This window comes from Eubalaena glacialis, chromosome 6 (genome assembly GCF_028564815.1).
Source record: "Eubalaena glacialis isolate mEubGla1 chromosome 6, mEubGla1.1.hap2.+ XY, whole genome shotgun sequence".
In the NCBI taxonomy this organism is placed as follows: domain Eukaryota; kingdom Metazoa; phylum Chordata; class Mammalia; order Artiodactyla; family Balaenidae; genus Eubalaena; species Eubalaena glacialis.
This window is the reverse complement of record NC_083721.1, coordinates 43,318,975-43,607,332: the sequence shown is the minus strand read 5'-3', so window position 1 is coordinate 43,607,332 and position 288,358 is coordinate 43,318,975. Positions and strand designations below refer to the sequence as shown.

Below are 288,358 nucleotides of genomic sequence, written 5' to 3'. Positions count from 1 at the left end.
TTCTCTGCTTGAGGGACAAAGTAGATAATGATGCTTTTGACCAAGGCAGAAAATACAGCTCAAATGTCAATTGTTTCAATAGCCTTCCATGTGATAGCAACAGATCCTCAGCTTCCTCCTCAAAGTTTTTTTTTTTTTTTTTTTTTTTAATGTTCCCAGAGCCAGTAAGTCGGCTAGAGTCATTACAAACCACCAGCCATGTTCTTTCTCTCTTGCTTGGGCTCCCACTCACCCACATCTGCTGCCTGCAAAGTAACTTGGAACAACTTCCCCATCTGCCACGAGAATGTGCCTTGTCAATGACCATATCAAAGATACTGTCTGAATTACTCTAAGGTTTCCATGTTTACAACCTACAGAATGGCAATGAGTTCCATGCCAAGTCTGAACATTGGGCAAAAGTGGGCTCACCCACTAGAATTTCTCCTCCGTTAGAATGTATGCTCTATCATTGAAGAGATTTTTATGTTTTATTTACTGTAGTATCTTCTGTATCTATAATAGTGCCTGGCACATAACAGGTGCTCAATATTTTTTAATTAAATTTTTATTTTAAGATAATTTTAGCCTCACATGCAGTTATAAGAAATAATACAGAGAGATCTTGTGTACCCTTTAGCAATCTCCCCTAATGGTAACATCTTGAAAAACTATAGTGCAATATCACAACCAGTATATGGACATTAAAGCAGTCACAACACAGAACATTTCTGTCACCACCAAGATCCCCCATGTTGCCCTTTCATAGCCATACCCACTTCCCTCCAAAGGGAAGTTGCTCCAAATATTGCTATCAAACGAGACCTATGGAAGCAACTGTAAAAGACTGGAGATAATCTAGAAGAATTCTATTCTCAGGTTGCTTCACAATTAATTTAACTTTTACTTCACTTTAAAGAAACTTAAATGTGACAAATTGAGGCTGTGATTTAAAGGGAAAAAAGACAAAAAGAAATTCTAATCAGTGCAAATAATTAGATACTGGTCCTAAATCAAAAGATTGACAAATCATTTTTGTGTACAGTACATTTATTTAGGTTAAAATAGAAAGCAAGGTGTTTATACTTTTTTAAGATTTTTATTCTGTATTTTAGAAAACTTTTTGATTAAGCCACTACAGGTCCCAACCATCTTGAACAAGATGTATTCTACCTAGGTCCAGCACTCTGGTTATGTCTTATACTCTCAAAATGGGGCTCAAACTCAGTCCAAGGGAAGTGGAGGGGGATAAATGCCCTCTACCCTGTTTCATTTTTCTTCTTTTCAGTCTTTGCTCTCATCCCAAGTTTTTTTTCTCCTCTTCCAATTACAAATAAAAACCTCCATGAATATGACTTAAAATATTGATACGAAATGTTGAGGGGGAGGGAGAAGAAAGGTCACCACCTTTAAGCAGCAGCAAGCCACAAATGCTAGCTAATTTAAAAAGAAAGAAATTAAAGCAAAAGGAAGTTTAAGGGAGCAGACAATCAGAAAATGGGCTAGAGATTGACGATGCTAAGTTTCAAGCCTTGTCCTCCTCCTGTCCATCCTCCACAGCTACAAACTTGGTCATGTGACTCTCCTGCTCAGTTCCCCACTGCCTAAAGACAATGTTCAAAGTTGTTCACATGGCTTACTGAGATCTTCCATTTTCTGATCCCTGGACATTTCTCCACTCTTTCACCTGCTGTTCCCTGCCACGTACCTCCCTCTCCAGAAACACAAACTGACATTTTCCTATACACGCACTAAGCTGTGTCTACATTCAGAAGCTCTGCTGGTGCCATTCCCTACCCTGACTGCCTCCTCACACTCACCTTTGTCCCCTCACTTCCTCTGATTAGAGCCTGATTCTTACTCTTTTAATTCTTACTCACTTCACACATTACTTCTTCCACAAAGCTTTCCTGGAAGCCTTCTCTGTCACCAGTTAGATAACTTGAGTCTATTAATCAGTATTCCTTCTCTCCAAGCCACAGAAACCAAACTCAAAGAGCTTAGAAGAATAAAAACAATCTATGTCACTCCAAAACGAATTATAGGAAGAGCATCCCATGGGAAGAGATGTCCATTTTACCGTGAAAAATCTGCATTGTTACACTTAGCACATGGTTTATATTATTATTATAATCTGTTTATGCGTCTGTCTTCCTCAGTCTATTTGCCTGAAGTTATTCATCTTAGGATTTCCCAATGTCAAAAACAATGCTCAGTGCAGTAGAAGTTAAACATATCCTTTTTGTGTATAGTAAATTATTTTACATTGTGGTTGGAAATTCAGGAAAGTGGATGTCTAGAGAGAATATTCTATATATAGGAGATCTTGTTTATAAAGAACTTGGTGAGTAGAGCTTTAGAATAAAAGAAAAATTGATGAAGATGGTCTTTAAGGACATATAATGATTCTAGGCTTACATCTGAAACTTGGGGAAAAACAGAGATGCCTTCTATTGAGAGAAGAGGGAAGAAGGTAAAATCAGTGATGATGCAAGTGAGATCAGAAGTCAGGAGATGAGCTGAGAGGGCTCATACCTGCTAGTCTGTCTTTTCTCTCTAAAATAATAATCAATGTGTTTAGTTCATCTGCTTAAGAGGGAGAGGACAGTGGTATCTGGAACTGAGGTAGGAGAATTGAAGAAAGTGGTAACTAGCTGAGAAAAATGGGAAGAGTTTCTTTCAAGGGACAAGGAGAAGTGAAGTTGAGGGATTATTTAACACCTGCTTTCCCACAGGCCCCATGCCTCACAATACAGCCAAAACAACACAGCCAGGAAATTCCATGGATGTTGATGCATCATTTTACCCACTGAGTTGGCTCTTCCTAGAAAGCTATTCCTTCTATTTAACTCTGTATTCATGCCTATAATTTTACCTGTCTTTATCTCTTTTCCCTCTCCTATAAATATGCTCAAGTCTTACTCATCCTAAAAAAGAGATGTGTTACTACAGTCCATTTACTCCCTCATCCATTGCTCTCTGGCTTTGGCTCCACTGCTACTGAAATAGCTTTTGCAAAGGTCATTATCACCCAGTTACAAAGAACTATAGCCTTTTTTTCCCCCTCACTCTTCCTTCTTTATGACATTTCTGAAAGCTTTTGAGCCCACTGACAATTCCCTGCTTTTGAAACATTCTCATCCTGTGGCTTTGGACACAGCAATCAGAAAACATACTAAATGAGGAGACTGGAGTCGTACAATGCAAAGATTGCTGCCTGAATCCAGGCCATGCAGTTTCCTCACTGAGTGGTGTTAGAGAAGTTATTTGGCCTTTCCACACCTCTGTTTATGTAGCTGCAGATAGATATAATACCCACTTAGTAGTATTGCCTTCATAACTCAATTCTTTAACATTTAAGAAATACTGAACACATAATGCCAGGTATGATCTTGGGTGATTGGAATCCATTAGTGAGGGGGAAAAAATGGACAAAAATCCCCGCATCACTGAACTGGTAAAGGGATAGGGACAATAAACTATAAATACAATAAATAAGTACATGGTGTAGTATGTTAGAGGGTCACAATGATACAGAAAAATATAAACCAGGGAAGGGGATTAGAAGAGTCACAGTAGTAGAACGGTTTGCAATTTTAAATAGGGAAAGTAGGGTAGATCTTATTGAGAAAATGACATTTGAGGAAAAAAAATGGAGGGGAGGGAATTAATCATGTAGAAATTTGAGTAAAGGGTGTTTCTGGCAGAAGAAAGAGATTGTGTAAAGGTTAGTGTGTCTGCAGCCTTATGAAGGAAGAGGTGGACAGTAGGAGATGAGTTCAAAGAGGTAAGGAAGAGTGATGTGTGCTCTTGTAGGCCATTGTGAGGATTTCCACTTTTGCTTTGAGTGAAATTGAAAGCCTATGGGGGGTTTTGAGCAGAGAAGTAACATAATCTCCAATGTGCCTTAATAGGATCAGTCTGGCTGATGTGTAGAGAATAGACTACCTGGGGTAAGGACAAAAGCGAGAGACCAGGAAGCTACTGCAACAATCCTGGTGAAAGATGATTGTGGCACGTATCAGAAAGGTGGGGGCAAGTTGTGGTGAAAGCGGTGAGAAGTAGTTGGATTGCAGACAGATTTTGAAGGAAGAAATGAAAGTATTTTCTGACTGAGTTGGCTGTAAGAGCGACAGGAAAAAAGTACATCATCCCTATGTTGGGTTGGCCTGAGCAGCTGGAAGGATGAACTTGCCATTTTCTGTGATGCAGAAGACTGGTAGAGGGAATGAACTTCACATCATAAAATTTGTACAGTGAAATATTCCACTGTGTTTTGAATTTGCCTCTTTGATTCTAAGACTGGAAGTAACCATCCCCTTCCTTGTCACATAGCACTGCAGCGTTCTTGAAGTAAATTCATACATAGAATTTCATTTGTTTTGATACTTATAACCATTTTTTAGAAAGAAAAGATGTTATTATTTCCCATGGAACAGATGAGATGACCAGGGCTCAGAAAAGCTATGAGATTAACTTAAAGCCCCAATATGGTTAGAATGGATTGTACACTACAACATTGGGTATTTTGTCTCTTTATCGGGGATACTTTAGACCCTATAATACTTTCCAAGAATCAGGGCAGTGCAAGATAACTTCAAGACCATGCAGTTCAAACCCTTCTACATGTTATCTGAAGAAACTAACTCAGAGAGTCCAAGTAACCTGTTCTGTGTTACTCCCTTTTGGGTTTTGAAATTTTTTTGAAACTCCCAAAAGACTTTAGTTTGAGATCCCATTCTGGTATGTTGAATGACTAATGTATTATATTTTTCAATGAGCAAAATGCCCAGTGAGGTAAGGAGGAAAACCAGAAGAGAGCAATGTGCTGAAAGCCAAATGAAAAAAGTATATGAGGAAGGGAACAATCTACTGCACCAAACGCTGCTATCTGAGTAAAAAGAATAAGTCCTGAGAATTGAATCGGCCATTGGTTTTAGCAACATGACAATCATGGGGGACCTAGACAAGAGCAGTTTCAGAGTAGTGGTCGTGGGGGGAAAGTCTGACTGGAGAGGTTAAATGTGAAGAGACGAGAAAACTTGGAGGCAGCAAGGAGCTTATTACAAACTGGAGCAGAAAAATGGAGTCAAGAGCAAATATTTCTTCTTTTTTAAAATATTTATTTGTTGATTTATGTGGCTATGTTGGGTCTTAGTTGCAGCATGCTGTCTCTTAGTTGCGGCATGCAGGATCTAGTTCCCCAGCCAGGGATCAAAACCGGGCCCCCTGCGTTGGGAGCGCACAGTCTTAACCACTGGATGACCAGGGAAGTCTCAAGAGCAAATATTTCTTTTTCTCCTTCCCTTTTTTTAAGATGTGGGGAAAAGCAGGTTTGCATGAAAGAGAAAAGAATTAGCAATGTAGGAGACACTGGTAATAATCGCAGAGGTAATGCCCTTGAGTGGGCAAGAGGGATGAAATCTAGTGCCCAAGGGGAGGGATTGACGTTAGAATGAGATGTGTGTAGTTCTTCTGTGTAAGAGGTGAGAAAATATAGTATGCAGATACAAAGGCGGCTAGGCAGGTAGATGAGGGGAAGTGTGTGGAAGTTCCCTCTGAGTGCTCCTGAGTGTGCAGTGAGGTAGGAAACAGATCCATATGCAGAAAGAGAAGATGAGGAAGGAGGAGTTGGAACGTAGAGGTGAGAGAAGATGTTGTAAAACAGTCATGTAAAAGATTGAGAGAATAAATGGACTAGACAAAGAGAGTGCGATTGTCAGGGTAAATTTAAAGACATACTGGATGTGCCTGGTCAGGACCATGGGAGCATCCACAGTCCAGGGTGGGTTGCCCAGCTGCACCCAAGGTTCACTGTAGATATTATTATTGTGCTATTTGAAAGCACCCCCTCCCTTAATTGAGGTATTAGAGAACACTGAATTATCTACAGGAAAATTGCTTGACATATTTTAGGCAGAAATTTAAGAATTTCCTCTTTAATGTCCAATTACTTGCCATGTCCATAATCCTTTATATTTGCAAATTGTTCCACAGTCATGCTCATTATGTATGCGTCACCATCCCTGACTTACACATAGAATAAAATCAGGTTAAGTAAATCAGAGGAGGCACAATACTTTGTGCCGTCAGTACTTGGCAGCAGGGAACAGATAAGAATTACCTATCCTGGATTCTACAGTTTACAGCAACATTTCATCAAAGTATATTTGAGGAATATATATTTGTGGACCATTCATCCCAACAGGTGCTCCATGAGTCAAGAGTTCTAAGGTCAAAAAAGAGTGGGAACTGTACATGGTATATCCCACTCTAAAACTGTCACAATATGCATTAGCATCTTTGAGAAGCTTGGTGTTAAAGAGATCTGCTTAACTTATTTAACCTAGCATTTCTGAGGGTTATTTGACTACAGAATTCTTTTTTTAAACACAGCCTATTTTATAGGTGTATGTAGCAGTCATTGATAGGGTCCATTCCCATATCCACTCATCCCTTCTTCCTTGATAGAAATTCCAGTTTTATCTGGGCACACTGCTGCTTAGCCAATAGGTTTATTTCCTAGCTCCCCTTGCTGTGGGTCCTGGCCTTATAACTAAGTTCTGATCAATGAGATGTAAGTGGAAATGTTATGTGTGACAACCTAGAAATAGCCTTAAAGGCAAGAAGCACTCCTTTCTTTGCGCCACACCTCTTCCTCCTTTCAGCAGGCCAGAATGTAGACTGATGGCTACAGCCTTAGCAGTTGAAACAGCAGGAGACTCAGTCAAGACAAGAAAGCTGCAAGACAGCAGGAATCTGGCTTCTTGACCATTGTGGAACCACCACAGTGGCCGCACTCTGCCTTACCTCCCGACTCTGTTAAGTGAGAGAGAAATAATCTTCAATCTCATATACAGCACAGAGATTTTAGGGGTTTTTTTCTATTACTCAACGCTAAATCAAACCCCTAACTAATACACTGTAAATACCTACCATCATCTCATAGAATAGTGTTCTTCAGAGGACACTTTGAAAAGTGCTGGTCTAAATTCAGCCACTGAAACGTCATGCCTCTTCCCCCACCCAGCTATATCTTTGAGTCCAAACACATGGACTCTTCATTGATGTCTGGTATTTACATTTCATTCCAAATATTTTCAAACGAAAGGCATCGGGAAACTGGAAAGAGCAATGGCTTTTGTCAAAAAATAAACATTCATATCCCAACTCTGCTTCTTGACCTTAGACAAGGACTCTAAAATCTCTGCTCCTGTTTCCCCGAAGGCATTGTAGAGATAGTATATTCTGTGCTTCACATAGTTGTTATAATGGTTAATAAAATATACACCTCTCAAAAAATAATCCTAAGAATTATGTAGCATACTACACAAAAGATCTTACTGCTATTGTTATTCCAGCATACCAGAGGGAGTTCTGGTCCCAAACCTACTGACGTGTGGGTGTGTACACGGGAGCTCTCTCACATCATTTCTGTAGGTGTCACTTCTCTGTGGACAGGTAGAATCAGATGGGCTCCTTGGTCCCATTCCGATGTAAACTCTCAGTGCAGATGGCATTCTTAGAATCTTAAGGCTACGATGGGGCCTTTGGGGGACTTGTTAAGTCTATGTCTCTATATTAAGGTGAGATCACACCTAAATTATCCTGGAATTACAAATTTATTAGTTTATAAAGACCTTGAGAGAATAAATTCTAAATCCTCACCTTCAAGAGCATATCTGAGGTTTAACATCCCTCACTATTAGAAAATTGCTCCTCAGAATTAAATTTAAATTCCTTACTCTAATTTAAGTCTCAGGCTCTCTTGTGCATACTTTAACCATCTGCAAAAAGCCGGTACAATTTGTCCAGCATTCACCCTTTATGTATTTGAAGACAGTTCCTAAGATGATCTTCACAGGAATATTGAGTCTAAAACTCACACTTGCCATGGCAACTATTGTTTCTATATTTAAAAAAAAAAAATCATGCAAGATATCCAACTCACTGATGAGGACTTTCATGAACATAACAGAAGTACTTTACTTCTAAAGTTATGGATATTTAGAAATCTATTTATAAAGAAAAGAGACTGGGTAACAAATTTGCAAATCAAGACATGCTCTAAAGTTAAAATTATCATTTCTAAACTAAGTAGCAGAAAAAAATAAGACTATTAGTTAAAATAGGTACATACATTATTCAAATTTTATACCTAACTTTTTAAGCTTAAAAGAAAAACATGTCTAATTGATATTTATTTATTCTTGTCACTATATAACCAGAACAGTACAAACTGGTTTTGTATGGCATCATTCACAGAAATAGTGTTCCAACATCCCTTACAAAATTAAAATAATGTATAATATTAATTTTGTGTGTTTTCAGTTTCTAGGACATGTCTGACATATATTACTGAATATATTCAGTCTCAATTTGCTATTTTTATTGTAAATCCTGATGAAGGGTGTTAGCATTGCACTCAACAAAATCCATCAAATGATTGATTTTCTTAAACCAGTATGAAATTAGCCTAGTAAAATGGAGTTAGCTAAAAACATTAATTAAATGTCTATGTTTGCTTATCAGCCCTGATCCTTATGCACTGTTTAACTGCATAACTCTACAGAACTGATAGTCTCCATTTGTCTCTATTGACAAAATTACCTTTATGAGATCAGAAATGCAAGGAAAGTAGTCAAGTTATAAGTAGGGAATAGGGAGGCAAAAGAAGAGAGTGCCAACAAAAATCAATTTTCATACGTAAGGATATTGTGGAAATGAGAGTGAATTTTATCATTGTTAGAAAAATGAGTTTACAAATAAAGAAAGAAAGAAGTCTAGGATGAAATCTGTGGTGGTGGATTGGAATCAGAGATATACGTATCAGTTTTAACATAGATAGGTAGATATAGAAACAAATACAGAAATGTCTATATGAAGATCATAGTTTAAATATGTATATTTCACAGCTCTGGCCACTTAGAGACCCTAGTAGCAATACTGTTCTAGTAGTAATGAGAACACCTAGTTCCCAGATCTTAGTTTCTAAATACTGTCCTCCATTAAAAGGAACCAGGGTTCCTGGAGGAATGGTGGACTCCAGGGCTGAGGCAGGGAAAATACCAGATAATCCTGGATTATACTGTGGTGGCATAAAGAAAGAAAATGCTGGAAGAAAATGGGAGCAAACTGAAGAACAATTTAGAGAATTTCAATGGCCAAATCTATGTCAACCTGAACAATGAAATAAATGATATATTGGATTATAATCCATAGTCCATAGTGATATAAATAAATAAGTGAATAAATAAATGAGTGAGAAGGGACAGCTTTTGTTACAGTCAAATTCTAATTAATAAATGTGGAAGTAATTATGAAAATAGAAAATCACCATTAGGCAAACACCACAGTAATAATTATACCAGGCAAGAGTCACAGATGGATGCTAAAATTAGTAGATAAAAATATGATAAGAAACAAGATATTTGCATAGTTTCAAAATATCTCCTCACAAGATACTTATTAATTACAAATGAAAATATAACCTTATAGTGGAGAAACCTGGCAGACATCACCTTAACCAAGTGATAAAAGTTAAAACTGCATAATAAGACATCATGAGTTAAGACATGTCAGTGCTGTACCTCCTGATATGATACACTGAGAAGGTTACAACATTACTTCTATGATATTCTTGCTAAAAAATGAATAAATTAAATTTAATCGTGAGGAAATATCAGCTAAACCCAAACTGAGTGACATTCTACAAAATAGCTGGTCCATACTCTCCAAAATGTCAAGGTCATGAAAGACAAACAAAGAGGCATTACAATAGAATTGAGAAGGCTAACAAAATATAACAACTAAAGGCAAAATGGGATTCTGCATTGAACCTTGAACTAGAAAAGCAGCATTAGTGGTACAACTGGCAAAATTCAAAGTTTCTAGATTAATTAATAACATCACCATATAAATGTTCATTACTTGATGTCATTAATTTTATTGTGATTATACAAGGTGTTAACATTACGAGAAGTTGGGTTAATGGCATATAAGAGCTCTCTGCACTATTTCTGCAAATTTCAGTAAGTGTAAGATGATTTCAAATTAAAAGCTAATTTATAATAAATCCATCTTCATCCCTATCTCCATGAGCTTCAGTTGACAATACTTTACTTTTGTGTTATACATTTTGCTGTGGATAAACCATTCCAATCTTAGTGGCATAAAGCAACAATATTTATTATTATGCGTCATGGTTCTGGGGATTTAATTTGAAGTTACCTTTAACTTACAAAAAGTTGCAAAAATAGCAAAGAGAGCTTTTATATTCACTGAACATCTCCTAATGCTGATATCTTACGTAACCATGGTACAATTAATGACCTCAAAAAATAAACATTGATACAGTAATACTATTATTATGCCTCAGGCTTCTGGGGATATTGGACTAGACTAGGTGGTTCTCACACTCAGTCTTTCATGTGGCTAAGATCAAACAGTTACAGGAGCTGGAGTTATCTGAAGGCTTCAATCACCATTCCTCCTACATTTTAGAAAACACTAATCTACCTGAACTTTCTTCAACATGAGCATTCTTGATTATGTCTTTTCTTTGCTATAATCATTGTTCTCTCTCTAACAGTTACACTCTTTTCATGGGTTTTTAAAACATTCTTCACATGGAATATTTGCTTTTTCCTTATTACTAATAATTAAATCAGAAAACTACACCAAAAACATTAAATAAAATTGAATTTAATTCATGATTTTTAAAAGTTATTCATGATTTTTTTTAAAAAAACCTTCACATACTTTAAAAAAAGGCATTTATCTAACAACAACAACAACAAAACCCTGTAACAAACATAATAATTACAAAACTTTTGATACATTAAAGCCAGGTACAATGCAACTTGTTAATTGTCTAAAAATCTTAATCAGTGTAATAAAATTAAATAAAGAAAATAATAACTAAAAGAGAGAGACCATTTTTTTTTCTTGGATACAACATAACTGTCAGCATACAAAAAGGAAATAGCATAAACAGGTATACCCTTAGAAATAATAAGTTCAATCAATTTTCTGGATGTCGGCATAACATACAGAATCAACAGCATTTCATAATTCAGTAATAACAAAATAGATTTTTTAAAATGTTAAACAATCTCATGAAAAACAATAAAGTCTCCAGGACTAAATATAACAAAAGTAGAAAGGATCACCATAAAAATATTATAATATATTGCTATAGGCTTTTTAAAAGACCTAAATAAATGGAAAGATACACCATATTGATGGATAAAGACACTCACTCTTATAATTATGTCAATTATTCTCCAACTGAGCTTTAAATTACATGCAATATTGTTAAAAATCAGCCAATACCTTGAAAAATGCAATCTGCCAAAGCTCAGAAGTAGAAGTAGACAATCAGAATAGGCCTATTACTATTAAAGAAATTTGAGTTGATAAATAATAACCTTTAAATCAGAACGCATCCAGACTATATGGGTTCACTGGTGAATTCTATGAAATATTTAAGGAAGGAATTGGTGTAATTTGTCTACAATCTTTTTCAGAAGATAAAAGCAGAGGGAATACTTCTTAACTCATTCTACGAGGCAAGCATTATCCTAATAGCAAAACTAGACAAAGACTTTACAGGAAAAGAAACTATAAATCAATATCTCTCATGAACACAGGTGTAAAGTCCTCAACAAAATATTAACAAATCAAGTGCAACAATGCATAAAAAGAATTATACATTATACCCAAGCGGGATTTATCTGAGGTATGCAAGGTTGGTTCAACATTTGAAAGTCTATTAATGTATATCATCACATCAACAGGCTAAAGAAGAGAAATCACACAATTATATCAATAGATGCAGAAAAAGCACTTAACAAAATCTAACACCCATTCATGATTTTTTTAAAAAGTCTCAGCAAACTAGGAATAGAGGGGAACTTCCTTGACTTGACAAAAAACATCTACAAAAAAACCTGCAACTAACATCACACTTAACAATGAGAAACTCAAAGTTTTCCAGCTAAGATCAGGAACAAAGCAAGAATGTCCCTTCTCACCACTGCCTTTACCATCATACTGGAAATCCTAGCTAATGTGATAAGGCAGTAAAAGGAAATAAAAGGTATACATATTGAGAATAAAGAAATAAAACTGTCCTTATTCACAGATGACATGATGGTCTACGTAGAAAACCTGAGAGAACTGAACAAAAAATTTCCAGAATAAGTGATTATAGCAAGTTTTCAGGATACAAGGTTAATGTGCAAAAGTCAATCCCTTTCCTATATACTAGCAATGAACAAGTGGAATTTGAAATCAAAAACACATTATCATTTACATTAGCACCCTCCCCCACAAAAAAGAAATACTTAGGTATGAATCTTATAAAAAATGTGTACAAAATCTTTGAGGAAAACTACAAAGCTCTGATGAAAGCTATCAATGGAGAACTAAATAAATGGAGCGATATCCCATGTTTATTGACAGGAAGACTCAATATTGTCAAGATGTCAGTTCTTCCCAGCTTGATCTATAGATTTAACAAATCAAAATCTCAACAAGCTATTTTATGAATATCAACAAAACAATTCTAAAGTTTATATGGAGTAGCAAAAGACCCAGAATAGCCAACTCATTATTGAAAAAAGAGGAACAAAGTTGGAGGATTTACACTACTGGACGTCAACACTTACTATAAAGCTACAGTAATCAAGACAGTGTGGTATAGCTGAAAGCATAAACAAATAGATCAGTGGAAGAGAATAGAGAGCCCAGAAATAGATGAAAATAAATACAGTCAACTGATCTTTGATAAAGGAGCAGAGGAAGTACAATAGAACAAAGATAGTATTTTCAACATATAGTGTTGAAACAACTGGACATTTACATGCCAAAAAAAAAAAAAAAAGAAACTAGGGACAGACCTTACATCCTTCACAAATATTAGCTCAACTAGATATTATACACTTTAATCATGAAAAATGTTATATATTAGGGAGGTCTTCTACATAAGTAGGTAGATTTATTTTTAGTTCCTATGTTTGATAGTCTTTGACCTTAACCTATATAACAGATACATTTTTGCAATGAGAAAATAGAGAACATGGCAGAGAGCAAGTTACTAAGTACTTAATGAGATTATGGGCAGTTAATTTTCCCAACAACCCATTTCTTGAGATTTCTATTACAATCCCAAAACATGCTGGGTGCATCACAAAATTTATGAGAAGTCCTTATATTCAAAACAATGGAGCACTGATAGCATGCTGTCTTATATTGTTGGTTATTTTACAGCTTCCATTGAAAGAGGATAAAAAAAACACTGATGCTTTAAGTACTTGAGTTCTTCCCATTCACAACAACTCTGAGTGATGAACTAAGGAGTTATACTTAGGATCCCCATAACCTCTGCCTAATGCTGCCTTTTGACACAATTACATTCCTTGAGGATAAAGACTATGGTTGTTGCATTTGCTTTCTTTTCTTACACTTAGTGGAGTGCCTGATATATAGTAGGAGCTCAATAAATATTATAGTAACAACGTATCCACATTTCACAGACGTGAAAGCCAAGGTTTCGAGAGGTGGAGGAGGAGCAGGTACAAGAATGCCTGAGTGGTTAAGGTGTTGGACTTAAGATCCAATGAATTACATCCTCTTGGGTTCGAACCCCACTTCTGGTACAAGTCAACCCGCTTTTCCAAATAGAGAGGTGGAGGAGCTTGTGCAAGGTGGAAAGGCAAATCCCAAGCTTGGTGACTTCAGCAGTTCCCTTGCCATCTCCCTTGTTAAGATATGGAGGGCCCCTAAGACCCCATTCTCCTGTTAGGCAGCTTCCTATGAATACTACAGATTTTTCATGCTCCTCAAATGAAGGTGGCTCAAAGAGAGTGAAACCTAATTATTAGGATAATGTGGTAAAATACCATTTACTGATAGTGATAGCATCCTGCTCAAAGAAACTAGTGATGAAATTTCTATTATCTTACTTCTCAAAGCTGCTGAAAAGCGTAATTTTCTGTTCCTTCATGATTAAAATCCCTTGAGATCCATTTTTGTAATCTAAGAACAAAAATAAACATTGCTCCCTACCATGTGTACTTTGAACAATTTGCTCTTCAGGAGGATTATATAACAGACACCTTTCAGATGGTTCTGTGTCAATTAAGAGAAAGCAACCTTAATTGTGATTATGGATGTTTAAACCAGGTGTGATTTCCTGGCTGTGTTTGGCCAAATCTCCTGCAGACCGTTTCCACATAGCACCACTGAGTTCAGTCTGGTCTAGGTAGATTGGCATACATTTCAGCTTACTGTGGCACAGCAAGCTTCCAATAGAATCTTGTCAGTGCAATTTCACGCAGTGGGCGGGCATGTGTGTTCTGCATATTAGGAAAGGCTCTTGTATGCCAATGCAACAGGTCTTTTATTCTGAATTCATTTAAAGCATCAAATGAGGTTACAATGGTAAATATCACAGGAAAAAGTTAACAATGACAGTCACGGTGCCTCAGAATATCTTGGCTTTGTCCACCAAACCATTTAAGGAAGAAACCTGCTATACTGTGCTCTATTTCTGCTGCTTGCTCTCATGATAGCAATTTAGATTAGTAAGGATCTGATTATTTTTATTAATGGGAAAATTTTTAGTGTTTTTTACTGCTTATAAATTAAATATATAGGGGAGGTGGCATTAACTCTCATTTCTTACTTTATATATTTTATAGTTTGAATTTCCAAATAGCATGTGCTACCTTAGTAATTTTATACATTCATGAAAGAATTTTTTAAATAATGAACATCATTTCAATTAAGTAAACACAAGCCACAACTGCTTACTGTTTTTTAAAATTCAGACAATACCAACAGATACAAAATAGAAACAAATTCCACCATCTGGAGATGTCAGTTGAGAACATTAGTATGTACATATTTATTTAAATTGTGAAAATACTTTTAACTTGGCTAATATTGTTTTGTTGTCTATTTCTTTCTTTCAATAATACATAATGATCATCTTTCCATATAACTTTATGAATGTCGCAACATTATTTTTAATGGCCACAAAATATTTCATTATGGACATGCATTAAATATTTTTAACTAATTCCCTAATAATATAGTTAGTTTGCTTCCAATTCCTCAATATTATAAACAATGCTACATGAACATTTATTTACTTCTCTGATTAATTCCTTAGGATAAGGAGTTTGAAGAAGATATAGATTTTAAGTCTCTTACTACATATTGCCAGAGTATCATTCCAAACATTGAACCAGTATGTATTCCTACCCACAATATAGTCAAGTTGCCATTCATTTAAAATGGTTCTCCGGTTTCCCCATAAAAACAAAAGAAAAATTTTTTTAATTTTAATTAAGAAAAATAGAAGCTAGAAAACGCAAGAGTACTGACACCAGCAGCAACCTTGTTCAAATTCTTTCCCTTGGGAGGAAAGAAGGGACTAACTACCATTTGCTGAGTACCTGTAATGGATCAGTCACTATGCAAAGTGCTTAGCCAAAGGCATTTCATTCAATCTGCAATAACAATCTTAGGAAATAGGGATAGTATATCATCTCCACATCACAGAAAAAGCCGTGTGTCATAAAAGTTGAGTACCTTGACCAAGGTTACCTAGATAATAAGTTCTGACCCTGAAATGTGCAGGCCGATTTGTTTGACATCATTTTTTTTCTCATTCAGGTTTGAGGTTCTCCACCAGATTTCCACATGTTAGTGACACATGACCTTGCTAGGTTCCCTATAATGCCAGGTACTCCTAGTCTCAGGTCTGGAAGAAATACCTGGTTCAAAATTTACATCTTTTACAGGGAAACACATGAAGCAATCAGGAAGGAAATGAGGATATTGTTTTGTAACATTTTCACATAATTTTCAACTCAGGGGCCATTCATACTCTGTAAAACTTCTCAAAGTTTCAGACATAAAACTTTTCAAATAGGCTTAGGGAAAAGATATTTTCAGGTACACATTCTGCCTTAAATTAAAAAAAAAAAAGAAAAACAACTTTAACTTACTAATGAGTATGTACCTTGAGAAATAAATGGGAGAGAAAAAAGGCAAAATGAGAGCTTAGAAAGCAATGCTGTACATCGGGGAATATGCACTTAAGAACAATAATGACAATTTCTAACACATAACTCGCATCCCACACGCCCATATGAAAGACAAAATCTTAAGTAATAGACTTAGCTGTCAGTTATAATATCTGTTCTCACACGTAGTGTTAATGAAACTGGAGCAGCAGGAGGAGAATGCACATACTTTTTGTTAGAAATAAATGGATGGCTTCATTTGTTCCAACTTTCTAGATTCCCTTTATTGATCACACTTGCAGATTTTTTCATGTTGGAATTTAATCATAAAGTCATCATTTTTAAAAGAGAATTATTCCCTTATAATACTCAATGCAGTATCATGCTGAAGTGTACAACTATAGTTAAGTTTCCTATAAAAATGGTTACTCTTTAACTTGGCATTTGAATGAAGTAGGCAGAGCAACATAAAAATTTTTCAAGTTTTCCCCAGTCTTTTTCCCCCCACAATAAGGCAGCATTGACAAATTCCAAATCTTAAATCAGCTGATTATGAATCCCCTATCTTTCTTTATTTTAATAATATATTTCCTACTTTTCCTCCAACATCACAACGTGCTCTTAAAATATATGCAGTGCCCTAATTCTTATAGGAAATTCTTGAAATTCACAGAATGCTAGTCGTTTTTATATTTCACAAATTCAACTTACAAAATGGCAAAATTAAAGTCAGAAGAGAAAGAAACTAGAAAAATCCTAGCTGATTTACACTTGGGAGACAGAAAGGTTTTTCTCTTTCTGTTTGCACATATAAGACTAAACAGAAAAATTTAAGATCAGAAGTGATGCTGACATTCTCATCTCATCTGACAGATATTTGAAAAGCAAATCTTCATTCTTATTTATCTATGCTGTGGGAAATCAGTTTTAACCAGGCTCTGACAAAAGGCATCCTCCAGAATCCTGACACTGATGCACACAGGGTGGTTATTTTCAATCTGAGACCAAGTTAAAAGTGTCCCCCTTCCTGTCCCTCCCCACCACACACAGAGGGTACCTTCTGTGCCTTTCTCACAGAAAACCTCTGGAATACCCCATGGCACTCATCCTGTATTATTATCACAGCACTCATCTCAACTGAAGCATTTCCTGTATAAAATCAATTGTTTCAACCCCCTAAAAGAAATCTCCCCAAATAAACAAATACTTGAATAACATGGCACTATTTTTACTGAGGAGCAGGAGTTTTAGATTTAACAATGTGCAGTATGCTGGTTAAAATGAATGACTTCACTACAGATACAAGACACTGGCATTCGTTGTGCACTATTAAAGAAAAAAAAGGTATGATTATACTATATCTGATGAATCCCAATTTAAAAAGCCACAGATAAACTCCGTTTAATGTAATTCGTATTGGTCAGAAAGCACCCTTCAATTCTCTTCGATGTATTGGGAACACAGCCTCACCCAGCTCTCATGTCTGCAAAAGCAGTGTTTCAAAAAGTGAGAATTCTTTAATTAGAAGAACATATAAGAAGGACACCTGTGCTCTCACTGGCAGACAGTGTTCATTAGAACTCTGAGAACTGAGGTCTCTCACCAACTCAATTTAAGCAACTTTTATTTATGTAACACTTAGAAAACCCATAAAGAAAATTCCATAAAGAAAGAATAGGTGGCCTTCAGGCTATTCCTAAATTACCTCAGCAGTAACACAACTCTTCATTTCTGCTGTGTAGGGAATCCACTTATTTTTCCACGGAGGGGTTCTACTTTCCCTCTCACTTTTATTGACAGCAGCATGGGTCTTCTCTTACTGAGATGCGGGCCTGGGGGCATTTTCAATTACAGCAGACAGAAAGTTTTCAACATTCTTTCCAATTCTTGATCCAAATCCCTAAACCCTGGATAGGATAACACACAGATTGGAAGCTGGTACTCATACACAATCTATATGTGCACCTTTGCTGCATTACAAAAATGTACTATTGGAACGTTGAAAATCATGGCGAGGGTACACTTCAAATCATTTGGTTGCCTTCCAGACCATGAACATACTACCTGTGAGCTAGACCTAACATTAACCTTCAGAATCACCATGTTGTACACCTGAAACTAATGCAATATTGTAAGTCAACTATACTTCAAAAAAATGCATTTTCAATCTTGCACGGGGCACAGAAGCAGAGGACAAGGCTCAGGAACTTGCTAATCCTGGAAGGGAAGGAGATCCAAGGTTTACTCCACTGTGAATAGTTGTCACCTCTTATAAGTAAGAACTATTTGAAATATTTAAAGTTTACATTCAATGTTTTATATACTTCAGAAAAGATCATTTCAAAACATCTATACTGTATAAATATATATATACACATACATACGTGTGTGTATATATATATATAAATGAGCAAATATAAAGAGCAAACACATAGGGCTTACATAGTACTAGGCACTGCTCTAAGTGCTTCACATATATGAAACTCCCTTAATCCTCACAACCTTATAAAGTGGGTACTACTGTTATCATACTATTGACAGACTGAACTGAGAGGTTAGGTAACTGACCCAAGGTCACACAGCTAGTAAACGAGTGGTAAAGCTTGGTCCATACCCAGGCATTCTGGATTCAGAGTTCATGCTCTTTTTTTTTTTTTTTTTTTTTTTTTTAAACATCTTTATTGAAGTATAATTGCTTTACAATGGTGTGCTAGCTTCTGCTTTACAACAAAGTGAATCAGTTACACATATACATATGTTGCCATATCTCTTCCCTCTTGCATCTCCCTCCCTCCCACCCTCCCTATCCCACCCCTCTAGGTGGTCACAAAGCACCGAGCTGATCTCCCTGTGCTATGCGGCTGCTTCCCACTAGTTATCTGTTTTACATTTGGTAGTAGAGTTCATGCTCTTAACCACCATATTATACAACCTCTTTCAGTTTTCAGAAAACAATTAAAATTTAATTTTTCTTTTAAATCCACATACAGAGACATTAACTTGATTTATTCTAAGTTACCCAATCCCTCCCTCCCTCCACCTCCAAGTTCCCTGACAAGGTTTATCCTAACGGTACATACATTTAAATTTTTATTTTTTCAGAGCTGATTTTGAATATAGCATAAAGTTCTTTGAAATTCCCCAATAAATGCAAATAAAATTTTGAATCAATATTTGATATACTAGCAAGCTGTGCCAAAGCAATTTTTATCACTACAAAAGGCAAGTTTCAATGGCCCGATGAGTCTTTTATTTGTTCCATTATTTACTTATAACACCTAGAGCATATGATCTTTTGAGTTAATCTTACAGATGAAAAGTCTCATAAAGAGTGGAAAAGCGAACAGACGGCATAATTCCAGTAAAGGCCAGGAATCTTAGTACTTTTCTGCCTGGCAATTTAAAGTAAAATTCACATCGAAACTGAAGCAGGCTATCTGTTGTCTGGGTTAGAGTTTACAGGAAAAAGCATTAAGTATCACCAACAAGCATATCATCTCTGACTCCAGGGATGTTCTCACACCCTCTAATTGGTGCCATTCCGTACTAATCAATACATTACAAGCACCTAATAGGCACTCCTGCAAATTCTAGGGAAACAACTCACTGCAGAAAACACTGTAGCCCTGAATGTTCATACTCAAGTGCAAATGTTAATTCATGCAGTACTTGCATTAAACTGGGCTAATTATCTACTGAAGGAATCTATTAAAGGCATGCTGTCAATCCTACAGATTGAGTTCAGCAAAGTGAAACTGAATTGCTTGCCTTTTCAGCTAATTACAAAACTCTGTCTGACATGCTTTAAGAATGGTCAAAAAAAAGTACACATGGGCGCAGGGGGAAGGGAGGTGGGCAAGATGACACTCGGCGAGCGATTCTCCCCGATACCTCCAGCGACCGCTGAGCCACCGGGGCAGGGGGTGCTGCCCGTCCTGCCACCCTTCCTCCTCTCCCCTGCCCCCGGAGACCCCCCCATTCCCTTCCTCCTACCTCGGGTAGGGGTGGGTGGGAAGGGAAGGGAGGGGAGGCACGCCTAGTTCCTGCGGGCCTGGTTCCTGGGACACCATGTCAGACTCTGAAGAGGAGAGCCAGGACCAGCAACTGAGAATCGTCGTGCTGAGGGGCGGCACCTCAGGGCAGACCTCCTTAGCTATGTGTTTTGCTCAAGAAACTTTTGGGAAACAGTACAAACAAACTATAGGACTGGATTTCTTTTTGAGAAGAATAACGTTGCCAGGAAACTTGAATGTTACTCTTTAAGTTTGGGACGTAGGAGAGCAGACAATGGGAGGCAAGCTGTTGGATAAATTTATGTATGGAGCACAGGGAATCCTCTTGGTATATGATATTACAAATTATCAAAGCTTTGAGAATTTAGAAGATTGGTATTCTGTGGTGAAGAAAGTGAGGGAGGAATCAGAAACTCAGCCAATGGCTGCCTTGGTGGGCAATAAAATTGATTTGGAGCATATGCAAACGGTAAAACCTGAAAAACACTTAAGGTTTTGCCAGGAAAATGGTTTTAGTAGCCACTTTGTCTCAGCAAAGACAGGAGACTCTGTCTTCCTGTGTTTTCAGCAAGTTGCTGCTGAAATCCTTGGAATCAAGTTAAACAAAGCAGAAATACAACAGTCACAGAGGGTGGTGAAGGAAGATATTGTAAACTACAACCAGGAACCTATGTCAAGAACTGTTAACCCTCCTAGAAGCTCTATGTGTGCAGTTCAGTGAGCGCATTTTTCTTCTGTATTGATAGTTCGGGCTGCTCTTCGCCTCTGTGTGGGCCTGAGGACCTCTAGGAATTTGTTTTATCAGTGACCATCTCTGTAGTTCAGTTAACGCTTTCCTCTCAACTCGCTTCATCATTGCATGCTGCCTCAGCCGTAGGCAGCTCCTTGAGCTGAAAAGAATTCAACTTTGGGACAACACACTTTGAATTCAAAATGGAAAGCCCATTCTCTGGAATTAGACTGCTTCAGTGAAAAAGAATAATGTTGGTTCTCTTTACGTCCTCACTTCTTTTTTCCCTGATGTAAGTTTTTTTAAACAAATATGAAAACTATCCAAGTCTTGATCATCAGCCAGGATTTTGCCACAGCACAGTTTCATACTCTTATCTGAACTCATACCTGGCAAAGTATGCTTCATAGTGCAAACATTTAAACGAGTAATATACTTTATCTACAGATACTTAAGAAGGCATTCTTTTGCTGTCTATTGTGAGTGAAAATATATAAAGCTGTATCTAGCTGAAAATGCTTGAAATAAAGCTATAATAGAAATGGTTTTTTTTCATTTTTTAAAAAAGAGCCTAAATTCTTTACATTTTAGCTGTAGCTCACAAAGTAGTAAGTATTTGATATTGTATTTTTCTTATTATATCATGGTCATTATGTATTGTGTAATACTCAGGTTAGATGGCTTTGTGAATTCTGACAAACGTTCAGCTGATGCTCCATGTGGACTTTCTCCTGCAAACTGTGTAAGAGTACTCCCAGAATGAGTTATGACTATTGTTGGATCATTGTGGACTGTACCTGAGGTTCAGATGTTTTTCTCCGGCAAAAAAATTTATTTAAATTACAAAAAAAAAAAAAAAAGTACACATGACCAGCGTACAGCTCCCCAACACACACTGAGTCTCTTCTTGTCAATCAAGAAAATACAGGACATGATGATATAGGAAGAGAAGCACAGCCTGAGGCCATGTGCTCTTTCATTACATCTCTTATGGTCCCATAAAGAATGTGGCATGCCACAAATAACCAGATTTTTTAAAAATCTCAAACCTCATATAATTGGTTTTTCATTGCATAGTTTCAAATAATAAACAATAGCTTTTAAGCACTTAGAGATATTCCTCAATGGTTATGTTTAATATTCTTATACATTTTAACAAAAAAAAATCTGGCTATAGAATTCTTCTTTTCCTTTTGCCTCTTATATTAAGCTAAAAGTCAAGAGGAGAGTAGGATTCTTCCCTCTGTTTTCCCCACTTTCTCTAGCTTCACTGGGTCTCAAGTTTCTAAAAACTCATCACACTCAGATAATGATGCATAGACCTTATAAGGAGGACAGAGGAAGCAGTTTGCAATATAGCACCTAGACAAATTCCAAAATATTTTGTGGGGTGGAACCAACATGCTGTCAAAATCAGACATTCTTTTCTTCTACATGGATATGTTCACTATTGGCAGATTTCCATATCTTTCTGACATACCCACACCTTAAGTTTTATACTATCCACACCTATATAAAAACTCAAGCTCAAAACAATAATCCTGAGCCATCAAATAGGCTGATTTAGCACCAGCACAATATTATAGAAGGCATGTAGCATTTAGGGATTTTACAACTATTACTCTCAATGATGGATAAAGGATTGATGATTAAGTTATTCAAAAATTCACTATATAATGATTCATATCCTATTCCTCTTTCTCTCATGTCACATGCCTGTAAATATCAGCAAATCCCATTGGCTTTACCTTAAAAATCTATTCAGAGTCTATCTACTTGTTACCATCACTACTGCTACAGCCATGTTCAAGGCATGGTCATCTCAAACCTATAGAACTGCAATAGCCTCAAAATTTGTACCTCTGCTTCCACCTCTGCCCCTCTCTTAGTCTATATCCCTTTCACCCAGAAGCCATAACATAAAAATAATGTAATAATTAAGTAAAAATATAAAAATCATCTCAAAGAAATTGAAGATGACACAAATTGAAAGATATACTGTGTTCTTGGATTGGAAGAATCAATATTGTTAAAATGACTATACTACCCAAGGCAATCTACAGATTCAATGCAATCCCTATCAAATTATCAATGGCATTTGTCACAGAACTATAAAAAAAATTTTTTTAATTTCTATGGAAACACAAAAGACCCTGAATACCCTAAACAATCTTGAGAAAGAAGCACAGAGTTGGAGGAATCATGCTCCCTGACTTCAGACTATACTACAAAGCTACAGTAATGAAAACAGTATGGTACTGGCACAAAACAGACATATAGATCAACGGAACAGGATAGAAAGCCCAGAAATAAACCCATGCATTTATGGTCAATTAATCTACAACAAAGGAGGCAAGAATACACAATGGAGAAAAGATAGTCTCTTCAATAAAAGGTGCTGGGAAAACTGGACAGCTACATGTAAAAGAATGAAATTAGAACATCCTCTAACACCATATACAAAAATAAATTCAAAATAAATTAAAGACCTAAATGGGATACCGGATACTATAAAACTCCTAGAGGAAAACATAGGCAGAATACTGTTTTGGATCCATCTCCTAGAGTAATGGAAACAAAAACAAAAATAAACAAATGGAACCTAATTAAATTTCAAAGTTTTTGCACAGCAAAGGAAACCATAAACAAACAAAAAGACAACCTTCAGAATGCGAGAAAATATTTGCAAACGATGTGACCAACAAGGGGTTAATTTCTAAAATATACAAACAGCTCATACAGCTTAACATCAAAAAAAATACAACCCAATCAAAAAATGGGCAGAAGACCTAAATAAACATCTCTCTAAAGAAGACATACAGATGGCCAGCGGGCACATGAAAAGATGCTCAAAATCGCTAATTATTAGAGAAATGCAAATCAAAATTACAATGAGGTATCAATTCACACCAGTCAGAATGGCCATCATTAAAAAGTCTACAAATAATAAATGCTGGAGAAGTTGTGGAGGAAAAGAAACTCTCCTACACTGTTGGTGGTAATGTATATTGGTAGAGTCACTATGGGGAACAGTATGGAGGTTCCTTAAAAAACTAAAAATAGCACTGCCGTATGATCTAGCACTCCAGGGCCTATATCCAGAGAAGATTCTAATTTGAAAAGATACATGCACCCCAATGTTCATAGTGGCACTATTTACAATAGTCAAGACATGGAAGCAACCTAAATGTCCACTGACAAATGAATGGATAGAGAAGACATATACAATGGAATATTCCTCAGCTATAAAAAGAATAAAATAATGCCATTTGCAGCAACATGGATGGACCTAGAGATTATCACATTAAGTGAAGTAGAAAGACAAATACCATATGATATCGCTTATATGTGGAATCTTAAAAAGTGATACAAACGAAGTTATTTATAAAACAGAAATAGACTCACAGACACAGAAAACAAACTTATGGTTACCAAAGGGGATGGGGGGGAGTGGATAAATTAGGAGTTTGGGATTAAGAGATACACAATACTATATATAAAATAAGTAAACAAGGACCTACTGTATAGCGCAGGAAACTATACTCAATATCTTGTTATAACCTACAATGGAAAAGAGTCTGAAAAAGAATATATATATGAGTATAACTGAATCACTTTGCTGTACACTTGAAACTAATACAACATTGTAAATTAACTATACTTTAAAAAGGTAAGAAAAAATACAAAAACATAAAATATATATATGTATATATATAAATCATCTTAAAGTGAAATAAATGTCACAAAATGGCAAATACTCTATAATTCCACTTAGATGAGGTTCTAAAGTAATCAAACTCATAGAAAAAAGAAGTAGAATAGTGGTTTCCAGGGGCTGATAGGAGAGGAAAATGGGGAGTTTTTGTTCATTCCATGGGTATACAATTTCAGTTTTGCAAGAGATGTGTTGCACAACAATGTGAATATAGTTGATACTACTGAAGTTACTAAGTTACAAATTTAGAAGTGGTAAAAAAAAAAAAATTAAAATAAAAAAATCATGGTGGAAATTCCTCTACTCAAAAATTATCCCATGACTTCAAATGTACTCTCTAAAATCCTGAACCTTTCCCATGGCCCAGAGGGCTAAGCATGACTGACCCCCACTACCCTCTACAAGGTCTACACCAACCTCCACACCCACCATCCTACCTCACCTCCCACTCTCCCCTCACTCATTCTCTCCAGCCAAACTGGCATTCTCAACACACCAAGGACATGGCTTTGTGAAGCACACTCTTCCCTCCAGAATATCACATTGTTCACTCCTATATTTCATGCAGGTCTCTGATCAAATATCATCTGTCAGGAATGATAGGACCAAACTATCTAAAATCATACCTGTCATTGTGTGACTCTCTCCTGATTTACTTTCATTTAGCATTTATCAGCATCTGATCAATTTACTATTTCTTTTCTCCCAACTAAAATTATAAATTGCAAGAGATAAAAAAAAATAAAAAAGGTTTTATGTTCACTGTTCCATCCCCAGTGCTTAGAACAGTACTTGGAACATTGTAGCTACTCAATAAATATTTATTGAATAAATAAATGAATGAATGAATGGCATGAGTGAATGTGATTGTGGATAACTGAACTATAAAGGGAAATCCATCTCATTACATGTTTTTTAGATCTTTACTCGAATTCCTGACCCTATTGCCTAAGTATGCTCAGCTTAACAGAATATTATTTTACTAAAGTGGAAAAACTATTTATAGGGATTAGGAAATATGTTAATATGTGAAGTACAAAAGTAGTTTTGTCTAGTTTTCGATGTTGTATATTCTTTTTTCATTCTTCTGAGATAATAATATACCTACAGATATCATATGAGCAGTAGTGCTTAGCAAAGCTGTGTGGCCTCATTACTGGTCTCATTTCTGCCAGGGGATGACACACTGTGAAGTAGTCATAAATTACAGGCTGATTAAAAAATACACACACACACACACACACACTAAAGTCTGTGTGTTGTCTAACACTAAACTTATTAACTTTAGCCTGCATCCCTGAATGCTGATATGAACTGGTGCCAAGAGGCCTGTAAGGATGGAGAAAAAAGAGCAGGAAGGTAAATACAGAGGAGGAACATAGTTAAGAAAACTGGAGCAAAAAGTGGTAACATAATAACACTAAATCTGTAGCAGGGAAGTATATCAGAGCCTCTTTAAATTGTAATGAAAAAATGCAGAAATGCAATATCAGAAGTTAAATAAGGTCATTCATAAGAGAATATCTGTAGCATATTTCCAACCAACTGTGGGAGTAAAAATTCATGAATAATATTAAAGGTATTTACACGATCCACTGTTCTCCTGAATAGTGTTTGCCTAATGTAATAAGATCTGGATTGCTTGAGCAAAATACAAATTTGAAATTTTAAGACCTAAACCTGACTGCCCATGCTATTAAAAAAGGAAGATGAACTTCTTTGAATACAATAGTTTACATCAATATTATCACTTTACTCCATTGATGTTACAGATTATTGTGATTAAATTAATACTCTGTAATAATTATACTATACTACCCATGAAAGAGATTCTAATCTCCTTTTTTAATATACCTAGGTGTTGGTTTCATTTAAAACAAAGTCTTAGGGACTTCCCTGGTGGTGCAGTGGTTAAGAATCCGCCTGCCAATGCAGGAGACCACGGGTTCAAGCCCTGGTCGGGGAAGATCCCACATGCCGCAGAGCAACTAAGCCCATGAGCCACAACTACTGAGACTGCGCTCTAAAGCCCGTGAGCCACAACTACTGAGCCCATGTGCCACAACTATTGAAGCCTGAGCACCTAGAGCCCATGCTCCGCAACAAGGGAAGCCACCTCAGTGAGGAGCCCGTGCACCACAACGAAAAGCAGCCCTCGCTCACCACAACTAGAGAAAGCCCGCATGCAGCAACACAGCCAAAAATAAGTAAATAAATAAATAAATAAGAATTGCTTTAAAAAAAAGTCTTAAAATTCAAATTCAATTTAAACAATCCCAATCTTCCCTTGTAAAGTAATATGAGAAAATATAGGCTATCTTTTAAAAATAGAATATTCTTTAATAAACGAAAATCTAACTAAAAATTATTCATCTCCCCAATTCTTCTAAAGTTACTTTTTTTAAAACATACATATCTATCTCATTTCCTTCCAACTCTTCAAAGTTGACAGTTACATTTACAAATGCAAAAAGCAAATACAGCTAAAAAGCTTTCCTTTTTTTTTTTTTTCCATTTTCTCTCGGTGAATATATTTAAATAAAATATCCTTGGAAAAAATGAGAAAAAAAAACTCCTTTATTAATATCAGAGTTTTCTAGTAATAACATTCCCTCAAATTCTAATTTACCTGTATTTTATCTTTTAATCTGGACCTTATCTCCAGATAGTTAGGGCCTCCTGAGAGTATTTTAGATGCTTTTCCTGAAAGGTTTGTTTCACCTTTATTAACGTCCTTAGCTTAGTTCACCTAACGCAAGTGTTCGATAAATTTTTTTTACCACCCCTTCACTCTTCCCCCAAGCACAGGGTTATATGGGTTAGCTCTACTTAGTTTAACTTGACTGTGGCATAGGACAAGACCTCTGGCCTATCTGCTTCCCTTCCTGGTAGTTTTGGTTTTGTTTTGTTGCTATTCTTTAGCCAGCATTTTAACTATCTGAAGAAATCAATCCTTATTTCTTCTCAGAATCACCAGATTACTGTTAGTGAGTGAAGTTTAATGTATTTCAGCTCTTTTCCCCATCAAATAGGGAAGTATATCAGCTATCCAAATAATATGGGGAAAGCACTTTAAGTTACAATGTTTTCATGTTCCTTTTAAGCCAAGTAGATGCGAAAGGACATCTCAACATCTCAACTCCTCTGTTCTTTATTGCAGATTCATATAAGTGATTCAGTGAATAACTGATTCAGCAAATGTTTTTGATAGTCTGTTCTGTACAATGTGCTGTGCTACGTGCCATGGAGATGAGGAGGCAGATTAGGTATGTTCCTTGTCCTCAAGGAGCTCACAGAAACCTAAAGTTTTATCTTTTAGTTTTATGCACCACAGAAAGTTAGGAAATATATACAGAAATAAGATAATTGTGTAAAATAACTGGCAAGCAAAAACCTCTGTATAAGCATTCATTCTATCAGATGCTGAATCTGCAGAGAAAGAAACAGTGGTAGATTGATTGCCAAAATGTTCCCAATTCCTCACCACCTATTCATGCCTTTTGCAATGTGACCACCTCCTCCCTTCCAATGGTAGAACCAATTTCTCTACCCCTTGAATATGGACTAGCCTTATAATTTGCTTTGGTCAATAGGAAATGCCAAAAGAGTCCATGTGCCAGATCGAATTGTCCAGGTGACTCAGACTCAGACTCATGAGCAATAATACTAGTTTATTCTTTTGTGCCACTAAGCTTGTGACGGTTTATTCACAGTTACAGTGTATTGCTGTGGTGATACATAACTGATATAGGATAGTGGACATAACATTTGCAAATGCATGGGGAACCATGGCTTTCTCTACTAGTATCATGCTACTGCATCTATATAACTTGAGCTGTAGAGAATAAGTGAAATTTCATGAAAAGAAGCGTAATAAAGGAAATGTAAGTTCCACAAGAGTATGAGTTATTGTTTTTTTTTCTATTTTGTTCACTGATGTGGCCCAAGCATCAAGAAGAGTGACTGGCACAGAGTAGATGCTCAAATTTTTTGTTGTTGTTGAAAAAATAAATGTATTTAACCAAACATTTATTTGATTATCTCTGAATCCAGAGTTAAAGTCTCAGAAAAGGCATTTAAATGGATTCCAAGGAAGTGAGTAGAGTCCAGGAGGAAATTAGACCATTGTAGTATTACTCCAGAAATGCTATGACAAGATCTTAAACTGGGGGGATGACAGAAAGAACAGAAGAGGAAGGACAGGCCAATTTGGCCCCATTAAATGGGTTGGGCTTGTCCCCAAAATATGTGTAATTACTCATTCTCTAGAATCCTTTCCATTTATCCATTTCAAAATATCAATGAAAATGTGATAGAGTTTCTAACTTCAAGTATTCAGTCTAATGAGAAAATATTTCAGCCATCTCCTCTCTGTATTACAACCCTATTTGACAGCACTCCAATAAAGGTAGATACAGACAGGGAATGGGGATGCAGCAGGGAAGTTTTTCTGGAAAAAGGTGATTCATTGCTGAAGCCAAAAGAAATACCCAGATAAAAGAACATGTGAAAGACGTGTCAAGGGAGGAGAAGCAGCAAACACCAAGACCTGAGGCAAGAGACAGTATGGCAAGTCCTAAGAATTGTAAATAATTCACTCGGGCTTGAGTAAGGCTTCAAAGAGGAAGTGAGACAAAAGAAGAAGACATAATCAGTCCATAAAGGACATGTAGACCTTGACAAATTTTCAGGTTCATTGTTAAGCTATGAGGAACCTCTGAGAGTTTTAAGCAAAGCAGTGACACAGTGAGGTTTAGAGTTTAGAAAGATCCTCCTAAATGTACTGTGGTGATTAAATGGAGAGGAGCAAGAATGATGTCAAGGAGAACACTCAGGAGACTGCTATAGAGGTCCCAATGAGAAATGGTGGGTGAACAAATGTGGGAGCACTGGAGATGTATGTAAATGGATTTGATATTTTGGAAAGAAAATATGAGGGAGTAAGGAGTAGATAAGTAACATTCTGACTTTGGCAACTTGTGGGTGGAAGTGACAAATGTAAAACTAAAAGATACAGGAGGGGTAGTAGGCTAGAGGTAGGATATTAAGTTCATTCTTTGACATGCTGTGTGTGAGATCATTTGAATCCTGAGATAAAGGTGTGCAAAGAGAAGCCGTCAATTTATTTAGCATTTTGTCTAGTCCTGTGTGGTGCCTGACCCACAGTAAGTGCTCAATAATTCATTCATGAATGAATGAACAAAAGCAGCTCAGAAAAGAGATCTGGGGGCTTCCCTGGTGGCACAGTGGTTAAGAACCCGCCTGCCAATGCAGGGGACATGGGTTCGAGCCCTGGTCCGGGAAGATCCCACATGCCACAGAGCAACTAAGCCTGTGCGTCCCAACTACTGAGCCTGCGCTCTAGAGCCCGCGATCCACAACTACTGAGCCTGCATGCTACAACTACTGAAGCCACGCGCCTAGAGCCTGTGCTCCACAACAAGAGAAGCCCCCGCAATGAGAAGCCCACACACCTCAACGAAGAGTAGCCCCCGCTCACCTCAACTAGAGAAAGCCCGCGCGCAGCAACGAAGACCCAATGCAGCCAAAAATAAATAAATAAAAAAAATTTAAAAAACCACTGTTTACCCAGAATTCCATAACCGGCCAAAAAAAAAAAAGAGATCTGGACTTAGATCTAGAAAAGGGAATTAATACTATATACCCAGGAGAATATAAGCTGTGGGAATACATTAGATCAGTTCTGCTCAGAGTGTGTACTGCACACACTGTGTACTGCTCAAACTGTCACCTGTCCTCAATGGAATAAGTACAGATATTAAAAGTAAGCATTTGGAAAGTTTTATAGCAATGCAACAGTAATTTTACATCTGTTTTTATCAAATATAAAGAAATTGGATTCATTTTATATGCCTTTGTTTTATTTTTTATTTCTTTTTTTTAGTTTTTTGGGTTTTGTTTCGGTTTTTTACTTTTACAAAAGTTTTGGTCTGTAATAGATTGGATGTGTTAAAAGCAAACAAAAAAACAAACAAAAATCCTATGGGTAGCTTAAGCACGAAATTAGACCATTTGGAGACAGTGTTTATGGCAGTTCCTCTTTGCCTCATTCTCACCTCCTACTATTCCTTCTTACCTGTTTTTCTAAACCCAGTTTTATTCCCTTCCTAGGATCGCAACAGTAAACTAAAGCCTCTTTTGTGTATTTCGTATGTTTATCCAATTTGGCTCCAAAATTGCTCCTATAGCATGGATAAAAGATATTTCTTTCCCTCCCCTGAGTGCTATAGAAAGAACAATATGGTAGACTAAATTCTAAGTAGTCCTCTGGTGTTATGCCCTGTGTAATCCCTATTCTTTGCATGTGGGCAGGACCTATGACTTGCCTCTAGCCAAAAGAATATGCTAAGAGTGACTGGATGCTACTTTCTTGATTAAGATAGGTAGATAGATAGATAACAGATCTCCTAGCAAATTCACTTTCACACTGACACTGAAGAACTAAGCCACCATAAATTCTAAAACTACCAAAAAAAACTGAATTATAAAAACAAACTGTGGGACCACAGACGTGGATCATTTCCCAGTTGAGTCTTCAGATGAGACCTCACTCTCAGCCAGTATCTTTACTGTAGACTTATGAGACCTCCAAGCAGAGGACCCAGTTAAGCCAGGCCTGGAGTCCTAACCAAGAGAAGATGTGAAATGATAAATGTATGTTGTTTTAAGCTGCTAAATGTGTGGTAATTTGTTATGAGGCATAGAAAACCAGTGCAATTAGATAGGTGTTTGATAGTTGCTTGCATTCAAATGAAGAGAAACTTGGGTAAATGGGGCACTGGTGGTGCTATTTCTATCACTCAAGACATGAGGAAAATGAAAAATAGTGAAGGAATAAAAATTATTTTTGGATGGAATGAAAAAGTCTTGGAAATGAGGAAAAAACTCATAAAAAAAAGAATTAAGTGGCTTCCCTGGTGGCGCAGTGGTTGAGAATCTGCCTGCCAATGCAGGGGACACGGGTTCGAGCCCTGGTCTGGGAAGATCCCACATGCCGCGGAGCAACTGGGCCCGTGAGCCACAACTACTGAGCCTGCGCGTCTGGAGCCTGTGCTCCGCAACAAGGGAGGCCGCGATAGTGAGAGGCCCGCGCACCGCGATGAAGAGTGGCCCCCACTTGCCGCAACTAGAGAAAGCCCTCGCACAGAAACAAAGACCCAACACAGCCATAAATAAATAAATAAATAAATAAATAAATAAAATTTAAAAAAAAAAGAATTAAAAACCAAGTCAAATGCTTAAGAAATGTCAAAAAGAAGAACTATTAAAGGTCATTATGTCTCATAAGAAAATGGAAAATAGTCACTGGGGCCTTTTGAGAGAGTAGCTTCACTACAATATGGAACTTCAAAATCAATATTGTTAGGAATTGGAGAGGGGATGAATGGTGCAAATTTGGAGATAACAAATACAGATAAATAGAACAATTTTTGGAAGTTAAAGACAGAAGAGATATTTAACGGAAATTGGGTGATGCAGAGTGCAGGGTTAAGGAATGTGTATTTCAACATGGTGGAAGTAAGGATGAAGTAGAGAGAAAAAGACTAATGATGCTCTAGGGATAGGTGCTTAAGGCACGACACCTGGGGCTCAAGTGGAAGCGTCAGTCCTAAAGAAAGGCAATTTTTATTCTCAGACTGTAAAAAAAAGAAAAAAAAATAGGATAAAAGGACATGTAATGTGGAGAGGAGATTTTAAAAAGCTCACATAGGATTGTCTCTTAACTTCTTGATTAAAGAAGGGAAGCTGTCCACTTCAGAATGAGAGGGAAGGATTGGACCCTGCATTGGAAGTGAGTGAAGGTTTGGAATAGCTCTTTTGCAGACTGTGTTAGAGGATCAACAGGAGATTAATGAAAGGATTAAGAAGCAATTAAAGTTAGACAGCGTGAACTGGTAGTAGGCCAAGTCTGTAGAGTTTTGCTTGAAATCTGTCACTGATGCTGGGTAACAGCTAGTAGAGAAGCTGGATTGATGGCAGATCGGTGGCTCATAGAAAGCACAGCATACATCACTAAGGATGAGACCTGCATACACTACTTGATTCGAAAAGGACAGCCAGAAGATGGAGATTTTAACAACAGATGGCAAATGTACTTTCAGCCAGCTATGATATTGCTAATTTTTTAAAATTCGACCACTAGAAAACAGAAAATACCCTAGAGTGTTTTAATCAAAGCCTATTTTAGCACTGTCCTTAATAGTCCAGCTAACTTCCTTAGACCAGTCCTTATTCTCCAGTTCCATGTATATTTTATTTTAAAATATGTATAAGGAATTGTCATTTTCTTAAAATGTTTTAAACAGAAGCAGCATAGTCTACTAGGAATTTTTATGTAGAGCTTAGCATCCTGATTCTGTAACTTAACTAGTTGTGATGGGAAAGTTATTTCATCTCTCTATGCCTTAAGTTCCTTATCATAAGTGGGGATGATAATCTCTAACTCTCAGTGTAGATGTGATAATTAAATGGGATAATTTATGTATTGGTACCATGGCATATATAATGATTTTTAAATAATGTTATTTAAATTTTTTCATAGAAGCAATGTAATTCCATAATTATTTTTGCTTTCTAGAACAAGCCAGTAAAAAATACTGAGAAAAATTGGAAAACACAGAAAAGTAGAAAAATAAAAATGATAAAAAAAAATCCATCATCCAAGCATTAAAACTTTTAATATTTTATTATCAAATATAAAATTTTATAACCAGAGAGACAGTTTTAGGCCATAAAGTTCAAACCTTGCATTTTACAGATGAAAAAACTGAGGCCCAGAGAATAGAGCTGGCTTTTCTAAGGGTACAAAGTTTATTAGCTATAGAGCCAAGGCTAGAAATGAGGTCTTCCAACTCCAGTGACTTTCCACTCACTGTAATGAGAGGGTTAAAAACATTGCACTGTCAACAACCAACATTTATTGGGTCCACATATACTCAGGGTACTCACTGCTCTGGGTGTATAATCATTATTTGATATAATTTCACACCTATTAAGAAACCAATTGAAAGCCTACATGTAGATTGGCAAAAAGACAATCTTTCTAAATAAAATGGAAAAAAACACCTTATACCTGTGCCTGCAGCATAAACTGTACAAAATTCATTTCCTCCAGTATCATAGTGTGCAAACAGTCTATTTTTGCAAGAGAAAACATCCATTTTTCAACTACACTTGATATCAAGGAAACATGATGGCTGTAAGTCATCCACTTTGTAAGCTCTTAAAACTCAGTCCAAAAAGCTCTTGGGCCTTATCAACAGGCCTAAATGATGTAAATTAGTCCACTGAAAGTTCAGAAAAAATATTTTCCCAGATTGTTAAAGACCTCAAGCCTAGCCCACTGACTTGACATTTAGTCTGCAACGTGGTATGGCTCAAATTAGCTTTTTGAGGTGAACAAGGAAAAAGAAACAAGGAAATATGGAGTGACCTCAAAATGATGTTCCCTGGAGGTCCATTGTTGAGTTAATTTGCAGATGATAATTTAACAAAGAAATAACTTCAGCATATCCTCTTATAGTGATTTAGACATTAGTCCCCCAAATTTTGTTTGCACACTTTTAAAAAGGTATTTCTAAAAAGAACACTTCCGTCTGCTTCTTTTTAAACAATAAGAAGTTGAGGATTACTAATTAGATGGTGTAACAAGTATTGCCCAGGCCTCTAGCCTAGAAATATCCTTCCAGCTCAAAGTATGTTTATGGAGTGTGTGTACTGTGTGTATGGTGAATGCAAAGAGTGAACTTTGACAAGTATAAGAGAATTTTCATTTGGTTTAATAAACACTTAATATCTGCCTACCATGTGCCGGTTATTTTAGGCACCTGAGGATACAAAACTAAGCAAGTCCCAGGCCCTGCCATCTAATCTATAATCTTCTGAGGAAAGCAGACACATAAAAAGATAATTTCAATGTGTTAAATTAGAGATATAATGAGGTCTGTATTTGGAGCACAGACGTCAAGGAGGAGTTGGCAGCACTTAGCTTCATCTTTGCTTCAAAATTCCTGCAGAAGAAGATGACTAATGTACTGGAAAGGATGACTAAATTAGCAAGGCAGTAAATCATGAAAAAGCATCCAGGTATGAACATAGACCTAAGGCATTAGCCAGTACGGTGTGTTCTGAGAACCACAAGCTGCTACATATAGCTAAATAGTAAAGTTCAAAGCAGAGAGTAAGAAAAGATAAGGATTAAGAAGTACCTAAGGCCAGATATTGGAGAGACTTATGTACTATGCTGAGTAGCTAAAGCGCTTGGGTTTGATTCTGTAGGTCACAAGGAGCTAATCAAAACAGGAATGTGTGGTAGAACGTTCACTCTGGGTAATGTGGGGGATGAACTGAAAAGGAACTGGACGAGAAGGATGGGACCAGCTAGAAGGGTCCAGATGAAATATGGTGAGGATATGATGCAGGGCAATGGCAGAGTGTATGAAAGGAGTTAATAGGTGAGCCAGTGATTGAAGAGATAAGCTTGGAGGGACCTGTGACATGTCAGACAAGGAGAGGGAAGAGTTCAGGATGATGCCACGGTTTTGGGCATTGCATGCCTTGATATGATTGCCTATGATTATGAAGACAAGAAAGAGCAGGGCAAAGGGGAAGAAAATGAGGTCAGCTGGGGACATGTTGAAAGTAAGGTGCCTATGAAACATCCAAGATAAATGGTTTGGCAGATAGAGGTTATATGAGACTGATGTTCTGGGGTTTCTCCTGACGACCATCTTCCTCCTGTTTTGATAGCTTGTGGCAACTCTTCCTGGCTACCTGCCCCTGGAAGCACTAACCCAGAGAATCCAACAAGAAACATAACCCCTTTGCAGTTGATGGGTTTCCTCCTAGGAAGCCTCTGCCACCTTTGATAGAAAGCTGGGCTCCAGATGGGGGACCAAGAGAGGACAATAGGATTGTGTTGCAGATAAAATGTGGTGCTTCCCAGAACCACACCCAATGACTTCTGTCTCCCTGTTTCTACTGCATGAGGGACAGCTTCAGGTATTGAGTCAATGTGGTGGCCAACCATACTCTCAATCTCAGCACATCTTATGGTCTCTCCTGTTTTCCTGTCTCCCTACCTCATAGCAGAATCCCTTCAAATGGAATTGAAATACTCAAGACCACATTCATGTCGAATCTGCATCTCCGAGAAACCCACCTTTCTTTCTCCCCTCACTTCATGCCATAAACTTCCCTCTCCCAACTCTGCCTGTCCCCCTGCCCCAGATCAGTCAGTTTGTTTGGTCTTGCATTTCACTCACAACATGAAGGATTCTAGATATAGGTTTTATTTAGTAGCAGATTTAATTTTTCTCCTCCTATCTCCCAGAATTTGCAGCCCACTTTATAAACTCAAAGACTTTTTATTTGTGGCAAAGTGACACAGTGGACCTGGATTTGACTGTCAATACTATCACCCAGATGGGCAAGTCACATAAGCTTACTGAATCTTAGTTTCTTTATCTGTAAACTGGAGGTTAAAATACCTTCAAGATTGCTGTGAAAATTAAATGAGGAAGCATGTTAAAGGGCCTGGCATGTGGTAGGTAGACAATAAACATTCTTTCCCTTCCTGCTCTATTTTTTAAAAATTGAAGTATAGATGTACAGCAAAGTGATTCAGTTATATGTATTTTTTCAGATTATTTTCCATTCTAGGTTACTACAAGATATTGAATGCAGTTGCCTGTGCTATACACTAAATCATTGCTGCTTACCTATTTTATGTGTAGTAGCTTGTATCTGTTAATCCCATACTCTAATTTATCCCTCCCCCTCCCTTTCCCATTTGGTAACCGTAAGTTTGTTTTCTATGTCTGTGAGTCTTTATCTGTTTTGTAAATAAGTTCCTTTGTATCATTTTTTAGATTCCACATGTAAGTGAGACCATATGTTGTCTTTTTCTCTCTGATTTTACTTCACTTAGTATGATAATCTCTAGATCCATCCATGTTGCTACAAACGGCAATATTTCATTCTTTTTATGGCTTAGTAATATTCTATTGCGTATATATACCACTTCTTCTAAAGCCAATTGTCTGTTAATGGGCACTTGGATTGTTTCCACGTCTTTGCTATTGTAAACAGTGCTGCTACAGATATTGGGATGCATGTATCTTTTCAGATTAGACTTTTTGTGTTCTCTGGTTACATACCCAGGAGTGGGATTGCTAGATTATATGGTAGCTCTATTTTTTGTTAAGGAACCTTCATACTGTTCTCCATAGTGACTGCACCAACTTATATTCCCATCAACAGTGCAGGAGGGTTCTCTTTTCTCCATACCCTCTCCAGCATTCATTATTTATACTTTTTGATGATAGCCATTCTGACTGTGATTTGCATTTCTCTAATAATTAGCGATATTGAGCATCTTTTCACGTACCTGTCGGCCATCTGTATGTCTTCTTTGGAGAAATGTCTACTTAGGTCTTGTGCCAATTTTTTCACTTTTTTTTTTTAATATTAAGCTGTATGAGCTGTTTGTATATTTTCAAAATTAATCCCTTGTCAGTAGCATTGTTGGCAAATATTGTCTTCCAGTTGGTAGGTTGCCTTTTTGTTTTGTTTATGGTTTCCTTTGCTGTGCAAAAGCTTTTGAGTTTAATGTGGTTCCATTTGTTTATTTTTGTTTTTATTTCCATTACTCCAGGAGACAGATCCAAAAAAATATTGCTGCGATTTATGTCAAAGAGTGTTCCTCTATGTTTTCCTCTAGGAGTTTTATAGTATCCAGTCTTCCATTTAGGTCTTTAATCCATTTTGTGTTTATTTTTGTATATGGTGTTAGAGAATGTTTTAATTTCATTGATTTACATGTAACTGTCCACCTTTCCCAACACCACTCATTGAAGAGAATGTCTTTTCTCCATTGTATTTTCTTGCCTCCTTTGTGGTGGATTAATTGACCATAAGTGTGTAGGTTTATTACTGGGCTTTCTATGTCTGTCCCCCCCCAATACCATGCTGTTTTGATTACTGTAGCTTTGTAGTATAGTCTGAAGTCCAGATGGGTTATGCCTCCAGCTTTTTTCCCCCTCAGGATTGTTTTGGCAATTCTGTGTTTTTTGTTCTTCCATATAAATTTTAGGATTATTTGTTTTAGTTCTGTCAAAAAATGTCATGGGTATTTTGATAGGGATTGCTTTAAATCTATAGACTGCTTTGGGTAGTATGGTCATTTTAATGATATTAATTCTTCCAATCCAAGAGCATGGGATTTCTTTCCATTTCTTTGAATCAGCTTCAATTTCCTTTATCAATGTTTTATAGTTTCTAGATTATAGGTCTTTCACTTCCTTGCTTAAGTTTATTCCTAGTTTTTGTTTTTGGGTTTTTTTTGATGTGATTTTAAATAGGATTTTTACTTTCTATTTCTGATAGTTCATTGTTAGTATAAAGAAATGAAACAGATTTCTGTATGTTAATCTTGTATCCTGCTACCTTGCTGAATTCATTTATTAGTTCTAATAGTATCTGTGTGGCAACTTTAGGGTTCTCTATATTGTATCATGTCATCTGCAGATAGTGACACTTTCACCTCTTCCCTTCAAATTTGGATACATTTTATTTCTTTTTATTGTCTGATTGCTGTGGCTAGGACTCCCAATACTCTGCTGAATTTAAGTGGTGAGAGTGGGCATCCTTGTCTTGTTCCTGAATTTAGCAGGAAGGCTTTCAGCTTTTTACTGTTGAGTATTATGTTGGCAGTGGGTTTCTTGTAAATGGCTTCTATTATGTTGAGATATGTTCCCTCTATACCCACTTTGGTGAGAGTTTTTATTATGAATGGATGTTGAATTTTGTCAAATGCTTTTTTTCTGCCACTACTGAGATGATCATGCAGTGTATCACATTGGTTGATTTATGTATGTTGAACCATCCTTGCCACCCTGGAATGAATTTAACATGATCATGGTGTATGATCATTTTTATGTATTGCTGGATTCATTTTGCTAATACTTTGTTGAGGATTTTTGCATGTATATTCATCAAAGATATTGGCCTGTAATTTTCTTTTTTTGTAGTGTCACTGTCTGGTTTTGATATCAGGATGATATTGGATTCATAGAATGCCTTTGGGAGTGTTCACTCCTCTTCAATGTTTTGGAATAGTTGATAAAGATAGTATAAGTTCTTTGCATATTTGGTAGAATTCCCCAGTGAAGCCATCTGCAGGAACTTTTGTTTGCAGAGAGTTTTAATTATTATTATTACAGATTCTTTTCACTTCTAGAGATCAGTCTGTTCAAATTATCTGTTTCCTCTTGACTCAGTTTTGGCAGCCTGTATGTCTCTAGAAACTTCACCATTTCTTCTACGTTGTCCAATTTGTTGGCATATAACTGTTAACAGTATTCTGTTATGCTTTTGTGTATTTCTGTGGTATTGGTCATTATTTCTCCTCTTTCATTTCTTACTTTGGGTCCTCTCTTCTTGGTGAGCCAGGCTCACCAAGATTTTGTTCATCTTTTCAAAAAATCAGCTCTTGGTTTTACTGATCTTTTCTATTTTTTTTTATTTCTATTTTATTTATTTCCTCTCAGATCTTTATTATTTCCTTCCCCTGCTTACTATGGGTTTTATTCTTCTTTTTCTAATTCTTTTAGGTGATAGGCTAGGTTGTTTATTTGAGATTTTTCTTCTTTCTTGAGGAAGGTCTTTATCACTAAGAGCTTCCCTCTTATAACTGCTTTTGCTGCATTCCATAGATTTTGTAAGGTTGTGTTTTCATTTTCATTTGTCTTGAGATATTTTGATTTATGCTTTGATTTCATTGTTGACCCACTGGCTTTTTAGTACATGCTGTTTAGAATCTATGTGTTCATTCTTTTCCTGTTTTTCTTTCTGTTATTTCTAGTTTCATGCCAAGTTTGTGGTCAGAACAGAGGCTTGAAATAATTTCCATCCTCTTAAATTTGTTGAGGTTTGTTTTGTGACCTAGTATGTGGTCTATCCTACAGAATATTCCATGTGCACTTGAAAAGAATGTGTATTGTACATTTTTTGGATGTAGTGTCAATTAGGTCCAACTGGTTTATTGTGTCATTTAGGACCTCTATTGCCTTATTGATTTTCTGTCTGGATGGTCTGTCCATTGATGTCAGTGTGGTGTTAAAGTCTCCTACTATTATTGTATTCCTGTCAGTTTCTCCTTTTATGTCTGTTAGTATTTGTTTTATATATTTAGGTGCTCTTGTATTCTGTTAAAGAGTGTAATATCCTCTTCTTGTACTGATCCCTTTATCATTATATAATGTCCTTTTTTTTCTTTTTGGCCTTTGTTTTAAAGTCTATTTTGTCTGATATGAGTAGTGCTACTCCCACTTTTTTGTCATTGACATTTGCATGACATATCATTTTCTATCCCCTCACTTTCAGTCTGTGTGTTTCTTTCACCCTGAAATGAGTCTCTTGTAGGCAGCATATTGTAGGTTCATGGTTTTTTTTATTCAATTTGCCACTCTACGTCCTTTGATTGGAGTATTTAGTCCCTTGACATTTAATGTAATTGTTGATAGGTATGTATATTGCCATTTTAAACCTTGTTTTCCAGTTGTTTTTGTAGTTCTTCTTTCTTCATATCTTATTTTGTTTGTCCTTTTGTAGTTTAATGATTTTCTTTTATAGTACACTGGAGTTCCTTTCTTTTTGATTTTTGTGAATCTATTGTATGTTTTTGATTTGTGGTTACCATGGGGTTCAAGTATGTTGACCCATAACTATACCTACTTGCTATAAACTGATAGTAATATAAGTTCAAACACATTCTAAAAGATCTATATTTTTATACTCCCCTTCCCCACATTTTGTGATTTTGATGTCCTATTTTACATCTTCATGTTTATTCTTTTGCTGTTAATTGTAGCTGTAACCCCTTTTACAAAATTTTTTTCATTGTTTTGTAATCTGTGTATTGGCTTACTTAAGTGATGTTCAATCCTTTTATATATTTGCCTTTCCTTTTATGATTTTCTCTTTCCTATAGATTCTTGCTTCTTTTCTATTAAGAAAAGACCTTTCAATATTCCTTTTTGGGTAGGTTTAGTATTGCTAAATTCTTTTAGTTTTTCCTTGTCTAAGAAGTTCTTTATCTCTCCTATTCAAAATGATAATCTTGCTGTGTAGTATCCTAAGTTGCGGGGTTTTCCCTTTCAGGACTTTGAATATATCATGCCACTCTCTTCTGGCCTGCAAATTTTCTGCAGAGAAATCAGCTGATAGCCTTATAGGGGTTCCCTTGTAACTGACTCTTTGTTTTTCTCTTGCTGCCTTTAGAATCTACTCTTTAACTTTTGCCATTTTAATTATGATATGTATTGCTGTGGGTGTGTTTGGGTTCATCTGGTATGGGACCCTCTGTGCTTTCTGTACCTGAATATCTGTTTTCTTTTTTAGGTTTGGGAAGTTTTCAGCTATAATTTCTTCAAATACATTTTTGATCCCCTTTTCTCCCTCTTCTGCTTCTGGAACACCTATTATATATAGGTTGGCATGCTTTATATTATCCCATAGATCTCTTATGTTGCTTTCTTTTTTATTTTTTTTTCATTTGTCTTTCTGTCTGCTATTCTGATTGGGTGATTTCCATTATTCTATCTTATTTGTTCTTTTGTGTCATTTAGTCAGCTATTTATTGGTTTTTTCCTCAGTAACTGAGTTGTCTAATTTTGATTGGTTCATCTCTATGGTTTCTAGTTTCTTGTACAGTGATCTGCATTTCTATCAACAATCTTTCCTAATTCCTTTAGCATTTTTATAACCTCCTTTTTAAACTCGAGGTCTAGCAGAGGTCTGTTTTATTATTTGTTCTTTCAGGGCATTTCTTTTGTTCTTTTAATCGGGATTAGTTCCTCTCCTTTTTCATTTTACTTAACTTTCTCTGTCTCTATGAATTTAGGAGAAATAGTTATCTACTGTAGTCTTAAAGGGGTGTTTTTATGTGGGAGTGTCCCGGTGCAGATTATGTGTGTCCAATATCTTTGGTGCAAGGGCTGTTTTTAGTATGGATGCCAGCTACATCTTTCTTCAGAGTGTGTTGGCCATTACCCCCTGGATAGGGGGTGTAATTGGCATTGTGGTGTCCAGAGCCTGTGCTGGATGTGAGGCAGGGCCTCCTCTTTGCTCTGTGGCTATCAATGAACTGTTGGAGGCAGGGTCTTCTTCCCAGTTGTTGGAGTAGAAGCCCTGAGGATCAGGTTGATCAGGTTCCACTGCCCTTGAGTACATGTCCTGCCCCAAGGGTGGTGATTGTTGAAGCAAGTGAGGCCTGTGAAGTCACAGCAAACCTATGAGCCACCTGTGTATGCATTTATGGTTCTCCTCAGAAGCAATCCAAGGTCATGTCCCTTTCTCTTGTGTTTGTCCCAGATCTAGTGCAAAGCTGTGGTGTGGAGTAGGCTGGAGCTCAGGGCATTGTGGCTGCAGGAATCTAGGTGGCTGTGCTGCTGCCTGGGCCCTGGACTGCCTCTGTGGAAGATTTCTCCCAGGACTTGTCTGCCCCAGATCTGATGCTAAGCTTAAGTGTGGAGTGGGCAGAGCTAGGGCACTTCTGCAGGGAAACAAATCACTGCCCACTCCTGCCCAGGACCTAACTGCCAAGACTCAGCATCTAGCTGCTGCGTGTTCCTGTGGCACCACCTGGTGCACAGGCTATGTCTGCCACAGTAAGACCTGCAGCCACAGTGCCCACACTGACAATGGGCTCCACAGCTCTCCCTGGATCATATTCCAGGCACTCAGCTGCCCGGTCTTTTTAATTCTCTCTCATCTCTCCTTCATAATGCATTCTATTTTTGTTCTTCTGCTTTCATAGTTTCTAGAGTTGTATTTTCCTTATCCAGTTCTCTAGCTTCCCTGCTCTCCCTTTAGTAACTCCTCCCTGATTTCATACTCCCAATGCAGAGATCTGGTCTTCTTATATCTCTGATTTCTTTTAAAAATAAACTCTCCATGAGCAAAACATGTCTCTTCTTGACTTATTTCTATAGCAAAGTGGCCATCAAGTGAGTACTTAGTAAGCTTTTCTAAATCATTGCTGATGTGTATCTCAGCAGATTAAATATAAGTGAGGCTCGTTTTTCTCCACCAATTTTCTATGTTGCTCCTCTTGTGCCCATATATAGAACAGAGGTACTCTGCTTATTAGTACCTGTGTTTCTCACCCCAGTGTCCTGAGATACCATCTCTATAACAAAAGATTGCAGGTTCCTTTCTGCATTTATTAATATCAAGCCTGTGGCTATGCAGCTCACCTCACAAATTAAATTACATAGATTCATAAGATCTCAGATCTCGTAAGTTGTTTGCTGTCTCTTTAACCATGCTTGAAATGAAAGGAGATATTCTGTATGCTGTTTAAGTAAAGCATTAAAGCAGTGGCAGTCTCCCCCACAGGAAAAACTCTCTTTCTGCAAATTCACAGTATTCGGTTGCATCAAATATACTTTCAGCTTCAATTAACAGAAACTTGACTAAAAGTGGCTTAAAACTTTATCTCATATTTTCGAAGTCCAGAGGTATAGCTCACTTGTGGTTAATAATTCAACAGGTCAGCCTTGCCATTAAGGACTCAGGTGCTTGACATTGCTCTGATCTGCCATCTCTAGCATGTCCACAACCTACTCCTCCCGGTTGCAAATGGTTGTAGCAGGGCTAGGCATCATTTACCAACAAGACTGTGTTTAGCAAAGAACAGAGGCTTTCCTCCTGTGTATTCCTTTTGATTAGGGAGGGTACCTTTCCTGCAGTACACCAGCATAATTCCTCCAGGTCCCACTCTCCAGGATTAGATCACATGCTCATGGGAACCAATCACTGGCAAGAGGCATGGGCAGCATGTTTGCCTTAGACTTACCCTGCCTCAGAAAGATAATGACTCACTCTGTAAGGAGGGCAGGGACCCATTTGTGAACACAGAGCTCTGTGGAGGCAACTGAACAGAACTCGGTGTGTATCAGCATGACCAAAAGGAAAGAAATGGCTGTTCGCGTTGCAACCAACAGCATCTTGCCACAGTCATAGCAAATATCAGTAAGTACTATGGTCTGCATAATGCTGCAAACAAGGGCTGAAATCAGGGTGCCTGGGGCACACATTTTTTTCTTAACATCTTTATTGGAGTATAATTGCTTTACATTGTTGTGTTAGTTGCTGCTGTATGTGAATCAACTATACGTATACATATATCCCCATATCCCCTCACTCTTTCTTCTCCCTCTCACCCTCCCTATCCCACCCCTCTAGGTGGTCACAAAGCACCGAGCTGATCTCCCTGTACTATGCGGCTGCCTCCCACTAGCTATCTATTTTATATTTGGTAGTGTATATATGTCCATGCCATTCTTTCACTTTGTCCCAGCTTACCCTTCCCCCGCCCCACGTCCTCAAGTCCATTCTCTACGTCTGCGTCTTTTTTCCTGTCCTGCCCCTAGGTTCTTCAGAACCATTTTTCTTTTTAGATTCCATATATGTGTGTTAGCATACGGTACTTGTTTTTCTTTTTCTGACTTATTTCACTCTGTATGACAGACTCTAGGTCCATCCACCTCACTACAGATAACTCAATTTTGTTTCTTTTTATGGCTGAGTAATAGTCCATTGTATATAGGTGTGGGGCACAAAATTTAAGATGGCTTTCACTCTCTGTACTGGCATGGCCCTGAGAGTAGATGCCTTCTTAAATTTTGTGTCCTAGGAACTTTGCTGGTTTCACCCTGGCCTGGCACTGGCTGTGGACATGGTATAAGCTCAACAAATACATTTATTTAATTGTAAGGTGTGTTAGGAAACCCATTTTGCCCATAAATATCTCAACTGATTCCTGAAATTCTATCACTAGCAGTTTATTTCTTCGTGTAAAGCCTTGCCTTCCTCTGTGGTATACTTTTCTGTATTCAAATGCCCCTAAAGAGGGAGTTTATTATACTATCACATTCCTTCCTCATAACAGAAGAGATGAGATTTGGAATCAAATCAGCATGTTATTTGCACTCAAGATCTGTGTTAGACTTGGGATGCTTGAGGCAACTTCTCTACATCTCAGTGAGAGAATGTAATACTGAGAGATGCTGGGCAAAGGTTGGGAAGAAATGTTGTACTTCAGCAGAGTGCCTTCAGAGCACCATGGTAATCTCCACACATTTTGAGGACAATATCAAAGGGATGAAGTAGGAAAGTAAAGGGAATGGTATTGTAACCAATTAGTTTTGCTGCAGAACTAACCATTGTACAACACAGAGGCTTAAAACAATAAACATTTATCATTACTCTGGAATCTATGCATCAGTGGGGGAGGTTCTGCTGATTTGGGACAGATTCAATGGATATCCTCTTGGTTCATTCATGTGTGGCTTAGACAGGGGCTGCATAGTCTAGAATGGCCTTACCATCATGGGCCATGTGTCTTTCATCATCTAACAGGTGAGCCCTGACTTTCTCATGAGGGTTTTTCCAGGTTTCTAGAAGAACATGGGAGCAAACTCCCAAGTGCAAGAGCTTTTCAAGGCCCTTCTTGTGTCATTTTGCTCATGTCCCATTGGTCAAAGCAATCACACTGTCAAGCTGAGAACCGGTGTTGGGGGAGGTGGGGGACACTAATAGGGCATAACTAGAAGGGTGAGTGCATGGATATTTATGGCCATCTTTGCAGTACAACACAGAAAGCGTTCTTGTTTGGAAGCATCTGTAAGGTACCTACTGAAGGATTCCAGGAATTGTTGGGAAGCTTGCTATAGATGTAGATGAACCAGAGGAAAATGCAAGTGTGCTATTAAGAGTAGTTGCTTCAAAAGGAAACAGAAAAAAAAAAAAAAAAAAGGAAACAGAAAAGCTGCCATCTTGGCAAATGCCAGCAGTATCCATTTAAGTACTGCCCAGAGGAGGGGTCACCAAGAAAATCCAAGCAGACTCTCTTGTTGCCACATATCTCCACCTGTGGAGGTGGAGGTATCAGGTTATTTGAATCATAACTATCTTTGCTCAACTTTCCTGCTCATAAAGCAAACTCCCTGCACTTTAACTTCTTATGTATTTGGCCCATAGAGAGAATGATACAGTAAAGACAATATGAAGACTTGGTCTGCTGAATACTTATATTCCTCTTTGAAAATTACTACATTAGCATTCTGGCTTATATACTTCAGTATCCTGTGAGACTTTATCAGTATCTAAGGCTGGCTTTGTTTCCAAAACCAATCACACATCTTTTCATATCACATTGTGACATGAAGTATTGTTTACAATATAGCATTTATGTTCATCACTACTTCACTAGACCTTGTTATTTATTGAGTTAACAAAACTCAATATATTGTAACATATTTTTTCATTATAGACAATCACTGGAAAGTGTATTTTATTTTATGCCTTTAAACAATTATTCTGAAAAGAGATCCTTAGGCTTCATAAGATTGCAAAGGTAAAAAAGGGCTTTAAAAATGGTAATATCCTGAGTTAACATGGGCCAGCTTCATCTAGTCTAATAAAATCAAAAGCACTGATAAGTGTTATTAGACTTGCAAAGCCTAGAAGCAGATCCTAAGCCAAGTGAAATCACCAAGGATATACCACTCTTTGTACTGTACTATTACATATATGTCCTACCATACTTAATAGTAAAATAGAAATGCTAGGGATGATTGTTAAAGTGAGAATGCCGGACTGGACAATCTCTAAAGGCCATTTCAATCTAGCATTCTACAATTTTATAACTCTCTGTCCTACCTCAAACCCTGGACACAATCATCCCATAACTAAATAGAGAAACTTACATTCAGCGTTCTAGAGGTGGATCACAAACTACCATCCGTGGGTCCACTGACTGTTTTTGTCCTACCTGTGAGCTAAGAATGTTTTCTACATTTTTAGTGGTTGCAAAAGCCAAAAAAGAATAATATTTTGCTGTACTTCAGAATTATATGAAATTCAAAATTTAATGTCAATATATTATGCTCTAGTGTAGTACAACCACGTCCATTCATTTACTTGATGTCTATGGCTGCTTTTGGTGCCACACCAGCAGAGCTGAGTAGGTGCAACAGAGACCATATGGCTTGCAGAGCCTAAAATATTTACTACTTGGCTCTTTACCAAAAAATACTGCCAATCTCTGTTCTGGAGGAAGAAAACTGAGTATCTGATCCTCTGTTTCTCCATTCCCATTAATGTCTCATCCTTTTCCTAAATGTTCCTTCCCAGATTAACCAGACCTAAAAAAAACTTGCTCTCCTCCCTACCTCTACTGCTGTGTGGAGAGGCTTTAGTGTGTGTTCCGCTTCACAAGCAGCATGTCAGGCAAATCATGCATATAATTCACATTTTAAATGAGTTAATTATTTAAGTGCTCAATCTTTTAGTCCGTCTATCTGCCAGCATTAGAAGGAGGAAATGAATAAATATGAGGGTATTTCATACTCCTCCCCCCATCATTCATTAAAAACATTTCGGAGACTCATTAGTCTGGAGCTTAAGCAGCCTTTATAGTAGGCTGATAAGATACCAGACATTACTCTCCAAACTACATGAGTATCACCTAAATGGAGGGAGTAAAATTCCTATCAGCTCAGTAGAAATTAACTGTGACTCAGCCTCTCACTGCTTTTCTCTAGCTCTTCAGGAAAATCTAATTCCATCTCTGTGATTTATTTAAATTGCTGGAAAAAATGGTTAAGTGAATAAAGCACTTGGATGCATAAAATGATGTGTCACTTGCATACCATGGAGTGCTTTCTGTTCTATAGTCAGGAAATGAAAAAGAGTAAGAAAAAATGGGCAGCCTTTAAAAGGATTTTAAATCAGAACACTGCATGCCCCAACTCTCTCATGACTCTTAAAAGCCTGTGGTGTACTTTCTCCCTTTTACGGTGTTAAGATGGCAAAAGTATTCTTGTGCTTTAAATTCACTTTCCAAAACATGTTGTCACTTTCAAACAGCCACACTGGCAGTGCCTCTTGAGTAACTTGGACTGAAAGGCACACAATTATCTGCGTCTTATTCTCATCTGACTGTGGGTTCTCCCACTCATCACACAATGCACATATTGTAGCAGTATCGTGGGCAGTGACCTTAAGAAAAGTCCCTTAGGTCCACAAGTTTTTGGTGGCACTTTATGATAATTGGTTTTTATGACCTCTTGCAGTTTTTCTGGTCACATCTGGTTGTTGTGTTCATTTGGGGGCTTATTAAAAAGAACACTGTATTTCAATAAAGGAGCAATTACTTGAGAGGGGTAACAAGGAAGGGGGTTGTGCTTCCGTTTTTTTTTTAACAAAATGCCATGGTCTGGTGAATTAAATAAAATGAGTGCCTTTTGAATGCTTGTAGTTTTCACACTTACTCTTAATGTTGCAAATCCCCTGAGTTCAGCCTGCGTGCCCAGTGCCAGTGTGGCATCTGTTAGCAAAAGCAGAACAGATTAATTTTTAGACTCCTGATAGCTGCTTCAGGTTCCAAGGGTTGAAAATGTATGCCTGGTGGGGATAAATGTTTATTTTGGCAGGGAGGGGAAAGGACAGAGGACTGGGGCCAACATGAACAGAAAAGCATAATGGAGCCTTGTGCTGCCACTTAAATTGAAGTCTGCCTACCTCCTACAAAACGGTAGCATTTGGCAGTGAAGTACTTCCAATGAAAAATAATGAGCTCTCTCATTAAAAAGTAATAGTTTGTAAAGCAAAATTTCAAAGCATAGTTAATGAGCTTGTGAAGAGTGCCAGGAAAACAGGAGCCTAAATGTCAGTGTTGAGAGTTATACAAGTTTATATGTGGCAAGAGATATTGGCTGGCAAGGTTTGAAGGCTTACCCAAAACTTCAAGCTATTTTTTCTTTTATGAAAGTATTTTGCTATATTCTTTTTTTTTTAAGATTTACTATTTATTTATTTACATTATTTATTTATTTTTGGCTGCACCAGGTCTTAGTTGCCACATGTGGGATCTTCGTTGAGGCACGCAGGATCTTTTGTTGCAGAGCAGGGGCTCTTCACTGTGGCACACGGGCTTCTCTCTAGTTGTGGCATGCAGGCTCCAGGGCGCCTGAGCTCTGTAGTTGTGGCACACAGGTTCCAGAGCACATGGGCTCTGTAGTTTGTGGCATGCAGGCTCTCTAGCTGAGGCATGCGAGCTCAGTAGTTGTGGTGTGCGGGCTTAGCTGCCCCATGGCATGTGGGATCTTAGTTCCCTGACCAGGGATCAAACCCTCATCCCCTTCATTGAAAGGCAGATTCTTTACCACTGCACCACCAGGGAAGTCCCTTTGCTATATTCTTTACCACCTATCATTGATCATGTTCCCCTTGAATTTATATTCTAGCACATTTTAATTAAAGCTTTTTAAAAAACACCTAGATTGTCATGTTAGAGCTATCAAAATGTTCTTTTCTGAGAGCCAATCACCATATGCCTTAGAGTAGAATGATATAATTTTCCAATCCAAAACTTTGAACATAGGGTTACTCCATGAGATAGAATATTTGAAATCAGGATTGTTCCAGAAAATCCAGGATGTTTGGTTGCCATAATGAAAAGTTAAATATAATACTGCAAGTTCCTTTATTCTTAGATAGTGTAGTAAACCATGGTAGCCACCATATTTGTCTGCTTAATATGCAAGCATCCTTTCCTTCCTCTTTTTCTATTGATAAATATTGCCTCATCTCTCATTCCCTAACCAAAAGAATGGCCAAGGATCTGTCATGGGAGCACACCATACCATTTGGCCTCTGTGATTCATTCACTGGTGGGTAAGTGACTAAGCAAATCCCAACAGAGTCCATTCCTGGGATTGCAATGTGGAAACTGGGGGGAAAGGGTTCGCTCTCTTTTCTTTGAGGATGCTAAGCTGGTATCCTACAGAACTGGGGGTGCCAGCAGAAGAAAACTGGAAAGCAAAAGGAGAGATTGAGGCTCACAGAGAGAGAGAGAGGAAGAGCTGAGTAGTAGAGAGAGAGAGAGATCTGAAGATATCATTTGCGTCCTGGATCTGGTCATACCTGGCGCCAGGTATGACCAGATCCAGGACGCAAATGATATCTTCCTTTTTATTTTTCTACCAGGTGGTGAATCAGTAATGTCCACTGTTCTGCTTGGGCTGGTTTGAGTTGGTTTCTGTCTCTTAAGATCAATAGGTAAGATATTCTCTCACAAAGAGTGCAAGGTCTAGCTATAATGAGAAAGTTATTGAAATTGTATTTAATCAATTCCACAGCAACTGTATACCAGGGAATGGTATAATGTGTCCTTTCCTAGTTAAAATAAAAAGGATATTGAGCAGGAAGAAATGGAAGATTAATGATAGCTATCTTCAGAATAGAAGCACCATAGAATAATGTTAGATGTACGGACCACCTTACGAGTCTACAGAATTCATAGAAGATGAGTTTGAAACTATAAAACAGACAATAACTGGTATAATAATTTTGCTGGATTTTCAGAATTTGGGGCTTTTATAACTTTCCAGTGTTTACCGTTTCAGTTCCTAATAGATATTTCTCCATATTGATTAAGAGGAAAATCCTTTAGAAGGTCCCTGTTAATATAGGATATATAAAAACAGAGGCTATATACATAAAAGCAAAGCAATATCTAGGGCTGAGTAGCCAAAACTTAGAGAAAGAAAACTTTTAAAATAATGGTTTTAAGGTTGTGCAATCTTAAAATTTGTTATATATACATGTCGACAGCACACGCACTTCCTCAGCAGCATAAACCATAACTGAGCCTAGTTAGCAAGACAAATTAGTCAAAAAAAGGAAGCTGCCAGATGGCACACATCGTTAATAACGCCCATCTGTGAATTACAAAGCTGATTTGCGGTGTATTTGGTGCTTCATTTCTTGGGCAGCAAAGTTGATAGTAGCAACTTTGTAGAGGTGCCTGGGTGCTCTAGTGGCTTCATAGGTAACTTTAGTTTATTCTCAGCCTGGAATTTTTTTTAAAAAAAGCAGCTTCTTCTAGACCAACAGGATCTTATGCTGCACTAAAGGAGCAAACAGTGTCATTGATACTTGGGGGTTATTGTGACTTTTTCCCTTCTTAAAACCAGGAAATTAGTAAAATGAAAAGTCTTTAGAGTGTTAACTGTTAACCCGGATGAGGATACAGATATGCAAAGACACTCAAATGAGCCAATGCTCTAGAGAAAGGAATTTGGGTCCAGTCGGGGAGCAAAGAGAAAGGAAAGGCACAGGGCTTTCAATCTTGACAGAACCTAACTTTGGCAACATGCAATAAAAGGGAGCCTTCAACACTTCAACATTTCGGGGAGTCCTAGTCCCACTGGTGAGGGTGGAGGTGGCATATGGAGGTTATAAGCAACAGATTTTGAATCTCCAGGTAGGTACAGAGATAATTCAGGCTATCTTATTCTGATATCATTAGACAGCTTGATTTTTCTGATACCTCTTATTCTGATTCCATACTCAACAAGCAAATTTCTGACTCCAAAGCTGGTCAGGCAATAAGGTAGAATTTTCTAATTATCTGAACCTCAAGTACTGATATTTCTACGCATGTGATAGTAATTTCAAAATTAATCAGTAAAGCAGTTACTGATTATTATTGTCTTTCCATGTATTTAACATTACAAATGTGCTAATATTTGACTATTTTTCGATCTATAAAACAATACTTTCATAGCTTGGCTACATTAAGAAAATGAATTAATAACAGATTTCGAGGATTTTTATCAACATGTCACTTACTTTGCAAGCTAATAAACTGGTACTCCAGTGTCTACCTCAGAATCAATTGCCTTTTAGTTAGGGTAAGACAATAAAACTGCCATAGAATCATGGAAAGTCAGAAATGGAAGGGACCAGATATCAGTTAATCCAATTCTTTAATTTTACAAAAAAGAAAACCAAAACCCAAACTGGCTAAGGGACTCATTTGAAGGTGCAGAGCCTGTTAGTATCAGAAGTAGGACCTGAGCCTGGCTTCCACTAGAGATGTCTTTCTATCATACTATGCTGAATACACTATATACCAGAAACACAGCTAAGGAAAAAAAAAAACACTGACCTAAAATAAGGGAGACAAAAGTCTTGTTCTAGCTCTTCCTTCAAGCTTTAACTATTTATGCTTTTTTTATTATAGTAAAAGACACTGTACTACTTACAAATACATAATATTAAAGTTATAATTTTAAATATGTCTTTATTATAGGAAATTTGGAGAATACACAAATGTACTCAGAATAATATGATCTGTTTCTACCCACAGAGAAAAATCAACATTCATATCTGACATATGTCTTACCAGGACTTTTTACTAGGCATCCACTTATGCGTTCCTCTCCCTCCTCAGTGCCCAATCAGGGCCTAGCAAAGAAGAGGCAGAACCCACACAATTAAGAACACAGAGTCAGAGCAAAACCATGCCATGCTCGTACTCACCAGTGGCCTTAGGTAATTAATTAGCATCTTTCCCAGTCATGAGATCAAAACAGCTCCTACTTCACAACAAAGTTACAAAGATTCGATGACATTAATATTTGGGAATGATTAGAATAGTGCCTGGAATATAATACATGCTATATAAATATTTATAAAATAAATAAGTGCTCAATATATATTTACGGAATAAATATATATGTGTGAACATAATTTAAAACTGTAATACTGAATATACAATTTATACCCTGCTTGTTTCATTGAATATTATAGTTAGCATTTCCTATGTTAGCAAAAGAAAGCTTATTTCATCGAATTTTCACTTTCTACTGAATCATTCTTCCCAGTTAACATACTGCTATTTCCCTCCAGATATCTGCAAGGCTGACACCATCATCAGTAAGTCTTTAGTCATATTGCCTTCTCAGTGAGATCCACCCTGGCCACTCGGCAGCTACCAACCCCAACCCTCATTACTTGGCTCTACACTGTGTTCCTCCACAGCCCTTGTTCCCTTCTACCATACTGTATTATATAAATGTTTATTTATTATATTTATATTTACTTTTGTCTTCCCTATTGGACCATAAACTCCTTGAGAGTAGGGAAATTATTTTGCTCACTGATATATCCCAAGCACCTAGAAGAATACCTGTTACAGAGCAGGTATTTAGTAAATATTTGCTAAATTGTAAGGGTTCCCTGCCCCCCTTTTTAAACTATTACCAATAATGTTGTGATGAGCATTTCTATATGTAAAGTTTTCTCACAAGATCTGTTTATATCCTCCATATTCCAGAAGTGAAATTGTTAGATCAAACGACATAATCATCTTTAAAGTTCCTATTTATTGCCAAATAGTTTTCCAGAAACTTTTCTAGTTCTCTCCCAGGGAAGATAAATTTGCCAGCATTATAATGTGTGTGTATGGGGTGGGGGGGGGGGTGTAGAATAATAGGAACCAGCCCTCCTCCATGCTTCTGCTGCTCTGCCCACCACTGAGCCAATCCCCTGCCCAGGTATTGAGGATTTGCTAATCTGATTGATTCAAGTCCTGGACACTGGGCAAAACAGTAGTGAATGAGGTAGCTATAGATTAAAAGATGATGCATCTGCGTGCATTCTCTCTCAAGCAGTTTTCTATATTTGAGAACCTTCAGTAATTGCAAATGCACACATCATAAAGCTGCTAATTACCTTCTTGTTCTTTGGATTCAGCCTATTTTCTTCTATGCATAGGTTCTAGGTCCATATTTTGAAAACTTAACTGGAAATACAAACTTTGCATCCACAGAGCTCATTAAATATTTGAATACACTTCTCATACGACATAAATTTTAAATACTCCAACATGCTGAATTTTCTTATCTGAATACTAGCTTCACTTGCTTCTATTCCTTTAACAATTCGCTATTCAAAATATAATGTAATATCCCAACAACTATCTGAGCAGAGCACGGCTATTACCTTCCTCGCTCCAGATAGCATTTTTCTGTTAATGCCCATTAGCTTTATTGGCTGCCACAACACCCTGTTGGTTCATTAAGTTTCCTGCTGAATACTTCTCCCATCCCATTTGGTTATTTGTGCTGACACCCAGCCTCCTCTTCTCTACACTTATGTCCTTGTATTTTTGGAGTTAGGTTCAAGGTCTTATATAGTGTTAGTGCCCATAGAAAACAGTCTATCATATACCCCATTACAACCATTTGTTTATTTCTAGATAGTTTTCCCAACTCTACTGTAATTTCATGTTTCTAAGAGGCACTGTTCAAAAGGAAAATGAGATATGGTATATTTTATGTAGGGTATGTTCCATACCCAATCAGCAAGGGATTTTCAGCATTTTCTGTAGCAAAATTCTAAGCCAATTTTAAAGGATGCTGACTGTGGAAAACTGACAGAGGAAATAAGTCAGCAAAAGAATTTAAAACACAAAGGACAATGGGAGTACTGAGCACAAAAATGGCAATATGAGGTGGTTCATATATTTGGGGAAATTAGACTGTCATTTTTAAGCATTCATCAGTTAGATTTTAAGCTTGCACCTGTTTCACAGCCATAAGTTTTGTGTCTAAATCTCATGTAAACATTTTAAACAATTACAATATGTACCTAGATTACTTGGTGCAGTACTGCTGAGAGAATTGCTTTAATTACATTTAATCCCATTTTGAATTGATAGAGAAACACTGTAATACAATAGGGTACGGCATGTGGAGAAAGTTCAGGTCAGGGATTTTTTTATGTTCTCCCCTCCACTACTGGATATGACCATTTTTTTTAATTAACCATTTTTGTTTGTTTGTTTGGCCATGCTGCACGGCTTGCAGGATCTTAGTTCCCCAACCAGGGATTGAACCCAAGCACTCGGCAGTGAAAGCGCAGAGTCGTAACTACTGGACCGCCAGGGAATTCCAGGATATAACCATTTTTAAGATGAAATACTAGAGTAGCAAACCCAGGAAAACAGGGGAAGTTATTGGACACTTACTTTTGAAGAAGTGTACCTTTCTTTGAAGGGCAGACTTGGTGGAGAATTTGTGAAATGACAGACTATTTATCACATTTTAAAATCATGACTTCAGTGTATCTCTCTCTTCTCTGAGCGTCATTAGCCCTGATCTACTTCTACCATCCAAACTTCCCTCCCTTGTGTTCTATTCCATTGGGAACCAGCTAGCTGAATAGCTAGTTAATTTAAAACTTAGCATGAGATAAGGATTGTTATTACAGAGAATCTACGCATTTATCTTAGGGGCTCTGGGAAGCTTTAGATAATCCCCGAAACTCAAAGTACCTAGGTGCTTTCAACTTGTGCCTTAAAAGGAACATTATTGAAAGTAGTCTGTGGTTGCCAAGTTTCACAGGTACCATGTTCAGACACTGCCAGCAATAGCTTTATACTCTAAAGATTATACTACTCAAAACAGCACTGTGGTTAAAAATAAAAGCCTGTGTTCAAATTCTAGCTCTTTCACTCACTAGATGTGTGACATAACCTCTCTGGGCCTCCATCTTCTCATCTGTATGAGAGTATGGCTACCAACTCAGAGGGTTAATACAAGAAATAAATCATAGACTTGCTTGTACATGGAAGGCATTCAAGAATTGCAGTGATGATTATATTAGCTATCCACTGCTGTGTAACAAATTACTTCAAAACGTAATAGCATAAAACCACAAAAATCTTCTTTATCTCACAGTTCCTATGGGTCAGGAGTTTGGGAGACGCTTAACTAGATGGTTCTGGCTCAGGGTCTCTCATGAAAGTGTAGACAAAATGTTGGCCAGGGCTGCAGTCATCAAAAGGCTTGACTGGGTCTGGAGCATACACTTCCAAGGTGGTTTATTCACAGAGATGTTGGCAGAAGGCCTCATTTCCTTGCCATGTAGACTTGTCCTCATAACATGATACCTGGCTTCCCCCAAAGCAAATGATCCGAGAGAGAAAGGCTGAAGCTGCTGTGTCTTTTATGACCTAGCCTCAGAAATTACACATAATTATTTCCACAATATCCTACAGGTTGTCTATGTCATCCCTATTCAACATGGAAGAGGACTACAGAAGAGTGTGAATCCTAGGACACAAGGATCAGTAACAGCCATCTTGGAGACTAGCTACCATGCTGATGATGATATAGTGATGATGATGATGATAATGATGATGATGGCGCAGATCCCAAGAGATCAAGAGCTCACAGAGAACCCAGAAGAGGTGAGCAACACTCCGTTTGTCTCAGGGCATGGAAGAAAGAAGTTGGATATTCAGCGTGAAAGTCTGATAATTTTAAGAAGACCCAAGAAAGTCCGGAGTGAACTTTTCTCTGGAAGAGCTATATAACTTACTAGTTCTCATGTTCCTAAAATATAGTATATTCTAAACTCTTTCAACAAATATTTACTAAGTGCTAGGAACTGTCCTATTTGCTCGATAAACAACAGTGAACAAAACAAAGATCCCTGCCTTGGTGGAGTTTCTAGTATGAGGAAGCGAGAAGCAATAAAAATTAGTAAATTATGTGGTACGCTAATGATAAGTGAAAATAAGAAAAGGTGCACAGGGTGGCGGGGGGGGGGCGGGTTGTAATGTTGGTGTGGAGTAGGGGGCTAGCTGCAAGGCTAACTATTTATTAAATGAATGAATGAAAAAGTTATAGGTCTAATTCTGGAACCTCTGGTAAGGAGAACTTCAAGTTACACATACTGAGGGAAAATAACTTAAAACACTAATGAAAGCAGCAGCTTATAGGACCTGGGCTTCAGAACATGAATGAGAGTAGCTATAGACTGGACACATTAGCAACAGCACACAAATGCCAAGGTGCCAGACACTGCGTGTGTGTAGCCACCAGCAATTATCCAGGGCAGCCAGACCACTGTGAATGACGTCCAGCCAAGAGAAAGGGTGATGGACTGGGAAGAGTAAGACAGCATTACTATCTCCATTTCATAGAAGATGAAACCAGCATTCAGAAGCCAAATGGCTTTACTAAGCATCTGACTCATTTTAAAGACTGTTCTTCCCATAAGGCATATCTCTTCTCCAAGAATTTCTTGGACCTGTGATGGGAGAATAACAGCATTAGGAAAGGACCTGAATGTACAAAGACATCATCTGTGATTCTAAATGTGGAACTCAAAAAGGGACCACAAACTCAAAACTTATGAGTACAATATGGCAGCGTCTGTGATCTCCCCTTAACTTCTCAAACGAGATTTCTTAAGGCTCATGAGGCAAAATGCTAAACATGACTCAGAACTGTTGTTTTCTCCTGAAAGGTCTGTAAATATAATAGAAATGACAAGCAACAGAACACAGAGATTGATCTGCACACATGGAACGTCAAGACTTCCCTTCATGTATTAGTGGGAAAGTGAGGACCACACTCCCCAGAACAACCTGAACTCAACATGGCATAAGGAGCTGGCATAAAGGAGGAAAAACTTTTCCTCAGCCCTCTTAGGGTCCCCAGATGGCCCTGAAAATTAAAGTGACAAAAACAGATTAACAGGAGAAAAGCATACAAATGTATTTAATATAAGTTTTACACGACATGGAAGCCTCCATAAAAAAAGTGAAGACCTGAAGAAATTATTAACCTTGCACATTTTTATATTAGCTTTGATGAAGAGCAGGAAATGATGGGAAAATATGGTAGGACAAAAGGACAGGAGCTAAGAGTAGTAAACTGGGGGAAACAGTAAGCTTATTCATCAAATTCTTCTTCAAGCTCCCCAGAAGATAAGAATTTTTCCTTAGAGTATAGGGAGGGGACCCTCTCACATGAGGGTATGGGGGAGAAGAGGGAGGTCAGAGAGTCTTTCCTGCACCTGCTGTTTGTCAAATTCCTTCAGCTTAAAATATTCAATATGCCAAGGTGCCATATTTTGGGGTATCATGTTCTGAACCCCATTACTATGAATTTGGATCAAATGGTTCTCTTAGCTCTTTTGACAAGTAAGCAGAATAAAACTAACCCTTAATACTCCATTGGAAAATTTCATATGCTGTCATACTCATGATTATCACTTAAAGATAGACCATGTGATTCAGAATTCTTATTTTTGATAGACAAATAGCATACCATAATGGGGAAAGAGATAGGGAGAACCTGAATATATATTTCCAAGTAATTTCTAAAGGTTGGTGATCCTTATATCAATTTTTCCATTTGTCAGAGGTAAAGACCACTCTTTGCAGCATTAACAGACAAGAGGGAGAGACAGAGATGACAGCTAAAGAAATCATGTCCCTAGGAACAAAATGGATTGCCCAGAATATCCATAACAACATAAAGGGACAGCTCTCATCCCAGGGAGTCCTTGGAGACCTTCTGCAATGGTCCAGTGGATGAGCATCTGCCCTAGTTTTGAACATGAACACCCACGTCCTTGCTGCATGGTATTAAATACATGACATACAAAATGTATGCCAATGGGGACTTCCCTGGTGGCACAGTGGTTAAGAATCCGCCTGCCAATGAAGGGGACATGGGTTGAAGCCCTGGTACAGGAAGATCCCACATGCCGCAGAGCAACTAAGCCCGTGTGCCACAACTACTGAGCCTGTGCTCTAGAACCCGCACGCCACAACTACCGAGCCCGCACACCACAACTACTGAAGCCCGCACACCTACAGCCCGTGTTCCACAACAAGAGAATCCACCACAATGGGAAGACCGCGCACCACAACGAAGAGTAGCCCCCGCTCGTGGCAACTAGAGAAAGCCCGCGCGCAGCAACAAAGACCCAACACAGCCAAAAAAAAAAAAAAAAAAGTATGCCAATGGTTTAAAAGTAAAAGAAGTCGACATTAGTTTGCCAAATAAATAACAATTTCAACCTCATCTTGCTTTTTGTCAAAAAATTATATATTCCTACACATAAATCACAAGCCCACTAAAGCACAGCCTCATAATTTGACACCAATCTTTCCTCTTGAGAGTCATTACTCAGGTTTTCATCTTTGAAAGAGAATGGTGACATTTTTCCTTTAAAAAGAACTCATTTTAACTTTAATTTCTACCCACGGTGCCTTTCAAATCAGGATAGTGAGCTGAGGAATGTCTGCCTCTGCCCCTGTCAGGCCCAAGGAAGCCAGTCCAGGGGGTGGAAAGGGGAAGAAGGGAAGCAGCTGTCAAGCACATGAGAGTCCGAGGGTGCACAGAGGAGGCACAGAGGCCGCACTGATCAGCACAGGCTTTTGACAGATGTCGCATCCCTGTTGTCATCCTCCCTTTGCCAACTTCAGCTCTTACCGTATTCAAGAATTAAATTCTCAGTTTCGAGGGTGGGGGAAGGCAGTGAGGGGAAGAACAGAGACGATGTTTATTCCCCACACTCTTAGCTCTGGTTTGCCAAGCTGATTCCTGAACGTGTAAATACTTCGCACATGGAGACGCAAAAGACTGTGTTCTGGGTCTTGTTAAAGATAGGAATTAAGTCAGAATGTTCTCAGGGTAGGCTGGCAGAGAAGCCAGGGAGGTAGATTTCCACCAGTGTAGCTGTTTAAGCTAATTTACCTAGAAATCCTGACAAAATAGCTAGGTACTGTGTGATTGCTGTTTTAGAAGTACAGGTTTACGTAGTTAGGAGGTGAGGTGGGGAGCAAATAAAGGGTTTTAAGGAGAAAAAGAGTGCTCCACTGTTGCCATGGCTTTTCTTCCAAGATAACCCACCGGTGAGGCAACCTGCCAGCATAATGCATGGTTCCCTGAGCAAAGCATGGGGCTTCACTTAGCAATATCGGGCTTTTGGTGCGACACTTGGGAGTCATTAGGCCTCTGAGGTATTTTAATCTCGCTGTGCTAGAAATATGTGACATTAGATGCTATGAGTTGAGAGCATGTCACACTCAGGAAAGAAAAAAAATTCTTCTAGCACAGGGTGAAATGTATGATTAGTACTTCGCACATTTCTTGAAATAAGGTATATTTGTGCACTACATTTGGAAAAGTGGTCAGTATTGGTAAGCCATTTTCGACAGGGACTTTCCAAATAAGACTGGACTTTCTGGTATATCCTTCTGCCCTGCAGACTGCATTTCAGAAGAAATGAAAAAGCTCAAAAGGAGACAAATATATAACAGAGTAGCAAAGAACTTTATAACAGAATGTTAGAGGCCACGATCAATGCATTCCACCAACACCCCCATGACCTCCTTCACAACTCCCAGATCTTTATTCGCGGTTACTGACGACCAAAGGAGTAAAATCTGTTAAGGATAGTTCTGAGGGAGAATTCAAATTTATTCCTTTGGTTGAGGGCTATCACTGGATTTAGAAATATGTTGAGTGCTATTTCTATCGGAGTTGAGTCAGAAAAACCGGCACAAGCTAGGTCAGGAGGTTGAGCCAAATACAAATATCTTTTCTCACCCCTGTTCCCGTATAAGGTTTACTGAACATTGCATCTATTCATTCCTTTACTCATTTACTCACCTGTTCATTCGTTCATTCAACAAGCATTTATCGAATACACGCTGTCGCGGGCCAAGCCCACTGACAGTTTCCGGGAAATAAAAATAGAATCTGGGTAATGAAATAAATCTAACCTTTTTTTCCTTTGTGCTTCATCTTGTTTCACTTGCTCATAGAATGCCGCTGCAGAGGCCTCACGCCAGGCCCTCCAGACCAGCGTTCCTCGGGCGAAAGGGCCGCGCCAACACCTCAGCTCAGACCGTGCGCAGAAGCGCCACCAAGGCGCTCAATTCAAGATGGCGGCGGCGGGCCGTGCGCAGACGCTGCATCCGACCCCGCGATCTGGAGCCGGAACAGCACAGCTGTGCCCGCCAGGCGAGAACTCCGTGCCCCGCCCCCGACCCCAAGATCCCTATAAAACAGCCCCGCCCACGGCCTGTCAGGAGAGCTTGTGCTGCGCGAGCTCCACAGCAGGAGCTCCCAGCCCTCCATTCTCTGATCAGAGAATAGAGCGTTCCTTTGCTTCTGAACCCAGCTCCGTCTCCTATTGGCGCAAGTAACATGGTGCGGAAGGACCCTTGTTGGGGACGGGCTAGGGAGTGTCAGTAACAAAACTCTGTTCCAGACATTGTTCTAGTGTGTCAGAAATAAAAGATAAGTAAGATAAAGTCCCTGCCTTTGAGGAGCTTACTATCCTGTGGTGTTCCTCTTGAGCGCTGGAATTCTGCAAGTTATAGACATTAAGCCTAAGAAAAATGTAACTACTGAAAGTTTAAGCACCGAGTGACTGATCTTCTGTAATGGATATTGATACAAAGAAACAGTTCATTGGGTTCACTGAAAGTTATAATATATGAATGTGTAAGATTTTCAATTTCTCATAAAATACCAATTGTGTGAGAGGCAAATTAGTGTAAAGAAAAATGCTTTATAATAAAAGCCACCATATATATATGAACATATATGTAGGAGATAATGCTTTTTTATACTTGAGCTGGTTGGTGGAGGAGTATCTTGCTTCTGTACTAAGGGGTTTACAGGAATATCTAAAGGTGTCATTCGAACAGCACCCTTAGGTGCTGCTTGATCATGCTTGGACACCTAAGGCACAGCAGAAACAGAACTAAACTGGGGGTCTCAGTACTCATGTTCTAGTCTTAACTCTACCACTAACTCACCATTATCAGAATCTAACCACTTTCAGCGTATCGGCATCCTTAACTGCAAAGCAGGAGGGATAGAATATATGACCAGATTTAGCTATGAAGTTCTATAATTATTTGGATCACGTGTTCCTAGATCAACTAGGAATGAGTATAATCAAGAAGTAATAAAATCCAGAGATGCCACTGCCATTCCGCCCTTAAATCCTCGAGGTTTCTGTTCTCTCCTCTCTGCTGGCAGCTCAGTTTACACAGTCATCATCTTTGAACTTACCAAATTACCAAATCCAATGTTTGTTGTTCTGTTCTTTTCTCTGACCTCTCTGTAGCCCATGACTCTGGTGATCAATTGCTCTTTCTTAAAATTAGTTCTTTCCTTGGCAACTCTGGAACTATCCTGCTTCTCTTCCATCTCAAACTATTCCTACTGATGCCTTCAACCCTGACTGAGCATCTGCATTGTGATAGCTCGGCTGGGGCTTTTCATCACGTGCATTGTGTGCATATCCCAAGTGTCAATAATCACTTCACTGCTTTTTCCCATCCTCCCCAAAGTCTTTCTAGGAGATCCCATCCTTCTTATGGCTTAAAATTTCACTTATATATGGCTCTCACTTATTTGGCTGAAATTCCAATCAGGTATCTCCAATTTCCTGGAAAACAGTTTCACTTAGATGAGAAAAAACCACCTTAAACCCAACACACCTAAAATCAATTCTTTGTCCCCTCAAAGTAGCTTTCTCTATTTTTCTGTTTCTATCAACAGTAGTACAGATTCACTATCCTATACCGCAAATCCTTAAGCTGGATGTAATTTGAAATTAGATATTTTCAGTTATTAGAACAGTAATATGTTACATGTACCATATATTTTTTAATGCTCTCAGGAGTATCTCAGTCAGTAGCCACATTAGTTCCTTTGATTGAGCTAGATAACAATATGAAGGCTACTGTCATAGTCACAGATATGCTGAGAAGTTGAGTCAGGGAAACAGGCAAAGCTACATCATAAGGTTGAACCAAGTATCTTTTCTCACCATAAATATATGAATATTTAGGGAGCAAAATACATGGTTATTTTACATAGTAAATAAAGATACAAATAATTTCTCAGTCAGTTCAGGTAGGGTTTGATTCTAAAAGACTTCAGGTCAGATTACTGAACAAATTATGAAAAATATGGTTTTTTTCAGAGCTTTTTGAATATGGGGGTTGTGAATTAAAAAATATTAATAACAATATTTAAATACCAACTATTTATTGAAAACCAACAATCATTCAAGCACTGTGTTAGGCATTTATGTACCTAACAATAATAATAGAAATAAGAGTATTTGAGGTATATACTCCTATTTGCCTCATTTTACATATAGGAAAACTGTAAAGTGCTATCATCATTTTTAAAATATCCAGGCTGGAAATCTAGAGTCATTTTAAATTCCCCTCTCTCTTTCTTCCCCCATATCTAATTAGTCTTGAAATCCTATTAATTCTTCCATTCTATCTATCCCTCCCTTTGAAGTCCCATTGTTATGATATAATCTAACCCCAGTCCTATGACTGGATAGGCCATGTCTCAGATCCTTAGTATTTTACAGACTAGACCAATATTATTTTTCCTCCAATTTAAACTTCTTCAAACTATTGCTCTCCTTAATATATATTTTATGTATTCATTCATTTTTTTCTACAGATACTTATTCAATACTTACTCTGTGCAGCATTCCTCTTCTGAAAAATGTTTAATGGATTGCCATTGCCTCTTAAGTCCAAACTCCTTGGATTCATATTTGAGGTTTCAAATAATACCTATATTTTCAACTTTATCTCTTCCAATATACTCTGTTGAACTCTGGAACCCAGCCAGACTTCCATTCCATGAATACATTTGTTTGTGTGTGCATCTGCCTTTCTGTTCATGCTATGCCACCCTCCTAGAATATCCTCTTCCATTCTCTCCATCTGGTGACATTCTGCCCATCTCTGTATGTTTAGTTGTGGTCCCCTACTTCCGTTAGCCATCCTTGACATCCCCAGCTTATAATTATGCCTCCATCATTTAACACTCACTATTTATTTTGCTTATAATTATACACTGCCTTCTACTGTGACTGAACTCTTCATATTTATGTCTTACCTTTGCAACTAGATTGAAAATTTATTCATGATAAATATAATTTCATATTTCTTTGTACTCCATTCACATTGACTATAACGCATACAAGTGAAATTTATAACAAATTTTCTGTTTAAATCACTTGGTACAGGAGGGATAAGAAAGAGAACCAATATCTTCCTAATTATATACCCTTTCAATCACTTTTCTCTCATCGGTTATCTCAAGGTGTCCCAGATGATATTAACAATAAGAACAGTACAGCACATAATCGAAATTATCTTAGAAAATCTCTTAGGAAAGTGCTATATATTTGTCCCTCAGTATCTGTGAGGGATTGATTCCAGGACCCTTCCCACTACCACAGATACCAAAATCCATGGATGCTCAAATCCCTTATTAAAAAATGGCGTAGTTGGAGAAACTAAGCCCGCGTACCACCACAAAACTACTGAAGCCCACGCGCCTAGAGCCCGTGCTCCGCAACAAGAGAAGCCACTGCAATGAGAAGCCTGCACACCACAACAAAGAGTAGTCCCTGCTCACCACAACTAGAGAAAGCCCGCACGCAGCAATGAAGACGCAACACAGCCAAAAATAAACTAATAAATTAATAAATTAAAATTTAAGAAAGTGGTATAGTATTTGCATATAACGTACACACATGTTCCCATATACTTTGAATCATCTCTAGATTACTTATAATACCTAATACAATGTAAATGCTATGTAAATAGTTAGTGTAGCAAATTCAAGTTTTGATTTTTGGAACTGTCTGAAATTTTTTGGGGGGAATATTTTCAATCCGTGGTTTGTTGAATCCCTATATGTGGAACCCACAGATATGGAGGGCTGACGGTATTGGAGAACACTGGCTGTCAACAAATTTAACACAGCCAGATTTTCCTCTAATCTCAAAAAAAATTACTGTTTCTTCAATTTAGCACCTGATAAAAGAGTTAAAGGTCATGTTATATGATTAATATGTATATATAAGTAGTAGAATCATACTCAGAGTGGGAAGATGCTCACAGTTACAAAGGCACACAGTGAGGGAACATCAGCCACAGGTCTCTCATGTTATACTCACTACTGTGAACATACTCACTGAATGTGGAATGAAATGTGATTCCCTCTTTAGTCACTTGTTTCCCAAAACTTAAATGCTTGTTCAGAGGGCATCTGAAATTACCTCTTGTGTTAGGCAGAATTTCTAAGATGGCCCCTAAGAATCCCACCCAGTGACCCAAACCGTTGTATAATGCCCTCCTCGGAAGTGTAAGCCAGGCCTCTGAATATAATGGAATATCACCCTCATGATTGGACCATTATTGATTATTATTGATCAGTTCACTTTGAGTTCATCAAAAGGGAGATGACACTAGGTGGGCCTGATCTGATAAAGTGAACAGTTACAGGGACTGGAGACTTTCCTAAAGGAAGAAATGAAGAGATTCACAGAGTGAGAGGGTCTACAGAGGGAGCCGTGAAAAAGGACATGCCAGTGCCTTCTCGTTGCTGAGGAGTAATCTTATGAAATAAGATACAGAAACACATTTATATACTCACTTCAGATAAGACAGTATTTATGGGAGTTTCCTGGTTCCCTAAGATTGAGAAATATGAAATTATATTTATCGTCAACAACCTGAGAGCTTGGAAACACACCTGTCCCTAGTCAAATCTCTAGATGAGGGCATACCTGGCTTACACCTTAATTTTAGCCTTTGAAACTATAAACAGAGGGCCCAATTAAAATGTGCTGGACTCTTGATTCATGAAAACTGTGAGATAATAAATTGTACTCTTTTTTTTTTAATTAATTTATTTTTATTTATTATTTATTTTTGGCTGTGTTGGGTCTTCGTTTCTGTGCGAGGGCTTTCTCTACTTGTGGCAAGTGGGGGCCACTCTTCATCGCAGTGCGCGGGGCTCTCACTATCTCGGCCTCTCTTGTTGCGGAGCACAGGCTCCAGACACGCAGGCTCAGTAGTTGTGGCTCATGGGCCTAGTTGCTCCGCGGCATGTGGGATCTTCCCAGACCAGGGCTCGAACCCATGTCCCCTGCATTGGCAGGCAGATTCTCAACCAGTGCACCACCAGGGAAGCCCCTGTACTCTTTTAAGCTGTTAAATTTGTGGTAATTTGTGATACAGCAAAAGAAAACCTGATGCATCTGCTTTTTATATATCAGACACTTGCTAAGTACTTTAAATTCACGATCTTTCAATTATCCTATTGTAGAGCTGAGGGATCTGAAGTTTAAAGAGATTACATAACTTGCCCAAGTTATGTAGGAAGTGACTGAAACAGGATTTTATAACAAGATTTACTAACAAAGCCCATGTTCTTAACCACCACTGATAGGAAAGTTGGGCATTCTACTTTGGCCTCACTGTCTCATCTAATGTTCTGAATATCAAACTCTCTGTGCTTTCATCAAACTCTGGATTTTTACCCCTTTCTACTGAGAACTTTCTTACTTTATTGACATTGAAAAGTCCTGTTTATTTCATTAAACATTTATGAAACACCTACTGTAGAAAAGCATTGAACGAAGTGCTGGGGGAATTCAAAGATTGATAAGACAGCCCCTGACCCTCAAGTTTCTTGCATACTAGTGAGAAAACAAACTCATACATAATATCACAAAGGAGTAACCTTATGGAATAAGATGCAGAAACACATTTATATACTCACTTCAGATGAGACTATATTTATGGGAGTTTCCTGGTTCCCTAAGATTGAGAAATAAGGGAATCCTTAACTAATTAATTGTGTATTTGCTTCTAAAATTTCACTTACTGTCCTCTTAGTATAGGTTAAGCATTGCTCTAAGTACTTAAAAGTATTATTTTATTTAGCTCACACAAAAACCTATAACTACAGATATTATTATTGTTATTATTATTATAATTTTACTGATGAGGAAACTAAGACACAAAGAGGTTAAGTAATTTGCCTAACATCACAAACTCTGTAGTTTGACTCTGGTACATATACTCTTAACCAGTACATCTTCTACAACATGACCATTTTATTTATAAAGGAGGATAAAGGGAGAATAAAAGCCATGTAGAGAATGGGGTAGGTGAAGGGAGATAAACAGAGAGATTTGCTACAATTGAACATAGAATTTAAATATGTTTCTCCACACCCAAGGCAAAATGGGAAATAACTCGATTTACATAGCCTTCCTAATCTGAAAATATTCACTAAAATCTAAGAGCAATTCATAATTAGGGCCTTACATGCGGAGGACTTTGAATGACACAATACACAATGTCTTATATGATATTTATTTAAATGTTCTAAAATTGACTCTTACTTAAACCAAGAACAAAATAGTAAATTGAAGTTCTGTGAAGGCATGTGAAAATGAATTTACATAGTACAGCTATGTACCCATTTACTTGACAAAGAAGGGAATGACTGGTTAGCATTGTTTTCAAACTGTAGATCACAAACCATTAGTGGGTCATGAAATCAACTAAATCACAACCAATTTTTAAAAAATTATATGCGTGGGGGGGTGGCACACATCAAGTTTAAAGATACTGTGTAATAAAAAATTTTGTATGTCTACGGGTTTATATATGTGTGTCATCTTATAAATGAGATTCACATTTTTTTACAAAATTTGAAAGCCACTGCCTTAGCTTAGACTCTTCATCTTGAATGTTAGTTATCTCAGCTGGGATCTTGTCAAAGCTCCATAAAAAATAATATCATATTGAAGTCACTAGAGAGTGTTTGGAGTGTACCTTGAGTTGTTGATTAAAAGGAGATCCTCATGCTTTAGATTTCAGGCAAGAAAGTGGACGAAGTTATTTTGTAACTGAAGTTTTTATTTGTGCTCAGATGGAGGAGCATGTCAGTTCTGCAGAGAGTGGGGACTGAAGGAAAGGGTATAGAAGGGACAAGAAGTATTTTTCATGAAGCATGAGATCTATCTGATCTATTCAAATGCATGAGTGCCCACCCTCACCCTGCCCCATGCACAGTTAGGGTGACCATGTGACTGGTATGTCCGTGATAGTCCTAGTTACATCAGTTTTCCTCGTGTAATTATTAATAGCTTACCCTTCCACTCTCAAAGATGTCCTGGTTGGATGATAAATTACATGACCACCCTTTCCGTAATCAAAAAAAAAAAAAAAAAGTCCCTGGTCTGCAAAGAAATATTTGTAGGGAAGGGCTGTGTACCAAAGACGTTCTATCCTTTTATTTAAATTATGATTTCCATGTGCTTCTCCTTCTCCTGGCAAACTCTCTGAGCCATATTTGTCATTGGAAGCTCCACATTTTCCCACTCAAGTATGTTAATAAAGACTAGAGAAGTGTTTCTCAGACCAAAGCTCATGATTCTCAGTTAACTGAGCACCTATGAGAATTTGGGTGATTTTATATTTCATTTGAAGCTATTCTAAATTTTAAAAAACACATATAGGCATACCCTGCATCATCTGGATGATCACAATAATACTCCAGTGCTTAAGGTGTTTCTGTTATCATTAAGTGAAAACTAAGCAATACTATTTTAAATATTTGTGAAAAAATAACCTAAAAACCCCCAAAATGTTCTTAATAAACAAATTCTGTATTCATGGAAAGTTGGAGACAAAATGGCATCATAGAACACCACAAAAATTAAGGTTTTTCTGAAGTCCAAATAGAGAAAATTGGTGGAAAAATGGAGAAATTATGGGATGTGTGATAGCCAAGCCATTGAACTCCAAAGCCCTATACCGTAATAATAGGTACCATGGCCAGATTTCAAGTGGCAATGTAGTTTCAACAGAACAGCATCATCTGAAACGTTAAATGACTACTACTTATTTCAACTTTATTTTTCAACTTGTAAAATTTTTATAGGGTTTTGTGGATTTTAAAATTGTATGAAACTATAAGTATACAGAATTTTACACATAGTTCTGTTTGTTTATAGCTAAATAAACAGTGGGGCCCCAGAGAATTTTTTGCTCTTTAAAGGGGTACTTATATTACCAAAGTTTGAGATACGTAAGAGTGAAAAATATCATGCTTGGAAATAAAGACTGGTTTTCTGCAAAAAAGCAACAGAAACAATCAGGCTGTCCAGCACATCAGCTTAACAGACGTGTTAGCAAAAAGAATATAATTGCAAAGAATGTGAACTAACATGGGCAGTTGTACTCTTCAACTGGACTCTACTGCCTGCTTCTCCCTGGTCAGTTCCACTGCCTACTCAGATCTTCCTCTTTTATTTATCAGCTCCTCTTAGACTTATTTTGGTTCTTCACTACCGTCTTTCTATTTTCTTCCTTCACTTTTGTACCCAGTATTAGCCCTTTACTTCAATCTCAATTATAGGTCAGAGAAATTTTTTTAAAAAGAAGATATTGAAAAAAAAAAAAAAAGATATTGGATTAAATAAAATAATCATTATACAAATACTTAGAACAATGTCTGTGATATAGTAATGGCTCAAAACATATTCACTTCCCTTAGAGATAATCTATTTTACTTTAAAAATTAGGCAACTAAGGCTTAGAAAGTTTGAGACCTATTTACCGTCACAGATTAAGCTAAAGGCAGAAGTAGTTCCAAACAACATTAACTTTCACTTTTCAAAAAAATTCTGGAGTAATTGATAAGTTTATAGGGAATAAGATTTTTCTATCATTCTGCAAGTGCTTCTTTAAAAATTTATTTTTTGACTGTCCTTGATGTGCTGAAGCACAATTTTTTTTTCTATTTTAAGACATTCTCATCTGCTGTTCTGCCCTTGGATATTCCTTATAGGTTTGAAGTATCCTCCAGAAGACAATTATGGATTTATCCATTGGCATTCCAACCTCATTACTGAGCCTATTTCATTTGAAGTTTTCCCACACTGTATGCATGCCTAAGCATGCCCATAATACCATGGATTCTCTATATAATTTACATCTTTCAGTCCAATGCACAAGCTTTTGAAAATGGTTTGACTATTCTTTCCATTCACTGTAAAAAAACAAAAAACAACTAAGTATGGCAGCCCAAAATATACCTATATAGTTTACAGATAGTACTATAAGAACAAAAATACTATACTTTAAAATGTCTAGATCACTTTGCAAAAAATAACATCAGGTCTTCTAGTAGAACTCTAGCTAATTATAGAGTGGGAAATGCAGCAGGTTACTTAAAGGGTATCCCAACCAATAAGCTGGGACACTTTATACACTGTGGTAACAGGCTTCCTCAGTAGGATTATTCATATTTTTATGAAGTTAAAGAGGATGTAATTGTGTGTGTGTGTATCTGTTTGACAGATCTCAAAGCAAGAGAACCTAGTATGAAATACTAAAAGGGCTTGAATTTCATCCTGAAGGGAATGGGGAGTCATTGAAAAATTTTAAACAGGGTAATGACACAATGAGGTTTTGTTGTAGGAAGAGCACTTTAGTAGCCATAGAGGATACGGGTAGTGAGGTGTGAGGCAGCAGGTAGGAAGATGAACCGTGAAGAAAAGTCAATAGCTCAGGTGACCTTAACTAAGGCAATGCCAATGATACAAAGAGAGAACAATAAAAAAAGGTAAAACTTGGTTATTATCTAGAGGTGAGAGTGAAGAAGAGGAAAGAGAAAAGTTGAACCTAACTCCCAGGTTTCTAACTTGGGAGGCCGGATGAATGGTGGTGTGTCTAAATAAAATGAGGGGGAGTATGCACTAGGAAAGATTGAGGACATTCACTCTGATGGCCACAATTTTCCTCAAGGAACTAAGAGGCAGGAGCATCTTCTGAGAGAAAAAAGCAGAGAGTTTATACAGAAGAGTTGTAGAGAATAGTGGAAGTTGGGAAAAGTCACTAATGAGAATGGAAAAGGAAGCTGGCTAAGGAGTAGTCAAAGTTATTAAGCAATGTAAAAGTCTTAGGAGAGGCAAGTGAGCATGAATTTGTAGTGAACTCAATCTGCACAGGTGTGTGAATTTATAACATCAATCTGCACTCCTATATAATTTTCTTTTTTTCCAAACAATGATCAGCCATCTCCATACATTAGTAGAAGCATGGACTACTGGATTTATCTAGAGTTGCAGGTTTAAATATCAGATGTAGTAGAATGCAAAAGCATGAGGAGGTGAAACCACTGTGAGAACAAAGTTTTAGGTTTTCAACCATAGGGTCCAGGATGGGTAAGGAAAGGAGACCAGGAGAGAAAGGACAGAAAGGGTTTAGAAACTTGGGTGTCAAGGAAACTGGACTGCAGTTTTAATAAGAATGAGAGAGTAAGAAAGCTGGAAGAACAGGAGGTACTGAGATTAAATTTTCCTAAATAGAAAATTTTTAGATGTGTTGTCCAATAAGGTAGCCACTAGCCACAGTGACTATTTACATTTACATTCATTAAAATTAAAAATTATGTTCCTCAGTCACACTGGCCACATTTCAAGTGCTCAATAGCTATGCATGGCCACCATATTGTCCATATTGGACAGGGCAGATAAGACATCCCCATCATATAGAAAGGTCCACTGGAGAGTGTGGCTTTAGATAATGCCAAATTCTAGGAAATTTCCAGGAGTGTGAGTTGAAGACAAATAGAGACAAAAGGCATTGGAGGAGAGGTAGTAAAGGAATCAGGAAGGTGGGATATTTGATGGGTTTCCCACAGAGGTGTTGAATTCAGTCTGTGGCAGGAGTGGCAGGAGTTCCAATGGAGAAGATATGAGCTAGATGCTAAAGTCCTCGTTGAATGTAGTGGGTGTGACCAGATAGATGAATGTGTAAACTTTGTTGGGAGTTGTAATGTGCTTCCTAGGAGTATATCCGAAACCCTTCAGGCCTATCACAGTGTCCTTTGCTTTTGAAACATGCTTGACTCAATCTAGACCCAAGCCCAGAGTGATGTTCCAGATCCCACCTAAACCTCTCCTGAACCATTCCCCTGGTTCAAAAATCACCTCTGTTGAAACTATGTCAAGTTGCTTCAGCCAACTCAATACTATGGGGTGAAAAAGGAACCTGCTGAGTTAACTCTATACAGTTGGGTTAACTAAACAGCTGAAAATAATGCTTATCTATGGGCATAGCTATAGCTTCAATGCAAGACTTAACAAAGACTATCTGTACGAGGATATATGACAAAAGTAATCATTTTGAAGAACATGGGTAGTTTGTGTATGTCTGTTGTGTTTATTAAATACATTTGTTATAATCTAGGACTTACACTTAAGATTTTTTATGATCAAGGGGGATGGCTATCAATGAAGCTAGTTATATTGGCTTTTCATGGCTAAAAATATCACACAAAACAATTTCCAGTGTCATCAGAGCTAGGTGCAACCAGCCTTCCCTTTCTTAAGAGTTGACAGCTATGAGCTACAAACCCACAGTAATCCTGCCCTACTAACATCAATTCACGAGTCAGCACAAGTTCTCTGGTCCTCTCATTCCTCTGTCCCTCACCCCAGAGATTACTGTAATACCAGAATGGGGGTAAGGTCTACCATTTTTCGAAGGTCATTAACACCTTGTTTGGATGAGTAAATGAACAATCCTCTCTATTACTTAGTAATTATAAGCTAAAATAAGCCCAGTCCCTCTTTTCTCCTGTCACCATTGCTAATTCCTCTTAACTTTTCCCATTCTTATTAATATCTGCAATTTTACTCTCACTTGTTTTTAAGAACTAGGAAGAAACTGGGTGCTACTGTCCTGTTTCTTATTTTTCAATAGGCTATACATTTTTAGTCTGTTGATTCTGCTAGGTTATATAGTTATTTGTATGTAATGGGCTCTTCCACAGCAATATGCAACAGAAAATTCCTTTTGACAAGCCATAGCAAGCTTAACTGAGTCATGATGTATGCCGTCAAATAGCTTCCAATGAGGCAAACAGTACTTTTCCTAAGGTAGCATATGTTTCACCCAGTTTCAACATGACTATAGGGCCTCACATGACCAAATAAATTACTTTCTTCATTTGTGAAAAGTTACAGAAGGGTATGGAGTTAATATTTGATTGAGCTAATTAAATTTTAAAGAGGTATATGTTCTACCAGGCTTTCTTCCTCCTTAGATCTAGTGAAACCTACTTTTTAAAAATCTTAGCATTGAATTAACAGGTCAATTTTTTGTTTGTTTTTTCATTCTATAGTTTAATTATTCCCTAATGAGAATCCCAAATCGATTCTTTTTAAATTTTCATTTTATTTTAAATGTCATATAATAAGTAATATTAATAGAAATGACTCTGTCAAGATAGTATTTGATTCTCTCCCATTGACTTTGCAGCCTGAAGCCATTCCAAATTCTGACATTACTTTTAATGTTTTCAGGACAGATGCTGTTAGGGCTTTCAGCACAAGTAGTAGATAATCAGCAGACATTTAGTTAACTTGTGAAGCTTCATCTGAATATCCTTCAGTTACCCAGGGGATCTGGGTGATATTATAGCTCCAATGTCAGCCTGAAGAGTAACATCAGTAATGGGCATCATACCTACTTCCCTCCCCAATGCAGCAATAAGGCAAGGCAAAGACCTGAACTGACCTGAACTATATAAATGGCTGAACATAAAACTGTGCTGTTATATTCATCCCCAAAGCAAAATTTACCTAACATATAATACAAGTAGTCCCATTCAATTGCATCAAAGGACTTCTTGGCATCTAATAAAATTGTTGCTATTGGTTCCAGTTTTCTCTTTGTACTCCAGATGAGTTGCATTAGCCTATGCAGATCATCTGATACTTATCTCCAGACATAAAGTCTTCTTGGATAAGGGCCTATTAGATTTGTGATTACTTTAGTCATGTAGCAAGTGTTCTGGTGTCTATTATTTCATGTCTAATATCCTTTTATCCTTGTATAAAAGAATATTTTTCATAATACTGTTAAGGGGGTAACATGCCATCTTCAGTATAAAGCCATATGGATATGCAATAGGATAAAGAACTGTAGGCTGCCTTGATTCTAAGCCACAGACAATGTTTGATGCTTTAAAAATTCAGTACAAACCATTTAAATGCATTACCTTTATTCATAGTCTATTTCTGAAACTAGGGGCTGTTCAGGGTGCTGATGGCAGAGAGAAGTTAATGTGTTGGTAAGCAACCTAAATTTTATAAAGCTATTTTGAAAGTAACTCAATGCCACAGAAAGTAGTATCAATTACTCCTTGCTTTTCAAATGACATTGCAAGGCTGCTCCAAATTCCTATTCTTCAGTTCAGCATCTGCAAAGAAAAGGAAGGCACAGAATACCTCTATGGGAGATTTCTGGGTATTGCAATCACAAGAGGTACTTCTTTAAAACACAGCCTGAAATATTTCAAAATTGGATTTTTTCCCCAAGTATTAATTAACCCTTTCATGCCCTGAGAATAGAGAATTGCATACAAGGGGAAAGCTGAGCAATGGAGAATAAGGGTAAAGCCAGTTGATAATCTTGAGGGTTCCTATAACCTATATCTTGTGAGACAGCATAGAGTAGTGAGAAGGACCTGGCCTTTGGAACCAGTTTTAATCTTGGTTCCATTCTTTACTTACCAGAGTAGCTTGGCAAGCTAGGAGCAGCACTAAACTTGGGTTTTCTCAGTCACAAAATGTGGTCATGATACTCAGTCCTGGAGTTGTTTTAAAGTTCAGAAAAGATAACACATTTATATAAAGAACTTAATCAAATAGTTAACGCTCAATAAATGTCAGATGTTTCATTATAGTTATTGATAATAATAAAATGAGCTATATGTATATCTATATTTGCATTTTTCAGTAATCATAGAAAGGTCTAATCCAACAGCACATTGAGTGTTCAGATTAGGCTTCATGGCATTATGCTGGGAAAATAATGACATTCAACAAAGTGCACTGTGAAAATTTACTTTGTGATTAATCTACACAGAATAAATGCACTTTTTAAACCTATAGTATCTGAAGACAGGATTTCAAACTGAAAAAACAAACTAATAAGCACACACTAAAAACACACACACACATAATAAAAGTCCTTTCCATTATTATTAATCTTTTGTATTAACTCGGTATATTTGATTGAGTCCAAGAGATCCAGCTTTTCTTCAAATATATTGGTTAGATATAAAGGAAACAAAATGGCTAATGCAATGAAGGTACAGAAATAACATTCTTCCTAGGACTTCTCAGTTAAAGGAGCCCAGTTTTATGCGCTTGCAAAAAAAAAAAAAAAAAAAGTAAATGAGCCAAGAGTCTCTAGTTTAAAAGTATAGAATGTAATAATTCAAAAGGGTTCAGCTTCAGCAGAATTTTTATTTCTATAGTCAGAGTTTTTTTTTAAAAACTAATTTCTAAATAGAATCTTTTGAAATATGCTACATAATTTTTCTTAATAGTTGGAAAAATATGTTTGGCCTCTGAGTAAAGCAATTTCTAGAGAAAACCATGATCAAAACCTGAGGCTAAAACCCTAAGTACATATACAGAAATGTACACAATATTCCCAGAATATGTATAAACAAGGAGAGCCACTTAGTAAATGGTATTAGGTTTTGGTAATAGTATAATCCACTCTCATTAGGCATCTCCCTTTTGTGCATTAATATGTGACATCATAGTCTCAGATAACATTTCATAACGCAGTGAAATAAAAAGTCCCTCCAGATTGCAACTGTTAGATAATCAGATTCTGTAGTGTTCATTATGACTGCAATTATGTAGCAAAACTCTCCAAATATAGTTCAGTTATTGCAGTTATTAATCATTCTGGTTTTGTTTCACATACTTGCTTTATAGCCTGCTGGATAGACTCCATTATTCTACAAGCTGAATGTAGAAAGTTAAACACGTGCATGTGAATCTGCTGTTCTAACGGCCTTTCAACATAATTTACCCTTTCAATTTGTATTTGTGAATACAAAAAAAAAGTGGAGAAATAAAGCTGGTGTCAATAGAGTCACTGACCTTTGCAGTAAACAGAAGATAGTTCTTAACGAAAAACAACTTGGCAAATAAGAAATCTATTTTGCTAGAACTAGAAATAGTGCTGCTTAAGAAGTTAAGTCTCAGAATAGCAATCAGTTCTTATAGAAAAGGGGGAAAAAACCCCTCAAAGAATCTATACATTTGATAAGGAAAAAAACGATAAGAGGGCCAGAAGATGTGCATTTTTAGAGGTTCAAGGCACCAACATTACAGATAGAAGGTATTTCTAAACATTTTATGCACAAAACCATATATTCTGATTAATTTAACTACAAAATGCCAAGTAAAAGACAGATTTATTATAGAGAACAAACACCATCTGCACCATCTTAAATTATTACTGTAGATGTATTTCTAGGAAAAAAATACACCTGAAAAGTTCTGAGATGCTAAAGTATTAACTAAATAGGATTCCAACAGACCCAGGGAAAGTGACTCCATTTTATTTAAATGTTAACACGTAGAGAGCCTACATGTTAAATAAATATAATAACACATTGACATGTTATCGATTTAATGGTTCACAAAATGCACATCACCAATTTCAAGTAGCCCATGATTTTTTCAATTTGGCTACATACATTGGGCCCCAGGCTTTGCCCTCATCTGGAATCACCAATAGCCCACATTCTTGGCCAGTGGGAGCAAATGTGAAGTCTTGGGAGCAAGTCCTTGCCATTTCCTTAATGTCCACAGGCATGATGTTACTGTAGGAGTTTAAAACTTCACTGATCACATCTTGATTTTCTGCCTTGGAAAGTGTGCACGTAGAGTACACAAGCAGCCCTCCAGGACGTAAGGCCTTAATTGCAGACCTGCATGTAATCAGGAAAATGCAAAAGATTGGTTATGTACATTAAAAAGGAACTATGGGGGCTGAGGGCAAGAAAGCTTACATACTTGAAATTAAGCCTATTCTGACTCTGACTGTAATAACTTTGGGTGTTTTCTAGCCTTACAACTATTTCTTTCTAATGTATCTCTGGACTGGGAAAATGATAATGAGACCAATCAACATGGGAAAGACGGAGAGTATGTTTGACTGGTTCATTGTTTTGTTCTTCTAAGGACCGGAGGATGGAGGCAGAGCATGGAATAATGGGTCTGTCTTTGAATATACTGAGTGGTACTAATGGGTAGGTGGGAAGGAGCATCTGAACTTCAGGAAAGGGGTTAGGGCTCAGTGACAGATGAAGTCATGCGAATAAACAGGATTTCCCAGGAAAAGAACAAGGAAAAAAAGTGGACTAAAGACAGAGAATGCCTATATGTGAAGAGAGCAGAACTTAGAAAAAATTTAGAAGGCTTCTCCAGATAAAAGTATAGCTTTAGGGAAAAGATGGGAAGATTTTTTTTCCCCCAAGGGGAAGACTTGAACATATTTGTAGATGCAGATCCAGGAGAACAGTCCCAGGACTTCAGGCTGCAAATGGAGGAGTTAGCTTCAGAAAAGATGGGATTCCAGCTCTTCATCTGAAACAACAAGGGAGCACGAACAGGGAACTGAGACGTTCTAAGGTAAATGAAAGTTCACGATAGACAGCCTTGATAATAAGTGTGGAGGGGGAAGCAAGGTCATCTACTGAGAGAGAAAACTAGAAAAGTTTTAGCCCTGCTGCTGTGGTGATAACCCCAGAGCAATTACTAATCAAGAACTTTTTTTTTTTTTAAGAAATCATGTTCCAGAACCTCTACTGGATTTAAAAGTACAGTCAGCCCCGTCTCAACCTATATTTAAACAACTAGAGCACCTCCCAATAACTAAGGTTTATAATGAAGATCCACATCATCAAAGCAAGTTCAAATTCTGTCTTCTATGTTCGATTATTAAAGGACTGAAAAATTCTAACTCAAGACAAGCAAACTGATGACGGTTTTTTTCTCCTCTTTCTGTAGACATCCTTAAATATAATGCGTAATAAAAAATGTACTAACTCAAAACAATAAAGTAAAAAGGATAGAGAGAACCATTAACTAACAGTGAATTTCAACACATTTCTGAAAGATGATATGCAGATAGACGAGTAATAGTGAATGAAGAGAGTAGAGACAGCACTACAGCCACAGAGGGCATAATTTGACCTGCAGAACTACAGAGGGGCTTGGGACCTGGAAAAGCCAGACAAAATGTGACAGGAGTAAAAAGTGAAAACAAAGATATTAATTCAAAGCATAGATAAGAAACCACAGATTTCAGACTCCCATATATTGCAAGTCAGGCAGCCAGGTAAAAAGTTGGAAGGTTTTTTTTAACTGAAGTATAGCTGATTTACAATGTTGTGTTAATTTCTGCTGTAGAGCAAAGCAATTCAGTTATACAGTCTTTTCCATATTCTTTACCATTATGGTTTATCACAGGATATTAAATATTGTTCTTGTGCTATACAGTAGGACCTTGTTTATCCATTCTATGTATAATAGTTTGCACCTGCTACTCCCAAACTCCCAATCCATCCCTCCCTCACCTCACCTCCCCCTTGGCAACCACAAGTCCGTTCTCTATGTCTGTGAGTCTGTTTCTGTTTCATAGATAAGTTCATTTGTGTCATATTTTAGGTTCCACATATAAGTGATATCATATGGTATTTGTCTTTCTCTTTCTGACTTACTTCACTTAGTATGATAATCTCTAGGTCCATCCATGTTGCTGAAAATGGATTATTTCATTCCTTTTTTTGGCTGAGTAGTATTCCATTATATATATGTACCACATCTTCTTTATCCATTCATCTGTCGATGGACATTTAGGTTGTTTCCATGTCTTGGCTACTGTAAATAGTGCTATGAACATAGGGGTGCATGTATCTTTTTGAATTATAGTTTTCCCTGGATATATGCCCAGGAGTGGGATTGCTGGATCGTATGGCAACTCTACTTAATAGCTTTTTGAAGAACCTCCATACTGTTTTCCATAATGGTTGTACCAACTTACTTTCCCACCAACAGTGTAGGAGGGTTCCCTTTTCTCCACACCCTCTCCAACATTTCTTATTTGTAGACTTTTTAATGATGGCCATTCTGACTGATGTGAGGTGCTACCTCGTTGCAGTTTTGATTTGCATTTCTCTAATAATTAGTGATGTTGAGCAACTTATCATGTTCCTGTTGGCCATCTGTATGTCTTCTCTGGAGAAAAGTCTATTTAGGTCTTCTGCCCATTTTTTGATTGGGTTGTTTGTTTTTTTGTTGTTGAGTTCTATGAACTGTTTGTATACTTTGGACATTAAGCCCTTGTCAGTCGCATTGTTTGCAAATATTTTCTCCCATTCTGTAGGTTGTCTTTTAGTTTTGTTTATGGTTTCCTTTGCTGTGCAAAAGCTTGTAAGTTTGATTAGATCCCATTTGTTTATTTTTGCTTTTATTTCTATTGCCTTTGGAGACTGACCTAAGAAAACATCGGTACGATTTATGTCAAAGAACATTTTGCCTATGTTCTCTTCTAGGAGTTTTATGGTATCATTCTTACATTTAAGTCTTTAAGCCATTTTGAGTTTATTTTTGTTTAGGTGTGAGGGAGTGTTCTAACTTCATTGATTTACGTGCAGCTGTCCAACTTTCCCAACACCACTTGCTGAAGAGACTTTCTTCCAGTTGTATATTCTTGCCTCCTTTGTCAAAGATTAATTGACCATAGGTGTGTGGGTTTATTTCTGGGCTCTCTATTCTGTTCCCTTGATCCACATGTCTGTTTTTGTGCCAGTACCATGCTGTTTTGATTACTATCGCTTTATAGTATGGTCTGAAGTCTTGGAGGGTTATGCCTCCTGCTTTGTTTTTGTTCCTCAGGATAGCTTTAGCAATTCTGGGTCTTTTATGCTTCCATATAAATTTTTGGATTACTTGTTCTAGTTCTGTGAAAAATGTCATGGGTAATTTGATAGGGATTGGATTTAAACTGTAGATTGCTATGGGTAGTATGGCCAATTTAACAATATTAATTCTTATAATCCAAGAGCATGGGATATCTTTCCATTTCTTTGAATCATCTTCAATTTCCTTTATAGTTTTATAGTTCTCAGCATATAAGTGTTTTACCTCCTTGGTCAGGTTTATTCCTAAGTATTTTTGGGGGGGGGGTTGTGATATTAAAAGGTATTGTTTTTTTACATTCCCTTTCTGATATTTCATTGTTACTATAAAGAAATGCAACCGATTTATGTATGTTAATCTTGTATCCTGCTACCTTGCTGATTTATCAATTCTAGGAGTTTCTGTGCAGAATCTTTAGGGTTTTCTATATATAGTATCATGTTATCTGATATAATGACAATTTTACCTCTTCCCTAAAAGTCGGAAGCTTTTTAATCTAAGAAAGTTGAATAAACTATTTAGGGAGACCTAAGGCACCCTCCCCCAAACCAAAGACCTCTGCATTCAGCAAATCATAAAGTGACGTCACCAGGCAAAAATTATCACCCCTAAAATAAACCTCCTAGTACTTTACTGTCCCACTATTAAATAAAAATGTACAACGAAGGATAATTAAGGGTGAGAAATGCTTACGCAATATGTGAGATCAAAAGTAAAAGAAACAAACAAAAAATGGCCTACGAAGAAACAGAAAATTCAGGGAACAAAAGAGACATAACAAGACCTTATAAATGCAGAAAGATCAGCAAAAATACAGGACCCACAAAACAATAAGAGAATGCCATGAAACAGGACCAAGAAGAGGGCTCTTCAAAATGAAATACATGTTTATCAAAATAATATTTTATAGAAGTGTTTGGAAGTTAAGGTTGAAAAATCTTCCAAAAAAGCAGAACAACAGATTGACTGAAAATGACACAGGGAAGATTAATCAAGCAGGTCCAAATTTCAGTTAACAGGAGTACTGGAAAGATAGTACAGAGAATTGGGGAAGGGGGACTTGAATTAGTGAAATAAGAATTCTCTAGAGATGAAAAGAAGTGTTCAGATTAAAATAGCTCATCAAAAGGCTAGAATATCCATTATTATTTATTCAGCATCTATTATGGGCATTGTTCTAGATGTTGGGTATACCCTGAAATAGAACAACAATAAAAAAAAAAACCCCTCACTTTCATGAAGCTTACATTCTAGCTGGGGGAGAAAGACTACAAAAATAAGTAAGTATGTCATGGACTGAATTGTGTCCCTTCAAAATTCATATGTTGAAGCCCTAACCCCCAATACCTCAGAATGTGACTGTATTTGGAGATAACATCTTTAAAGAGGTAACTGAGTTAAAATGAGGTCATTAGGGTGGGCCCTAATCCAATATGTCTGGTGTCCTTATAAGAAGAGGAAATTTGGACACAGAATTACAGAGGGAAGATCAAGTGAAGACACAGGGCAAAGACAGCTATCCAAGCAGAGAGGCCTCAGAAGAAACCAACCCTGCGGACACCTTGATCTCAGACTTCTAGCTTTCAGAACTGTGAGAAATATCTGTTGTTTAAGCCATTCAGTCTGTGGTACTGTGTTATGGTAGTCCTAGCAAACTAATACAAAGTATTTACACATATATGCACATACATATATAAACACATACACACACATAATAATATATACACATACACACACATATATATGTATGCATGTGTGTATGTTTGCACGTGTGTTTTCCCCCACCAAGCAATTCTCCAATTCTCTGCAAACACTGACTGCATGTCCCACAATTTATTTCAATTCTGACACTATCCACCTGGTCCCACAAGACTGCCCTTCGAATGCCAACTGCAAGTCCAAGTCTTTGGCACTTCTGACACACTGGTTATAAAATGGGGTTCCCACAAACCCCTCCTTGGGTTAAATAATTTTCTAGAATGGCTCTCTTACTTACTATGTTACTGATTTATTATTACAAGATACAATGCAGGAACAGCCAGATGGAAGAGATGCACAGGGTAAAGTATGCCCTCTCCAGGCACACCACCCTCCCAACACCTCCTCTCCACCCTGAAAGCCCTGCAAATCTCTTCAGTGACGGTTTTTTAGAGGCTTCATTAAATAGGTGTAATTGATTAAATCATTGGCCACTGGTGATTGAACTCCATCTCCAGCCCCTCTCCCATCCCTAAAGAGGGGGAGGGGTGGAGCTGAAAGTTCCAACCCTCTAATTATACAGTCAGTTCCCCTGGCAACCAGTCCCCCATCCTTAGAGGCTACCCCAAAGTCACCTTATTAACATAAACTCAGGTATGGTTGAAAGGGCTTGTTATGAATAATAAAAGTTGCTCCTTTCACCCTTACCAAAGCCAGATATTATAACCAAAGACGTTCCTATCACTCTTATCACTTAGGAAATTACAAGGGTTTTAGGAGCTCTGGCCTGGAACCAGGAACAAAGATGAAATATATATTCACAATATCACAGTTTGCTTATTTTTTAATTTAGTGATAGGTTCTATAAAGAAAATTAAATCAAGGTAAGAGGATTAGGAGTGCCTGGATGGTAACAGGGATTGCAGTTTTAAGTAGGATAATTAGAATAGGATGACACTTCAAGAAGTGACTTCTGAACAAAGACCTGAGAAGAGTAGGTAAGTAAGTGGGCCATGTAGATATTTGAGGGAAGAGCATTCTGCACAAAAGGAGTAGCCAGTGCAAAGACCGTCAGACATGTCTGAGGAAGGAGGAGGCCAGTGTTGCTGTAGCACAGGGAAGTGGTGGTAGGATAAGATGAGCTCAGGGAGCTAAGAGTAGAGGGTGCAGAGGGTCTGACACAACACTGTCAAAACTCCAACCTTATAGTGAATGAAAAACATCCACATTTAGATGCATTATTGTTAAACTTTTAGAACTTTGAGAACAAAGGAAAAATGCTAAATGCCTCCAGAGAGAAGAACTGGTTGCCTCTAAGGGTCCAGGAATCAGACTGGCATCTGTGGAGTAGTATACTCCAAATCCTGGGAAAAAGGCAATTTAAAGTGGATGCTATTTACTGCCACACTGTCAAATAAATATATAGGAGGGAGACAGAAACTTTCATATATCTGATGACTCAGAAATTTTACCTCTAGCAGAATGAGGAGGTAAATCAAGAAAGAAGAGAAATGTGACACAGAAAACAGTGAATGCCACAGAGGAGAACAATGAAGGGAGTGAAGCCCCAGAATGATAACTGCATGGGAGCCCTTAGAGGGTAACTACTCCAGATTAGAAGGAGAGGGAGACTCCAGGGAGAAGTGAGAAGGGAGAGAAGAGATGAAATGACTGAAAACTGAGAAAACCTTGAAGACTTGATACATGCACCTGGGGTGGGTGTGTAGGGGGAAGAAGAAGAGAGAGAGAGTCTGTTCCATCTAATCTGATTATGAGAAAATTTTCCTCTCAGCGTCATTCTGATCACAACACTGAACCAATAGAGAAGGAAATTTAATTCTAATGTATTAGTCCATTCTGCAGTGAACAATAAAACAACATATATTGATTATTGGTCCTCAATGTTCAGAATCATTCCATAAACTTATCTTAGTAATGTTTCAGAACAGATTATAAAATCTCAGAAAGAATACTGTCAACCTTGACAACATAAACATGAAGGTGCAGGTATAAGACACTGTGAAGTAGAGGGGAGAAATGTAAGATGGGGCGGGGATGTAAATATTGTTATATTACAAAAAGAGAAACCAAGAGCTATTGCTCTAATTATTTCAAAAAGGAAAAAAAAGAATAAAGCTTGAAGTGTGTTTAGAGAGACTTTCTACCACTAACAGAACAAGAAATGTAGATCTAAGTGTGAAGTACTAAGTTTCCCAGCTGACTGAGGGAGAAACTGTAACAGGGTGAGAACACAGATTGTAGAGTGCTGTGAAGCGGTAAGGGAGGTATAAGTGAGATAAGCCCAAGCAAAAAGTCAGGGCAGGCACACCTCGGAGATATGGCAGGTTTGGTTCCAGATCACAATAAAGCAAATAAAGTGAATCGCAATAAAGTGAGTCACAAATTTTTTGGTTTCCCAGTGCATAAAAAAGTTATGTTTACACTACACTGTAGTCTATTAAGTGTGCAATAACATTATGTCTAAAAAAAATGTACATACCTTAACTAAAAAACACTTTATTGGGGGCTTCCCTGGTGGCGCAGTGTTTGAGAATCTGCCTGCCAATGCAGGGGACACGGGTTCGAGCCCTGGTCTGGGAAGATCCCACATGCCGCAGAGCAACTAGACCCGTGAGCCACAACTACTGAGCCTGCGCGTCTGGAGCCTGTGCTCCGCAATAAGAGAGGCCGCGACAGTGAGAGGCCCGCGCACCGTGATGAAGAGTGGTCCCCACTCGCCGCAACTAGAGAAAGCCCTTGCACAGAAACGAAGACCCAACACAGCCAAAAATAATAAATAAATAAAAATTAAAAAAAAAAAAAAAAAAAGCACTGGGCTATAAAGCATTGCCTTCCAGGGAACACTTTCTCTAAAAAACAAAAAACAAAAAAAACAAAAAAAAAAACACTATTGCTGAGAAATGCTAACCATCTGAGCCTTCAGCAAGTTGTAATATTTTTGCAACAGTAACATCAAAGATCACTGATCACAGATCACCGTAACAAATACAATAATAATGAAAAGTTTGAAATATTGTTAAAATTACCTAAAAGTGACACAGAGACACAAAGTGAACAAAGGGTGTTGGAAAAATGGTGCCAACAGACTTGCTGGACGCATGGTTGTCACAAACCTTCAATTTGTAAAAACATAGTATCTGAGAAACACAATAAAACAAGGTGTGCCTGTAGTCAATGTCTAAAGTTGATAAATGAAGTAATAAAGGATAAACATATTATTTAGAGGTTTAGGAGTGACCTGAAGAATAAATAAAGTATAAATAATTTTAAGTACTTGCTTCTGAGGAGTAAGGCTAGGGGAAGATGGGGGAGTGGTAGGGGTAAATTACTTTTAACTAAAAGCTCATTTATATTTTTAATTTTTTACCCATGTCATGTATTTCTATGATAATACAAATTAAAGGGTAGCTATGACAGTAGTATAAATATTAGAAATTTTCCCATAGAGGTCAGTTGTTTTTTTGTTCTTTTAATTTTGGCTATTAAGGGATTAACTCTCTGGAAAACTCATTCCCTGAGGTCCAGATAACTAAAATTGTATGGTATCCAGTATTTCTGGTCTTCTCATATATCCACTTACTGATAAAAAAAAAAATTGGGACGTGACTACCAATTTACAGTAGCTTACCACTGTAAGCCTACTTAACCTTCAGTGTTTGCTGTTAATTTCTAAAAAAAGTTTTTTAATCTGTCTTCTTACTTGTCACTGTCTCCTAAATATTCTCCTCAGAAACTTTTTAAAAAGACTCAGATCTAGACACCAGAGATGCGAACTGTTAATGGGATAACAGCCTATGGGAGGAAGAATGATGGCCCACAAAGATGTCCATATCCTAATCCCCAGAACGTTTAAACATGTCACATTACATGGCAAAAGGGTATTTGCAGATGTGATGGAATTAAGGTTCTTAAAATGGGAAGATTACACTGGATTATCTGAGTGGGCCCAACATAATTACAAAGATCCTTATAAATAGAAAAGGGAAGCAGGAGAGTCAGAGTGAGAGAGGTGATGACTGAAGCTAAGGCTGGAGTGACAGGAATGCCAGCCAAAGGCCGCAAGCCAAGGAATGTGGGCTGCGTCTAGAGCTGGAAAAGGTAAGGAAATCATTCTCCCTGTCTTAGTCTGTTTGGGTTGCTATAACAAAAATGCCATAGACTAGGTGGTTTAAACAATAAACATTTATTTCTCATAGTTCAGGAAGCTGGGAAGTCCAAGATTAAGGCACCAGCAGGTTCAGCATCTGCTGAGGATACCTGCCTCCTGGTTCATAGATGGCCACTGTGTCCTCACATGGCAGAAGGAGCTTGGGAGCACTCTGAGGGCTCTGTTATAAGGGCACTAATCCCATCATGAGTGCTCCACCCTCATAACCTAGTCACCTCCCAAAGGCCTAACACAATCATCTTTGGGATTAGGATTTCAACATATGAATTTTCGGTCTATAGCACTCCCCTAGAGCCTCCAGAAGAAATCGCAGTTCTGCAAACACCTTGATTTTGAACCTATGACCTCCAGAAGTGTAAGATAATAAATCTGTGTTATTTTAAGCCACTAAATTTATGGTAATTTGCTATTAATAGCAGCAATAGGAAACTAACACACACCTGGTGATGGCTTTCCAATTTTTTTTTACAGTGACATACTGAGGCATCGGTAGATTTTGCTAAAATTGTGTAAGTTACAACTACACTCATTTTGGATCATTTTCTACTGACTATAGCAATGAGTATAAGATTTTCTTTAAAAAAAAGTTAGATTATTGTGCAAGGGATATATACAATTTGAATGAAGGTATCTTTAAATTCCCATTAAAAAGATTTATTTTGATCCTAGTTCCACAGTTAGCAAAACCAATGCCTAATCAAGTAAGTATGATTCTTTCTCATTACAGTTGTACAAAAGTACATAGAAGCCTCATCATTTACAAACAGTATGTTCCTGGCTTGATGCAAATTTAAATTAATTTCTATAATGTCGCCAATGTTGGCTGATTCTTCTGCTCTGTTTTCATCCCAACACTCATAATTTATCTTTCTAAAATTAGGTTGGTATAACTTAACTGGCCACATTAATTTCTTAACAAGGAAACTGTGTGTGGCAACACAAAGGCTTTTTTACAAATTGGGTTAATCTCAACGTCCTAGGGCAAAATGTTAAGAGATTCCTATCAAATGGTTGTTGCTGTTTTGCTGCTGATGATTGCTGTTTAAATACCATTTTTGCCCTTTTGCTTGTAGTAGTTATAGATTTCAAAAATACCATAATTTTGTATTCAAAGATCAAGGAAAACAGGTAATACGGAAAAAAAAACCCTCACTCCCAGAGTTCATATAGCCAAAACTTTTCTATACTGAGAATTATTTTATTCCATAGTGTCTAGGATAAATCATTTGCTTCCATAACCAGCTACATATATTTTGAAATAGCCCATAAGAACCAAGTAATTATTATATTAATTAATTAATTTGGATAGGTTTCATCCAAGTCATGAAAAGAAGCATTTTTAAAAGGCTTTTTAAAAATTGTCCTTTTTTTAAGGACAGTAGACAGTAGGGTGTGAGAAAGGTTGTGTTGCTTCAGGAGAGAGATTATGACAATCAGAACAGAAGAAAGATACTGTTTAGTAGGTCTTAACAAGCCAAGTAAGAAATTTTAAATTCTGGAGGGGGAAAAACATTTAAAAGTTAGACTTGAATAATACTAATAAACTGGCAAAGTTGTGGTAATGACCATATAAAAACATAAGTCAGGATTAGAGAAGGAAAACAAAAAGTGTTGGATCTGGGATCTGGTAGAAGGCAAAAGGTTGCTCTATGCTTGTGTAAATTTCTGTGCCATGTATTTTTTTTTTTTTTTTAAGAGGAGGTAAAACTAAACAACTAACTAAGCAATATCCATTTTGGCATAATGGTATCTTCTGCTAACCTTTTCCAAATGAGCTGTGTACCTTGGCTTCTCAAGGACTACATGTTTCACAGCTTAACAAGATCCTGAATAATGGGATATTTTTCACTTGTGCTATAACACTAACTATATTGCATGAAATTACAAGTTGAATTAAGATGGGCATTCTTTACTACTGAATTATAACTGATGGCAGAGAGATGGTCAGCAGCGATTTCTAATCATACTTATCAGTAGAAGGCAGAAAAAGATGTTATGACTAACTACAGTAGATGAAGAAAAGTATTATTTTGATCAGATTAGGTGGAAGGCTAACCTAATACTTTAAACTGAAATGGGAACTAGTAGACATTATCTTGAGTTTTATATATTATTCAACACACAATGTCCAGCTATAATGCAGAGCTGGGGGAAGTACTTCTAAAGGAAGCAGAGTTGCCACGTAATACAATCCCCCTAACATTTCCCCGAAACACATATATTCCCCTCAGAAGCCTCCCACCTAAGAGCTGATCAGGCTTAACCCTACTTGAAGTATGAAATAAGATTCTATCTCACAATAGCACTGCAGGAAATAAAGCTGATCTTGATTAACAGTATAGGATAAAATAAGAGTGGGAAATGCTTTTACCACAGCACCCCTAACAGGAAAAGAATGATGGCCTTCTTGCCACAGAATGTACACCAGATACCCTGTTGCTTTACGGCAGATACTAGCTGTACAAATTTTTCCAAATCTTTGTCTTTCAGTGTATTATGGAATAGGCTGAAATGCATTTTGCACTTAAACCACCTAGTTAATGAAGCAGCTCAAAACAAAACATATTCTAAAAAGAAACCATTAAACAGAATATAACGTTAAATTAAATTTTCCCCATTTACAAATAGAAAACCTTAATTGATTTTTGGCGGTTCACAGAGTAGACCTGAATGGCGCTTAAGATGTACTATCTCTTACACGCCACTGTGAAATCCAAAAAGCTCTGCAAACTACAGCTTTTTTCTTAAGTTTGTGCCAGATTCATCTGGCCTCAACATTTGACCTAAATTGATGTAAGGCTATTTACGGTCAAGACTGAGCCCACGTGGTAAAACTACTCGAACGTTTTGCTGAAAACATATTTAAGTTTGATTACAGGGTGCTGCCCCAGATCCTACTGAGGGAAGTGGGTGATGTGATATAACAAATACATACTATATCACCTTTAAAAAAAAGCAGAATTCTGAGCAGAATCCATCAGTATTTTCTTATTCTAATATAAAGTAAGAAAAACAGCTGGATTGTTTTGTGTTCTTTCAACACACTAAGGGTTGTTCCCCATTACCCCCTCCCAAAAGTGTTTTGATTTGTATGTTTGTATTTTTTAAAGAACACTTTACACAATCAATAATGAAACCTTCTTTTTTTTCAGAAGTTCATTTTGTCATTTTTTTCAGTGCTTTTCATTGAATTTCTCTATCCTTGAAAGATCTTAGAGAAAAACAGAGAATCAAGCCCCAAGAGCCATTTATAATACTGGCTTAGAAACAAGGTGAGAACATGTTGCTTTCCCAGCAAAAAAAGGGAAAGCACCTTTACATTTCCAGACTAGTTCACACAGTCTTCCAACTACCAACAAATAAAGTATAATGACCAAGGAAAAAAAAGAAAAACAATTACCTGATTTTAACACCTTGAAGAAAAAAAAGTATTGCCTTAATGAAAACAGAAGTTCAATGACCTTTAAAAACTAAAAACAAACAAACAAAAAAAAACCCTCGAAAACATCTTGGAACCCTGACAGTCATCAAAGTTCCAAAGGGAGGGTATTTCAAACCTAACCAAAATTGAAAACATGATGCAGGGTGTCCTCTTTTCCTCCAGCAAATCTGAGTCTTAGAGAATGTTATTTTTACAAATAGCTACTAAAGCAACCCTAATATATTTTAAAAAGATAAATTCCATTTTCTGGTCTATTCTTCTGGTCTTCGATTAGAAATTTGGCATTCTGTTGTAAGGGTCATTGTTAATTAGATCACTAAATTTAAGTGTTTTTTGCATTAAAAAAAAAACTGAGCCCAAACTGCAGAAGAAAACAATCAGCACAGCAATACTGCCATCTTTTGACCAAAGCAAGAAAAGTGATTTTCTCCCCTTACATGAATTCCTTACGACTTAACCATTAAGGGACAAGCATCGTCTTTTTATGTCTTCCGGTGACATGTTTGAAGTTACAGGCACAGCCTCTCCCACAACTTCTGGTGCAGAAGTAAAAACAATCACAGATGTCTGTATTCTTGAAAGATTCAGATTACAGGTAAACACTACTGTGATTAATATACTTATTCCTCATCTTTCTTCATGTCCCTTCTGTGTCACCATTAAAGCATCAAGGCAACATCTACCATCCTTTCAGATGTAAATATGGGGAAGTAATCAACTGAAATAGACTTAAAAATCCCTTCACTGACACAATATTAGCAAGCTTGTACCCTTCATCTTAGAAACTCTAGCATTAAACATTTTTTTAAACCAAGTAAGAATATAGTAATTTTTAAAACTTAAAATGAGCATAGGAGCATCAATCCTGCAACTGGTCCCTTGTAGCCATTTAATATTCAAGTGATGTTTCAGAAATTCTCTAAAAGGCTACTTTATAAGGTTACTTGCAACTTACATAAAAAAGTTATCTAACTAATAATGTGAAGAATATATGAAAACTACTTGTGGTCTTTGTATCTTACTGCCCGAATGACAAAAACTAAATCCAAAACTGAAAAAGGTGAAATGCTTCCAGAGGACATTGCGCACACATATTCCTCCATGAGGAAATTCTTTAGGATAGAATATTCCTGAATTAATGGGAATGTGGATTTGGTCCAAAAATCATATGAGATGCTGATTCCTATGTTAACCAAGTGAGGAACAAGTCATCAGCCTAATTAATAACGTTACCTTATGTTTATTTGTGCTTAACTTAAAGAGCACTTCACAGATGGAGTCTCAATAAAACCATATGAGGTATACAAGGTAAATATAGTCTGACTCAATTTATCAAATGGAGGGTCACAAAGACTCAGTGACTTGCCTGAAGTTACACAGCTAATTAATGCACCTTCATCTAATACCAGGAAAAGGACTGCAAGCTTTACCACTGCTGTATACCCTGAAGCAAATTATTATGATTGCTAAAATAAGTATGGAATCTGGGGCAATAAGAAAGAGGATGCTACATGCATACATTTTATCATCCCAACTGTCCCAAATACTCATTGAAGGTAAAGAATAACTGTAGACCTTTAGGCACTTTTAATAAAAAGGAACTAAGAATTAGTAGGTCTGAAGCTATGACCTGAGAATCTTGGCTACCTGCTCATTTTATAGAGCATGCAACCTTTACCTATTTAAGTGCTATTGCACTGAATTTATGATGAGGTAAATGAAAGCAAATACCTCATGCTGAGACATAATTTGAAACTCTTCATCTCAGATTGACATCAAAATCATAGTTTTAAAGAATTTTAACAAATTAGACTCAATGGTTAGAAACTCAAAGGCAGTTACTCCTTCATTAAAATTTCAAATAATTTGGAATAATTTGTAGTTATTCCAAATTCCAAACAATCTGGTAAATTCCTTTAACCAAATTTTGTTTCCACAACTCTAAATGATATATTAAAATATCTGTCTTCCTCAGAAGCTTACTGATAAAATGGGTACAAAGCTAGCCTAAGTTAAGAGGTTTATTTTTGCATTCATCTCACCATACTATTTAATTCTGTCATTCATCCTCAACTTCGAGAAACCTTCTCTCACTTTGTCCTCCTGGACACTACTCTTTCTTTGTTCATCTCCTACTTCTCTGAGGTTCCTTCTAGCCTCCTTATCTACCTTTCCTCTTCTTCCTATCCCTTAAATATCAGTCTTCCCTATAATTTTATCCTTGGTTTATCTTTTTTCCTAAAGTTAGATGTTTTACATATGTTATCTCATTCAATCTTTCAATTAAGTTATTATTCTCACTTTGCAGATGAGGTAACTAAGGCAAGAGGGTTAAGCAACTTGTATGAGGCCACTCGGTAAGTGTCCAAACCAGGATTCAAATCCGTGCAGTAGAGTTCTACAGTTTTCCTTGACACCTTCCTTTTCTTCCAACTCCAGAGCCAATCAACCACCAAATCCTATTAATTCTTCATTGAAAATATCTTGCAAATCTGACCACATATCTGTATTTCCCTCCCATTCACTCAGTTAAGGCCTTTGTCATCTACTTCTTGATTACTGTGAAATCTTTCAAACTGGTTCTCTTGCTAAAGGATTTTCTTTGCATACTCCAGTGTTATCTGATCAAGGGATTTCCAGCTTGTGACAGATACTTCTAATTGTTCAATATCTGTTCTCACTTCCTTCTATAGTAATGGAATTTTTAACTGGGTACAGCTAAGGCTAATTTCCTAAACTGCCTTTCACTAAAGGTAGTCATATGTCTAAGTCTGACCCATAAGATGTGAGTGGAAGTAATGTGAGGTGTGCTCTTTTGCTCTTTCCTACTACTTGCAATGCAGATTAAACAGTAAGAGTTGGAATTGTCACTCTGGACCATAAGGTAGAAGATAGACAGGGCCTGGATCCCCGATGATTCTCTGTCGCATCTCTCTAGATGCTTAGCAAGTTCTAATGCTTACATAAATTATTTTTCAGTTTCCTTTTGACCAGGAGAAAGGAAACTTTCTTATTCATCTTTCCAGACCCACTTCAAAGCTTACTTAGTCTCTGAAACCTTCACTGATTCCCCATGGAATTCCTCCCTCTTCTGTTTTTCCCAAGCAGTAAATTTCCAGCTCCTTGAAAACAGGGTCTATGCTATATTCATTTTGTATTTTTTATATATAGCGCAACTGGAAAGTATCTTCTCAAAATATATTTTTTTAAAATAAGTGAATGAATGAATGTTACCTTAATCAAGAGGTGGGTCAACAAGAGAACTTTTCAGTGCAAAACAAAGGAATATATTGAATTGCAACTAACACTCAAAAATTTCTGAGTAGGGAACAGCTCAAGCAACCTACAACTCTTACAATATAGAACAGATAGAAATAATAGAGGCCAGAGGCTTCATTTAGGAAAAATAATAACAATAAAGCTTTTGCCAACAAGTAATTTTTAAAAATGAGAAAAAAAGATTTTTCCTCTTGCCAACAATAAACTCCTACAGAAAGTAATCTGTTAACGAAGGTTACTGCTTAGCAATTGTGCTCTCATTTCTCATTGAGTGGAAAAGTTTGGTAACTTTTAGTAAGTGAACTTGACTCTCTAGAAACCATGGTCACTATTTTAAAATTGAGATATGTGGTACCAAAAATGCAGTTAAGACATATTTAAAAACAAATATTATCCCTGACACTGCCTTTCTAGTAACATAAGGGAAATTAACAAAGGAGGTGGCGGGGGTGTGGGGGGGAGGACAGGCAGTCTGATTTAAAAGGAAGAAAATAAATCTACTCTTTAAAAAATATATTAGCCTAATTTGATGTACCAACAGAAATATTTTGATTACTACAAAATTTAACAAATGGTAAAACTATAACTTTAACCAACTGTTATGAGCTCCATAAAGATTTTATCTCTAAGTTGTTCCCTTTTTGTCTGCCCCCAACCCTAAAAGTTTAATTCCACAACATTTCATATCTTTTCTTCCTTTAACCATTTTGGGGAGTTCTGTTTCATTTACTTTTTCTCACCATTTCATGTATTTTTTCCCATGTTTCATTGTTGGCTTCTAGCATTCCTTTCCAATTTTCTATTTTTGTTCCTTTTCAGCAATTCCCATTTCTTTCATTTTCCCACTGCCTGTTTCTCATCATATCACTCTTGTTTGTATCAGTTTACTACTTCTGCTGGCAAACAGCAGCCTGGGCAAGAATTCAAATAAAAAAATCCCTACCACTATTATGTTCTACAACCAAAGAAAACATTAAGGTGAAAAGTTGAAGTGCATGTACAATTTATCAAATAAATGCAGATGCAAAATTAAGTTTCAGGTACTTTAAGCATCTAAAACACATATATTTCTAGGTGGATAGTTACCCAGTGCTATCATCAGTTTTAAAAGTATTATTTTACAACCCTTGAGGGTAATCTTCACTATGTTCACAGTAAGTAATCAAATTTCTAGATATCAAACTGTTTATTATCAAAGAAGTTCTGTAAATTCAAGATAAAGAAACATGACCAAGCTTGCTATTTTCAGAGACACTATATCCAGTAGCTATTCCTTTGTCAGCCTAAGAAACAAAACTATGCTGATAATTATCTTCTCCCTACTGGCAGCAAGTTTTTACCTTGAAGAAGAGATATTTTTTATGTAATACTGGTAGAGCAGAGTAATGACACTAGACACTCCTGAAATAGATTATAAATGACAAGTTTTAACATATTTATGATCAGTTTCTACTTGTACAAGATGTACAAGTTTAGCACATCTTCCCAACAGTAAATTACCTCATTTAGATGCTGTGGGAGGGTGGGTTAGGAATTAAAAGCTCTCTGCTAAGACTGAACATGAGGAATCCAGTTTTGTGTTGCTTAAATTAGAGAAGAGTGACAACAGACGACTTTAGGCCTGCCAAACTTTAAGATAGGGTCTTTGATCTACTATCAGATATAGTCTCTTCACTCATACAAAGAAAAAGAATTAAAAAGTTTTCAACAAAACCACCAGAACTGACTTGATTTTGGCCCGTGGCAGATGTGTTTATGAATGAATAGAGATTGTTTATCACTGGTTTAAAAGAGTTTTTCAGACTTTTAGCAATTTTTCTCTAGTAACAAGAAACTTCTTCAAATAAAATCCTATAGGTTTAACCAGACGGAAGTATCATGGCTCTACTTGGATTTGCTGTGGTGAACTAAGCGGCTCTCCTGGTCATGGCTCCCTCTTCCCTCAGGATGGCTCCAGAAACAATGCTACAGAACCCCTATATATTTACAGACTAGAGTTTGAAAACCACTGTCCTCTAAATGATTCTTTGCAGGAAAACAACAGCTATCTCCTACTAAAGAATAAAATCATTTGACTCCTGCAGTGGCCAGGTTATAAAAGAATTAAAAGCCCATAAAGTTTACTAAAGGCATTTTAGTGACTCCATTTAGGTCAATAGCATGGCAAGTTCAGATACCTGTAGCAACTGTCAGAATGAGGCCAAGTGACAGGAAAACCCTTCTGATGGGAGAAAAAAAGAGTCACAGGGACGCCTGATGAACAGACTGGTTTAATCTTGCTTTTTCAGCCTTAGGTCAAATCCTTTGGATCATAAAAATTATTGTTCCCAGGAGAAAGAAGATTCAGAAGACTCAGGGGAGGCAAAAATAACGTAGATCACCAAGTGACAATTAGGAATACTCAAATGACAAAGAAGCACTTCCTCCTGAGTCAAAAATAGCCAGGTCATCCTCTGCCATACTTGCCAGTCACTATTTAGAAATCTTGAAAAAAAAGTTCAACATTTTTAAAATAGAAAAATTTATGTGCTCCCATTTTTCAAATACTTATTATATATACTTATATTATATATAATTATTATATACTTATTATTAAACTTATCTGCTCAGTTTCATTTTGTTTGATATCCATTAGAGGCTTTTCAAGTTATCAAGAAAAAATAATTTAAATTCTTGTTAACAATGATATTTTACAAACTGAATCAACTGTGATAAGTTAATGAAATGCTTAAGTATCACTTTATTTTGAACACCTTTGTGCCCTAACATTTACCCACTGATAATCATTACTCACCTTGAAAATTTCAACAACTTCCTAATTAGCTTTCCTTTCTCTGTTTGCACCCTTGTATCCATCCTCTATATGGAATTAACAAATCTTTCTAATATAAATGTAATCATGTCACTCCCTTATTAAAAATACTTAAGCAGCTCCCCACTATATACTTAACAGTTATGTTAAGTTAAAGAATAAGCTATTCAACTTAAACATTATTCAAAAGCACAGACAATTAAAACCAATAGAAGCAGTACTGTCTAGCTCAAGACTAAGTAGGGAGAATAGAGCCCCATTTTTTAATAGCCAAAATAGGGTGGCCCCTAAGAGTTCTAAAGTTAGTAGGAAAACCACGAACAAAACAAAATTTGTATTCTACTAATAACATGGCCTTCAAATATATAAAATGAAACTCGACAGAACTACAAGGAGAAAAGTACAAATCCAAATCATATACACCTCATTCAATAATTAACTGAAGAACCAGGTTTTTTTAAGTAATACCATAGAGGATTTGAATAACAAATGACCTGAATGAACGTTTATAGAACACTGTACTAATAAAGAAATATAAAATTCACATTCTTCTCAAAGCAACATAAAATATTTACAAACACTGACCTAATATGTGGCTATAAAGCAAGTCAAAATAAATTTCAGAGGGTTGATATAGCATATGTTTCCTGATCATAATAAAAATAAGAACATAATAAGAAAGATAACCAGAAAATCCCCATATGTTTAGAAATAGAAAACAAACTTACAATAAAAAAGATGAACAATGTTTTGAATACCGTATCTTGATAAAAATTTGACAAACCTCAGGAAAGACTGATTAACAAAAATAAAAAGAAGACATTATAAATCCTACAAATATTAAAAAGATAACAAGGAGATACTTTGCACAACTCTATGGCAACAAGTTTGTAGACTTTGATGAAAGGGGAAAATTACTAAAAACACAAATAAACAAACAAAATCCCTCCAAACTCATGGAACTAATTCAAGAAGAAAGAGAAAACTTAAGAGTCTTGTAACCATTAAAGAAACCATATCAATGGTCAAAATTCATCCCACAAAGAAAACTCCAGGACTACATGGCTTCAACTGCAGTTCTGTCAAACATATAAGAAAAAAAAAAAATAACTGCAATGTTACATAAACTATTCCAGAGTATATAAAGGAGAGCCCACTCCTCAATTCATTTTATGAGGCTAGTATAACCCTGATTCTAAACTCTAATAATATTTGAAGAATGAAAAATGATAGGCCAGTCTTACTTACGAACACAAATGGAAAAATCCTAAGCAAAATATTATCATACAGATTCTAGAAAAATTACATATATCTATTTCAATATATTACATAATTATGAAAGTTTTGTTGAAAATCCAAAAGAATCTATAGACAAATTTTTAGACTTAATAAATTTACCAATATCATGAAATCATGGAAAATGTCTAAACTCTCCAAATTGATAGGCTTAATGTAATTCCAATCAAAATTTCAACAAGTTTTTCAGGAAACTTGACAAGCTGATTCTAAAATATATATGGAATCTGTATAGAAACACAAAAGACCCCGAATAGCCAAAGCAATCTTGAGAAAGAAGAATGGAGCTGGAGGAATCAGGCTCCCTGACTTCTCAGACTATACTACAAAGCTACAGTAATCAAAACAGTAATGGTACTGGTACAAAAACAGAAATATAGATCAATTGAACAGGATAGAAAGCCCAGAGATAAACCCACGCACCTATGGTCACCTAATCTATGACAAAGAAGGCAAGAATATACAATGGAGAAAAGACAGTCTCTTCAATAAGTCGTGCTGGGAAAACTGGACAGCTACATGTAAAAGAATGAAATGAGAACACTCCCTAACACAATACACAAAAATAAACTCAAAATGGATTAAAGACCTAAATGTAAGGCCAGACACTATAAAACTCTTAGAGGAAAACATAGGCAGAACACTCTTTGACATAAATCACAGCAAGATCTTTTTTGATCCACCTCCTAAAGTAATGAAAATAAAAACAAAAGTAAAAAAATAGGATCTAATTAAACTTAAAAGATTCTGCAGGGCAAATGAAACCATAAAACAAAAAGACAACCCTCAGAATGGGAGAAAATATTTGCAAATGAAGCAACCAAAACGGGATTAATCTCCAAAATATACAAACAGCTCATGCACCTCAATGTCAAAAAAACAAATAACCCAATCAAAAAATGGGCAGAAGATCTAAATAGACATTTCTCCAAAGAAGACATACAGATGGGCAAAAGCACATGAAAAGATGCTCAACATCACTAATTATTAGAGAAATGCAAATCAAAACTACAATGAGGCATCACCTCACACCAGTCAGAATGGCCATATCATCAAAAAATCTACAAACAATAAATGCTGGAGAGGGTGTGGAGAAAAGGGAACCCTCCTACACTGTTGGTGGGAATGTATTGGCACAGACACTATGGAGAACAGTATGGAGGTTCCTTAAAAAACTAAAAATAGAACTACCATATGACCCAGCAATCCCACTCCTGGGCATATACCCAGAGAAAACCATAATTCGAAAAGATACATGCACCCCAATGTTCATTGCAGCACCATTTACAATAGCCAGTACATGGAAGCAATGTAAATATCCATCATCAGAGGAATGGATAAAGAAGATGTCATACATATATACAATGGAATATTACTCAGTCATAAAAAGAATGAAATAATGCCATTTTCAGCAACATGTATGGACCTAGAGGTTGTCATACTGAACGAAGTAAGTCAGACACAGAAAGACAAATATATGATATCGCTTATATGTGGAATCTAAAAAAAAAAAAGGGTACAAATGAACTTATTTACAAAACAGAAATAGAGCCACGGATATAGAAAACAAATTTATGGTTACCAGGGGATAAGGTGGGGAGGGATAAATTGGGAGATTGGGATTGACATATACACACTACTATATATAAAATAGATAACTAACAAGAACCTGCTGTATAGCACAGGGAATACTCTATAATGGCCTATATGGGAAAAGAATCTTAAAAAAAAATGGATATATGTAAATAAATAAATAAAATATATATAGAAATGCAAAGGGGTCAAAAATAGGCAAGATACTGTTAACAAAACAAAATGAAACAAAAAAAACAAGGGGAGATTTGTACCTATTTATTATGATGCTAATATTGGGTTGGCCAAAAAGTTCCTTCGGTTTTCAAGTAAAAATAAAAGACATATCTTTCATTTTCACCAAGAACTTTATTGAACAACGTATTCACCGTTTTGTTCCACTACCTTCTGCCATTTTTCAGGCAACTTCATAATTCCATCTTCCCAAACTTTTTACCTTTTTGGGCAAAGAACTGTTCCAGGTGCCTTTTACAGTCTTCCAGGGAATTGAAATTTTTTCCATTAAGAGAATTTTGTAAAGACCTAAATAAATGGAGATCCGAAGGTGCAGTGTCTGGTGAATACGGCAGACGAGTCAGAACTTCCCAGTCAACCTGTAACAGTTTTTGCCTGGTCATCAAAGAAACATGCAGTCTTGCGATATCCTGATGGAAGATTATGCATTTTCTGTTGACTAATTCCAGATGCTTTTCATCAAGCACTGCTTTCAGTTGGCCTAACTGGGAGCAGCACTTGTTGGAATTAATCGTCTGGTTTTCCAGAAGGAGCTCATAATAGAGGACTCCCTTCCAATCCCACCATATACACAACATCACCTTCTTTGGATGAAGACCGGCCTTTGGTGTGGTTGGTGGTGGTTCATTTCGCTTGCCCCACGATCTCTTCCGTTCCACATTATTGTACAGTATCCACTTTTCATCACCCGTCACAATTTGTTTTAAAAACGGAATGTTTTCGTTACGTTTCAGTAGTAGAGAATCACATGAGGAAATACGGTCAAGGTTCTTTTCTCTTAACTTACGTGGAACCCAAACCTCAAAGCGATTAACATAACGAAGCTGGTATAAATGATTTTCAACGTTTGATTTGGATATTTTGAGTATGTTGGCTGTCTCCCACATGGTATAACGTTGATTGTTCTCAATGTCTCGATTTGATCGCTATCTACTTCAACTGGTCTACCAGATCATGGAGCATCATCCAACGAGAAATCTCCAGCACGAAACTTTACAAACCACTTTTGACACATTCGATCAGTCACAGCACCTTCTCCATACACTGCACAAATCTTTTTTTTTGCATTTCAGTTGCGTTATTACCTTTATTATTCTTGAAATAATAAAGCATAATATGCTGAAAATGTTGCTTCTTTTCTTCTTCAATATTAAAATGGCTACACAAAAAATTCACCAATTTGTATAAGTTATTTTTAAATGCACGCTGATATGACAGCTGTCACAATACAATCTAACAAAATTGTTTCAAATGAACTTAAAGACAACTAAGCGCTACTAGAGCCTTCTTATGGAAAAAACCAAACAAACTCTTTGCCCAGCCCAATACTATGGTATTTAAGTTAATGTAGCACTGGCTCAAGGATCAATAAAGCAATTAAGTAGAATGAAGTCAGACCCATGCTAATGAGGACATTTGATTTATGACAGAGGTCACAGTCAGAGTACTAGAAAAAGGACAGACTTCTTAAATAGGACACAAAGACAGCATTAATCATAAAGAAAAATATAGGTATTATAACTTACATAAAAAGTAATAACCTATCTTTGTGAAAAACAAACACAAACAAACAAAAACCACCAAAAAGAGTAAAAGGGCAAGCCACAATATGGGAGAAGATATTTGTATTATAATGTCAGAAACTGTGAAGGGGCTGATATTTCATCTTGCTTGCAAGCTTTTTAGTTAGCCCACCAGTTTCATGGATGTTGATAGAAGACATGAGACTCCTGAATCAGAAATGATGGACAGTTAAGTACTCACAACAATAACTGTAGCCAAGTCAAACAAGGTTTGAATTTGCCCTGTTTACCACTGGTGCCTGGTGGTACTCAATAAATACTTACAGAAAGAATAAATGGTTAAAGGAAAACAATCACCATCCTTGCCTCAAGTTTCTATAAAGGAGGAGATTCCTCCTACCCTACCCACAAGGTAGCGGGTAGGCAGTTTGCTGTAGTGAACAATTCAAGAGTCTCTCTACCTATGTACTTGAGACTCTTCAAACAAGGAGAGAAGAAGTAGCTAATGCAGTCAATGAATGGCATTTATTATTATTATTTTTACTAGTGGATAGAGCCAAAATGGAAAAAAGTCACTATTCATGAGCATCACAACCTCTCTTGTTCTCTTGGACCTGCCTGAGCTCTGTCACATTGGATCCTATCCCTTCATCTTGTTTTGTTTTTTTTTTTTAAGATTATAGCCAAGAATTTTTATTCTATTTATACAGGATTTTCCCACATTAAGAAATTCTTAATACTTTCCCTTCATCCTCTTAATCATGTTTCCATGCAGAGTCTAAAAGGGGAAGAGCTATTACTTTCTAACAGTTGGCTGGATGAGTTGATTGAGTTCCAAGACTTAGATGTGGGACTGGAATAAGAGCCTTGCACTTGGGACTCAGGTCCAAATCATGTTCCTCAATTTAGTTTCATCAGAGATGGCTGGCTGGGGTTTAGGGATAAGCCTGCACAAAGGACTGTCAAATCAGATTCTCATGAACCAGAGATCTTACCTACTATCTAGCTTTACTAAAATAATTTCAAGTATATAAGCAATCAACTGGCACAAAAGAAGCAGGAACATCCAATGTGGCTTCCGAAGTCTTGCTTCTAGCTCAGAATGTTTTCTAGCTCAGAATAACAGATGATTTCTATAAGCAAAGTTGACAGGTCACCTCACACAATGGGGAACATTTAGGTTATATCACATCTCTAATATACCTTAGGGAGCTGAGGTATATTGGAAGACATTCTCCATTCTCCAGGAAGACATGTCTCATAAATCTACAGATTCTAGGCTGTGTTTACCACAGGCGATCCTAACCAGGGGCATTCTGCTGAAAGTATGCCATGAGTAAGAGTTCTCCTCTTAGCAAAATTCATTGTCTATTTACCAATAGGAGGTCAGTTGTCAACATGTTTAACTGGGTCACCTGCCTTCTTTCTTTCTGTGGGAGTGTCTCCCTGGAAATCAAAAGAGAAATGGATCACAGGCCAGCTGCTAACTCCTTCCCCAGTTACCAAGTTCTTGCCTGGATCATTAAAAAAGCTGATGTTTTAATCCCCATTAGGATATGTTTTTGTAACTATTTCTTGCATTAATGAGATTCCATCATTAGAAAGAGCAGTCTTTGATTCTCTTAACTACCTGAATAAATGAATGAATGAATAAGTCACTTAATATGATGTAGCCATTTGAAAAGTATGTTTTCAAAGACTATTTAATAATTAAAATGTTCCTAATAAATTAAATGGAAAAATATATCAAATTATTTATCACTATGATTTCCATTATTGTAAATACTATATTCAGTCAAAGGAAATAAGTCCAAATAATAATAGCTTCTTTCAATGGATGACTTATTTTCTTCTTTATATTTTTTTGTATATTCCAAATGCTTTATGAGACTAGATTACTTTCATGATTAGGAAAAATTATTAGAAAAATATCTTCAGTTTAAATATTTATCTATTGCTTATTTTGTAAAATATATCTTCTTATTCCCACACCCCATCTTTAACCTGAGCAAAGTTAGGTGTCCCTCCTTTTGCACCTCTGCACCCTAACTATTCCTTCTATTACCAAATTCTTACCATATTTTATGATAATTGCCCTGAGGATCTTGAGAATAAGAATCATTTCATATATATTTTAGTATCTTCAGTGCCTAGCAAAGTTCCTGACACAAAGTAGATATTTAACAAATGTTGATAAAAGCTTATTTTCAACACTGTATTTTACACTGTCAATCTACCCTTGAAACATATTTCTATGATTTAAAGTATAATGGCTATAAACTATAGCTATGGATGTCTTCTCAACCCTTTACAATTTCATTTAATGTGGAATATTTTGATCTATCAACTCTTATAAAAAAGAAACATGTACTTTGCCCAAACAAATTACAGCTTTTTAATCTCAGCACCTCTGACTCCTGCCACCTAACTTAAAGAAAAAAGAAGAAGGAAGAGGAGGAGGAGGAGGAAAAGGTGGAGGAAGAGGGGAAGGTGAAAGAGAATTAGTAGTAGTAGCGATAGTAGTAGTAGTATTAATAGTTTGTTTTCTGGATTCCAAACATATGACTAAGCATATGAGGGATGGTATGCAAAGTTAACTGAATTAGTTAAACTTTAAAAAGAAAATACATACATTGCTGAAAGAGTGGTGGAAATCTTCCATTCTGATAGAACATTATGTCCAAAGATTACTTTTCCAATATGTACATATAAACTTTTTGGTCACTGTGTTGATGAATGATGAAGACCATGCTCCAAAGGCACGAAGTATCCCATACCTCAGCTCAAGAGCATGACAGAAGAGATCTTGTTGATTTTTTAATATTTCTTTTAAAACATAGCTCTTGTTGTAAGAGTAACACTTTTTAAGGACTCTTATCTGGATGATTTTTACAAATTTTCAAAACATTATCAAATAATCTGAGCTTCCTTTTTCAATGAGTTCACAAATTGGATTTTCCTTGTCAAGTAGTGAGAAAAGAAAATCAGAGGGGGTCAGTATTTTAAATGTGATTGATTTCCTCCAAGGAAATGGGTGACATGATACACTACTGCAATAAGATACTTATATTTTTGTTATACATCATACTCTTCAGTTCATGCTTTCTCACCTAAAAATCATGTAAACTTCTCTTGCACAAACTTGGCCACTTTCTAAAAAGACTATGTATATATCATTTTTAGCATATTATCCCACTTTGTTTTTCCTAATATATTTAAATAAAAATGAGGCAAGAGCATCTGACTATGTAGTGTGCACATACATAGTATGTAACAGAAATGACTGGTCTCAGAAATTATTTTGAGAAAAGATAATAAAGGTATACTTTCAAATGGCACTTGATTAATAGAACTGGCTTACTCAATTATTCCTTATATCCTTGTCCCACTTTCTCATCTTCTGAAGCATGTGAGAGTTGTATATAGCTTATATGTTCATGTTGTATAAATTTAATAGAAGATTCTAATTTTTCCATCTCTGTATGGATAAACTGAAGAGTCCCCAATAAGTGTACAATGAACTCATATGGTTTGGGATTTCCTGTCATCATTGTGCCTTCCAATAAGCTTTTCATGCCAAAATAAAATCTGATTACTATTTTCACGATTATATATAATTATATACATGCATTAACTTTTTTAAAGAATTTCTAAAAAACTATTACATATCTACATTACTCCTTTTAAAAAGTTTAACGACAAGAAACTTCTATTAAAGTGCTGATTTTCATTGATGTATCACATTCATAAAAACATGTGTAAGATTAATGTTTGGCTGTAGAATATTTGGTAATAGAATATTGGTTTTTCAGAAGCTAAAATTCTGAATACTATTCAGGTTGCTTATTTAATGTAAATATGAATGATTTCTGGTAAAGTGAATGAATAATAACCATGGAAGCTATAAAATATCTTTGAGCACCATATCTATCAGCAGACATGCAGAAACATACAAATTCAGTTTTCGACAAAATAGTACAAACAAAAAGCTTTCCTTATTTGCCACTCAACTATCCTTTTCACTTCTTTTCTCCCTTCTGAGTGCCATCTTCTGTCTATAATATCAAGCTAGGCAATATTCGCTTGCTTGCTTTCTAATTGTTCTTTGCAAATGCAAATAAGGATCTGCTATCAATCCTTTATACTTTTGACTAAAACTCATACACATCAATGTATTTATTCTCTTGCATATGCTTGCATTTAAAACCTTCTATTTCTTACTGTGGAATAAAAGGATTGCCTTTTATTAAAGGATGACAAGGCAATAACTATATGAGGAAGATTTGGAAGAAAATAAGATAAATTTCTTTGTATGTGACATAGTAAAAGAGCTATTCCTGATGAGAAAATTACTATAGTCTCTATAGTCTTTTTTTTTTTTTTTCATTTTTTGGAGTCAGGGGCAGGAGATAAAAGAGAGATTGTGGCTGGCATTATCATTTTTTCCTTTACCTTTTTAACCCCCAAATTTGTAGACATTAGGGAATTAGAACCATTATCTGTGACTATAGCTTGTGTATCACACACTCTTTCCCCTTTACCATCATAATCACACAGCCAAGGGGCTCAGAGTTTCAGCTGCCTCAAGTGGCTCCTAAACCTCTCACACAGACCAGGCATCAGAGGCAGGGAATGCAGAGTAGTTGCTCAAGGAAAAGAACAGGAGGGGGCTGGTGTGATGGTCTTTCCCAATCACATATAATTACATGAAAACCTACACCCATTGTGATTGAGATGTCAATTTTGCACCCTGTTAATATGCTACTAAAGTGATGTGATGCTAAAGCCATTTCTTTTGGGGAGTAAGATGATGGGAGAGAGGGGTGGACAGTAAAGAAGAGCCTCACTTGTTAGGGCACAAGACGGTGCGGATGTGAGGTTTACTCAGATGCATGATTTTTGTGATGATGATCAAAATGCTATACGATGTAAAGGGATATGTATTAAATGGGGGAAAAAAACTAAACTGAAACTAAAACCATGCTTTGGTTATGTAAATGCAATACTAATCAAAATAAATTATGTGAATTGCTTTACATTTATGCCTAATTACCATGCAGTACAATAATGATTATGTCATAATTTTTGTCAGATTAACTTTGCTATAAATTTAATTACATGTGTAAATTCTAAATATTCAGCCCTTGTAATTTAGTGTTTTTAAACAATTATTTACTGAACCCCCTTCTACATGCCAGACACCAAATTGCATATTGGGAATAAAAACAATAAGACAATCCCTTCTTCCATGGGGCTTACAGTCTTGTTGAAGAAAGAGACAAGTACTAGGTAGATGTCCAGCAGAGGAACTGACAAACAATATATTTTTAAATGAAGGTAAGGACATGAGGGGAATACCAATCCCAGTCCTAGGGAGTTAGGTACGGCTTCAATAAGGAGACCTCAGAGCTGATTCCCAAAGAACCAGTAGAGATAGCCAAGAGAACGGGGAGAATGAGTTAGAAGAAGAACTCTTAAGCATAAGAAACAGGAAATGCACTGGCCTCAGAATAAGGAACCATATTCAAAGAGGATGTGAGTATCATACTAAGGAATTTGAAGTCTTAACAGTAACGGGGAACCACTGCAGACTTCAAACAGGAGAACGACATGATCAGATTTACATTTCAGATCAGATTTGGCTTTACTGTGGAGAGTGAAGAGAACAAAGTAGGTTTACAAGGAAAAGACTTCAAGAAATATTAAGAACAAAAAGGAGCCAGTTTCAGAGCAATGTTTACACAATAACAGCAGTTTTTTTTTTTTTAACGTATTTCTCTCTCTATATATATATAGTTTTCATGAGAGGGAAGAAAAGTGATATCCTCAGGAAACCTGGTTGCTTACAGCTTAAAAAAAAATTAGAGGTGACAATGCTAATAAGCCACCATAAGATTTAGTGTCTGTTGGTGTAAGGCATCACAATGGCAAAGCCCGAAGTAACAGGAATAATTAACTAAAGAGCCAGATCAAGAAAGTTTAGGTGAGAAAAAAAGACTTAGAGCTGGATCAATGGGACACCCCAAGAGGTAGAAGGGAAAGGTGGCATAGAATTCTCAAACTATCTCAGGGTTACAGTAAATGAAAGGCTGACCTTGGAAGAATACAAACAAATAGTCTAACTGCCAGATGAAAAATGTTTAAGAACCCGCTGGTTGGCGCTACCTGGAATCACCAGAATGAGCTGAGACATAATCTGGTACAAAAACAAGACCATGTATTAGTACTGGTTGTAATACTTTGGTAATGGCATATGTTCACTGTTGTGAGTCAATCAGAAGTTGGAAGTAAAGCACGTTGTCAGCAGTGCATATAAACTGTCACTCATTCTCATTCCACATGTAAGATCATTCCACATGTAAGAAGTAATGAGTGATAAGTTATCACTTTACTATATTTTAAATAGTCCAAAGAATTTTTGTACCACATTAAACAGTAGGAATTACTTGGAACTAGGGTATAAGTATAAATTTCTTTTGAAACCAGGACAGGATGTCCCAAAATGGCTCTGTTCTGAAGAAACCAAGTATCTCTCGGTGGTCATGCCCTCCTGGAAAATTCTTAGAGGAGAGATAAGTGCTAACAACAAACTACAACTTCCTACTCACCCAGAACAATGTGTTCATTACGAAAAAAAAATGTGTCCTGGTCCAAAGCTACTCTTACGGGGGCTGCTCATATTCTGGTGAAAGAATACGGTGATGAATCCTACGCTCAGGATGGTCCTGATAAGCAAACAGCTTTAAACCATAGTAAAATCATTTGTGTCCTTTAAAAGACAATGCACAGCAACACTAGATTTCATTGAGGGGCTGGGGGGATAGAGGGGGCATAGGTGACATTATAATACAAGAGCTGAAAGGGAAGAGGTTGAGAATTTTCTGGGTGCAGACTTCGGAGGATTAATTATTGACACCTACACAGGAAACCCTCCATTTGGGAGCTGCCCTGTGTCATGTTTTGTCATGCCTACATAAATTATATTAGAAACCGAAGTGAGCTTTTATATTAATAGCCCTCACCTTAAGAGTTCTATCTGTAGAAGAGGCAAATTCCTCCTTTGGCTTATCCTACAGGCTGCATTCTGAGAATCAGAAGAGAACAACCAACTTCGATCATTTGAACACGGAGCATCAACTAACACCTACAGAAAAAAAAGGACACGTAATGCAATTATGAACTGAAAATATATCCTCAGACACAAAGTACATAGGGAAGCTAAGTAAATCATGACAAAAAGTAGCAAATAAATAAATAAGTTTATTTTAAAACCGAAAATACAACTTGGTAAGTTCTTTATGACATTTCTTCACTAATACTTGACAGAAAAATTTCCTGTGCACTTTCAGTGTTTGGGTTTTTTAGGGGGGAGGGGGAATGAGAGGACTAACAGTCTACTAGTATCTACCAATATTTCATATTTTGATGACAGCAAAAACTTTTACAAAAGTTACTCATTTTAAACAGATGTTACTATACTTCTGAATTCTCAGCATTTATTTTTAAGAACTAATAATTCAACTTCAGTTTACTGAAATGCTTTCTTTTCCTTCAACTGTCATACTCTGATATGAAATGTTACCAAATTAAAGCAATACTGTGCACATGTTTGAGTACTGACCCAAATAATATCTGATCTCTTCCTGAGTATCTTTGAGGTACTTGGAAATAAAAAGCATTCTATAATCCCTAATCTCAATGTTTCCGCTTCCTTTGAACATGCTGACCATCAAATGAAAACTGCTTCCATGTTCATTTTATCAAAATTTCCCAGGGTACTGAGTAATTGTATGAGGCTATGTCTGGAAGCAGATGGAAAACAACAACAACAAAGCAACATAACAGTGGTATCACTGGGAGTCTATCAGTCTGTCACAATGTAATAAAAGTACCTTGTCAAACGTTTCAGGCTGGGCATCTCCCATTTCTCTGCCATCCAATTCAGACACTTTAATTACATTTACCAAAGGCTGTGGGACGAAAGATTCTAACGTCTGCCTCAGCCACCTCAATCTCAGACTATCGTATTCATTACAATGAAGATAACCTAAATGTAAAGGATTAAAAAGTTTTAAAATGAACACAACGGAATTGTTAAATTTCCACTTTTGATCAAATAAATTTCAGAAAGAAATTGGTTCATCATAATTACGCAGAAATAGGGCTCAGAGGTAAACATTATGATTCTTTTATGTTTAAAAACAGAAATACACTCACGAACACTTCATAAAACATTTACCATAGTCATGCCTACAGAGCCTCTCAGAAGCTCTCACCATTTACTCATTCAAATTTCATTTTGAAGATGAAAACCTTTAGAGAATTATGGATTCCTAAAGATATGCTATACAACCAACATCTCAGACACAGTTCTCTCCTAAAACTCTTAAGAGTAAATGATATATTCGTAAGAGTAAATGATATATAAAGTTCCTTCTAGGACAGAACACCTTCATTTTAAATAAACGAAATGTGGTATGTGGAAAAAAGCATGTAAACTGTAATTGGCTTTATGATAAGAAAGACATGGGCTCAAATTATGAGCTGTGAGACTTTGGGGAACTTACTTAGCTCTCCTCAAGAGTCTCAGTTTCCTTATCTGGAAAATGGGGACTGCCCCTAGTGAAGGGGTTCAGAACACACCACTTCAAAATATGCTGCTTTGACATATTGATTAGAGTTAAAGGCACTTGAATAACAGCTGACGCACGAAGGGCATTTTGACCTTTCTTTTTCTTCCTGAAAGCAGGAGGTGTACTCCCATGTGAAAGACACCCTCCCTATACCAGGAGGAAAGAAACATTCTTATCACCAGAAACACAGAGTCAAGGCCAAGAGAAAAAAATCTGTATGCTTGACTCCTGTTACTCTGTCTTATGTTGGTCACAGCCAGAAGCCCTAAGACGACACAGGAGAAATTTTACCACCTCTACCTTACAAAGTGGTTGTTAAGATTAAATGCTACACCCTAAACTTATACAGTACTGTATGTCAATTACATCTCAATGAAACTGGAATAAAAAAGTAATTGTGATATTTTAGTAACATATCTTACATAGGACTGCAAAAGTAGTAACAACGAATGTTTATAATAATTACTAACAATTCTTGAGTCCCTATTAAAGACTAAGCATTTTTCTAAGACTTTACATGTAGTAACACATTTAATCCTCACAAATCTATGAGATAATTTTATTATGGTTTCTGTTTTACTGATAAGGAAACTGAGGCCAAGAGAGGTTAAGTAATTTGCCCAGGTTCACAGAGCAGGAAACCAAGACACTTGGTTCCAGAGCCCTACTTACTTTTAAGCACCATGCCATGCTGCTTCTCAGTAATAGAAGGCATTTAGCAAATGGTTCTCTCCCTAATAAAATAGTTGTTTTGTTCTTCCTTTATTTAAATATATATTTATAAATATTTATATATATTTATGTAGTGACATAAATTTCATATAATATATATTTAAAGACAAGCATATTTTTAAATGCATAAAAATATAAAGAAAGAACATCAAAAATTACCTAAAACCCATTGTCTTCAGATAAGCACCATCTAACATTTTGATAAATAATCATACCATATTTCTTTATGCCTATATGCACATACAAAACATATAAATAGAATTATATATTTTTGTAGTGTCTTTTTTTCACCTTACTCTTCATCTACCCCCTCCACCAACTGCCCAACTACCCCATATACCTATGCTTATATAATTGTCTACATACCCAGGATTATATTTACATACTTCTCTGTCCCATTACTCTCCATATATGCCAATATTTCAAAGGCAATACCACCAAGTCAATCAGTAGATATATAAACCATTTTTAAAGGCTGCTAAATAGTACATGGAAAAAAATGTGTCCTCCTTTATTCAACCATTGCTAATTGTTGGGCATTCACACTATTGTCACTAATAATAACATTCAATAAGCATCTTTATAAAAGTGTACTTTCATAATGTGCTTTTATTATTAACGGGATATTACCAGAGGAATAGATAGGTTTCGGTAGGGGAATTTTTAGTTTTAGTAAATACTACCCTGTCCCACCATCAAACTCTCACAGAAGTAAGTTTTATTATTAGTCTGATATGGCTTGTTATGCTGTAGTATAATCCTTGCTGTCTAACACAATTCTTTTCATTTGTCTATTCATCATTTGGTTTTGCTTTTCTGTCAACTGCCTATTCTTATCATTTGACCGTTTTTTTTTTTCTCATTGCACTATTTATATTTTTCTTACTAACAGGTAAGATGTATTTTCATATTTTGAATATTAACCCTTTATCTGCCATCTGATTTGCAAATGTTTCCTAAATTGTCTTCTGAATTTATTTGTAGTATCTTTTTAAGTACATAAGTTTCACAATTTTTTTAATAGTCAATCATATCACTTTCATAATTTCTAGGTTTTTTTATCTTATTTAAGGTGGTATTTTCAACCATTAGATTTTCAGGTCTATTTCAACTAAACATTCACACAGGCCACATTTGGCATCATCCTACACAGGACAGAAACTATGTCTTTTGCCAAGAGGGCAGGTGAGACATTGCTTTTTCTTGGAAGGCCTTGTGGTGGTCCACACAGATGGTAATTCAGGTGCAAGAAGATGAGCCTCACGTTGGGCAGGTGCAGGAGCTGTCCTGGTTTAAAAGCCTCATGTCCCACAGAAGCCTATACCTCTTCTAACAACTCCACAGGCACAGCTTCCAGGGTCCCCACAAGGGACATGCCCAATTACAAGAGTCACTGCACTCAGGCCCAAAGCATGGCATCCCCATCAGGTCTTTAGGGTTTATTTACTCTTTCTCCCAGTGCACATTCATTTTACCAGTCAGGGTCATTTTTATCAAAAGCCTAGAAACAAAGTGACAATTTCTGTCAGGTTACCAGGGAAACAAATCACGAGAACTAACTGAAGGTGAAATTCTAATGCAGAGTAGGAAAACTTTCTGTAAACTCTTTGCTCAAAAATATCTGTGTATATGTGTGTGTGTGTGTGTGTGTATACACACACACACACACACACACATTGTTGTTTTTCTGGTTGTCACTCCACTGTTAAAAACTTGTAATGGCTTCCCATCATCCACTAAATAAAGTTCAAACACCTAGCTTTAATTAAATGTCTGTAATAGTGAGACCTCAAGAGAATTGTTCACTTTTAACCACTACCTCAATTATTTCACCAAAATACCCTGTGCTCCACCAAACTTGACTGACTCATCTATTTCTCAAACATACTATGTACCTCTCCTATAGTACTTAACATATTTTATGTCATAGGAGAGTCCATGTGCATTGCTTACCTTTGCCACTACCAGGGCTCCAAATTTCTATATGGAAGGAGCTCAAGAGATGACATCAATTTTGTTAGTGGGGAAAGGAGTAGAAAATCACCTTAAAGCTGCATTTGTACAGGTAGTACATTCTTTTTTATTTAGTTTACACTGGTTTTTTGGTGTGGTTTTTCAGAGGATTCACTAATGCAGCTTATGAATAGGTGTTTGAAAGCTCTGTCTCAGCCTGAAATCGCTAGAAAACAGTCTAAGACGAAAGTTTACATTATAGAAGGGGTACAGTCCCAGGGACACAAGAGTGAGAGAAAAAAGGAAGTAAATCATGCACGGAGGGAGCACAAATATAAGAGGGTTTGTAATAAAGCTAGCTACAGCTTCGCTCAGTCTCTCAGGATATGTCCATAGTCAGAAATTACTGACCCTTGTCAGAAACTGGCGTTTAGTGAAGTAGAGACGAAGAACAAATAATCTACTGGCTTCTTCCTGTATCCAGCCTCTCACTGGTTAAAGTCCATTCCAAGAGTTCATAACTCCCACACACTTCAGGTTTGTGTTATCTGGCCCCTCCAGGCAAGTACTAAGGAAGCCAGAGAGTCCCTAGCCCAGGTGCAGCAAGCACTCAGGTGTGGTGACCTCTACTTGTCAGTTGGCACCCATCCAAAGGCATCCCCAATCTGTGGCAGTAGTAGCAATAGCAGCAGAAAACTGCAGGATGGCCTGAGCCTTTGCTAGGGTTTCTCCAGTGTGGAAACAATTCAAGCGGCTCAAGCCTTAAGGTGAAGGGGAGTAGGAAAGGTGAAGCCAAACATATCTGTGATGGTGTGTAAACCAGGGTCATGACAACCCCCAAAGTCATACCTTGTCTCCACCCTGTCTAACAATACTAAGGAGCCTCAAAGGAAAGAATCACATCTTAATTTCATTCCATTTCTCTCTTTTTCTGATTTAGATATTTTACATTCTACTTCTATTCTTTTAGTGGTAACCCTAAAGATTTTAACATGCATATGTAGAAGAAAAATCTAAATTAAGGCAATCGCCACTATTTTTCCTAAAAGATATAAGAATCTTATAACACTTCCTCCTAAATAAGATGCTACTGACATTGTGTATTTGGGATTTATTTCGGCTTACATTTTTTAAGTGCATAAAATGTTATTATCATTGTCTTCCATAGTCAACGACTGTTAGATTTTCCCCATATATTTCCCACCTTCTTTGTTCTTCATTTCTTTTTGTATCTTCTATTTTCTATCTAGTATGGCTTTCTCTCTTCCTCTAGAATTGTTGGTGACAAACCTTATACTCTTGCTCTCACTTGGTCTAACAAAATGTCCATTTCACTTTTGCTCTTCAAGGATATTTTGGTGAACACATTTCTGAATTGACAGTCATCTTTTCTTAGCACATTGAAAACATCATTCCTCCGAAAGCTGGCTTCCATTATTATGCTCAGAGGTCAATCTTCAGTCTAACTGTTGTCCTTTGAAGGTAAAAAGTTTGTCCTCTCTGGCTGCTATTAAGATGGTTTTTTATTTCCAACGTTCTGCAACTTCACTGTAATGGTCTATACTGGCTTAGCTGTGGTTACAAAATTTCAGAGGGTATGTCCACTCCTCCCCCACCACCAAAGTTGAAGACAGGCTTTCCTTTCAGTCCCTTGGAAAGGACAATTTCTTCCTAGTTTACCTTATTGGAGGGAATAGCATTTTGGAGTCTCAGCTTTACGTAAGTTAGTCTCCTAGTAGATGCTCTCTTTGAGCAGGCTCTGGCTTCTTTTTTATTCCCACATGTTCATGAAGCACTAGAAATCAACGTGCAAGTTTTCGGGGGAAGCAAATGCTCTCAAGTGAAAAGCCAGCTTCAATGCTCGATTTACCTCCTAGGTTCCCAATCTCTTAATTTTTGGCCACTGAGTATTTGCAGATCATTGACACATTTAAAAAGATTGTTTTTCTTTAATATTATATCCCATATTTTTAAGTTATTTTCAGCAGGAGAGTTGGCTAAAATACATAGTTTGTCATACCACAGGAAACAGAAGTCTTAGTTATCTCTATATCCTTCAGAGCTCTACACCTACCATCCAATGCCTCGCACACTGTATGTGCTCACTAAATGTGGCTGACTTGATGTGAAACATGACAGTATAATAAAGAATATTCAAATTGCTAAACCTGAAAATCAGGGAAGCTTTTCATTAAATTGTAGCTTTAGTCAAGATTCTCAATTCAGCATTTTAAAATAACTCTCAGATGAAATATAACTTTATACTATATTATTGTTTGGTCTAGACATAGATTTTATTTGAAATAGGCTTAGATTGGTTAAACTTTTTAAAATATATAATGTAAGGCATCACAATCCAAGATTCATATATATACTAAGACTCACTATATTGAGACAGAATTTCATGCTTAAATTGTCAAAAATAAACCAAATCTTTTTTTTTTCAGCTAAGTAGAAAAGGGGCTGAATTTAAAAAATTCTTGAAGAAGTCATTGTGGTTTTTCAGGAATAGCATTTTGGAGTCTTGGCTTTATGTTTTATTTTTTTACTACATGTTCCAAAATGGTCATTGCTAGTATTATTTCCAAAAAGAAGGTGCACCTAATGCAGGGAGTTCTAGGAGATGAGGGAGCAGGAAGGAGGGCAAAAGCAATTTCAGTAAAGAAAGGAGTCTTTCTAATCTTCTCTACCACCAAAGGCCAACTAGATGTAAAAAGAGTATTACTGACAGCAAAGAGAATTTCATGCCAGCCCTCAGCAAGAAAGTTGATGAAGCCACTCCATCAAGCTGGGTCATTCTTAATATGCTAATGCTTTCCTACTTAGAATCATAATTGTTTTCTCTTTTTCTATCAACACCAGGACATTATGAAGGCTACGCTGACAAAAGCAGAACAACAAAAAACAGTGGACAATCCCTCACTGTGCTAACAGGTGGGAGCAGCTGGACCAGAGAGAAGTACACTGATTTTTTTAATCATCCTAAAATACGAGCTTTTTAATCATTCAAAGCTGTGAGCCTCCTGGCCCAGAATAAAGGCCAGTACTGATCTAAAGAAATTCAGTGGATAAATGCACACTTAGTGCAGCCATCATTTTAAGCTTTGCTTATAAAAGCTTTTTTTAGATGGCTTCTGCATTCCAAATTCAAGCACTGTAGCTAACCTAATTTAGGCTTTGAGCATCAGCATGAAGACATCTGTACTTCTTAGTAAACCATTATCATTAGCCCTTCTTAGATGAAAAGCTACTTTACTTGGAACACTGTCTGTAATTCATTGCCCTTGACGTAAGAACAGGACGATTCTTCTGCACTTCAAACTCCTAGAATATATCTGTTTGCCTTTGGATTCCTAATCTGGAATTTCCTTACCATAAACATGTAAAACATTTATAGCCTACTAATGAGGATAATCTAGGATTAAAATGTCTTCTTTTCAAAGTGGTACCCAAATTTGGCATTTCTCTTCCATCTTTCATAATACTAAAAATTCTATATTCAAAATTGATGCAACGAACAAAATAAGAGTACTGTCAAAGAACACACAGTGACAGTAATAACAAATACTCCTTATAACACGATTCCATAAAATTTCACTTTCAGCTAAAATTATAAAAATAATAAAATAACCTTACAAAACAATCTCTTTCGTTGTGATTTCTTACAAAACAATACAGCAAGCTTCAATAATAGAGTTTTAACCACAATTTGAAAACACACAGTGTGGTTTCGCCTAAATATACAGTTAACTGATATATCTGTACCAATGCCTGGTACAACTGGATTCACAGTTCTCATAAAAATGTTTGTAATCTATTTCAATAGGAATGCTATCAAAGGAAGATATAAAGTAGCAGTCCTCAAACTAGCATATGCATGCCCTGGGGATACACAACAACTTTTTAAGGGATAAGCAGGCTTAGATAGTTTCAAAAGAATTAATTTTCAGATCATCAACTTCTTAAAAAAGGAGAACACCTCTGGTCAGGGCTTCTCCTAGGATAACGGCCCTTCACTAACTTTACAAATGAGGAGCAAGCTCCCCACCCATCCAGTATCTTATTACAAGTTGTTCCAGGGCATAGAAACCTCCACAGCCCTCCAAACAAAGGCAGTTCAACACACTGGTGCTTTGGCTGAGAAAGTGAATGAGTCTCCTAATTAGGCAACACAGCCTTTTTAAATTGAGATGGTTTCTAATCCTTTGCCTTCTTCAAAATCAAAAACAGACCTAAAGAGTGTTCACATAGTAAATGATTAAAATAATGCTTGGTGAAAGAGACCTATGTGATTTAGGGTTATAATTCAGGAGTTTTAAAGAACTAGTGAGATTACTATAACACAATTCCCACCATCTTTTTATCTATGTGAACAGCATTTGCACTTATAAAAACAAAACCACCAAACAAACAAAAACCAGACAGAATTGATTCTGAGCCCTGTCTTATCTAACCGTAAGTAATTTTCATTCAGGGAAACCTAAAGTAATAGTTTAAATGTCCCATCGTCTCATTAAGAAAATATAATGAATGCATTACTTTTAACAAATATATATATAAAAATGTATATTACATACATTTCATCATTTTTGTACTACTAATAATAGTAATGATAAGTCATTTCAGAAGAACTTTTAAAATCTTTAGAATTGCACTGTCCAATACTACATCCACTTGCCACATGAGGCTAGGAGCACTTGAAACGTGGCTAGTCCAAACTGAAATGTGCTGTAAGTGTAAAATGCACACCAATTTCGAAGACTTTGTAAGAAAATGAGAATGCAAAATATCTCATTAATAATTTTTATTTTGATTACATGTTCAAATAATATTGTGGACTTAATTGGGTTACAATGTATTATTAAAATTAATTTCACTTGTTTCTATTTTTAATGAGATTGCTCAAAAATGTTCAATTATATATGTACTTCATGTTATATTTCTATTGGACAGAACTCTCTTAGAACCTTATGGTCCAATGATACAAAAATTGATTTTAAATGTATATGTTTTTAAATGTATACTGTTTTAAATGTATATGTTTTTGTTGCACAGAAGTATGACAAGGACATCAATACAAGACTCTCAAATGTAAAAGTAACAATAAAATTTTAAAAATCTTTGTCATTAGCTTATCAGCTAATGACATTATCTGATAGATTTGTGTTCACAAAATGTTGTAGTTTTGTTCCCAATTACCTGCCAATTAAGTAGCTGGGAAAAAAATGTTATTTACACTATTTCCTCAGCTAATATTTCCATTCTTTTCCACACTATCCTGGATTTTAGACTTTCAAAGTCTGCAAACTCAATCTTACATTTCTCCCTGCATACTTTAAAAGTATTTTGTAACATGTGGATATTTAAAAGTTGTCAGTTATGAAAAGTACATTACCTGGATAAGCACACTGTAGCAGAGCTATCGATTTGCCTCCAGGGCCAGCACACAGATCCAGAACCTTTTCCCCATCCCTCAATTCCAGAGCCAGTACTGGGAGAAGAGAGGCAGCATTCAGGAGATAGTATTTTTTTAGGTTTCCAATTTGGTGTCTTTCTGAAGGCATTCTGTGTGGAGTTCTGCTAAGGTAACATTTCATTGATTTAGGATAGTAGGGTAAAGATCCTTGAAAGAGTGAGTGATAGCCCTTCAAATGTAAATCCTTTTCCAGTTCAAAAGGATAATTGAATCGGTTAAGAAGCACAGCATATTGCCAACATGATGGAGATGTTAGTATATCCCTAGAGAGAAAAAGAAAAACAGAGGGATGTTAATATTATACACAGCAATACAATCTTATATTACTAACTGAGGGAATGTGGTCCTAGTTTTACACTTTACTTACCTGTGATTTTCAGAGCCAGGAGTAGTATTACAGACTTTTTCTTTTGCCTCAGGCTCCCATATTGCTCAACCCAGTACTGTTATGTTCCTGTCTATATTTAAAACTTTGATATTTTGTTCATCGTGGGTTTTTTTCTTTTCTATCAGTTTTGGTCATTAAAATCGTATTTACCTTGGTTACCAAGTTTTAGGGGCTCTGCACTAAAGAGGAATGCCTCACTTGCCTCAGTCTAGTCCCTCCCTGCAGATTATCTTGCCAAAAAAACATGGCCTGTCTTTAACATACCTCGAAATCCATCAAAATAGATTTTAGTCTATCACTCTTTGTGCAAGGAAGCGTTTTTCTTAGAGACAAAATTTAAAACCTGAGTCTATGAATACTGAAGGGAAAAGTACTATCATTAAAGGGTGTTTAAAGGAATGAGTGTTCAAGTTTTCCTCTGATGAAGATAAAAGTATGGAAAGCTAACTACAGTGAACACTACAGTAACAGAGTTAATGAGGCAATCAGTGGCTCAGATGATACAAAACCAAGGATGGTTTAAAAAATCACTCATGAAAAAAAAAAAAAAATCACTCATGGATTGATGGTGTAGGCTTTCCCTGCCCCCACCTCTCCAACAGATTTACCTTCCTAATTTTTTACTTGGTCCAACAGTTAGATCTGTTGACAATCACAAGCTCACATCAACTGACAAATGATACAGCAGGAAATATTTATTTACGAGCTGACCTTTCTAGCTGAGTTATTTGGGAGCCTCATTAACCACGGTCAACTAAGTAAATTCCAGCTGCTACTCACCCTGGTGTGGCCTATGTGAGGAATGGCTGGATTGAAATGTAACACCTGCGACTCTGGACGTGTGCCATGTGAATTTCAGTTGAGGCTAACATGTGAAATTGCTTTCTCTTTTCACTGCCTCTTATTATGATGGTGCATCACAGAAGCCCAGTGTTTCAGCCATACCGGAGGATGAAAATCTCTTTAAAAACATGCTTCACAAACTTTAGCGTGCATCAAGTGCCTGTAAGAGACTGCTAGGCCCCACCCGGGGTTTTCTGTAGGTCTGAGGTAGAGTCTGAGAATTTGCATTTCTAGCAAGTTCTCGGGCGATACTGATGCGCTGATCCCCAGGACCACACTTTGGGAACCAATGCATTACACTGGACCCTAAAAGGAAATCTATGAACGCCACGGTTGTAAACCTTATGTCAGTCCATCCTAATCTTACCCTCCAAACTAGATGAATATCTATCCAGAGTTTTAAGTCATGTAGTAACAGGGAAATAATGCTCAGAAACATAATTTTATTAATACAGACTAAAGTGGCTTGGCTTTAAATCATGTGTCCATCCCTTAGCTAACAAAGGGCTAGACACTTTCAATTGGCTTTATACACTTTCAATTGGTTAATATCTGGCAGGGCAAATCTCCATCCTTTTTTCTTTTTTTCTTCACAATTTCCAAAGCTATCTTAGAATGTTTATTGTTTCAGATGAACATGAGAATCAATTGGTCAATTAAAAATATTTTATAAAATATTTGTATAGATAGATAGATAATAACTTTGACTAGGATTATATTAAATGCACTAAATTTGGGGAGAATTAACATTTTATTGTATTCACTCTTTCCAACTTTCACCACAGTATGTTTCTGCATTTATTCACATTTTCTTTCAGATCCCTTAGTAAAGATTATTAATCTTGCATATTTCACTTAACCTTACTGTATAAAAGGATTGTTAGTTTAGGAACACTACTGATTCTTGTACATTATCCAATATGTTAAATCTTGAAGGATGAGGAGGAATTAGCCACAGGATGAAATGAAAATACAAATTCCAGGGCAAAGGCCATAGCGGCCATAGCACGCGTACAGGCACAAAGGTATGACGGACAGTGCATTTGGGGAATTAAAAGTAGTCTAATGTGGCAGAAGATTATATGGGTCAAGTATAAGATGATAAAGTTTTAAAATATTACCTTATAAATTTAAAATTCTTATAAATGAGAAGTCATTGAAAGACTCTAGGGGGGAGAGCCTCATTAGATTTAAAAACATGTACTTATGGCAGAGTGAGGCAGGAATCTTCAGAAATTATTCTATCTCATTCTTCAACAACTAGATAAAATAAGCCCTTGCTCAGAACAAATAAATTGTCTGATCCCTCTTAACCTACACCCAGCCTACTGAACTACCTGAATTTCCTGGAGCAAGTTTTCTTTAGCCTTTAACAGTCTCAGCATAAACTGCTCCCTCTGCCTGGAATGACCTTTCCTCTCTCACCCCCTTCAGCCTGACTTACCTCTCCTACTTGCTATTCACGGGGCAGTTTAGGCTTTATCTCCCCAGGGAAGCCTCTCTACCTACCACCCAATCCACCCACTCCATCTCACCCTGATAATATCAATAACAATAAAAATTACTGATCAGATGCTTACTATGTGCTTTTTGCGTGCTTACCTCATTTCACCATCACAACAACCGTGAGGGGCAGCTATTATGCTCATTTTAGAGGTCAAGCTAACTGAGGCTTTCAGAGATTTGGCAACTTACCCAAGGTCACATCACTGTTAAAACAGAAGTCCCTGATTCAAAATCCGCTGGCTTTAAAGCCTAACAGGAGTGTGAGGCCCTGGTACTGTAGCACAAGTGGTATATGACAGGAAGGAGAAGAGAATTTCTACTCCAACCCTCACCTAGTGCCAGTGGCCCCGTTCTCCCGGAAGCTTGACATACGCAGCCCTTGGGAACCAGCTGCAACAGGATCCATTCAATGAAGTGACTGCTAAGGCTGCTCGGGCTGGTACTTCCCAGCCCTGAGAAAGCAAAGCTGTGTATTAATGTGGGTCTCAGCACCCACCTGCCAGTAACCTCGTCTCCCCCCCACCCCCGCCACACACACACCCTCCAGCGCTTGCATTGGTGGGATGATGCCCTGATGCTGGTGGCTACTCACTTCAAAAGCTCTGATGGATGGGCAAGTAGCCCAGCAGACAGTGGAGGGAGCACATATTAGAAGACTCAAGAAGACAATGGCCAGGCGCCACACTCCAGGTCTCCTCTCAAGGTTCATGAGGAGGAGTCTGAAGCTGCGTCACTTAATAAACTCCAAGGCCAGAAGTGCAAGCACACCAGCAGTCAGCAGAACGGGGACCTAGAAGATCAGTGACCTGCAAATATTTTGCTAGTATTTCCACTGATACCATTTTGAAAAAAACTATGTACCCTCTGGAACATTTTAAGTTGACATCAAAATCTTCACCATATGTTTAAGGATGTAATTTCCAGCATACTGTAAAAACTGACATTTTAAAATACAAATTATACTACTTTTTAAAATCTATCCAGTGGAACCTAAATACCAGAGTGATTTTGAAACCCAGCATTGTCCATGTAAAAATTCATGGACTGACTCTTCTTGAACAGGTGGAAATTTTACACTGTTCCTTTCCCTTTTATTTACATTTTATTTCCCCATATAACTTTATCCTAATACATTTTTGTGCTTTTAATCTTTATTACCCTATCGTATTTCTCTCTCTCTCTCTCTCACACACACACACACGTGTATATACTAAATTTGTTTTCACTGTAGCCTTAAAGCTCTAAGTGTTTTATGGTAACTTCTGGATTAGTCATCAATAAAATTACTAGTACAAAATTGATCAAAATAACTTATAGATTTGATAATCTATAAATAATTTGATAATTATTTAAACATAAAAAGGAAAAATTCATAGGAAATGAATCTCTTGATGAAATGAGCTTTTTCTCCCTCATACATCCAGCAATGAATATTACCTAGTGCTATAACGATCAGGGTTCAACATCAATTCCTATTTTGAGTTTTTAGAAGGGGTGAGAAAAACCTTCACTTAAATAAGTAGGTGAGAATTAAATATATTTTGTTAAAACAATGTCTCCGTTTTGTTAAAATTCTTTGAGTTATGATCTCAAAATCACTAAATGACATATCTTCAAAAATATTTTAAATAATCTGTTGGCTGACAACTCAATTGGAGGTCCTTTACTTACGCGGAAAACAAAACTTGGAGACCATCTGACCTGTCAAAGAATTTGGTAGTCCTTAGTCATTTACAATTACAGTCCAATAGTCTCTGGAAGGGGGAGTTTTGACACCCTGGAGGAATGCAGTGTGGAAGAGTCAGGATGGTGAAAGTGTGACCCTTCTTGTAAAGTGGGACAAAGACAATGTAGAAGGGCAGGTTGGGAAAGGGGAATAAGTAACCCCCTTAGGCAACAGGGGAGCGGAGTAATCTCCTGAAAAAGCATACATGAAAGCTGAGGATCTGGAAGTTGATTGCTATAACTTGCCTGTGCTCACATATCCCTTGAAAACTGCATAATATATTATTTGGGCAATGTTTGTTATATAACATGATTTTCAACTTCTCTGTGATCTTTTCTCTTACTATTCTATTCTCCATTCTACCTTCCTATCTAATGATGAGGATAAAATATTATCTTATCTACACATCACTAAGCACAACTGCTTAGTTCTGTATAAATGCATAGATTACAGAACCCACTAAACATTCATGGTTAAAATACAGAAATCCCTTTTGTTTTATTGCTATTATTACCCACTAGAGGGCGCTCATTCACTCATTTTAAAAGCCTGGTTTAGAAATCAAGAATAAATCAACTCATGGAAGTGCATCAAGGTATGTTTTCGTGCCATTTTATTTCTATTCTTCAGAGAGTCTAATAATGAGCTGATTGCCTCCTACTCTTTCTTGACATTGCTTCCTCCTTGTTTCTCACGGAAGGGCAATCTATGTCCATACTTCTTAGCCACAGTACCTCAGATTGGGAGTCCTGAGTGAAGGTTTGTGTTTGGTGGAGACAACAAAAGGCTGAAAATATTGCACACAAGGAGTCCCTTATGTCCCTTATATCAGGAGACATGTGCATACACTCCCAAGACTGGGACTCCAGACCCTTCACAGCAGCACACTTGGTAGAGGAAAAGGCACAGACTTTCAAGTCACAGGCTTGGACTGGCCATAAACTGAGACACCTGGAAATTTTTCTAATCTCTGACTCTTAAAGGGGCTAAAAGTTACTACTACACAGGGTGTGCACAGATCAAGGTTGAAAATGTGTGTAAAGCCAAATAAGGGTCAAAATAGAAATCTAGATACTAGTTCATTTCTGTTTTCCTCAACCAGCCCACTCCACCTCCACCCTCCCTTCACAGATTCTGGTAATGCAATCTGGTTATATGATATTTTTTACTGCTATATGTGAACTATGTGACCTCTGGGTTAATGAGGAGAATATTAAAAAAAAATATATATATATATATATATTTACAGACAGGCCAGACTTAACTATGGCTTTTTTTTTTTTTTTTGCCTTCCACAAAGTACACACAATATTTCCAAAGTTCATAAAGATTTCCAATTAATCCTCCCCTCATATATATTTGAGGGCAGACTATATATAATCCATCTTTGTATTCCCAATGCTTAGCACAATGCCTGGTATATAAACACTGCCTAAGTTGTGAATACATACGTAGACCACTTGCACAAGTCTTAAGATACTGGTTCTTCAAGGCCCTCCCTTGTCAGGGAAGAGACAAGTCAGTAAATTATGACAATACAACCTTGAAAGAATTACAACAGCTGTATCATCAAAATGCAATGGAAACACAAAGGGCAGAACTAATTTTGCCAAGCGCATATGGGACAGCTTGATGAAGAATAACAGTAATAGTAATAAAAATAATTCTCACATGTACTGAGGGCTTACTATACGTCAAACAATATTCTAAACACTTTGTTTTTATATGTAAATTCATTTTCTCTTTCCAAATAATTACATGAAATAGATACTATTTTTCCCACTTTACAGACAAGGGTAGTGAGGCACAGACATGTTAAAGAACTCTCCTAGGTCACTAGCTACAAGATGCACAGGCGGGATCTGAACCCCCACTTTAACCACCGTACAGAGGGGAAAAGGAGGGCGTCATTCCTGGCAGAGGGAACAGCATACTCAGTCCCGAAAAGATGATGGAGCCTGTCTAGTCATGATAAGACATTTAGTCCAAACGTAATGCTGCAGACAGTGGGGGAGCAGAGGAGGCTAGTATCCCAGGAGTGACACGTTGGAATACGGCAGCATTGAGAAGCAGCATGACAGCGTGGGTAAGACAAACTCCCAGGGCTTTTCCAAATGTGAGCTGTGTATCACTGGGCAAGTTACTTAACCTCTGCATGCCTCAGCTTTCCTATCTATAAAATGGAAATAATAATAACTACCTCGAAGGGTTGTACAGGATTATGTTATCATCTGTAAAGTGATTAGAACGTTGTCTGGCATATAGTGCCATAAAAGTGGATGCTAAACTAAGCAAACAAACAAATACTAAAGGGGAGAGACTATGGAAAAGGGCTGTTGCAATATGTCAGGTAAGGAAACAATGAAGGCCTAACTAAATAGTAACAGTGATGATAAAAAGGAGATCCAAATTAAGAAACTTCTCAGGTAAAAGCAAAAGCACTTGGGGGGCATTTAGATTTTGATGGGGGCAGGGCAGTGGTGTGTGGTGGTAGTACAGAGTTAGGGAGACCCCAAGACCACCCTTACTATTACACTGACTATTAAGTTCGGGTTCCCCAAGACCACTCTCAGGTTGATTATTAGCTAAAAGCTATTTTATTAGCTATATTATAAGCTATAACTCACTGTTACACTCATGGTTATGGTTACAGCTTATTACAGTTAAAATCAGGCAAGGTAAGAGATGCAGGATGCAGAGTGTAGGACAGTTCAAAGCATGAAGCTTCCAGCTGTCCTCTTCAGTGGAATCATGGACAAGGATAACCTTTCCCCGTAACGATGTGTGACAATATGCACAGGAGTACTGCCAACCAGGGAGTCTTGGCGTCTAGATTTTACTGGGGCTCAGTCACACAAACATGACTGACTATCCACTCAGCTGACCTTCAGTCTCCAGCCCCTCCGGAGGTTGGAGGCAGGAGCCCTAGCTGATACGGTGGCCCAGAGCCCCCACCTCACATCACGTTGTTACACTTCCCCACATTGCCCAAGCCCCCAGGTAAACAAAGACTTCTAGGCAGAGCATTCCAAGGGCTTAGAGATCACCTCCAAGGAGCTGAGGGCAAATGTCAGACCTATCTCTGAATAAGGTTCATTCTTCACTAAAAGGCAGTAAAAGTGCGGAGGAGGAAAAAGGAAACTGAATTGATAGTGATGCCTTCAAGTGAGACAGAATATGCAAGCAGCAAATGGCAACATAGGTTTGGTAAGGGAAAATAATAATATGCTTTTGAGTTTGCCTGGTACGAAACTAAGTAAAGTTATCAGAAAACACTTAAGCTTGGCAAGGGCTGCATCACTTGAGATGACAGCACACTGAGGGAAGTTTAGAGTCATGCCATGAATGGGCTCACCTTAAGTAGAACAGGTAGGTAACAAGTAGGGCAAAAATTGAATCCGGGTAAACTCTCAACTTCAAAGGGCTGCTAAGAGTGTGATGGCAAGAAGGGTTTTTACAAAACGATAAAATTAAAATAAACACTAAACCTACCCCACTACTACAGAAAACTAAAAATACTGAGTAAATTATTAGCTTTCTAGATAGCACAAAAATGCACTCACCTTTCCCTGGAAGTACATAGACTCTGCAAGCACAATATTACGACTTGCAAATAAATAGTTAAAAAACAAAAGTATTTCTGTTCTTATTTCTCCATGCCATCCTCCATGCTCAGACTACTTTCTAAGCTGAGAAAGCCTTTATTTTGCCTATGGCAAATTTAGCACACGTTTATGCAAAACTTAAATTACCATGAAAACCCAACAAAAAGGTAGATGAAGCAGAAGGCATGGCTAATTAAATGGACTGCTCATTTTGGTTAGGGTCAAATAATAATTTATAAATTTGTCTGTGCACAGTAAATAGAAAAATAACTCATTACAGGGTCTGAGCAGCCAGATAAAGTCTGAAGACAATACACCTCTTGAAATTTTTTTTTTTTTTTAAATCATCCATTTACGCCTAATTACATCCCAGGTATGAAAGGCATATAGAATAGGGGTTAGCCGTGGGAGTTCATGAACCAGAGAGCCTGGGCACAAATCCCAGTTCTGCCACTTACTAGCTGAGTGAACTTGGGCAAATTACTTAAAGTCTGTGCAGTTCCCTCAGGTGAAAAGTGGGAAACAAACTTCAGAGGTTTGTTCTAAGGGTCAAAAAAAGTCAGTATTACCCGGCACATAATAAGCATGCCATAGGTGTTTGGTTATTTGGCTATTCTATTTGAGTAACTGTGCATACTGAAAACCTCATGAATTAATTACATGCTTCACTATTCATTCCTCTTTCTTCTCTGTGATAGAAGACACCCATTTAAAAATCTAGTTTTGAAATAAAACTACAACTATAAACTACATTTTCACATTACAGTATTTACAAGTTTCTAAAACAGTTTAATTTGTCTAAAATTATTTCAGAACCACTTCATACTTTATTAAATCACCAAGACCTGGCTTCTCCTCAGGTCACTGCTGGCACCATCAGGTTTTGTTAGATAAGACTAGGTACTCCTGCCTATTTCTATTGGGATATTTATGGAATTAGCAGTTTATATAGTTTTAATCATGCGTCTCCTCCTCCATGAACAGACTGTCTGAAAACTGGTCCTGGGGACTGTCTTGCTCTTTGTATTTCACAGTGTATGGTATACTGTATCAGGCACTCAATGTAAAGAACCCACAGAGCAACATACTGACCAAACACAAAACTCACTAAACATACAAATCGAACTTCTCTCACATCTAGGCATTAAATATTTCTCATTTCTGTTTTCTATAATACATTTAAGTAATTTGTGTGTCTGTGTGTGGGCACAGGCATGTGTGTTCAAAACACAGCCAGCTATAGATACGGGGAAGAAACATGATTACCAAATAAAGTGACTTCAGCTAAGATAAAGCAGTGTTGGCTTTAAAGACTTGTTGCATTATCTCCTGAATTTCAGAAACTAGTCAAATACCGGCAAAATTTTTCTTTCAGATTTTTCTGTTACAGTATAATTAATTTTGTCAAACTGGTGGACAGTCCTGTTTCAAAGATCAAAGCAATTTCTTAAGGCAAGGGCATAACAATTTTTGCTTATAACAAAATTACCACTACAAAGTTTTCTTTCTACCCTTTCCATTTTCCTATGAGCCAATCTATTTCCTCCTCCTTCTCCCTTCTGAAGCCTCAGCAGGAAATGGAAACCAGGTTTAGATTCCTTTATCTTTTATCTTCACAGCACCCCTCCCCCAGATGGGTTTATTTCTTGTTCTATCATAAAGCATCAAGAGATGAATTATACTAACCTTACTGTATGCCAGGCATCTCCAAGTTCTCTGGAATATTCCTTTTCAAAATGATCCAATACAACTTTGCAAATCTGTTTTGCAACCTTCCTCTCTGATTTTGCTTTCAGCTATGATGATAAGAAAAGGATGCTGACACACTCTGATGTTACCAATTTACTGAACTTCAACATTATCAGTAGTCTTTTTTCTTAAGATAACAACACTTTTTTTTCCCTGATAATTACTAGTTCTTACAACAGGAGCTGTACCTCACACATAACAAAATTGTATTGATTATCTACTTATGAAAAAAAGGTTTCTCCAAATGATTATTGCTCAAGTGTAAAGCAAAGGGTAAAGCAGAATTGCGGTGTTAACACAGGAATGTGTGTCAAAGGAACAAAATTGATTTAAATAAGCCACTCTAGATGTTAACATTAGGGGAACTGGGTGAAATGGGCACAGGAAGTCTTTATTATCTTTGCAATTTTTTTGGAAATGTAAAATTATTCCAAAATAAAATGTATTTAGAAGAAAAGTCACTCTAGTTTCCTGTGGAAACGTCCTTGCAGTTCTATTTCATTTACTAATCCAAGAAAAGTTTACCTATGTAACAGATATCCTTTAAGCTCCCAGGACAGTACAGTGACAAAGAGAGTCTCAGCCCTCCAAGAGCTTGCATTGTGCTCAAAGCTGAAAGGAGTGGATATTAAAGTCTGCAGGCGGGACTGCAGACAGGTTATTTGAGGCGGATGTGAGTCTTGGGAGAAAACGACAGAGAACGCTCAAGAACAAGCCTCAAAACACTCGGCATTATTCTAGAGCTTTGGACTGAAGCCAGAGAAACCCAGAGATCACCAAGTTCCCACATCCCAGCCCCCTCCCTCGCCACGTCGTCGGTCGATAAAGTTTCTGGTTCAGTCACAGGCACCCGGCTGGATCCCAGCCCTCACCCGGGTCAACATCATTCCGTCAGGAGAGGTCAAACAAGAAGTCAGGACCACCGAGCATCTCAAGCTTGCCGGGAACCAAAAGCTCAACCCGTCTTCCGAGTTTCGCCGGAATTCTCTCCCATCCCTCACTTTTCCGGTTCAACTTCTCGCGAGATTCTGCTTTGCCTGAGTTATCGAAATCTCGCCAAAAACCCTAGGTCCCGCGAGAGGCAAGCGCAAAGCTAACTTCTGCCGATGGCTGAAGGAGGCGGTGCCTACCTACTCCGGGGGCGTGGCTGGGGCCCGTGGGCGGAGCCTTGGGCAGCCTGTCCTCAGAAAGTCGCGCCTCACGCTGAACAGTCTCTCACTGCTGTGTGCTTGAGGCTCAGTGAAAGGATGGAAGTGTTTGTCACTATTAGGTACGTTGTATGATCGTTGTTTTAAGATGTTCTCAGAGGCGAAGCTAGTTACTGTTAATCTACCAAATCCGAAGACACCCGTTATCCCAGATATTCAGGACTCAAGATAAAAGAACGGATATGATGAAAAAGAAATTGTCACGCATTTCCTAGAGATGGCCCATTGGGATATAATCTCTCTTTTAATGGGGAGGGTTAAAGGATTAAATTGATTGAAATACACAGGTAAAGCGTCTAGCATAGAGACTAGGGAATAGTAAATGCCCAAATGTTAGCTGCTACTGTGTATTATTTTCACTATCTTGATCTTCGTGATTATCATCAAGTTCTGATACCAAATGCCTGACGACCAACATGACCTTACACCCTACACCCTAAAAAATGACCCTCCTCACCCACCTTTACTAGGGGAAGTGTTACTGGTTCTCAGGAAAGTAGTCCCTAATATTTAATGACCATCATCATTTTGAGACCCTTGATGCTCCAAATATCAGTATAGTGTATAATATAGGTGCAAATCTTAGGACCATGTAAAAAGATAAATTTCATTACCCCAAATGTGATTTGAAGCTTAATATATTTATTTATTTAAACAGGTTACCCAATAATCTAAAAATGAATTTATATTTGGTGCAAAAGAAAATATAGTACTAAGGAGTGAGATGATTAAATGCACTACTTTGTTGAAAGTTTAAGGAAAAGTCATTAGTCTACCTTTTAGCCTCAGAGATTTTATATACTTTATTTTTTCTGTACTCATTAGATTGCTGCATTTAGTGAATCAATGTGGTAGTATATTTGCAATGTAGACATATAAAAAACTTTAAAGGAGGTAGTAGAAATCATATTTACTATTTTTCTATTAGGGAAAGGGGATATGTTAGGCTTGGAAAGCGGTCATATTTGTTCTATTATATTGTTTTGTGACTTCTTTAGCGCATTTCTGTTTTCTGAATTTTAAATAAACTAATGCTCATTGAAGAAAAAATAATTTTTAAGCCTATGAGAATGAAAATCATGCATAATGCCACTAGAGATAATCACTATTAACATTTTGGTGTGTTTCTCTAATTTTATGCATTTTCAAGTTTGATAAGACTATGTATAATGTATCCTCTTTGTTTTTATAAGCAATTTCTTTTATTAAAAATTCTTCATACACAGTACATAATTTCTAGAAGTTGCATAGTATTTGAAGGTATGGAGGTTAACATACTTACTAGCTATCTTATTATTGATAGACATTTTTGCTCATGAATCTTTGCATGTCTGATAATCTTATAATTTTTAATTATGTCCTTAGTCTGGGTAGGTTTTCAAATCTTATTAGTTATTTTATTTCTGTTGTAAATTACCTGCTCATATCCACTTACCTAGAGCTGTCTTAGTGCTATTTATATTTATATTTATATTATTTGAGATGTTAACCATATCACATTTTCAACTACTTTGCCAATTTTTCTTACAATCATTTGATTTTAAATGTGAAAATAGGACTTCCCTGGTGGCGCACTGGTTAAGAATCCGCCTGCCAATGCAGGGGACATGGGTTCGAGCCCTGGTCCGGGAAGATCCCACATGCTGCAGAGCAACTAAGCCCATGCACCACAACTACTGAGCCTGCACTCTAGAGCCCGCGAGCCACAACTGCTGAAGCCTGAGTGCCATAATTACTGAAGCACGCGCGCCTGGAGCCTGTGCTCCGCAACGAGAAGCCACCGTAATGAGAAGCCCGCGCACCTCAACGAAGAGTAGCCGCCGCTCGCTGCAACTAGAGAAAGCCCACGCACAGCAACAAAGACCCAACGCAGCCAAAAATAAATAAATTAAATAAATAAAATTTTTTTAAATGTGAAAATATTTTAAATTTTTATGCGATCAATTGTTTGAGTTTGTAAGTGATTCCATTGCTTGGAAATTTCTTCCCACAGAGGGGAGCAACTTCTGTTTCTTTCTCCCTTTTTTCTTTAGTTTGATCTTTCTCATTTCACCTAATCTATCTAAAATCAATATCAGTGTATCATGAGAATATTAATGGATTTCCCCTAACCGACACCAAATAGCTACTGAAGAATAAAGTTCCACACTGAGTTTTAAGAAACTGCTTTACAAGCAGCTCATATAGCTCAATATCAAAAAAACAAACAACCCAATCAAAAAATGGGCAGAAGACCTAAATAGACAATTCTCCAAAGAAGACATACAGATGGCCAAAAGGCACATGAAAAGCTGCTCAACATCACTAATTATTAGAGAAATGCAAATCAAAGCTACAGTGAGGTATCACCTCACACCGGTCAGAATGGCCATCATCAAAAAATCTACAAACAAATGCTGGAGAGGGTGTGGAGAAAAGGGAACCCTCCTACACTGTTGGTGGGAACGTAAATTGATACAGCCACTATGGAGAACAGTATGGAGGTTCCTTAAAAAACTAAAAGTAGAATTACCATATGACCCAGTAACCTCACTACTGGTCATATACCCAGAGAAAACCATAATTCAAAAAACCACATGCACCCCAATGTTCATAGCAGCACTATTTACAATAGCCAGGACATGGAAGCAACCTAAATATCCATCAACAGAGGAATGGCTATAGAAGATGTGGTACATATATACAATGGAATATTACTCAGCCATAAAAAGAATGAAATAATGTCATTTGTAGACACGTGGATGGACCTAGAGAGTGTCATTCAGAGTGAAGTAAGTCAGAAAGAGAAAAGCAAATATCGTATAATAACGCATATATGTGGAATCTAGAAAAATGGTATAGATCAGGGGTCCCCAACCCCCGGGCCATGGACGGATACTGGTCCTCAGCCTGTTAGGAATTGGACCACACAGCAGGAGGTGAGCGGTGGGCAAGCCATGGAAAAATTGTCTTCCATGAAACCGGTCCCTGGTGCCAAAAAGTTTGGGGGACCACTGGTATAGATGATCTTATTTGCAAAGCAAAAATAGAGACATAGACGTAGAGAACAAATGTATGGATACCAAGGGGGAAAGGAGTGGGGAGGGAGGAACTGGGAGATTGGGATTGACACATATAATTTATTGACACTATGTATAAAATAGACAACTGATGGGAACATACTTTATAGCACAGGGAACTCTACCTAATGCACTGTGGTAACCCAAATGGGAGAGAAGTCCAAAAGGGAGGGGATATCTGTATGTGTACGGCTGACTCATTTTGCTGTGCAGTGGAAGCTAACACAACATTGTAAAGCAACCATACTCCAAAAAAAATTAACAAAAATAAATAAATACTATGTAATATTAAAAGAAAAAGAATAGAAATGGCTAGAGGCAGACTTGTTTTTGCAGACATGAGATAAGAAATTAAGCTGACACAAATACCAGAAATTGTACTAGGGTTTTTAAATTATTATTATTATTTTTTTTTTTAAAGACTGAGGCAGCTTAAGAATATAAGGACTTACTGCTATGCAGGAAAATAATTTTTACATACCTAAGCAATTTTATTGTGAAGTCATTTGATATAAGAAGTGTTTCAGAATAAACTTTATGAATTTTCATATTTATATAAAACATCTCTCAAAGCCCTTCATGTTCAGGTTTATGCATCAAGAAGGTAAAGACAGGCTTCGTAGTAAAACAATCTGACATCAAGAGAGCGTAAGCTCCTTAAATTGAATAGCAGAAAAACACACTAGAGAAACCTACCATCAAAGCAAGAGAACAAAGCATAGTTATAGGCAATCTTGAACTTCACTTTAGGTGAGTAGCTGGTTAGCTGAGGCTCTCATTTTTTTAATCATAGTCCTCCAAAGTGGTATGTACAAACTCCAGCAGACAATCCACTGGGACTGGGAAGTGAATATAATGACTTGTATTTTTATATAATTTTTTCTAATCTTTACAAAAAATTTAGGGGAGTATATGCAAAATACAGGAGAACATGTATATAATTGTTAAGGGCTGAAACTTTTCCCCTTAAAATTCATGTTGAAGCCCTAACTCCCCCCTCCCCCGCCCACTCTCCCATCCCAGTACCTCAGAATGTGACTGCATGTGGAAAAAGGGCCTTTTCAGAGGTGACTAAGTTAAAAGGAGCCCTTTAGGGTGGGTCCTAATCCAATCTGACTGGTGTCCTTATAAAGAGGAAATTTGGGCACACTGAGACACTAGCAGCAGCCATCTGTAAGCCAAGGAGAGAGGTTTCAGACAAGGTTGCCAACACCTTAATCTTGGACTCAGGCTTCAGAACTATGAGAAAATAAATTTCTGTTGTTTAAGCCACCCAGTCTGTGGTACTTTTTTGTTATGACAACCCTAGCAAACTAATACAGTAACTTTATATTTAATGTATACTAAAAATGCTTACTGAAGAGGATGTATAAAATTTGGAGACCACTGGTTCGTTTACCCAGAACATAAATTGTTTCCTCATCAGCACACAAAAGGAATTTACAACTCATGCTCTAAACTGGCAAATGATTTTCTTCATATTTTCCCTTTAATATAAACTGATCCCCTTCACTAAAGGAAATTCATTTCTGATTTACTATTTTTTCTCAAAAAAATATACTTCTATTATTGTTTCCACAAAGACAATGGATTATTGTTATTTTGATAATTTACACCATTCTTTAATGTAAGGTTTGAAATATATGAATTTATTTTTTGGATCCACTAGAATGTATTTCTTGATAAATTAGAATGTCAGTATTAGCAGAATCTCAATTGCAAAGCATACTTCAGTTAGAGAAAAACTTAAATAGTAAAGCCAAGGATAACAAAATGTATAACCTACAGCTTTATTTGTATAAGCAGTTTCACTTTTGATAAGTTTTGCCATCTGGAAGCATAGTATTTCTTTAGTGTGGAATGGGAGAACCTAACATAAAAAGCGTAGCATATAGAACCAAGTTTCAAATAAAATAAAATATTGTCATAGTAAAAGAACACTTAGTAAGAGATCAGCCTCAAATATAATGGCATATTCAATTGTTGAATGTCTCTCGACTATTCACAGAAAGTTTTACAAATTAGGTGAATTCTATTCCATCATTTGACACTTAAAAGAGCATTTCATTTTAAACTTGCAGAAAACATGGCACTTAATTTTTACAAAATTATGAATTTGCTTCCTCCATTATAAAAGTAGACAAATTACAAAAAACTAGTTTGAAAAATTGAGGAAAACACACAACCAATAACTAAAAAATTCACTATTAGCATTTTGCAACATTTCTTTCTAGTGTTGCTTCTAAAAATAGTTTTCTACTTAAATCAACTACATACAAAATTGTATATATGTTATATATGCATTTTACACATAAAATTATAGAGAATTATCTTTCAAAAAAGTGAAACTATCTTTTGGTTAGTAGCTTTACCTTAACAAGAGACAGACATCAAGTCATCTAGAAACATAAGGTGATACGATGTATGTTTAACTGCCTTTAAAATGACAATGTTCTTTCCCACATGTATAAAAAGGCATGCAGAGAAAAAAGTTTTTCATGTAAAGTAACAAAAAATTTATCATTTTAATCTATCGATTTAAAATGTCAACAATCATATTTTTAAAAATTCTTTATTTTGTTACCAAAAAGAAATCATTTAAGTTTCTCAAATGAAAAGCAAAACAGCATACTGATGAAATTATTTTTATTGTGTGAAAATGTCATAATTCATAATGATTAAGAATAAAAATGCAGCATATAAAAAAATAGGCATTTACTTGTTCAAAGCCACCTGGATTTACAAAACTTTAAAAATATTTTTAGAATGCTTTAAGAATACAAATTAATTTTTGAGAGAGATATAAAACATTTATTCCATTTTATCATATATTTAATTTCAAAATCTTGAAAATGATTTTTATTTATTTTTATTAAATGGACTCAGTAATTATTGTACACTACAGTAATCACTGGTAGGAAACAAAAATTTTAAAGATTTATATCTATTCCCAAACTAGATGAATATTAAAAATGGCAAAAGTGTTAGTTTAGGTTTTAGAAAATGAATAAATGTAAATTTTACAAAAAGGAACCAAAAAAGATATACAAACAAGTTTTTTCTCTAAAATCCAATTCAAAATTTACATTCTGTCTTCTTGTGTTGCTTTTCCTTACACTTCAGTCACGTATCAAATTTAGGTTGTTATGAATTTTGTATCTGAAATAGCATGCTTTTTCTACTCAGTGTGCTAAGTAGTTCCCATGTACAAAACTCCAAAAAACTGCATATGATGCTGACTACAGTAGTAAGTGACCTGATTAATAAACGCGTTCAATGAGTTAAAAAATGTGAATAAAATGTGATGCTCTAAAGGAAAATTTTAAAAGTAAATAATCGTATCAAACTGTCTTAGACATACCTAATCATGTTATTGTCAGATACCAGTATAAGTCTGTTATCAGTACAAGTTGCCAAACTGACCAATTTTAACAAGGTGATTACTGTTTAGGGCAGGGGTCCCCAACCCCCGGGCTGCAGACCGGTACCAGTCCTTGGCCTGTTAGGAACCGGGCCACAGAGCAGGAGGTGAGGGGCGGGCGAGCAAGCGAAGCTCCATCTGCCGCTCCCCATTGCTCCCCATCACTCACATTCCCTCCTGAACCATCCCCCCACCACCGCCCGTGGAATAATTGTCTTCCACGAAACCGGTCCCTGGTGCCAAAAAGGTTGGGGAATGCTGGGTTAGAGTATTTTCACCTTGATGTAAATGGATGCTTTTAATTAAACATTTGAATCTATTATTCAAAATATATATCTAAAAGTTTGTCTAAATGCCAGATGAGGAAAGAATTCTATAGATGCCGTTCTTCAGTGCAAGAGAAGTACTATTATTTTAAATTAAGTAATTATTTTGGAATTATTTCTTTATAAATGTAATTTAAACCAACATTTCATTCTTATTTCTTCAGTACCCAAGTATTTCCCGGTTATAAAATAAAGTCTCTGGACTACAGTAGCTTTTCCGGTCTTTCTGCCTTTAATTTCAAGGCAAAAAAGAATTAGAATAACCTAAAAGAGTCACTGAAGCTTCTGATAGAACAAGGGAGTGAGAAGGAGCACCCTGATCTCTGAAAAGATCTAGTCTTTGAAAGAGGTGTTTATTGGGACTTGTAATAATATCTCAGAAAACATTTTTATTAATTTAAAAAGCATTTAAGTCAAAAGGTATTGCAAGTGTCTCTCATTTATTGGGAACATCACCAAAGAAAACAAACAACAACAAAAATTCAATTAATTAATTAGTGCTTTCAAATAACATAATTTGGTAAAATAAAAATATGAGAATAGATTTTAAAAAGATATCTTAAAATAAGGTAAAATTAGGATGTATATTTCAAGAACAGTACTATTATAAAACATACCTCAAACCATATAAATATATCCTGTTTGTATAGCTCATGTCTGTCAAGTAAATCAACTCCATTTTCCAGACACAATTTAAACAAAGCATCTATAGAAAAGTGCACAGTCAATATCTTAGTAATTAAAATTCTTAAACCAAAGTTTTAGAAAAATATAAAAAGTTAAAAATTTAGGTTATAAATTCCTAAGAATTCCCTTTCCATGCACATATATCTTACAAATGTTTAAGATACAGAAATAAAGACTATTAAACAAATAGTAAAGAAAGTGTACAGAGTCCATTGGCTCTTTTTCTGAACAGCTTTTCCTTCAGGAATATGCCCATGAGTGGGGATGTATAAATCAGAGTCAACAGTAATTTTTGCTAACTTGGTCCAAATGCTTGTCCCATTTGCTGGTCATTTTGCTTCTTTTTTTTCTTTGAACCATGAAGACCATGGGTAAGTAATTATCAAAACAGTCAGGTCTTTGGCTCACTGATACTGCTACAGTTGTCTTGCCCCAGTCATCGATGTTCAGGGTTTTTCTCCTTTGAGAAAGAAGGTCCTCCAGCTCATCTTGCCGACCTTAACAGAGCGCATCCACATGAGCTGGTTATGATATGACGTCGTGAGAATCACTGTTAGGTCTCTGTCGCACAGCCAGGGGAGGCAGTGGCTTCCCGTAGAAGTCTGTGCAAAGAAGGGGTACCAAAAATATACAAGTGTTATGGTAAATCAAGATTTCTGACACAATTAATTAATTTCCCCCTTTAAAAGAGTAAGACACTCTGACTTTACAGGTGAAGCAATGGTTGGGGAGGACAGGGGAAAGAAAAGGCAGAATCCAAAAAAACTTGAATAAATTCAAAACACAACCACTAGGGTAAATTCATAACTCTAGGTTATAAATTATTCTCTACTTGATTTAATAAAAAGCTGCACTTAATGTATATATTATTATTGTTTCCAATTAAGTGTTCACATTAGAACAAAACAAACAACAAACATCTAAAATTTATGGAACCTATTGCCAAAGCCCTGATAAAATCAGTATTTGTACAATCCATGTCCTTCTCCAATGGCTATTACTTCTAGGAATTTGCAGAGAAAATTTCATTAATTATCTTAGTGTTCTGGTACATAGGAATCTTTTACAATGATGCTTCAATATAGTTCATTGATTTAGGGCATATTTGATACAGAAACAGTCTTAATTTGTACTTCATAATAAGTTCCTAGCCCTTAATTATCATAAATTTAGGTTTATAAATTTAATAGCATATGGAAACCTTCAGTAAGTAAGTATTTTCTGGCCTATTACATTAAAAATTATTCTAGAAGCACAGGTGTTCAAGATTACTTGAAATAAATATATTAAAAATATATTTAGGGGCCCATTTCCAGTTCTGCATGTGCTGGAGTTTAGCTAAGCTACTCCATGGTATTGCTACCTCAGCATCTATTTTGTCTGGCCAAGTGGCCTGTGGGGGCGTTAAATAGATACTAGCACCTCATGCAAGAACATGCTCTAGAAAACAGCCTGCAGAATCACAAGTAAATGCTAAGTTCCTGATATGACTTCCCCAATGGCCTTCGTGATCAACTGTCTCCCTCGCCTTCCCTTAGATAATACCCCAGAGGAACTTACCAAAACTCCGCTGTTTTGGTTTGAACTGACCCATCTGGCCTTAGCCTGGGAACCCCAAAGCACTCCACCCACAGGCCCTAATACAGGCATGTTGCCCAGGTGCTGCAGTTCTCTCTGCCTACACCTTGCCTTGACCTCCCACATCCCACTGTGGAACCCTTGAAGCATGTCATGTACTTCCTCCAGGACCTGTGAGTAATTTCTCTATTTCAATTTCTCTTCTGGTCTTTTTGAACTGAGGCCAGGGGCTCTACTTAACAAACATTAATTTAGCAAAGTCCTAACAGCATTTAAGAGGCTTGGAAGTCACTCCATACTAACGAGAAGTAAACAGCTGAAAGACTAAAAAATCACCAGTTCTTCTGGGATCCATAAGAGAGGGGAGGTCACAAAACAAACCACTGCCCTCAATATTGGAGAGACAGGCAAACACAGGAAGTCTCAGTTTACCAGGCCAGACATTCATGAATGGAAAGTGCTGAGGGAACCAGTGCCCAGGTAGGAAAACCTGAAATGTGATTGACGAAATGCTAGATGCTCAGTGTGGACAAGCCTGAGAGTTAAAAACTCCAGGGAAATTAAGTCATAAGGGGGACCCGCCCCCCGATATTGTGAGATTCAGCTCCAGGAGCCTGAACAAATTCCCACAGTAAATACTGGAGAAAAACCCCCTCCTGCTCACAGCAGAGCAGGGGAAAAGGAACCATTATGAAATACCTTGGAGTATTTTGTTCTTAACAAGGCCTGCACTCAGAGGAAACTAGTTAACCAGAGCCTAACCCGCTGGGGTATTATCAGAACCTAACCCACCTGGGGAAGAGCAATAACCAATTCCAGCTGGCCCTAGCCATTCTGTGCCACTTAATGGGGGAGAAAAAAAATTTGAGAAACTCTTATGAAGTTAGCAGTCCAGAGGCACAGGCTCACTAAAAGACTTGAGACCTAATCACAGGAATATAGAATGCTTCCCCTGCCACCACACAGCACCATGGCATTACTAAAGGCCTATTTACAGTAGTTCCTCTTACCAAGTACATCATGCTGGACTATCAAGAAAGAAGTCCAGAAGGCAAAAACACAATTTGAAGAGACAGAGCAAGCATCAAAACAAGATATGGCACTGATACTGGAATTATCAGGCCAGGTATTTAAAACAACTATGACTAATCAGCTAAGGGCTTTAATGGATGAAGTAGACAGCATGCAAGAACAGATGGGAAGTGTAAGCAGAGAGATGGAAGTCCTAAGAACCAAAAAGAAATGCTTTTGGAAAAAGAGAAAAAAAACACTGTAACAGAAATGAAGAATGCGTTTGATGGGTTTATTAGTAAACTGGACATGGCTGGGAAAAGAGATATATATCAATAGAATCCTTGAAAACCAAAAAGCAAAAAGAACTGAAAAGAAAAAAAAGAGAACATCCGAGAACTGTTCAAGCCCCAAAGGTCTAACATACATGTAATGGGAATACCAGAAGGAGAAGAGAGAAAGGAGCAGAAGCAACATCTGAAGCAATAACGACTGAGAATTTCCTCAAATTAATGTCAAACACCAAACACCAGATTCAAGAAACTTAGAGAACACTGTGCAGGATAAATGCCCCCAAAACTACATCTAGGTGTATCATTTTCAAATTACAGAAAATCAAGGAAAAAAAAAAATCCTGAAAGAAGCCAGGGGGGAAAAACCACTTTTCCAGTAGGCGGACAAAGGTAAGAATTATATCCAACTTCTCCCCAGTAACCATGCAAGCAAGAAGAAAGTAGAGTGAAATTTTTTAAGTATTTAGAGAAAAAAAACTGCCACCAACCTAGAATTCTATACCCTGCAAAATTATTCCTCAAAAGTAAAAGAGAAATAAAAACTTTCTCAGAAAAACAAAAACTGAAGGAATCTGTTCCCATTAGACCTGCCTTGCAAGAGATGTTAAAAGTTCTTCAGACAGAAGGAAAATAATATACATCAGAAACTCAGATTTACATAAAGAAAGAAAAAGTATCAAAGAAGAAATATGTAAAGGTAAAATGAAAACTTATTTTTCATATTCTTAATTGATCTAACAAATAACAGTTTGTTCAAAATACTAATAGCAACAATGTATTTGATTATATACACTTATATGCATATCTCATGTACATATATGCTTATATATAAATGCTTATGTATGCTTATGTATGCTTATATATAAATGAAATGGACGATAGCAATGAAACAAGGGACAGGAGGAAAGAATTAGGATTCTTTGGTTATTGTAGGCATTCACACTACCCGTTAAGTTGTATAGTATTATTTGGAAGTGGACTTGGATTCGTTGTGAATGTATATAGCAAACTCTAGGGCTGCCACTAAAAAAAAGTCCATGACAAAGGAGGCAAGAATATACAATGGAGAAAAGACAGCCTCTTCAATATATGGTACTGGGAAAACTGGAGAGTTACATGCAAAATAAACTGGATTACCTTCTCACACCATATACAAAAATAAATTTTAAATGACTAAAGACTTAAATGTAAAATGTGAAACCATAAAAATCCTAGAAGAAAACATAGGCAGTACACTCTATGACATCAGTCTTAATGATATTTTTTGGATATGTCTCCTCAGTCAAGGGAAACAAAAGCAAAAGTAAACAAATGGGACTACATCAAACTAAAAAGCTTTTACATAGCAAGGAAACTATGAACAAAACAAAAGCCTACTGAATGGGAGAAGATATTTGCAAATGATATATCCAATAAGGGGTTAATATCCGAATATACAAAGAATTCATACAACTCAACATCAAAAAAACAAACAACCCAATTAAAAAATGGGCTAGAGGACCTAAATAGACATTATTCCAAAGAAAACAGACAGATGGCCAACAGACAAGTGAATAGTTGCTCAACATCACTATCATCAGGGAAATGCAAATCAAAACCACAATGAGATATCACCTCACACTTGTCAGAATGGCTATCATCAAAAACAACACAAATAACAAATGTTGGTGAAGATGTGGAGAAAAGGGAACCCTCATGCACTGTTGGTGGGAATGTAAACAGCACAGCAGCCACTATGAAAAACAGTATGGAAGTTCCTCAAAAAATTAAAAATAGAACTACCATACAATCCAGCAATTCCACTTCTGGGTATTTTTCCAAAAAAAACAAAAACACTAATTCAAAAAGACATATGCACCCCCATATTCATTACAGCATTATTCACAATAGCCAAGATACGAAACAACCTTAAGTGCCCATCAATAGACGAATGGATAAAGAAGATGTGATACACATACAAACACACACACACACACACACACACACACTGGAATATCACTCAGCCAGAAAAAAAAAAAAAGGATACCTTACCATTTTGACAACATGGATAGACCTAGAGAGTATTATGCTAAATGAAACAAGTCAGACAAATACTGTATGATATCACTAGCATGTGGAATCTAAAAAAAAACCAAATGAACAAACATAAAACAGAAACAGTCATAGATACAGAGAACAAACAGATAGCTGCTGGACAGGGGACATGGGTAGCAAGGGCAGTAGGGTGGGGTGTGGGGGGATGAGTGAAATAGGTGAGGGAAATTAAGAGGTACAAATTTCCAGTTACAAAATAAGTGAGTCACAGGGATGAAATGTACAGAGTGGGGAATATAGTCAATAATAACGTAGTATCTTTGTATGGTGACGAAGGTGGTCAAAAGGTACAAACTTCCAGTTATAAAATAAGTAAGTACTAGGAACGTAATGTAAAGCATGATTAATTAATTAACACTGTTGTATGTTATATATGAAAGTTGTTAAGAGAATAAATCCTAACAGTTCTCCTCACAAGGAAAGTTTCTTTTTCTTTTGTCTTTATCTGTATGAGATGGTGGATGTTCACTAAGTTTATTGTGATAATCATTTCATGATGTATGTAAGTCAAGTCATTATGCTGTATACTTTAAACTTATACAGTGCTTTAAATCAATTATATCTCAATAAAACTGGAAGGAAAAAATAAAAAATAAATAAAATAATGAATCTGAATAAATTTCAATGTAAGAACGAGAAATAGAAAATTACCATTAGGCAAATACCACAGTAATAATTATTGCAGACACAATCCAATGATGGAGGCTAAAACTAGTAGGCTAAAGTTTGTGGAGAACAGAATATTTGCATAATCTCAAAGAATCACTTCTAAAATATTTACTAATTACAAAGAGGGAAAACAGTAACATTTTACAATGTGGCAAATACCACCTTATCCAAATGATCAAGGTTAACACCACCAGTAATGAGACATACCAACATCATGTACCCCCTATTTCAAACATTTTGAACATCAGTTTGGTTAAACAGTCAGATTTGCTCTTGTGTCATCAGTCTGCAGCCTCTACCAGAGTGTACCATAGACAATACTTGATTTGCCACAGCTATATCATTACTTAACAAAAAAATTTTTTAAATAATAAACTGTATATTCTTGCCTCTTTAAAAAAAATTAGGAGAAAATGATTGTTCAAGCAACTATAAATTTAAAGCAACTACTAAGCTGCAATGATGCTCTAACAAATCTTAATGTAATAGTATAATATAATGAATTCAAAGTATGGATTTCAAAGCTGGACAGACCTAAGTTCAAATCCTGATTTTGCCACTTATAGCTATGTGACCTTGGGGTATAGGTTCCTCACACAAAAAATTGCCCGTCTTACAAGGCTATTAGAAGAACTAAAATGAGATAATGTACCTAAAGTGCTTAGCAATATGCCAGTCACATAGTATATACAGTTATTACTATTGCTATAATTAAAATTATAACAGAGACAATTATTTTGATAAATTTAAAGTATGCCTTTTCTAACTTCTTGATTTCAAAATTAATGAGAATTATAACACATAACAGAACTCAAGATTAAACCAGAATGAATACCGTTTCTATTATGTTTTACTTCTGGAATTTAAAAGTACCCTACTAAAAAGATAAATCACATACACATGGCAAGAAGTATCTTTTTCCCTCCCAAGAAATTATATTTTTTTTGCAGTTGATGCTGTATTATTTCATTGACAGAATTAAATCATTCTACACAAAATAGGTTTCTTATTGCCTTAAATGTAGGGGATATAAGTTGATCATAGTGCCCAACTGATAGGACCAAATTAATTGACACCCATTTTTATAAAGGGCTTCAAACTTTTTAACATACAAAATTTAATCTTCATTCATGTTTTAAGATTTGAAAATATTCTTTAGTTTTGCACTTGGTAGTTTTGGCTAACAGAATCTTGGATTTATTTCTCATAATGTGTAACACATAACATGTTGATGAAGTACAGATTGAGAGTATTTACGAAGTGAAGAATGCATCTGTCTTACCTGTTACACAGAGTGAGGTTTACAGAAAGTAAAAGAAATTAGAAAAGTAATAAAATTAAATTGCCATCAAGGTAAATGTCTCTAATCAAAGAACAAATAAGAATCTGCCTTAATTCCTAATTTGACTACAACAAATTGTTTTCATCTCAGTAAACTTTAAGTGCCAAACCCAAATGTAGTTAAATTTTAATTATTTACCCTTGTTTGTCATGTATCTGTTGTCTACTTGCCATCAACCACATTCAAATAAATGTGTACAAAGTTAGGGAAGAGAAGAGGATGAGATTATAAAATTGGCAACTATCAGCATCTCAGATGAAAATCTCATGATACACACTAAAAACTAATTTAAGGTTTTTAATTAAAATTTTAAATTTATTATACCTACTTTCTTCTCCGTTAATGAAAGCAGAGTTGATTGTACATTTTTTTTTTACCTAGATAAGGTATACTTTGCCTTAAAATTTATGAGAAAAAATAATAAAGATATTTTAAAACTTGTGAAGTTAGGATGTCTAATTCTTTGCTCTGAGTAGTTAAATTTATTGATACATACTTAAAATTAACTGATATATTAGAACAATGGTGGTCTTAAACTTAACGAATTGATTATAATTCTTTCCCAGGAGTTCTAATTTAAAAATAAATACAGGAAAGCAAAGAAAAACAAAACAAAAACAAACAACAAAAAACAACCTCTTTTTTACTTGCTTCTAACTATAATGTTCCCCCTAGATGCTACCATTAGTTCTTTTCTCCTTATTCTACATACTTTCCCTCAGAAACAGGAAACTATCATTCTTTCAACTGCATTCATTCAGTAAACAATTACAGAACATGTATTACAGTACAAAGCATTCCTATTGTGTGATGACAACAGGAAAAAAAAAAAAAAAACTACCTACATACCCTCCCACCCACCTGTGTCCCTTTTCTCCAGAGCTCCAGAATCTTATTTGTACTGGCTTATAGAAATTTCCAAATAGATAAGCCTACAGACACCTCCAGAGCAGGTTTCCTTCCTCCTCATGTATTTTCAGTCTTAGAAATAGCACCAACCTTCTAGCACCTTGAGCCAAATAATTTCCTGTTCCTCTCTCCTTTTAGCCCATACATCCATTCATCATATAGTACTTATAACTGTTCAAATATTCCTTGCATACATTTTTATTCTCCATTCCAATTCCTATTCCTCACTTTTCACTCTGACTACTGCAACAGCTTCTAACTGGGATCCTTACCTCAGGTGTGACCACAATCTAGTCTATACTTTACATTGTGACAAAAATTATTATCCTAAACAATAAATCTTGTAATACTATTTCTCTGCTAAAAATGTATAGTGTCTCCTGTAAAATTATAGCAAGTCCAGACATCTTACCATACATGTGAGGCCCTAAACAATCTGGCTATAAGCCATAATTCGAGGATAAGCACTCTCTGTAACTTTAAATTTCCTCTTTCTTACCCATTCTACCCACATGAACCTAAGCTCTAGTCACAAGTAACTTCATACTATTTTCCAAATAAGCAATGTCTTTTCCCACCTCTCCACCTCCGAATAGTCTGTTTCTTCTACTTACTGACTCTTCTCATTCTTCAAAGACCCAGTTCTAATACCACTTTCACTGTCTAGGCGGTTTGTGCACAGTACTCCAATTGTACACCATAGAACCTTTTACCATACATTGTGAATTGTCACATATACTATAGTAAGCTGGAGTGTTATCTTTTATGTTAGACTAGGATCCCCAGAAAAGTAGAATTTACGTCTTATTCATCTTGGCATCACCAATGTTTTAGGTGGTGTCAGATACAAAACAGTTGTTTGTTGGATGCCTAATTCAGTAAGAAAAAATAGTACCTGTTATATGAGAAATTAATATTTTTCTCTATATACATGTATTTATATATATTCAATGTGTTGTTAGAAACAATTAGGTAATGCTAATATATCTGTGTATAAATACATGCACACATGTATATGTATTTATACACACATATATTAGCATTATCTAATTGTTTCTAACAACACAGTGAATATTTAAACTGATAATGTAGTCTAGCATACACAATTTCAGAGTGTAATAAAACAGGAATTAACCTATTATAGTCAATAAAAACATCATGATGTAAAGTCAGCAACCAAAAAGACATGTGATTTCATTGTAATTTTGATATAGTCTAAGAACAAACTGTCTTTAGAATTGAAAAAAATCTTTTAATTTTCACTAATGATTATGAAGAAATATTTCATTATTGACACAGTATTCAGAAAAAGAAAGCAACCAGCACATTTAAATTTATATACTTTTTGAATAAAATATTTTATACAGTTCAATATAATTTCAAATTATATATAATGCTTTTCTAAAGATTAAACTTCTGAATTTTTTTTCCCCTAGTAAATGGGTCTTCTTAGGAAACCAAGTTCTAGATTAGGTAAACAGAGCTATCAGAAAGGAGATGAAATGTTCTTGATAAAGAAGTTTATTGAGTTACTATATATATATAAAATTATCCTTCTGCATTTTAGAAATATTTTATTAAAAGAATCTGGGCTGATGGTCTGAAATCAGAACTTCTGCCTGTTGTATAAGGCAGTTCTCTACTCCTAACTGTCCTTTCTCTAGTTTTCCAGGTAAAGTTCTTATGCCCTATACTGGCTGTACTAAACCTTGTGTTAATTTCATCCAAAAAAAAGTGTTTTCTTTAGTCAATGAAGCCTTTAGTAACTTTCTATTTAGCTGAACTTTATTTGGCTTACTGATTTGGTCTCTGATCTTACAAACTGTGTTACTCTTTACTTCACTGTAATATACAGCAGCTGAGTATCATTAGAAGCAGAGAAAGAACAATTATGTGGCATTATCATTGAGTATATTGAGCATATATAGGACAATGGAGTTTTTAACACTATAATTGTACTGTCTCATATTTAATTTAAGTTATTTAAAAATCTTTCCCTTTTACAACTATTTACATTAATATATAATGGATAAACACAAGCTCTGACGGTCTTTACCTCTGTATTCTAAGGTAAAGGTCAAATCAAATTATATAGAGGCAAAGGGCACTTAGGAATAAAAAAATAAATAAATGAAAAAAAGTGAAGTATAATGAAAAAGGATGGTTGTGGATTTGAAAGGCTTCCAAAAGTAAAAGTTTGTTGAAGTAATGAGGTAAAGAAAAGTGAATGTGATACGTAGAGCTTTGAAAACTGATCCTTTTGCATTACCATTATGACGTGTTTCACCAAGAGGCTCAAGTTTTGGAAGTCTAGTGACTTTGGGGGTTCCCCAGCCAACTAAAGAAAAAGAAAAACATTTAAAAACACTGTTAAACAATATCTCTTTAGGTCTGTTGAGAGGATCCCTTTCTTGACAGAAATGTATGTAACTTCAATATCAATTCATATATACTGAATGATGCAGTACTGAATAACCATAAACCCATTTTAAATGGCTTCTATTTAAAAATGTAATTATAGGTTGGTAATATCTGCTTAAAGTTTTTATTTACCTTTCGTTAAAAATATAAGCATCCTCACTACCATCATAAATAACCTTAGGCTACTATTCTAACCCCCAACAGAGACTAAAAGAAATGTACACTTACTAAATGGAATACTAGAAATGAGTCTTAAAATAATTCTCAAAGGAAAATGTTACCATCTAAAGCCTTCTAGCAGGGCTAAAAGGAAACTATAAACATATACGTTTGATATTTATTGAGTATGTGAGGTACTATGCCCAGTGCTAAAAAATTACAATTATTGTGCAGTTAGTATGTCCCAGTGCTTTATATGCAGTATTCCACTTAATCCTCATAACAGCTTAGAAGGTCGGGATGAATGTTGGAAATATAATGGAAACACTCACACATCTTGGTTTCAAATGTTAACTTTCAGGATGAAAGATCCAATTTTTTAAAAGCTCATGTTAGCCATCCATTCCTTAAACTTAAATTCCTTTTAGCAATCTGGGTACTGATATTTCAAATAGGACTTGAATCCATTATAAGAAGTGCTTAGGTAAAGTTTTCTTATTAATTTTTACTTATTTTTTTACTTTCATAAAACATTTTTTCTGAGTAAAAAAGCAATAGATATTTATGTTGATAAATTCTGAACAAAGTAGATGGAGCAAAGAATTCTACCTTTTTCACAATTCACAAGATGATAAATATACTGAATAAAAACTGCATAATTTCTTTCTTTTTCTTCAATGTTTAAAGCAGTATTTCTAAATTCAGTATCAACATCAGTTTACTCACCAGGAGGAGGAGGTGGGGGTGGTGTTGGACTCTTAGGAGCAGAGTCATCTGTATTAACAGGTTCTACACGGTGGCTCCTTTTCATTCTTAGTTTCTTAGTTTTCTTTTTACTGTTATCTGTAAGAATATAAACATGAAACTTTATGCCTCTGTGAAGAAGTTACTTCTATAATAAAAACTAATGAACAGAATTAGAATATTGATATTATTATTACCATAGGAATATATCTTCAATTCAACTTAAAAATTGTTACCAATAATGAACTGTGAACTTGCCTTCACTAAGAATAAATTTTTAAATGATTGTTTATTGGACGAATGATTGATGAATATGACACAGATGGCAAAAAGCCATATTTTAAGTTCTATGAGAGGTGATTTGGAATACAAAAAAAGTCCAGATTTCCAAAAGTAACATTTTTTCCCCCAAATATCATACTAAGTAAATGGAATTATCCAACTGCAGGGATTTCCATGAAACTCAGAATGACCTGGGGAAAAAGGAGAGGTATTGGTTTGTCTCAGCAGGATATACAGAATGATTCTAGGTATAAGTCCAAAAATAATCCTTTGAAATGTGAAAAAACACCCCAATCAAATCTAATCACAATCAAATCTAATCACCCCAATTACATTATCCATGAAAATAACCCCCAAATAAGGTATGCCCAATATAAATATATGTAACCAAAACTCACATTATTAGACCTTACAGAATTGAATTTGTAATCTTTCTAAAAATAACTATTTACAGATTCTCACTTAAGCACATATGAACATTTTAAGTGCATCTGTGTTGTTAACATGTAAACTTTAACAACGTGAACCAGGATGGCATAGTAGTTAAATAACCAAACATCAAAGTCACTGAAATATTTTCACTGACAATCCCAAATTGCTAAATTTATATATATAATACATTTTCTAAAATGGAAATTATCTGTTATACAACAAGCAGCCAACATCTATGAAACCTATAAAGCAATGAGAAATACAAATATATTTAGAAACATTATTTTTCTAAATAAATTAGTATCACTTGAGATATTTTACTCTAGATAGAAACAGAGACATCTTTTTACAATTAAAGCTGTAAGCTTTACAGCTGGGAGAAAGGAAAGAGAGCCTCCAGAACCATATGGTACTTTAGGATGGGCAGTAGAACAGGGTCATGGACAAGCATAGGATACGAAGCAGAGGACCTGAAGTTGAGGGAAGCGTGTCTCAGTACAGCCACAGATGAGACGTATGATCTTAAATTACTCAACCTCTCCAAGGCCCTGGTTTCCTATTCTGTATAATGAGAGTAATATACCCGAGGATTGCTATGGTAAATAACATAGTGCTGTGTTAAATAATATTTTCAAATCATCTACCAAATCATTTTGTTCTTTAACAACATATTAGTGTTTGAAAGAGTTCTTCCAATATATTGAGAGGCCACTTTAAGTCTACTTTTTGTTTTACCCTGTTGATAGAGCGATATGGGTACAAATGTGGCTACCCTAACTTCCCAAATTACAAAACTATAACTTTCAAATCTAATTATTTCTATATAGCAAAATATCCATGTTAGCTAATCTGCAGCTCAGACCCTGAGATCTTATTTTCATAAACTCTTTGATACTGTACAAAAATTCTTATATACCATGGAACCATATTGCTAACTAGGAATGGCAAGGAAGCAATGATTATTGAGTATTTCCGATGTGTCAGGCCGTGTGCTAGGAACACTATAGGGTTACTTTTATTATAAGTAAACCTAAAAGCCTGGTGAAAAAAAAGATGACAACCCCATTTTAGAGAGGAAACGAGGACTGAAGAACACTATATAACGTAACATATATCTAGTAGATGAGAAAGTCTGGATGCTACCCCAGGTTGTCTTGAGTCCAAAGGCAGAGGCTCTCTCTATGATACCAAAAGATGTGAACTTCCTGTTAAATTACATAACCACTTAGAAAAAGTAAAGTAATTATGAATTGAAGATGTTGTATAATATTAAAATAAGAGTAATATGGCTATTTGATAAAGCTTTCAAAATGTTCAACTGATTATGTCTGCATCCTATAGAAATAACAAGTAAATAAAGGAAATGATGCTGATCATAACATTATGAGGATTAAGAAAAACGAAACAAACCTCCAAAAGCTTTAAAGGTTTTAAATACATTCCAAGGATTCCTGGGGCTATGCAATATTCCAAATTTTTGAAAATGAATTTTCAGCTGAAATTCTTTTAAGTTACAAAGGACTAGATTTTAAGGCATCATGAATAAAAACATAAATTAGCAAACTGACTAATGATTACCTAAAATTCAAGAGAAAACCATGATAAATAACGCATTTGGAGATGAAAAATCTTGCGATACATTTTTTATGAAAATAATCATGACAAGTGAAAGAGGTATTTTTAAGTTTTATATATATTATTTATGTTATATGTAATATATAAAGCTTAAAAATAAAATAAATATAAAAATAAATAAGTATATATATTTTTAATAACTAGATTTATCACCTGATTCTGATGACTGCTGGTCTGTCTCATCTTCATTTTCCAACTGCTGTGTTAATGCCTCCTTATAATTTTCTACTATTCCGAACTCATTGTTTTTTTGGCTACTGTCACTGATCTGGCTCTGTGTCTCTATTTGCTCACGCTCCATTTTATGTTTCAGGGGACAGCCATCACTGTCTTCCTCCACATTTTGCCTCTTTTTCTCTCTTTCAAGTTTTTTTTCATTCTGACAAAAATGAAATATATCATTTTTAATATAATGGTCACATCTAAGATAGTTTTAAGGGAGAAATCAAATAATCCAAGAGCATTCTGTAACTTCCAGGCAATGTGATATTTCTATTAAAAAATTATTTGTTGAATATATCATTAAAGCATGCTAATTGTCAAACATTCAGAAAACAGAGATAGTATAAAGAAAGAAAACAAATATTACCAGTAATTCCACAATCTAGAGATGACCACTGTTTGATATATAGTCACTAAGAGGTGCTTCTCTTTGCCTACCTCACACATGTACAGACATACACCATCCACAAACATACATAAATGTGATTGATTGTCTATATATACATATTTATGTATATTTTTAAACAAAAAAGAATTGAAATTTTAATTTAAAAATATACATTTCTTTCTTTGTCAATGAACCTATAAAGTGCTTAGAATATTGCATGACATGTACATAGTAAAGTGTTAGCTATGAAAATATTATATAATGCTATATGTGTAAGCCATTACTACTTTCATCAATTATACAATCGTTTTGAATGGTTCTATCATCTTATTTTACCAATACCCAATCAATGGACAAAGAAGTGATTTTCAACCTTTCACTATTATAAGAAATATAATTATTGAATTACTTCTTTAGAATAAATTCCTAACAGTCAAGCTGTTGGATCAATGAGTAAGCACATTTTAAAATGTGCCATACTACAAACTTTCCTTCAGAAAAACTAAAGTAAAATTACACCACAGGCAAAGGGTTGAGAGAGTATATTTTCCCATATCTTTTTTTTTGTTTTGGCCTTGCCACTCGGCACGTGGGATTTTAATTCCCCAACCAGGGATCGAACCCACACCCCATACAGTGGAAGCACAGAGTTTTAACCACTGGACTGACAGGGAAGTCCTCCCCATGACATCTTTTTTAATGCTTTTTTAATCATTATCAATCTTTTATATCTCTGCCAAACTAATAAATATTTTTTACCTCAGTGTTGATTTGATTTATCATTGAATATTTTTATTATCAATACAACTGAAGATAAGTTATTAAATATGCCTATTGCCATTTTAATTTTTTCTTTAAGGAACTACCCATGATAACCCAATGCCCGTTTTTCTACTAGAGTCTCATTATTTACACAGTAATTTTTTAAGGGTTCTTTTTTTGTTGTTCCCTGGGTCTCAAATATTTTTCATTAGGATTAGCTTGGATTTTTTTTCTGTCTTTAACTTTGTAGAACATCTCTTTAAATACTGAATATAATACGATCTACCTATTTTTCACTTTATGATTTGTGGCCTCATTGTCCTACTCTGAAAGTTTCAACGTCCTCCAAGTATATACAAATGTCTAACTTTATTATGTGAGTATTTTCAAGACTTCTTTTTTTATACATTTAAGTCTTTTGAAATTTAATTTGGTATACAGTGTTCAATAATTTTACTTTTTTCCAAATGAGTGTTCATTTGTCCCAATATCCTTTTCTCCCAGATTTGAAATGCCACATTTATCTTACACTAAATGCTTACATATAATTTGGTTTGTTACTATTGTTTCATTGATCTGTTTGTCTATTCTGGAACCAATACCTCACCATTTTTATTGTCTGTGATAAAATCAAAGGAATGAATGTAAGGTAATATTTTAAAGGAGAAGTTTCATGGGGAAGAAAAGAAAATTTGCCTGGTAAAAAAGAGAGACTATGGATAATTTATTTCCATTTATTTCATTCCTTTACTGATGATCTTCTTAAAACTACTGTATTTTAAAAGCATAATAATTGTACTTTCCCCATGCCACTAATTAATTCAGGGACTTAAATATAAGATATTTTGTGCTGTATACCAGTATTGTTCATATCTTTATATTGTGAAAAATACAACGTTGGTAGAAGTGCTAAGGCCTTCTAAGTAATTTACAACCATGGTACTATAAAATAACTGGTCATTATTTATAAGGTGAGCTTTATTACACATACAGAGTAAATCAATGTTTCAAAGTGAAAAACCAAACTTGATTTTCTTTTCCTCTACCAATATTTTTAAAAGAATATAAAACTTGACAAACACAATATTTAATACTATGGACACAAAACAATAGCTCAAGTTATTAAGATTGCTTTACTATACTTAGAAAAGCACACGCTTAAGGTAAATGCAATGGGGTTAATAAAAAGATTAAATACAGCTGACCTTCTAGTATTTAACTAACTTCAGACCAAATATCTCATATTACCAATTATTTTGCAAACACAAAGCAACACCAAAAACTCTACACTCATCTTCTTACCTGCGGAGCTGCCTCCCTCCTCAGCAGCAGCCCCAAGGAAGAAATAATCAGCCACCTTTCCGGATGAGTACCTGTGTGGAAGGAGGCAGTGACAGGGAAGAGGAATAGAGAACATACAGGCGGGTCCAGCAAGCCACCTGCCACATTAAGCTCTGAGGGAACGGAGAGGAGATTTACGAAGCTCTGCCACTGAGGAGGCATAGCTGCTGAAGATGATTAAAGCAGGGCCAATGCAAACTCCGAACACCAGTAGAAGATGAAAACAAAGACACAGATACACAGAGAGACAGACACAGACACACACACACACACACACATATAAAACCCTATAACTTCTTCATGATTAAAATCTACACATTAATTTTGGTAAAACTTCTGATATTTAAAATTAAAATAAATAATATTCAGATATAAGAGAATTTATTATAGTTTCAAACATTAAGTATCCTAGGAAAATAACTAGAAAATCATTTATGTACTATAATGCACCATAAGCATTTAAATATTACTGTAAAGGGATAGTAATAGCAATACAGGGATAAAGATAATGTAAATAAGAGTAAACATACTATTATCATATGAAATAAGTGACAAAAAAAATTTATCAGAACAGTAACTGTGATAGTTGCTACATTCAATCTTTATTTTCATTCTCAGTTAATTCTGAAGTCATCTTCCCTTTTTATACTAGATCAGAAGGTAAATTTGAAGAGGAAGAAAAAGCAGCAAACCTTTAACCCATCTCCCCCATTTAATTTCTTTTACAAATAATCTCTGGTGAAATACTTCTATCTCCCTGCCTCCTTTCTGAACTTCCAACTTTATAACTTAAGACATAAAAATTACATTTGCCACCATCCATACCTCAATGATTACAGATGCTATCGGCTGGAAAGGATTAACAATAATTGGTTCTGGGTCCAACTCAGCCAGACCACTGGTTCCATCGAGTTCAGCCTGCTCTCGCTCTCTTTGTTCTCTATTGTTTGAGGGAAAAAAATTGGAATTCCTTATGAGAAAATGCTGAACCATGTTTAAGAACATTTCCAATAGGTTTAAGGCTACTGAGTTCAGTAATTTAAACATCTGGACATGGCTTTGAATTACTGAGAGATTTTCAGATATCTTTATGCAGGTAACAGGCCACTATCCCCATGTTAAGATTAATCATTTGAATTTTAAAAGAAAGAAACGCTGACAGGACTTCCCTGGTGGCACTGTGGTTAATAATCTTCCTGCCAAGGCAGGGGACATGGGTTCGATCCCTGGTCCGGGAAGATCCCACATGCCGCGGAGCAACTAAGCCCGTGCGCCACAACTACTGAGACTGCGCTCTAGAGCCCGCGAGCCACAACTACTGAGCCTGTGTGCCACAACTACTGAAGCCTGCATGCCTAGAGCCTGTGCTCCACAACAAAGAGAAGCCATTGCAATGAGAAGCCCGCGCACCACAACGAAGAGTAGACCCCCCTGGCTGCAACTAGAGAAAGCCCACGCACAACAATGAAGACCCAACGCAGCCAAAAAGAAAGAAAGAGAGAGAGAGAGAGAAAGAGAGAAAGAAATTAAAAAAAGAAAGAAATGCTGACAAAAATGACATTCCCTATGACTGAGTTCTTAATCTCAGTGATGCATATTAATTATTTTTCTGTGTAACAAGGGTTTATATTTATCAGTTTATTAATAACCCTCCCAAACAAATGCTGTCCTCTTCACTGATGTTAACCAGATAAATAAGTCTTGTTGTTAACCTTCATCTTAAGAGCTGTGTCTAGTTATATATCATAAATGAACTAGATAACAACTGTTGCTTTGCATAAGTAGAAGAGGCTATAGAAATAAGTTGCCCTATATCACTTAGATTAAATAAGTATTTCTATATTAGTTACTACTGAGACTTTTATTACTCTGTGATTTAAAGTTAATGTTGCCCCATAGATGAAGGTAATAAGTTACTAAAAGAAGCAGCTGAAGATAGAAACATAACTATTGTAGATCTGCAACTAGACTGTATAACAATAGTATATAGTATAACAATGTCAATGTTCATTACTATGGCACTTATTAATTAAGTTCTATGATGGAAAGATATATCCTTTCATTCTGAACCTAGGAAGCCAAAATTTAGAGATCTGCAATTTACTACTTCTATGACCTTGGATATCTATCTGGATACCTGAGCCTCTGCCTTCCCATAAATGTGGATAAAATACATACTTCATAGGGTTATTTCAGGTAAAGTAATATATGTGAAAGCACTCTGTATATAAACATACTTACAGGACAGTCATTATTTTTTTTTAATTTTTTTTTTTTTTTTTTTTTTTTAATTTTTGGCTGCATTGGGTCTTTGTTGCTGTGCGTGGGCTTTCTCTGGTTGCGGTGAGCGGCGGCTACTCTTCATTGCAGTGTGCGGGCTTCTCATCGCAGTGGCCTCTCTTTTTGCCGAGCACGTGCTCTAGGCGTGCAGGCTTCAGTAGTTGTGGCAAACGGGCTCAGCAGTTGTGGCTGCGGGCTCTAGAGCGCAGGCTCAGTAGTTGTGGTGCACGGGCTTAGTTGCTCTGCGGCATGTGGGATCTTCGCAGGCCAGGGCTCGAACCCGTGTTCCCTGCATTGGCAGGCGGACTCTCAACCACTGCGCCACCAGGGAAGTCCCAACAGTCATTAATGTTACTCATTTATTAGTAAGCAATTTCAGGTATCTGGTATTAATATACTATTTTCAGATACCAATAATAGCTTGTTTCACTGTTTTTTCAAAAATACCCAAACCAACAAAAAAATCCAAACCTATTAGATTGTATTTAACAATAAAAAGTTTTTTTTTAAATTACTCCTGTCTAAATTTAATTATGCAGTCTCTGTTCAACAGAAGAGGACTCAGACCACAAGTGGCATGGCTAGGAGAAAGGAGGAAAGGGGAATGGGGTACCAGAAAAGCCTGCCATAACATGACCTGGAATATCTTTATGGAAAAAGTAAAAACTTGAAAAAAAATACTAATTAGATTTCTTTTACCCACCTCAATTTTTTTGTTCTTTTTGTTTTTCTAAGTGGAGGAAAAGCAAAGAAGCCTTTAGAAAAGTATGGCCATATATTTTATTTTTATAAATACACGGAAGGTATATTTGTATGAATGACTGGTTGTACTGAGCTTTATATCATGAAAATATACACTAGAATAGAAAATAAAGATTCTCATAGAAAAAAAAAAAAAGATTCTCATAAGAACTAAAACCTCTTATTGTTATCAAGAGAGACCGAGATGACTGACCTGCTCACGTTATTGAGCCCTTGAGGACAGAAGAGTTATCTCTCCAAATATTTTCCTTTAAGTCCTATCTCTGAATTAAATGAAAGATACCAGTAATCAGAGGATTTCCCTGACAGCATAAAGGAGCATCTCACCAAGGGCAGTTAGTGGGTTCTTGCCTACCAGGCTGCAACTGTTAAAGCAAATGGAAGGCCAATATTACTTAGGTAGATGGAAGACCACTTTGGATCTCACAGGAGCTCACTTAGAAATCTTTTTGTTTCTTCCCTCCCCTGCCATGTAAGTGGAGAAAGAAAGAGAAATCTTGGGATTAAGAACTAAATTCAACTTCTAATCAAATCTGAGTACTTTCTTCCAGCATTAACATTATTATAACTGATTCTGTGGTAGAATTTACGTAAACATTTTTTTTTAATTTAGAGTTTGCTAAACTTATTTTAAAAATTTCCCTTTAGGCAACATATTTTTAAAATAATTTTAAACACATGTTTTAAAACCTGAGATAGTGCAATTTAGTCCACTTTCAGACAAAACTAGTGTTGAAGATCAGATTTTGCTTCAGCTGGCTGATCCACTAACTGCTTACCTTCTATCTTTGCTGAGACTAATGAAGGATTTCTCAGTCTACTGACATAGTCTTTGTTATGGGAAACTGTCCTGTGCATCACAGAATGTTTAGCAGCATCCCTGGCCTCTTCCCACTAGATGCCAATTGTGCTATCAACCAAACTTAGAACCCTATCAACCAAACTTGTGCAGGTCTACAGAAATAAAAAATTTACCTAGTATCTTCCTTCATACAAAAAGAGGAACCTAAACAGACAAAACTAAAAAAATTATTAATAAAAGTGTGGTGTTTTTGAGTTTTCATATGCACTGTGCTACAAAATTAATCTACCTACCTTTCTTCTCGTAATTTTCGTACTCTTTCAGCCCGCTCTCGGTTCTCTTGTTCCTCAAGAGCACGTTGTTCTGTTGTGTCTTTTTGGATGCGCTCATTTAAGGCATCAAAGTCTCTTGCAATGATATGAAGCAGCCAATAAAGGCCTTTTTTAATGGACTTGTCAATTTTCTTTCCATATCCCAAGACTGCTGAACAAGGTTCCTTAAAAACAGCAATTTATTTGACTTAAAGATTAAAACTAAAAGATCTCTACAAAAATTTATTCATAAACCATTAAGATACAATTACTGGCGAATCAAAATTAATTAACCCATTAAATTAATGATATGGAGCACCTGCTTCTTTAACTTACAAAACACACCTTTGCAATGATCACTACATTAGTATGTACGTAGGAGTGGAAATATTTTATGGATTATATCTGTAAGCTTTGAGAGCGATTATGACACAAGAAGTTGACAGTTAAATTTTAAACAAACTCACTGACAGACAAAATTAAACTTACAGGAGAAAAATACCCTTATTAAAAATAGCAGAAAGTTTTAATTCGTTATACCAGGGAATTTATAGCAGTACGCATCTTTTTTTTTTTTTTTTTTTCTGCACCGCACAGCTTGTGGGATCATAGTTCCCCAACCAGAGATCGAACCTGCACCCTTGGCAATGAAAGTGCGGAATCTTAATCACTGGACCGCCAGGGAGTTCCCAGTAACCATCTTTTAAGATTGACAGCCTAACAATCATTTTCTGAAACCAGAATAAATGATTAAATCCTCAGTCCATCTTCTCAAGACTGTATGATAACTCTACTGATATAATTTTTCAAAATTCATTATAAACTTCTCCTAAGTATAAATTTTGTATTTATACTTTTACCATTTTACAAAATTTATAGCATGACATGTTTGTATAACTTACAGGTCCTGTCAGCAATGTCTTAAACAAAGAGCAAACCTAAAGCCTTTGAAATCATGAAAGATAGTTTATAGAAGTCAGTAACAACTAAATAGAAAACAAATACCACTGTAATAAGTAATATCAAATGAACAGTGAGAACTGTTAAAAAACAGTGAGAACAGTTAAAAAAATTTTTTTAAAACACTAATAAATTATTTTGTTAGCTACCTACCGCCTAATTGCTTATCACCTTTACAAAAACTCAGTTATACCGAACATAATTCATAGGGCAGAAGAACCCCCAAAACTTACTATTTGACATAAGCACTTGTGCTCATTGACCAGTTTTTCCAGAGACAGGCATTCAATCACATCAGCTTCTCCTAAAGCCCCTTCCTTATCTTGTTTATTTGCCAACCTAGAGAGACATAAGTAGTTTTATAGCAAATATATAATCAGACAGCCACTTAAAAGACATTTTGACCATGTTCTTATTCCAAAGTTTTAACCCTACTGATTACAGAACATACTGGTTTTAGAGAGTAGTGTACAATTTATTTCTTCATTTTTCCTTTTTATTGCCACTAAAGTAAGTTTGTAAGAACTGGCCTATAAGAGGGAAATCAGGTAAAGAGAAATGTCAAGAAAACAAGCAATAGGTCAACAGGCCAACAAAAAAAGTACAAATAGAAAAAGAAGTGAACTAGTTTCCACAGCACTCAGCCATCAATTCCAACTTTCACATTAATTATATCCTTCTCTTCTTAAAATACACTGCATCATGATGTAAAGGCTCTTATCCCATGTCCTTTTCTTCTTAAATACAATCTGTATCATGTTTTAAATACCCAAATATTCATTCAGAGCTTGTATTATTTGAGCTTACCTGTATTTCCACTGTGTGAATGTGTCCACATAAATGTGCAATTTACTGGAGAAGTGAGGCCACTTTTATCTAATTTACATAGCATAGCACTGTGCATAGAAAACCTTATACTCAATTAGGAACAAATTGAGGAACAACAAATAAAAAAAACAAAATAAGTTTAAAAAAAATAGGAATTACCACAAAATACCACTATTTGCCTATCAGATGGCAGAGGTCAAAAGTTGAATAAAACACTGTCTTGGTCAGGGTTTGATATATGTTTCAGGCAAATATATATTATTTAATAAGTACATAGAAAAATAAATCTAATGAACCCTATCACCTATCTTTAAAAATTATGTTTTGTACCATTCTTGCTCATCTACGTATCTTCCACTTCCCCCCATCAGTCATATCACGTCACCCCATAATTTAAAAATTAAAAAATATTACAATATCACTATCACACCTAAGTTCTTAAAAAAAATTAATATTCCTCAATATCTTTTTACAAGTGCTATGTCCAAATCCAGATCCAAACCAGATACACATTACTACAATTTATTCTTTTAAGTGTTTTTGAATCAGTATCACCCCCGACACCAACACCTCCCATTCCTGCAACACTATGACCAATACTTCTTTTCCTCCCATGACATCTATCTGTAAAACAAGTCATTTTTCTACAGAATCTCCCATGTTTAGGATTTGGCTGATATCTTCCTTATGAAGTCATTTAACATACACACCCTGTATTTCCTGTATCTAGTAGTTAAATATACAGGCTGGATGGCTTTCAAGTTGAAATCTTTTGGCAAGCATATTTCATAGACGCTGCGAGTACTTAGGAGGCATTTAATATCTGAGTGCACCACTTTCAGTGATGGTTAAATGGATCCATGGATTCAGGCTGCAGTCAGCCTGATTGGTCCAAAATAAAGTTTTCCATTAACCTTTCATCTAATGGTTTTAGCAACCATTAATGACCTGTGTTCAATACCATTATCATATAAGTGGCTATAAAATCATGACTTTTTTAGTTCTGTATTCCATCTGCATTAACTAGCTGGATTTTTGCTAAAAAGTAAGTTTTCATTAACTACTTGGTGACTCAAGTACAATTCAGAGAAAAAAGATAAATATTTGATCCTTTGCCTTCATCTCCTAATTTTCATAATAATGAACTGATGTCCTATTAACCTCCAAAGGTGATCAAGTTGCTTTCTTTGGTTTGTGGGAGCTATCATTATGGACTCATGGATTTTTAAAATATATTTGATGTTTCAACTTATTATAGTTACTGTTCTTTCTGAGGCTCAAAGTTACCCATTTTTGGTTAGTGGGAGTCCCTTTTGTGTTGGCTCCTGTTTTCTTTTGGTACAACTCCAAGAGTCTTTGATAGCTTCTTTGCTTTTTTGTAAGACACAATGGCCCGGACCTGAACTCATACAATTCCCTAAAGAGCCCTGGTTCCTTTTAGTACGAACTGGTATTTTAAAGACCACAATCTGGGCACTTCTGAACATTTATCGTTATTGACTTGCCATTGCTTCTAGACCATTTCAGTGGACAAAGCTAGGAAAAATATAGTTTTTAAGAAAGAAAAAATTAAGTCATGAGGTCATACTGATTTTTCCATTTTAAATCAAATATTACCAAGTTTTTACTTAGTTTCTTAATTTGTATCTCTTTTTCCTTATGCTGAAAACTACAGTTCCTAATAACTCCATCGTTAACTATTTGCTCTCTCCTATGAGTTTCAACATAGTAATACCAACATTATTACTAAAAATAACACTACTAAATGCACATTAAGATCCCTTTGTGGTTATTCTTGTCTATAAGATATATCCCACAAGAGATGCAGTCAAAATACTGATTTTAAAATTACTTGAAGTAATCCTTCTCTGTGCGGTTATGCCACCATCTAGATATATAACTAGGTTCATTTGTTTCAGGCTGCTTTTGTTTTTTAAAGATAGTTTTATTCTATATGTTAAGATTTAATTTTTAAAACACTTATAAGGTTCCAAATTCAAACTATAAAAACAAAATGAAATCAGAAAAAACTATCTTCCCTATCTCTTTTCCACAATTCTTCCTAGTCTCCTATAGGTAACCATTTTCATTAGTTTATTTTTCTTTATTGATTTTTATTATACTATTTTTTAATTGTAGGTGATTTACAATGTTTCAGGTGTACAGCAGTGATTCAGTTATACATATATATGTGTACATATATATACTTTTTCAGATTCTTTTCCATTATAGTTTATTACAAGATATTGAATATACTCCCCTGTGCTATACAGTAGGTCCTTGTTTTTTTATCTATTTTATATATAGTAGTATGTATCTATTAATCCCAAATTCCCAATTTATCCCTCTCCTCCTTCCCCTTGGCAACCATAAGTTTGTTTTCTATGTCTGTGAGTCTATTTCTGTTTTGTAAATAAGTTCATATGTTTTTTTTAAGATTCCACATATAAGTGATATATTTGTTTTTCTCTGACTTACTTCACTTAGTATGATGATCTCTAGGTCCATGGTCCATCCATGTTGCTGCAAATGGCATTTCATTTTTTTTTATGGCCTAATAACATTCTATTATTTATTTTTATATATACATATATGTATATATATATATATACATACCACATCTTCTTTATCCATTCATCTGTCGATGGACATTTAGGTTGCTTCCATGTCATGGCTATTGTAAATAGTACTGCTATGAACATTGGGGGTGCATATATCTTTTTGAATTAGAGTTTTTGGTCTTTTCTGGATATACGCCCAAAAGTGGGATTGCTGGACCAAATGGTAACTCTATTTTTAGTTTTTTGAGGAACCTCCATATTGTTCTCCATAGTGGCTGCACCAATTCACATCCACCAACAGTATAAGCAGTTTCATTAGTTTTTAATTCATCCTCCCACTGCTTTTGTTTTTTTTTAATAATATAAACATGTACAGGGGGGAAATGGTATTTTAAAGACCACAATTTGGGCACTATGGTTATTCACTGCTATTGGCTGGTTAAGGGGTGTTTATGTGCGTGTATCTCTACCCTCCTGTTCTTCCTCGAAAGTTAGATGCACTTTTGTGCATCACCATGTTTTTTTTAAAACAGTAAATCCTAAAATTACTCTGAAGTAGTATAAAGAAATCTTATTTATTACTATACTCTTTATTAATGAACAAAATGTTCATTATATAGATGTTTCATCATGGGTTGTTCCCAATGTCTTGATTTTACAAAGAGGGCTGTGAGGAATAAAGTGTGTGAAGATGTTATTTCTTATTTTGGGAACAGACTCCAGGAAGTGGGACTACTAAACCAAAGAATAAATACAGATGTTATTCTGGTAGATATTATAGCAATGTCCCTCCTCTCACCCTCAAATCATAACAACTCAGGCAGAGAAAAAGGGAATGTAAGAAAATTTAGTTGTGTGAGAGAAATTTTATTTCTGATTTTTCCTACAAATATTTCACTCTGGTAAAAATTAATTTTGAATTGTTATATTGATATAATAAATAGCATAACATATAGTGCTGCACAATTTTAGTTTTTGATATTGAAAACTATGAAAGAAACTTAAAAATAGCAGGCATACTAAAAAGAAAGGTAAGGTGGCAGGTTTAAAGACATGAACTCTTTTCTGACTGCTGTAGTTCTGAAATTTGGTAATTTTCTGAGTTAAGTTCTTGGAATTCCCTAAAATAAGATGGAATTCAATCATTTTAAAGTAAACTGAACAAAAAGCCTTTACCCAAGGTTCTTTCCATTCCTATTTATTCCAAATTCCATACATTTAGCAAGTTTTCATACCTAAAGAAAACAAAGTAATCTTTGCTTAATTATGAACCCCCTCTTTTGTGAGTAATGTACTTTATATGTAATATAGGACTGGAACTACAGAGCCTGTGCCAAGTATTCCATCGTAGGCAGTTTAACAAGGACTTCCTGTTACCAACTAGCTCCACTGAAAACAATCTTCCTTTAATCTAAAGAACACGCAGCTAACAGGCAGAACTGGATTCTCCAGAGGTGAGGTAAGAAATTTGTTCTTCTCATTTGATATTAACAACAAAACGATAACTTTAACTTATTTGACTTCATTATGTGGCTTTCAATTAACTAAATGAAAACCATACAGAAATTATCCTGTGAACTATAAGACAGAGACAAATAAAATTTGAATAAAACATTACAGATGGTACTCAGTTTTTCTCTCACAGGCAGGACTCCAACTGCGCAGGTGGAAAAGCAACAAAAGGAACAAGACAAAGGTAAACATACCACTCTTTTTTGTACTTTTTAATGTGAGACATCCAGAGACTGAAATCTGTGACATATAAAAAGAGCCCAACAGATAATTAAAGTTACCTGTTTTGCTCAGATTTGGACCAGGCTACAGGCAGCTGATGTGCTCATATATACTACTGATATGCTGAATGAGATTTGGGTTTAGAGTTCCTAGAAATAGACCACCATAAACAAAATCAACTTTTTATTTTATGTCCTTTAAAAAAATATCTTTTCATTTTGGAAACACTAGAAAGTCAGACCCTATAAAAACAAACTTAAAATTCTTTCTTCTATAAGCAGACTATAAATTAGTCATAAAATGCTTGCTTTAGAGAACACTTTTCCATTTAATTCTGAAAAGAAGTTTATGCAATATGACACATATGTATAATGTTTAAAAATTTAAGATAATTTTCTACAAGGCCTTAATTAATTTCTTCATTGTAGTTTCCCAGAATCTTTAAAATTAATTTGAGGAAATTAAAAAATAATCTTGCTGTAAAAGGACTACTGTAAAATACCAAAATAGTCAATTTTTTTTAGAATACTCAATTTTGAAATGTTTCAGCTAGTGTACTGAAAGTACTTAAATTATAAAATTTAATATCAGTATTATATTTGATTTGATCATTTAAAAAATTTAAGTCAACATTATTTAAATGCAACATACATAGGTAGGTCTGATACTTTCAAAATTAAACAGTGTATAGAAGCTTAACCAAAACATGTTTTTTGATATTTTTTCAAAGTTATTTTACAATTGTTATGTTAGATTTTAATATATAACCCATTTCAAATCAAAATAATGATTATTATTAATAAATGTTTTAAGGGTAAACTTGAAAGTTGGCTATGTAATACCTAGAACACATTATATTTGTGGCTATGTAGTTTTAAATTTAATATAAAAATAATTTTACATAAGTACAGCTTACTTTAATCAGATAAGTGAGAGTTCAAAATTACATGAGTCTTAATATTTAAACAAAAATGGTCTTGTTACATTAAATGAGTTAATTTAACAATTAACTTATTTACACTAAACAAAAAATAGAATTTAAAAAGCACTGAAAGGCTGCATTACAAAAAAAGTCTGATAATTTAAACTTAGATAGAATTTACACAATTTGTAATAATTTTTTTTTTTAAGTTTGTTTTCTTCATTTAAGTAGCCAAAGAGGTGAATATTCCAGTAACAGCTACTTTCACCTTGAACTAGGGAAATGTTGCAACATGTCTTCACACACAAAAGCAAAAGAATATTCCATTTTACGTTAAATAAAAACTGGTTACATTTCTTAAAATATTTAATCATTATAGTAACTATAAAAAGAAATGTCTTAGTTAAAAAAATCTATAAATTTATAAAGTATCTATCCCAGGGCATAGTTCTTAAAGCACTAGATAATTTTTATTCATATTTCTGTTCCTGGAAATGTTCCCTGTCTATAATAGAGTGGAGAAACTTTTATTTGAGTCATACAAGTTTACTTTCGTATTTCCCAAAACAAATTGTCAAACTTGATTACTATATTTATAAATTAGTGTTCTAACTTTCTTTTTGCAAATATCACATTTAAGCTCAAAGATACAGTTATTAACAGTAGAATTCAAAACTGTACAGCAAAGCAGTAAGTTAAACATGCTGAAAGATGGCTCACATTTGGATAGAACTCTTCGGATATTAAGAAAATAAATTTAAGGTAGAGAAAAGATTGCATAAAATGGTAGTATCATCAATTTCACTTACCTAAGCAATTAAATGATTTCACAACTATGCGCTTAATATTTTATGCCTTCTTGAACTCTGTCTCTTCCAACTTTTAAATTCTAATATGCTTAGATATCTCACTTTGCTTATAATTTATGAAGATATAAGATTAAACAGTTAAATTGGAAATAGTTATACATGTAGCTGTGAGTATGCAACTACTGGAAAATGCAATTTATGTATAGCATGTAAGTGTACCTGAATACCTACATTAGGTCAGTTTCTGCACAGATGAATATAAGGATTTAGGGAACACTCTGAATTATGTTAACTCTGTAAAGATAATCACCTATGACTTTCAGTGAAGATGCACAGATACAGAAACTCCTCCTCTCGCTAGAAACGTAGAGAAGTGTTTGATATAATCTTAAGGGGGAAAAAAAGACAAATTTCTAAACTGCATCATTACATGTGAAGTAAGAAAGGGAAATTTCCAGGTGCCAGAAATGAAGAGGGAACACATTCATAGCCAAGGTGGAGAGTAGGAATTAAAGCTATGGGCTACAAGAAGAAAACACTTTTATCTTAGAGGCTCGGGTTTAGAGTTTGTTCATAATAGGGAACTAAAATTGAGTTTCCTATATGGAATAGTGGACCAGAAAAAGAACAGCCTGTATACAGACACAGGAAAATCTCTGTTGGCTTGTCCAGGAGTACAGCAGGGAGTGAGGTATTCACTCAGGCTACAAAATCACTACAGAAAAATCAGGCCCATATTTATACTACCTGGGCTATAGAAATCACTAGAGAAAGATCAGGTCCATACAGTCAGCCCTCTGTACCTGCAGGTTCCACATGCATGGATTCAACCAACCTCAGATGGAAAATACTCAGGAAAAAACCCAGAAGGTTCCAAAAAGCAAAACTTGAAATTTCTACGTACCAGCCACTATTTAGATAGCATTTACATTTTATTTACAACCATTTATATACCATGTACATTGTACTAGGTATTATAAGTAATCTAGAGATGATTTAAAGTATACTTTTAAAGTATGTAAAAATATACAGGAGGATGTACATAAGTTATATGCAAATACTGCACCATTTTATATGAGACCTAAGCATCCGTGGATTTTGGTCTCTGTGGGGGTCCTAGAACCAATTCCCCACAGATATAGAGGGAAACTGTATTTATACTACCTGGGCTATGATGGGCAAACTCCACTGGGCCCTAGTAGTGACAACCACAAAAATGCGGTTAAGAATGTATCCATAATGCAGGGCACTCAGGGCATTCTTGTATAATATAATTCCCCACTGAAGATAATCTGCTGACAAAGTTTACTAAATATACTTGCCCATCACCAAGAAAAACAATTGGTGGCCACAATAAACAAAGGAATTATTTCTAAGAAACCAGAAATAACCTAATAATGTAAAAGGATCTTGAACATAAATATATTTTTAATGTTCAAAAGAAATAAATGAAGACATACACCAAGATGAACACAGTATAAACTTTACAGCTGATTTTATATAAACATCATTTACTATAATATGCATGCTATGATATACAGCACTGAAAGGAAATCTGACTGTTTTTCCTTTAATATCAGTAACATATAGAGATCTATAGAAAAAAAAAGATTCAGAATATTTACTTTCTTTTTGCTACTAAATTTATTAGGTTTAATGAATATAAAATACATATAAATATATTTTAAAGTGTTCTTTAAAGTATCTTTTATTCAAATAAGAAAGTGTGGTATTCCTTCAGGAAACTGTTTTCCCAAGAACACAGAAACCCAGGATAAGACCACCTTTGTAAGGGAGAGTCAAATATCTTCATTTCCAAAATCAGTGACAGTAAAATTTACCTTCTCAAAAGCACTTTGCAAAAGTATACTGTGCTACAATATCAATTTGAAATATTCTATTTCTTAAAAAAATGTTAAACTATGATGCTTCAGAAAAAGGCTTTTGATGACATTGTTCATTTATGTGTAATTAAAATGAAAAAAAGACCTAACTAGCCATAAGTATATTAGAGGGGGTTGTTTCAGGATTTGTTCCAAGCCATGCAACCAAAGAGAAAGTTAGAGACACTGTAGTTCTTGAGAACTGTGAAATTTAAAAATTGTCAGGCTACTTAGCATTAGATAAGACTTAATTCTCATGAATAAAAAAATCAAAATCTGTTTGGTTTTGATCCCTCCCTCATTTCTCATCTGAGCCTCCAATACTATCACTCTTTTCTTTTCCCATATTACGAGGAACACAAGTCAATTAAAAAAAAATAGTACAACAAACATCATATCTGCTATATACATTATAGTTGTAAGAATTCATAGTAACAGGTTAGTATATGAATAGGAAACAGAAACCTGTGTACATAAATAGGAATGCAGTGTACCTCACTTCTTGTCTTATCTCATTCTATGACTATGAGGTACATCAGAAGAAAATACAAGAATCCCAATCTCTACATGGTGCCAAGGATAGGATTCAAAATTTTTTAGATTTTCCGTGACACAGGTGTGTGGGATCAGAACCAATCATTTTTCTTTTTTTTCGGGGGGGGGTGCGCGCCACACAGCCTGCGGGATCTTAGTTCCCTGACCAGGGATTGAACCCATGCCTCCTGCAGTGGAAGTGCCAGGGAAGTCCCTGAACTAATACTTCTTCTTTTTCTAAATTGTACAGTGCTTAATTTGGTCTGATTGTATGAAAAATCCTAATACAGCTGCTAACATAATTATTTTAGATCTAATATGTTATATTACCTGCTGCAAGAACTTTTTTCTTTTAAACATAGCATTTATATTAACAACATAATACAATATTTGATACAGATCAACTTCATTTGTAGCATGTTTCACTAGGATAATCTATATCTATTCACTATGAAATAAAGAAAAATAACAGATCTGCAGGCAAGTAGATGTACATCTGAATGTAGGCTCTGCTACTTTTTAGTTGTGTGACCTCAGGCAAGTCACTACTTTTCAGATACTAAGAAAATCAGAGGAATAGTTAATAAAGTCAACATCCAAATCAGGGCAATTTCAAAGAAAACAATACAAAGAAAATGGAGAAGATGAAGTTCTTTTAAAAGTTAGGATCCCCTCCAAAAGAAACCATTAAGTACATGAATTTCCAAATTGGAAAGAAGCACTAAACATCTAGCAAATACATGCAAAAAGACGTTCCTAGGTCATGTTATTGCAAAATTTCAAAACATGAGGAATAAAGAGAAAAGGCAAAGAATTTCATGGAAGGAAATTAAAAAAAAACAAACTAAAAAACCTACATCTTATACAAAATATCAGGAATCAGATGGCAGATTTCTCAAGGGTAACAGAAACTTAAAAGAAAACACAGCAAAATTTTCAAAATTCTAAGGGAATACAATTTCCAAGTAAGAATTACATCTGCAGAAAATATATCATTCAGGTGTAAGGACAGAATAAAAACATTTTCAGAAATGCAAGTTATCACCACACCTATGTTTTAAAAGGAAGCTATGGTATGCCCTCAAATCAAGGGGATAAACCAAAAATAGAGATGAGGAACAAGGAATGAGGAGAAAATACACAGAAGGAGAGAAAAATTCCAACACAACAGCTGTGTGGTAATCAGGGTTCCAAGAAAGAAGCCTCAAAAGATAAAACAATAAAATGAGATAGAAAAGAATACCTGCTATATATACATTAAGAGAATATTTTCAGTTCAAATGAAGAGTTTTAGAATGAATTAGTGATGCATATGTACAAAATGAGGCAACTGAAAAACTTAGGTAATTAATAATTTCAAGAAAAATTTAAAAGTTACAAGGTGCTTGATCTGTGTAGTGGTTACATGGGTCCGTTCGCTTAGTGAAAAATCATAAAATTATACATTTATGTTTTGGGCACTTTCTGTATATGCGTAAATACTTCAGTGAAAAGCTTTCTTAAAATAAAAATATACATCTCCTAGCTCTATCCACTGAAAAAGCCTAGATACAGTGAAAAAAATTATTCTGAGAAAGGAAATATAACCCTAGTGATTCTGGTATATATAATATGATTCTGGTGTGATTCTGGTATATATAATATGTGATTCTGGAAAATATAGTATTTGGGAAGTCCTAATAACATAAACACATAATATTGACTATAACAAAAACTGTGATATAATTACATTGAGAGGGAAAATTTGAGGGAAGGATGGGGGCGTAAGAAAAAGCCAAATCCGAGAATTCCCTGGTGGTCCAGTGGTTAGGACTCCACACTTTCACTGCCAAGGTGCGGGTTCAACCCCTGGTCAGGGAACTGTCCTGCAAGCTGTGTGATGCAGCCAAAAAAAAAAAAGTTAAATTCATATCTTTCATAGCAAAGATTATTCAAAACTGAAAAAAGTGTAAACATCTACATAAGCAAACTATCAAGAAATAGGGAGTTTAAAAGCAACATATAGCTAAGGAGTTGAAAATGACTGCCTTTGGGAATGAGGAACTGGAAATAGAATGTGGTGGGGCAGGCAGGGGTCAGCTGTATATCTTCATAAGCCTTGAAGTGGTCTGACTTCTTAAACTGTGTATCTGTATTAATGATGAAAATAATCACATTAAAAACACTTTTAAAAGAAAAGGCTTTGTTCAAATCATGTAGGGGGGGAGGAGGGAAGGAGGGAAGGAGGGAAGGAGGGAAGGAGGGAGGAAGGAAGGAAGGAAGGAAGGAAAGAAAAGAAAAAAACTTATGGCTATATCAAAAGCAACATGACATCCGTTTTAAACACTTTTGGAGGAATTTATTTTCAGCATTAATATGGGAATACCAGAGGGAGCATACAGATAAGGAAGTGATAAACACTAAACCAAACAAAGAACAGTATGGAGCTATTCAAGATAAATCATTAGGCTAACTGACTTTAGTAATTACCTCCCTCTATACTAGAAAGATTAGTCTTTATCAGAGGCATATAATAAATCATGGGTGGTAATTCTGCTTTCTCAAAGTTATCACATGAAAAAAGAGTTTCTACAATCACTTCCCAATGTTTGTAGGTGTTTTTAAAAATCTGTTCCAGCATAATCATCAAATATTTATAAAATACTGAATACAAAAGAGCATATAGATGATCCCAGCATTACATAACATATACATTCTAGGAAATTTATATTATACATCTTATAATGAAAAAAGCACTGGTCTAGCAGCCAGGAAGTTTGCATTACTATACCAGTACTACTACTAGCAAGCTCTGGGTAAAACACTTAACTTTTCTGATTTTCAATTTCCCCATAAGAAAAATGAGAAATTGATTAGTTAACCTCTTAAGAATTATTTTTGGAATCAAATTATAATATTCAATAGATGTGGAAGAAACCAGGTCCACCTCTCCTTTGGAGAACAGGTGAGGACTACATATCACTACCATCCTCCTTCAGTTGGTCGAGGAGTCGCAAAGGAAAGTGACAGGCATCATTTCAGGCTACAGCATTTTAATGTCTATGAGAGACTCTCCAGTACTGCCAACTGCCCTACCAGCCTACCACATTCAGAAAGGTGGAGCTTAGGTCTCTGAGAAACCAAGATGGGAACCAGAGCCCCTGCTAACCCAACATGGACATGAAATGTGAATGAAAAATACATCTTTGTGGTTGTAATCCATCAAGATTTGGTGACTGGACATTACTGTGGCATAACCAAGCATATCTTGACTGATAAAAATGGGACCAAGCGGAATTTTTCATAAGCTGAATATTTAAAACTCACAAGAAATCCCAACCTAAATTAGTTTATAAAGCTAAAAATCTTTACAATTTATCTCTTAAAATCTGTATTTTTATATTAAGGATTATATTAGGTTAATTACAATTAACTAATTAATTATAAATAACTTAATTACATGAAATTATATATACATATAAATTAATCTGTTTATTATAATTTAAAAGGTGGGAAAAATATAAAAAATGATAATATCAAACTTTCTGCACGCTTAATTGGTTGCTCTAGTACTGAAATCTTTCTCAAATAAAATCACTTTGTTTTCACTTTAATAAAGGACTTAAAAAATAGTATGCTAGGACTTCCCTGGTGGCGCAGTGGTTAAGAATCCGCCTGCCAACGCAGGGGACACAGGTTCGAGCCCTGGTCCAGAAAGATCCCACATGCCGCAGAGCAACTAAGCTCGCGTGCCACAACTACTGAGCCTGCGCCCTAGAGCCTGAGCTCCGCAACAAGAGAAGCCACCGCAACGAGAAGCCCGTGCACCGCAGCGAAGAGTAGCCCCCACTCGCCGCAACTAGAGAAAACCCGCGCGCAGCAACGAAGACCCAACACAACCAAAACTAAAAATTAATAAATAAAATAAATTTATTTAAAAATATAGTATGCTCACATGGTATTATATATATTTTCTCTAGTTTGATTATTTCCTACTTGAAAGGACAAAGGCCAGTAAATATCAATACCTTCCTAGAAGGTATGCCTAACACATGGATCAATATATTAGTGTTTTATATTGATCTAATTTCCTAACACCCAAAGTTTGCAATCTATATTGCCACCTTCTCATAGTCCTCCTTGACTAATCTTCTTTTCACAAATTTTCCAGGTTTAATATTATAGCTTATTATTTTTTCCCACAGATCTTAGTAAACCACTGGATCTGGTCAGTTTTGTTCCTAAGGTAAAGAAATTATTCTTTGCAAGTAAGGTAGAATACAGACAATGGAAAGGTGGGGAGACAGAGGGAATGAAATCCTTTCCCTACTTAGAAGTCTCTTATTTGCATAAATTGTACAGACTGAAGGTTTTTTTTTTTACTTTTAATATAGCAAATCAGTGGTAAAATAAAAGACTGCAAGCTATTTGAATTACATATTTAGATAATTTAAAATAACTAGCAGAAAACTGTAAGTGCATTACAGGCAACAAAAACTTGCTGTTAAATGTTTCCAACCAATACTTAAAATGCTCAGCAATACAGGTACACAGCAAATGTCTCTGAGTAAACTGTTAATATCTATAAAAGACTTTTTCCATCAAAAACAGATTTCAAGGTCTTAGTATCCCTTGTGATCTGGCTTCTTTCTCAACCACTTCACTCACCTAATTGCCTCTTCTCAGAACTTATCTGAACTGGTCTCTATAGAGCATCTGATACCATTGAAGAAGGCTTTATAGCACAGTAAAGAGTGAGTCCTTCAAACTAGACTGCCTGAATTTGAATCCCAACTCTACCACGAGCTGATATCTTGGTTAAGTTACTTAAGATCAGGTCTTAATGTCATCATCTGTAAAATGGAGACCATGGTAATACTTAATTCAGAGTTCTTAAAAGAACATACAACACACTCAGAACAGTGCCTGTCACATATTAAGAACTCAGGAAAATATGAACTATAAAGAGCTCAATATCAGAACTTGAATAAATGAGACTTCTGAAGGTGCTGGGAATACCAGAATGAATAAAGATCCTTGCCCTCATGGAGCTTATATTTGGGGAAGAGAGCAGACAATAAAGTAAGATAAATAAGTAAAATATAGTGAGAAGTGCTAGGAAAAAAACTAAAGCTGGGAAGGGTGGTTTCAGTTCTAGATAGGGTGACCAAGGACAGCCTTACTGAGAGGGTGTCATCTGAGTAAGATTTAAAGAAGTTGGAGGAATAAGACAGCACTACATGGGGAAGAGCATTCCAAACAGAGAAGACAGCAAGTGCCGAAGCCCTAAGGCAGGATCCTGCCAGGTTTGTGTGAAGAATAACCAGGAGCACAGTGTGACTGAGGCAGAGGGAGGGGGAGGTGTAGGAGGCATGGTCAGAGGGGCAAAAGGAGAGGTGGAAAGTCATATTGGACCTTGTAGGCTCTGGCTTTTCCTCTGAGAGATCACACTAAAGGAGGGCTTTAGGCACAGCAATGACATGATCTGACTTACATTTTAACTCTTGTTTCTGTGTTAAGAAAAGACCAAAGGAGACGGGGATACAAAGGAAGAAACAAGGAGACCATGTAGGAGACTACGGCAATAATCCAGGTGAGAAAGGATGGTGACTTGAACCAGGGAGGTGGTTCCTGATGTAGCCTGAAAAAGGGATTGACAAGATTCCCTGCTTCTACCTCCAAAATATATCCCAGATGGTTCCCATTTATTCCATCTAGTTTCCATCCAGATCTCTCCTGGAGGTCATCAGGATATATTCTCTATACAGTGATCTTTTAAAAACGTAAATCTTATGTCAATACCCTATTTATCCTTTCACTGTCCACCACTGCATCTAGAATAAAATCTAAATTCCTTACTTTGACCCACAAGGACCTTTGTGATCTGATCCCTACCTACCGTCCTGACTTCACTCCTCCCGTGTTACTGCCCATATTAATTTCTATCTATATAAGCATTAATTTTGTTCTTAAAACATACCAGTCCTAGTCACTGCCCTGGCACCCCATCTCCAATACTCAGGATGCACTTTCTTGGCTCTTCATCTTCTCAACATTTAGATCTACACTCAAATAGCTCCTTAGAGAGGCCTTGCCTAATTGATCTATCAAGATCTAAAATTATCTCATTTATCTGTTTAACTGTGTATTGTCCATCTCCCCTCAGATACTAATTACTCAAGGACAGGTATTACTGAATACACACTATAGCATTTAAAACTTTGCATATAGTAAGCTTCAAAAATTATTTGACAGAATGTCAGTTCTTTAAAACCAAAGGAATATTATCAGGATATTAGTTTAACTTTTTATGTAAAACAGGTATCATTTCTACAGTATCCTCGACTGGGTCATCATTCAAGAACATCTTGAACATCTCTAGTGATGGCAAGGTTTTTATCTCATGAAACAGTTCATTCCATCTTCAGACAGCTCTACTTGTGTGAAAAGTCTTCTTTATACTAAACCGAACCTCATTCCATGTAATTTCCACCCACACTGCCCTTTGGAGTTACTCCAGGTAAGTCTAATCCCTCATATATACAGATCTACACATTTTAGAAAACAGTTGTAGATATTCCCTCGATCTTCTCTTTTTCAGAACAAATATTTCCATTTCTTTCAACAACTCTCCATATACAATGGTCTTCCAATCTCATCCTTTCCATGACAGTTTGGAAATTCCCAACCTGTGGATTTTCATCTCATACTTAACACAGTCCCTCTCCCATTTGCTTTCACTAGCATAGAGTCAGTGGAACAAATATCTTTCTTAGTCAATCTAGACATCACATTATTATTCATGAAAGCATAATAACTATTCTGAGAGTTCTGATTAAAAGCTCAAAATTAACTAAAATCTCCAGTGATTTTCATAAGCACTGCTATGAACTCAAGGGTCTTCCAGTTTATAGATGTAAAGGTGTTTTCTAAACAACTAGGTGCAATACTTTACATCTATCCAGTTAAACATGTTTTTGTTATTTTGGTATAGTGTTCTGTTCTATTTTAATTTTCAAATCCCAATTCTGTACTTCAACATACTAAAGAACTCTCCAAATTTTGTGCCATCAACATGTTTGATAAGTATGCCTTCTACGACACCCAAATAGCTGATAAAAATATTTGCATAAACATATCAAGCACTGAATCCCATAGCATAACAGCGTCACATTAGAGACCTTTTTCTTTAGTTGATACTATGTGTGGTTCAATGAGCTACTTGTAACTCCCTAACAGCTTCCTCTTATCCACAAAAATATCATGAAAGGCATTTTAAATGCCTTTCTAAAGTCAAGATGTGCTGTGAAAAGAAAGTATTTTATTAACAAGGATTTCTTTTTATTCACTTCATGTATATCACTATATAATTATGTACATCAAATTGATTCCATGAATAACTACCAACACCGCATACAGTGTCAATATTATAAGTGTCCCCCAAATAAGATTTTATGTATTCTCATGTTTGTAAAAATATCACTTATTATGAATTGACAAAAATTTTTTTCTACGACAGTCTGGATATCTTTGCAAAGGAATGCTAATAATGAGAAATCAGCATGATCAAACCAAGAATATGTTTCTATATATATGCAATAGATAAGAAAACAAAGCTATGTCAAATAATGTGTTAGTCAATCCAGAAGCCTGAGAAATTCTGAGATAAATTCAACATTACCTATATTGCTTAAAGCTCTCATATGGAATCTGCCCTGTCACTATGCTGGTTTTAGCTGAACTACACATATTTAGCAAAATGAGTATGTTTTTTAACATTACATAGACCAAATGAACTGGGAACCGTATCTTTAGTAATAAGGACACATTCAGAGTGACCTTTTAATCCTAAAAAGATATGGTCAAATCTTCCATTCTAAGATATAGCTTCCTAAATCAAGAAAAATCTATTCTGTGGCAGTATCGTGACACTGAGAACTTATTTGGGGGCAATTATTTCTCTATCACTGCTTACTCAGCTACTTTACTCAACTGTATGGGACTCACAGAAGCCCTGCATTATAAGAAGTGATTTACAAAATATTTTACATTACTTTTCCTATTTCAGTGATCTTTATGAGGCAATTCTTATTGATTTTTCTAATTTTTAGTCATCTTTTCAGAAAACTAGGAGGATTTTTCCTGAGAGATAGACATAGCTATGTAAAGCCAACTGCTACTGGGGGGAAATACCAAATTTTTCTTTGTTCAACACAATCATTTTTGCTTTTAGGAGGAAAGGGAAGATGAAAGACCGACTTCAAGAACTAAAGCAAAGAACAAAGGAAATTGAGCTCTCTAGAGACAAGGATGTGTCGACTACAGAAGCAGAGGAACAAGGGGTGTTTCTGCAGCAAGCTGTTATTTATGAAAGAGAGCCTGTAGCTGAGAGACACCTACATGAGATACAAAAACTACAGGAGAGTATTAACAACTTGACAGATGATGTTCAAAAATTTGGGCAGCAACAGAAAAGTCTGCTGGCTTCTATGAGAAGGCTTAGTCTACTTAAGAGAGAGTCTAGCATTACAAAAGAGATAAAAGTCCAAGCAGAACACATTAATAGAGGTTTGGATGATTTAGTGAAAGAAGTTAAAAAGTCAGAGGATGAAAACGGTCCATCATCAGTGGTCACAAGGATACTTAAATCTCAGCATGCTGCGATGTTCCGCCATTTTCAGCAAACTATGTTTATATACAATGACACAATAGCAGCAAAGCAAGAGAAGTGCAGGACATTTATTTTCCGTCAGCTTGAAGTTGCTGGAAAAGAAGTGCCGGAAGAAGAGGTAAATGATATGCTTCATCAAGGAAAATGGGAAGTTTTTAATGAAAGCTTACTTCGAGAAATCAGTATCACTAAAGCACAACTCTCAGAGATGGAACAGAGACACAAAGAACTTGTTAATTTGGAGAACCAAATAAAGGATTTAAGGGACCTTTTCTTTCAGATATCTCTTTTAGTAGAGGAACAGGGAGAAAGCATCAACAATATTGAAATGATAGTGAATGTCACAAAAGAGTATGTTACCACTACTAAAGAAAAATTTGGACTAGCTGTAAAATACAAAAAAAGAAATCCTTGCAGGGTATTGTGTTGCTGGTGTTGTCCATGTTGTGGCTCAAAATAAAGAAGCTATTTTTGAAATTTCTCCAGCTTTAGAATGAAGGATGTCCCATAATTTAGTGTCTTGTATCATTTTTCTTCATTTCATAGAGCCATTCACATACTTTCATCACTATTAAGTTATAATTTTCCCCTTTCGCCCTTACCCACTACAGTTACAGAAATTTCTAAAGCAAGTGACATAAAACAAGTCTTCATTTATTAAACTAAAAATAGCATATTAGCTTTAAACTCATGGGTTAACTATTGAAAATGAGGTAAATGATCTTAAGTTTCTAGACAGGTATCAAGCTCTATTACATATTTTTGTAACTTCCAATGCCTTAACAAGATGAATGTCAGTAAGTGACAACTACTTAAACAATGCTTTAGGTTCATTTAAGAGCATTTTGGTAGTTAAGAATTGTATAAAACAAGACTTCAAGTGGCGCTCTATTAAAGCCAAATCAAACTAAAAGCTGCATCAAATCTTTTATGTTCAGATAGGTCAGTTAACTCAGTGGTCAACAAATCCTAGGAAAACCCAACTGTGTACTTAATGAAGAGTCTAGTTGGTAACTAGGAGCTGATTCTAGCTTAAGGCCTAAAAAGCTAAGTTAAGGCACTGTTTTCCTGAACTTGGGTCCATTCAGGACACTGTATTACAGATTAAGAGGGTTGGCAAATAAAGTAAAAAATAAAAGGCAATTGTATGCTTGGAAGTTTCTCCATCACTTTATTGTGAAGCCAGGCACTAGACTATGGGCTAGGGACACAGTCTGAACTCACATGGGGATAGAGTTTTGGAACTAACATTCTAGTGGAGAAAGCATATAACAAATATTAGACAATGTTAAGTTCTTGGCAGAGATTTAAAATAAGGATGATAAGATATTGTCAGAGTGGCTTCTTTCGGCTGGGTGGTAAATATAGGCCTCTCTAAAAGGTAATATAAGTGAAGATCTGAGTGATGAGGACAAGGGAAGCACATATTCCAGGCATATGAAACAAATAGTACAAAGACCCTGAGGAGGGTATAACTTACTCCATTCAAAGAAGAATGAGCAGTACAGTTGTATCATAGTGGGAAAAGAGCAGTGAGGTAAGAGATGAGGTTAAGAAAGGTCAGCAGGGGCTAGATGTAAAGCTCTGTAAGTCTGAAGTTTACAGCAAGTGTAATAAAGGCAAAGCTGTTTTTTGGCCTGGGAGTAATGTTATGTAATTTATATTTGGGAAAAAATCATCCTGTCTACTGTACGGAGAATGGGTCAGAACGGATTTGGGGCAGGTGAGTAGAGGACAAGCATATAGGTATAGAAAACAATTAGAAGGCTAATGCAATAGTCCCAGTTAAGAGATGATGGAGGCTTAAGCTAGGATGGGAGTGGAGGTGGTGATGGTGGTAGCAGCAGTACTAACACTCAAGACTAATAAAAAAACATACTTGCTATGTCCCAGCATTGTTCTAATAATTTTACAATTTTACCAAGAAGAACACTGAAGTACAGCTAGGTTAAGTAACCTGACTCAGGTCACAGAAACTGTACACAGAGAACTGGGATTTGAACCTAGGCAATCTTATTCCAGAACCAGTTCTTAACTACTATATACCAAGTTGTAGTGATGGAAAAAAAAATTAGACTAAAATGTGATAGATTTAACAGGTAGAATCTACAGGATACTGATTAGATTATGATCGCTTTTACTGAGATGGGAAAAGACAGATATGAAGGTTTCAACACTAGGGGTGAGAAGGAAATCAAGAAATTCTGTTTTGGCCAATAGAATCTGAGATGACCATAAAATGTCAAAGTGGAGGTTTCTAAGATATTAGCTATATCAGTAGGAACTCTTGGGAGATGTCAAAGCTATAGATTTGGGTCGTCTGAGTAAATAAACAGTATTTAAGGTCTCAAAAATATCTAGATGCAAAAAAGCTGGAAGCCCAGAAAAGAGCCTGGGATATTCTAAAATTTAGACTTAAAGCAGAAGAGGAGTTAACAAAAAAGACTAAGAAGGAACCATCGATGAAGTAGGAGGAAAATCAAGAAAAGTATGCTGTAATGCAAAAGTGCTAAAAGGAAAACAAAGTTGAGGAAATAGTCAATTTTAGGTAAAATAAGAACAGCAAAGTGACAATGGATTTGGCAACATGGAGATAATTTGTTGACTCCAACAAGAGCAGTTTCAAGGAACTGTAGGAATGAAAGCACAAATGGAGCATGTTGAGAAAAGAATGTGATATAAATAAGTACAGAATCCACTACAGACAATTCTTTCCAGAATTTTGAATAGAATACTATAAAAAGGAGTCAACATGTGGAGAGAGATGTAGAGCCAAAGGATTCCACAATACTTAAAGAAACACAAGAGCACATTCTGCTGATGGGAATGATCCAGAGAGAGAAACTCGATATAAGAAACGGGAGGAATAATATATTGGGTTGGCCAAAAAGTTCCTTCCGTTTTAAAGTAAAAATCAAAGACACACTTTTCATTTTTACCAAGAAATTTATTGAACAACATAGTCACCATTTTGTTCCACTACCTTCTGCCATGTTTCAGGCAACTTCATAATTCCATCTTCCCAAAACTTTTTATCATTTTGAGCAAAGAACTGTTCCAGGTACCTTTTACAGTCTTCCAGGGAATTGAAATTTTTTCCATTGAAAGAATTTTGTAAAGACCTAAATAAATGGAAATCCGAAGTGCAATGTCTGGTGAATATGGCGGATGAATCAGAACTTCTCAGCCAAGCTGTAACAGTTTTTGCCTGGTCATCAAAGAAATATGTGGTCTTGCATTATCCTGATGGAAGATTATGCATTTTCTGTTGACTAATTCTGGACACTTTTGGTCGAGTGCTGCTTTCAGTTGGTCTAATTGGGAGCATCCCTTGTTGGAATTAATCATTTGGTTTTCCAGAAGGAGGTCATAATAGAAGACTCCCTTCCAATTCCACCATGTACACAACATCACCTTCTTTGGATGAAGACTGGCCTTTGGTTTGGTTGGTGGTGGTTCATTTCGTTTGCCCCACGATCTCTTCCATTCCACATTATTGTACAGTATCCACTTTCCATCACCTGTCACAATTTATTTTAAAAACGGAACGTTTTCATTACGTTTAAGTAGAGAATCACACGCGGAAATATGGTCAAGAAAGTTTTTTTCGCTAAACTTACGTGGAACCCAAACATCAAAGCGATTAACATAACCAAGCTGGTACAAATGATTTCAACGCTTTATTTGGATATTTTGAGTATGTTGGCTGTCTCCCGAGTGGTATAATGTTGGTTGTTCTCAATTAATGTCTCAATTTGATCACTATCAACTTCAACTGGTCTACCCGACAGCGGAGCATCGTCCAGCAAGAAATCTCCAGCACCAAACTTCGCAAACCACTTTTGACACGTTTGATCAGTCACAGCACCTTCTCCATACACTGCACAAATCTTTTTTTGCGTTTTTACCTTTCTCGAAATAACAAAGCATAATACGCTGAAAATGTTGCTTTTTTCCTTCCGTCTTCAATATTAAAATGGCTACACAAAAATTCACCAATTTTGATAAGTTTTTTTTCTTAATGCACGCTGATATGACAGCTGTCGCACACAATCTAACAAAATTGTTTCGAATGAAGTTAAAGACAACTAAGCGCTACTAGAGCCATCTTACGTAAAAAACCGAAAGAACCTTTTGGCCAACCCAGTACAATAATAGAAAGGGATGGGATCTTGGACAGGAGCAGAAACACTTCTTCCATATTACAGGAGGGAAGACAAACGAATAAAAGCAGATAACTGAGCAAATTTAGTGGTGGGAAAATGAGAGAATTCTTATGTAAACAGGAATATGACTATATATGTGTATATATATGTCTCCTAACACTATTAAATAATTTTTAACTTATAAAATATAAAGAAATTGAAGAGTTTTCTACTGTGTCAGTTACAAGCATTACCGGAGAAAAAGATGTTTCCCATCGGTCAGCTTCAAATGTTTAAGGAACATTATAAAAAAAGATAAATTTAAAACGAGTGATAAACTCCCCAGCTAAATCAGATGGTGAGAGATATTTCTTCTGTTCCTTCTAAACTTGTGCTATATCCTTTAATGTAGTGCCTTACTGATACTCGTTTATAATTGTTCCTAAATTATTTATCATGAAAACTGAAAATATTGAGTACTATTTAATATTCATTAGCATAATTATATCCAGATGGGTTCAGAAAATAGTAATTTTCTAGTAGCAGTTATATCTAAACATACCGCTTTTAAAGCAAGACTTAATCACAGAAAGATTCATAGCAGAGCAATATATCACATACAATTTTCATTGTTATATTTCGAAAGCACCCTAACCTAAGCAACATAAACATATTTAACTAATTAGCTGCTGAACATTTTGTTTATTCACACACAATAGGCACTAAAAGTAGCCATTTTTTCCTTAAAATTACTACCTTAAAAGAAAAAAATTCTTAAGCATTGGAGGTACATTATTAGGAATCTATTGGTTCAGAAAGTATGCAATAATTATTTTGAGCACTTGGGCTCCTATTCTTACCCACTAAGCCATGTCATTTTCTGTAATCAAAAGCTTCATGTAGCTTGAATTCACATATGACACTTTAAAACTGGCTCTCCTTGGGGCTTCCCTGGTGGCGCAGTGGTTGAGAATCTGCCTGCCAATGCAGGGGACACGGGTTCGAGCCCTGGTCTGGGAAGATCCCACATGCCGTGGAGCGGCTGGGCCCATGAGCCACAATTACTGAGCCTGCGCGTCTGGAGCCTGTGCTCCGCAACAAGAGAGGCCGCGACAGTGAGACGCCCGCGCACCGCGATGAAGAGTGGCCCCCGCTTGCCGCAAATAGAGAAAAGCCCTCGCACAGAAACAAAGACCCAACACAGCCATAAATAAATAAATAAATAATTTTAAAAAAACCAAAAAAACTGGCTCTCCTAATTCATCTCTACCTAGACACAGCAGATCATCAATAGTAACTATTCATATCCACCATCACATGCACAGAAAACTAGTAAAGCACTGCACTAGGTGCTTTAAATACATTATTTTAGAATTCACATGACAACACAAGTATTAAAATCCTTATTTACAAGTGGAGACATAGAAGTTCGGGAAGATTAAGTAACCTACTCAAGGCCTGGCTGACTCCAAAGCCCATGGTTTCTCCTGCACCAGTAGATCTCAATTTTTGCTGTGCAGCAGAGAGATCTGGAGAACCTGTGAAAAAGCCAGAGGCATCCTTGGCCCCACCCTAAAATATACAGCAGGTCTGGCCTGATGCTGATACAGGTGATCCCTGGATAACATCTTGCCGCCTAACGACACTATCGACAGATTTTTCTTCGTTTTTTTGTTTTACAATAGAGCGTGTTGGGACAGGGGAGGGAAAGGATGGGAACCTCTACAGGCTCTTTGTGCATAAATTACCTAGGAAGTCAACCAGCTGAGAAGCTTTACTGTAAACTACAGCTGCTATTAGAGAAGCTGGATGCCATTACAGACAAAAGGAAGCCCTCAGTAAGGAAATGTAGAGGTGAGTCAACAGTATAACTAAATAAAGTTGATGAAGATGAAAGCTTGGTAAGTTTCCGCTGAAAGAAAAGAAATCTTAAGCCAATGGGCCCTATAAATAAAGTGAGTAGGGGTTTCAGATAGTAAAAATAGTAAATTAAGGGACCCACCACTACAACTAAGGATCAAGTGATTAAGTGACATAGGTTGTCCATACTTCCATACTTATGGGTTTCCAGAATTCTAAAAAGGACCCAGGTTCTTCTATTTCTTATTGAAAGGTCTGACTTAGTGAAAGTACATTTGACTCAAATTCTAAGAACAGTATTAGGATAACCCATAACCTAATTAACTTCTCTTGGGCACTTATAAGAAAGAATATGACTCAAAGAAACTTGCAAACTAACAGTTTCCTGTAATACTGTCTAGAAGAAAGGTGAGTCAAATAGGCATATAGAGGTTGGAGATAAAAGTCTGATAGCAATAAAAAAATTATCAATAATAAAACCCTGCTTATTATTTCTCCTAATATAAAAACTCACTGCCATGTTTTTTTTAACCTCTTTGGTCATGAAATCCTTTAGGAATTTGATGAGAGCTAGAATCTGCTCCCAAGAAAAATGCACATGCACTCAGAATTGTGTATGTGATTTCAGAGGGTCTTGGGAAGCCACCCATGGTGCAAAGACCTCCAGGTCAAACTTTTTTTTACTGAAATGTTCATAACACCTAGCCAGATCATATATGAGATATTATGTTTTCTTCCCTGAGTGAAACTCCTATACATTTTTGTTGTGAAGCATCTAATTTGTGAGGTCTGACCAAAAGTTAAGTTAGGTCATATAACTCCACAGAAAAGCAGACAGTATATAATGAGAAAGTGGCACCACTCCAAGAGTTCAAGTATGCTAACACAAGTAGAATTGTTATTATCCTGGTAGGAAATTTTAGCCTGTGGATCTCCAGAGTTATTTCAGTTATAAGTATTAGGAGATTCAACCACAAAAAATGAAGGGTAATTTACAATCGCTCTGAGGCCGACTTTCAAGACTGTACTATAAAGAAGAGATGCAGAAAGAACATGTGCCTTCTTATATAACATTGGTGTAACCTTGGGCTGCTGAAAATTTCAATAGGTTAGGAGATGTTTAAAATACCTCCTAGCTCAGCCCTTTCCACAAGGAATCAACAAATAGTACCTTGTATTATTAATGGAAAATTTCTACGGTGGATGTTGAGCTTAAATTTTGAAATTACTACTGATTTCAGTGCTACTTATACCACTGCAAAGTTGTTTACTTTTTCTCTTGGAAAGGTCTTCTTTATCTGTCAAGACTATCTAGTATTACAGCTTTTAATAAATAATTAAATTATAAATGGTTAAAGCAAGAGTATGTATGTGGTGGTGGGAATGTGAGGGTAGGTAATATAATTCATACCTTAATTAATCAGAGTAGAGGTTCAAGTTAATCTATAGTAGACATGAGAGAAGAAAGACTTTCTATTCTAGGTAAATAAACAACTCAGCATGATAACAGAGCCAAATATTTGCATGGCATCCATTTTTACTTTCTTTAGAAGGAATACAAATCACTTTTACCTTTTTACCAAAATGGATTCTTGGCATAGACTATACCAAGGTCCACATTATAATACACAGCTGAATACAATCACAGAATTACTATATTTTACAGTTACTTTTATTAAAGAAGAGTCATTTAACCACTAAGTCCAAAGAAGTAAAGTGACTTGTCAGGGTCATAAACAAATACACAATAACTTTTAGAATCCAGGTTTCAGATTCTCTGTCTTCTCTCTAAACCCATGTTTTTTCACCTTTTCACCACTTATTTCAGAGATTTTGACTGGAATATTATGCTGATTAAGCAGTAAATACTATAGAACTGCCAAACAGAAATTCTGAGCTAATAAAACACCGAAGCCTAGTGATCTACGACTCTGACCTTTCAAGAGAACCCTCACGTCTGTGACATAAAGTGAAATGTGACTGAGGCTTCATTTGCAATGACACATGCTGTCAGACTGCTGTGCAGAATCAGGTCAGGCAGAGCTAGAGTGTCCAGGACCTGCTATCGTGGTCATCTACTCTGCTTCCCATAGCATGAATGAATCCTGCTCTACCAATTTGTAATTTCATGATTACAGACAAGATAATAATTCTTCAGGTTTCTTTCCTTCTGTTGAATGACTGAATCTTCTCAGAGGTCTGTTGTTGTTCTCTGTTTGCTCATTATTAGAGGGTGGGAAGAGAAAATTATCAAGGGGTTGAAGTGAGTTCTGAGAGGCTTTGTAGGTCCTAAATCAACTAGTTTAGGCTCAGACAGACAAGTGGTGATCAGAAGAAATTAGATGCCATTATAGGATTTTGCAGATGAGAGGTCCAGATGTCCGTGGGCAGGAAGAAGCAGTTATGTGCAACAAGGAGCACTGTAGCCAGCCTCCTAATTCAGGTAGCCTCCCCTACATCTCCACACCCACTAGTCCCTAGCACTCAGCTTACTAGGGCTCTACTGGACGCCCCTCCCACTTACTATCCAATGGACTTTTCAATGCCATACCTATTATGTGCTAGGGTTACAGCAGTTAAAACACAGACTTTCCTATCTGTGTGGAGCTATGGAGGCAACCTGAAGGACTTTGAGCAGAGGAAAAGTAAAATGATAAAATTTGCATTTAAAACAGACCTCTCAAGTACTTTATCTATTCTTGCATTGTTTCACTTATTAAAGCATGTACCAATTTTGTAATTTGAAAAATATCAAGTAAAGAAAAGGGCTCCTGCTAGCAATGTAGAGGAGAGCTTAGAGACTAGGCAAGACTGCTACCAGGGAGACTGGTTAGGAGAGTAATCAGTAACACAAGGGAGAAGTGAAGAAAGGCTGAAAGGAGGTAACATTAAAGGGAATAGAGAGGAGTAAAGAGACTCAAATGATATTAAGATAGTAACATCAATAAGACAAATTAATTGTAGGTCAGAGAGAAAAAGGTAAACAGGAGAACTTCCAAATATGGGACTTGGGTGGATATTCAAGACGGATTTATAAACAGAAAAAAGGGTGGGATAGAAAATTTTATGTATTATATGAACACTGCATACATTACATGTTTTACAAAAATATGCACAGGAAACTCATCAAAATGATAGCAGTGGTTGGCTCTGCATGATAGGTCAATCATTTTTTTTTTTTAACCTCATTCTTTCCTACATCTTCTAAATTTATTAAGAATATGTACTTTTCGGGACTTCCCTGGCAGTCCAGTGCTTGGGACCCTGCGCTCCCAATGCAGGGGGCGTGAGTTCGATCTCTGGTTGGGAAGCTAGGATCCTACATGCCGTGCAGTGTGGCCAAAAAAAAAAAAAAAAAGAGAATATTTACTTTTTAGTAAATTTTGTATATTTTTGAAGCACACACATCTCAAAAAGTTTACTATTAATAAAAATTCTATGGTTGTAAAACTCCTTTGAGAAAAACTCATCAAATGGCAAACCATTCCGTATTTCATAAACATATTACTGATCCATAATTAATTCTCATGTCTTTGTGAGATTGCACTGACTATGAAATTATAAGGGTGAGCAGTCATCCTAGTTGTCAGTTGTTTTTTTTTTTTCCAATTCTGGAAATTCATTAGCTGAGAGAGGTGACAGAACTGAAAGCAGGTATCTTGCTGACATTGGATTATTCAGTAAATACTGCAGACACAAACTGCATGCCTCTGCCTCAGGGCTTTGCCACATACATCTATCTGCATGACTGACTCTCTCACCTCCAGTGTCATGTTCTCAATATGACCTAGTATGATTATCCTAATTTTAAGAGTAACATGCCCCTGTCACCACCACCACCATAGGATTCCTGATCTTCTTTTATCTGCTTTATTTTCAATATACTTATCACCTAATATACAATTTATTTATTACATTTATTGTGTGTCTCACCCCCTAGAATGTAAGCTCCTGAGATCATACATGGAGTTTTATTGTTTTTGTTCCCAAAGGTATCCCTATCACCAGAACAATGTCTAGCACATAGTGGATGTTCAATAAATATTTGTTGAATTAGTACATGTATGAATGAATAAATGCATGAGAGAATACATGAATAAAAGAATAAAATAAATAACTATTGGGTTAAAAAAAGCACACTCAATTATTTTACAAATGAACATCAGTCATTAATACTTTTTACTTTAGAAGTCACTGGTTCTCTGCTTAAACATTTGTAGAGACTAATTTAGTCTATGGGTTCAACAAACTTTACTCTTTGTATACATATCTATTAAAGTCTATTTCATATTCAATAAAGGTGAGAATTAATTATAAATATATCAAATAACTTCTTTAGTTAAATGTATAAAAATTAAACAGTATAAGCTTAACAATAAATGATAAAATAAAGTTTTACTTTTTGTAATCAGAGCTTCCAAACTGCCTCATTTAAAAATGTTCATTTATTACTGAGGACCACTGAGGAACTCTGTCTTACAATTTCTCAGTTAACCATGTGATAGGTTGCTTCGGAGTTTTTTTAATCGTTAGTAATGAAACACAAGAACGAGGGAAAAGGGACAAGAAGGCAAAACACACATTCCGCTTACTCCAATTTTAAGAGCAATTTAAACTACTTTCACTTTACTATGTCTCAAAGTTATAGCACCATCTGGTGTTTACTATGCAGAAATGCTATGAGGGCGGGTAGTGCAAAAGTCCTTTGTCACTTAATTTTTAAAAAATGTTTAGGCAGCTGGACAAAATGATGCTAAGCATACAACTAAGTTGATAATGGCACAGATCACATGTTCAGTTCGGAAATATAGTAGTAAAAACTGAGAAATCAACATGGCATTAGAAGAATAAACCATCTAAATAACTTTCAAACAAGAATACTCTTCAAGAAAAAAAGGACAGAGGCAAAACATAAATAAGTTATTAAAAGAGGAAAATAAATTGAAAAACATTTTAGAACCTTGTTAATAGACCATTTGCAAAATCTGACAAAAGTAAATGATCAAATAAAACAAAGAGTTTACATTTGAAAACCCAGGAGATCTAATTATAAGATTTCTTCATTACATAGCCTCTGCCCTTAACCTCTACAGATAGCATTATAATAAGGCCTTGGTATATTAACAACTCCCAGTAAATTACATACATTTTATCATACGAGGGTGTGACAATTTAGCTTATTCAGTATTTTGTAACTTAGGTAAATTTCTTTAATGACTTAATGCTGCTGTCTCTACGTTTACAATAACACCAACATTACTTACACCAATATAGGCTTTCCCGATATCCTAGGATGTCTTATCACTTCTGACATTGTCTGTTTTGTCTCTTCCATTCTCTCTTCATCACTCGAATCCACAACAAATATTACCCCAAAAGATTCAGCATAGTAATTCTTCCAGATTCCCCGAATTCTTTTTCCACCTCCCAGGTCAAAGATGGTGACTTCAAACTTTCCTTGTCTAAGGTCAATTTTGGAAAATCCAACGGTAGGTGCTACATCTTCAGGATACTCTGTTTCAAATGATATAAAAGAAAGAATCTTGAGACTTTAAATTAATAACACTAATTTAACTTCACAACTTAAATGACATAAATGTGTTATTCATCATACTTTAGTACTAAATAGAATGTTTATTATTTGCTTACACAATAAGCATTACATCTAAGCACATTGGTTTGGGGGAAAGGTAGATACTATAAAATATCCAACTAGAATTTACACTCCTTGCAGATAGGAATTTCTGTCTGTTTTTTTGTTTGCTTGTTTGTTTTTATTGATATAACCCCAGTTCCTAAACTAATGCCCACCATATAACGGGTACTTAATAAGGATGTGTAGAATAAATAAACCAATGAACTCTTGCCTTTAAGGCCACTGACTCCCCAAGTTACAAACAATAAAAATTTCAACCTTCAACACCACAGCCATCCCCAAGGACCATTACAACCTCTGTGGAGTTATAGAGAAAAACTAAACATTTAGAGAATAGTTTAGAACAACCAAATAATGGGAGAAGCTATGAAGAGTATAGAACCTTTCTTTTTTAATTAACTGAATTAAAGCTATAATTGGAATAAAAAGACTTTTAAGGACAGCTTGCAAATACAAAGAGTAGATTTTATTTTCTTCTACAAGAATAGAATACAGGATATTCTCATAAATTTATAATTGAATTTCTTTGGACTTCTGCATATGACAGCACAAAGAAGAAGGTACAGGATGTATACAATTATAACTGCCAAAGAGCGGTAATGACAGTAAGAGATTAAAAAGATCACTAAGGTTCAAGACTTGAACTAGGAGCTGGGACCTAGGCCTTAAAGCTAGGTAGGATTTAGACAGTCAGATGAGTGACCTAAGTAATAGAAATGGTAAAGGCAAGATGCACGAACAAGTTGAACATTGTAGTTGGAGCAAACCCTTAAGCCTGAACGCACACTGAAGAGGGTTCTGAAGATAGAGAATTGGGAGCCACGGAAGGTATTTTAGCAGACCAATAACATAATTAAGGTGACTAAAGTAGTCTTCCTTGAGATTCATCTTTGCAAAAGTCTCTAGAACGGACTGAAAATGAGAGTGATAGCCACTTTTTGGAGAGGTATGGAAATAAAAATAGAAGAATGGCAAGAGAGAACTCATGAAAGACTAACAGAACCAAGTGACTCAGTGGTTACAGAGAAGAGTTCAAACTTCATGTCTGTCTCTTTCATTCTCTCTTCATCGCTGGAATTCACAACAAATATTACTCCACTGAACTTTGTTTACAGCTGCACGGTCAATACAGTGGCCACCAAACTACATGAGGCTTTTAAAACTTAAATCAATTAAACTTAAATAAAATAAAAAATTCAGCTCCTCAGTTGTTCAAGCTGTATTTCAAGTGCTCAAAAGTCACATGTGGCTGGTGGTCCACCCTACTGGACAGAGCCGATATAGAACATGTACATCATTGCAAATAGCTCTACTGAACAACACTGGTTTAGAGGGTCTTATCATTCCCACATTCAGCAAAACATCTGCTATTACAAAGATAAATTTGAGAGGCATTTGCTGTTAGGCTTAGGTGTGACTGAGAAACAGACTTGCAATGTACCATTCCCTTTCAGCAAGCATCTTAATGCAGTTTACACAGCTCCCTAGAAAGTTAATAGACATCACAAGTCACATTTTTAAAAGACCTGCCTTATCTAGAAGGAGAAAAAGACAAGTTTAGAAGCAATATAAGCAGCTATGTATTCCAAAAACAGAATTAAACTAGACATTTAAAAATGTGGATCTAGTCCAGGCCAGAACTGGCTTCACAGTTAAAATAGGCAGCTGTCTTTGAGTATGATTTGAAAGGTACCCCCAGGAAATTATCAGTGAAAATAAATCAACTATCCTGAGGAAGGGATAAGGGAAATAACACATACAGAATACCTACTCAGTACCAGGACTTTGTTAGGCATTAGAATGCAAAGATGAATAAAAAAGGGTTGCTGTCCTCAAAGAATATCCAGTACAATTCAGAGAGAACTGTGTTATTCCCATTAATGGGAATAACACAAGAACCTATATATTCTACAAACAAGTCTGGAGAGCACAGTGTGAAGGTATTATGAACTGCACTTTTATGTCCCTGCCAAAACTCATCTGTTGAAATCCTAATCCCCAAAGTGATGGTATTTGAAGGTAGGGCCTTTGGGAGGTAATTAGGTTTAGGTGAGGTCACAAGGATGGAGCCCCCATGATGGAATTAGTGCCCTTATAAGAAGAGACATAAGAGAGCTTCTTTCCTCTCTCTCTTTCCACCACATGAGGATACAAGTGAGAAGATGGCTGTCTGTAAACCAAGAAGAGGGCCCTCACTAAGTACCCGACCATACTGGCACCCTGACTGCAGTCTTCTAGCCTCCAGAACTGTGAGAAATACCTGTTGTTTAAGCCACTAAGTCTATGGTATTCTGCTATAGCAGCCCAAACTAAGATGGAGGGCATTCAAGAGAAAAAGGGTAAAGAGGAGCTAGAGGTGAGTCATGGCCTAGAAAGGCTTCAGAGAGGAAATGAAATAGGAGTAAAGTCTTAAAAGACAAAAAAATTATAACAAAGAAGGGAGAATAAAATTCCAAGCAGGGGAACAATGTAAGCACAGATAAAATGATGGCACTATTCCCAGGAAACCAATTCATATTAAGTAATTTTTTCAAGGTTACATGGTAGACAGAGCCAGGACTCAAATTCAGGTATTCAGGACTTTAAAAGCCTGTTTCTTTTGATACATGGAACACCCTCCCCAATTTCTCTATTCTTTCCTCTGGTTCCTACTCATGATTCTGTGTTTCAAGACTCAAGACTAAGTGTTCAGGTTACAACCTTTTCTGTAAATCCTTCTCTGATGATTCCTTCCTACTTTCAGTATCACCTACACCATCTATTGTAATATTCTGTGTTCTTACTGGTCTCCACAATAGCCTATACCTTCCCAATAGCTGGGAACTATCTTTGTATCCTTAGCACTCAGTACAAAGCATATAATTGCTCAATACTACAACACCAGACTGCTAGGACAGCTGAAGCTGCTGTCGTTATGTCCATTCTTCCATATATTTATCCATCCATCCATGCTTGTAATCATTTATTGAGGGCCTGTTATAAATCAGGCATCATACAAGAACCAGGGGTACAAAGACATATGGTCCCTAATCCTGAGGATTTCAGTAAACCATATGTGTTAAGACAATGCCTAGAAAGTTCAAGATAAAATGAAAATATATAATCAATAACTATTTATTGAGCTTATGTTATATGCTAAGTACTATGCAAGGTCCTAGATATACAAAGATTAATAAAATTTATTAATATTTTCTGATCTTATAGAGCACTTATATAGAGGGAAAAAGAGAAAATATATACATAAACAAATAACTACAGTATAATAAGATGTGTTAATGTCAACAATGCTAGGGACCAATTTTACACAAAGAATTTTCCCACCCGAAATAACAACAGTTCCTTAGAACTATTAGGAAATAATACTGGAAAGTCAGAGAATCCTGGATTTTTTAGCTGAGCACATGGCTGTTCAGGATAAAGAATGAAATCCCCAGTCTCTATGGCAGCTAGGGGTGGCCCTGAGAACAGGTTCTAGATAATGTGCTTGTGGTATACTGTTAAATGTTTACCTGGCTTTGGAGGCTGTGGAACTCTGATAGGTAGTGTTTGCCAATTGTCATGGTGTAAATACTCCCGCTATGGACTATTTCAAACTACCAATATGAGGCACCTGAACATAGAGTTTGGAGGAGAGGTGCCTAACTGGCTCTCGTTGACTAATATGAGCCAATAAGAGCAAGTAGCAACCAGCTCTGGAACACCATGGGTTCTAGCTAATGGCCTGTGAACAGCAGTGATGTGGTGGCTTCTGGTTCACATACTTTAAAAAAGGAGAAGGACAGCCTCCCTTTGTCCTTTACTTCTTCCTTCCAGCTGAAATGCACATGTAGTAGTGAGACACCTTGGACCAGGTAGGCAAGGGAGAACACTAGGAATGGCAAAGCAAGTAGGAAAAGGAACTTGAGTCTCTAATACCATAGAGCTGCTATGCCAGCCCTAGACTACTTTTCCCTGTGCTGTAATATGAGAGAGAAATAAACTTCTATTTTATTAAACCACTGTTATTTTAGGCTTATTTGTTAGCACAATTGAACCTATATCCTATTAATGCAATCACTTCGACAGCCATGAAGAAGAGAAGCTGATTGAAGGAAGTGAACCTCAAGATAGGGAAAGTACTCTTAGATTAGGAAGCTATAATAAAATTATAGATGAAACACTAAACCCAGGGTTTGGACGCTGACAACGGCAATACAGTAGGAGAGGAAGATTATCTCAAAAGAAAGGAAGAAATATACAATAAAAAATTTTAAAAAAAATTTTAATAAAAAACAAAACAAAGCAGAAAAGAGCCAGAAATAAGCTAAGAGAAGCCATGGGAGAAATGTTTTAGGAAGACTGCCTACTAAGACATGGCTTGAACTGGGACACCAAAATAAGTAAAACTGCCCTTGGGGAATTTATAGTCTGGAGAGGTAGAGTAATACATAAAAAGAGGGGCAATTAAGTAGCTATAGAAGTAGATACAGATAAGAGTAGACAAAAACAGAGGATGTAGTCAATTGTACTGATGGTGGTGGTAAGGGGTGAGGGCAGCAGGAGATCAGAAGAGACTTCATGAAGGAGGAGACTATAGGACAAACAAGCATCTTTAGAGATAAGTAGATAATCTGTCTTTAAGGATAAGTTGATATTCTCTTTAATAAGGCAAGTGGGAACAGCATAAACAAAATCACAAAGGTATCAAAAGGCTCAATTTGAAAAACTTCAAGTCGTTCTGTATAACTGGAATCTTTAAAAAAGAAAAATGGTAAGAAATCAGTCACTGGAGTAGGCTGAAGAGTAAATACGAAATGAAAAACAAAAACAGAGCCAGAGGGGAGCTCAAAGTTGAAGGCAGCTTTGACTTTTTGTTCATGATGTGACACCTTGAACATTTTCTAAACTCAGAAAAAGAAACTAAAGGAGGTGGGATTCAGAAGGAAAAGGCCTGATGGAAAGAGGATGTTCTAAGTACACGCAAATAATTAGACGGTCTGATTAGCACATTCCTGGATCCTGCTCCCTTGAACATAAGGCTTTGAAGGAATGAAAGAGAAAACGTTTAGATAAGGTTTCATGGCCTGCAGGCCAAATCTGGCTAGCCACCTGTTTTTACATGGCCCTCAAGCTAAGAATGTGTTTTACATTTTAAAATAATTTCCAAAAAAAACCCAAGGATAATGTTTCATAACACATCAAATTTTAGGGTCTATAAATAAAGTTTCATTGGAACATGGCCACGCTCATTTGTTTACATATTTTCTATGGCTACTTCTGCACTACTATGTCAGAGCTGTGTAGCTGGGAAAGGGACCATATGACTCTCAAAGTCTAAAATATTTACTACATGGATCTTTACAGAAGTTTGCAAACCCTTGGTTTAGATGGTTACAGTGAGTGTTCTGCAAGGATATAACCTAGGTGACAGCATGAGGGCTACAAAAAGGCTTTAGAAGACTCCTCAGACAATAATATATAGTTTGCATCTAATTGGGGGGTGACAAAATGTTTTTCTCCAACAGCAAGTTTTGCAAGGTGCCAATTTTCTTTCATGAATTTCCATAAATAAAAGCTCCCTATCTGTCACGCATGATATCTAGTTGCAAAATCCATTTTCAGGAACAAATACATGTTAGGTTTTCTCCCAATTCATACCCTCAAGATGTCTGGCTCGTGCTACATCTTCTGGGTACACAACAAACTCACTAGTATAGTACCTCTATATTGTAGTTACAAAGCATTAAATTAAGACTAAATAAATACACCCAATGAGATGTAATATAAATGACATAAAACCCTTTAATGTATCTTTAATGTAACTGTAAAAATTACACATCATGTTGAAAAAAAAATCAAGAGATGCAAAGAGAACTGTGCTGGCTAACTGTATTTCTACCTCCCTTTCATTTAGCTGTAGCCCTGTGACTAAATTCTGGCCAAGAAAATGTAAGTAGAAGATAGGGATCCTTAAAAGCAGGGGCATGTCCTTTTTTTACTTTTTCCTTCCTACTGGCTAGAAGACAGCTGCGATCCCTCTTAGCTGATCAAAAACCTCGAGGAGCCTCTGCATTCATTCAAATCTGAAACATAACAGGCTGGTACTATTAAGCCAGAGTCTATTCACCACATTAGCCTCAAGTATACTAAGAATATAAAGTAATAGAGTGCACAGTATATGTACCCAATGAATATGTAATAAAGCAATTTAAATAAATAAATCAGAGTAATTTAATAATAAATTTTTCCAGCTTACCTCCTTGGATTCCCTTTGCTGTTGCCGTTTTACCAGCATTATCAAGTCCCACCATCACAAGAGTCACTTTTCTTAAAACAATAAAAATTTAAAAATCACTTTGAGTCAATTAAGTATTGGGGTAAAAATAAAAGCAAATTCATTCATCCAAGCAACACTTAAGGAGCATCTATATGTACAAGACAATCTGCTGGATGCTAAGGGGTACAATGATAAATAAAATATATATTCAAAAAGCAAAATTATTGAAAAATACCTGTAAAGTGTCATCCTTTTGTTCTCTAAGCAAAAAAAAAAAAAAAAAAGGGGGGAAACTGTACAGTAGATAACTTGAAGGATAGAGACGAAATAAGGGAAAGAAGAGAGAAAGCAAGGCAGGGAGATGGATCCTAGCACGAGTTATTTATCATGTCTAAAGACTCAATTTTCTAGTTAACTGAAGTCTAAGGATTAGCACAAATTTGTTTTTTCTTGTGAAATTACATAAGAAAAGAATGATTGTTAGGTTTTTGACACTACTAGTATGCTCAACTGTTTTTATATATGCAGCACCTTACCAAGTATAAGTCTTAAACATAGTATAGTAACATGATTATTAACCTAAGCGCTAACATATTTTGAAAGAGGGTTCCTAAATTATAAAGCTTAAAATGTTTCTGATGATATAGCTAAACTTCACAGAGTTAGAAAAAAAATACAATCCAGTTCAATTTTACAATTGAAGAAACATAAGTCCAGAGTCATAAGATAAGACAATGAATTGGCTACAGTCAGAACCAGAACCTAATTCACCTAATTCCAAGGGACTTCTCAAACCTGGGGCAGGTTATAAAGGAACAAACCTACTATACTGGTCCTATTATCTCAGCGATTCACTCCACCACTAAAGCTCATTTCTGTTCCAGGCTTAACTACTGCTTAGTATAAATGGTGAGACCATCTATTAACACCATTTTGGGAATATAGAGAGAAAGCCACAGCATAACTGGGCCACATTCCTATGGGGTAGAGTCAGGGTTTCTGCCAAGTACATTCATTCTTCACTGGCAATCATTCCAAAAAGGGTTAAAAAACAGAACTTAGATGGCAAGAAAGGCTGTTTTTTCATCTGTCTAGGCCTGGCTCTCTTGGATCTGGACTTCTTTATTAAACAAATAGTTACTGACCACCTTCTGTATACCATACACCAGTGTTGTAGGTACCTGAGATACACCTGTTTATTTAAATAACCACAACAACAATGAAAAACAAAAACTGATAGAGAAACCCTTCCCTTATTAAACTTACATTTTAGTTACAGGAGACAAACAATATAATAAATATAGGAAATAAGTAAATTATAGGTTATGTCATACGTTAGAGGTGATCAGGTACTACAGAAAAAAGAATAAAGTAGAGCAGGATATGGATTGTAGTTTTACATAAGGTGATCAGGGCAGGCCTCACTGAGAAAGAAGGTAAAGTCTGAGCAAGGCCTTGAAATAGGGAGTTACTTATGCAAATATCTGGGGCAAGAGAGTACAGCTGGGGCAAAGGCCAGGAAGCCAGTGTGGTAAAACCCAGTGAGATAGGAGCAGGGAAGAAGGACAGGAAGTCAGAAACGCATCAGAGGCCAGATAAAGTAGGGCCTTGTAGGCCATGGTGAGGACTTTGGTTTTTGTAAGTGAAATTAATTTACTCTTCATGTTAATTTCCTTTGTTATCCAGGAGCCTTAGTCTTTTGTAAATGCTTCAACCATCCCTGTATACACCATGAAGAATAAACGAAAGTACGTCTATGCTTGAGTCAGTGGTAAGTCACAATTAGCAGCATCCCCACACCCCATTCCCAGTCAGTCAGTGGTGGGGTCAGTGGAAATGCCAAAGAGGCACACAGCAGATTATGAATTTACGGATCTGAGGTAGTATGTGAGGTCTGGGTACTTCTATCCACGGGCAAGTTTTACCTGTATTATCAACTTTGAAAAATATGTTTACTTCTTAAGGAAGCTTTGAGATATGTAGAGTATAACTCTACTATTTTGTTTGAAGAATTCATAACTTCCAAATATCAAAGAACAAAATTTAAGTACAAAATAAGTTATTAAATAAAATATAATAAATGACTATCCAAAAAAGATGGATTGTATAGCATTTAAACAATATTTTGGATAACTGAAGTTACTAGATATATAATGAATTAGACTATAATAGTAAAGCTAATTCAATTGCTCTTTAATAATTTATTTCAAGATCTACAGTGCTTCAAATGTCACCATGACCAAAACAATTACTTTTGGGGAACAAATCCCCATTTTCTGCTTGTTTGCATCATTTATTCTGTAACTATTGATTAGGCACCGATCACACAGTAGCAAACAAACATCCACAATCCCTAGCCATCATAAACCTTAGAGCCTAGCAAGAAAAGAGGCATTAGAGATTTATGTGTGATGACTGTTGTAAAGGGAAGCACAGGCAGGCACAGGAAGAGAGAGCAGCTGACCATGCCTATTCTAGAAGTCACAGAAGACCATACTGCAAACATATATCGACTGGGTCAGCAGTTCCTAGGAACATCATGGATCCTTTTCCCATCCCTTATGAGCCAGAGTAAAAAATCTCAAATATACCTTTTTAAGGAAAATGGCCCTTCATTCTCTACTACAAAGGTAGCATTTTATGTTTCCCCCCCTCCATTCTTGTCAAGATTTCAGTTTAAAAAAAAAAATCACTGTCCAAATAATTACTTTTACACATTTTGAAACACTACTCTTAAAGCAGCTATCAAGGAAAAATGTTAGATTTTACCTTAAAAGCTTTCCTTTTTTAAACAGAATATTAGGTTCAAACAAAAAAACGTTCTTCAAACATGAAAATCACTTTGGAAAATTATAATCATGCTGAGACTGGCACAAAATAAGTCTCTCTGGATTTCTATTTTTATTTTGACTACACTTGCAAGTACACAGTTAATCTTTAAGATCATTATGCCATATACTTGAAAACACAGCTTTAATTAAATATTTGAGGTAATTAAAGCCTTAATGAAAAAACATAACATTAGGAGTACAAATGAAAATCACAGCATGAATTACTGCAATGCCTGATAACAAAGCATTAAATTTATACTTTCAGAATAGAATGGGTTTAAAAGGCTAAAAATCACCTAACACTGAAAATTCTATGGAACTCTTTAAACACTGAATATATTCAATCTAACACATTTTAAAATGTACATGTCATTATAGCTTTTTAAAATAAGATAGATTATCACTGATTGGGAACAGTTTGGCTGTGATGCTATGTAACAACAGAGAAATAAAAAACTATGTTTTTTAGTCTTATGATTATTGATCAAATACACTAGTCCTTCAATTGAAAAAATAATAAACAGTGTTCTTAGGTTTATAGTGTCTAGAAAGTTGACACTAGCAATAAAAGCAATCATTTAGTCATTTGGTCAGGCAGTAATTCAATACAAGTACATAAGGCATTTGAGTACTATGGACACAAAAATGCCTGAGACATGATTTCTATCCCAGAGTGCTCATCATCTAATGAGAATGACTAAAATGTAAACAAATATTTGTACATTATGACACTATGACAGTTTAAAATGCTTATTGATATATACAAGATGCTAAAGGAATACAGAGCAAGAAGACTTTATTCAGCCTAGAGATACAGGAGAAGGTCTGGGAAGCTTCTTACACAAGGTGATGATGCCTCAGCTAAGTTCTTAAAATGTAGAAGTTTGCCGAGCAAGGGGAAGGTGAAAATAGGAGGAAGGATGAAGAGGTTCCAGACTAAGAACACTGCCTGAGAAGACACCACACCAAGGAGGTAAGAACTGGCAGGGTGCTGAGTTGCTAAACCCAGGCATTAAGAGCACATCTCAGGAAAGCAGCCTTAAGCAAAAGGAGAACATGCTTGTTACATTCATACACAATCACAACTCAATACAACTGTGTATTGAGTCTAAAAGGAACCTGACATACCTCTACTTAAGGAACCAGTATCATAATATAGGTAATAATGTGGCCTTCCCAGAAGTTGAAAGTGATCACTTAGCTCTTATTACAGTTATCCCTGAGTCTTGAATTATATACCAAACTAGAAAGGCTGACATGGAAAAGACTCTGTTGTAAGATGTACAGTATGTTTCTACTAGTAACAAGTAACATATAGGGATTGTTGGTACTCTGATACATAGCCACAAACTTGGTGTTAGAGCAGCCTGTGTTCAAATCCCAAAACTGCCATTTCCAAGCTATATGACCTGGGACACATTATTTAACTTCTCAGAATTTCATCAGTAAAATGGGCTAATAAAAATATCCATCCCATAGGGATGCGGTGAAATTACATAAGACATGCAAGTAAGGTGCACAATGCTTGTGGCACACAGTAAGTGCTCAACCTATAGCTGTTCTTATTACAGAATAAAATTCAAGACAGGGAGTCTACAAATGAGACCAGCGAGATGGGCAGGGACCAGATTATAGAGGAGGATTAATGGGTTCAGTTTTGCACATGTTGACAGTAGTGCTTGTCTCACACTGAAGTCTGACGCTGGAGGAGAGACCTGGACTGGGATTATGAGACATATACGTGGTAGTTAAAACCATAAGAACAGATGAAAGAGCACAGAAGGAAGAAGAGCCAGGGGACAGGGGACACAGAACCCCAAGAACCTTTGAAGAAACCCTTAAAATTGTAGCCAGAAAGAAATGACACCGAAGAAATGGCAGCGATGGGAACAGTTTCCAGAAGGGTTAAGAGATGAACAATATCAAATACTACAAAGTTTTGTAAAATAAAAGTATCTTTTTGGTAATTGCCACAAATTAAGTACCTCAGAAATAAATGCTCTCAGCTTTTCCCAAACCCTGCAATACCAACGCTTTGAATTTATATGGCGTGTCTTGATAGTTCAAAGCTATTTTACCCTATCATTTATCTTCATGCTGTCCCTGCAAGTAGAGCAGATACAAGTTACCCAAGGTTACAGTGCTAATAAAAATTAGTTAACAGCAGTTTCCATGGGAAGTTTAAAGACAATGGTTTGTAAAAATAATTATTATTATTTTAAAGGGCAACTTGAACCATCTCGTTTATCCTAAAATTTACTCACATTTACACACACACACACACACACACAGATACAAACCAGACAGCCAGGTAGTCTGGCTCATTTTCATCAAAATATTTTGGAATTTTTTCCCCACATTTCAGTCTATCACAATCATAACCTACTTCCTAGAGCTAAGAGAAGGTAGATTACCTAGTAATAGGTAGATTACTAAGGTTATGAATTGCATGTTGTTAATAAAACCTAACCATGATGTTAATGAAAATCTAATAATGGCATTTTTCTATTTAAAATCCTTAAACAGAATCAAATCCAAACTCTGCAGCCTCTTCTTCTGCCACTCCCCAGCAAGCCTTTAAGGCTGGGGTTTCTCCCAGTCCTTCTTGATCATGCATGTTAACACAGCAAATAAACCTTAACTTTTTCATGCAACTTTTCATACAGTCTTCTCAACTAGAACCTGTCTTAACTCTGCAGCCCCAGGATCAAATGTGCTGAGCATACAGCATGCATCTTTACTGAATGAAACAACATAAACATACTTTCTGATCCCCCATTTACTAAGTAAACACTAAGTAAAATTAAAATATATAACTTTAAGTTGAGAACATACTATAATGGATTTAATTTATATAAATCTTCACATCAAAGTAACAGTTCAATATTAGAGAATGTAATTAAAATTACCTATTTTTTTACATCAAACTGACTGAAGTTTTCTGAATAAATTTACATGCTTATGGTTTCAAGGTAATAATTAACAGTGAGAAATATTTTTAAAACTAAAATAATTCTGAGTTAAAAAAAAAAGTAGGGATTAAGAGAGCCAAAGACTGTTTTACATATTTTATCTCAGGGTCCCTTTTTATACAACAGATATAGAAATTAATATGTCTAAAATATAAGCCACATAATATTAGCGTTTTGAACTTAGACTCAGAAAACATTTGAATTCTGAATCTTTTCTGAAAGACATTATTACAATCTTTTGAACATTTACAACTCTAAACTTCCTCATCTGTCAACTAAGGAAGACAATACTTCAAATGACATAATTACATAAAAGCTATTTCTAACTTCAAAAATGTTATGCAAGTTAAAACACTTCACTGAAACACTATGAAGCAAAATTTAACACATCAAAATTAATATTTATTACTTAAAATATTTAAGATTACATGGAGCAATTTAACAAATAACAAATACATATGAAAAGGGACTTGGGAATACTGTTTTATGATATATGTGTGAGAAAACAAAAAACTTACCACAAAAAAAATTAATACAATGAAAAAATTTTACCAAAAACATTTATGTTGTGATTTTATTATACAAATGCACTATTTTCTGACATTTTAATTCAGATTGTAGAGTCCAGGATAATACTGCATCAAAATAACTCTCTAAATTTATGAAGCACTAAAAAGAGGGCAAAACTTGGGGTTATATGCTAGCTTTGAAGTCCTGATCAAGTGAAATTCTTAGTATCAGTTTGTTCATTTCTAAAATACAAAGGGATAATGTAAACTATGGACTTTAGCTAATGATATATCACTATGTTCATCAATTGTAACAAATATACCCCACTAATGAAAGATGTTAATAATAGTGGAAACTAGGAGGAGGGAGGGTATATGGGAGCTCTCTGTACTTTCTGCTGTTTTTCTGTAAACCTAAAATTGATCTAAAAATAAAGACTATTTTTTTAATTGAAAAATAAAAAATAAAAATAAAATAAAATATAAAGGGGTAGAATCAAAATATCTCTAGATCCCTTCCCTAAAATTCTGAGATTCTTACTATGAATAAACAAGAAGCTGTAGGGGGATAAAAAGAAGTGTAAGATATTCCAGTTCTGCCCATGGCACATCAGATAATCCTTGTTAATCTGTATGTACAGCTTAATTAAGAAATTAAGAACCAGCAATTTCTATAAATAGTCTAGGATTTACAGTTATATTTACTTAGACCAAGAAAGATGGCTAATAGGGTGCTGTTTCCCCACTGAAAAAATTCCTAGCAGAGATAACATACCACATCATGGCATGTTTTACCAGATACCATACTGATACACAGAAAGCACCAATCCACATTGCTTACTGTGACATGTGAGTCTCTTCTTTTAGACTTGGCCACAGTGAATAACAATCTACTAATAAACTTGAATTAAAGCTTCAAGTAGGCTGAATTGTGACAAGGAAAAACACAGATGGGTAAGAAACTAGTTTTAGCTAGTGGTTACCTCAGGGAAGGGATGGTATGAGACAAATAAGGTGCAGGGAGCTTCAAGGATTTATCCATTTCTTCAGAAAAAAACTGAAATGTGATGACCAAAGGTTAATATTTGTAAAACCTAGGTAGTGAGCACATGAGTACTTACTATATTTTTCTTGTTCTTTAAATACTGGTAAAAATATGTTTTTACTATTTTAAATTATACTACATAATTCTTGCTGCCAAAATTACTTCCTTTAACTTGATGTTAATTTTCTGCCTCTCTAGGTGGGCTATTCCTGAAATCATGCTCATGGAAAGCATAGGAAGCACAAATTTCTTCAAGACCCAGGTAAAATTACACCCTTTCCAAAATTCTGCTTCCAACCCTTGCTAGAATCTTGGAAAGCATCTTTAAACTCATATATTCTATCATATGTTATATTACCATTTCATCAACTAGATGCTACTTGGTATAAATAATCGGAGTTCTGAGTATGTAAATGATAATATGTAAGGGTGAGGACCTGCTGACGGGGTCCAGATATTTACTGAGAACCATGACTTGACAGACCTTGTGTTCTGTGCCCTGGATGAAGGCTGCTCCCTATACACAAAATAAATTTCAACAGAGATTCAAATGTTAAAAATTAAAACATAAAAGTACTAGAAAAAAAAAGTATAGGTGAATATAATCTTGGAGTGGTGATGAACTTCCTAAATATTATACTGAAAGAATGATACATTTGAATTAAAACAATAATGTTTATGCTTCAAAAACCATCAAAAAAATTAAAAACATAACAAAAGAAAGAAAAATATCTGCAACATATACTAGAGTGAAAGGGTTACTAGTATAAACACTTAAAAACTCTTTTGGAAAAATCAATAAGAAAATGGACCTGTGCCAATAGAAAAACAGCAAAGGGAATCACTGGGAAATTCTCAGAAGAAGAAATACAAATGTCTAAGGGAAGAAACTTTTAACCTTACCAGTAATCAAGAAAATAGAAACTAAAAGCAGATAACATTTCCCCCATAACCTGGAAAAAATGAAAAAGTGATGGCTCCTATTTTTTGAGGAAAAAAGTACTCTCTTACCCTGCTGGTAGGAGTAGAAATTGGTTTAAAAAAACAAGAAGACTTTCTGAAGAGCAATTTGGCAATATATATCACACACCTTAAACTTTTTCATATCATTTGATCTAGAATTCCATTTCCAAAGACATTTATATAAGGATGCTCACCAAGGCATTGTTGATAACAGTAAAAAAAATTTAAACATTCTAAATATTTAATAACAGGAATAATTAAAAACACTTTGGTGAATCTATTCAACACATTACTCTGCTGCTATTAAAAAGATGTTGAGGGCTTCCCTGGTGGCGCAGTGGTTGAGAATCTGCCTGCCAATGCAGGGGACACGGGTTCGAGCCCTGGTCCGGGAAGATCCCACATGCCATGGAGCAACTAGGCCCGTGAACCACAACTACTGAGCCTGCGTGTCTGGAGCCTGTGCTCCACAACAAGAGAGGCCGTGACAGTGAGAGGCCCGCGCACAGCGATGAAGAGTGGCCCCCGCTCGCCACAACTAGAGAAAGCCCTCACACAGAAACGAAGACCCAACACAGCCAAAAATAAATAAATTAATTTATAAAAAAAAAGAAATGTAAAAAAAAAAAAGATGTTGAACAAAAATATGTAATGATGTAAAATGATGTTAATTATACATTAAGGCAAAAATAAATTAAAAGCTATGAAATATCACTTTATTATCTCATTACTGTTTAAAAAAATTTACATGTATGTATGAGATTCTACACCAAAATACAAAAAATGGTAATCTCTGGTGGGTGAGATTGTGAGTTAACTTAAATTTGCCCCTTTCTGCTTAACTGTGCTTTCAATGTTCTACAATAAACATGCATTACCTTTAAATAACAATAAATATACATTACTTTTAAATGTTTTTATTTTTTTTGAATTTTATTTTTTTTATACAGCATGCTCTTATTAGTTATCTATTTTATTAAATGTTTTTAAATAACAGCAGCTCCTGTCCACAAGACATCCTGTATGACTAGGCAAACTGAATAAACATTACAATACATGGTAAGTAGAGACCAATACAAGGGGCTCATAAGCAAACACAATGCAAGGTAAAGAATCTAGCTGGATTTCAAAGAGTTTCCTGAAGGAGAGAATCTCCCAAGTGAGATTTAAGTATGATTAGGAACAGTCAAAAAAGAGAAGGGCATTCAGGGAGGAATGGAGAGACTAGAGAACTTAAATACCCCAAATCTGGAATGACAGGAAGAAAAAGAATGGCTTATGATGAGTCCATATAGCCAGGCTCAGGTCAAATTGCAAATATTCTGTAAGTAATAAGTTTGGATGTTATCCTGAAGGCAATTAGGAAAGACTTAAGGTTTAAAATCAGCTGCATACAAAAAAGATCATTGACAGTATGGAGCATTAATCAGAGGGCAACAGTGGAAAGTCTGTCAAAGAGATCTGGGAGAGAAATAATGGAAACCTTATCTAAAACAGAGCAGTGGGTATGAAAAGGCTGAAAGAGTGCAAGACACACAAATTGTATTAAGTAGGTATAAACCAAAGGATTTGATGATTTGAGATAACAAAGCACAAAGAGGTGTGCAGGATTACTCTTGGTTTCTGATGTGGGTAAAAGGAAGGCAGAAGCAATTCGGCATGAGAGAAGACGTAAGTTCAGTTTTGGATGTGTTGGGATTGAAGATTCTGTGGTAACTGGTATGTAAGTCTTAAGTGGTGGGTGAGTCTTTGTGCTGGAAATATGGACTTGAGAGTCAATGTTGAGGTGGCAGCTGAAGTCTCTCTATATGGTGCGACTGATCATAAAGGGAGAATATGTAGAAGAAGAAAAGAGAGTTGAAGACAGAACCTGAAGCAAACTTGGGAGTCGGACGAAGAAAGGCTAACTGGCAAAAAGAGATAGAAAAGGAAATAGGCAGAAAGGTGAAAAAATTTTAAATTCAGGAAAAAGAAATAAGAGAATTCCAAGAAGAGAGTGATCTTAAGTGTCAACTGATGCCAAAAGATTGAAAAGCATCCATTGGATTTAATAACCAGGCAGCATCTGGTGTAGCAAGAAAAACTGAAGGGTCTGGGTGAAAGCCTTCTACTGCAGGAAGTTAAGGAATGCTTGAGAGGGGAGGAAGCTGAGAAGGTACCACTCATACATTGCCAATTGTTAAGTGTGGAGTAAAGGGAAGGAGGAAGGGTAGTGGCTGCAGGGACAGGGTTGTTTAGGATGGTAGACACAGAATAACAACCTCCCAAAGATGTCCACATCCTAATTCCCAAATTCCCTAATTGGCAAAAGGAACTTTGTAGATGTGATTAAGCTAAAGGATCTTGGATGGGGAGCTTATCTTGGAATATCCAGGTAGGCCCAATGTAATTACAAGAGTCCTTCCTTATAAAAAGGAAGCAGGAGAGCACAGAAGAGAGAAGACATTATGATAAGACATTATGATGTTGGCTTTGAAGATGGAGGAAGGGGGTCACAAGCGAAGAATGCAGGCAGCCTCTTTCTTTGCTGGAAAAGGCAAAGAAAAACAGATTCTCCCCTAGACCCTCCAGAAAGTATGCAAGCAATCCTGCTGACCCATTTTAGACTTCTGATCTCAGAACTGTAGGATAATAAACTTGTTTAAGTCACTAAGTTGATAGCAATTTGTTACAGCAGCATTAAGAAACATTTCATTTGGTTTATTTTTTAGGTAAGAGAGGCTTGAGCATGTTTACGTACTAAAGGAAGAACAGAAGCGAAGCTCTGAAGACAGAAGAGAAAGAGATTTTGTATTTTTGAGGATAAAATTGGACAATAAATTTTTGGATAGAAGTGTAGGTTTATTCTTGTATCCCAGAAGTTCTTTCTGTGATCTCTGACTGAATGCTGAACCCCTAAAGTTCCCAGGAAATGGGAAGAAATGGAATTAAGCGCACAGGTGTAAGAATTAGACTTGGAAAGAAAAAGGAACCCTTCTTCCACTAACAGAAAGAGAGGAAAGGAAGTTTATCTATACTGATAAGTATAAAATGAATTGAGGACGGTAACCTACTAATCAGCACTTATCTCCTAAGATCAGAGGTATTTTTTACTGAGTAACTACTATGTGCAAAGCATCAAGTACTTGCATACATTTTCTTTCTCAAAATGTTGTAAAACAAAAATTATCCACACTTGACTGGGGGGAAAGTGCCAAAACTCCTAAGATTCAGATGCAAATCTGTTTGACTCAAAACACTATATTGAGAAATCTGGCAGACACCACAATAACCAAGTGACCAAGGTTAACAGCAGCAGTAATAAGACATATCAAAATCATGTACCCCTTGATATGATGTACTGAAAAGGACATTTCACCTCCATGGTATTTCCTTTACCCATTTATGAAGCAACATCTTTGTAAGGGGTATTCTACAAAACAATTGACAGGTACTCTTCAAAGTCTCAAGGTTATGAAAGACAAGGAAAAACTGCATAACTATTATAGATTGAGGGAGAACAGAGACACAACAAAGCAATGTGGAATCCTTGATTAGATCCTGGACAGGGGAAAAAAAGCATTAGATGTTAAAACGAGTGACTTCAGAATAAAATCTATAATTTAGTTAATAGTACAGTACCAAAGTTAATCCCTTAGCTTTGATCACTGTATTATGATCTCAAAATAAAAAGTTAAAAAAAAAAAACCACTATAGTGCACTGCTTCTACAGGAGCAAGCCACTTACCTATCTGTGAGTATAGCTTTTAGTCTATTCAAGGTTAATTTTACATAGCTGCGGAGCCTACGTTAGGTTCTGTCTGATGGTTAACAATAGCAGATACAGTGTTCCTGAATTCTCTAGCATCCTGGTCTGACTCCTGACCTAGACTGGTACTTTTAACTCTTGACCTCTGACTCCTGCCTTGTCCCTATCACACGTTCTGAACATGCCATCTAATCCCTGATCCCAGTCTCTAGAATAATATGCTCGTTGGGAGAGAATCTAAGTGAGAACAGGTGGGTAAATCCAAAGGGTGTAGTATACAGTAGTTAAGTCAGCAAAGTAATCTCAGAACATAGTGTATTAATAATGATCATCTTCTCCCTTACACACACTCACTTCTCACACTTACAAACATATCTTCATAAAATATAAACGTGGGGGACTTCCCTGGTAGCGCAGTGGTTAAGAATCCACCTGCCAATGCAGGGGACACGGGTTCAATCCCTGGTCAGGGAAGATTCCACATGTCACGGAGCAACTAAGCCCATGAACCACAACTACTGAGCCTGTGCTCTAGAGCCCGTGAGTCACAACTAATGAAGCCCACGCACCCTAAGGCCCACGTGCTGCAACTACTGGGCCCACGTGCTGCAACTACCGGGCCCACGTGCTGCAACTACTGCAGCCCACGTGCCTAGAGCGTGTGCTCCGCCACAAGAGAAGCCACAGCAATGAGAAGCCCACGCACTGCAACGAAGAGTAGCCCCTGCTCGCCGCAACTAGAGAAAGCCCGCACACAACAAAGATCCAATACAGCCAAAAAATATATATACATATGTATGTATAAAAACATGAAGAGGAATCTCAATAAGGAACAGCACAGCCTAAAACTTAAAAAATACAGAACAATATACCTAAGCGCACAAAATTTGATATATTTTTAAAATCAGCTTGCTCACCTCTCATTTATTCCAGTAAATGGACTACTTCCTTAATATTTACTTAAGGATTTGCTAAGGAGTAATCAAACTACATAAAATACTATGCAAATATTATTCAGCCACTATTATGAACCAGGCATTGAACAAAGGTACTTAAAAGATAGGTGTAACCCAATTTGTTTTTAAGTCCTTTAACAGTTAGCTCTATCCAACATTGAGAGATTTTACCCATGTCCTTCATATTATGCCATGATCTAGATCAGTGAGGTCCAATAAAAATACACTGCAAGCCACACATATAAGTTTAAATTTTCCAGTTTAAATTTTCTAGTAACTGCCTTTTAAAAAATGAAAATAAAAGGTGAAAATAAAGTACATATTATATTTTATTTAATCCAGTATATGCAAAAGTTATCATTTCAACATGTAATCAAACTGAAAAAAAGACTGATAATTTACCTTTTTCCCTTCTGCATATTAAATCTTCAAAATCCACTTTGTATTATACACTTACTGCATCTCAATTCTGACTAGCCAGATTTCAAATGCTCAACAGCCACATGCAACTAGTCACTACCCTATTGGACAGCTCAGATCTTGATGCTACTACTTATTAAAGAAGAAAATAAACTGAGTTATAGGGTTAAATGTCAATTCTGCTTTATTAATCAAATCCAATTATCTGTTCTACTTGGAAATCAATACATCCTCTGTTCTCTGAACTCTGTCTTTTCTTTAATCATCCCAGAGACTATTATACTATAGCTACTGGGAGAAGCAAACACAAAGAATGATAAATTAAATTGAAAATCCCTTTGGAGTGCAAAGTTTTTGAGTGTTTTTAGTTAAAAGGACACATGCTACTACTGTGCTCTCTTACAAAAATAAAATATATTTTTTAAAAACCAGACATAGAGAAAAACATAAAGGGCCATCTATTATGAATAACCCTCCCATCTTAGTAGAGACTGGGCAATCAGACCAGAACATGATTAAAACAAATTAAATCAGAGTCTACACACCCAAACACATCTTTGACTCTTAAAAGTTGATCACATCACTTATATTTAAAAGATTCACATCCATTTAAGAGTTAATAATGGGAGAAGAATTCAAAAGTTTCATTTAAAGCAAATTTCCAAATATAGGAATATAGTTTTCCTTGTAAGTGTAGCTTTTCAGAGCCATTCTTTAAAGGATAGTTCATCCTTATGGCAAATACTTATTTGAAATGCTAATGATTGAGAAACCCAAAACTTTTGCTATAATTTACCCTTGGCCTAATTCTAAAGTAGAATTATAAAAAATCAACATTATTTATAAAGACCAACGAACTTAAGGTTTCTTTATTGGTTGAGCAGCTCAATTTTAAAAGCATCATTTTCACTGACTTCTTCCTAGCAGAGTGCCTGGCACATGGTATTTTCTCAGCAAATAAATGAATACCAAGTAGCAGGCTCTAAATATTAATACATCTAGCATTCAAAATGAAACATCAAGAAGTGGACTCTTTCAACTAAAGGGCTTAATCTCATATAAAAATTGAAGCTACACTACAGTTAAGAACACTTTCCATCAGTTATTCTCATTTAATACAAAACTCCTAAAGCATAAATACTATCATTCTCATTCAATATGAGGAGGATGGGGCCGAAAGTGGTTAAGTCATATAATTATTAAGTAGTGGAGCCAGATTTCAAGCCCAAGTTCTCAAACAAAATGTGTGTGTTGGGAAGGGGTTTGTGGATGTTATGAAAACTATATTCCATTCTTCCCTATTAAAAAAAAAAATTCCCATTACAAAAGTTTCAGAGGAAAAATACACAATTCCACACACACACACACACACACACACATAAAATCCACAACTTTTTAAGAAATTAGGACCCATTTAAATTATAACAATAATAAGCATTACGAATGAGAACTTAACTGCAACTAAACATTAAGTCTACGTTCTCCTATCGCTCCCTCAGGGGATATATCAAACTGGGAGGGAAAGCATCCCCTGCGGCCTGGGAGACTCGTCCAGGCGCAGAGAAGACAAGCGGCGCCCCGTCCGACCCTTGGGGCGTAGCTGTCCCCCTCCCCTAGGAAGGCACCCGGCCAACCGGCTCCAGCCTACCTGACGGGCTCCCGCCACCGCTTGAACCAGCTGCAGCAGTTGGCCATCAGACTGAACATCCCAGGCCACTCCTCCCGCCACCTCCCATCCGAGCCCGGAGCGGAGGTGGGCCGCTGGTTGTCCTGGGCCGAGTCTGGGGGGCCGCCGCCGCCGCCGCGAGGCGCCCCTGACGAGGATGGGCCCGGAGGAGAGGCCGGGAGGGAGGTGAGGGCGGTCAGTCCGAGAACCAAGGCCAATAACCGCGCCGACCAGCGAGCGGAATACTGCGCTCCTCGCCCAGGCACAGCGAGGCCAAAGGCACAATTTCACAGACCCGGGAAGGGTTTGCGGGGCCGACCAGAGAAAACCCCCGCGTCAACGTCCTGACGTTCCTCCCAGGCGCGGAAGGCCCTCCCCAAGCACCGCCCATGCACTTCTCCAATCACCGTTCGACGGCCCGCCGCAGAGGGCTCTGAGTGGCTAAAGCGGCCCGGCTCCCCGCCCCCGCCCGGGAGGTGGGAGGGAGAAGGGGGAGTGGTCTTGAAGAGGGAGGGGGAGGGGGAGCTGAAGGTGGTTCTCGTAGCTAGGCAACGGAAGCGTCTAGAGATGAGTTGAGGGATTTCCGACAGATCTTAGGCTAAGACCGATCTGCATACCCATCCAAACTGTGTGAGGGTGCTGCTCCTCGTCTGTCTCCAACCCCAACTGAGATCCAGAGATCTCAGGTCTTGTGCATGTTTTGTTTTGTTTTGTTTCATGAAGCAAGGATGAGGATCCTGTGGAATTCCAGACAACTCTGGCTGCACAACTACAGAAACAATACACTGGGGCAATTAAGTTAAGAACGAGGGGAAAACTCATTTGCTAACTATCCAATAGTTCAGATGAGAGTGAATTTTAATCTGTATAACGTTTATTGCTGTTTGTTACATAAAATGTGAAATGGAATTTTATGATATTTGTTGTGTGAGGGGTTACGTTTACAAAAGAAATAATATGCTCATTGTAGGAAGTGTGAAAAAGACTGAAAAAGGAACAAGATGAAGAAAATAAGATCTCACACTCACCACCCAAAGATAACCAGTGTTAATATTTTGATGTATATTCTTTCCAGGATTTTTAGATACATAGATTGCTAGCTATTTGGTTTCTGCAAGATGGAGAGCATGATCTACTGGCTGTTTTGTAACATGCTTTATTTTATTTAAAGAGATATGTAATATCTGCTTTTCCTTTATATTCTTAGGAAATAAGTAAATGACAAGTACATTCCTATAGAAAAAAAATGAATACATTATATGTAGGGACCCATGTGTCCATTTAGTCTCCACTTAAATATATATTTTCAAATCCTGGTAAAAGGAGAGAGGGCCCTGGGAAGCCCAGTGTATCCAAGAGAAAATAATGGTTTGGGATTAAGGTAGATCTAGTTTTAAAATTATTTTCTGTCTTTTACTAATTCATGTAACCCTAATTCAAACACATATACATCTCTTACAGCTTACTGGCTCTGAACTCAAGTACCCTATCTGTAAAATGACAGTGAAAATACCTACTTTGCAGGGTTGATAAGGTGATGAAATGAGAGAAATAAAGCTCAGGTGCAATTTCTAACAAATAATAGATAGCAGATTTTTGAAGTTGGTGTCACCTGTCCCATAAATATTTATGGTATATATCCCCCTACCTCTGTCTCCAAACTGCTAGTGATCTTGTTTACTATTCTCATTGTCCTGCCTTGATAACTTCAATTTTCTTTCCAGTTGCTCAAGGCTGTATGACCTCAACTGGTTTTCCTAACTGAACCGGCCCTTCCTCATCAATGCTAGACTGTCTCTGCCCAGACTGTCCTGTCCAGGCACTATAATACCTCTGTAACTACATATAATGTAGTTAACTCTTCTAAAATTCTTTCCTCCCTTGGCTTTTCACAATTATATACTTTTATGGTTATCTTCTGATCTCACTGGTTATTCCTCTTTCAGCTTCCTATATGTATTCTCTAAGATCTGACTTTATCCCTCTGCTTTCCCTTTTAAAAAACATGTTCTCTTGGAGAGTCTAATAACTATTTCTGTGCCTGAAGAGCCCTACTATACTTACTATCCTTGAGCATTTCTGGAACTATACTCAACCCCTGCTCTACTTCATGTCTTCCTTAATTCTGTTAGTGATACATTACCAAACATTTCTGGTACCAACATACAGTTGGTCAGTTAGTTAACTAGCTGACTATTAGTTTTTCAATATATTAGGTGGTTTGGTAGACATATGTGCTGCTCACTATTTCCAGTTCTCTTTTTCTTTTACAAGCACATGAAATAGTTATTCCCACCTTCTTGATGTCATGGGACCTGCTTTGTTCAGTGAAATGTGAGTGTAGTGGTTATATCACTTCTTGGTGAAAGCATTTAAGAGCTGGTCAACAATTCTCCATGTTCTATCATCCATTACAATGGTAACTGTGGAAGCCTACTTTAACTCTGAAGTACTACAATATAAAAACAGCATGGAATGCTGAGCCAACACGTGGAAGACAGCTGCCTAGAAAGTCCTGTAGTAGACTTCCTATGAGCAAGAAATAAACACTTATTTTAAGCTGCTATAATTTTATGGCTGTTTGACTGCAGTACAACCTAGTTTGTTCTGAATGAAAAAAACAATCTTGCTGTCATCATCCTAATTAAGACGCTTGTTTCATCTCCCAGAGATTGTTGAATTTGCATCCTAAATGTCACATGGTTACTTTTTTTTCCTCCAGTTTTATTGAGGTAAAATTGACAAATAAAATTGTAATATATTTGAAGTGTACAATATTATGCTTTGACATATGTGAAAATGTATGTATACATGTATACGTATATGTATACATTGTGAAATGATTTCCACAATCAAATTAATTAACACATCCACCACCTCACATAGTTACCTTTCCTTCTTTCTTTTTTTTTTGTGAGAATTTGCTACTCTCTTAGCAAATTTCAAGTATGCAATACAGTATAATTAACTATAGTCACCATGCTATAGGTTAGATCCTCAAAATTTATTTGTCGGGAACCAGCTGCAAGCTGACACAGTCCTTGCAGCTTAAAGCATGGCAAAGTACTGCTTAATTCTTGACAGGACCCGAAAGAGTTATTAGAGAAGATATGAGTCTTGGCCCGTGAGGTTGCTTGCGGTTTCTCTAACTATAGTTTGTCCTTGGCATGTTTCGGTAATCACAGTCTGTTCTCACGCATGTTTATATTCTGGTTCGCAGAATGTTTTGTACTATAACTTCAACATTAAGGAAATACTGTCTGATGATTCTGTCTCTGTCTGTGATTTTAACAAAAACATGTATTGCCTACTGCAATCTATAAAAAGAGTTTTGATGGGAAATAGTGTGTGTGCTTGTACACCACCTTCCTGACCCCGTCTCTTCTTAATCCCCTCACCTGCTCTCAGGACTTGTTCCTCAGTCTTACAGCGACTGACACTTATTCATCTTATAACTGAAAGTTTGTACCCTTTTATCAGCCTCTCCCCATTTCCCCACCCCTCAGCTCGTGAATCCACCATTCTACTCTCCGTTTCTATGAATTTGACTTTTTAAAAACTCTGCATGTAAGTGATCACATGCAGAATTTGTCTTTCTCTGTCTGGTTTATTTCACTTAGCATAATGCCCTACTGCCATACATAAATGTGCAACATAGATAGATAGATTTCACATGTTCCTCATCCATTCACCTGTTGATGGACACTTCGGTTGTTTTTTCCATATGTTGGCTCTTGTAAGTAATGCTGTAATAAATTTGGGAGTACAGATGTCTCTTCAAGAGAGTGATTTCATTTCCTTTGGATATATAACCAGAAGTGAAATTGTCAGATCTGCTGACTGGGAAATAACCTCACAACATAACAGCTGTGAGTTGAGTTTTATTCAGGACTTACTGAGGACTGTAGCCCAGGAGACAGCCTCTCAGATAGCTCTGAGGAACTGCTCTGAAGAGGTTCATATATATATGAATTTTTTGGCTGGAAAATACATGTAGTCAAGCATACATCTTGGTAAAAGATTACTGCTGATCACATAAACATATATCTCCAGTTAAGGATTTTAGTGCTTGTCTGTGTATAGGAAGATGCAAGAATCTGGGGTCATTGAAATTCTTCCTTAGATACACTTCTTAACTATCTAGGGGCCCATAGATCCAAAACACAGAACACTTTATCCTGAATTCCTTTCAGCATGTATTTGTAAGTCAGTGAGTATAGTGGCTAATGACTTGATCCTTGTAGAGCTGGAATCGTGGACAACACTCTATGTTTACAGATCATATGGTAGTTCTATTTTTAATTTCTTGAGAAACTCCTGTACTGTTTTCTATAATGGTTGTACTGATGTGTACATTCCCACCAACAGTGAACAAGGGTTCCCTTTTCTCCACATCCTCACCAACACTTGTTATCTCTTGTATAAATGTTACTTGGTTTCTAATCTGATCCATTTTGTAAGCATTTAACAAATAACATTCTTAAAGTACAACCATAAAAATCACTCTATCTAAAACAAACAAACAAATAAAACAAGACAGGTCCTTAATGCCTGTGGTTTAACTACTTTAGTATTTATTTGTTTTTACAAAGCAAATATTACAAGATTGTTGTAGAAAAGTAAAATACATAAATCAGCAAAAAGAAAATGATCCATAACCCCACCACTGAAAATGATCATTGTTGATATTTGGGCATAAATATTCCCAGATATATATATATACATATACATATATATATATATATATATATATATATATATATGTATATGTATATATATATATGTATATATTTATATACATATATATGTATATATATGTATATATGTATAAATATGTATATATTTTGGCTGTGTTGGGTCTTGGTTGCTGCACGTGGGCTTTCTCTAGTTGCAGCCAGCGGGGGCTACTCTTCGCTGCAGTGCACGGGCTTCTCATTGCGGTGGCTTCTCTTGTTGCAGAGCACGGGCTCTAGGTGCACGGGCTTCAGTAGTTGTGGCACACGGGCTCAGTAGTTGTGTCTCACGGGCTCTAGAGCGCAGGCTCAGTAGTTGTGGAGCACGGGCTTAGTTGCTCCGCAGCATGTGGGATCTTCACTTCCCGGGCTCGAAGCAGTGTCCCCTGCATTGGCAGGCGGTTTCTTAACCACTGCGCCACCAGGGAAATCCCCTCCCAGACTTATATTGTTAAACTGAACTTTGTTGAATGTTTATGTACCAGTCACTGTTCTAGGCACCAGGAATATAGTTGTGAACAAAACATTAAAAAATTCCTGCCCTCATGGATTTACATTCTAGTGGTTGTTGACTGAAAAAAAATGCACAGTGTGAGAGTTGCAACTTAGGTTTTATTGGGGGCAAAATGAGTACTATAGCCTGGGAAAGAGCATCTCAGATAACTCTGAGGCACTGCTCCAAAGAGGCAGGGGGAAGGTCAGTATTATATAGGACTTTAGTGAAGGGGGGTACATGCAGTCAAGCACACATTTTGGCAGAGGCTTGCTGCTAGTGACGAGGAGCAGATATCACTGTTAATGATTTTACTGCTTTTCTAGATATGAGGAGATGCAAGAATTTGGGCTCATAAAATCTTCTGAAATTATCTAACTATCTGAAGGCCTGTTCTGTCAGTTTTTCCCAGAGCACAGAGTGCCTCATTCCTGATTAACCGGAACTCCTTTCAGGGTGTGTTGAAGGTCAGCGGCTGCAGTGGCTAGTGACTTAATCTTTGTAGAGGCAGATGGCAAGTGCCAATTTTTAGCAGGCATGGTGGAGAGAGATGAGGATGCAGGTAATAGACATAACTAATAAGTAAATGGGACAATATGCCAGTAGAAGATTATATGGAGAAATGTAAAACTGGGTGAGGGAATGGGATTAGAATTAGGACTAGGAAAAGGGATTAGATTAGCAGTTAAATTTTGAATAAGATTTAATTGCATATTTAAAAGTATACTGAAAACAAATTTTGGTCAAGTGAAATTGACCAAATGTTAATCAATATTGAGCTAAAGGCAAAATCATCTTCACATAGTGAACTTATGCAATAAATTAAAAACTTGAAAATTTTATCCAAAGAGGTATTATTAAATTTCGTTTTAAACATTTCAGGGTATTATTTTTCAAAGTTCCACATTACAGTGTAGGTAGGACACATTGACAACTATTGTTAGCACTGTGATGTACATTTGTGGTCTTAAAATGACTTAAAACTTCACATTCAATTCTCCAACATTTCTTTCTTCATACTCTTTATATTTTTTAATGTCTCTATGGGAGATGATTTGTTATGAATGCTGTTGATTCATGATTTTGGAAGTTTTCCCTCGTGAAATTTTGAGAACTCAAAATTGATATTCTACTTGTAATTCTTCCTAACAAATGAGGAAAGACTCATGGCCTAAATGCATTTAAATATTCAATAATTAAATATAGTATTTAAAGGTCATTTTGTTTTATGCTCTGATTGCTAGCCCACCAAACAATTCTACCGAGATTAGAATTATATTTATAATTTAATCACTTCGGGTGGGAATAAAGTGGTGAATAGATTGACATGTAGATTCAGACATAGCAAGAAGGAAGAGAATTTAAAAAAGGGAAGAATATGGATATATTCAACAGTTCCTTTGCAAATTTTCTTAGAAAAAGTGACTCTAATATCAACTTTCATCCACCTGGATCATAAAACCACAGAAACCTAGAGCTGGAATGCACCCTTGAAAGATCATCAGCCTATTGACTTTCACTCACACACATAGGAAATCAATTGATATTGTTCACTGGGCAGAAATACTGGAATGATAGTAGTAAGTGTGCCTTAACTATGTGCTACTCTTTAACACACTAATTGCTTCACGTGTGTTATCTCTTTAAATTCTTCTGTTAACACTGAAAACCTACTACTATCTCCATTTTACAGATGATACAACTAGTAAGCTGCAGAGCATTGCCATTTGAATCCAGGCGGTTTAGCTCCAAAGGCAGCCTTAAACATTAAGTAACATATTTCAAATATGCTTGCCTAAGCACAAAAAAGCAGAGGTAACATGCAAAAACCAAAAACAAGCTGTTTGAAGGTGACAGAATTTGATACATTCTCTTTTTTCCCCAAACATTTTTTTTTTTGCTATAGTTTTTTTACGCTATAAATTCAAGAACAAAACAAAAATGTAGACAATCAAAACTATCACATTTGATTCCATTATCTCTGTTCTCTGTAGCCTTCCTAGAGTTCTCATTTCGCTTCTAGGTTTTGGTTAACATCTTCATTCCCAATGTCAGTCTCTCAAGATGCTTTCCTTCTAAACCAGGACACCCCGACCTCTGAGTCCTCAAAGTATTCCTGGCCACTCCGCCTTCCACTCCGGCTCGCTGGAGGTTGTGTTTTGCGCGTGTGTGTGTGTGTGTGTTTGTGTGTGTGTTTTACTGCGTTTGCTTCCCCTTTTCCTTGGCAAACTTCACATTCCGGAGACCGGAACGAAACGCTGGAGTTGGGGAAAGGGCGAGGAGGATGTCTCGACAGTGTTTACTAGGCCTTCAGCACTCTCCCTTAGCCCTGCCCCCAGCTCCGAAAAGAAAAGCTTCCAGGAAATGTCCTTGTTATCACTGCCCCGTCGGGCTGGGGGCTGGGAGCGGGCCGTCCCCTCCGCCCCCGGCTCGGCTGCTCCGCGGGCGCGCTCGCTCGCAGGCGCCTCCGCGCCGCAGTTCTCAGACAGCGGCGCTCCAGTCGCAGCCCCGCGGCACGCCGAGCGCAAGGGTCCCCGCCGCGACGCGCCACCGTCCCCGCCCGCGCCTCCGCGCGCTTCGCCATGAGGGTCCTGGGTGGGCGCTCTGGGGCGCTGCTGGCGTGCCTCGCCCTAGTGCTTCCCGTCTTGGAGGCGAACTGTGAGTAATCAATAGCGTCTTGTCTTCTTCTCTCAGCATTGCCAACTACTCCGAGCCCTGCTGGGAGGATTTTCTTTTCTAGGGCTGCAGCCTCCTAGAAAGTTTCCAGCAAGTGCTTCTTCCATCAGCCGTGGATCTAGCGGGCAGTGTAATGGTGGAGGCAGGGTCAATATTCACCCTGCTCTGGGAATCAAGTGTTGACTACAGGACAGATTCTAGAACAAGAGTGATACTAAATATCAGTGAAGGAATTAGAACACGTACCCATTTGCCCCAAACAGTTGAAGTTCCCAGTCAGAGGACAAGGATGAGCACATTACAGTATAAAAGTAGAGAGGAAAAGTCAGCCCACTCTGTCTTCCCTTTGTACTAGCGCCTGTCCCCAACCAGCAACCCCTGCTGCAACCTACCTCCGCTCTGCAATGCCTGGACTTTGAGCTGGGTTTCCTTATCTCAACATTGACACACGAATTATTTGGGGATGAGTGCGGGTTTGCGTAGCAGTACGGAGATGTCAGTTTTTTAACCTTGAAACCAAAAGAACTGTTAAAGATTGTAGTTCTCAGATAATTTCGTACTGAGGATTTTTGACGGGGTGCCACTGATCTGAGGTCGTCGCATGAGTTCTTTGTACTTTATCTTTGTGTTTCCTGTTCTTTATGTTCCCATGCCTGGATTCAAGGCAGGATATTGAGTTTTCTCTAAATATATATATATAGGGATATCAAGGCATTTAGTACATCTTAGTTGTCAGTTTGTTCTTTAAAGGTTAAGCATGCTCACTGGTCAAAAATGCGTACTTGTGCTATGTTTTATTCTCAGGAAATGGCATGGGAGAGATAAACTCTGAATTACACCATAGCTTTTAGATTGGTTAAAGCTCCAATGTAAACTTTTCAAAGATGATAATGTCAGGAGAATTAAGTAGGAATTTACTAACATTCTACTAGTTTTTTTTTTTTTTTTATTAGTTACAGATCAGGATGAATGAGGTGTTTTAAAATTCTAATTTAAAGGCTAAAACAACATTTGTTGATTTTATATTAAAGACACACAATAGCAGAACTTCAGCATACAAACCTCTATCATTAAGCCTATATATGGACCACATACAGTAACTCATTATCTATATAGTTCGGTAGGACAATCAAGTATTTGTCTGATAACCAGTGTTTTTATTTTTTTTAATATTTAGTTATTTATTACACACCTGCACTTCTGACCTAGTATACTATGAACATTATATTACGTATATTTAAATGAGTTTTTAAAGGATAAAGTCAAAATAAATCTGAACAGTAGCACTGGTGTTTTCTTTCTGTACCTTAATGAATTATCTTCACACTCTCCTGGAATGCAATCATTCCATTTTGGAAGTCACTAACATATTCTACCAGAATGAAATGAAAGTTCATGAAAGTGAAAACCAACAAAAAAACACTGAAGAGAGAAAAGAACATTTGGAAATGGAGAGAAAAAATAATTACAGAGGGGATAATTAAAACATGAAAAACTACTGGGTCTAAATAACTGGTAAATTGTAATCAATATGGAAAGACTAACATAGGAAATAATGTGAACATCGCAAGGCAAGATGTTGGGAATAACGCTTAAACATATGGAGTATGCTGTCATCACAGAAAAGTTTTTATTGACCCCTGCACAGACTGAGACAGCTTCCCTATTGGGAAATATGATTTTAGAGTGTATAAGTGAAGCCAACAAAATACAGAGAATGCATCCTCCAGAGCCAACCATGATCTTCCCATCCATGGGAGCCTAGAGTACATTTCCAGTGATAATCATTTATGGACTGGACTGCCATGCATTGTCCTCTCAGGGGTCTGCTTGTTGAACTCTGTACCAGAGAACAAGGTTGTTAATTGTGCTTACAAAGAAATATATGGGTAAATACATAAAACATGATAACCAGTGTTTTAGAGAGAAGAAAAAGGCAAAAATGGCTTGCCCCACGTACTGCTTGTCACCACAGGAATTTGCTAAACCCTTTCTTTTTGTAGAGATTGTTACATGTTCATGGAATCTAGGCAGAGTTAAAAAATGATGTGTGCGTCTATGTGTATTATACAGAGATAATCAAACCATACGTATGGAGAAATCTTGTTATATATAGACACTGATAACGTATATAAATTAGTTCTTTAATTCTAGTTCAATTGGATTAAAAATCATTTCTGGTTTACTGGTGAGAAAACTGAGATACAGATGGAATGTGTTTACTCCCTAAGATTGTAAATTTGAGATAGAATTAGAATTCCAAATATTTGATTTATTGTTTAGTCCACAGAAATACAGTCGCTATTTAAAGAAAAAGTTTAAAAATCACAGCTTTAGGTTTGAGAGAGTTGAGAAATCATCCAGTTCAACTTTTTTGAAATTGTTCAGAGATGTGAACTGACTTTTCACACATGATTGTATCTATATGTATATGTGTATCTATCTATCTATAGATTTAAAACTTATGCTGTCTATATATTGTATACCACACTAAAGGCTGTGTGAAGAAAAATAGAAGAAAGGGGATATCCCCTTTGGCTGTGCTAATTTGGCCCTTTCCAGACTTCCACTTCTGCTTAGGTGCAGTCTACCCTTGACATTACTGACTCATATTTTCCTTCTCTTTTTTGCTTTCCTCTTTCTTTCTCTGACCATTTCTTTTACTGTTTATCTATCTTTGTCTTTTCTTAAATTTCCTTTATTTCAGAGTCCAAAAAGTTGCACTGATGGAGAGATTTTATCAAGCTTAGGTTAGAGTTGGGGTTGGTGCTGGAAGAGTTAGAGACAATATCTGGTGTACTGCATCATCATCATCAACAACAACAACAACACCCTATGCCATATTCTCTTGCCATTAATCCTATCTAGGATATATAGTCATGCTTTTCATAATAGACCTTTTCTGTCCACCAAGTTCAATATCCTCTTTAATAGCTAAATGATCTATATGCATATTTAAACTTTCAAAATACTGTGAGAAAAAATATGAGAAGCCTGATAATACATATATTAATTAATCTTTAGCTACAAGCAGCAGTAAGGACTCTTGGTAATGAACGAAAGAAAGAAAGAGAGAGAGAGAGAAAGAAAGAAAGAAAGGAAGGAAGGAAGGAAGGAAAGAAGGAAGAGAAAGAAAGAAAAGAAAGAGAAAGAAAGAAAGAAAAAGAAAGGAAGGGAGAAAGAAAGGAAGGAAGGGAGAAAGAAAGGAAGGAAGAAAGAAAAATGGAGGAAAAAAAAAGCTGAGTGGATTTATTGGAAGACCTACTTAATGGCATGTTGAATAACCAGGCCTAGGGAAGCCAGGGACTTGGGCATTTAGGTGATCTATATAGTGGGAACTCATGTGCTCACTATGTGAGGAGCTGCCATCAGATGACTTAGTTCTAATTGCCTTCTAGTTCTGTGTATACCTGTTCATGATTGAATTTCTTAGAAAAGAGAGCCTGATTATTTTGGCTTAGCTTGTTTCTGGAGTCCTGTGGTTGACAGCTCAGTAGAATCAGGTAGAGTGCCAGAAGGACAGCTCCCACAAAGGAATGGATCCTGGGAAGGAAGCAGAAACAAGAGAAGTCTACACATTCCAATTATTGGCTGTACAACATACACACATGCCCTTCTTTCCATGAACACCATTTGAAAAACATTTCAAATATAATGCAGATATTTCTAATATAATGCAAATAACTAATGTACAGCAGAAAGGACCTCCTCTTCAAGAGATTCCAGTCACCACACTCAGAGAGGAAGGCTCAAGGCTACCACTTCCTAGTTTAGTATCATCAGGTGATGTCCTTGCCTCCTCTAGTTCTGTCACAATTCTGTGTCAATGTGCTGTGCTTTATGGATGAAATGATACATTGTAGTATACCAACACATCCTATATTCCAGAAAATAATTTTAAAAAGACAAGCAAGGGAATACAGTTACTGGTTTTAGGGCTTGCCTGTCTCTCTTGGTTTTAAGCTAGAGCTGGTATTTATGACTTCTTCCTTCACTACCCAGTTCATATGTCTCCTGCTTTTAGGCAGTTCCTCATGTTTGATTTTTTTGTCTACTCAGTAAGATGTACCACACCCTTATTCAGGAAGAACCTGAGCCCTGTTGTTCCCACCTATGGATGATTGTATCCATCTCTTCTTTACAATTTCTATTGTGTATAGTAGTCATCCTGGAGAGGCAACACTTCTAACCCTGACTTGTATATGGCAACTACACTATTTTGCCTTGATTATTGTCATTCCAGCATGATTCTCTCTTTTTTTCCAACAGGAGTAAAGAACTTGAAATGGCTACATAGCAGTCACAGCTTCTAATTCAGTGGAAAATATGTTAGGTTTCCTAGTGAATGCATTCCTTCTTGGTTTCCCAATTTCTAGATGAACGGAACCTACTTGTAAAGAAGGAAACCAAAAAATTTGAGAACAGGTCAGTCAATTACAGTAAGTCCCCTACACACGAACGAGTTCTGTTCTGAGAGCAAGTTCGTAAGTCCAATTTGTTCGTAAGTCCAACAAAGTTGGCCTAGGTATCCAAGTAACACAATGGTACTGTACTGTAATAGGTTTATAATACTTTTCACACAAATAGTACATAAAAAACAAACACAAAAAATAAACATTTTTAATCTTACAGTACAGTACCTTGTAAAGTACAGTAGTACAGTACATCAGCTGGCATCAAGTGAAGAAGCAAGAAGAGTTACTGACTGGAGGAGGGAGAGGAGGTGGAAGATGGTAGAGCTGAAGGATCGTCAGCAATAGGAGACGGAGGGCAAGCTGCAATTTCACTCACACCTGACACTGATGGCACAGGTTCTGGTTCCTTGCTGGCTTCAATTCTGTCTCCCCTCTTGAAAAAATGATCCAGCAATGTCTGGGGAGCAGCTCTTTTTTTCTTGTCATAGATGACACGGTAGCACTGGATTGCTTTCTGAACGGTTGCTGCAACCTTCGTGTACAGTTCTACGTTTGGTTCCTGTGCCTCAAAAACTAACAGTGCCTCCTCAAATAAAGAAAATCCCCTTGCCATTTCCTGCATCATGAACCTCTTCTTAGGTGTACCAGCTACATCACCGCTGCTTTTACTCTTGCTTCCGGACATCCTGGGCTTGAAATAAAGTTACTGTACTACTGTACTCTATACAGTAAAGTACACAAAAGCACAACCACTTGTAGAGGATGCATGCACGTGACAGTGTACGCCAGACACCTGAACTAACTTATGTGATTGGACACTCGAATGCATGTTTGCATCTTTGAAAGCTCGCAACTTGAAGGTTCGTATGTAGGGGACTTACTGTAGTTTCTTAGGGCTGCCATAACAAAGTACCACAACCTGGGTGGCTTAAACAACGAAATTTATTATCTCACAGTTCTGGAGACTAGAAGTCTGGGATCAAGGTGTCAGCAGAAATGGTTCCTTCTGAGGGCTGTTCCATGCCTCTGTCCTAGCTTCTAGTAGCCTCAGACATTCCTTGGCTTGTAGATGGCATTCTCCCTCTATCTTCACATCATCTTTCCTCTATACATGTCTGTCTCTGTTCCAAATTTCCCCTTTGGATGAGGACATGAGTCGTTGGATTAAGGCCTGCTCTTATTACTTCTTCTTAACTTGATCATCTGCAAAGCTCCTATTTCCAAGTAAAGTCATATTCATAGGTACTGGGGGATTAGGACCTCACCATTTTTGTAAAGGACACAATTCAACTCAGTCACTAACCATCAAATCATGACAAGTACTTCTTCCCTTTCTACCTTCACTCCTAACCTGTGTATTTTGGCTTTAGGAAAAAGAGCACCAAATATTAATGATTGCTGGTTCAGAGAATGTACCACTTTTTAAAAAAACCCACATTTTGGAAGGTAGTACTGTGTCTCAAAAGGCAATAACTGAGCCCTCAATAATTGATCAGTCCATAATTCCATAAGGCTAGCTCTTTCCAGGTCTTAGAGTATACAATAAGACCAATGAAAACCATAATAATCATCCCATTGACTTATTTCTTTAATTGTGGAGCTAATTCTAAAGTTGTGTGGCTTAACATAAAGCATTGAACAAGTCATCCAGTAGTGGTGCTGATGGAAAAATTAAATCCAAATAAAGAATAAATGTCTCTACCTCTGAGTCCAAATTGCTGCTCCTTCATAAAAAAAGTTCCCTAACTAGTCAGCCATTCATCAGGTAACTGGTTGGCTTTTGTAATCTGTCCGATTTACAACAGCTGAATGAATAGCAATTCTGCTAACAGCAAGAGTCTGTGACCGTTCGTGAGGGAAAGTCTGTGTAACTGAGTCTACATGTAGTCTCCATCCTTGCCACCATGGCTGCCTTTTTATGAATATTGAACAAGCACTAAACCTAGTGACACAAAGCAACAGCCTGAAGGCCATATGTACCCACAGAGTTGTGTGTTGGTCCTCATAGCAATTTAAAAATCAGAAAATTTCATCCAAAAATTTGTTTTTATAACTTCTTTTGAAAAACAAAGGAAGATCTGGCAATTTTGGGCCCACATTCCAACACAGCAAGATTCAGCTAGAGCTGGGACTTTCCTGGTGGTCCAGTGGTTAAGACTTTGACTTCCAATGCAGGGGGTGCAGGTTCGATCCCTGGTCAGGGAGCTAAGATCCCATGTGCCCTGTGGCCAAAAAAACCCCCAAACATAAAACAGAAGCAATATTGTAACAAACTCAATAAATACTTTAAAAATGTCCACATCAAAAAAAATCTTAAAAGTAAAAGATTCAGCTAGAGCTAATTCAGAGCTACCTTCTTTAGACAGATTATAACCTCTCCAGTTTGCCATAATTCCAAGCATTCCTCATTGTTTGTCACCAAATTCTCTTCCCTTGTTTATGGTACCTATCAGACACTTGTTGATTTCTGAGTTTATGAGCCTTGCACTAGATTACCTTGAGAAGAACCACAACTGACAATCATTAAGTGGGCCATTCTGCCCCCTTTTATAATTAAGAACCTCCCTGGTATGGGGCTATCCACTTGGAACACAAATATTCTCAGCTCTGGGGCAATTCTTGACCAAACTTCCTTGTTTCTAGGCCTAAGATCTAACTCTTTACAGGTCTCTGAACAACTGGACAGACCATTTGTAACTATTGAGAAAGTAGCAAAGATTCTGATCTCTGATAATTTCTCATTCTAAGCAAAGTGGACAATGAGAAATAACTGCTTATCTGTCCGCCCCTTGTGAAGGTTTTATTTCTCCTGTGCTCTTCAGGATCACCCTTGAGAGAGGCTGTAGTTCATTTCTGGATGTAGCTTTGTAGCAGGTCTACCTCTGGCTCATGTTGGTACATCACACTGAGGCATCTTTTCCTTTTCATTCTTGGTTGTAGGCCTTTCCTCATGAGTCCATAAAGGGAGGTGGAGGGAGGGAAAGAAGTCAGGAGAATGAGAAACTGGCCCAGGCCACTTAGTGGTGCTTTAGGCTCATCCCATTCATACCATTTGAACATTTCACAGTTGAACTGCTGTCATAACTAAATTTATGGCTAGATGAAAAACATAGCATCTAGTTCATGATGAGATATTCAAATCACATTGTTCTGTGATCAGATCTTCACCTCACAAAAGTCCAAAAGGACACCAGGAATAGATTCTCAAAGGGAAAATAATTGCTGAAACAAACATGACTTGCTCCCAACTCAAAGGGATCACTCCTGAAATTCTTCTTCTGGGACTTGCTAGGGTGTCTCAAGAGTACCCTGCCGTCCTATGGACCATTTAAGCCCAGTTAGATCTGATGAGTCACTGGCTCGGCTACATGACAGACTGCTTGAAATGAACTTTGAACTAGCTAGAGAGCATTCTCTTATTTTGGTTTCCACCTACACTTGGCAGCTTTTGGACTCATAGTACAAAGCTCAGAGTAGAACATCTAAAAGTGGAATATGCCTCAAAAATAAGAGGTCCATCAAAATCTATTCTTCCATCTTAGTGATGGACAGCCAGGTATATAACAACTTGTTTCTCACTTGAGCGGGAATATTCCAACATGACCAGATTTTTGCTGAAAATAGTTCAGTGCTCTTAGGCCTGGGGAAGGAATCAGAAGGAATCACAGTTTGAAGATTGAGTCTGATTGGGCCTATAGTTTCAGGACAGAATTCCCTTTAGCAACTGAGCCTCATAATCCTCAATTCTGAACAGCATACCTTAGATCTTAGGTGTTTTGATCTTAGATCTTAGGCATCTAATAATGAATAAAGTTTTGAGAGTCTTTTTCCTTAGTGCAGTTACCCGGTACATTTATTTTGCTTTGGAGAAAACTAGGAGAAAAGTTTACAGATGCTTCCTCAAGGACGTCTTTCTTCTCCTTCATTCAAGAGGTTCTGTATTCATCCACTGATTCGACTGGTAATTAAGGCGAGGTGGTGATTTCTTTGTATTGTGACTATACGGCCTCTATTTGCTAACCTAGAGAGTTTGGGGTGAAAAACTCAGTGAAGAATTTTGTGGGTTGTCTTTCCATCTAATTTTGGGAAAGCTTTGCCTGTTAATCCTTTCTCCAAGATTTGATCACTGACTTTGAGTCAGGTCAGTACAGGCTGCTACCTAAGCTCAGCCACCCAGGTTCCTCCCATCCCACCTGAGATCAGGGAGCCCATTTTCATTGTAGCCCCTCCCAGCAAGATTTCCTACCTAGGGAGAACAGCCAGTACAATGCTTTTTAAAAATTCCAGTGATTTCCTCAATAATCTATGATAGTCATGAAAATATATTCTTTTCTTCTGTTAGGGAGTGGGGTGGATAAGTGAGGAGTTGAACAGGTAGGAGCCACATGAACAATTCAAGCCAGAACATCTGACTCCTATTCCTTCTTTGATATTATGTCAAGGAATGTCTGGCATTTCAGTGTTGTTCAGTGTATGCCAAGATTTTGTCTGCGATAGCATTAGCTAACCAAACCAGCTGTTAGCACTGAAGCTGGGGCTCTAGCTAGCACATGGAACAAAATTAGCAATATTAATGCATTCAGCCTAATTCAAAATTATATATGCCTTGAGTATTAGTTTTCTATTGTTGCGTAACAAGTTACCACAAAATTAGCATCTTAAAACAACACAATTTATTATCTCATAGGTTCATAGGTCAGAAGTCCAGACACAAGTTCAGGGAGCTGCTCCAGGTTCTCACATGGATAAAATCAAGGGGTCCACCAGAGCCGAGATCTCATTTGAAGCTTGGAATCTTCTTCCAAACTCACGGATTATTGGCAGAATTCTGTTTCTGGCAGCTGTAGGACTCAGGCCCTCAGCTGCTGAAGACACCCACCATCCCCACCATGTGATGATGGTTTGCTTCTAAAAAATCAGTAGGAGGCATCTGCGGCTGCTTTTTGTCTCTGCTGTTTCTGAAGTCTGAACCTGGTGTACAAGGCTCATGATCTGGAGGCTTCCAAATCTTTTCCTCCAAATGAGCTTTCCCTGCCCCTCTTCTGAAAACTGGTCCTTCTCTGTCCTCTCTCCCTTGTGGTCTTTTCACATGCCAGTCCTCCTTTTTGAAAGACTCTTTCTCTTTATTGCCCTCCCCAACCATAGCAGGTGATCTGTCCTTAGCCTTCTCAGACTTCAGGATACTTTATAAGATCTTGTTCCTTTTTTTTTTTTTGGATCATGGATTGATGGGTGATAAAGGTTTCTAAGGTCTTTATTTTCCCATTTATATTATAGGGTAATTTAGAAAATTGATATTTTCTTGGTGCTATTCTCTAATATTTAAATATATTTAGGGCTTTTTTTCCCTTCTTTTGCTTTATTGTTTATTTTATTCAAGGAATAAGCTGAAGTACTCTGTCTTATCTATGTGTTTTATGCTTTCACTAGAACTCTCTTATTTTTAGAATTAATGAAGGAGCAAATTAGCACATTATTGAATATAGGCATTAGTTTAAATTTTCCATAATCTTATGTTAATTAGGGTAAGATATGCTATGGTGTGATAACACTTTAATCCACAAATCTTCAAATTAGTCTTCAAATCACCGAATCTCAGTGACTTAGTAAAATAAGAGTTTATTTTTTAGTCGTGTAAAGTTCAATGTGGCTTGTGTAAATCTCTTACATCTCTAGTTGTACCATCTGGAACACATGGCATCCAATGTCCCCACAAGAAAGGAAAGCAATGGAGGAGGCGTATTTGTTCTTTTTTTTTTTTTTAACGTCTTTATTGGAGTATAATTGCTTTACAATGGTGTGTTAGTTTCTGCTTTGTAACAAAGTGAATCAGCTATACATATACATATATCCCCATATCTCCTCCCTCTTGCATCTCCCTCCCACCCTCCCTATCCCACCCCTCTAGGTGGTCACAAAGCACTGAGCTGATCTCCCTGTGCTATGTGGCTGCTTCCCACTAGCTATCTATTTTACATTTGGTAGTGTATATATGTCCATGCCACTCTCTCACTTCGTCCCAGCTTACCCTTCCCCCCTCCCAGTGTCCCCAAGTCCACGTCTGCGTCTTTATTCCTGTCCTGCCCCTAGGTTCTTGAGAACCATTTTTTTTTTTTTTTTTAGATTCCATATATATGTGTTAGCATATGGTATTTGTTTTTCTCCTTCTGGCTTACTTCATTCTGTATGACATACTCTAGGTCCATCCACCTCTGTACAAGTAACTCAGTTTCGTACTTGTTCTTAACCGTCTTAGTGTGGAAGTAACAAAACTCACATCTGCTTCCAATGCAAGGAAGCACATGGAATATTTGGTCAGCATTGTCTCTGTTACAAACATTTTTCCTCCAAGGTTAAGATTACTGTTTCTTCCTCTAAGAGAAGCACAAGTACTTGTTGCCCATTTAAACCTTTGGTGATGTATATTACACAGGGTAAGGTTGCTTTAACTATCTGAATAAAATTTGTGATAGAGAGAGAGCATAATTAACACGCCTACGAACAGACCAGCTGATGACTTAGTATAATGACATTAAGTTGGCTATTAATGTGGCAGCTTGAAAAAAATATTGTAGCAGTTGATATTGAAATTATTCCTATGGTGAGAACTGTTATTATTTTAGAAATTGCCTTGAAAGTAGCTTTAGATTTAGAAAGTAAAGTCCCCAAAACATGGTCTATAGCTTTACTATTCACGTGTAGTCCATAGACCAGCAGCAGCATTACCCGGGAGTTTATTAGGAATGAAGTATCTCTGACCCCACTTCAGACCTGCTGACTCAGAGTACACATTTTAACAAGACCCTCAGGTAATCGCTACACTTAGAGTTTGAATCATTCTGGTCTGTAAGGCCATAGCAGAGAAGATAGATAAATGATTCTGCATAAGAAGTTTGCAGGGGTGGCAGTAGACAGTGGCCAGGGAAAGAGAACAGAAATTTGCAGGCGTGGCAGTAGACAGTGGCCAGGGAAAGAGAAGGGGAGAGGATGTCAGAGAAGGGAGAAAAGAAGCTGAGCCCCATGGCAGGAGAACGCAGCTGTATGGAAGGTCTTCAGTAAAAAATTATTAGATGTGAGGGTAACAGAGGACCTTTAGGAACTGGGGTTTCTAAGGCTAACTTTCAAGTGCAAACGTTGCTTTAATTTTTTAAAGTTGCAGTTTTGTTTTTTCTAAACGTAATAAATTAAGTGTTATTAGGTCTAGTATGGGGAAAACCCCTTCATTTATATTACATTGTTCCAAATATAGAAATTGAAATCTCCAGGCTTGAGGGAAAATAAAATAAGGATAATTTATCCACATAGATTCTGAGTCTTTCTACGGAGGAGTGGTAATAGGAACCGGCTCTTACTGGTTCTAGGCCATTAGCATAATTCTTCTTAGTCCTCTGGTCCGTTTTTTGGAATGGACTTTAAAAGGACACATTCAAGAACACTGGCTTTTAAATCTCCATAAAAATGGTAAAATTGTAACTTCCTGCAATTATATGATATTTTCCATCTTTCAAAATAGCATATTTGGCATTTTCTCATTGAGTTTCACAGCTATTCCGTGATGTACCTTCCCGACTTTAGGAAAACGCTACGTTTTCTCTGCCTCTGTTTAAAGTTATTACCCACTCTTTCTCTTCCTATTCTCATTTGATCTTCTTGAAGAAATAGTTTATTCTGGAGGTTTCCTCTCTTCTCACCCTCCCACTGTATTGGGGACTGAGAATGTTAATGGTGATCCTATTGTTAAACTAACTGTATACATTTTAGCTCTCATCCTAAATAATAGTAATTATTATTAATAACTTCTTTGCAACATTTGACACTGTTGAAACTTATCCTTTTGAAATTGACCTCCTTTTATGTCTATAAGCATTATCTTCAAATTTTCTTTCTCTCTCTGCATATGTATGTGTTACTAATTCTATTTCTGTCGTTTTGATGATCTCTCCTTTTCCGTAAATGTTAGAGTTTCCTGGGGTTCCATTTTGACCTTCTGTCCTTATTGGACATCATTCCTCAACTTAAACTACCAGCTATATCCTACTATCTCCTTACACTTTTAAACAATTCAAGTAATCCACGCTTAATATAATATGCTAAAAAAATGCATCTGTAGTTTCACTAGCAAGAGACCTATGTAACATTTTGCTTTATATTCTTCTAAGCCCCTTTGTCTGTATATATACGTTCTTAGAAATTAAAATATATAAGCAAAAGAATGGAATTTTGCTCTACATATTATTTGTAACTTGATATTTCATCTAAAAATGATAATTGTTTTTATATCAATAAATTAAAATCTATGTCACACTTTAAAGTAGATTTATAATTTTCCTTTATATATGTTCATCATAATATATTTACTAAAATCATATTTTTGGACATTTAAATTATTTCCAATGTTTTGCTTGTATCAACAATATTGTGATGAACATATTCATGTATATTTTTTTACATATGTCCATGTTCATTTCCTCAGTTTAATGTCCTAGCAATGGAATTGTTAGCTGAATATCTAAAGAGTGCGCCTATTTTTTTTTTTTTAAACTGGTGGAAAATCTTACTCTCAAATGTAATGAAAAATTCTAAAAATATCTACCCAGGGGAAAAACACAATAGCAATAACAAAATACAGGGAACATCCAAAGGGAAAAATCATTTTGGCCTGTGGTAGACAGCCTCCAAGGTGGCCCCCAATTACTGTTTTTTTTTTTTTTAATTGTATTGACGTACAGTTGATTTACAATGTTGTGTTAGTTTCTGGTTTACAGCAAAGTGATTCAGCTATACATACATATATATACATTTTCTCCCATATTCTTTTCCATTTTGGTTTATTACAGGATATTGAATACAGTTCCCTGTGCTATACAGTAGGACCTCGTTTTTTATCCATCCTATATATAACAGTTTAAGAGTGCGCCTATTTTGAAGGTTTTAGACACATATTGTTAGATTTCCCTTGGAAATCTGATTTTAAAAGTAGATTTTAAGTGTCTAATTCCTCTCATCTTTGCCAACATTGGATATTAACTTTTAAAATCTTTGTCAGTGTGATAGGAATGAAAAAGGGCTGACTTTTTGGGGGGTGGGGAGTCGTCCATTCTATTTTTCAGTTTATCCATTAACTTTTTTATTTTGAAATCATATTTTAGTTCTCTACTTCTTTTTCATAGCATACTTTTGTTTTATGGATGCCAGGTTCTCTCAATTTATTTAGGATATTAGTTATAGATTTTTTAAAGTTATCTTCTGTGTCTTCAGTTACCTCTATTTCCTTTGGAGTCTGTATGTTCCTCTTGACCTTCTCTTTCATGTTATTAATTTTATGCAAATATCTAGTGATTTTTAGCTGTTATTTCATATTTTTTGAAGACAGTCCTAAGTTGATTAGATTGACTAGGTAGCTGGCTTAGAGTTCTACTGTGGTTGTTGAGATCTGTTTTTCTAACAGGACATTGCTTTTGGGAAACTTGTTATCAGTCCTAGGTAACTGGGCAGGCTTCTCTTTAGGAGACTTTGTGGGAATCGGTCGAGGGCAATTGTCAAGGTAAGGAGGACACGACTCTTTGAAAATAACTCTTTCTAGTTGCGCTACTAACTTTCTCCCACATGGTATATGTTAAATGCACCTTTCCTTATTACTTGTTTTATTTTCCTTCTTTTCCTCGACTCCTTATCCCAACGTTTTCTCTCCTTTCCTAAGTTATCATTTTACTCCATTGTTATTTAGACTGTGTCTTATGGCCTTTTAGAAACTCAACAGGGAGTTCTGAAAGGCTGGTAGAAATTATATTGAATTATAAACACCTACTTGATGCTTTACCAATATTCCAAATAATCTCATTTCCACATCAGCACTTAAAAAATAGTAATATCCTAAGAGTCAAAAGGGAAGCCATTAAGATCTAGAGTCTTTCTAAGCCTCTAAGCGCGCTTCAGACTTGCTTATTGGGGAGATCTGGGAGACGTTGCAGGAAGTGGGGTATTGCAGAATTAGGCCAGCTCTCTTATTGTTGCCTTTTGCTTTTCCAAACGTAAATACAGACACAGGCCAGTGAACTAATTATATTAATTGATGCCACCCTAACAAAATAGGTCAAATAGTACAAAAACAAGACGTTTACTGTGCTGTAACCTCTTGCTACGTGACATCGAATCAGATGGTGTTTTGGTGTCCTAATGTGTAGGAGATAAAAAAGACAAAGCAAGCTGACTACATGAATATCTTGCTGCACATTCTAAAAAGAGACCTCCCATTGTAGCCTCAGAAAGTGTAGGCAGTGTGCAGTGTAGTGGTCTAGAGAAGAAAAGACAGGGCTCTAGAAATTTCCTCTTCAGACCTTGCCAAAATTTGAACTCTAAGTTCCTTCAAAAGAAGTACCTTAATTTATCACTTACCAAGAACAAACACATGACATAACAGAAATGGACAATGTAGTTTTTTTCTGGGTAATAAGCTGCCTGTTCCGTCTTTTGGGTAGACGTATTTGTTGTTTTGGAAGGAATAACTATTGAATAAAATGTACTGCTTTCTCTGTCTATGGCTAAAGCAAAGGTTTAATCTTGGGGAGAATTGGTTAGAGTGTCTGATTTACTCTTTTTTTTACCCCTAGACTAGGGGCTGTAAATTAGTTACAATTAAATCTTCAAGTAAGGAGAGGTCCGTTTCACTTCTGCTGTGGCTGAACAGTTCAAGCATTGTTTCCCTACCCATTCATTGATCTGTTCCAGAATGGGGGTCAATGGTCACATTTTTTTAATGACACTGGCTTTCCTACTTCTAAATAAATGCCAACCCTCATCCTTTCTAATCCAAATGTTATAGAACTCACCTTTATATGTGCAACATATAATTCACAGATTATATCCTCTTTTTGTTTCCCAGATTTAAACCTATCCAGACCTACCTCTTATGATATTTGATTCTCTTAAATTATTTCTCATCAGCCTATTTATTGCTTAGTCCTCTTGAAGGACAGAGGCATGGTTCACGTTTACAGAATACTTTTTCTAAAGTTTTTCTAACCCTTAATATAATAATATGAGAAGAAACAGTTGCTCAGCAGCATTGTCCTCAATACTAAACAAAATGTGAAATGTAGAGAAGCATTAGGTAGTATATTAGTTCTCTTTTAAAAAAATAAACATCACTTTTAAAAAATTGAAGTATAACATACATACAGACATAGCATTTATTTCTGAAGGTTAACACAAGCTTTTCTTAAAGTTGGTAATAATTATGTAGGCTGATGAATGCCTAATTAAAAATCTATTTTGATTTTTTCTTAGTCCTTGCAAACTTCACATTTTTTAATATCCCTCCTCAATTATAAATCTTCTGTGGTATAAATCTTTATGATAAAAATGAAAGATTTTATATTTAATTAATATGTGATTATTTAAAATAAAATTGTAAAATAAAATTTCCCATCATTATTAACTAATGGTTTTCCTATATCATGCAATTCTATTTTTATCAGTCTTTTTGTAAGCAAAACATGCCATTTCAACAGTTGAGACATAGGAGGCACAATTATATCTCAAAGTATTATCTAACTGTTCTATTTGTACATTGAATGCAATTTTCCCTGACCCCGTCCCACAGTGAAGAAGAAACAAAGATTCAAACACTCTGCCAAACCAAATGCTAGCCTAAAATTCCCTTCTCAGACACATTCTTTTAGGGACAGTTTTTCATTCTTGGGATGCCAAATAACAAGGGCCAAAAGAGAGTCAGAAAGCAGAATTTAAAAAGAGAAGAGCTCTTGGAGGGAGGAATGTGAGAACCATCTTTGCAAAGACAAGAGAGCAGAATGGACGCGATTGAGAGGATGAACTATCCTAAAGCTTAGAACTCCTCCTCTTAGACCCACATCTGACTGATCAGTTTTGGACAACCTGCAGCTCTGTGGTCCTGATGCCTCTGAACAGAGGGTGGCAAGCTTGGACAACTAAGTGGGAAAGGGGCTTTTAACATTTTTCGTTAATCCTTGACCAAGGTCAAACTGAATTGAACTGTGAGGGAATTTTCCTGTGAGTAGAGGCAATGCTAACCCCACTATCCTTATTACAGATGCTTAAGTGAAGTACCAACAACAATAAATTACTTTCTGTTATACAGTCAAATTTATGTTGAAAAAAAAATTGGTCCCCACAGAAAATATTGAAGGGAACATATGAAGGCTGTGAAGACAATTTCAAAAAAGAATTCTAGTTAATGTTTGCATAATGGTTTATGTTATTGACATAATTGTTCAACTTCTATGGTCACTGTTCAGATTAAGTTAAAAAAATCAAGCAGATTCAGTCATATTTCTAATCTTGAAAGACTCATAACTAAACATTATAACCTAAAAATTTGAATCTGAATGTAACACTTTTCAAGCACATAGTTGTGTTTTCACAAGGACTTTCTTGAAAAACTTCTTGATCTAAAGAAGTGAAACAAATAATTAGAGACAATGTGGTAATGCAGAAAGAGAATGGGTTTTGGAGGCAGGCTTCATTGACTGTTCTCAGTTGTGTGAACTTGGTAAGATTAAACTCAACTTCTCTGAGTTTCAGTTAGTTCATGTGTATAACAGTTGTGATAGGATTAATAGGAGATAATGCAAAAAGAGCATTTATATGCTTATGGTGCCATAGTTATTATTATGATAAATAATGGAACTTTTTAGACATTCCTGCATGCCAGCAGGGTAGATATTTTTGGGCAGATAGACTTTGAGCCAGCCGATAAAAACACTTTGGAACATATATTTGTCTCATCCTACAGTTCTGTAGTTCTTAGTTTGGATCTGTGATATCATGTTTCTATCTTTTTGACAGGGAATAGTAGACTCCTTTGAAAGCACACTCTGTTAGATGGATGGATCTTTTTTATAAAGGACAGTAAATGTCTTATTTAAGATACCAAACATGTCCACTACACAACCACATAATTTAGTTTTTTAAATCAAGTACATTGTGGGCATTTAAGTGGCAGAATACATAGAAGAAAGAACATTGGACTAGGAGGATGGGTACATTTAAATTCCTGTCCCAATAGCACAACTTTGTAGCTCTATGACCTTGAAAAAATCATGTAACCTCTTTTAGCTCCAATTTCTTCAGTAGGAAAATGGGGATGATAATTCTGTCCTGTAATATATTTCATTATTTATGTGAGGATCAAATGAAATCATTAATATACACTTTGAAAAATTTTAAGTATCATGCCAATTGGAAGTATTATTGAGGTGAACCCAGATGAACTAAAACATAAACTTTCAAATTTAGGCAAAATTTATTTAGGCAAAATTATTTTTTAAATTATTAGCTTCATTATCCTTTAGGTCAGAGGTGTAACAATTTTCATTTTTAATATTCCTCTTATCATCTGAGACAGTGAAACTTCTCCCTCTTTTTTGAAAAACAGCAGCAAATAGTAATGGATGGTTGCAGGTCTGAACATTGCGATGCCTGTGATCTAAGTTGTACTTTTGCTATTTATTAGCTTTATAACTTAGAGCAAATATCTTGTATGCTCCTGATTTGCATCATCTCTGAAATAATGGAGGTTACTTTGTTTCCTTCTAGTTTTATAAATGTATGTGAGCATTCCTTTAAACCACACCTTGGTTCTCCCTGGACAATTGAGAACTTCCCCAAACATGAATATAGGATGTGTTATTACAGCTGGTCTGTGTCCTGCAGTGGGGGCACTTATAGGGAAAGAGATATTCCTAAATATCAGTGTTAACCTCTGCATTCCAAAACTTAATATTCGGTAAGGAAGAAATGCCAAGGAGTGATGTTTATGTTTTGTTTTCCAACTGCATTTGACCTTGATTGTTTTATTATTGTATCAAAACATTTATCTTTAATACAAAGTGTTATTGTTTTTTCAGAAAGACTCACATATTTGCTTTGAAGTTCAGAAGGGCCAAGTTTTTGCTATATTTATTATCAAGTAGCATGCTTAAAACTATTTCAAATAAATGAGATAATTGCAATGTCAGACCCTTTCATTGTTGATTGGGCTGCCATTTATCAGTTAGCAATACACTTGGCGGGTGGCATGCTCACAGAATAACATCTTTTAGATGCACACAGCCTTGACTTGATCTTGAGCAGTGATAAAGATGGTGAGAGATAGGGTTAAAAATATAACTCAAACACTTTTGTTAGTTAATCATCACATTTAAACTTCTGTTTTGGTAAGTGAGAAAACCCATATAAAATTAAAATAGATAAATACATAAATAAATGTAATTCTCTCTCTTTTTTTTTATAAATTTATTTATTTATTTATTTGGCTGTGTTGGGTCTTCATTTCTGTGCGAGGGCTTTCTCTAGTTGCGGCGAGCAGGGGCCACTCTTCATCGCGGTGCGTGGGCCCCTCACTGTCGCGGCCTCTCTTGTTGCGGAGCACAAGCCCCAGACACGCAGGCTCAGTAGTTGTGGCTCACGGGCCCATTTGCTCCGTGGCATGTGGGATCTTCCCAGACCAGGGCTCGAACCCGTGTCCCCTGCATTGGCAGGAAGACTCTCAACCACTGCGCCACCAGGGAAGCCCTGTAATTCTCTCTTGAAAGATGTTCAGTTATTCAACTAATAATTATGGTGAGTGTTGATTAGTCCTTTTGCTTTTCTTTTTCTTCATTCTATTGTCAACTTTTGATTAATTCTTATTTACAGAGTTATAAGAGAAATAAGAGAAAAATAAATTTAGCTATTTATATTATTTGCTTATCTTCCTAGTCAAAGAACCATTTGTGGTTAAAAATCAGGATTAAAAAAAGTTATTTGTAGATTTTACTTATGATTTAAAATGTTTTCATTAAAAAACAATGTTCTATTCACATTCTAAAATGATAAGGCCCAAACTTCATACTCTCCATTCTTTTCTTCAAATATAATTGCAGATTGTAGCTTGAGTGTCTTTTCTCTGTATTTGTCCACATGATGTTTACATATCTACAAGTATGGCTGGTATATATAGGATTATGCTATAGATGTAGCATCTACAATTTGCACTTTTTAATTTAATAGTATATCTTGGAGATCTTCAGTGCAAAAGTATCTTCCTTCTTTTGAATAGCCACATATTCTACTGTACAAATGTATTATATAGTTTATTTTTTCATTCCCTTCTTGATAGGTATTTAGGTCATTTCTAATTTTTTTTTTTTTTTTTTGGCTGCGTTGGGTCTTCGTTGCTGTGTGCGGGCTTTCTCTAGTTGGGATGAGCGGGGTCTACTCTTCGTTGCAGTGCGCGGGCTTCTCATCGTGGTGGCTTCTCTTGCTGTGGAACGTGGACTCTAGGTGTGCGGGCTTCAGTAGTTGTGGCTCGCGGACTCTAGAGCGGAGGCTCAGTAGTTGTGGGGCACGGGCTTAGTTGCTCCGTGGCATGTGGGATCTTCCTGGACCAGGGCTTGAACCCATGTCCCCTGCATTGGCAGGCGGATTCTTAACCACAGTGCCACCAGGGAAGTCCTCTAATTTTTGGATAACACAAACAATCTTCTTTTTTTTTTTTCTGGTTGCTTTGGGTCTTCGTTGCTGGGCGTGGGCTTTCTCTAGCTGTGGTGAGCAGGGGGCTACTTTTCATTGCTGTCCATGGGCTTCTCATTGCAGTGGCTTCTCTCGTTGCCGAGCACGGGCTCTAGGCGCGCGGGCTTCAGTAGCTGCGGAGCAGGCTCAGTAGTTGTGGTGCACGGGGTTAGTTGCTCTGCGGCATGTGGGATCTTCCCGTACCAGGGATCAAACCCGTGTCCCCTGCATTGGCAGGCGGATTCTTAACCACTGTGCCACCAGGGAAGTCTCCAAACAATCTTTCAATAAACATTCTATACATACCTTTTTTAGCAACACTTGCATATCTGTAGGACCTACTTAGAAGCAGAATTGTTGAATTGAAGAGTATATGTACTTTTAATTTTCAGATACTACCAAATTACCTTCAAATAATACCTATCAGTTTATATTCCTACCACCATTGTACAAGAATACTTGTTTCCTCTTACACTCACCATACTTGATATTATCCGTCTTTTAAATTTTTGCAAATCTATTAGGCAAAAATCCATTGTTTTTAAAAATTTGTGTTAAACATCTTTTCACATGTTTATTGGCTACTTTAATTTTTCTCTGTAGTGATGTGTAAATGGTATTGCTTTGTTTGTATTTTATTTATATTATTTATTTTGTTTTTAACCTTGCACACATTCCTGTATTGGTTGGCATATTGTTGTATTATTTTTTCTTTAATTTGCAAAAGTTGTTTATAAATTCTGGATGTAATTTTTTCTGTTATATATGATGGAAATATTTTCCTGCAATCTGTTGCTTGATGTTGAACTTTGTTATTTTTATCATCGTTTGTCAACTGCTTAAAATTTTTTATATACTCAAAGTTACTGATTTTTTCTCTTCTGTATTTTGTGCTTTGCATAAGGTCTTCCTTTTGCCATGGAATTTTATTTTCTTGTTTGTATAAATAGCCAGGTGTTTTAGCCTATCAAGTATCTTTCAAATAGCTGATTGGACTGTACTCCTGCATTTCTCTTTCTCCACAGAGATCACACAAGTTTTCCATTAAAACTGAGAAAGTTTGTTACTCTAGCTTTAAAGATGCTGTGGCTATGACCTTATAGTCATTTCAGCATGATGCTTTTACCAATGTAATCATAACGAGGTAAACATGAAATTATTGTTTGGTATGTTTGACCTCAAGCATAAGCTTGAATAATTTGTGTAGATCATTAGACAAGCGCTGTAGCTACGCACCAAACTGCTCTTTGAGTTGTTAACCAAAGTGCTTATGTATCCACGTGTTTTCCTCAGTTCAACCCTACTGAGGCAGGCATAACTTTAATTTTTATTTATTTAATACATTTATTTATTTTTGGCTGCACTGGGTCTTCGTTGCTGCGTGCGGGCTTTTTCTAGTTGCGGCGAGCGGGGGCCACTCTTCGTTTTGGTGCGGGGGCTTCTCATTGTAGTGGCTTCTCTTGTTGAGAAACACAGGCTCTAGGAGCGTGGGCTTCAGCAGTTGCAGCACACGGGCTCAGTAGTTATGGCTTGTGGGCTCTAGAGCGCAGGCTCAGTAGTTGTGGCACATGTGCTTAGTTACTCTGTGGCATGTGGGATCTTCCCAGACTAGGGCTCGAACCCATGTCCCCTGCATTGGCAGGCGGATTCTTAACCACTGCGCCACCAGGGAAGTCCTGAGGCAGGCATAACTTTAAATGGCATACAATTTACCGGCAGAAAATGATTTATATAATATATCATTGCTTAATATAATATTTTAGGTGGAGAAATGAAAGATTTGTTCATGTAAACTTTTTTTTTTTCTTCAGTTTTGTCGAAGCAACATGCTTCACAAGTCCTGGTTAGGAAAAGCCGTGCAAATTCTTTGATTGAAGAAACAAAAAAGGGTAATCTTGAAAGAGAATGCATTGAAGAACTGTGCAATAAAGAAGAAGCCAGGGAGGTCTTTGAAAATGACCCTGAAACGGTAAGAATTCATGAAAAGTGGTAAGTTAACATACCTAGACATACAGTTACAGATGGAATGTTTGCAGCTTGAGTCTGTGTTCCCTTGTGTTTCTTTTTAAAGTTAATGATTGTGTATATCACCTTCCGCATGTACCCACTGAAGCGTTTCAGGAGGAATTACCTTCAAAGGAAAGTGGGCTTGTTAGGGAGACACTATTTGCCAAAACCAATGTGCTCTGACCAAACTATAATTCAACTGTATCTAATTATCACAAATAGTATGAACCTCATGGTTTGTAACTACTTTCTCCCAACCAGGATTTTGTAGTGTTGGGCGAGGGGAAGGCACCTCAAGTGTGTGTGTGTGCGTGTGTGTGTGTGACTACGTTGTTATCACTATGCTTCATTAATTCTCTCCATTGGCATTTTTAACCAAGCTTTAGAAAACAGAGCCTCTAATTCAGAGCTCGGTACATAATAGGTACTCAGTAAATGCTTAATAAAGGATTCATTACAGTACTGTGTTCCCTGAGAATACTTTTAATTTATTCCATAAACTCTTGGGAAGTTTCCTCGGCCCACTGTAAATCATCAATAATCCCTGCGGTTGGAATTTATACCTTTAGTGTATAAATTTTTCCAGTTTAGTCTAGAATAAAATAATCACAAAGACCCCTAAATATCATACGGAAATATGGGACCCCTAGATCTGATCTTTAGTCCCCTAATTTTCCTAGAGAAGGGGGTTCTTTAACATGTTCTGTGGGTAGCAGGAATATAAATAGTGCCTCTACGAATTGGGGTGAAGAATTCAAGTTTGATAACCTTCAGGATTACCTCAGATTTTTTCCCCTGAGATGAACTATATAACCAAAAGGAAATGAGGGAGAAAACGTACACAAACTACCTCCTTTACCTCTGCCTTAGCTCCTGGAACCATGAGACTAGATGAGCCGTAACAAGCAGGAACCATTTGTCTATAGTTAGAGAACTTGTCCAAGACAGTAATAACTTGTGTTTTCTGGGATTGCCCTTTTATCCTCTTACCTCCACCTACTCTAATAGGTTCAAAGGGAATTTTTCCCAAGCTACCCGAAGATTCATTTTTAACACTCTCCAAGATTGAATCAAAATGTTTGTCTTAGTTTTGTTGCCTGTTGTGGAAAAGCAATTAAGACAATTTTATTTCACACAATATAACAGTGTACTCATATTGTGTAGGAAACAGGTAAACACACACACACATATATACAAATTTCTTTTTATTATGGAAATTGTAAATATATCCCGAAGTAGGGAGAACAATATAATAAACCCCAATATACCTACTTTCCCTTTCAATGATTATCAACAATCTGCCATTCTTGTTCTGCCTATTCTCTACCCCACCCACTCTAAGTTTTGTTTTGTTTTGCTGGAACATTTTAAGGCAAGCCTGCATGCTCAAGATTTCATTTGATTATATTACCCATAAATACTTGAGCATGTATATCTAACACTGTAAACATGTTCTCATAGCTTAGCCTCTGAGTAGCAAATGGGGAGTGAGACAGAAGCCATATGGAGGGGAGAGAAAAGAGTAGAGAAAAGAAACTCATTTATGTGCTTCCTGTCCTCCACTCATTCTGACAGTGGTGTTATTGACAGAAGAGAAAGAGATGACGGAGAGAGTAAGGAAGAAATGGGAGAAATGAAAGAGAAAAAAACATTTGTTATTGCTTCTCACTTTCTATCCTGCTCCAGACACTCCCTGCCCACATGCCTCATACCCTACTCCACACTCCCAGTCACCACCTTATTGCTTGTCTCCCCACTGTCCCTAATACAGTCCTTTCACCATTACATCATCTCCTTTTGAACCAATTCATCATTGTTTATACCCTGGCTTTTGTTCTGTGGATGACAACACTGATGTCTGAATTGCTTAGTGGGAGATCTCATCCTTGTAAACTAGTAGCTAAGTGTTGTGTAGGTTTATATGTGAGAGGAGGAAGGAATGAGGACTTTAATTGTGTCCTGGATGAAAGTTATGTTCTGTCCTGGAGGTTGTTTTTGTGTAGAAACACTGGTTTCTCATGAGGGGTTCTTATGCTATTAATGCTGCATATTGGATGTATTATGGCTTAAGAAGGCTTTTGTGAACTAGCCTGGGAACCTTACCATCAGAAATCATTTTTAACATTTTTCTCCTTTTGCTGAAGTGCTTTCCTTAGTCCAAATTACTGATTTACAGAAAAATTCTTGGTACATAACCAATTTATAAGTAAGGTATTACATGTACATAAGATGCTAAAAGGTAAATGTCCACTTTAATTCAATTCAAATTATGTTACTGTTATTCAGCAATGAATCTGGTGTGTGTACTCAGCATGATGTGAGGTGTATCAAATGGGTATCTAACCATCATGGAAAAATTAAAAGATTTACAAAAAGGGGGCATATATAGTCACACTTAACATCTTCAGTGGAGCCTGTTTTCAGTTTAGAAGCCTTTGAAACATGATTTAATTGATCAGTATTGCTTTAAGCCTAAGCATCTTATGGCTTAATGTTATTAGTCATCTACTCCTGGTATATATTTTACTATAGAAAAAATGTTATAATGTGGAAATGACAGTTATATGTAATTTATTGCATCTTTATTATAAAAACACATTTTAAAATCGTTTTAACTTTATAGTGAAATTTAGATTTGCTAAGATATATTTTTTCTTTTCTTTTTTTTTCTAGGAATATTTTTATCCAAAATATTTAGGTAAGTTCAAAGGACCTCAATGATATAATCTTAGAAATGGAAGAAAACTAAAATATGATGAAGTCCAATCCTCCACTCATATATATTCCATCCAGTACAATTTCATTAGCCTTGGGAGTAAAATCTCTCTCATTCTATATGCAAATTTTCTGTCCTTTTATTTAAAGTCATGTAGATGAATTTGGGATGGTTCTTTTAATTACTATGTGACATTTTGACTTTTAGTCTTTTTCATTTTTTTTGTCTTTCTCATAAAGAGTCACTGAGCTGATGCAAAGTTATATTTAGGTACCAGAATATTCTCTATAAGTACATGAGTTTTCATGGGTCATCTTTATTTATTTATTTATTTATTTATTTATTTATTTTTGGCTGCATTTGTCTTCATTGCTGCGCACGGGCTTCTCACTGTGGTGGCTTCTCTTGTGGCAGAGCACGGGCTCTAGGCATGCAAGCTTCAGTAGTTGTGGCTCGCAGGCTCTAGAGCACAGGCTCAGTAGTTGTGGCACACAGGCTTAGTTGCTCTGTGGCATGTGGGATATTCCTGGACCAGGGATCGAACCCGTGTCCCCTGCATTGGCAGGCTGATTCTTAACCACTGCACCACCAGGGAAGCCCTCATGGGTTATCTTTTAATGAAAGGAAAGATCTCTACACTCTCCAGAGCTTGTGACATAATTATCATTTAAATATTGATAGAAATTATTAACAACTTCCCACTTTGCAACACCATTTCCTCATTTCCTACAATATCCCATCCATGTTTTGCCTTTGGATACAAAAGCAAAAGGAGTGAGGTAGCATTTCCATATCTAAAGAGATTAGATGATTTCAACTAAATGTCAATTAAAAAGCTACAGTTTGTTTTAAATAAAGATAAAAATATTTTATTAATATTTTTTTGGAGACTTGTCAGCATTTCCAAAGAATGAAAGTGGAGTATCATTTGTACACGTCTTTCTGATGAGATTCTCTGTAGGTCCAGCCCACAGAGGTTTGCTCTCCCTCCTCCTCTGAGCTCAGAATAGTCCCCATCTGTGCATCTTTCTACCCCACTCTCATGCCAGCCAACGTGAAACTCCAAGGCCTGCAAAACTGAAAAGTAAATCTTCCTTGAAAAAAAAAAGTAGGAATGTACTCTGATATACATTGATAACTATGCAATTTAGTGTTGTTAATATAATTTAGCAAATAACTATTTCTATTAAACTCTCATTTCTCTTGAAATTTTAGGGTTTAATTATAGTTTAGGGTATTACACTTTGTTTTTGTTTTACTTCTGAATACCCATGCAGAGATTCCAGAGACCATCTGTAGATAGGGGACTATATATACCTTTCCCCCTTTCCTAGGTAGCCTTACATTGAATTGATGGTATGTACTTCCATTTACCCTTCAGGACAATTAACAAGATAAGAGCCCAACATCATTGGGAGAAGACCCTTTCTGAACCAAGTGCTCTTTTTCATAGTTCCTGAAGTGGTTACTCTTCCCTTTTTTGAGTGTCCACAATGGTGTGAATCTTATTTTTGTGGCACATCCGGAGTCAAGGAGACCCAGCTGTAATACACTGCCTCTCATTTCACCCTCTCATCAACTGCAGGACATCGGTTCAGTGGTATCTCTCTTTAGAACTCCATAGCATGACCCTTTTCTGTTCTTGGGCTGCTGGGTGTTTTCCAGTTGACTTATTATAATTTCTTTTTATTAATTCCAATTGAACATTTATCTCCCACAAGATCTTAAAATTACTTAACCTCTATGAGCTATAGTTTTCCAATTTGTCAAATGGATAGTAACAATTTACCTAATAAGTTTCTAGCAAGAAATAAAATGAAGTAATGTTTTCAAAGCACTTAGTAAAATATGTCATGCTAGTTCTCTTCATTTTTTTCCCTTAACTTCTCCTCTAGTCCCATTTTCTTTTCTTTCCTTACCTTCCCTTTTCTAGCTGCTAATAACAGACTTAAGCAGTTTCATTCAAATTTGGAAAGAGGATACTATAAAAATTGTGTAGTGGTATTATTTATGACTTTAGATATGAAAATTCAACAAGATTTTCTAAAAACTTTAGCTGTCATATCTGAGATATACATCCATGAAAAACATTTCTTCTTTGTAAAGTTATGCTTTGACTCCTTACTTTCTAAAGCAAAAATTAAAGGTTTATACTCTTAAAGTCAAGAAAAGATAGACCATCAGGACTATTTCAGTCTCTCCATTTTAGGTAGGAATTTAAATATTTTGTAATTAAAATAGACAATATTTGGCGGTTAAAAATTATAAGCTTATATTAAAAATATAGTATTAATCCTTGTTTCTTAGGTCCATGTAATGAGGCTGTGTTTCTGCAGGCATCAACACTCTGGAAGATAACGTACCTTTGATCACAGAGTACATTTGGATAAACATAAATAACATTTTAATACAACATTATGTGTTTTGGAAAAGTTAGATAAAATCTTTTTCTTTTTTTCCTTCCATTCCTCTCAACTGCCTCTGTTCCTACCCAACTTTCTCTTTTATTTGCCTATCTTATTTGGAAGCATGATAGAAAAGCCAAGTCCTAAAAAATAATAATAATAATAATATGATGTGGACTCTAGTCTCAGACATAAAAATTTCTACTGTGTCGGTTTAGGAAACTTATTTAACTTTTCAGGTTCTGTATTTAAGTTACATTGTAACTATATTTTCTAACTTCAGAGCTGTTGGGAATATCAAATAAGTATATGTATGTAGATAGATTTTTTTATCTCAAACTTTCTTCAGATGTAAAGTATTATTATTAATTGACTTATATAATGAAACAAAAAATATACTTTTAAAAATATTTATTTATTTTATTTATTCATTTTTGGTTGTGTTGGGTCTTCATCGCTGCACACGGGCTTTCTCTAGTTGCAGTGAGCGGGGGCTACTCTTCATTGTGGTGTGTGGGCTTCTCATTGCGGTGGCTTCTCTTGTTGCAGAGCATGGGCTCTAGGCGCATGGGCTTCAGTAGTTGTGGCACGCAGACTCAGTAGTTGTGGCTCGCTGGCTCTAGAGCGCAGGCTCAGTAGTTGTGGCACACAAGCTTAGTTGCTCCGTGGCATGTGGGATCTTCCCAGACTAGGGATCGAACCCGGGTCCCCTGCATTGGCAGGCAGATTCTTAACCACTGTGTCACTAGGGAAGTCCCCCAAAATATACTTTTTATTATGATATATTTTTTGATTCATATTTTATATTTTGGTCTTTAGTTACAAGCATATGTGATGAATTCCACTGTTGAAAACAGAAAAGAAATACTCTAAGTTAAGTCTTTCTGTCTTTTGATGTGTATATTCGGTAGGCCAATGGTCCTAATTGGGGGGTGGGGGGAACCTTTATAATTTTGTTTCTGGTAAACCTAACAGTAATTTTACTAATTACCACAGCTCATGCTGGGAGCTCCTTACAGTGAGATAAGGTCACCCAAGAAATTAGACCACTAATACTAACCCATACTTTTTGGCAGTGTTTGGATTTAGAGTTGTAAGTGTTCAGAAATCACATTAGTCTATCCATGTAGTGCACTGAAAACATGGAATTTGGGCAGAAATACTCTGCATTTCATTATATAAAGATAAGTTTTTAAGTTGTGTTCTTTTCCTTAGAAAATGGAATAAACTCTGCCATCTATGTTGGCCTTTAAAATATCACCCAATAGAATGGATGATTAAATTAATGGGAGAAGAACTTCTTGGAAAGAATGCTAAATTCTGAGCCAAAATGTAAACATCAGAAATAGTTTTTAGTTTCTAGTTCTTGCCAAATTGGTGGATTAGCTCAGACTGCTGACTTCTCTTAAAATCATCTCAAGAGAAACAATAGCATTCCAGGCACTAATAATAACAAAATAAAATGAAAACAACAAGAAATGTGAGAAACCCATGGATAGACTGAAGGCTGTTTGACCTAGTATGGGGACCTGGGGTTCTGACTGCTGAGACAGCAGTAAGAGGACAGATTGGATAGTTAAAAAAGAACCTAAGCGTTCAAATAAAGCGAATTTTTAAAAGTACAACAGGGCAAGCCCTGAGTAACAAAAAATAAGGAAATAACAAAAGTAGAGATAGAAATAAGTTAAATGGAAAACAAAAGAGAAGATTAACAAAAGAAAACCTCATTCTTTGAAAAGGTAAAGTAAGGAAAGTAAGTTAGACTGACCTCTGGCAAGAATAATCAAGGAAAAAGAAAAAAAGGGAAAGAAGAAATGCCAAAACAAAAAGTATAGGACAAAAGGGGGAAATACTATACACCCAACATATATTGGATTTATAATCATAAAATAGAGATTATAAAGTAAAATATAATCATAAAAAGTTACAAAATATGATCATATAATAATATGGATATAGGAACTCTTGTAGTCTAGAACCAAGATTTCTTTCTAGGATGTTCTGTCCTGACCACTGGAACCTCTCCTGAAAGTGCCTCTTTCTTAGGCTTTCCTCCCTGATGGCCCGAGTTTCTATTTCTAATACCGTTTCTTAGGAGAGCTTCTGCTTCAGGCTACAAAATCTAAGGCAATCTCTCTCCAACTCTCACCTTCCTACTCATTCTCTCCAACTTCCTCCATTCCTGTTGGGCAGCAAGAAAGAGAAGTGGGAAGGTAAGGGATTGGGATTGCACTGCTTTGGAGTAGCCATGAAATTTACTCTTCCCACTGTAATCCTAAATGCAGGTTTCCAAAAAAACATTATCACATATATTAGTATGGACTCATATATAAGGTGCTTTATGGATTAAACCTACTTTGTAGTCTGGCCTGGGGTCCTAATCACCATATGAAGTCATTTCACCTGAACCTCTAGCTTACGGGTTTCAAATTTTAGCTGTCAGATTTGTCCAGAAGTGCAAAATGAGGCTTTCTTACAAATGAGAATCCTAATGGAATGTTCACACTAGAATAAGATAATTCTGGGAGTGGGTGATTCAAGAGGAGGGACAAATGAATTCAGGGAAAGAATACTCAAGACTTAAGATTACCTAGGTCTCACCGGGCCTCCAGAAAGACCACGATGATGTGAAGTATTGTTTCTATGGGAAAATATTATAACCTACTTTGGTAGGCTAAATAATGACCCCCTAAAGATGTTCATGTCCTGTCCTCAGAACCTCTAATGTTACCTTAAATGTTGTCTTTGAAGATTAAGTTAAGGATCTTGAGATGGAGACATTATTCTGTATTATCTGGGTGGTTCCAGTGTAGTCACAAATGTTCTTAAACGAGAGAGGCAGGAGGTCAGAGTTGGTAGTAGGATATATGACAATGAAGCAAGAGTTGAGAGTGATATGAGGATGGGGCCATGAGCCAAGGAATGCAGGTGGCTTGTAGAAGCTGCAAAAACTGAGGAAATAGATTCTCCCTTGGAGTTCTAGAAGGAATGCAGCCCTAACAACACCTTAATTTTAGACCTCTGATCCCTGTAACTGTAAGAGAATAAATCTGTGTTATTTTAGGCCACTAAGATTGTGTTGATTTGTCACAAAAGCAATCGGAAAGGAATATACATACTGACTTCAAATGAGCCTTTAAACCCATCTGTGATAAACTGCATTCTCCAAAGGTGGCTGCAAAAATATCTCCCATCTCACATACTCTTCTGCAATGTCATCTTGCCACTTCCCCATCACTATGTGGAATCTATCCTTTTCTCCCTCCTCCAAATCTGGGTGGACCCGGAGACTGCTTTGATCAGTAGACTATGGTGCAAGTGATACAATGCCTCTTAACTGGCCCGGCAGCTTCGCCTTCTTCCTCTTGCAAGCTAGGTACCATGAAAGCAGTGCCACTTTAGGACTGCATACTCAGGGAAACTCAACCACATGGAGAAGCCCTGAAGCATGGCATACCGTGGAGATAGAGATGCTAAGGAACCTGAACTGTCAGACATATGAGCGAAAAGCCAACCAGGAGGTGGATCTTCCAGACCCAGCCACCCTGGCTGATCCCATGTGCAGCAGAGACAAACAGCTTAACTAAACCCTTTCTAAATATTTGATCCACAGATTATGAGCAAAATAGAATGATTATTTTAAGCCACTAATTTTGGGAGTTGTTTGTTACGCAGCAAAAGATAACCAAAACACCACCTTTTTAGTGAGTTGGTGACTATCTGTCCAATGAACTGATACGTATAATGTCTTCAGTGGCTATTAAGAAATGTTATGTTGTTTGCACTAAATGACCCCTGGTTAATTTAAAGTCTGTACATATTTTATCTCTATTATTTCAGCTGTTATTTCTGCCAGATTGCTATATCTAATTTCACAGAGTTCTAGTAAGAACTAAAATGAATAAAGTAAACCTGCTTTGTAATACTGAGGCATTATACAAATATCATTTTGTTAGTCTCTATGCAACATTGGAAGAATTGGAAGTTGCCTACGGCAACCAGAAACACTGACTTATTCTACTGACTTAATTATAGACAATTTCTAAATTAGGCTCTGGTCTATAGACTTGAGGGTGACTTTAGGTCTCTGCTACAGAATTAAGAACATAGATTTATGTGGCAATAAATTTCCCTGCTAATTCAAGATATTTTTCACTTCTGGCTTTAAGGTTCTTTCCCAAAGAGAAGCCTCTGTAAATCTATTTTTCATGATTCTGTGTTTATTGCAATCTTGCTTGTAGATTTTTAATTTTTCAAAAAGGTGGATGGAAACATTTAGGATTGACATTTTGAATGCTGAATCATGTAAATCTACAGAAGCATAAATATTCTACCACTTTGGATAATCTCTACCATGATTTCAGATCAAGTAAGTGTGTCTGCTCTAAGATTACACTTGTTTGTATTTACAGGTTGTCTTGGCTCCTTCAGAGCTGGATTATTCACTACTGCTCGTCTGTCAACTAATGCTTACCCTGACCTAAGGAGCTGTGTCAATGGTAAACACCTCTACCATCAGTTTAAAAAACAAAACAAAACAAAAACCTGCAAGTAAAGTACCCCCATATAAATATAACTAACGTTTAAAAATCAACAAATGAGCCCTTGAAGGGCTGCAAGGCCCAGCAAGGAGGTATTCTCAAAATGCATTTGAAGGAATGTTTTTTATTTTTTTTATTTTTTTGGCCACGCCACATGGCTCTAACACTGGATCAAATCAGCCAAATAATTATTTCTTTCAGTATTTATTTATTTGTTTATTATTTATTTAGTTTAAACTTTTTATTGAAGTATCATACATATATGTATGTATGTGTACAGCAATGTACATGAAAGATGAATTTTTTTCTTTTTTTTGACCACATCGTGTGGCTTGTGGGATCTTAGTTTCCCCACTAGGGATTGAACCTGGGCCACAGCAGTGAAAGCGCTGAGTCCTAACCACTGGACCGCCAGTGAACTCCCTGGAGGAATGTTTTTTAGATGTAAATGCTGCTGTTTTACTTAAAATGAATTTTCCACCTAATGTTTAAATTGAAGTGTTCCTTGTTTGCCAAGCTTTAGGTCATTGACTTCAGAATTTTATTCCCAAGAGCTTTAATTTGGCTGTTGTTGCATAATCATGTACTTATGACCAAATGTTACAGTTGATTAATAGGTCAAAGTGGAACCACATTTATTTTTCTGACTTTTGGCATCAACGATATAAATGTGGAAAATCTTGTGATATCAAATTAGCCTTTCCCCCCTGAAGTTCACATAAGGCCTAGTGATAATTCTCATAGATTATTTGTCTCTAGTTTATCAATTTCCTGACTTAGAGTCAGAGAGAAAAAGGTGAAATTGCAACACGTAAATTGGGATGTTTGTCCAGTGAATATTTTACATGCAGCATTGGCATTATTGAGATATTCATTCATGTGCATTTTCTATAATTCAAAATTAGTTGTAACTACGCAAGTAAAACACTTTGCCTAAATGTGTATATTTAATTCATACTTTATTTTTTTAATTTACCAAAGGACAGAAAAATAATTTGATAATTTCCTGATTAACCTGTTTTCTGTCATTTTAACTAATACCTAATTTTCAAAAAATTTGATTTTATGAGGACTTTTTTGAAAAGTTCAGTAATTAGGTTTTAATTAGATTAAAAACAATATTTTTTTGCAAGTAACAGTTTGCTTTGCTAACATAAGCAAAGGAGAATGTAAAGGAAGGATGGAAGGAACTTGCAGATCAGCTAGGAAGACTGGAGAAACAGGTGTGGAAGCATGCAGGAGCCAGGGACCGTTGCAGTGTCTAGTGAGGTGAGAGTGACCACAAATAAGTCAAGACACAAATAGGCATATCATTTAAGATAGTGATAAAGTGCTGTGACATATTATGAAGAAAATGTCCCTCCTTAGGAATCACAGTATTCTGCTACCTGTTGCCCAATGTCTGAAAACAATTTGACTAGAATTCTATTTATTTAAAGCAGGAGAATAAATCTGGTCCCTGTTATTCTATCTTAGCCCAATTTGGAAGTTCCAAATTCTTCTATTGATACTACACTATTTCTATTGATATTGAGTAGTTTTATTGTTCTGCCTACCTCATGGAATTGCTTTAAGGATCAAATAAGGTAATATATGAAAAGAATATTAAATTACAGTTATAAAGTACTGTATATATTTGCAAATATAAAAGTAGTTCCCTTTTGCAAAATAATTATGAAGATTTGTCTAATGGATCCACTTTTCTTAATGAAAAAGTATTTGAAGGAATGAGTTGTAATTTTTTTCCATTGACCATAGGCTTTGTGCACAGGATTCTATTAAAGGGCATATAATTCTATCTTACCATGGCATGTGGTAAAAATTAAATAGATATATATTTCCTTCAGCCATTTCAGACCAGTGTAATCCTCTGCCATGCAATGAAGATGGATATATGACCTGCAAAGATGGCCAAGCTACATTCACTTGCATTTGTAAATCAGGTTGGCAAGGAGAGAAGTGTGAATTTGGTATGTACAATAAACCCAGCTGGCTCATCTGGATTGGCCTCCTGAAAAGTTCTCTGAAGGTTTTATTACTTTAAAAGTAATTTATTTCCTCCTTTTTAGATATAAATGAATGCAAAGATCCTTCAAATGTAAATGGAGGTTGTAACCAGATTTGTGATAATACACCTGGAAGTTACCACTGTTCCTGTAAAAGTGGTTTTGTTATGCTTTCAAATAAAAAGGACTGCAAAGGTAAGAGTAAGAAGGTAGACTAAAAAGGTATATACTATGTGAGAGCAAAATTCAGTTAGAGGAATTTCCCCAGGAAATTCTTGGAAAACTCTTAGGTGGTAAGTGCTTGTAATAAGTATACATTATTATCTGCCTTGAAACCTTGTGATACTATGGGACTGCCTTTGGTTTATTGTTTATAGAGTATTTTTTTATTCACAGAGTATTTTGTTGTCTTCTTATTGTGTGTGCATGTGTGTACATGCATGTGTTTTAATGAAGAATTTCATTATATGGTAATAAAATGAAGTTTTAGTGCAAGTCCTTGCATACTACATTCTTTGCGAAATCGTTGTTTATCCTTTTTCTTCCAGACACTATAATAGTATATCCTTTATTCCAACAAGATAAACAGTTTACAAATAAATCACCACAATCCTTAATAACTTCTTTCACTGTATTTTATATTTTCTTGTCAGAAATACCTTTCTAATTTCCAATATAAACCCTTCATCTTGCACCTCATTTCCTGTTGTGGTTTTGAAAAAGATGAAACTCTGGTTTTCCTTCTCTTTATACATCTAAGATCACATCACTGGTCATAACTTTTTTTTTTTTTAATTTCAGACTTAAATAATTCCAGTCAGTTAGTTTAGCTTTTTAAGTCATTTTACTAGTGTATTTCTTTTTTTTTTTAATTATGCTTCTCTTTCCCCCAAATTTTACCTTTCTTTTTTCTGCATAATGTCTTTTCCATTAGACTGCTTTAACTACCTTTACTAAATCTTTAAATATAAGTGCTAGGTACGTGGGTGACTAAAAATGAAATTCTCCAGCCTGGAGTTAAATTTTGCCTTTAGAAAATGGGAGCAAGTTATTCTTTATTCTCTCCTTTCCTCCTCCCCTTCCTTTCTTGCTTCTTTCCTTCCTTTTCTTCCTTCTTCCCTCCCTCCCTCTCTTCCTCCTTCTCCCCCCTCTCTTTTTCTTTCTCCCCCCACTTCTCTTTTTGTATGAAGTAAAAAAATTTAGTAAGTTAAAATGTAAAGTTTTCTTTTTCAACTCTATTCATATCTGCTTTGGTAAATCCTTAAATTGAATTCATATTCAAGGAGTGGCTGTCCCTCACTGCATTGTAGTGTTTAGTCTAGCATAGTTTACTATAATATCATTTAAAGTGCAATTAAGTGACTCTAAGGTGAACTGTATAAGCTAACGATTTATTATGAGCAGTTATCAATTTCAGATTATATATCTTTCTTGTTTGCCTATTTGAAGGTGTTTGAGGTTAGAGATTTAGAATATCAATATCATTAAAACACCAGTTATAGAAAACCATTATAATGAAGGGATACCATATGCATTCCACAAGCAAATAATACCCATTAAAACTTCTACATCTAAATACTTGAATAGTCTATACTGCTAAATAATTTATATTTTTAATTAATAGGAATTTAATCCTTATCCATTGAGTTAATACACCTTAACAAAAAGTTCTCTTATAAATGAGTGTCTCTGATGATCAGAACATATGTTCTTGTATTCTTCATTTACATAAATAGTCTTTTATCCATGATACCTAAGTAATAAAGTACAGACCTAGAAGAAGAATATGTATACAACTGTTACAATAGGGCCTTTGCTAAAATGTGGATATGGCTGGGATTAAGCTGCCAGTAAATGTGCAAAAATGCAAGAATAAAACTTTTCATCAGACATTAGATGTCAGTGTAGAGTCATAAAATGTACGTGCTATAACCGACACTCATATGATTTAAATGTCCTTGTAATATGCCTCAAACCAAATAAATTTAGTCATATGTTTTTACTTTCTGTTGAAAATATGGATTTTATAGCTCTTTTTAGAAAAGTAAGTATTTTTTGAAGTAATTGTAGATTCACATGCAGTTGTAAGAAATAATAAAAAGAGATCCCATGTACCCTTTACCCAATTTCTCCTGATAGTAAAATCTTACAAAACTATAGTACCTTATAACACCCAGGATATTGTCACCAATACAATCAACATACAGAAAAATTCCCTTACCACAAGGGATTGATTCATTTATTTTTGTGCAGGTCATTTTAAATAGAGAAATGTCTGAAAATTTGGCTATTAGTCTGCGGAAAAATTAAACTATCAATATCAACTTTTTAGAGTAGAAAATATATTTTTCATTCTGAGCTTGCCTTTCCTCAGAGAGTACAAATGAGAAGAGTTCACTAATAATTACATCTCTATTGAACTATTTCTGCCACTTGTTTTGTTTTTCTCACAGGTGCTTATTCAGTAACTAGTTGCAATCAATACTTCGTCTCCTACTCTACTATGTAATATAATAAATGCACCTGAAATTTCTGGAATAGTAATTTAACACTAAAATTTACGCTGAATTAGCTGCACTTTATAAATACTTTAACACCTTACCCAATCCCATTTTAAATTTGAATCCCTCTTGAATACTTTAAGCCACAATAATAGTATGCAGATTTAGCTATTGTCCATTTCCAAAGGAAAGGTGTAAGACTGATGAGCCATCTCATTATTATTTTTTTTTTAAATTTATTTATTTATTTTTAGCTGTGTTGGGTCTTTGTTTCTGTGCTAGGGCTTTCTCTAGTTGCGGCAAGTGGGGGCCACTCTTCATTGCTGTGCGCGGGCCTCTCACTATTGCGGCCTCTCTTGTTGCGGAGCACAGGCTCCAGACGCGCAGGCTCAGTAGTTGTGGCTCACGGGCCCAGTTGCTACGCGGCACGTGGGATCCTCCCAGACCAGGGCCCGAACCCGTGTCCCCCGCACTGGCAGGCAGACCCTCAACCACTGCGCCACCAGGGAAGCCCCTTCATTATTTTTTATATTTGTGATAATACAGAGTAAATATGCTGTTAAGACCATATTTCAGAAACATGTATTTAAGAATACATATTAAGAATATGATGAGTCTCTTCTTCCATTTATTTTCATACTGTATCCTGGTAGATAAGAAAAAATAGCGCTTTTTTTTTCTTTTATGTGACTACAAAGGAAGTAGCAACCATTAGTCAAATTCTCTATGTATTTGTATAAAGAAATCATATTTAGTGAACTAATACATGATGATAGATTTAATATTTTGTTATTCCCAGGCCACTTTGTTGTCTCATTAGATATATTAAACTAGATCCAGGAAACACAAATCAAGGGGTCTTTGCTAGTATCTTCTGGTGTGGGAAAAATGTTTTTTAATATACTGGTTTCATTTATAGATGTGGATGAATGCTCTGTGAAGCCAAGCATTTGTGGCACAGCTGTGTGCAAGAACATCCCAGGAGACTTTGAATGTGACTGCACTGAAGGCTACAGATACAATCCCATATCAAAGTCTTGTGAAGGTAAAGTTCTGGTGGTGTCATTGGTGGTGAAGAGGGTGTTTGCACCCTGATTTGATATGAGAAGCATTGGTTCTTTAGTAGTATGCAATCTGATTGGCCCGCTAAGCTGTATATGAATTGGAGACCTCCCATATATGATAGAAGCAAAAGAACACATTTTAAAAATTATTTATTTATTTATTTACTTTCGGCTGCGTTGGGTCTTCGTTGCTGTGCACGGGCTTTCTCTAGTTGCAGCGAGCGGGGGCTACTCTTCATTGCGGTGCTCGGGCTTCTCATTGCGGTGGCTTCTCTTGTTGCGGAGCACGGGCTCTAGGCGCGCGGGCTTCAGTAGTTGTGGCTCGCGGGCTCTAGAATGCAGGCTCAGTACTTGGGGTGCACGGGCTTAGTTGCTCCGGCTTGTGGGATATTCCCGGACCAGGGATCGAACCCGTGTCCCCTACATTGGCAGGCGTATTCTTAACCACTGCGCCACCAGGGAAAAACATTTTATAATATTCAAAGATAAAAAGAACTTCAAGCTCGAAGGAAAAACACACGCACAAAAAGAAAGGCAAATTTAAAAATCACGTGGGTGTTACAAGGGTGGTTAGAAATCTTCGGTTTTATACCAAGCTTTTCAATGATTTTCTGTGCATATATCAGTGTGCCTTTTATTGTAAAATAGTAAATGACCTAGTTCTATTATAATTAAATACATGTAAAAGAAAATCTCTTCGTAACCAAATGATAACCAAGCTCTAAAACCTTGAGAAGTACTGATTAGTAATGTCAGTGCCTGTGGTTTTGGGAGAGTCCCTTGGAGCTTATGATTACTTCATTTGGCTCCAGTGGTGCTGCCATGTGTGCCTCTGGTAGCTTAGATGTGTTAGAGCAGGGGTCCCCAACGGCCGGGCCTACACCGGTCCACGACCTGTTAGGAACCAGGCCACAGAGCAGGAGGTGGGCGGCGGGCGAGCAAGCGAAGCTCCATCTGCCGCTCCCCATCGCCCCCCATCACTCACGTTACCTCCTGAACCAACCTCCCACCACCGTCTGTGGAAAAATTGTCTTCCACGAAACCGGTCCCTGGTGCCAAAAAGGTTGGGGACCACTGTGTTAGAGAGATTTTTTAAAAAAGCATGGATATATATAAATTATCTCATATCCTCCTTTGAATTTTTTAAAATTTCAGAATGAATTTAATACCATGACTAAAACTAATCCAATCAATAATTTTTCTATTGTGGCAAAATATATATATAAGATGTGCCCTTTAACCATTTTTAAGTGTACAATTCAGGGGCATTAATTACATTCACACAGTTATGCAGCCATTACCATATCTGTTCCAAAACTTTTCCAAACAGAACTCTGTAACTGTTAAGCAATAAATTCCCCCTCCTCCCTTTCCCAGCCCCTGATAACCTCCAACTTACTTCTGTCTCTATGAATTTGCCTAAATTGATAATAATCTTAGAATAGTTTTTTTTTCAACTATTTGTACTCCTTTTGAGATTTTGATGTGTTATATCCTCATGCACTCACTGAAAAATATCCCCCCAACCCACCATTTCTACTCTCCCACCACTCCAGGTGGAAATTACTGTAGTAAGCCCTAAGCATTTGCAGACTTATTATTAGCCAACTTCATCATCAATATTGTAGTTATATTCAACGAATGACAGATTTTTTAAAAAAGATATAAATGTGAAAATATAAATATATTTATATATAAATATATAATACTTTATTACTCTAGTTATACTATTCAATTTTTATGGTACTGAGGGTTCACTAATTTGGGGGGTCTATTTTAAGGCATTTTAAGGGAGAACTTATATGCTATAATAGTATTTGAGTTTGGGAATTTTCAAAGATCACAGGGTGTATTCATCAAAAAGGTCAAGGATCGTAGGTAGCTCTGAAGTGTACTTTAGCTGAAGCATCTTATTACAGCTTTTCAAGAATGATTTTCTTAAAATATGGAGTAGGAACAGGGACCATATAGAAGATTTCACAGTATGGGGGGTAATAGCACAGTGAGGTTTTTTGTTTTTTGCTTTTTTGTTTTTTTACATAAGAAATAAATATATGCCCTTAAATTTATTGTCGCCAGTAATCATTGCATTATGGAAAGTGAAATTTTCTTGATATGATCATTTAATCTCCAATTACATTAACCTTCAATTAAAAGGTATCTTTTCTTCCCTTCCCTTCCCTATCTTCCTATCCTCCCCTCCCTCCTTCTCCCCTCCTCTCCCCTTCCCTTCCCTTCCTTTTCTTTTCTTCAAAGCAAAGAGTTAAGAAGTAGTGTCAATGGAATTCATATGATCAGATGTGACAGTTACCTGGAGACTCTCAGTCTTTTTTTCTTCAAAATCATAAAATTAGTATAATTGTTATATCTTTATTAATTATTAATTACTGAAAGTTATTCATTAAATTTGTTGGTCAGGTATATAAATAAATAGAAATTACACTTGTAACTCATTTAAATTTCCATGGCAAGTGTATAAATGTGATTTGATGTCAAAGGAATTTCTTTCACTAAGGATTTATTATCATTGATTATCTCATACTAAAATCAACGTAGTCCTTCTTCTGTGGGATTGAACATTTAGGAGATATTAAAATTTATGTTCTCTTTTACCCCAGATGTGGACGAATGCTCTGAGAACATATGTGCTCAACTTTGTGTCAATCACCCTGGAGGTTACTCTTGTTACTGTGATGGGAAGAAAGGATTCAAACTTGCTCAAGATCAGAAGAGTTGTGAGGTAACATTTTGCAAGGCTAACCTTCCCATCTCTTTTTTAAAATGAAAGAACCAGGTACTTATTTCCACATAGTTGAGGTAAATCAAGAGAATACAGATGTCTATTATAATTGCTATAATTCAAAGCAGGCTATGAGTCACAATCTATTTTACTAATTTTGGTCATGTAAGTGGTAAACATTGTGGATAATTAGTGACTGGATTAAAAAAAGAAAAGCTGCAGGGCCACAGTTCAGAGAGTGCTCATCTGTATAGCCTGTACATTTATAAAATGCAAAGTGTATGTTTATTTAAGAAACTAAGAAAAGCTGAGGTTTATACTCCTCTTTGTGAGAAAAAAGTCTTTCATAGAGAACTTTAGAGAAAACATTTTCCAGTGTCTGCTTTTCTTTATCGCACTCTGACAAGTTTGATCATGCCGCAGGCATGTTAGTACTTGCAAGAGTGCTCATAAAACCTCAGGTGGAAACAACTTTGTCAGAGTAGGATTTAGTTGGGGTTTAAGTATATGGAAATTCAGAGAGGTCAATTTTGTTAATTTGTATCTCTCAAAATTGCTTTTAGTTACTAAGATTCAATTCATAATTGATCCAGAAATTGAATGTTGGGGGTAGGTTCTAGTTCTTCTTCCATTGTAATAAATAGGTCAACATTTGAAGCTCTTTTTTTTTCCTAAATAAGGATCACATGTTAGTGATCTTTAGTCAAATTCTTGAATCTCTTTTAATTTTTAAAAGTTAAAGTGAAATTTCAAATGCTTATGAAGCAGACAGTAAAAAAAGCCCTAAACTAAATAATGATTTAATCATGAATTTACACATACCTCTATATCTGCTACCCAGAGAAAGCTGTGTATGTCCAAAAAATGTAACATTTCATGTTATGCCACCTACTTGGTAAAGAAAGGTAAGGTAAGCTAGTTGGCATACGTAGTAACTTTGGTAGTACTTCATTGGACTGTATTGTGTGCATGTCTATTTTGTAATTTGGTTTTCTATTATTTCAATATTTGTTGTAGTTATACATTACCATCTACCTTGGAATAGATTTATGGAAGTTCTAAGAGGAAATGAGATATTATTTCTGGACCTAGATTTAATACAGTGCTGTTTACACAGTTCCCCCCAGAATATCCCTGTATGTATGCCCAAGAACTTCTCCCTTAAAAAGCTTTCCATTTTAATGTTTGTTTTTGCTCTTAGAAGGAAAAAACCTTGATGTTACATCAGACGACTCTAAATCACTTTTTTTTTTGGTGAATTCCTTGGCGATTACAGTGATATCTTACTTTATATTTAACCCATTCAGGTTTTCCAGCATTCCCTTTACTATCTAGATAGCAAATTTTTGCTCAGAAAAATTTTGGCTTAATAAGACTTTAAAACATGTGTATTCTTGGAGATTATACTGATGGACTATACAAGGAAGTAAAAGATATTGCTTTATTATCACTATGGGTGTTCTTAATTTATTTTAGTGTTTCACAGAGGATACATTTGACAAGAACACTAGGAACTAGAGAAAGGATGATACCCTGACACAAACACCAAGCAGTAACCTACGCTTTTTGTTTGTTTGTTTTGTTGCCTTTTCTCCAGGCTGTTCCAGTGTGTCTTCCTTTGAACCTTGACAAAAATTACGAATTGCTTTACTTGGCAGAGCAGTTTGTAGGGGTTGTTTTGTATTTAAAATTTCGTTTGCCGGAAATCACCAGGTGAGGTACCAATGTCAATGATAATTTCTAGAGATAAGCAGGTCAGGACATAAGAAAAGAAGTGACTGAAAGGTTTAAAATGTACGAAATTTTATTAACAATCAGATAAGTTAGGTGTATAATCAGTCAGATGATATGAGGTACCCTAAAGTTCATTTTTATCTTTACACGTAATTTTCATGCTTGAATCATTTGGGGTCGTTCTAGGCTGATTTTCTCCAATGATCATTTTATCTTAATCCATAGTTCTTCCTTTTCTAGTGAATACATATTTACTAAGAAGCTGGGAAAGTAGATTTAATGTATTTGTGAAATTTTCATTCTTTATACATGTTGTTAAAAATTAAGTAATGAGAAATATTCAAAATACTGCTTTTAGAATATAGTTATATTCATAATTATTAAGGAAACTGTATAAGATTGCTTAAGTAGTATTTTAAAGGAATGCATCGCATGATTTTAGTTGACTATCTGGGTACTTTATCTGCCGTTCCTGTAGTTAGGTTGACTTTCGGGAGGGAGTAGTTACTTCTATTTTTGAGTCATGACTTTTTAATTATAAAATTTTCTCAGAGCCATACATTGTTGGAACTAGGAAAAAAATTTCAGAATTTTGTTGGAATAATGGAAAGGAAACATTTGAGACTGATTATAGAGTCCAAATTTTAAAATATTTTAATTAGATAAGCATGAATATTTAGAATTTAATTCATTAGATATATGAGTGATTATTCATTAAATAATTCAACTCAATCCATAGAAATTTTATCATTAAGGAACATTGAAATTTATTCACTGATATAATTGTGCTCTTTTGACACTCTCGTTTCCCCCAAGTTGTGGTTTTCCCCTTTAACATCTCAGAGCAAATAATGTCTTCTAGTGATATAGATTGTAGACAACCTTTCCTTGCTATGAGAGTAATGAGAATGAGAGAGAAGAGTTCATTATTACATACCTTCAGGCACTTTCAGAGGTATTCATTTTTCACAATTCACAGATGCTTGGGCTGTAACATTGGATCAAATTGGATCAATTATTTCTTTCAGTATTTATTTGTTTATTATTTGTTTAGTTTAAACTTTTTATTGAAGTATTATAAATATATATATACACATAGAAATATACATGTATCTTACATGTAAGCTTGATGAATTTTTATAAGCTGCCACCTGTGTAATTAACACAAAGAACAGCTAATGCTTTTTTATTTCTTTTTTCTTCTTTTGCAAATTCCTTCAGCTCTGTTTCCCATGATCAAATACTTACCCTAGCCCAAAGTTAGCAGATTCACTTTTTTTCACTCTACAATACTTCTGAAAAAGAATGAATTGTTCCCCAGTGTAATGAATCAGTATGCTGATGTATTCCAGACAGAAAATGTGCAGAACACGACTCTTTGAATTACTGGTTTAACATGATTTTACAAAGAGAAGGAAATTATCTCCATAATAGGATGAACTTCTATAAGATCCTAAGCGTACATAGATTCGGGTTTTGGCAAGATAATATATGCTTCACATCAGCAAAATGTGAGGAATATGAAAGAGAATAGAAGTCCCTACTCGAATCAAAATGGTTCTTTTTAATATAATCTGAGTTCTGTAAATTCCTACTACATTGTTATCTACCCAACATACTTTACTCCACATTTACCTCTTTATAATATTTCCTTGGAATTCTAAAGACTAAAAAGTTTATTCTATCACTTTTTCTTTGTTCCATTTGAGGTAGATTTGTGCCCCATTGCAAATGGTGCCTCTATCACTATACTATTATATGTGGAATAAGAAAGAGTGTGGGATTCTTTCTTGCCTTATTTAGTAATTATCTGAATTCTTGATTTTTTTACTTAAATTACCTTTATTTTAACTTAACTCAGATGACTAATAGTTATACAACTATTTTTCCTATTCCCTGTTTATCTTTTTTCAGTCATTTTGCTTTGCTGATTCCTTGGAAACTTTAATGCTAATTCTCATTAAAGTATCCTGAGGGCACTGAATTGATATATATTATTTTTTAGTCCAGCATCTTTAAGATTTTTTCCTCCCCTGTAGTAGCTACATACATATATGTGCAGAGTCTTAACAGCAACAGGTGTTATCAGAGCTCAGATCGTCCCAAACACATGACTATATCTTTTAAGCTCTCCTTCCATGTACTCTAGTATAGTGATTTATGCAATTAGAGTTTGGGAGAGCTTTTGAAATTAAATGAACAGACACATTTAAAAGTTTTTGACTTTACCTTCCTTTACCACACATGAAGTCTTAATTATGCTTGCAATCATCCAGATGCTATCTTGTATATCTCTGTGAGTGATTCCTTCCTGACATATATGAAATCATAGGAAAATATGCTTTTTGATGGATAAACTTCAATCATGGAATTGTAACATCTTTTACTAATCACGTATGGATACAGCAAAAAAAAAAAAAAGAAATCTTAATGTCAGATTATATAGTGTATAAAAGGCTCCACGAGAGAGACAATATGCCTAATATTTGTACATGAGTATTCCAGCATTTTAAAGAGTGCCTTCAAAACAAATGCCAAAAGATGAAAAATTATCAAAACATCTTTTCATTGGGAAAAAAGATTCCACAAATAAGCAAGAAAGTATAATAACTTGATTTTAAACACACATGGAGCCAGAGATAATACAAGAACAGCTTAATCCTGCCCTTCTCTTTTATTTTTTCCAGGGAAAGAAAGAGTTGACTCTTTCAACGTATTGCTGTTTGCCAGTATAAGAAAAAAAAGAATAACATAGTCTTCAATATTTCTTACTATTAAGGCTCTCTCTTTGTCCATTGTTTAGATTTTCAGCTGAATTTGATTTCCGGACATATGATTCAGAAGGTGTTATCCTGTATGCAGAATCTTCTGATCAGTCAGCTTGGTTCCTGATTGCACTTCGTGAGGGAAAGATTGAAATTCAGTTTAAGAATGAATATACAGCCAAAATCACAACTGGAGGCAAAGTTATTAATGATGGTTTATGGAATATGGTACGTTTTGCTGAATTCATAAAGAATCTTTCCACTTTGATGCAATTTGTATAAAATCATTGATCATTTTTTAAATAATGATACCAAAGCAAAATAATTTTGGGTTTATCTGATGTTGTGTGAAGTATATTCTACACGCTGTAAATCCCTGAAACAGCCTGAGAAGTTATTATCTCTCAATATATTGCAGATTTCCCATAACTGAAGTTGTTTTCAGTTATTTGCTTTGTTAAAGACAACTACTCTGTCTTTAACTTTTTACCTTTTTTAGTGGCTATCATTGGGTGAACAGTGATATAGCTCCTATAGGTCAGGGGTTATTCAAAGACAACACTGATCAAGGACAACTACACTGGATAGCCATCAGTATTTTTAATGTAAAAGAGAAATACACATAGTAACAAAATAAAAAATTTAATTTAATTTTAAATATTATCATGTAGGTATAATCAGTTTGTACAAACAGGATACACTAGCTGGTACCAATTAGAGTGCTTAGAAACTAGCATTTTTAGATAATCCCTATAAGTGAGTCTTTATTTTAATAATCAAGAACAGCACTTTAATCTACTGTATTAAAATGGAACTTTTCTTGGAGAAGGAATTACTTGGAGAAGGGATTACTGTTAGTCCACAGAGGGGAGAATTCCTTTCTGCAATTAAATCAATGCTACTTTCAGCAGAGAACAGCGGAGAGAAGAGTGTTGTGCCCCAAACAGACACTTTCTAAGCCTGTGGGAACTGACAAGAGGTCCATGTTGAGCAGCCATGTAAAGTCATCACTAAATTATTTCATTCTTATATTTATCCACTCTTGCAGTCATATACTCAATAAGCTTTTAGTGAGCATGTTTAAAGTGCTACATCCCTGAGTTCAAGGCGCTAAAACTATAGCAGGAGTTTGTCCTTGCTCTTGAGGTTAGTACCTCACAGTTTAGTAGCTGATGCTGCATTATGAACTAATACAATATAATGTGAAATATGTTACAGGAAGGTGGTAATAAAGAACAGTTGGGTGCAGATATGGTTCACCAAAAAGGGGACTGTCTGTCATTTGGCAGCCATGGATTTTGGGCTCCTAACTTTAAAAGAATAGTGTCTTCACAAGATCAAATGCAACTGTCAGAGAAGTCACTAAAATTCTCTGACTTCTGATGCTTATTAGTGTATCTTTGTTACTACATCTTTCCTACTACATCTGTATTTAGAATATTTGATGCATACAGCTATACCTCCAATGTGCTGAAGAATACATTTTAATGCCTAACGTCCCTAAATCACCTATCTAAAACTGCTAAAATCACTCTTGCAGCAAAAGAGAGTGAACAGAATTTTTTTCTAATGAGTTTATACAAATTGAAAATATCAGCTGTTTGAAGGTGAATTTAGATAAATTTCTAAGTAGGATATAATATGTATAAAGAAGACGGTAAATATTTATCTGTGAAGTTATCATGCGTTGCAAGTAGTGTTTATTAAAGAACTGTTCATGAGTGATATTATTAAAGACAGGATTCGGGATGGATGGAAGGTAGCTGTTCAGTTTCATTTATTTGTCTTCTATGTTTATGATTCTTGTTAAAAAGAAACTATTATTTAAGGATATGCCCATGTTTTAACTAAAACACTTAAATTAAAATCTCCCTCTATAAACTGAATACAAGTTTATATAAAAAATAAAGTTTAAGAACAATAAGCAAGTCAGAGAAAAACTTGACTCTGGTAATAAACTTGGTGCTGGCTGTTTTTCTTTAAATTGTAATTCAATATTTTAACAATTTATGCATTTTACCTCCCCCCGCAATAAATAGGATTTCTTTTTTCACTCCATATCTTTTATATTTAATAGATAGTATGGGAGCATGGTAGTTTTACTAGCTTTTAATCCTGATGATTTATTAAAGAATTATACTGTTTCAAACAAATTTATGCAGCACAGAAATTATTTCAAATAAATAAATATTTTAAATAAGTATTTTAATTTTAATTAATGACAAAGTGGTTAAGTTAAATTAATCTGTAAACTGGACTATTCAGTTTATAGCAATTGTTTCACTAATATTAAATTATTTTAAAATTTTAAATAAAATACTTTAAAAATAAGAAATTAGAATTAAAGCGTATAACAGAATTGTTTTGTAATTCAGATAAAAAAAATTGAATGTGTAATGATTAAGTCATTAGAATGGCTACAACCTGTAGGAATAAATATTGCTACTTTGTAAGTGATTATTATATTTCATAGTTGGGTATAATCCTAATATTGGTGGGAAATATATAATTTGTATAATAATTTCATTTATTCAACAAAATATTTATTGAGCACTTTATGTGCTATTCCTTCTTCTAGGTGGTGGGGATACAACAGTGAATAAAACAAAGTCCCTGCTCTAATGGAGCTTGCATTGTGGTGGTGAGATGAAAACCACAAATGCATCAACAAATAGACATGTCAGATAGTGATTAATGCTATGAGAAAAAAGAAAAGGAAGGCCAGGCAATAGAGAATGATGATGGTGGGTGTGCATATGGAATCAGGAAAGCCACCTCTGATGAGATTACATTAGAAAGAGACTTGAGGACACAAGACTGGAGAACTTTTTTGGGGAAGATAATTCTGTCACATGAACAGCAAGTACAGAGTCTTAGGCTAACTTAGATGATTTTGAGAAGTGACATAATCTAATTTGCATGTTAGAAGATAATCCTGGTTAGGACCTAATGGCTTTGTGGAAACTAGATAGTAGAGAGTAAGGACAGAATAGGATGTGGGGTTAGGAGACTATGGCAATAACACAGTGGAGAGAAGATGGCAGCTTTGACTGGAGTGTTGATAGTGGGAGTGGTGAGAAGTGGTCAGATTCTGTATATATTTTTAAGGTCCAGCCTTCAATTTAAGGTAGATACAAACTTTTTGGTATTCAGCATAAAGAGGGCTTTAAAGGCCCTGAGATTGGTTATTGTCAATCTGTGGTTTTAAACTCTATCACATCCAATATAATGCTCTAATTATTATATAAAAAAGAAAATAATTAAAAAAAAATAATATATATTTCCATATGTAAATGCTCAAGTTCAAATATAATATTTGTCAAAGCTTACTCCTATACATAGAATAACATGAAAGCTACAACTGAAGACATGCTGGGGGGTGTTGTATTGGCAACTCAAAAACCATAAGTGCATAAATGGTATTGCCATTAGTAATAGTAATTTTCCAAAATGGTGAGAAAATCTTGATAAAGATCCAAACAAAAGAAACATCAGTCTATTCTTTGTTTACAAGATTATTACATTCTTGAAAAATTCAGTGAATGCTGAAATGGTGCAACAGATATTTTGTGTTTATATTACACACAAACACAGATAATTATAAGCATGAGTATACCCTACATGAATATCTACTAGGAATGTTCAGAAAATTTGTAGGATACTGGATATTTTATTATTTATTTTGCATGACAATCCTGCATATTGCAGGGTGTGTCTAGCATCTTGCAATGTCAGCATACCTCTTACTGTGAAAACTAAAAGTGCCCACCACCCCCAAATTTGCCCTAGAGTGGGGCAGTAAAGCCCCCTTTAAAAATATTTGCATGACTAGAGGGATGAGCTCTGGGGCTTATTATAGAGGTTGAGAAGAAGAAGAGGATCCAGCAAAGAAGACTGAGAAGGAGTGTGAGGAGAAGCAAGCCAGACGGAGGTCCTGGAGGCTAAGTTAAGAACATCTTTCAAGGAGGGAATAATCATTAGAATAAAATGATGGTGACTGGTTATATTAAGGACAGAGCCTTGACCAACTTTAAATCTGTAAATGTTACCAAATTTATTTTATTTACTTTAGAGCATAGTTTTTTCCTTCCTGTAGTAGTGCTTTAATGTGCCTATTGTTTGGCTTCCCTGATTGATAAGTAAACGAAGAGTTTGCATTTTGAGTCCTACAGTTTTACATGAGATTGCAGCAATGGTTCTTCAAAGTGCCTTTGTGGGAAGATTTTTTAAAAAAATATTTATTGATTTTATTTATTGATTTTCCTTATTTTTTTGTCTGCATCAGGTCTTATTTGCGACACACGGGATCTTTGTTGAGGCATGTGGGATCTTTTTGTTAAGGCGCGCGGTCTCTTCATTGCGGCGCTCAGGCTTCTCTCTAGTTGCAGCGCGTGGGTTTTCTCTCTCTAGTTGTGGCTCGCGGGCTCCAGAGCCCGTGGGCTCTGTAGTTTGCGGCATGCGGGCTCTTGTTGAGGCTCGCAAGCTCAATAGTTGTGGCGTGTGGGCTTAGTTGCCCTGCAGTATGTGGTGATCTTAGTTCCCCGACCAGGGATCAAACCCTCGTTCCCTGCATTGGAAGGGTGATTCTTTACCACTGGGCTACCAGGGAAGTCCAGGGAAGATTTTTTTTTTTATTGTTGGTTACCATTACTTCCAACCTTTTTTAGAAATCCAAACTACTTTCAAAATTGGAAAAACCCAATTTAATTTAATGTATTGTGCTTTCTTATGACCTCAACTATTTTTGAATTTTGAAATAAAATATAATTTGTGCATAATGAACAGAATATTGAATGTACTAACTTCTCTTAATTTATATTAAAAATTTATTTACCTTATTGATTTCCTATTTATACTATCAGACAAATGCAAAATAAGGGCACAAAAGTTTTCTAAGATTTTGTAGAGTGACTCACTCTTTTTTAAACTGTTAATTTTATGGCACACTGGTGTTGAAAGATATGTATTATAAATGGGTGTTTAAATGTAATAGAAAAATATTACTTTTTAAACTTTAAAATATGGTGTTGATTTAATTTTCGATCAAGAATTGCCACACTAAAACACATTTTTATCACCTTTATACTAATGTGACATTTCAAATGTATTGGAACAAATTAATAAGTACAGTAAAATGATTACTTTGGAAAATTATATACTGGAATGATAACAGGATTTTTCAATCGTGGTGTTTCAAATGAAAAGCAGTAATGTTTGGTTGTTTGATAATTTTTGTCTTTTTAATTATAGGTCTCCGTGGAAGAATTAGAACAGAGTATTAGTGTAAAAATAGCTAAAGAAGCTGTAATGAATATAAATAAACCTGAAAGCCTTTTTAAGCCTACCAATGGGTTTCTAGAAACCAAAGTATACTTTGCAGGAATACCTCGGAAAGTGGAGAATGCACTCATTAGACCGGTAACGATCCAAGCTTATATCATTCATCATGGATGAATTCCTTCATCTGTAATAGATTTGAAAATGTGTTTTTCTGAGAGTCAAATGAAGTTATTTTGTTGAACACACCAACTGTGAAAACTTGAATTGAACATGGAAAAATAACATTATCAACCCTTGAAATTATATTAAGGAAATAAGAAAATGAATGTAGTGTTTTTGAGCCCATTTAAATTCCCAGCATTACTCATGGAGAAGTAGATTTTCAAAAATTCTCCAAGTATCAGTTCAACGTTAACATCATAATAGTCCATACTCAGCCATTAAACATATAAATACATATATTTGAGTCCAAAATTACATGATTTTGTAGAAGCCTGTCAAATAACTTTCTTAGGTCTGTTTTAGGACTAAAATTTGGGAGATAAGGATAGCACATAAGGTGGAACGTTTTAAAAAGAAAAATCTTTGGTGGGAATATAGCTGCAGCCTGTCATAAATTGAAGTTAGATGTAACAGATGATTTTTCTGTATGTGGTATTTGACTAACTACCATGGAAAAGGTTTCATGAAGGAGACTAATCAATGACCTTGAAGAGTTTTAAATTTTTCATTTGAAGTCATGGGTCTGCCAATTTTACACTTGCTGATTTAACTCAAATATTGACCATTTTGTATCCATCTTTCAGTTACCTTAGCTTTTAAAAGATTTCTGTGATATGATATAAAACCTGAATTAGTTAACTCATGTCAGAGTGAATATACCTGTCCTTTGAAATTATAAATCAAGACATTTTAAAAGTAAAATAAATTATTCAAAAAGAATCAACTATTTATGAAATGGCTGCATGTCTTGAATGTGGCTGGTTGCTTTGGTGAGACTGAAGAATGCAAACACTTTTGTTACTGAAGAGGCTTAGTGTCTGATGGCAAGACAAACCTAGTTGTAAATGCAGTTAAAGAAAAACAGAAAGCAGCTTAGAACTCAGGGGCACAGCTAGAAGCATATATAGAACTCAAGAGCAGAAGAGTTAGTGCTGGATGATGCAGAAGAGGCAGATGGGGCTTGAGGTGTTAAAAATCATTAGGATCCCAGTGGAGGTCTCTGATGGCATAAGCTCACTTTTACTGAAAAAGACTGTGCATCTGAAGGACACCTTGAAAAAAATTTAGATAAAATTCAAAATATTTTAAATACTTTAAAATGTCATCAAAGAAAGAATTTTGCCTCTAAATGAAAACCTATATCTATAATCAATTAAGCCACTTCACTTATGAGTCTGTCTTTTTTAAGTTTAAAATGCTTTCATTGATCTATATTTTAAATTGTTAGATTAACCCTCGTCTAGATGGATGTATTCGAGGCTGGAATTTGATGAATCAAGGAGCTTCAGGAGTAAAGGAAATCATTCAAGAAAAACAAAATAAGCATTGTCTTGTCACTGTGGAGAAGGGTTCCTACTATCCTGGTTCTGGAGTTGCTCAATTTAGCATAGATTATAGTAAGTGATTTCCCATTTTATCTTTCTTTTCTCATTACTGTTTAAATTTATTCATTAACAAACAGCAATAATTCCTTCAGTAAACATTGTTGAGTACTTACTATGTGCCAGATATAGTGTTAGGCTTATTCATACTGTTATATATTTTTAATAGAATTTTACCAAGTATATTGGGAGAAAAAATGTAGTTGAATATGCTTATGTTGTTACTTAAAGGTTATTGGCACATAATCTGATTAATTTTGGGTAAATTAAATTGACCTGTTTTAAGGTTCACCAGTTTCTCAGTTGTATTGAGTCTACTGATTAATGCATCAGAAGTATTCATCTTTATTTCTAACATTTCCATTTAATCCTTTCCTAAAATGTCCACCTCTTTGTTAAAATTTCCCATCTGTTCATGAGTGTTGTCCATCTTTTCCACCCAAGCCTTCAACTTATTAATCATAATTAAATTCCTTGTCTGATAGTTCCAATATCTGTGTCATATCTAAATCTGGTCATATTGATTGCTTTTTCTCTTGACTATGGGTCATTTTTCCATGCTTCCTTCTGCATTTAATAATTTTTGTTTAAAGGTGGGTGTCAGATAAAACAGTAGAGACTGAGATAAATAATATTTACATTTGGAGATGAGCACAGCTCTCCTTTTGCTAGACACTTAATGAGGGGACTTGAATCAATCTAGTCAAGAATTGAGCTGCTCCGGCTCTCTTGTTTCCATGACTACACTTCAAATTCCTTTAATATACCTTGTGCTTAAGATAGTAGCCAGAGGATTTTTCTTAATAACAGATCCACCCTCAGCTTTAGATATTCCTTTCATTTGCCTCAAGAAAGTGTCTCTCCCTGGTCTTGTTTCACTCCCAGAAGTGCTCTTAGTTGTTACTTGACATTTGCTAGCAATTTAGAGGGGTCTGGGGGTCAGAGGAGCATTCTCTAATGTTCTGGTGCAGATTCAGTCTTAGACAGGTGTTAACATCCCTGTGTCTCAGGGGTGTGGACTTTCCACTGTCGCCCCTCCTGCCCACCAGTAAGGGAGATATCTAATGGTCAGGACTCAAGGTGTATTCCTGCTCCTTCCCCAGGGTAACTGATTTTTTGTTGTTGTTTTGTTTTTTGCTATTTTCATTCCCTAATCTGTAGGTGCAATGGGACTTTGATGTGACCTAATAGCAACAAAGTTTGCTGCCTTTCCCCTAATGCTTTAAGTCTTGCTTAGAGCAGACAAAGAATGATCTGGGTGAGACTTTGTGCCTTTCCTGCAGGTTGCTGTTCCTCTCCCCTTGGGCTTGTACTAGGAAGGAAGCTTTCTCTAATCTCTTTCTCTTCTCCCAGTTTTTCTCTTGAGCACCCAGTAAGATCCTTTGAATGGGTATGAATTTCCCATGTGTTTGCAGTTTCCCTGGCTTCTATATTCTCACACCAGCCCCTACTTGGACTTTAGCGTTTTGTTAAAATTTTTACTTACATTCTTTTTACCAAATTGTACAGTGTCTGTTGTCTGCCTTGGGTAAGAGAGTACTCTCCTCCTGTTTTTCCCTCGAAGCACCTGTCTTCCTTTAGGTTTCTAGTCAGTTGTTCTGCAACCTCAGCTCTTGGTGATAGTTCAAGAAAAGTTGTGCTTATATAGATAATTGGTCTTTTGTTGTTTTAAGAATGGGAACAGTACTCTCCGCAGTTTTCTGTAGTCTAATAGGAACAGGAACTCTTGCCAAACTGACCCCAGGTTTTTACCTTTACAAATAATACTTCTGGGATATCCTTGGACATTTATCCTTGTACCCTCATGTGATTAATTCTGTAGGAGAGAATCTCAAATTCTCTCCATCAAAGGTTATGCAAAGGTATAATTCCTACTGTTCAATCAGATTTTCTTCCAAAGATGATTTATCAATTTATACTTTTACCAACAGAAGAAAGTTTATGCTTGGGATTTGTTTCTAATTTCAGAGTTGAAAAATTAAATCTTGTAGTTCTAATTATTATCCCAGTTTCTACTGAAGTTGAATATCTCACCATATGTTTATCAGGTATTTGTGTATCTTAATTATTTTATTGGCGTCTCTGTCTTTTTGTGTTTTAGGAGTTCATTATTTGAGCTACTAACAGTTTGCATTATAAATTTAGTGTTGATTTGATATCTCTGCTTTAAGAAAAAAACATATTTTAAATTTTTTATTTTCAGCCTTAAAAAGTATTACTACAGTTTTAAGAAAGCATCTTACACTAGTGCTTTCTGTTTCCTAACATAAATTAATACAATGTCTTTAACTTTAGCTCTGTTCTGTATATGAAGGTTTTTTTTAAAACAAAAAAAGTTTAAATTGAGTTGATGACTGGACATGGGCAAAAACTAGGCCCACAATTTGTTCAAAGGACAAAAAAAATCTCTGAAAAGAAAATGAAAATAAGAGTTTTATTGCACCTGAAAGAAATTACTTTCGTAAGTAATTAGTTATTTCACAAATATGAAAGTGACCTACTTTATAATTAATATTTAATGTTACATTATAATTTCTGTACATTTGCATGTTCATTTTAGTTTGAGTTTGTTAATATCTTAGAGTAAATTTACTTACTTCAAAATGATTATATGCATTTTTTTTCTCTTGCGTGGGAATTAAAGGATTATAGTGAAAAATGTTATAGTATTAGATGTGGCTAAATGGAAGAACATCTTGTCAAAGGAAAATTATTTTCTCCATTCACATTCACCTTTTTAAAGCCTCCAAGTAGTATTTGGGCTATTGTTATACATTACTTTATGTTGAATGACGAAGACTGCATTCAGATTGTAAACTAATATTTTCAGAAATCAAACTATTTTGAAATCATATTAATTCAACAAATATTTGTTAAGTGACTGCTGAGGAAGACAGTGATGGTAGAGACATGTAGAGCTTGCACTCTAGTTGGGTAGACAATTGACCTAGTAATTAAGAGAAAGAATGTTACGTATTATGATAAGAGAATCACACAAGAGTTCCTATTAGAATTTCAAAGTTAACTGTTGACTTCAGAGTATTTCTCTACCATTAAACCATCCCACACCCCTATGTACAGAAATCATACTTTGCTTTCCCACTGCTCTAATCTGACCCCTATATGGAAGAGGAGTGGGGCGGGGGGTGGCAGCTATACCCAAATTTTCCCTCAGAAATAGTACAATAAATTTGTTGAACTTTCTTCTAATGTGTACTTTAAAATACAGCCACTCTGAGATTTGACCATTGGAGAATATATAAGACAGAAGGAAGAGCTATTAAAGAGCAAATGGAGGGCTTCCCTGGTGGCACAGTGGTTAAGAATCCGCCTGCCAACTCAGGGGACACGGGTTCGAGCCCTGGTCTGGGAAGATCCCACATGCAGTGGAACAACTAAGCCCATGCGCCACAACTACTGAGCCCGTGTGCCACAACTACTGAAGCCTGCACGCCTAGAGCCCGTACTCTGCAACAAGAGAAGCCACAGCAATGAGAAGCCCCTGCACTGCAACGAAGAGTAGCCCCCGCTCGCCGCAACTAGAGAAAGCCTGTGCGTAGCAACTAAGACCCAAAGCAGCCAAAAATAAATTTAAAAAATAGATTAAAAAAAAAAAGAGCAAATGGAAAATTCATAATAATCCTGAACACCACAATCCCGAATTCTGTTGTAGGAAGAAGAACAAAAGGATGAGGCTCTATCTGTGTTTCTTGCCTGCATTAAAAACTGTTTTTCTTTTGCTTTGTTTTGCCTTGGTTATATAGATCATCGAAAAAGAGGACTAAAATCTTTAGTATCACACAAAGATGGCTTTGAGTATTGATAAGATTATACTTAATTCCTTCTGGTGCACCTTAGGAGGACATTGATCCTGCTTCTGTTTCATTGTTTAAACAGAGAATGTATCCAATCCTGAGGCTTGGCAAGTAAATGTGTCCTTGAATATTCGCCCATCATCAGGCACCGGTGTTATGTTGGCCTTGGTTTCCAGTAACACAGTGCCCTTTGCCTTGTCCTTGGTGGACTCCGCCACTGAAGAGCTTCAGGTAACTTTAAACATTTATGATCCTTGGTTTGTAATTTTTTTTTAATCCGTAAAATGGATAGAATAGCAGTATTTACCTCAAAGTGCTATTTTGAAAATTAAATAACTTATTTAAGCTATTTGGCACAATCTCTAGCACATCATTAAAGATTCAATAAATATTCATTATTGTTACTTTTTTGCTGGCTTATTTCCAAGGTTTGAACCAAGAAGTAAAGTGGTGGGAAGGGGGAATGGAAAAGCCTATTGCATCTATAGCTCAGATTAGGCAGACTCACACAAAGGTTGCTTGGAGGCTTCTCTGAGTACCCAGAGATCTGCCCTTATTCAGAATCTTTGCAGTATCATGGGAATTTGTATGTATTAACAAAATAGAAGTGAGTCTGACTGCAATCCACTTGGAAATATTCACTGCCTAATTATAATGTTTTGTGTTTTCTGGCACTCTTAATCTTTTCTCCCATAAGTAAATTAGGAAAGACTACAGAAAACTAAAACCAGTCTATTTGGCTTCCTGCTGGCAACTCTGCCTTGAAATTAGGAGAAAGCACAGGAAAAACTCTTGGATAAAAGAAAACATGAGAGTTATCAGATCTGTATTATTCAACTTCTATTAGAGGCTAATAGTTCTGTCCTTGTGTCATCCACAGTGGGTGAATTCCAAGTTACAGCAAGCAGCTTTCGTTTGTGCCGCGGTTGGCTTGGATGCTCTCTGTGGCTTTTAGAAAGAGACATATAATTGAATAATGCCTGTAGTGATAAAAAGGAATGCTGTAGTGATAAAAAGGGATGCTATTTGCCACTTAAAGGATGGATGGGGGGAGTTTCTGATGGTTAATTGTAAGCAACCTAAAAAGATCCTGCCGAGCTTTTGTCTCCAGTGACCACAGGAGCTTGCTACATTTGGGTTTCAGCTTTTTTTTTGCTTGTTTGTTTTGTTCTTTAAGCAAAATGGAAATCCTGCCTTCAACACTACATTCACTAGGTAGAGGAGGTTAACAAGTGCCATGTCTTTGATATTTATTTTATCTTTTCTGTGTTTGTCTTCATGGCCACCACCCCCCTTTTTTTTTGGCGTGTCAGATTGCCTTCTTATGATCTGTGAACAACGTTTCATAACATTATTCCACATAATATTGATCATTCTGGAACATTTTCTCAGCTGACTTTTCCTGAGTTCAGGATATGGATGTGTATAACACAGTAACAGATTTCCTCAGCTAAGCTGTATTTGGGAAGTATAGGCTTCATTTAGCATTGGTATCTTGGATTCCTAAGTAAACACTTCAGACTATCTTTCTACCATCTGGGAAGCATCATAACAACCGTCTCCCTCGTTTTGATTTTATTTTTTCTCTCTTTTTATATTTCCTCTACACGCCGGGAAGCTAGATGCATAGATGACTGTCAACAAGTTGAGTAATTTAGTGTATCAGCAGTTTGAAAAGTTCAGAAAATATATATACATAGAGAGAGAACCTTCTGGTAAATACTCTGTAACTTACTGCTGGCAATCCTGGTTTTTCTTTCTCAGAGACTTCATAAAATTTGTCCCAAGTCTACAGGATTTCTTGTGTGGCACAAATAAACCTTTCAGTCTTGCTGGCATGTGCTTACTAAAGCACTTCAAATTTTCCAGGTCTTTTCCCCAACAAAGAATGATTCAACTCCTTCCTTTTCCATATGTAGGTTTTGAAATTAGGAAGGCTCGTAAACAGAAATGTATTGCTTAAGACACTACTTTGGTTCCCATTGTTGGTGAGACAATGCTGTTAGTTTATTGAATTTTCAGAACCTGCTATACATGTACATCTTAGCTAAACCTGGAGTTTGTAAAACTAATGTGTATTCTAAAATTATGATTATGATAATAGTTTTTTCATTTAAATAAATTTGAAAGCTCTATCATACTTTTCCCCACCTCATTGAAATTCTGTTTTTGAATTTCACAAACTAAAGTCTCTCTTAAGCAGCATTAACGTTAGTACTTGTTTATATTGAGTCTTTGCTCTGTTCTTCAGGATATCCTGGTATCTGTTGAAAATATGGTAATAGCTCGGATAGAGGCCCTAAGTCTGTGTTCTAATCAACAATCCCTTCTGGAAATCAGAGTCAACAGAAACAATTTGGAGCTGTTGACTCAACATAGAAAAGACAGCTTCCACTCTGAAGACTTTCAAAGACAATTTGCCATCTTGGACAAAGCAATGAAAGAAACAGTGGCCACTTACTTGGGTGGCCTTCCAGGTATCTTCTTACTTTTTCTTCAGTTTTAAAAAGTATATTTTTAATGAAATTGATAGTATTTTAAATATGTAATTGTAGTAAAACAGCATCTGTATATATATATATATATATATATATATACAGCATATGTAGTTGGAGTAAAGGGGCATCAGAAGGGAAGAGAAAATTCCAGTATCCATTATTCTTTTTCTGGGGGCTTGCATGAACATTTTATTGGTACATTTTTATTTAATTTTTTTAATGGTAAACTGAAACTAACCAAGCTTTGCTGCATTTGACTATCCTAGCCAGAAATGATTTCTTATTTCATTTTATCCTCACAGTTATCTTCTGAGTTTAATATTTATCCTTCAATTCAACCATCAGTCACCCAATATTATTAAGAACCTATGTCTCAGGCAGTAGGGACACAGCAATAAACAAATGGATATGATCTCTCCTCTTAAGGCCTTTACAATCTAGCGGCAGAGGTAGATATTAAACAAATGATTAGGAAAATATAAAAACAAATTTTCATAACTTCTATGAAAAAAAAGTAGGGGTTGCTATTAGAGCCTGAAAATGAGGCTTGATCTGGTTATGGGGGCCAGGAACAAGCTCTCTGAAGAAGGCAATAAGATACAAATCTGATATTTGAAGGATTAAATGAAGTTAACCAGGTGATGAGAGTGGAGACTGGAGCTAGTATGCAGGTAAAAGTGTCCATGGCAAAATGGAAAGGGGTTGACATGCTTGAGGAATATATAGATCAGTATGGTGAGAGCACATTGGGCAAGGGGGATGGTACTGCAAGAGGAGGCTGTGAAATGGGTGGGTGGGTGGGAGGTTTGTAGACCTGGTTCAGGGTCGTGCATCTTATTATAGAGCCTTGAGAATCATTAAAAAGTTTTAGACAGGGAAGTGGTATATCAATAATGAAGTTTAAAAAAATTCCCCTGCATAATGGATGGAGATGAACAGGTGGGAGACAAAAGTAGATGAGATGAGTTGGGGGCTACTGAAGTAGTTCAGATGGAGAAGCAGTAATAATAACAGTGGTGACAACGATACTGCCATCGTGCATATTTAGTGCGTAATAAACAGTCTGGGCATTGTTCAGAGTGCTTCAATTGTATCAACCCATTTGATATTTAAAGTAGTCCTGTGAGGTAGGTACTATTGTTATCTCCATTTTGCAGATGAGGAAGCTGGGGAAGCTGCTGGACTAGGGTGATGGCAGTGGAGATAATATACAGTGAATAGATTGGAGATGTATGTGAGAAACAAAGTTAATAGAAATTAATGATTGAAAGAAGCTCTTAGGTATTTGGCATGAGCAGTTGCATGGGTGAAGATTCCATTTACCAAGATGGGGAAAACTGGAGGAAAAATAGTTAATATTGGAAAACATAAAATTGCCATCAACATTTTTCTTTAAATGACAACAAAATTGAGGCAGAAAGTTTTTTAGAAGCATTTTCAAATACCATTTGCATGTTATTCTCATGGGGAGAATTCTGAGTTTGATGTCTAGGCTTCTAGTAACCTTCATTAAGTTACTTTAACTGCTCAGTGTGTTCATTTCCCATATATGGAAATTTTATCTGGGTTTTGGGGGAATATAAGTAAATAGGCTGTAGGAAAATTCCTTGGCGGTCCAGTGGTTAGGATTCGGTGCTTTTGTTGCCATGGCCCGGGTTCAGTCCCTGGTCGGAGAACTGAAATCCTGCCAGCCATGCGGCGTGGCCAAGATATACAAAAAGAAAAAAGAAGTAAATAGGCTGCAAAAGTTATAAATAGATCTATAGATAGATAGATCCATGGATAGATATAGATACATAGTTACATTAACGTGATTAATTATTAGGAAGTATAATTACAGTTCAAATGAATGAATTCTGCATTGAAATCCACCTACTACCTTATTCACAAATTTGTTGAATACAATTTTAGGAAATCAAACAAACAATGAAAGAGTTCAAAAGAAGTGAAAATATCAGAATTTCAGTGGTTCCAGGACTTTGGCAACAGCACTGAGAACTGACTTTAGGCAAGATGTGTTTAGAAAAAGAGTGAGGAAAAATTGAGGAGAACTGGAAATTGAGACATTGAGAGTGTGAACTATGGGATGGGTAAATTATTAATTGATATGCAAAATAGGCACGTTAAATTGCATGTTATGAATTAAAAATCAGAGGAAATAGATGATTCTGAGGATATTTATAATAGTGGTATAACCTATGATAGTCAGCCAGACTTGAAATGTTTTCTTAAAAAATGCTGTGAGCCCATAGAAAAGTATGGACTTATTCACTACAATGGCAAGTTAGAAGTGGGACATTTGAAGTATATATATTTTTTTGCATAAGGTACTGAGGAGGAAGAATAAGGGCTGAAGAATATCCATTGGGATTAAAATTTATGGAGATGAGATGCCAAAAAGAGAGGAAGCAAGTAGAGAGATGGATGTTTTGAAGATGAACCATAGTTCTTAGGAATCCAAGGGTGTCGCCTAAGTATTAAGTTTGATAAGGAGAGTGAAAGTGTAGAAAGGCCTAGAGGCCCTATTTACTGAAGTATTATTAAAACTGTTATTTTTCAGAATACCAAACATAACATAAAAGTGAATTCCCTATCACAACCTGCTATTGTATGCTCAGCAAGACACTATTTCTTTGGAAAATATAGAATTCCAGCAAAAATAAAAGATATATTTATTGTGGCATTTAATAAAGATTTCCAAGTAACTATAATTTTGAGTTGAAAAAATGACTTAATAATGCTTAAACTATTGCTCAGATTTAAAGAGGAAATAATAAAGTAGAACATCACAAGGAAGAATACGCTATTTTCTACTCTTTTTAAAGTATGTTTCTTTACCTAAGTTTTGGCTGGAACTGTTTACGAAGTCAGAGGAACTCATGCTATGCTGAATTCAGTGCCAAGCACAATACCTTATATACACAGGAGTCACTTAATATGAATTTATTGAACAGAATTACATTATTAACTTCTCCTTTAGGATTAGATTTTGGTTGGAAATGGGCAGTCTGAATAATTCCTCTAACTATAAGCAAGTAAGATGCTAATCCTGGGCTAATATTTTAATATTCTGTTTTTACAGATGTTCCATTCAGTGCCACACCAGTGAATGCCTTTTATAACGGCTGTATGGAAGTGAACATTAATGGTGTACAGTTGGATCTGGATGAAGCCATTTCTAAACATAATGATATTAGAGCTCACTCGTGTCCATCAGTTTGGAAAAAGACAAAGAATACTTAAGGCATCTTTTCTCTGCTGATAATATCTTTTTCCAGTGTGTAATTATACTTATGTTTCAATAATAGCTGAAGGGTTTTACCTGTGATGTGCAGACCTTGATTATTTCGTGGTACTTTAACCTGGAATTTTAAAAAGGTCCTTTGTCAAGAAAACAAGATTCTCTTGTGATACAAATCGCATTTAAAAAATTCTTCTGTTCTGTCTAGAAATTAAATAATGAAACCTATAAAAATTTTTAATTTGAATTTTTTGCTGCAAATGACATTTCTTCATTTTTATGTTTGTAAAATTTAATTTTATCATCATGAACTAGTGTTTAAATATCTTTTTGTGTGTGTGTGTGTGGGAAGGCAAGGAAGTTAAACCTTTGCTGGAATCCAAACTAAAGTACACGTGACTAAACACCACTGTTACCAGTCCCTCCCAAGTCGGTCCCCAATAAAGGACCTTCTGCCTAGTGTAGCTTGAACCAATAGAAGGAAGCTGAGTTGGGTTCAGAAGCAAAGGAAAGCTTTAGTCTCTAATCAGAGAATGGAGAGGTGGGAGCTCACGCCCTAGAGCACGCGCAGCACACGCTCTCCCGGCGGGCCGTGGGCGGGGCTGCTTTACAAGGATCTCAGCAGGAGGGGGTGGGGTTCTCCCAGGGCCGGCACAGCTGTGCTGCTCTCGCTGCAGATCGCGGTGCCAGGCGCAGAATCTCAGCGCACGGCCCGCCGCCGCCATCTTGAACTGAGGGTCGTGCTTGGCGCTTCTGCACACGGCCCGTAAACTAAGGTGTTGGCACGGTTGTTTCTTAGGAGGAACTCTGGTCTGAAGGGCCAGGTGTGAGGCCTCAGCATGCGGCCCCCTGTGAACAAGTGAAACTAGACTTAAGCACAAAGGAAAAGAAAAAGGTTAGACTTTATTTTATTACCCAGATTCTATTTTTATTTGCGAGAAATTGTTAATGGGCTTTGCTGGTGACACTATTGATCAGAGCAGATACTTTTTTGTTTTCGTTTTTTCCTAATGAAGGCAGAAGAGACATTGGCCTGTTAAGTATGAATCAAGTGGAAGCCCTTAAAGCTTTATTCCAAAACAATCCCTCAGGGGAACCAGCTAAGACTTCATCTTTCTTTCACCTGGTTTCACATTTGAACCAGTAGCTTTACTAATTAGAAAATAAGTGGGACAAATTTTCATGAGAGCAACACATGAATCTTGCTGTTTAGTAATTGGATTTTATGAGGATGAGATTCTAGATTGTGTTTGAATGCGTGTAGAAACCTGGGATGGGTACTTTCCTTAAATTTGGTTGTGTGGGTCACACAAGCTATAGATTAGAGAAGGCAGAACCTAAGGATGGAAAGAATGAATGAGAGAATGAGTAATGTGGACGTTCATAGTTTTCCCTGAATCAAACTTCAGTTGCCAGAGTTAGTTCCTAGAATGTGATTGTTGAAGAACAAAAGGAACTATGAAAACTAGAACGGATTTTAATGAGAGGATAACCACAGAGGGACACAGTTAATATTGTGTCTTTGTAATATCATATCTTTAAAGTAAGGAGGTAAGATTGCTAGGTACTTGCTACTAATGCATTTCAGGTGGCAGTTTCATCCCTCTCAAACCTACCATTCACATTAGGTATGTAGCAGATGTTTCACTGACAGTTTTAGAAAATAAACCTTTTTCCACTATAGATATTTTACATCATGTAAAACATAATTAATTGCTGATATTTTACAAATTTATAAGAATAATATCTCTTTTCTATCGTGTCTTTGAACAGAACATAAAATTACAAAAATATACATGCAACTCTTCATGCAGCACAGTAGTTTTTTAGGAAAGACAGATAAAGTCCAAATATTTGATTAATAGTTATGGTTGAGTTGTAGACTGATGCTCAGAAAGGGAAGAAAAGCAAAAGTAACATGTATTGAGTGTTTGACACGTGCCAGAAATTGTGCTAGATAACCTTATTGGATGTAGCTTCTCTCCTGATTACCATCATGGACTGTGGTTGATGAATTTCAGCAAGCAACTATTGATAATTACAGTGGTGTAAAAAAGCAAGGAAGTAGTAAAACTGTAAGTAAATGAAAATTTTAAAAAAGGAAGAAAGGGAAAATTGAATTTTCTTTGGGGAGGAGTTCTCTGATTCTCATTTAATTATGCCCAGATACAAGGATAGCTATGGAGATCGATTTCACATTTCCCATGAAAAACAGAAACTTTCCAACATGCAGTGATCTTCATAGAGGCTCCAGAGACTCATTTATAAACTGTATCTATCTTGAGATGCACTTACATATGTCTTAGAAAGAGAAGGGGTCTAGATCTTTGATCTTGATCTTTGCCAAGATATACAGATTCCTACTTTTAAAGAGTAGTAGAGAACAGTGGTTTCATGAAGGCCAGACAGGATATTTGGTGCTATTTGAGCTTTGCGTCATGAAAAAAATCTAAGTGACAGGGTCATTGCAGACTTCCCCTAGACCTTACCATTTGCAGAGATGGGTTACATATTAGTGAAAATAATGGTTAATTTGTGAGAACAGAGTTATTCACCTCATTCTCCTGTTGGAAATCATACTTCCAGTCTCAGTCACCATATGTGAGTCTTACAGAGTATTTCCAATTTTCTTTTCATTCTGAAACTGGTATTATTGCTGGAGAGAAGACTTTTTTTGTATGTCTGTTTAATAATTGCCTTTATTTCTTTTGGAAATCCCTTAGGCCTTTAATCTCTATGGTCAGTATAGAAGAAGACTGTGATATTTAAAATAATTTCACTTCACATGTCTTGATATTGCTGTTAATAACATGAGCTTGGGAGAAGACAGGGACTCTGGAACCTCTAGGGACAAGTGTGATAAATTTCTAATTCGTCCAGCAACAAATATTCATCGAGCACCTACTCTGTGCATGTGGAGTCAAAGGTAGTAAAATGTCTGATGAGTTAAGTTCAACTGAATGGGAAGTGATAATACTCAATTAGGCCCATGGTAGACCTCAAACTCCTGTTCCTTGGAGTTACAAAGCTGGTCCTTTTTAGGTCGTCCTCAGAAATTGAAGCAATAAAACTTAATCATTGCTCCTATATAGGAGTAGTTTGTTTTTTACAAACGAGACTGAATTGACAGTAATCTCGCACATGAGTTACTTGCTATACCAAGCTTCAAGCTTTAACAGAGAACTTATATTTGAAAATTGGATCTTCTCCTGTAGACGAGGCATTGGTCAGAGGTTCATCCAGTGATGTGCTTGGGTCCAGTCCCAGCCCATGGCTATCTTGTGTTCATGTTTACAGAGTGTGAAGGTGAGGGGCAGTTACATGGGAGGCACCCTATGAGGCTTTCTGGTACATATTAATATAAACAATGCAAGGCCAGATTACCAAAGCAGACTGAACCAAGATATGTGAAGCTAAGAGGATCAGAAATAGAGGGGAACTGAGCTTAGAGAGGTTTGAAACAAGTAGCAGAGCACTGAGGCTGTGAGGTGTTTCCTGAGCCACAGTCAACCACTTCTGCAGTGCTCTGGACCTGCCATGGTTTAGCAATTGCCTTGTGGATAAGAATAGCATCCAGTGGACTTACAGACTCATTTTTTGCTAACCTACTTCCCACAAGAAGCTCTCTCCAAAAATAACCCTAATTCTATGAGAGAAATAATATGATAAAATTTGCAGTTTACTAGTGAGACATTCTCTTTCTTGTTCAAGTTTCAAATGGTGGAATCTGAAATCTCGTTCTGTAACTAGTCTCCAGATGGAAAAACCACTTGCTTAACTCTGTTGTTTCTCTAAATTGGTTTGAAGAGAAGGAAGATTGGGACAATATTCAGCTGACATAAGAAGGATCTAACATTATTATCTGGAGTTCACAAATAATAAATATAAAATAATAAATTATTTATATAAATAATAAATATAAAAATGTAATCAAAGCATATTGAACACTGGGACTGAGGCTGGAGCCTTCGGAGATGAGTATCTTCATGAGCCAACTTGGCATGTACAAGGTAGCCACAGAAACTAAGAGCTGGGTATAGAAAATAGCACAGTCTTAGACTTCTTTGTATATGTAGCACGTTGTCAGGGTAAGATTCAAACCCAGGATGTCTGGCTCAAGAGTCCACGGCCAAATTCAAAACTTTATACTGCACCTATATTCTTACTAGTTATCCCATCATTTAGTAAATGTTATATTGTTGGTGTGAACAAATTCTATCTCCAGCTCTACATATAACCTGCTGTCTCATTGAGTATTAGCTGACAATATTATCAACTTAATGGTTTTGAGACAAATGTGTATTATTTAATTCAATTAAGCAAATGCTGATAATGATTCTGAAAACTTACATGCAGTGGGCCCTCTGTATCTGTAGGTTCTGCATAGGCAGATTCAATCAGCCACGGATGGAAAATATTCAGGAAAAAATAATTCCAGAAAGCTCCAAAAAGCAAAACTTGAATTTGCCACACCTTGGCAACTATTTACATAGTATTTACATTGTATTAGGTACTATAAGTAGTCTAGAGGTTGTTTAAAGTATACAGGAAGGTGTGCATAGGTTATATGCAAATATGAAACCATTTTGTATAAGAGACTTGAGCATCCTTGGATTTTGGTATCCTTGGGGAGCTTCTGGAGCCAGTCTTCCTTGGATACCAAGGAACTACTGTAATTAGAACTCTGGGCTAGATACTGTCCTAGGAAAACAATGGAGAAAGTGCCCTACTCCTGTTGTCAATATATTCACAATCTAGGGGATAGCAGACAAATGGACAAGTAATTCAGATATGGACCCAAGTTTGGCAAGAGCTACAACAGAAATAAACATTTGCAGGGGGTTATGGGGAGGAAGAAATGGATTTCAAATGGAAACCTAGTAAGGTGCTATTTTGAATTAGGCCCAATAAGATAGATATGAATTTCCATTAGTTTCTCTGCTTCCAAGTCCTGTTCTCCACAATGTTTTCAGATGATCTGTCACACAGAGATCTTATTTCACTATAATCCTCAAAACCTCTTTTGTTTCCCTATCAGTCATTGCTTGAAGTACATATATTTAATCCTAGCTTTCAAGGGCTTTCATCTTTAAACCAGTGGATCTCAACCCAAATGCTTATTAGATTCACTGGCCCCATCCCAGACAACTAAATCAGATGATTCCCCTGGGTAACCAGAATAACAAGCCACAGATCCAGGCTCTGGGTACCTCTCTAACCTCATGCACCCTTCTCCCCATTCTTTTGTCTCCCGTGTGCATGTGAATGTGTACACACACACACACATGCGTGCAAGCACGTGCACACAGACATAAAGCAAAAAAATGAGTTTGAAATAGGGACAGGAGAAAAGGATAGAGAGGAATAGGGGTATGTATGTGTGTATGTGAACAAAGCCAGTAGGAGAGAAAAAGACAATGAAGAAAAGAGAAAATGAGAGAAGATAAGGATACGAAAACAGAGTCAGTGAAACATTTGGTAAGATACAAAATAAAGAATAAAGGAGAGGAAAAAGAGGAAGCAAAGAATACAAAAAGATACTGGGTGGAGAAGGTAAGGTAGAGTTAGAGAAAAAAAACACAAAAAGAAATATCTACTTTTCTGTGGACACTTAAATAAAAGTAGGCAGTGACAAGTTGAGATCTACAAAGAGATTAAAGAGAGACAGAGATAATGAAGTAGCAATAGAAATTTAAAAGAAAAAGGTGAAAGAAGAAAAGGTGGGGGAAGAACAAAGGGAGAGAGAAAGAAACAGAGAAGAAAAGACCAGGTAAATACAGAAAGAGAAAAAAATTAGGTTGAGCCAAGGAAGATGAGCCAAGCACACAGAAAGGAGAGACAGAAAGAAAGAACAAACTACAAAGGGAAAGAAAGAGGGAAAGAGTGCCAGAAGAAAAAACAAGAAAGAGAGGCAGACATAGAGGTAAATAAAAATATGAGTATGTCTGAGAAAACAAAGCAGGAAATGAGGAAAATGATAAAAATTAAAAGGGAAAAAAGTTAAAGAAATGAGAAAGAAAAGTTATAGAAAAGAGAGATACAGAGATAAAGTCAGAAAGAATAAGAGATAGAAAAATACAGAATGAGGCAGGAAGAAGAAGAGGCTGCTCAGCTAGTTTATCCAAGGTGAGGATGGCAACCATAACTTGGTGTGGAGATGATGTTGCGTGCCCTGGAGATGGAGCTCTTGGCCAAGTAGCTGCTAGAGAGTGTACACCCCAAAGTGTCCCTGAAATCTGTCATCAGTAATCCTCTATAGAAGTAGATAGGGCTTTTCTGCCCGTGGACGCCACCGAGTAAGCATCGTTGACGTCTCCCCCCGCTCCACTGCCGTCATGTCTAAGTCAGAGTCACCCAAAGAGCCCGAACAGCTGCGGAAGCTCTTCATCGGAGGTTTGAGCTTTGAAACAACCGATGAGAGTCTGAGGAGCCATTTTGAGCAGTGGGGAACACTCACAGATTGTGTGGTAATGAGGGATCCAAACACCAAATGCTCCAGAGGCTTTGGGTTTGTCACATATGCCACTGTGGAGGAGGTGGATGCGGCCATGAATGCAAGGCCACACAAGGTGGATGGAAGAGTGGTGGAACCAAAGAGGGCCGTCTCAAGAGAAGATTCTCAAAGACCTGGTGCCCACTTAACTGTGAAAAAGATTTTTGTTGCTGGCATTAAAGAAGACACTGAAGAACATCACCTAAGAGATTATTTTGAACAGTGTGGGAAAATTGAAGTGATTGAAATCATGACTGATCGAGGCAGTGGCAGAAAGAGATGCTTTGCTTTCGTAACCTTTGATGACCATGACTATGTAGACAAGATTGTCATTCAGAAATACCGCACTGTGAATGGCCACAACTGTGAAGTAAGGAAAGCCCTATCTAAGCAAGAGATGGCTAGTGCCTCATCCAGCCAAAGAGGTTGAAGTGGTTCTGGAAACTTTGGTGGTGGTCGTGGAGGTGGTTTTGGTGGGAATGACAACTTTGGTCATGGAGGAAACTTCAGTGGTCGAGGTGGCTTTGGTGGCAGCCGTGGTGGTGGTGGATATGGTGGCAGTGGGGATGGCTATAATGGATTTGGTAATGATGGAAGCAATTTTGGAGGTGGTGGAAGCTACAATGATTTTAGCAGTTACAACAATCAATCTTCAAATTTTGGACCCATGAAAGGAGGAAACTTTGGAGGCAGAAGTTCTGGCCCCTATGGTGGTGGAGGCCAATACTTTGTCAAACCCCGAAACCAAGGTGGCTATGGTGGTTCCAGCAGCAGCAGTAGCTATGGCAGTGGCAGAAGGTTTTGATTACTGCCAGGAAACAAAGCTTAGCAGGAGAGGAGAGCCAGAGAAGTGACAGGGAAGCTACAGGTTACAAGAGATTTGTGAACTCAGCCAAGCACAGTGGTGGCAGGGCCTAGCTGCTACAAAGAAGACATGTTTTAGACAATACTCATGTGTATGGGCAAAAAAACTTGAGGACTGTATTTGTGACTAATTGTATAACAGGTTATTTTAGGTTCTGTTCTGTGGAAATTGTAAAGTATTCCAACAAAGGGTTTTAGTGTAGATTTTTTTTTTCTTTTGCACCCATGCTGTTGATTGCTAAATGTAATTGTCTGATCATGATGCTGAATAAATGTGTCTTTTTTTTAAAAAAAAAAAAAATAGAAGTAGATAGGGATGATGATCTTCTAACATTCTGCCAGGAATGGGGCTGTCAGTCAACTCTGTTCCCTGTAGCAGGTTCTCTTGAACGTGGTCTAAACAGCACACTTCCATGTCTGCCACAGTCAGCTCTGTTAGAAAGCTCTTTATATTAAACAAAAATCAGACTCTCCATACTTAACACTAAATGCTCCACTGTTACTGACATAAATGAGTTAGGACCCCATTGGTTGCAAATAACAGACTCAACTGGAACTAGCTTAAGCAAAAAGAGAATTTTTTGAAAGGTATTTGGTTAACTTATGGAATTCAAGGGATGAAAGACTATTCCTGGAGCTTGGATTGCTGCAGTGAACTAAGGAAATTTCCTCAGTGTTGTTTCTTATCGCTGTTTCTCTCTGAGCAACTACATTTTGCTCTAACAATACCTACTGGAGTCTTCAATTCTTCAGTTACATTATGGAACATGGCTGCCAACTGCTTCTGAATTTACATGTTCAAGTCACATACAGCTCAGACATGGCAGAGTAATAATCATTATTACCTTTCAGTCACAGTTTCAGAATTCCAAGGGAAAGATCTGATTGGCTCAGCCTGGGTTAGGTGCTCAATACCAAACCAATCAACAATGGTGTGAAGGCAAAGTGGGGTTACATTAAACTAGTGGTTCTCAAATTTGGCTGCATAGTGAAATCACCTGTGAACCTTTAAACACACTGACTACTCACCTCCTCTCCTCCACCCCTACCCCCAGCCTCTAGACTCCAGCCTTCAGCCTCCAGGCTCCAGCCCAGGATTCTCTTTTAACTGGTTTTATGTGCAGTCTGGGCAATAGAGAGTTTTAAGACCCTACGGGTGATTCTAAGATGCATCACAGAAATCTGCATCTCCCATGAAGCAAGGTGGGTGGGATGGGGATGAGAGTCCAGGCAACCTCAAAGAAGAGGTCCTGGCAACCCCTTGTAGATACCCACTATGAAATAAAATTTCCTGCTGTTTTTCAGGAGTGTTCTTATTTAAGTCATTCAGTAAAAGCTATATTTCTACAACCCATTTTTAAAGTGTCTTATTTTGCCATGTTTTTGATAAAAAGATTTTATTAAAAACATACCAAAAATTCCCCCTTCTACCGTAGGAAAAGTAACTTATTCTAGTATGTAATATACCTTTTATACCTTATGAAAAGTAATGGTTGTATAAAAAAACTCACTTTAAGTATACTTTTCATACAGAAAGTAAAAGTCTGAAAATGTGTATGGTTCTAAAACAAACCAAATTTTTGGTGTAAAACATAATCTGGCAGATAACTCTTTTTTCTAAATCATCTTCTTCCATTGTTAAGAAAATACTGCTTTGGCAGTGGATCTGCTGAGGCAAACTCTTCTACGAGTTTCATGCTGTGCTTGTTATGGCTGTTAAAAATGTTCTAAAAACAACCCTTTTTGGATTGAAATATCAAAATTTCTCTTGAATTTATCTTTATACAAGTTTAGAGAGTCTTGGTAAAACTTACATAGTTCTTTTGCAAATTATCACACTTTCTGATTTTATTGTTTTATTTGGTTGTATCAGAAGTTTGGAATATAAACAAGTGCTGTCTGTAATATTGCATAGGTACGTGTACATGGATTTCTAGATGAACTGGACTATGTTGCTGTCAAAATTGTGACTTAAAAACTTACTGGGAGCTCAACAATCAGGTTTTAAAGATTTTGGCATGTATATATGAACGAATATCTCAAATCTGCCATTGATGAAGCTGCAATCAGAAACAAAATTACTTTAGATAATCTCCACTAAACATGAATGCTCTAAAACTGAGGAAAAATAAACAAACCTCTGTACTTCCTACAGATGTTTTTATTGTAAATACAATATATGGTGACATAGCGTTGGAGGAGGTAATCAAGAGGACGTGACCCCCATTTGATCCGAGAGCTGGACCTGGGCAATTGGAGGCTCCTCATCCCCTCCCCTGTGCTTAGAGTATACACTCTCCACTGTTCCCACAGTGGGAGCCATTTTCAAGAATGCAGCCTTGAGAGATCAATGTGTTGTTGAGACCATCTGGATGGTATACATGACTGAACCCAGTTGAGGCCTCTTCAGACACTCTTAAGATTTTGGCAGGTGGGTGCAGAAATCACTTATCTTGCAGCTGCCTGAAACAGGCAGTAAGTTCCCTTGCTTATTAAACCTCCCACCCCTGCTTGTTAGATCTCCCACCTACCAATCTGGAGTGGCCTGCCAATTTCTTTGGTGTCTCCCTGCCCTCCACCTACAGGGCCAGTTTCAGATTTCACCTGGACAACTCCCTCCAGTTATTGCTAGTTAGAAATCTCCTTATTGAGGTTTCTAACTAGCAATTGGCAAGCTAGGCAGGAGACCCAAGAAATGAGTGCTGGGAGAGAGGCATTGTTGGGGGGAATTCTGGATTGGCCATTGACCTCCGTGTGGGGTAGTGGGAGTGTTCTGTATGTTAGATGCTTGTGGACTGCTAGGTGAGTACACGGGTGCCCTTGAAAACACCAGCTGGTCTAGTGCACTTGTTTGAGGAACTGTGTAGAGTGCACTGCAGCAGAGAAAAGAAATACATGGCTGTCCAGTGAGCTGTCCTCTGCTGTGGGTAGGTCGCTGAATCCCGATGCCCAACTAGAGGCTGAAGCTCAGGTTAGAAAGTTGGAAGAAGAGCTAAGGTTAGAGAAGGATGTGCAGGTGTCCACTGCTCTGCTAGTTTAGGGGCTGGAAGACAAGGTGAGAGAGCAGGATAAGAAGTTGGAAACCTTAGTGTGTGTTTTGCAAAGCTAGGAGGGTGCAAACTGCCATGGATTAAGGTCTCAGACCTTGTGACAAAGCCTGATTAGGACCCTAAGGGGTGGAATCCCTGGGAAAGTGAGGAGAGTGAAGAGGAAGATGTTGTGGTAATAGTGAAATGGAAGAAACATCCTATGCCCATCTGACCCCTAATACAAAGGAAAGCAAAAGCACAGCAACAATGATCCTAGCCAGCAGGACAGCCCCCAATTCAAGAAACATTCATGATGAGAAAATATTTTCCCTCTGAACTTATTGATGTAGTTGCCAAGTTCCATCAAAAGGCCAGGGAAAGTATCCAGGCGTGGTTAGTGTGGTTATAGGATATAGGGGGCGATGGCATTTCTTTGGCCAGCAGGAAGCAGAGAAAATGAGAAACATCACCTGCCCTCCAGAAGCACCTGCACGGTGCTGGGTGGGAAAGGTGTTCAAGGGACTCACTCCCTTATAGATTGGATTATTCTATCCTGCAGAGAGGCTTGGCTCAATGAGGGGGAATCCCTGGTCATGTGGGACCCTGGAAATATACAGAGGAGGAACAATGAATGCTTAGGGAGTTGGGAATGAGACAGGCCACCTACATCCCTGTCTTTGAAGGCCTTGATAAGGCCACATTCACTGCAGGAATGAAAGCCAAGCTACCCCAGTCCACCCGCAGTACGCTGATGTATACTGATGCTGTTTGGGACTCTGATATCCACACTGAGTTCAGGTGTGGGACAAGACATTTATGATGTTGGGAAGACAAGGTGGGAGAGCAGGATAAGAAGTTGGAAACCTTAGTGTGTGTTTTGCAAAGCTAGGAGGGTGCAAACTGCCATGGATTAAGGTCCCAGCCCTTGTGACAAAGCCTGATTAGGACCCTAAGGAGTGGAATCTGGGGAAATACAAATTCCAAGAATGGGTACGGGCTAGGGGAAAGACCAGAGACAGAGGGAGCTCGGAAAGCCAAAAGGCTATCCTAATCGGCTGTAAAGGGTCTAGTAAAAGTAACCCAGAAGCAAATGTGGTTTGACTTCATTGCTGTCGGGACCACAGCTAAACAGATAGATTGGTAACCCAACACTGTGTTGGTCAGCCTGTGGAAAGTTCAGACCTGCCCCACCTGCCTCTACCATCCCTGATGTTCTGCCTGCTCCAGCCTCAGGAATACAGTCATATTAGAGGTGGGTGCCTCCCATAGCCTGAGTATAGGATGCAGGCCAGCACTGCCTCCAGGTGAGGGCCACTGGAGCTGAATGTACTCTAATACACAGTCTCTCTCAGAAGTTTTCTAGCCCCCTCTGTGCCATTGATGGTTACCAAGGGCAAATGGTTAGTCAGGAAGATCCCTTTACTAATGAAAATTGGGCATTCTCCCCCATGAGAATGCCCAAATCCAGAGAAAGTATTGGACATTGGTATCCTACAAGTTCTAACCCTGCAAACCTCTATTGGTGGGTTAGAGCAATCAAACCAGTGCTGAAGGAAAATGCCAACTGGGAACATACGGTATAGAAGAAACTATCCAGGAACTGCACCGAGTGGGTATTGTACACCCTGCCCCTAGTGCTTTCAGCAGCCCGGTGTGGATGGTGAAAAGCCAGATGGCAGTGTTGGCAGGTTTGGTTCCTGCTAAGGGCTATGAGGAGAGAATCTGTTCTAGGCTTCTTTCCCTGGCTTGTAGATGACCATCTCCTCCCTGTATCTTCACATCTTCTCCCTTCTTACATGTCTGTCTCAAAATTTCCCCTCCTTCGAAGGACAACAGTCATATTGGATTAAGCCCCACTCTAACAACCCCATTTAACTTGATTACTTCTGTAAAGATCCTGTCTCCAAATAAGGACACATTATGAGATAACATGGGTTAGGACTTCAACATATGAATTTTGGGAGGGTACAATTCAATTAATAACAGAAGGTTTTCTGTAGCCGGGCATTAGGTAAAAGTTTTGATTTAGAAAGAAAAAGCATAGGGTAAATCAACAGCCATTCAGGCAGTAGTCATGTTTTTAGGTTTTAGGCAGTCACCATACCCCCAAGTTTTTACTTAAAATGTCTTTTGGCTTGAGAATATCTGATCTCAGTAATTATTCTATAAAAATATAAAATTAATGTTAGAGTAGAAGTATGTGTATGAGATGGGTAGAGAGAAATGGTGGTGGTGGGGTGTTGAATATGCCCTGCTTAGCTAGCTTTTTTTGTTTGTTTGTTTTTGGCTGTGTTGGGTCTTTGTTGCTGTGCACAGGCTTCTCTAGTTGCGGTGAGCGGGGGCTACTCTTCATTGCGGTGTGTGGGCTTCTCATTGCAGTGGCTTCTCTTGTTTGGAGCACGGGCTCTAGGTGCGTGGGCTTCAGTAGTTGTGGCTCGCAGGCTCTAGAGTGCAGGCTCAGTAGTTGCGGTGCATGGGCTTAGTTGCTCTGCGGCATGTGGGATCTTCTCGGACCAGGGCTTGAACCGGTGTCCCCTGCATTGGCAGGCAGATTCTTAACCACTGCACCACCAGGGAAGTCCCTTAACTAGCTTTTATAATAGGTCTATTACAATAAAAATCCTCACGTTTAGCAGCTCTGCATATTCCTATCTTG

General features: G+C 36.4%; 4 protein-coding genes and 2 pseudogenes across 6 annotated transcripts; 4 read left to right on the top strand and 2 right to left on the bottom strand.

Moving 5' to 3' along the window:
• Window positions 1-20,084: 20,084 nt before the first annotated feature.
• On the top strand, window positions 20,085-20,832 carry LOC133093243 (ras-related protein Rab-28-like; annotated as a pseudogene).
• Window positions 20,833-75,445: 54,613 nt separating this feature from the next.
• On the bottom strand, window positions 75,446-126,489 carry NSUN3 (NOP2/Sun RNA methyltransferase 3). The gene is made up of 6 exons (XM_061192998.1): window positions 126,378-126,489; window positions 125,443-125,552; window positions 115,608-115,951; window positions 106,787-106,941; window positions 105,917-106,038; window positions 75,446-75,833 (listed from the first exon to the last, which is right to left on the bottom strand). The coding sequence occupies exons 1-6, from the start codon at window positions 126,390-126,392 to the stop codon at window positions 75,563-75,565; spliced, it is 1,017 nt and encodes a 338-aa protein (XP_061048981.1). The 5' UTR covers window positions 126,393-126,489; the 3' UTR covers window positions 75,446-75,562.
• Window positions 126,490-134,027: 7,538 nt separating this feature from the next.
• On the bottom strand, window positions 134,028-206,899 carry ARL13B (ADP ribosylation factor like GTPase 13B). The gene is made up of 10 exons (XM_061192997.1): window positions 206,534-206,899; window positions 191,421-191,491; window positions 184,794-185,043; window positions 155,837-155,942; window positions 154,626-154,828; window positions 151,314-151,428; window positions 147,929-148,154; window positions 145,409-145,525; window positions 144,372-144,440; window positions 134,028-134,808 (listed from the first exon to the last, which is right to left on the bottom strand). Exons 1-10 carry the CDS (start codon window positions 206,590-206,592, stop codon window positions 134,732-134,734), a joined length of 1,293 nt encoding a protein of 430 aa, XP_061048980.1. The 5' UTR covers window positions 206,593-206,899; the 3' UTR covers window positions 134,028-134,731.
• STX19 (syntaxin 19) lies at window positions 160,643-173,984 on the top strand. 3 transcript variants are annotated; one of them, XM_061192994.1, is made up of 4 exons: window positions 160,643-160,688; window positions 170,374-170,446; window positions 171,175-171,373; window positions 173,087-173,984. In XM_061192994.1, the coding sequence occupies exon 4, from the start codon at window positions 173,100-173,102 to the stop codon at window positions 173,982-173,984; it is 885 nt and encodes a 294-aa protein (XP_061048977.1). In that variant the 5' UTR covers window positions 160,643-160,688; window positions 170,374-170,446; window positions 171,175-171,373; window positions 173,087-173,099. The 3 variants fall into 3 exon arrangements, with proteins under 3 accessions (XP_061048977.1, XP_061048978.1, XP_061048979.1); XM_061192995.1 differs by lacking the exon at window positions 160,643-160,688 and adding an exon at window positions 169,054-169,099; XM_061192996.1 differs by lacking the exon at window positions 160,643-160,688 and having other exon boundaries at window positions 170,421-170,446; window positions 171,190-171,373.
• Window positions 206,900-214,174: 7,275 nt separating the features above from the next.
• Window positions 214,175-275,627, top strand: PROS1 (protein S). Its single transcript, XM_061192993.1, has 15 exons — window positions 214,175-214,435; window positions 236,211-236,368; window positions 239,080-239,104; window positions 245,940-246,026; window positions 247,916-248,038; window positions 248,138-248,269; window positions 251,495-251,620; window positions 254,258-254,379; window positions 255,977-256,092; window positions 258,917-259,106; window positions 264,129-264,296; window positions 265,609-265,777; window positions 269,660-269,808; window positions 271,829-272,054; window positions 275,158-275,627. The coding sequence occupies exons 1-15, from the start codon at window positions 214,360-214,362 to the stop codon at window positions 275,316-275,318; spliced, it is 2,028 nt and encodes a 675-aa protein (XP_061048976.1). The 5' UTR covers window positions 214,175-214,359; the 3' UTR covers window positions 275,319-275,627.
• A 5,987-nt stretch (window positions 275,628-281,614) lies between these two features.
• LOC133093237 (heterogeneous nuclear ribonucleoprotein A1-like) lies at window positions 281,615-282,806 on the top strand (annotated as a pseudogene).
• The last annotated feature ends 5,552 nt before the right edge of the window (window positions 282,807-288,358 follow it).

Excerpts from the sequence above, each read along its gene's own strand:
- PROS1 (XM_061192993.1), top strand. The coding sequence starts at position 214,360 with ATGAGGGTCCTGGGTGGGCGCTCTGGGGCGCTGCTGGCGTGCCTCGCC. Across the intron at positions 214,436-236,210 it reads TCCCGTCTTGGAGGCGAACT|TTTTGTCGAAGCAACATGCT; the intron begins GTGAGTAATCAA and ends TTTTTTCTTCAG. Across the intron at positions 246,027-247,915 it reads CCTAAGGAGCTGTGTCAATG|CCATTTCAGACCAGTGTAAT; the intron begins GTAAACACCTCT and ends TATTTCCTTCAG.
- ARL13B (XM_061192997.1), bottom strand. The coding sequence starts at position 206,592 with ATGTTCAGTCTGATGGCCAACTGCTGCAGCTGGTTCAAGCGGTGGCGG. Across the intron at positions 191,492-206,533 it reads CGGTGGCGGGAGCCCGTCAG|AAAAGTGACTCTTGTGATGG; the intron begins GTAGGCTGGAGC and ends TATTGTTTTAAG. Across the intron at positions 154,829-155,836 it reads ACAAGTGCTTATGTCAAATA|GAACCTTGTTCAGCAGTCTT; the intron begins GTAAGTTTTGGG and ends GCTGTTTTTAAG.
- STX19 (XM_061192994.1), top strand. The coding sequence starts at position 173,100 with ATGAAAGACCGACTTCAAGAACTAAAGCAAAGAACAAAGGAAATTGAG.
- NSUN3 (XM_061192998.1), bottom strand. Across the intron at positions 115,952-125,442 it reads GATGCCTGGCATACAGTAAG|GGATATACTAACATCTCCAT; the intron begins GTTAGTATAATT and ends TTTTCTCTCTAG. Across the intron at positions 106,039-106,786 it reads AGCCTGAAACGTTTGACAAG|GTGTTAGTTGATGCTCCGTG; the intron begins GTACTTTTATTA and ends TTTTTTCTGTAG.